We start from the raw sequence: 257,261 nt of genomic DNA on the forward strand, positions 1-257,261 counted from the left end.
GGGCTCTGGGCCATAACACACTCCTTAACTACACATGGATGCAGTGCATGTAGGAAAACAGCTTTTTCAAAAGGTTAGCAGCAGTTAGCAGGATCACCTGCACAGTACAGGCTGGGGGCAGATCAACACATTAACACAAATCAGCATGATAAAAACAAGCTAACCATCAACCATCCCGCACTAGTATTTAGTTCTTAGTTGGGTCCATGTCCCCTCCACTAACATCGAGAAGGTGGGGTAATTACCTACAGTATACTGTGGCCAGCCACCAGGGGGCAGTGATGTTATTATAGCTTCACTTATAGAAGGCTGTCATATTGTCTATCTTTATTGACAGCGAATCCCTGACGTGATACTTCTGTTTCACAGGGACAGTGTCCGGGTTGTGTACAAAAGCCGTATGTAAACAACCGTCGAACTATGATAGCTTTGCCCCGAGTTTATTTTCCACAGGGCTACAAAGGAATAAACTGTTTTTTGTACCGGAAAAAACCCCGAAAGAACGAGCGACATGTGACAAAAAAAAACGCAAGACGCATGCGCACACGTGGTCCTACCGCAGCCTGAATGGGCTCTGTATATTACGAGGCGCCACCTAGCGGTTTGGAGGACAATAAAGTAGTCGGGTTAAGCTGGATTGAGTGTGGACACACCAGATTTGAACATAGGTCTGAACGTATCCTGCTTAAAGGATACTACTAATAAAGGATTCAATCCTACTCTAGCTGGATTGACTTTCTACGTTGTGAACAGGGCCTAAAGGGGCTCCTCTGCTGGTCCTTGGATGAGTTCAATCTAAATGTTGGGCTCCAGAGGACCAGAGGATCTCGTGAGGATGGACAGAACATTCAGACAGTGGAACTTCTCATCATATAGAATTGCTGTAGACCTTTTTATGGAAGTTCTACACACCAACCCAGTCACTGTGCTCCTTTAGTGACTGCTGGACAATGTGAGGGCACTGCAGTGTGAAAATAAAGGCCACAAACTTATCAATCAGGCAACTTCACACACAGACAACAATGAAAAGCAGCTTAATGAGATGAATCGTTATGCTAGCTAAAGCCTGTGAAGATGGCGCGCTCATTAAGTACGACATGATGTAACGCTAATGCAACATGACTCAGACTGATGTAACCTGATCACTCATGATGTTACCATGTGAGGCATGATCCCCCCCTGGAGCACTGGGACGTGACTGGACTTGCCTGGAGCTGCTGCTGCCACACTGTGTGTGCAGCCATGATGATGCTGTGAATCACTGTGCAGCTACACTTTCACTGAGTCAGTGCAGTGGATGTTTTCTGGCTGAAACTTTTTGGCCACAACATGAAGCTGATGTCATGGGAGCCGCGTTAATGCTAAGCTACATCTGATGTTTCACTTTAATGGAGGGGTGTTAATAGCAGGAAACAGAGTGGGAGAGAGAAAGGAGAGAGCCCGCTGGCACAACTAAGCCAAACTATATTCTGTCCAACTGAATCTCATATAGATTTCTTCCTCCGTAACTCTTCCAACATTATCTCCTCACTCCTCGGATAATCTACACTAAACAGCTTCCTCTCTGAGCCTGAATTATTCAGCTGCTGGCAGCTTTATCAATGCTCCAGATACATTTGTGAAATCAGTTCTTAGCAGGACGGCCATGTCACATGTAAGAAGAATAAAGTCTATCAGCACATGTTGGCTCTATGTAACAGCTATCGTGCTGCGTCCAGCTCAAGCTGCACAAATCGATACTTTTCACATTAACAACGGATCAAATGACCCTTTGTAATGCTGTAGGAATCCCAGAATTAATATGCCTCAAGTTCCTGTTCATTTTCTGCAAACACACTCTTACTTAACTCCTAAATTATCAGGTGTTAACGGCCTCTTGCAAGCTAATTTTAACTCAAGCGGCAACCTTGTAGTTCACGCCACAACCACTGGGGTTGGCTCCAGAAGCGAGTCATTTCCCATAGACTCCCATGTTAAAATGGCCGACTTCACAGCAGAAATGAACATGTTTACAGCCTGGTACAAAAAACCACTCTGGTCTCAAATGATAAGTTCTCTTCTAGTGTCAATTGTACGGGGGGTGAATTTATTTATCACTCACTTGTTTTAATTATATTCGGATTTAAAATTACGCATAATTATCAGTGACAGAGAGTTGCCGTATCACAGCGTGAGTTTCCTGCTTCCACGATCGCCCGCCCCCCTAAACCCCGCTCGTGTTCCCCCTCTTTGTCCATATTTGGTTCCACCGAACCTCAAAGTGGCTCTTCAGAAAAATTTACTCAGTAATGAACTATTGTGTTGTAATTGTGTGTTTATTCAGAGCTAGCACTGTTAGCATCATCCAGCTGGCAGGCTATACATAGCTAAGCAAGGCTCTAGTATAAAATCTGTTGTCAGCAGCAAAGCTGACATAAGCTACAAGGACGAATTGAAGTACAGTGGTAGAAATAAAGTGTGGTTTAGCTTCTTTAAGCGTATTGTTTTGGTTCTGTGACTCATGATGTGTGCTCTTAACTTTGTTTTGCATGAGATGGAGGCAAATAGATGCTAATCTGACTACAGAATTTACAAATTCAGGGATAATCCATTAGATGGCTGCCAAGATTCTTGTGCGGTTCTTGCGATAGAAGATACAGAACTGACGCGTAGGTTTCTGTGTCCTGTTGCGTTTAATGTCACATAGAGCCTGTTGGGTAATATGATCCTGTGTCTGCTTTGCAGCGATAAGAATCATCTTTTTAACAAATGAGCTGGCTGTTCTTCTGTTGAATTTATGTCTTGCCTGCTCTGGTATTTGTCCTCTTGCCAGCTGTTTTCTTTCCTGAGGTAAATCTCTATAAATCAATGGGAGTTAATCTGCTGAGGAGATTGTGTGCTCGGCCCGGCTATGGGGGCACTCTATCTCCATTGGTTACAGAGCATCTATCAAGTGCTCAATGAAGGCTCAGCAGCACACTGACACCCCCGTCACCCCCCCACCCCCGAGCCCCTCCCCTCACGTTTTCATATGCTCCTCAACAAAATTAGTCCATGAAGATCAATCTGATGATCTAAAGCGTCGATCGCTTAGAGAAATTGGTGGCCATCTTTTTTTTAAAAAATCTTGATGTCCTTTTGGCCTGGCAGTGAGACACCTCTTCCTCCAGCAGAGGCCTGGAAAGCTGATCTTCTCTCCCCATCATTCATCATGTAACCTAAACTCTTAAGGGGACACACAGAGGACTTCTTCTTCTCCACTGTGATATAAGGCTGAGGCTGCACCAGTGCAAATCATCCTGCAGGAGATGGGTTTGGAGATTGCTGGTTTCACTGCACATACAGACATATCATGGACATGTTCGCTTGACATCTATCAGCTCCGCAGGGTGTCACTGAGGTGTTTTATATGTGAGGGCACAGACAGAAGCCAGCAGAGCCAGAAGGGGAAATCACCCCTTGCGGTGCCCAATGTCATTTCAGAGGTGTTTGACAAATAGAGTCAAAGGATAACAGAGAGAGGACGAGGACAGCAGAAGAAGAGCAGAGGCTTTCTGTTTGAACCCCGGATGACCCTGTCATGTTTACCCAGGTTGTCCCTAAGCTCCGCCCACTTTAACCACCGTCCCAGACCTCCATCTACTGCATCTAATGACCATTTCCTAGTTTGATGACAAGCTAATTTTATCTCCTGAGACATGGAGTAAGGAGCATCTGTTATGATGCTCACATGTAAGGCGTTGCTAACACGATGTAGTGATTCTTTAAATGCTAATTTCCTCATAGGATGCTGACTGTTCAGTCACAAGCACAGAACTTAAAGCCTGAAGAGGTGGATTGTTGTGTAAACTTTCAAAAACAACCAGCTGACCTGCACCATTCAGGCTACATGCTAAAATATACATGTAGTCCATTGTGTCTGCTCCTAGTGTGTGTTAGTAAAACTAAGTGGTTACAAATCAAGAAAGTTCAGGCATCACCTGTATCCACAGTGCTGGCTCAACTAAGTAGCAGCTAAGTACTAGGAAAGGTAATGCTGAATATGAAAACACAATGGATCCAACAACAGCCCGCCTGACAGCCACCATCCCTGAAAATAGGTTCAATCTCTAGCTTTTTTTAGATTAGCTGCCCTGCTAAGCTCTTTAGCCTCAATGGAAACACCTTACTTTCACTATTACACACAAGATGACACCACTGAGGCTTAGACGTGTCTGTTTTTCACCGTTTCTTTTGCCGTTATGAATTCTGTAACCAGGCAGTGTATGTAGAAAAAAAACACTTGTGTACATGCAGTGATGTTTTGGTGCTCTAGGGGAGATCAGCGTTCTGACATGACTACACTCAGTTTCTTCCTGCTTAGTCGTCACCCCCCCCCCACACACACATACACACACAGGCTCAGGAGGCTGTTTTTCAAAGCTGCCGAACTGAGACCACACGGGGAGAGAGAATCAAGGAAAACATGTCTGACAAACACAGCCGACAAACATGCTTTTCATGTGCCTCAGAAGCAGAGCGGGCACAGCTTCGGGAGCAGATCTGGATCATTGAAACCGGTCACAGACACATGTGCATATCATTGTTAGGACGGGGTCAGGCGAGTCACTCACTGGTGTGTCTAAGGATGACTTCATTCTCTCCTATTCTTCATCATCCTGATCATCCTCCTTCTAAGTGAGAGGCGTGAAGAAACGAGTCAAACAGAGGGACTCCTCACAACTATCCTAAAAACAATCTCTACAACTCAAACACAGATGCAGCGGACTTGTTTCCAGCCTGGGAAATAATGCCTGATAGCAGTTTAAAGTTACAGTTTGTGTTTTGATAGTTTGACTGGGAGCCAGAGGGCGGTTCTAGCCCTACAGTCTGGAGCCGTGCTCTGTGATGGGCTCGGGCATGGTGATTAGCTGCTGGGCTTACAGATGAACCCCGGGGACAGCGCAGAGTTTCAGCTCCCCGCCGGCGTAAACTGTGGGTGGCAAAGAGATAAAACACAAGGCAGACACGGCGTTGTTTATGCTGCCTGTTTGTGGTCTACATCAATGCGGTGTGTGTGTGTGTGTGTGCGCAGCCCTTATGTCTCTGCTATGTAACACAGGGATGCCAAAAGTATGAGGTGTCATAACACAACTTTTGTTTAGTTGACACTTGCAGAGAAATTAAATAAAGAATGTTGCATTTAAATCAACATGTTCTTATAAAAGATGGCTGAATTCATGGAATTGTCTTTACTGGAGGTCTGCTGTGTAAGTACGGGGGGTCCTCGCTCCACCTGTCCCTCCCTTGCCCCCTCCCCCTGAGCACCCCGGGTCAGCCTGCAGAGAGGTGGTCCCTTCCTGGCCTGGCTGCATCCACACCACCAGCTATCAACGTTGAACAGTGTGAAACAACACATTAACTAGCAGTCTGTCCAAATGTCAGCCAGGACCGCCACACATCCAGGCGTCCATCTGTGTGGTCCTCACGTTACGTTGTGTTGTTATTGTCGAGTCATATATATTTATCTGAGTGTCGCGTCTTTGTGTAAAGGTAGTTGTGTTGGGGATGTATGAACACTGACGTCTGTGTTAAGTGGAGGTATGTTCCTGCCAATGCTGCTTCGACAGAGGCTCCACAATCAATAAGACATAATGAGACAGCTGCTGTTCACCACTAACACACATTATAAGAAGACAGAGTGGGACTGAGCAGACAGCAAGTGCTTATAAATATGTAAACATGCACCAAGAAGCAGGTACAGGTCGACATGCAACATGGACAGCACACACTGTCCAGGTGTTTGTCTTCCTCCATTCATTTAAATAGAGTATTTTGCACATCTTGCTGTGAAGGACCAGGATCTAAATATACACATGATTGTGATTGTGTTTATGCAATATAAAATACAGAATCAAAGCTAAAAATATATTGCTTCTTAACCTAAACCTAAACGAAGTCTAATTTTAGGTGTTTCTATTGTCTGCTTCCTTATACCTTTTACCTTTTAGCATGCAGCAATAATTGTGCATGTCTTTAAAAACTGTAAACATTAAATGGGCACTACCGTTCAGAAGTTTGGGGTCTTTGGGGTCAAAGTCTTTATTTAAAAAAAATGTTTTTTTTCAATGAAGATATCATTAAAGTAATCAGACATACAGTCTAGACATTGTTAAGGTGGTAAATGACTATTCTAGTTAGAAAAGGCTGATTTTTAATGGAATATATACAAAGCTATCCAGAGGCACTTTCCCAGCAACCATCACTCCTGTGTTCTAATGGTACATTGTGTTAGCTAATCGTGGTAAAAGGCTGATTGATGATTAGAAAACTCCTGCGAAATTATGTTAACACAGCTGAAACTGTTTTGCTGATCAGAGAAGCTGTAGAACTGGCCTGGTGACCCCACACTGATTCGAATATATATATATAGTGTTTGCACAAAACATGCTTTACGCTGAACTCCACATATTATGGTTACAATGAGCTCATCATCATGATAAAAGTAGTAATATTTTATTCCTAACAATACTCTAACTGAATGTATGATAGGGCTGAGGCATTAGAAAGCAGTTTTCTGCATAATAAACACATTTAATTAGGATTTCCTGAATTTTGCAAAATAAAATAAATAATAAATAAATAAAAAGAAATACTTCTGAAACTAACAGGAAGCTGTTTAGTGTTAATTGAAGGGGAGAAATCTAATTACACCCAGCGTTCCTTGCAGCATCAAATGACGAGTGGCGCATGCAGTCAGTGATGAAGTTTAAATTCAGCCACAGAAATGACGGGTTCGACACTGCGGGGTTAATATCGCGACACTTCGGTGGTATCGTGCAACTCAAGCCCTCACTACTGTTCCACACATAAATCTCACAGAGCGTGACTAACCTGCTGGTAACAGGAGCCGGGGCCGGCCGTCCCCGTGGAGGAGCCACCACACCAACCTGCGTGTTAAGGATCGGCCTCCAGAACCTCCCCCGGGGCCCCCGGAGACCCTGTGAAACCAAACAGTGAGGTCAGCCCTGGGCTCCCATCTCACAGCCAGGATTACACACACACAGTTGAGGCCGCCGGGACTGAACTTGGATTAAGTCATTAAGGGTAACCATTCCCTCAGAGCTCAGCCGGGGACTGTCTCTGGAAGAAGATATTCTCCTCTCCCAGACATCAGAGGTGTGTCTGCGGGCTGGCCGGGCCTCCGCTGACCTTTAATGTAGACGGTCGATTAATCTCAGTTTTGGATTACGACTCATTATAATCTTTATTAACCCTTTTTTCTTCTGTGAAAACATTGCTCCGGTGAATGCCTCATGAAGCACGTCCCTGCATGCACCTGCAGCACTGTTACACAAACAGTGAAACTCAATCTCCAATAACTTCCACGACAGGAATACTAGATTTTTTATTGTATCAAACAGGTGGTGGTGACCTTCAGGGCCAGTTAAACCCACGGCTGGAAGACTTGTGTCTGGTTGTGTGTGCGTGTGTGTGTCCGTCCTGCTGTAGTTTCTGGCCACCAACAACAGAACACAAAATAATGCACACACACAGGTTGACGACACACACACACACCACAGAGATGACACATCAATGCTCAGCGTTCCCCTTTTTTTCTGTGTTTGGACAGTAACGCTAGTCCGAAGGGTTTTTTGGGGGTACACAGAGCAACCTGTTGAGTATAATTCACACGAGTGTCAAAAGTGAGAATCTCTGGATTCTCTTACGTTTCTGGGCCACACACGCACACACACATCACCCCCATTTGTCAGCATTATAGGGATCAATTGTAAATCACGTCGCATTTATTGCTTTCAGCCAAGTCAGACAATCGTAAATATTCCAGCCAAAAAGGTCATGTTCAAAAAAACAAGATGGCAGGAATTAATCTGAATTATAAGAAGTGTCTTCATCATCATCCCTCTACATTAGACTGATGATTTTATGAGGCTGTCAGTCAAATGATAAAGAGTACTTATGGGTATGAAGGCAGCCGGGAAAAATAAAATGAAAATGTCTGGGTGAAAGGATGGCTGGGGCTGCATTTGCATATTACAGTTTTTTCTGATTGCTTAAACACTAACTATGATTCTTATAGCACAATTTCTAAAACTATTAATAGTTATAGCAAAATCACTCACTGAGTTTGCAAAACTAAAAGCCAAAAAACTGCTTTACACTCAATTTGCACTTTTGTAACACACAATTTGCAAATGTATAAATATAATCCACTTCACAGCACTGTTTTTGCTGAACTGTAAACACAACTCACTGCTTTACACACAATTTCCAAATGATCAACACACTCCTAGTAAAACTATACACATGTATGGCTAGTATTTACACTATTTTGCCAACTGTCTGGCTACACTGTCACATGTGAGAACTGTTTTACATCATTAGTTCACTTTGCAATCAGCATGAGCACTGTGAATAAGCCACAGGTAAGCTTCAGTGTGGAGAACAATGGAGGGAGAAGGAGACTGAGAAGAGTGAGAATTAGAGGAGGAACATGAGGAAGAGGAGGAGGACGAAGACTAGGAGGTGAATTTAGAGGAAGAGGACGAGGAGGTGAAGAGGAAGGAGGAAGGGTAAGAAGAAATAGAATTACTGATGTCATCGGAGCTACAATAGTGGATCATGTGATCAACCATGGAATGACGCTGAGGGAAGCTGGACAACGGGTTCAGCCTGAGCCGCTACACTGTAGCAAGCATCATAAGGACATATTGATGAGAATGGGTTCCCTCACACTAAGTTTTGTAGGTGTATCATACTCTAATGAGAAAAACAACAATACTGTACATGTAAAACTGAAACTGTTACTCCACAGAATTACTAGACATCCAGCATCTGGAAGGAGACATGTTCCCCGGTGCCTTGGACTAGAAGACATTGCATGTGATGTTGATGAAATTCTGTGGCCGGACCCAGAGAGACAATGAGACTGATTTTCTCTCTCTCTCTCTCTCTTTCAGTGAAATTGTATGTTTTCTTGTGTTTGTTTTGATGTGTGTGAATAAACATTCATACTTGAAATTTGAATCCCTGTGTTTATAGAACTATTTATGACAAAAGTTTGAATACATCTTGCTTAACTCTTCAAACCTTTGTAAAAATGGTATTTTTGTACCACACAGTTAACACAAACCATCATATTACTAAGCACACAATGTGCCAACTACACACTGATGGTATTAACTGAAAACACATCTGGCTTTTGCTTTCTCTGTGCACCAGGTCTGTCCATGTGAGGTCAAACTTTTGTCATAAATAGTTCTATAAACACACAGGGATTCAAATTTCAAGTATGAATGTTTATTCACACACATCAAAACAATCACAAGAAAACATACAAATTCACTGAAAGAGAGAGAAAATCAGTCTCATTGTCTCTCTGGGTCTGGCCACAGAAATTCATCAACGTCGCATGCAATGTCTTCTAGTCCAAGGCACCGGGGAAAATATCTCCTGGAGTGCCGTATCCAGGCCTGACATGATGCCTGGTCCATATCCTCGCATGCCTCCTTCCAGATGCTGGATGTCTAGTAATTCTGTGGAGTAACAGTTTCAGTTTTACATGTACAGTATTGTTGTTTTTCTCATTAGAGTATGGTACACCTACAAAACTTAGTGTGAGGGAACTGTACTAACCGATTCTCATCAATATGTCCTCATGATGCTTGCTACAGTGTAGCGGCTCAGGCTGAACCCGTTGTCCAGCTTCCCTCAGGGTCATTCCATGGTTGATCACATGATCCACTATTGTAGCTCCGATGACATCAGTAATTCTATTTCTTCTTACCCTTCCTCCTTCCTCTTCACCTCCTCGTCCTCTTCCTCTAAATTCACCTCCTAGTCTTCGTCCTCCTCCTCTTCCTCATGTTCCTCCTCTAATTCTCACTCTTCTCAGTTTCCTTCTCCCTCCATTGTTCTCCACACTGAAGCTTACCTGTGGCTTATTCACAGTGTTCATGCTGATTGCAAAGTGAACTAATGATGTAAAACAGTTCTCACATGTGACAGTGTAGCCAGACAGTTGGCAAAATAGTGTAAATACTAGCCATACATGTGTATAGTTTTACTAGGAGTGTGTTGATCATTTGGAAGTTGTGTGTAAAGCAGTGAGTTGTGTTTACAGTTCAGCAAAAACAGTGCTGTGAAGTGGATTATATTTATACATTTGCAAATTGTGTGTTACAAAAGTGCAAATTGAGTGTAAAGCAGTTTTTTGGCTTTAAGTTTTGCAAACTCAGTGAGTGATTTTGCTATAACTATTAATAGTTTTAGAAATTGTGCTATAAGAATCATTGTTAGTGTTTAAGCAATCAGAAAAAACTGTAAACACTATCAATGATTCTTATAGCACAATTCCTAAAACTATTAATAGTTATAGCAAAACCACTCACTGAGTTTGCAAAACTAAAAGCAAAAAAACTGCTTTACACTCAATTTGCACTTTTGTAACACACAATTTGCAATTGTATAAATATAATCCACTGCACAGCACTCTTTTTGCTGAACTGTAAACACAACTCACTGCTTTACACACAATTTCTAAATAATCAACACACTCCTAGTAAAACTACACACATTTATGGCTGGTATTTACACTATTTTGCCAACTGTTTGGCTACACTGTCACATGTGAGAACTGTTTTACATCATTAGTTCACTTTGCAATCAGCATGAGCTCTGTAAATAAGCCACAGGTAAGCTTCAGTGTGGAGAACAATGGAGGGAGAAGAAGACTGAGAAGAGTGAGAATTAGAGGAGGATGAGAACATGAGGAAGCAGGAGGAAGAGGAGGAGGACGAAGACTAGGAGGTGAATTTAGAGGAAGAGGACGAGGAGGTGAAGAGGAAGGAGGAAGAGTAAGAAGAAATAGAATTACTGATGTCATCAGGCTACAATAGTGGATCATGTGATCAACCATGGAATGACCCTGAGGGAAGCTGGACAACGGGTTCAGCCTGAGCCGCTACACTGTAGCAAGCATCATAAGGACATATTGATGAGAATGGGTTAGTACAGTTCCCTCACACTAAGTTTTGTAGGTGTATCATACTCTAATGAGAAAAACAACAATACTGTACATGTAAAACTGAAACTGTTACTCCACAGAATTACTAGACATCCAGCATCTGGAAGGAGGCATGCGAGGATATGGACCAGGCATCATGTCAGGCCTGGATACGGCACTCCAGGAGACATGTTCCCCGGTGCCTTGGACTAGAAGACATTGCATGTGATGTTGATGAAATTCTGTGGCCGGACCCAGAGAGACAATGAGACTGATTTTCTCTCTCTCTCTCTCTCTCTCTCTTTCAGTGAAATTGTATATTTTCTTGTGATTGTTTTGATGTGTGTGAATAAACATTCATACTTGAAATTTGAATCCCTGTGTTTATAGAACTATTTATGACAAAAGTTTGACCTCACATGGACAGACCTTATGCACAGAGAAAGCAAAAGCCAGATGTGTTTTCAGTTAATACCATCAGTGTGTAGTTGGCACATTGTGTGCTTAGTAATATGATGGTTTGTGTTAACTGTGTGGTACAAAAATACCATTTTTACAAAGGTTTGAAGAGTTAAGCAAGATGTATTAGCTTTTGCAAGAGATCTACAATGTTTTGCTGATTTGGTGTAAGGTTTTTTTATTTGTGTGTAGAGTTTTGCACAAATAGCCAATAGTTACAGAAATGTGCTTAAGCAATCAGAAAAAACTGTAATGTAATAGCCTATATGACAACTTACAAGATGATGTTTTTAGAGTTGATGATGTGTTTTTGTAAAGTATGATGTGCGTATTGTATTTATCCTGACAAAAATAATTTATGCTAATTACTGTCAATTTCATGTGTAGCTTACCTCAGTCTCTGGCGCTGTCTCGTCTTTGATGCTGCCCAAGAATAAGCAGGAGAAAAACATGTTACTGTAAAAGCTGTCATCTGTTCGGACAGGATTTTACTCTTTGGTAGCAGCCAAACATGCTAGCTGCTCGGGATCCGCCCAGAAAATCTGGAGGAAGTGTCCGTCAAGAGGGAATTTTCAGTGTCCCTGCTTAGACCGCTTCCCTCGCAACCCGGCCCCGGATAAGCGGTTGAAGATGGATAGATGGATGGTTAGCAGTTTTGCTAGTAGCTAAAAGTCCAGTCAGATAGCTAATTAGTTAGCTTGTCGTGATCTTTTTCTTGTAGATACAGCGGAAATGTGTTCAATTATCATAGTTTTCTTCAAATATGTATCATTATCAGTGTCATATCTTTGGTATTAGCTTTTAAGAATAAGCTAATGTCTATTTAGCCTGGTACTGTAAGTAATAATCATTTAAATCTTAATTGCTGAGCTGTTTTGTTGGTTCATTAACCCTTGTTTTCTCCATGAAATAAAAGAAGAGACATTTTTGTCATAAAACAATTCACAGTGGTTTAAAATCGGTCTGTGTGAAAGTCAGATAATGTTGACTTTGAATGATTCGCCTTTGAAAGAATGTTCATGCCAACATTTTTACATCAACAGGATAAAGGTTGGTTTTAAATAACACAGACTCTGAGCTGGACATGGCCATGCTCTTTACCCACTGTGGCTTTATGGCTGTACTGTCAGTACCTGCCTTCAGCCAAAGCCTGTGCTCTCTTGCTATCTGTTGTTTTAATGATACACACCATATAACCAATTATACAGCACAGCAGTGCTGCTCTCCTCACTCGTCATCGCTGACATTCATCAATATCCTGTTAGTTTCTCTTGGAGCCAGACGCCTGGCCGATAAAAAGGGAAAGTCTGCTGCCGTTGTTGTTATTCAAGAGTCTAATTTTCATTGTAACACAACACGCTTTGTTCTGAGGGCTCAGACACTTCAGAAAAAAACTAATATTGGTGGATCATTGTCGCCGGGGGGTTGCCATGGCTACAGTCACACTCGCTGATGATTGGATTCATTCTGTGTTATCGCTGGCTTCATCCCCGGGGCTCCCAGAGGCAGGCTGATGTTCATGATAGCGATGCTCCAGCATATCGCTTACAGGCTGCGACTTCAAAGCAACGCTGCCGCTTTAAATCTGATTTGGATTCAGTATTTGTGGAGGGGACATTTTGAGGCACTTGTCATAAAGGTACATAAGCTGCAGAAGGCCAGACGGACAGAGGTCAGCGGGGTCAACGTGTCACCTCGCTGGCCAGATGAGAGGTCTCCCTATCATCTGCTGCAGGGGTCAAGGCCAGTGCCCCCTCTAAGTCCCCGTCAGTGACCCCGTCTGGCAGGCAGACAGTGCAGACAGTGTGTTGCAGCACAACACCGCAACACACACACTGAACCAAACGGCAAGAGGCTAATCCATCACTCTCCTGAATGAGGACAGAATCAATCAGGATGGGCCTCCAGATCACTCCCGCCTAAATCACCATGTGATGTCAGCTGATGAGCTGCAGAGCGCCGCTCTCAGCGGAGCCCCGTCGATACATGCTGATGTGAACAGCTGCTTAAATCTGCTGCTGTAGTTTCTTCCTCTTATTATTCTTTGCATCCATTTGCAGGAACAACCCTTTAAGCCAGTCCATCAGTACCAGTCCATTTGCACGGGTCTATTGACATTGCCCAACCAGGGTGCAGCACTCTCCCATCATGCCTCATAATGTAACGCACTGAGGTCATGGTGAGGTGGGGCGAGTCGGCGAGCTCTCTCCCTCGCTAATTGATGCACTTCAGCCGCTGCGCCTTTGAACTGAAACCCTGCATCATCCAGCAGAGAGACGGCAGATGCCATCAGTGTTCCCTCCCCCCTTCTCTTACGCCCCACCTTTGAAACCCAAACCCGCCCGTCTACCCCACAGCACAGGGCACGAGTGAGAGGAGCCGTCTGTTAGCTTAGCTCAGGAGACAGTTGCCCTCTGCTTTGTTTGACCACAGTGGAGTCTGCGCCGTGAGTCAGAGAGAGCCAGGCCAGAGAGATTAGAGTGATGCTATCGTGCAGGCGGCGGGGGCGGTGACGCTGTCTGCTGCTGACCATCTCAGAGTTCCTGTTGGCACACGGAGAGCTGCTGATGTTTGTTCAAGAGTTCAGCCTTGTCTAGTGCTCTTCCACTAAGGAATTCTCTCTCTCTCTCTCTCTCTCCCTTGTGCTTTAGTTTGAGGAGACAACTGCACAGTTTCTGCATTTAGTGTGAACATTTTGCATGTTTAAGGCACTGGGACGAGCTTCCTGATTCCAGCAGCTGCAAACTTCCTTTTTTTCAGCCAAAACTTAAAGTGTATGAGCAGCCTCAGAGCCCTGAGCTGCTTTTATTCCCTTAACTGATAACCCTGCTCTGCTAAGGTGAAATCAGGCACTCAGTTCATGCTACAGTCTGAGTTTAGACAGTTTTAAATCAGGCATTCTAAGAAAGAGAAGGAGAAGACATTTTATTATTGGGCTCGCTATATTTTGCATGAAATGACATCATATAAGTTGTGAAAACTGAATCTATTTACTATCAAATTAATCAAACTTTTGATGATGAGGGGATGAGGATGGAGGGATGGAGGCAGGGATGAGTATAGATGAAATGAGGAGTGTGTGGAGAAGATGAAGAGGAATGCTTGCACTGTGGAACCCAGAAGGTGTGATGCACCTGTGTGTATGTATGGTAAAATGTAATGATGAGGACGTTAGGTGTAGTGAGGCGTGGCCTGTTCCTGTAGCCAAGTTTAAAAACTTTATTTAAAAGATGAATTAGTACTTTCTGTGACATCATCAGTGGCGTCCAAGCTGCTGCGTCCTGTTCACTAATCCACAGCATTTTGAGAGCGTAACATGCTTTTCAAACATACAAGAGATCCTGTGCTCTGAAAAGTGACATCTCTGTGATGGCGTATGATTCTAATCAATTCAATCATCTAGTCTTACTGCCAGCTATCAAACAGAAGCTCTGAAGCCTTTTCTGTTTCCCCTAAAACAATGAATGAGAACAACAAACCCACAAACACAGCTACTGTCTCCATCACTTTATTGAGATATGAGCTCTCTGTTCCACCAACCGCCTCTTTGCACCCTGACTCAATGGACCGCTGACCCTGAAGGTCAGAGGGTTGTGAACCCAGGTGAGGCACTGTCATCGGGCCTATGACCACAGTACTTAACCCCTGATTGGCTAATTCATATCCCAGGTGTGGAGCCATGGTTACATGCGGTGTGTCCGTCACGGTGCTCTGGGCTTCCTCTCAAACTGCCCAGTGAGTGTGTAGCCTGTCTGAGGCCAGAGGAGGAGGAGTGTCTGAGGGGGTCCTACAGTTCATGTTCATTATCAGCTCTGTTTGTGACCCCCATGTCAGCACTAGTCCTAACTGGATCCTACATCTAACACCCAAAGAAGGAGAAAAATCACAGGGACGTGACCTGTGTGTACAAACGGCTGAACTGTAAGAGAACACGATACTGAAGGCTAGAAGGCGGGGAGGTGTGGGGCTGCTAAGGCCATGTGAACCGTGGAGAGGAGCTCCAGGAGGAGAGGAGATTCAGGAGGAGGAGAGAAAAATAACCTGACAATGTACCAAACAGTCAAACATACAGTTCTGCCATTCAGCAGCAGTATGTGATGCAGTTTACTGCTTTGTGAGGCACTGAAACACAAGAAGTGATCAATATGATTCGGTCCAGGTGATACAGTGTAATGCTGATTGATCGGTGTAGAGGAATGTGTGTCCTTAATGGTTTTTTGAAGACAATGATCAATAATTCTGTGGAGTTCTGAGCTTGATTATCACCTAAAAGAGAGGAAGAGGAACCTGAAGTCAGCCTCTCAGACGCAGCGATACATTCTTTATTTTATTGATAAGGATGTTTCTGAACAGATGCTTAAACAAGGAGAGGATACGTTAATCTCTGCTCACTCTGTGTTCAGCCAGTCTGTGTCTGTTTGATTAAACAAGCCACAAATCATAATTAGCTTAGCTTACGTGTTCTGAACAGTCAGCTTGCTTATTTTGTGCTAAACTAACCAAGCTAATCTTCTTAAGAGAGTCTTAATCCTCAAAAAGAGACACTCACAGATTTTTGGTCTTTACTGCTGTAAAGTGACATTTTTATTCTGCACTGTAAGACAATCTGAAGAGCTAATACATCACACTGACGTTTTAAACGCAGTCATGGTGTCAGCTCTGCACACCGAGCTTCGTGCCTGTGAGCACTCAGCCTGCAGGGCCGCCGACTCCGACCTTCTCTGGATTCCAGACAGATTTACGCTCCTCGCAGTCCATCCTGACTCCTCCTTCCCTCCCTGAGAGGCCCGATCCCTCCAGTTTGAGTTTCTGCCTGGGCTCTTCCCATGATTCTCCCTGACAGCTGAAGCCTCAACCCCCTTTGACACTGACGGAAATTTATGGTCAGGTTCAGGATGCAGTGGTAGCCCCGGGGAGAGAATACACAGCGGGGACACGACGCCATTCATCTGGGAAGTGTTCACGTTCCAGTGCAGCACAGCCATGCAGGCAGATTACAATCTGGGTTTAATATAAATCTATATTCTGTTCATAACCCAATGTATTCATCATCATTTATTTTTTGCACAGTCCCTGCATGAAAATGAGCAAACAGCGGGAGCAGAGCATGCTGCTTCTTCTTCTTCTTTGTCTTTAATGTTGAATATGAGACACAAAGAGACTCTGGAGGAACTTTACATGAAGCGTTCACTTCTGCTGCTCGACAAGCTCACAACAAACAGATAATAACAGCTGTATTGTTTTCCACAAGTGGACGCCCTCTGAGAGTATCTGAAAGAGAAGCTCATGCATTTATAATATTAGATCTGTGCATGTTTTAGTAGAACCCATCCAGCATTTTACAACAGATACAAGAGTGTTTCTGGAAAAAAAATACGCTGTATTCAGCCATTCTGTGCCATTTAAATATGAATATTTTGCATTTATATTTGGATGTGTTCCTGTAGTTATTATCACACCAAAGTGGGTGAAAAATGCATCAAATCAAATGCTAAATAATCTCTACAATACAACAATACACATACACCTCAGAGAGTAATAGAAGCTAACCAGCTAGCACCAACCATGTACTACCGCTTTGCACCAGTACTGATAGCAACCTATGAATCGCACAGTAAGCACATCAGCGGCTGCTTGTTAGGCACCCATTGGAGAGACGACTAGCATGGTTGCTGTTAGCTTAGCATAGGCCTCAGATTGCCTTTAGCTTGTCTGTCAGATCATCATGCTGGTTGGTTGTTGGATGACGCTAGTTTCAGAACACTAGCATCACATGTATGTTAGAGAGGTATAGCTGAAAGCCAAGTGGACGTTCATTAGGTTACTACAAACACACAACATCTATGTTTAACCTGCTTATTATTACGACACTGGGATGTGTGACACACAACCAGACCTTATACCTTTTTGCTAGCCTCACAGGCCTATATGATCTGTTTTTATCATGTTCCATACAGTAAACTAACATTAGATACTGATAGTAGCTTTAATAAAAGTGTTTGAGGGTTTATTGTGAATTTCTACAACTACAGCGGTGAAAAAGGCCTTTAGTCACTGTGACGCTGTGTTGTGACTGGTAGCAGTAATTCAGAGTTCCTGTCAAATGATGAAAGGCAGCCATAAGTCTCAGACTTTCACAACAACATTGTGCAACAGCATTTGCACAATGCTGTTGTGCACACACACACACCTCAATCTCAGAGTGTGCCCCCCACCCTCCCCACTCAAGGTGCTTCTAAATTCAAATCTTCATTCATTCAAAGTAGCTGACGGAGTGTGAGCAGTAAAGCTGTGTTTGCATGTCCGACCAGCTCGTCTCATTTCATAACACAAGGTCGTACAAAAATAGGAATCCCCTCACATTCCCGCCTGTGAAGGTTCCAACGGTGCCCCCCCCCCCCAAAAAAAAAAAAACAAAAAAAAAACAAAAGCAAAAAACAAAAAAAAACCAGATAAATACAAATAAAAATGTCCAGTATCACTTTCTCTCTGGCTTTTATCTGCTTCATGAATCTGAAACGAATGCGGCCCGTTTCTATTTTTACCGCCCTCTGCATGTGCGTCTGGGAGCCGCTTTGACTCTGCACATTCCAGGCTATTTAAGTGGGGATTTTCTACATGTTACAGTCGCCTGTACGATTCCCAGCAGCTAAACACAGCTAAAGCACCTTTAGTACTGCTGCTGGTTGAATGATTAAACCCTCAGTTTGTGAGATCATTTCTCACATAGACACTATTGATATATATTTAATAAAGTAATAACAATAACATAACTTAAGTACATTAGTAATAGCATTATCATATAAATATCTATAAGGTTAGTAGCATAAGGTGCCTTTTTCAGTGTTACATATTCTTAGCTAACCATCAACATTGTAGAAAAGAGCTTTGGGTCTGATGTTATAGGAGGAAGTGGAAGTGTAGCCACGGCTAGGCTAAAAACACTTGGACTTCAGCCTCAGCCATGGTTGTGTTTGCCTTGTCTGTTGACCCTTTAAAAATGTTTACATGTGCAGAAGATCGTTACTCGGTAATAATAATTAATAATCATTCTACTTTTGAGGGGTTTGTGTGTATTCTAGTGAAACTTCTATTTATTCACTATGTGTGTAGATCTGTAATCTTGTGTGTGTGTCTTCCTTGCAGCCATTTTGTTCAGCTGCAGACGCACCTGTCACGGAACATGAGGTGACATTTCAATACCTCCCGGAGGCCTTAATGTACAGTATATTTATTCTCTGTACACAGTCAGTGAGTCCCATTGAAAAGAAAGCTGCTTGTTGCAGAGCGGCAGCCAGAGTTGGATAGAGTTTCACATTCTATATATAAGCCTGTTGACTTGTGTGCCTGCTGCTCTATTTAAATGCCAGAGTCTCACTGTCAAAACAGAGGGAGAGGCGCCACAATATGATGGACCTTTTTGAGACCAACACTTATCTTTTCAATGATTTACGCTACTTGGAGGAAGGTGACCATGGACCACTGCAGCACCTGGACATGGCGGGGGTGTCCCCTCTGTACAACGACGACAGCCCGGGCCAGGATAATAATAACAATAATAATATTCCATCGGAGACCGGAGGGGAGAGCAGCGGGGAGGAGCACGTCCTTGCGCCACCGGGTCTCCGTGCGCACTGCGAGGGCCAGTGCCTCATGTGGGCCTGTAAGATCTGCAAAAGAAAGTCTGCGCCAACGGACAGGCGCAAGGCCGCCACGCTCAGGGAGAGAAGGAGGCTGAAGAAGATCAACGAGGCCTTCGACGCGCTCAAGAGGAAGACCGTGGCCAACCCGAACCAGAGGTTACCCAAAGTGGAGATTTTACGCAGCGCCATCAGCTACATAGAGCGGCTGCAGGACCTGCTGCAGACGCTGGACGAGCAGGAGAAGACGCAGAACGGATCATTTAAAGAGCACAATGTAAGACTGACGCCTCCACACAGACAGGTGACTTTCAACTGACACCCCTGTAACACACATTCAGGGGTTTTTAATGCGCTCGTGGTGCTTTTAATGACATCATGATGCGTTCAAAGAACATTTTAACCAAATATTTTTTATTCAGATGCAAAGTGACACATTTAAATTCATATTCTTTGCTTTGTTCTGTCTGTCAAACGAATTTCAGCCAGTTTTATGAGCTCACATTTATTAGTTCATTAGCATGTGTGTGTGTGTCCACAGGTGTCCAGTGATCAGTACCACTGGAAGAAGTCCTCCGAGTCCTGGCCGACCTCTGTTGACCATTCCACTGCAGACATCCACCAGAGAGAAGGTACAGGCTTCACTTCCATAACATCAACACAGAACAGGAACAGAACAGGAGTCTTTTTCATTTTTTTTGATTTTCAGGAAGCGGCGAGTCCTCCGCGTCCTCCAGCCTCCTGCGTCTGTCCTCCATCGTGAACAGCATCACCACAGACGAACACATCCACCAGGACCCCTCAGAGAACTGAGACATCAGTGAAGGCTTTCAGGCAGTTTTTAATGTTCCACCTCTAAATTATTTCCAACCATTCTGGCTTCTGTTTGTTAGGAAGTCCTCCTTTGTACAGGAAGAGCAGCGATTTGTACATATTTTCTATCCACATAGATGTATTTTTATTTTATCTTTTAAAACCTCACAGCTTCCGTTATTAAATATTTGTACATAGCAGACCAACTAAATAAACGATGCTGTTATACTTTTGCTCTGCGTTTTTTACTCTCATTCAAATAAACCTGATTCTACACCTTGTCTTCAAAATAAAAGCACCTCGGCACCACCCCCCACCCCCCCCCCCCAGCATCCACGCCTATTACAAGTCCATAAAAACCATCTAAACTGCCCTTGAATAAGTGAGCTGCCGGGCTGCCTCTCTTTGTTCCGTCTTGATCCACAACAGTAACTCGAGTCCCTCACAACCGCCTGCCTCCCCTCCTCCATCTAAACGCAGTGCCCCTCCTCCTTTACCCCCTCCTCCTCACATCATGTGTTGGGGGGGACATGGAAACTTTGGGCTGCGGGCATGAGCGCAAAGCCCGGCGGGATAATGAAGTTATCTGAAGCATTAATTCATCATCACATGGCGCAGCGTTTACATGCGAGCTATCAAAATGTGTGACAGAATGCTAATGGCATCATGGAAATCCACCCTGTGTGTGTGTGTGTGTGTGTGTGTGTGTGTGTGTGTGGCCTGGTTGACCTTTAGGGACCGCAGACAGCAGAGTGGAGGGTTTAATACATTTATTAGCTTTGCTTTCTTCCAGTAGAGTTGAGGAGGACGACTCGAAGCGTGCCAAAGTCTGAAGGAACTTAACCTAACCTTAACTATGCCTAACTCCAACCGGGGTGAAAACAAAACTAAATTCATGTTTTGTCATGAGGGCATGTTCCAAATAAACCTTGTTAACAGCGACACCTGTGGCCATTCATTGTACTGCAGGCATCCAACATCCTGAGCATCACTTCACTTGATGAATGCTGAATATTTCCCTCAGTTACCTGAGTGTCAGCATAATGATTATCAAGCTGAATTGACAACCAACCAATATCTGTTCAGAGCAGCGTCGCTATAGGTCACAGCTAGCTGGCTGTTTTGCATCACTGCATATACAGACCAATTGTACAAACGCGAGCCCAAAATATCTCACTTATACAGACGTGTAGCTTCCTTCATTGCTTGAGCCATTATAATGTGCTAATTTGCAAGCTAGCAATTTAGCAACCAGAGCAGCCCTGGGTGCCAATATGTTCTTTAAGCAGTTTTTTGCTGTATTAGCTAACAAGCACTGTGGGATGTCATGCATTTATTATAGTTAAATACATTGTCTGTTTTTAAACTAGCTACTTGTTCCACTATAGGACTGGTGCAGCACCGCCTGGTTTGGTACAGTTCTGTAAGCATAGACGTCCTCCATGACAAAGCTGAGCACTCTGAGAAGCCCGGCATGCTGAACTCCTTTTCATCAGAAGCATACATATCAGCAATATATCCAGTTTTCTGCAGGAACCAGACAGAAACCCGATAGCTGCTCACAGTAATGTGCTTTTAATGGGCTCCCGCTCTCTCTCTCTCTCTCTCTCTCTCTCTCTGATAACGCTCTCTTGTGTGATTACCGGTGTGATAAAGTGTATTAATAATATATCACACACATTGCATAATGTTGCTGTTTTTTAAACGTCAGTGTCTCCTTGTTGCGGGGCCCCTCTGTGAGCCCCAGCTCTCTCCTCTCCTGCTCTGAACTTTTTACAGGGATTTTGGTGTTACTGATGACACCATGTCATTCTCATTTGGCTGTGAAGACAGTGTTTTAAAAGTCAAAGCTGATGAAAGAAGAAGGGGGTCTGATTTATCCTTGAATATTCTGCAGCACAGAACAGGACTCACACTGGCGCTGCTGGCCCTGCTCCTCTTTCTGCTCTCTGCCAAACAAATGCTGTTGCCACTCAAAAGTTTTTTTTTTTTTTTTTTTTAACTAATTCTTTGGGGGAAAATACAATGAGCTGAGAGAGAAAATATTCCCTGTAACTGAGATTGTGTGTGTGTGTGTGTGTTTTTTAAAAAAAATAATTCTATTATTTAAATTAATTTAGAACTCATTTTATGTGGGGTTTAAAGGAGCAGTGAGTGATGAATGGGGAGGGTGGTGCACCAAACAAACATGTTCAGTCAAAGCATGAGGCCGTTTAGAAGAAATAAGGCTTTCAGCCGTGAGGGGAGCTGGACATAAAAGATCACCTCCTGCCCTTCACTTAGCTCCGTCTCTGACCCTTGAGAACAACAAAAACAGCAAGCAAGCAAACACGGAGTGTTCCCAGGAGACTGCGCCGGCCTGCGCGCACCGACTGCGCCAAAAACACTCAACATCTCTCCCTGCGTCCGCAGTGATTACATGTGCATGTGCTGCGCCGATCTCGATTAAAGCAGGTTTTCCCATTCACTCTCTTTGATCTTACAAAGCGCAGGCGCGTCGATGTCTTCTTCAGCTGTGCCTAATCCAAACTATCAGAGTCGGCGGCAGCAGCAGGAGCAGGTAACTGCTGTTTTCTTAGGTGCGCGCAGTTCCCAGAGGGAGGGGGGGGGGGGGGGGGGGGGGTCGCCAAACGTTTTGACACATTGTGAGAAATATCCGCATTGTATCCGTGTAAGCTGTCAGCAGCGTGATTACCCAGAGCGCAGAGGATGAGTCCGTTTGGCTGTTAAAGGGAAAGTTCACACAAAAAGTTCCATTTTAATCCAATGTGATAGTTGTTAGGAGGTATTTAACTCTCACAGATATAGTGAAATGAAATGTGGTGCTTAAAAATGTAAAAATATGTGACAGTTTCAACACTGAATGCTACAGGAAAAAAAAACACTTTTTTGGGTGAACTGTCCCTTTAATCTGATGAACATATAGTTGATTAAAGTTAAAAACTGTGAACTATGCCTTCCTCCCCTTGATAAAACCCTCCTGCACCGTCCTGACCATCTGTTGTGCGCTTTAATTGTGTGTCAGGACTGTTTAAGGGTTAAAATTTGGTGCTTTTTTGGTGCAGGGAGTTGCACGCTGGTGTCGATGGTGTCATTGCTGTCTTTAATGAGATGTGGCAAACAGGGATCGCCTCATTTGCAGCACCTCGAATGAGGATGATGGTGATGATGATGATGAGTGGGGGGTGTTGGCGCTGTTATGTGAATTCACAGGGCTTGAAATGTTACACCTTCCTCTGCAGCTGGGCTGCATCTGCAACGCTGTCGCCTCCACCGTAAAGATCAGCTCCTTCATGCACTCGCCCTCTTTCTTTCTTTTGACCAACTAAATGATGATATTTATGTCTTCATAGTGACTTGGACGCCGCTCACAGTTGGACTTCAGATGGACGCCATGTTGCGTCTCAAACACTAATTGTGGCCTTGCAGCTCAAAGTTGTGATGATGATGATGATGAGTGGGAAAACACCAGTCAGTGCAGATGTGGGAAACTCTGCAGGGTACTGCTGGGGGGGTGAGAGGCAGCGGGCGGGGAGGGAGCTGAGCAAACTCCAGCCTGCCCTCTGGCTGGGCCAATGGGCCATGGTAATTAGATCTGGCCAATGTGGGCCCTGGGCTTTGGCCTGGGGGCATAAAAGGGGGGCCTGGGGCAACAGAGCCCTCATATCACTCAGAGGTCTCCTCTCTTTCACCCTCCTCCCTTTGTTTGCACCCATCTCCTCTACAAGCCATGGACGTCTTCTCGCCATCCCAGGTCTACTACGACAGAGCCTGTGCCTCCTCTCCGGACAGCCTGGAGTTCGGCTCCGGCATGGAGCTCGCCGGCTCAGAGGAGGACGAGCACGTCAGGGTCCCCGGAGCCCCACACCAGCCGGGACATTGCCTCCAGTGGGCCTGCAAGGCCTGCAAGCGCAAGTCCAGCTTTGTTGACCGCAGACGGGCCGCCACCATGCGAGAGCGCCGGCGCCTGAAGAAGGTCAACACCGCTTTTGAGGCTTTGAGGCGCTGCACTTCGGCCAACCCCAGCCAGCGCCTACCCAAGGTGGAGATCCTGCGCAATGCCATCCAGTACATCGAGAGCCTGCAGGAGCTGCTGCGGGAGCAGGTGGAAAGCTTTTACGGCCTACCTGGAGAGAGCAGCTCTGAGCCGGGGAGCCCGCTGTCAAGCTGCTCGGACGGCATGGTAAGACCTACACCCGGCTGCTAGCCTCAGAACCAAAGTAGAATGTATTATCATGCAAACAACTTTTAATCAAATGAGCATGCACGTCACACAGGGAGCTCTGTTTGTCTGAAGATAAAAGAACAGAACTGGACGCACTAATGGCTTTCCCACCACTGGACACTTTATAGCCCTAATAAACCAAAACTAAATCCAGCTCATGAAGTCTGGCAGGAAAAAGCTGCTGCTCCTCTGCATTCCATCCTGACTGCATGTTCTGCGTCGCTGCCAGGATTTTCTGCAGATTTACTGGGAGAAAGTGTCATCTTGCACAAACTGGTGTTGCTTCCACTGATACAATCGATTCGCCACACTGAAGAGAGCCCGGGCAGGGGAGGGGGGGTGCAGGGCACTTTAAGGTGGATGTGAAATGAAGGAGCCAATAACTCTGGAATTCAGGATTTATTAGCCTGTCCAGAATGTGGCGAAGCGGCCGGTCGGTTGTTTTTCCAGTAAGAAAACACTTTGTTTGTTATTTTTTTGTAATGATGTGATTTCTTGTTTCTTTGCAGGCTGACAGCAACAGTCCGGTGTGGCAGCAGCTGAATGCAAACTACAGCAGCAGCTACTCCTATGCAAAGAACGGTAAGACCCTCTAACACGTCTTCACCTGCTCAGAATTTTATTTTGAAGAGATAAAACCCTAAAGAAAATCCCTCTTAACAATCTCCAGAGAGTCTTGACGACAAAGCCATCACCGCCGGAGCCTCCAGCTTGGAGTGCCTGTCCAGCATCGTGGACCGTCTGTCCTCAGCGGAGTCCGGCTGCGGCCCTGCTGCTCTCAGAGACATGTCCACCTTCTCCCCCGGCAGCTCGGACTCGCAGCCCTGCACGCCGGAGAGCCCCGGGTCCCGGCCCATCTACCACGTCCTGTGAGAGAGGGGAGAGACTCCACGTGGATGTTATCACCACAAAAAACACCAAGAGACGTGCGAGTGAGGACGGACGGAGAGTCAGAGGACCTTTAACCTGTACATGAGACTGTAAATATGTAATGTAAATGCCCATTTATTCTGCTATTATACTCCATGAGACATATTTAAGTATGACATAATTAATTGCATTATTCCAACGTGATATTTAAGCAGTTGTAACTTGTTACAGTTCATTAAATTTTTTTGTTGTTTTGTAAAAAAAATTGTGTTTCTCTTTTTGTCACTTAAAATGGACAAAAAATGTCAGACAAGTTCAAACCACCACATTAATGCAATATTTTAAACACAACACTAAAAAATACACATTTATTCTGAAAAATGCAGGTACTTTACATAAAAACAAATGTTCAGGTTCAGAATCAGAAATACTTTATTGATTCCAGGGGGAAATTACACACAAAGTGAACACATAAGTTCACACTGAGTCACTAAAATAATTTTTGTCTTGTCATCTAGAAGAGAATTAGCAGAAAACAATTTTTACTTCTTTGATCACATTTCAGTGTGTTTCTGCATGTGTGTGTGTGGAGGAGGAGTCACCGCTGTGTGTAGCTCTTTTCCTACCAAATGTGAGTCATCATTAACACCCCTGATTACACCATCAACGCCAGAGTTTGGGAACAAATGGCCTCTAATTGGAGTTATTGTGTAACTAAGGAGGAGGAGGAGAAGGAAAGGGGGGGGGGCTGCCTCCCAGCTTTGATGCAAGGAAGCTGTGTTTTAATGTATAGACTGATAAAACAGTAAAGACGTGAATGTAGTGACAGCTGTTTCATATATACTTTATATTGTTCATTTAATTTAAATTTAAGATTAAGATTAAGATTTACTTTACTAGCAGATCAAATAACCAGGCAGAGATTCAAATGGGTTCTTTTTTATTTGAGTAGAGAAATGGAAACAAACACATCAACACAGTAAACAAGAGAGGCCTGAGAAAATCCATAAAGCTTTAAAATGTCATCATTAGTGAGGAAGTCGAGGTGACAACATACGAGCAAAAAAAGTTATCAGCAGTTAAGAAATTTAAAACTAAAAGAAACTGGATTCACTTAAATATAAATAATAATATAAAATAGTTGTACTTGTAATACTTGTGATAATATTAACAATCATAATAATACTGTACACATGTATTATAAATACAAATACTGCTTCATGAAACATATTTTTGTGCATAAATTAACAGTAAATGTGATAATTGTACTGCAATTAATTCCAGTTTTTTAATTTTATGTTCTTCGTCAAGCATATTTGTACAATCTGACAAACTGTCAGCCGATTAACATACAGAGAGGACAGACAGAAGCCATGTGCTGTATTCATATTATTGACATTTCACTTGTTTTATTTGTAAATGAATATTTTTACACTTTAATAATTTACATTTAGTCAAGTAAAAGTGATTCTTTTCTTACTGTTTAATCTGTTATCCTTTTTTAAAAAATATTTTTTTGTTAGTTAAGGCATTAAAAGCCATTTTAAGTGTAGTTTTACAACTTTATTCACTGTTTTATATTAATAAATCCACAAAATGTTGTGAAATGAAAAGAACAGAACCATCGCTGCTTCTCAGCTGTAATCCGGCATCGCTGTCATCTGGATGCTGCCAGTGTGGGTGACTCGGTCCTCCTTCTTGTCAGAGGTCAGCAGGGTCATCCCTGCAGCAGTCAGTCTCCCCACAAGAGGGAGCTGTTTCTTACATTTCTCACATCAACACTTCACCAGTCAGAGGAGCCACGTTCACCGATGAAGTCCAATCTAAACATTTTCAGATGTTTCTGTGGAATATTGGAGGTTTAAATGGAGTCAGAGGAGCCTTTAACTGAACTGTCAGCAGAGTTACAGACAATCTGAGATTTTATTCAAATTCAATCAATAAAACAGCTCATATTTCTAAGATTTGACTTTGACTCAACAGAGTCTCATCTTGTTGCATCTTTAAATAGCCAGGAGCGTCAGTCAGGATCTAGAGGGCGGGGTATGAGGGGGCAAACTTAAACACCAAAACTATGTTACAAATCACCAGATGTGGCCACATATTGTTGATAATCAATGGAAAGAAAGACGTATTCTTCTTTTTAATGTGACTTTAGCAGCGTTAGCTTGTTAGTTAGCCTGTTATTAGCAGCTAAGTTGGTGTCAACATGTCAGAGTGTCACAGCCATGGATGAAGTTTCCACAGCGTCACTTGTAGGTTTCTAAAGTGCCGTTTTAAGTGTTACATTAGCCATGTCACAGTCCGCCTAAACTCCAACTACAGGCAAACAGGTGGAGCCCCACAGGAGATTACATATTTATGTCTCATATTATAATTATAAGTAATTAAAAAAAGTCACCTGGAAGTCATCAACAGAGTCCAAGGCTGTAAACATGAAGTCTGCCATTTTAACTGGGGGTCTATGGGATTGACTCGCTTTTGCCCCTAGAGGCTGCGGGGTGAAATGCACTTTTTTAAAACGCATTGAACATGTCACCTTTTTACCTGGAATTGTGGCATAAGTGTGGCAGATGTCAGTGTATGTGGGGCTGGTTACCGTGGAAACCATGGTACCATGGAAAGTAAAGCTTGCTAAGCCTAATGAAATATCAAAGGAATCTGAGACAATTTCAATCTCATCAACCATTTCTGCCTCTATTAGCAGGAGGATGGACCACATGACAGAAGATGAAGCAAAGAGAATCTCAGTCCAGCGTCCACATAATGCTGAAATGGATGTGACAAATAAGCAATGTTAGCCCACAGCTACAGCTCGCTGTGGAATAAGCTACAATAGAAGAAAGTGGTTTCGATGGTTGAACCCTCTCTGCGCTGAGCCCTTTGTTATCTATGAGGTGTTACATCCACCCTTAGCCGGGTGATGAATCTGTTGCCTGCACCGGTGTCACCTGCAGGCTCCACTTTTATCATGTCAGGCTTTGGTCCTCTGCTTCACCTAATTTGTTGGAGAACAGCACTAGAAGGTATTTTACTGCAGAAAACAACATGTCCGACAAGCTGCTGTGTGCCTCTGCTGTCACGGCTGGAGCTTTACAAGAGGCTCTTTATTAGTCCCAGTGTTTTCTCCTGGCTGTGAGCAGACACTGGTCACAGGAACATCGCAGGTTTAATCAGCCACAGGCTGCCAGTGAACACACCAGTCGACAAAGCCGTCACTGTACACAAGCACATGGATTTATTTATACAAATATAGTATGTATAACAATTGCATATCAACAGGTTGTTGTCTTTTTTAATCTTTACGGTAAGTACAGGACCATCAGCTTCAAAAATGCAAGTCAATTAAGAAAGAGTGATTTAAAGATACAAAAAGGGATTTTTAACATGTTGTGTTTTAGAGTGAGTGAGGGACGCTTCTTCTCTTTTAGTATATATATCATATAAAATCTGAGGTCACAGGTCATGTGGTCCTCAGTAAGTGGAAGGAGACCTCTGGACTTGTGCAGCTAGATAAACCAGATTAAAAGAAAGCATCCCTTCCTGTCAATATTTCCATGAAAGTGTAAGTTTAAGTTTACTCTCATGGCATTTAGGAAGTGTTAAAGCCTGCAAAGGAAAGGCAAAAATCAGCACGAGACACTGACAAGTAAAGTGATATCTGGGAAGTGGAGAGAGAGAGAAAAAAAACATTACAAAATGGAGACTAACGTAAACACAGCCGGGCCAGATCACCACTCTGAAGCTCAGGTACATCAAACCAAAGAGAACAGGAAGGTCAGGCAGTCTTTTCACACACAAAACAAACGTACTACACTCTAAAAAACGCTGGGTTCTTTAAGTAATAGTTGTATAATAAAAGGGGTGCAGGCATATTTAACCAGTGGTGGATGTTTTTTATCACCAGCCTCTCTCTTGATGCCTGCCTCATGACGCACAGACCTGTCCATAGCTGGCTTTAATTTTAAGATGATTTCTTTGATTATTTGAACCTGTTCAGATCCTTTGCAATGGAAATCAATAATATATATTCGGTGCATGAGTACTTTTACTTTTAATACTTTAAGTACATTTAAAAGTACTTAAGACTTTTACTGAAGTAGGATTGTTGATGTAGCTTTACTTAAGTATATATTTTGCTGGGTATTTGTACTTTTACTTAGTATTAAGTATTAAGTATTAAGCTCCAGTACTTCCTCCACCACTGTAATAACCTTAACTAAAAATATGATGGTAAACAAACTAGCATCAGCTAGCTAGCATGTGCTATTGTATACAAATAGTTTAATACAGAACAGTGTTATCATAGTAGATTAGCATGTTAGTAGCAGTGCTATCATTATTCTTTTCTAGTAGAGCTAGCAAGCTAGCCTGTTAGCTCCATACTGCAGGTAAAGGGCCCTTATCTGTGTGCTGTCCCCTGTCTCTTTAACCCTTCCTCTGATACAGCCTAAAAGCAGGAGCTAACTTTTCCAAATTGTGTAAGCTAGCTACCTGTCTCACAAACAAAAAAAACATATTTTTAAAAAAATACATTGGTGTAATTGTATGTACAATAATTAGACCAGCTCATTAACTTTGCATTAGCTGTAGAATGCTAAATGGAAAACGCCTTACCATCATGGTATGGTGGAAAAAAAATAAAGCCGTAACTTGCTTTCAGTGTGCTGAGTGCCTCTATATTGCTGCTGCGATATTTCCCAGCTTGTGATGAATAACGTACTTGTATTCTATTTTTTTCTATTTTTAGTGTCACTAAAACAACCAAAAAAATATTCTTTTTAACCCAGCAGTTTTTAGAGTGTAGCTAGCATTCAACTGTCCTATGAGGAGTACATCTGAAATAAAATCTGCACATAACATTTAAAACTTTATGTTAAATCTCTGATCTGATAAAATAGGTCTGAAAATAAAGCTGACTTTATTCTATAATTTTATTTAATTCACACTCTTAAAATGAATCTGGTGACATTCTGTTAATCTGTCGGAAACATATATGTATATATCTATATATGTATATATTTAATAAATTTGAGTTTGGGTTGAGTCCTCTATTGATCACAGTTATTGCACATGTTTTGTACAAGCTGCCTGTAAATCAATAATCTCTTTAAATGGCACAGGGGGCCGTGAAGCTGCCTTTACAGTGCACTGCTTTACAGCCATTTTACATTTGCACATACACTCTGTGTGTTTGTGTTCCACTATGAGTTTCAAATGTAAGAAAACTGAAGAATGTGTGTTATTGCTAAACCTACAAGATACAAAATCTTTTCTTGCTACAATATAGAAGGTAGAAAAAAGATTATTTATCCAAAAGAGGACAAAAAAAGAAAGAAAGAAGAAATCAATGGTCATTCATACAGAGACACAAGCACCAGTTGAAGAATCAATAGAAACAACACACTGTACAAATGATGGCAAAACAGGCAACAGGGTTTCACTGCGAAAATGAACACAAGAAAGGGAGCGTCAGAAAAAGAGGGAACTTATCAAAGGAAATACAAAGTTAGACTTTGCACCGTCAGCCTCCCTCAACACTTGTTTATCAAAGCACCAATTTCAGGACTCTCTGTTTGTAGTGGTACACTGGAGGAAGGGGTGGGTGGGGGGGTCTTCTACTTGTTGGTTTCCTCCATGAAAGACACACACACACACACACAGAAAGAGAGCTTCCTCTGGGATCCTCGATGCAAACAGATGGTCTCTGAGATCCACCTCCTCCTCCTCCTCTTAGCCTCCTCCTGCACTACTTCGTCTTTTGGAACAACCTGAAGATCAACGAAACAACAAAAGACAAGAAAAACAAGCTGACAGCAATGCTTTCACGTTTGTTTGCTAATTCTCAAGCTCACCCACTGATGATGCAGTCGCAGTTATTCATCATGCAAGTCCTTCAAAAATGAACAACTTTTTAAGCTAGGAACTCACACAAAGCATTTTGTGTACATTTCATTATCTAACTTTGTGTGACAGGGAGCTGCATGCTGTGACTCAGTCCAAGAGAAGAATACATTTTAGTGCTTCTGTGTATCTTGCCAGTTGGCGGGCTGTGTTGTGTGGTGTCGTGGACACAGAGAGGAGAAGAACCTCTGACTCGGTCGGCAGTCTCTTGGCCGTGAGAGCAAGTCTCTGCGGCCTGTTTTTTTGGGCGTTGATAAAACATGATCCCTGCTCCGTCCTCTGTCTGTAGCTCCACCACCACCGATTGTTACAAGCTCGCAAATACCTTCCCAAGCTGCGCCGGCCGTGCCAAGTGCAAGACAAGAGATATGGTCTGGGGATTTAGCATCAAACGGGGCAGTGCCACAGAGAGCCTGGATGCATGCCCACCTCCAACACGCCGGGGAGGGGTTCAATAATGTGAGACGTCTGGATGGAATTAACCACTGCATGATGTGACTCAGCTTCATGGTCTGTCTGCACATTCTGCTGGCTTTGTTCTCTTTACTACTTTGACTGGCGGCGCCAGCATAAAGGTGCACAGAGCCTCCATCCAGCTTCAGCTTGAATCTAACAGCCCTGCATGCTGTAGCTGCTGATCCACGTACCTGCAGAACGTGAGCCACAGATGTAATCGGTTTAAGCCTGAATAATTTACAACACCCTTACAACAGAATCACCGGCGGTGCACAGAGGAAGCGGTGATGTTTGCACAGAGGAACCCGACTGCTCGGTTTGCAAAATACACCGCTGAGGTTTGAGGCGTGGTGCTGGGATGTGTCTGATGCTACCTGCACGGTTAAAGTCCTGGCACGGCAGAGCAGAGGAACAAAAAAGAGATGAGCATGCTCTTCTTCAGCAGAATTCTTGGATTTCTTAAGATTCCATTGACATTTACAGTGTTTAATAACTCTTAAGACGACATATATGAAATGTTTGAAGTAATAATGTGTTGATATGACTATAGAAACTTTTCTGCACATGCCAATGCAAGAAAATGATAAAATACAAACTTGTATAGTCACTCTTTAGAATAAGTTTGATCATTCTGATCATTCTGGTGATTGATCATTAGTCATTGGTGTCCCTGGGATCTTCAACTACTCAGTATAAAAGTCACCGTGTAACATCAAGATGTCTGACTTTGTCCTGATCACTGATGTCACTGTTTGTTTGGTGTAAGTGTAGATGGATGATGGGTGAATGCTTCTGTCAGTGTCTTGGACCCCGTTCACACTGGGGAAATCAATCCGGCTAGAGAGGGATTCGGGCCATATCTGGATATACCTCGATCCACCTCTCAGAGATCTAGCCGGATTGGCTCAGATGTGGCTCAGGTCTGAACGCAAGTGCGGCTAGCGAATCCGGCTAGCGACGTGATACTTGCGGTTCACAGGGACAGTGTCCGGGTTGCGTACAAAAGCCGTCGAACTATGACAGCTTTGCTCCGAGTTTGTTTTCCACAGGCCTACAAAGGAATAAACTGCTTTTTGAAACGAAAAAAGCAGTGCGGGACAAAAAAAAAAAAAGCATGGATTAAGTGCGGACACACGTGTGTGATTTGAGAATAGGTCCAGTTTAAAGGATCTGGATTCAATCCTACTCTAGCTGGATGACTTTCTCCAGTCTTAACAGGGTCTTAGACTGATGAGGACGTGCAGTAAAATGAGCCGTCCTCTGACAAAGGTCGAGCCAGCTGATGAGAGACTTTCAGATGCACATCTATACTAAGTTACGGTACGGGTGCCAAAAATTCTTGTTTACATCAGTTTCTCATATTTTCTCATCTAATTTTTGTTGACAGTATTCAGTTAATGAACTTACCAACATGTATTTTCTATGCCCCACCCGCCACCCTTAAAGCAATGAAGCGCCTCACCTACGACATGTGGTTCTGCTGAGAGGTCAGGTTTTGCTGCTGCTGCTGCTGCATGAGGAGCTGCTGCTGCTGACGCCGCCGGGCCGTGCGCAGCTTCTCGAAGCGAGCCTCCATCTCCTCCAGCACTTTGGGGGTGTAGCGAACCACCAGCTTTACACTGTCCTTGGCTGCTTTCAGCAGCTCCACCGCCTTCTCGTGGTGTTCTCCTTCTACGCTCTGCAGGGGGTTAAGAGACACAGGAAACCAGTGGAGCTGATTTTAATATTTAAAAATAATAATCCCTCAGGGAAAAAAGTGATGCTTCCTCCATTTTGAACAGCCTCTGCCTGCCTGGAATGAGCTACTCCTCATTCGTGACACTGTGACCTTGATATTGACTCACATATAGAAACACTTGTGCAAGAAGCTGCTAAAAATACTTCTGATATATATTTCCAGGAAGCCTTAAATAATAAATAAGGCCAGAGAAGCTCATCTAAACTCTCCCTTCTGTCTGTGTTCATCCTGTCCTGGATCATCAGCCTGGTTACACCTACCACACCGTTGACAGAGAGGAGCTGGTCCCCCCGCTTCAGGCCGCCGTGCCTCTCGGCCACACCTCCGGGAATGATGCGAGAGATGTAGATAGGGGAGTTCTGCTCTTTGCCGCCCATCACATTGAAGCCCAGGCCTTCCTCCGTCTTAGGTAGCTCCACCACCCGCGGGTGAGAGTGACCTTCGCTGGCTGCGAATGCTGCGACTGTGGCCTGAAGGAGGAGCAAAAGGAGGCGAGATGGTCATTAGAAGAAGTTAGCTTCTCAGATACTGTGAGTCCCATTCAAAGAGAAGCTACATGCTAAAATAGTTAGCATTCTTTACATTTGTGTATACAGTGAATGGATAGTGTCGAATCATATTGTTGGAACTTGCTTGGCTGTGTCACCTAGCTGATAACCCAAGCTTTAGCTGTTAGCTAAACATGTTGCAACAGTGATATAAATGCAGGCAAAACAGCTGCCTTATCTGAAACAGCGTTTCTTTAAAGTGGAGGCAGCGTTAGCTTACAGTGAATAGGAATCTGGGTGTGCACCTCAGCTGCAACTCCTCATTACGGTGAGGATGGCCGTGACAAAGCGTCAGGATTTAGTCACGGTTGGAGGGTTTGGACTCCACATTCACTCCGTATTCTGCCTTTCTAAGCTCGTGGATTAACACATCCAAGTTCACGCTGGAGGAGCAGCCAGACAGCTTTCACCCTCTGCATCTGTACCAGCTGGTTGAAGTCAGTCGCTGGCTGGCTGTGGGGGTTTCTTTTGAACCGCAAGCCAAGTTCCTTGCTCTTTGTACGTCAGGAACAAAGCACCCAGGAGCTTGTTAGCTGAGCTTGGGAAAGCTAATGGCAGACGAACAGAGAAAGAGACACCCTGCACCCACTGATCCACAGATACACTGCCACAGGTGCTCCACTGTCAAGTCAGCATCATGTATGATGTGTGAGGTAGATGGAGGGGAAGAGGCAGGTCTGAGTGAAGTGTTTGCAGATGTGTATCAAGATCCCCAGCGGCGGAGTGCAGCTTGGCGCTTTGAGGTGTTTGAGGCTGACTCCAGGCAGCATCCCCGTCTCTGCTCACTCTTCCAGATTGATATGATTCTGCTCAAACTGTTTCACTGCTGTTTGTTTTAATGTGATTATTGTAACCCCCATCCTTTCCTTCCTCCCTGTCCTCCCTCATCCCACTGTGAAGCTGTGAAGGCAGCTCCTCAGCATGCACGCCGTCGCCTCGCGGGCCTCAGCACATCGACCTTCACAACTTTATCTGGGTTCCTGCAAATGAAAAAACAATCTGGCAGATGGCCACCGCCCCTCAAACACAAGAGGCATTTTAAATGAAAAGCTTGTTAGAGGATACTTGGTAGAAACACTGAAGTCATTTTATCATCAGCCTATCCTGATGTTTTTTTTCCTTCCCTGCCTCCATTAAGATAAGTGATAAAAGCCTCGGGGCTGAATTAAAGGCTGAATTGATTAAATTATTGAAGCAATCAAAAAGAATCAAGTTCAGGTGGAACTTAAATGAAGATTTTCTGTCTCAGTAAATAAAAGCCTTCACAGGAAGATGAGCAGGAATGCATCTTTCACATGTTTCATCACTGTTGCAGCGTTCCTTTCTTTTTCTATATGCTGCTGAGTGCAGCTGCTCCTGTGGCCACATCTCTGCAGGGATTAAAGCACTTAAAATACCCAGAGTTTCCAGTTGTCTGTATTCCCACATGCTAGCTCTGACCATTAGCTGTGTTCCTAATCACCCTGTGGATATGCAACTTTAATGCAGATGTAGGAGCTGAGACTTTTCAAAGGGAGACACGTTTTAAAGCTTTTAAATCATGGTAAATCATTCTGGTGGCTTCTCAGGAAACAGAGACTCTGTTTTCCAGCTGAACTGTCACAGTTTGACAGGATATTTAAAATACAGTAGAAGATAATCAATAGGATTGTTGACAGTAAATCCTTCCAAGAGAAAAAATAAACTTGGTGTCATAATTTCCCTTTGTTGCCGAGTATCACTGAGGAAAGTGTGGAGTTGGATGTGAAGGCTGGTAAATAATTCAAATAGCGGAGGAAGCAGCTAGCCAGACTCTCAGGATTCAAACGATCACATGATGCTGTGTGAGGGATTATTTTCTACTGTGGAGATGCCACCAGGGAGAGATTAGCACAGCTGGAACAGCCGCAGTCATCAGAAATTACAGCTACAGGGTGTCACTGTACGTATGTAGAGCAGCAGGATGACGCGTGTCAATGCACAGTTAGCATCTTGCAACACAAAAAGCTAAACTTCACAAACGAACACCACTTTTATGATTTTTAAAGCCTAGATTTGAAAGCTAACGCTATGCTATAAATGACCTACAGCATGGTCACATGTCTGCAATGTCACCACTAGGTGAGCTGCATGTCCTTTGTCTTGATGACATTTGTAGTAAGTGTAGCCACTTGTTAGCCACCATAACCAATCCATCCATCCATCCATCCGGCCGCTTATCCGGGCTGGAAGGTGAAGGCCTGGTGGCCGGGCCTTTCCCCACGGGGGCTGGCTGGGCTCTGCCCGAAGGAGCGACGTGGGACCGACCTCCCATGGCCTCACCACCTGTGGGAGAAACCGTAAGGGGCCGGTGCATAGTGGATTGGGTGGAGGTCGAAGGCAGGGGGCCTCGGTGACCCGATCACCATAAACAATCAGAAGTGCTAAAAAGCTAACACTTCTCTGGGTTTTAGGACTCTTTTCCATTAAGGCTGGCTAGTTTTAAATCTAGCACAGAGCATTTTGTACCCATGGAATGGACAATATACTGGGCTAATCTGCTGCGTTTTGTCACACCTAATCACTACAGATTGATAAATTATATGACTATATTGACACCACCTGGGTAGTCTTAGCTAGCTTAGCTTCCTCCAATGCTTAAACCGAGCTCCATGTTTACACTGAAACTTCTAACCACTGCCAGGCTGTTTCTGCTCACAGTCAGAATGCTAATACGAGCTACTTTCATCACATCTCTTGTATATTAAACACGCGTCTGTGAGAGCGATATTGATCTTCTGATCAAGACAATAACAAAGGCAGACTCTTTGAAGCGTTTATTCCAAGCAGGTGTTGAATTTTAAATCCCCAGACTCTGAAGCAATGAGCTCGAGGTGCAGTTTTAAAAGAAGCTGGTCAGCAGTCTCACACAGGATGAATCGCCTCCCGTTTGTTTTTGTTATTCTCTTTTATTCACATCCTGAATCCACTCTGAAGAGAAGTGGACTCAGCTGGACACAGAGCCAATGAAGGACATATACGTGCTCTCCTCCTCCCCTTCTTCCTCCTCTTCACAGAAAATAAGACCATAAAAGTTTGTCTGTTCTTTTTCTTTTTGCACACTTTGATTATTCTGCTCACAATGAAATTTTTTGATGTTGTCCTTCATCTGTGATGTGATTACCCAAAAACTTTGATAAAGCACAAAATAAATACTAAAATCAATCATACAGTGAGATGCGACAAAAGAAAAAAACAAATCTGATGTTGTGTTGATGCTGTTTCAGGAGGTGATTTCTCAAATCTGACAGCTGATTATATAATAAAACACATACATAATACAGAAGCAACACATGGGATGATGTAACCTGCTCTTACCTTAGCTGTGGCCCTCGCCTGGTACTCCGGACAGCCATTCACTGTGATTGTTTCATGCATGTACTGGTACACCTGGAAGAAACAGAGCAGACACAGGAGTGTAATAACACATGGAGGAAATCAGCTCCAACAGCAAACATAGGCCCCGTTCACACTAGAGAAAGTCAATCCAGCTACAGTTGGATTGAATCCAGGTAGCCTTTAAGTTGGATACATTCAGACCTATTTTCAAATCTGGCTATCACACATGTGTGTCCCTGCTCAATCCGGCTTAATCCGGCTTGTTTGTTGTCCTCCAAACCGCTAGGTGGCGCCTCCTAATATACAGAGTCCATTCAGGCTGCGGTAGGACCGTGTGTGCGCATGCACAGGATTTTTTTGTCCTGTGTCGCTTGTTCTTTAATTTTATTTTCAGTTCAAAAAGCAGTTTATTCCTATCTAGCCCTATGCAAAATAAACTCAGGACAAAGCTGTCGTTTTGTACGTGACCCGGACACTATCCCCATGAACCAGAAGTATCACGTCGCTAGCCGGATTCACTAGTCGCATTTGCGCTCAGACCTGAGCCACATTTGAGCCTCCAAGAGGTGGATCAAAATCAATCCGGATATATCCAGATACGGCCCGAGTCCCGCTCTAGCTGGGTCTAGCTAGCGGGGACTTATAGTCACAGACTGGTCCTGGATTATAACAGACCAAGAGGAACACTGCAATAGTTGTATCTTAGGGGTGATTTGTATGCAATTATCAAGTTTGTTTGTACTTTCTTGTGAGATAAAATCCTATTAAAATGTAGTACGACGGCTTTCTGGCAATTGAAAGGGGAATCATGTGTTTATGCATTCATGGGCCGCACTGAATGAGTCACAACAGTGCGACAGAGCTGTCCTATTTCAAAGACCTCTTCAAAGGTGGTCTAGAAATACAGCCTGCTTTTCCAAAAATTGGATTGTTCATGGCCAAGCCAATTCCAACATCACTGTGAACCTGTAAGTGCTGATTGTTTTTTTTTTACCAAGGCAATATGACAGTGATGCAAACAGAAAATCCTTCACATTGCTTGTTTGACCTTTAAGGTGGACAGAGTCAGCTGGTCTTCATTCGTGCAACAAACCCAGTGTCGCTGGCTGACTTAATGACCATAGACATCCTGTAAATATATATTTATATTCTGGGCTCCAGCCACTACATAAATTGGAATTTTGCCATCAAGAACATGTAATGGAAAGTAAGAGAAGAAGAGGAGGGTTGCTCTGCCACCCTTCATTACATGGGTCTCCTTTTCTCCCACTCTACACGCACACAGTATTATAATGCAGCTGAACCCCCAGCAAAGCTGTGACTCAACAGAATGAGTCACTAAAATGTGGAGGGAATTCATGTTAGTCGGCAGCTGCAGTCCCTTCTGAGCTGCATGAGTAAAATTATTGTTAAGTTAATGAGTGTTCAGTGAATTTGGCTTTAAATGTGTTTTTCATAACTTTAATGAAGCAACTACAGTTAGTAGCTGTCACAAACATGGTGAGACTCACAGGGTTAATGCCAAATGTGACACATTTAAAGCCCATATATAGATATAGATTAAGAATGAACCTCCTGCGCAGGAACATGGAAATGCTAAGAAAGTGCAGTTCCATAAATGACCACTTGAAGGCTTGCTTAAAAAGTGAGTCAACTCCCATAGAGCTCCATGTTATCGTGGGCAGTTTTACCACAGAAACTTGTGCTTCGTCCAGTTGATGGAAAAGCAAGGTTTTCTATCTATCTGCTGCAGAGTCAGTGCAGACGGCTGACCTTTCTGGGACCTTTAAAGTCACAGCTTACTGAAGTGAACATGTCCAGAGGACAGAGGAGAAGCAGACTCTGGTTAACACACTGTAACACAACAAGAGTCCTTTTAAAATCTCAACTACACCTTCTGATATATAGGCTATATATTGAGAGATACACAGTCAGATAACAGCTCCACTGCTGTGACTAGAAGCACAACAACAGAACAAAGAGGTTTATAATGATGAGATGTATGAGCTGATCAGATACAGTCACAGGGGAAATGTAGCTCTCTGCATGGATACAAATCCTAAATAAAAATCAGAGGATTTCAGCGTGCACAAACTCATCCAGCTGTTCTAATGTTAGACCTGGAGTTAATTTAGAAATGACTTTTAATGGGACTGAAAACCTAATTATTGATGATGCATCGTGGCTACGAGGTGATTTTTAATCATCTGTTCCTGCCGCCTGTCGTTAAAGCGAAGCAGCTTGTCGGAGGCGAACACGCCTCAACGTACCACGGCAACACATCACAGAGGCTTCTCTGGATCATCAACAGGATGTGTGCTTATGATACAACCTCGACATGTTTGTATCTCAGAGTCTGGAGACAGACAGTATCCCTGAGCTTCTGCCGGTTTGTGTGCTCACGAATCTCAAAGACCAACACAAGCTTTTCAGCGTGCAGCTCTACCTTTCTGTTCTTTTCTTTTTGTTTTCCAGAGCTGCTGTATTTTCAAAGCAGAGGCAGTCCACACACACACACACACACACACACACACAAACACACACTCAACTCCCAAATGATACCTTTTCCCAAGGCCTGCCTCCACCTCTGCTCTTTTTGTGGCTGAGCACAGCTTTAAAAACTCCTCCGAGGTTTCCCTCCCTGCCGAGTGGCTTCCTCTCCTCTCATTTATCCTTTCTTTTTTTTTTCCTCACACACAACTACAACTGCTAATTACAGCTATTTATTCTGTCTACAGCCATCTCTTCCTCTCAGCACTTGTATTACAATGCTGCTGTCTTTCCATCTTTTACAGTCTCTGCTCTCCGCTGTGTAAATGTTCAGTGATGATCCTGTTCAGACGTGCTGTTACAGCCAAAGCTGCGGAGCTTAGGCAATATTTTGCATTTTCTATAAGGCAGCACAGCAGCCGTGAGCTGAAAGGCTGTGATATGAAGAAAGAAGAGGAGTCTCAGGTCTCTCACAGGGGTTCATCTCTGAAGATTATTTTGCAGCTAAAAGGCTTAATTATTGGCCACTGTGAGAGCGTGAGGGAGGCTGTTGCCTCGCCACTGGACCCCTTCATCATTCTATTTACCCAGTTTATCGTTTATTGAATAAATACACACTCCTCCACCTGTTTAACACCCACAGAGTGAGGACGGACTAACTGGGAATATACAAAGAAAAATCTGATCCTAATTAGTGTCTGAATTTTGAGGCTAGGGCCAAAAGCACTGCACTTTAAATGCCTCCATTACTGTTAATTAACACAGAGATCTATGAGGACTGGATAGGATGGAGGACATACTGTATTAATCCTGAGGGATTTGAGAACTGGTTGACTACAGACTGTCAATCACTGCAGGAGGCTCCAACCACCGCAATGCATTCACATCCATCATCCTGTAAACTTTCATGTCTTAAAATACGTAAGATTATAGCAAGGCGTCTGGACTTGAAAACCAAATATAAAGCTGAAAGAAGCTGGAACAGCTGATATTTTTGTGCAGCTTTTACTTCCTGTGTTATGTGACTACATGTCTGTGTGGTTAACCTGAATGCTGTGCCCTGAAGACAGCCATGAAATGGAACTAATACTGCAGCTGTGTGTGTTTTTTTAATGTCCTGATGTGGCGTCTGCTCTACTCTAAAAAGGCCCAGTTGTCCTGAAGGCAGCTTTTCAATTCTGCATGTTTTTTGCTAGGACACAGCCAGTCCAGCCTTCTCCCTGCACCACAGATTTGTGATACTAGTGGTGAAACAGACACAAACAGAACACCAGCACTGGCAGGAGGTCCACACAAAGCGTGAGCATAGCAAGAGAGGCCCGCAGGGAAAAATGATGTGATGCTGCTGGTAACCATGGCTTCCTCTTCCTCTCAGCGAGATGGAGAGTGGGGGGTGGAGGGGTGGGTGAAAGAGAAGGTCGTAGTCTGGTTAATGTAAATGGAAACAATGCAGGGAACCTGTGCAGGTAATGCACGTTAATGTGATGTGGGAGGCAGAGGCCTTGTTTTTGCTTTCATATTAAAAAGCGTGGTCAATTACGCTGATTGAAAATCTCACTGGAGTAGAAAATCTGCTGCGGTTTTAACACCATGATCACCTGCTTGCTGCACTTCCTGTGTGTTCGTCATGTGGGACTCTGTAACTCAATATACGGCAAATCTCCCGCCTCCCACCTCCATCATTTCCAGCTGGTTAGCTCTTCCAGTCATTTCGTCTTGTGTCCTTCCTTTCCCATTTGCAAGGCTGATTGATCCTGACAATTCATTCTGGCTGATGCAGTGAGACTAACACAGAGACGCAGGATTTTCCCCACCGCCCTCACCATTGATGAACGCAGTGGGGAAAGACAACCAGCTCATCAGAACCCTCTGTCTCTCTGTAATTTAGCTGAGCACTGCTGAACTGGCACTTTTCTCCCCCACCAACCATTCTTCAAGCTGACAACTGGCTTGTCATTGTTAAACAAGGCTGACTCATGTTGGAACGTAGCGTCTTTATCACTGCTGGAAAGTAATTAAGCACATGATCACACAGGTTGTTAAAGATTCTACAAGCTGGAGTCAGAAAACGTGTGTTAATAGTGCCACCTTTGGCTGTTAAGTGAACTGCATCCTGTTGCTCATGCTCACACTCTACATGTGACAGATCTAGCATTGTGGTAGCATTGATTCAATCAGTACTAACTAGCTAACGTATCCACTCATTTTGCATTTTGATAATGATAACATCAAAAACAGCTTAATCAGCTAGCAGAAGCTTTTGTACATAATTTGTATCAGGGACAGCAGTTCAAATGTTATGGGAAGCAAGCCATTCATTGTATCCATTTAGGTGAAGTAGCGTTTGGGACCTTTTCTGGTTGGAGTTTACCATTATCATCATTTAAAAGTGTGGATCTATGTGCCTGGCGGATTTATAAAGAAACTGCCAGATCCAACTCTTCCGGCATATGGCATAGAGCTACGCGCAGCTTTAGGAACATCTAGCTAGCAAGCTACTGTATCCAAGGCAAGCAAGCAAGCTGGTAAAGACAGCTAGCTGGAACTTATTTATGTGGTGTCAGTCACTGTACTACTAGGTACTAAGTACTACTGCTAAATGTTTGGTACTTCTACTCTCTCTGTGTCGTTGACAGGATTAGTATGTCCACCCTGTCAGGCTCTGAGTCGACCCAGCAGACTGTGAAATGAGCTACATCACGTCACATTGTGTGTGTGTGTGTGTGTGTAAAAAGAATCATATCACAGATTGCAGTGGAAAGAAAGGTCATCTATGATAATGAAATGCCACAAAGGTGAGTGTGATCAAAATGAGCAGCAGGAGGGTTTTATAGTTTAACCTCTGTTTTATGGCTGTGGAAGTAGTTAATTCTGACAGATGACATGCAGGAGAGCGAGACGGAGTAAAATAATGGCTACGATTTTTGTTAAATCACTTCATATTTTCCAGATTTATTGGTGCATTTTTCTTCTTTTGGCAGCTAATGGATTTAGATGTTATTGTGTTACATTATGAGTCTTTATTCCTGTTGAAATTATGCTAAAATTTGGTAGCATTTGTCTGAATTTAGCACTTTTTCCTGCATTAAACGTAGCTCTTAAACAAATCCTTCTGTCCAGTGGATGCTTCAGCCATTGTTCAGCCATTGTCACTGACTTCCTCTCCATTACCAAGAGGGCAAACTACATAGAGTCACTGCTTTAACCCTCTTTTAAACCAAAAATGTTTGATTGTTCTCTTAAATGAAAAGGAATCAACACTAGAACCAAGAAAAGAATGATAAATAAAGGGAAATATAGCAAGAACACTGTATGTGTGTAAAAACGTGCACCAACATTGCTGTACCCGTTTTCTTTTTGTGTCCATTAGCAGACAGAAATAGTGGCTTGCCATGTTGCTAAAGGAACATCATCATCTGGTAGGAAAGTGAACCCTGTGGTTGTTAAAATGCTGTTTCCTGTCACACACACAAGACTTTCACATATCAGACCATTAAATCCATCCAACTGCTACTTTCCCACTGAGATTTCCTTCCAGTCAAAGACCGTCTCTCCTTATTGTTTCCGATAAAAACGGAGATTCGGAGGATGCAGCTTTTGACAGCTGTGATATTCCACCACAGCACCTCCTTTAATGCTCTGTGTAATAACAGTAATAAGACACAGTATGCAATAGCTGCCACTTATAAATGGTCCTCCAGCTGGCTCAGCACCGCACAGAGAGGCTGTTGTATCATCAACATGTAATCCACAACAAACTACACAGAGTGAGAGAGAGCATCTCCGACGGTTTCCCTGGTGACTGTGTTTAGCTAGCTCTTTGTGGGTCAGCTCTTGGAAGAGGACAACATCCTGCTGCTGCTGCTGAGGCCCTGCTCAGAGGTTTTTGAGAATCACTGTCATTGCACTCCAGTGACTGGCACTGAGATCAGTCTGCCTGGTTGCCAGACGTGCTCTCAGTGCCAGGATGTGCCATGCTTCTCCGAGCTGGATCCTAAGAGAGAAGACTAGCCCTTTTTTTTGCCTCTCAGCCTCTCTGCATGGTGTCAGGAGTTTTTACATAACATTCTGTCACAAGCCATTTCTCCTAATTGGTGTAAGTGCCAGTGTTGGCTGAGCTTTACACTGTTATGACCAGACACTGGCTGGAGAAAGAAATGAACTCCCACATTCATGAATTGGAGCTGCAGGGTATTACATCTGATGTCACTGTTTGTCAACACCCTATTTACACCACATGACTGTCAGCTGAACCTAAATGCTTCTTGATTTTTGTATAGTCCAAGTTTTTTTAACCACTCATGTCTGGGAGGGTTTGGATGTGTGGAAATTGGCTAAATGTTATGTTATACCCTGTCAGAGTTGAACACGCAATTTCTGAAAACCAGTCCTATTGTAAACAGACTGTTGCATTGTGTAATACACTGTTACTATGTGAAACAGACCGTTGCTGTATATGACAGACCGCTGCCTTGTATAACAGAACGCTGCCTTGTATAACAGACCGCTGCCATGTATGACAGACCGTTGCTGTGTATAACAGACCACTGCCCTGTATGACAGACCGTTGCTGTGTATAACAGACCACTGCCCTGTATGACAGACCGCTGCCGTGTATAACAGACCGTTGCCGTGTATAACAGACCGCTGCCTTGCATAACAGACCGTTGCTGTGTATAACAGACCGCTGCCGTGTATAACAGAACGCTGCCTTGTATAACAGACCGCTGCCGTGTTATAACAAATCGTTGCTGAGTATAACAGACTGTCGCTGTGTAAAAACAACCGTTGCTATATGTAACACACACTGTTGAAAATCTGCAGTGACAAATAATCTATCAGACATGCAAATTTCTGACCATGCTCATTTACACACATTTAGTAAATGTATTATTAAAAAGAAAATCCTTTTAGTGTGACCTGTTGGTAAATACAGGCAACATCACATTTAGTATTTCATTCCTGTAAAATGGTTACAAAAAACAGCTAGCCAAACAGTTAGCAAACAATTAAACCTTACTTTTTCACCCTAAGCTGCTGTTTCAGGCTACATGCATGGTGCTAAGATTTCCTCTGTGGCTGCAATGCAATTCTTTGAACACTAGTAAGGACCAAACGCTCAGCAGCTGTTCTAAAACTCTGAAGTCAATGACAGAAACTAATAGTACATCTTTATCTGCTCTGTTCTGCAGCAATGAAACATCATTACATGCTCCTTTAGTTTACAACACAATGCCCTTTAGAAAACAAAGTCGCGCTCTTGCCAACATACTGATGGAGTCTGCTAATTGTCTATCATTCCAGGACAAATCACATGTACACTTTGACAATTAACTAGCAGGACAGAGGCCGCTGTGGCATCTGTCATCTGTTTCCCTGCTCTTCAAGCTGCTGTTTGCCTAACAAATTCATGTCACTGGGTAATGCTACAGTATATCACAACAGACAGGACGCTAAATATACAAGATCTGCGGTTATCAGCCTGTGTAGTCGTGCCATGTGGAGTGAAAGCCCTTGTTTGCTTTATACGCCTGTCCTGCTGATGAATGGTGTTAAGATGATGGATCAGACTGCTTTGCATGCATGTGAATGAGAGCGTTTAAAAAAACAAGAAGAGAAAACAAGAACTGCTTTACGATTCACACTTTAATCTGGTGCTGTAAAATTTGATTAAACCCAGCCTCTGACAGCGATTCACTTAATTAAAATCAGGGTAATTAGCTTAGCAAACCTTCAGCTTAATGAAACGCTTGTGTTTTTGAATTATTTGAACGTTTTGTGTGAATTTTTCATGCCATCAGAAACTCACGGTGTTAGTAATAACGCAGCGCAATAAGCTGGGACATTTTCATTATGCTGCAGCCATTTGTTGATTGATGTCACTCACTTAAAGGTACACTCCAATTTTGTTGTTGTTTTTGCTTTTCAATTAAAAAGTACATGCAGCACATTTAGGATATTACAGCCCCATCAGGGAGGAGTGTGTATCACCTGCAGCCAAGGCATCAAGTCGATTACATTTTACCTTTTGTTAGCAGTTTAATACACCTGCAGCTGGTAGGATCAGTTGACCAAAGCTGAAATTGTCCATAGAGACAAAAGACAGAAGACATTAAACTGTGTCCAATTTAGTGTATAAGAGGGACAGTATATATCTTGAAAATGTGGCCCAACTATTCCCTTTCAGTATTACTCTGACATCTTTCTGCAATATTAGCAAGGTTGCTAACAAGCTACACACAGAGAGTAGGGGCCAAATGTTGATATTGCTATGTTTTCCAATATTGTTCTGTCTCTAAGGAAATGATTCAGCCTTCTTCTGTATAGTGTAACTGTAAACAAAAGTTAGCATTGCTGCAGCACAACTGCAAACACACAAAGAAGTGAGACTGTTTTCACAGCGGTCCAGACAGAACTTTCTGAAAGAACAGCCACTCCTCACTGAGGACTGAGCACAGTGATTGATTGGAGTGGTATGAAAAAGGTCATCCAAAAAAAAAAAAGGGTCTCATAGAAGACAAAGAACAAAAACATCACGCTGGTGTTCATGGACCAATGCCTCCCCCTCTGACGGTTACTGACCTCTCTGATGGCGGTGCAGAACTCACTCTGAAGGACTTTTTTCAGAGACTGGAGCTTGTGACCGGGGACGTCGCCTGACTCCTGCAGCTTCTCCAGCAGCTCGATAGCCCTGGCAACGTCTGAGGAAAAAAAGAGAAAAGATAGGAGTGAGTAGTAGATATGTGTGTGGGTACTCATGCCAAGGAGACTGCCCCATTCGATTACATTAACAGCACTGCCATGACAAAGGCGCTGGGTGAATCAATGAGTGGGATAATGAAAATCAGTCAGGGCCTGATGGTTGCAAAGAAGATGGAATAGCAATCCCATCGTTTGTATTAGCCATGCATGAGAGTAACGCAGAGGAGGACTCAAAGCAAACACTTCCTAGACAGAGAAGGCACTACAAAGCATTTACACTAAACAGCGAGCCTGAGGTCAGAGGCTGTGACTGCAGGGTCTCCCGGGCTCTTCTCCTCTAATTAGCTCGCGCAGAATGCGTCTGCCAGTTTGGCTGATTAATTTGTTGCCCTCTGAAACTGGCAGGCTGAATAGAGATACATAATGGAGGGAGAGGGAAGTGATTTGGTACTCAATCACTGGAGTGGGATTGTTGGGTCAATAACATGTTTTATTCAGCGTGTGTGTCCAGAGAGCATTGACCACACAAAGAGAGAGATGACTGCTGCAATTTCACAGCGGAGGTGTGGAATTATTGAAAGACTAATCGCACAAACTTATAACAGTATGAAGCAGAGAACAGCATAATCATTTCAGATTGATTAAAGCAGCAGAAAAGTTGAGTTTTTCTGCTGTTTGGGGGATTAGTTCCTCAGATACACTTCACACTCAACTAAGTACAGTTTAATCAAATACTTATTTTTATATAAATAGCACATTTTCCTCACACAGCTTAACTCCCACCATCTTTAAACAGCAAATAAGTGCTAAAACTTCTTTAAAGGCAGGTTTAGTTTGTCATCCAGGAAGAAGTTGTGAAGAGCTAATGCTAGCTAGGCTAAATTTTACATTTATTAGTTGATTCTGTTGACACGACCAATGCAGGATATCCAGTTCAGACAGTGTGGCAATATCTCTAAGTGTCAAGTTTGAGATTAGAATGAGCTGCAGTTAGTGAATGAGCTGCTGAATATGCACACATCTGGCAGCTAGACGATACCATGAGAAGAATTAGAAGCTGCATTTTCAAGTAATTTGTGAAACCACACTGTAATCCGTCTGGCATACCATCAAGTGTTCGTACAGGAATGGTTAGATTTTGTGATGACACCAAGAAGTGATTTTAGAAAGTGCTCTTCCTGCTCAGTCAGGTTGAGCTACTACAAAATTCTACTGAAAATAAGACTACTGCTCATCCCATCACCTCACGTTTGACATGGCATTTACTTAGGTCCCTGGTGTTACGTGCCGGTGCTCATCAGCACGGGTACGTGGCTGCACGCACATGGGCGGAGCAAACGCACCCACTGGCCCAATGGGGGCCCAATGATCAGAGTGCTGATCTGGTTGTTTTTACTTTGTGTGTAGCTCTTTATATTGTTTAGTAAATTCTTTTTATAGTCACTGTTTCTGCCTCCTGTCTCTTCCTCAGACCCAGGGAAACATTATTGTTGCTTCCCCTTATCCCCTGGACTAACCCCTGGAACGCAACACCCTGTAATAAATCCACCAAGTCTGAAGTAGATCAGATAAATAGTTGCTGGCAAAAGAGAAGAAAGATTCCTTACTATAGAAAGTTTAGAATCCTTTTTTAGTTGAGTCACTGTGACCTTTACCTTTGACAGCTGGTGCCAAATCTGAAGAAATTCTCATATAGCATTCCTGAAATATTGTTGTGCTATTGTTCTGTTGTTTTGACCTTTAATAACCCTCAGAAGGTATTTTGTGTTTCATTATATAATTTCATGGCTAAATTACTGCTCCCGGAACTATGTAGGACCTAGACCTAGTTCCTGTCCGGTTGAGAATAAGTTCCGTGTTGATGACAGCCTGTTGATGGGCGCTCGCCTCCTTCAGTGCGGACTTAAGTCTATGTCGCCCTGGAGCTGGAGCGCTCGGCTGTACATGTAACTCACCTGTGTTTGCTGCTAACGTTCAGTAAATTGAGTGAAACCAAGATAATCCTCTCGAGAGTGGTCCTTCCTCCTGCACGTAGACATCTTAAACTCCTGTTAGCCGGAGCTAACAATATCACAAAAAAGTGTACAGTAACCTTTAAACACCAAAATCTAATCACTTCATCCTTCAGTCCAAAATAACTTTTGTGCCAAATTTGAATGCCCCCAAAAGGCTCCGATAGGACAGCACGGGAGCAGCTCAGGAAATAGATGCCCAGTGCGTCCACAGATACAACCGCAGCCTGTAAACAAACCCAGAGTTTATCTCTTATGCTTAACATTCTGTGCCAGCAGCAGCAACAGAACACCCACACTACGTTTGACTGACAGCTGCTGGTTTACATTCACACCACTGAGCCACAGCGGCATCTTTTTTTAAGACCTTCCTCGGCTTCTTACACATGCTGTCCAACCAGGGACCCATCAATACAGAAAACACACACAGACATGGCGCTGTGTGCTTTGTAGCTTTTCACCTTTACACTACATATGGGCACAATTAGCATGCCTCACAGAGAGCTAATGCCTGTTTCTATTTCAAGCGCTGTGTAATAAAGCACAGTGGATTATATTGATCCGCACGAAATTGCAGCTTCAGTTCCCATCGAGCCCATACGGCTCACAAAAACTATTCCAGCGAGGGATACACAGAGAGCTGGCATCACGGCGAGCCTGCAGTATAAGCCTAGTCAGCCATTAATAAAATAATAACGAGATGATAACAATAACAGAAGTCTGTTATGGTCATAGGTATGTGTATGGGTACAGACAGTTTTAGCCTGGTCACGGCATGTTCCTGCCACCTCCAGTCACCTGATCCACCTGTGCACCTGCTTCCCTTTCCCAGAGGCATTAAGCCCCACCCCCCACCCCCCATCTCCCTTTACTTACTGTTTCTAAGCCTGTCCAGCTTTTTGTTCGTCACTGGGCACATAATGCATGATAACAGATTTACCTCTCAAAATGGGTCACTGAATTCACTTTGGCTGCTAAGCTTTCACGCTTATTTGGTGCGTTTCCACTTTCAACATTACAACAGAAAGACGGACTATCAGACGTGTTTGGAAAGTGATTTTCAGGGTTTCTCTGGAGTGCACTTCTCCAAAAGCACATCCAACAAAAATGGCTTCCAGACAGAGGATAGACAACACAAACAATCAACTAAATGTGAACAGTGCAGGTGGTGAGTTAGTCACACAGAGATATGCGGCTCATCTGTGTGATGCAAAGCCGCTGTTTACACCGAGGTAGGTTAGATGCTAACTAGCTACGTAGCTATTTTATTTACTAACAAAAACAATGGGTTATTGGCTTTAATGGAGGGCAGTTTCTTTGTTATCTGGAGCATCCAAAATGTTTACACTCCACTATTATTCAGTCACTGTAGGCTACGCTGTCACTGCTCTATGATGCCATCATGGTGGAAATGGTCCTCCTGTTGGAGTGGATGGTGCACAGACCCATTGGGCAGAGCCATGTCATCCAGCTCTATATACAGTCTAGGTTCTTTCGTGGAGTCACTTTAGTTATTTAAAGGGATCTATTTGTAGTGGTCTGCTGTGAATTGAAGAAAACAGTGATATCTGGCAGTTCTGAGTGTTCACAGGCTAGCACATACTTCTGCCATAAGAAAAAGCTGTTCACCAAAAGGTGATTTTAAAGTGCTGTTACTAACTATGATGTACTAATATTATTATATCAAGGTCATATTTTTACCCCTTTGTCTGAATATCAACTGCTCATAATAAGCTGGTACACTTCCAAGCACCAAGGGCGTCTGTCTCGAAGGTTTATGAGCATTTCTTTCTCATTAAGCAAAGGTCAAGGGCCATTCAGATTTTTTTTTCTGCTCTCTCTGCTGTTGTTTGCCTTCACACCCTCATTAGCACCATTTTCTTTATCCACATCAAGAGCTCCACTTCAAAGATTGATATGGAGGACATATTTTTTGCTCTTGCTTTCATCTTGCTGATCATAAGTGACTGCTGCCCATTTCCTGATATAATCTCTCCAACTCAAAATGGGGATAATTTTAGATTTCATAAGCTTTGCATCACACAGATGAGCCGCGAATGCTATCGAATCACATCTGAGTGTGACAGTTGTTGTAATAAGTCAAACACCCCTCCGCCGCTAATAAGTGTCTTGTCCTGTTGGTGTTCAAGTTACATATAAGGGTCGATGAATAGTAATCACAGGAAGAAGAGTGATTAATAAGTTCATGCCCTACTTTAGAAGGAGATGAGCTACACTGTTGTTCAGCATTGCAATCTGAACATGTACGTTTCTGTAACGTCTCATGTCTGTGGAATTGCCATGGTGAAACTGTTGAATTAGCAGGCATGTAGATCTGCCCAAATCTGTCCTTATGTCTGTGGTCTGCCATGTCTCTAAGAAATGAAAATCCTCGTTTGTGTATCCAGCCTGAGCACAGGTTTGATAAACGGCTGTCACCTGGATTATGTCTCACCATTCTGTCTATGTCTCCACTGAGCCAACCAGATTGAAGTAAAAAATGCCCTGAGACTGCACTCCAATACTTGCCGCTCTATGTGGTAAATGTAAAAGTGGGCCATCGGATGAGCTGTGTGACTGATCAGAGCAGCGTAGAATCCCAGAGGAGGAGGAAGAGGAGGAGGAGGCGCTGAAGGGTGATTTTTTTTTTCATGACAAAGCAGCTGAGATGACTGCAGGGGATCACAGTGACGTCACATTAACATTAAATGATTCCCATGCAGAGTTATGACATAATACATTACCTAATAGTCTAGCAGAGGGAGAAATGAAGTGACTGAATGACCTTGTGCACTCTCATAACAATGATTTAACCATGAACATCTCATTGCGTGTCATCAACTGAGAAAAACAAGCCGACAGAATAAATGAAGCGTATTCCAAGATAACACCAGACCCATGCTCCCTCCACACCCACATGGTGTGCCTGTTATTGTACATGCATGGTCTATGAATATCTTGAGCTGGAGGGAAAATCACGGGAAATGTGATCCCACCCCTGACTAACCACCGTAGCCATGAAAGAGCAGCAACGATGAGAAGAAGTGCTGAATTTGATGTGTAAATACATTCTAAACTGCATTCTAGTAGAATAAGTACTATACTTCACTGGAATTTTAAGGTAGCTGCACTTGATTTCACTACAAGTGATGAGTTCCATATACATCCATTTTTCTTCTACTTATCCAGGGTGGAGTCAAGCAGGCAGCATCTAACCACAAAAGCCCAGACCTCCTTCTCCCCGACCACCTCCTCCATCTTTCCTGCGAGGATACAGAGCATTTCCAGGTCAGTTTAGAGATATAATCCCCCATCATGTACTGGGTCAATACCAGGCTCCTGGTTCAGGCATCCTAACCAGATGTCCTCAGAGGTGCTGATTCTCATCCCTGTGGCTCCACACTCGGCTGCAAGTCACGTCTGCCCAACAGGACCACATCATCCGTAAAAAGCAGGGACAGGATCCTGTGGCCCCCAAAGGACAATCCGCTTGATGTAACTTCTGTGTTCCGAGGGCGTACAAAAGGAATTGTGGGACATCCACATACTGGCCAATTTGTCCTCTTGAACAGAGCAGCCAGAGGCTGTGTCAGAGGTCTGTGACTCTGCCCTGCAGATCGAAATCTGTATTACCAACCACACACATAAGCCTTTCATTACTAAGTGTGGCCCTTTCCTTTCATTTACCAACCCTATTTGTTCCTTTGCTTTTTCTGACTTTCTACTATCAGCCCTGTTTGACCCACATTAGAACACGTATTGGCTCCTGATCTGATCAGGAAAATCCCCTTTAACTCCTTCATTGTCTTGTATTGACTTTTTAGTCTCGGAGCATGGTTGTGTGCTTCCAGAGGTAAACGCTTTTTGTTATAAAGATTCACTTCAGCGCTCAGTCTCACGGTTGATGACAGCAGGTCTGCCAGCTTTAGCATATCTCTGAAACAACCAGACTGTCTGCAATTAAGTCCTTCTGGCTGTGTAGTTTGACAGATTCTCCTCTGAAGAAAGAGAGACGATGCTGCTGTATCTAAATTTTTTTTGAGAACACTAAAAAAAGCATTTCCTTGTTATTATATGTCAGAAAAAAACATCAAAGTACAGAGGACGCCTTTGAGTTGCTAAAGTAAATTAGAGCATCTTACACTGAGTACAGTTGCTGCCATATTAAGCAGAGTGATGGCACCAGCAGAGGTGCTGTCAGCAGTTAATTTCCTCTGCTATACTTATGATGAGGACATTCTCATTAGTGATGCTGCCTGATTAAACGAGCTAAGTTGAATGTAGGATTTTTAATTATGTGACTGTCACAAGACTTCACTAGTGCTGCCTCAGAGCAAATTTCCACGATGATGGAATCCCCAATATTTACAGAGGATCACCAAAACCTGAGTGTTAAGCTGATTCCACTGCTGGCTCTCCTCCTCCTCTCACAGCATCAGCTCAATGAATCCCAGTGCTTCAAACAGACTGAGAGGATGCTTCCATTTCCAAAATGTTTCATATAATATTCTGTTTAACATCTGATCGCAAAATCCTGAATAAATGTGTCATCATATTCAGAGGGTTACTGTGCAAAGGAGAATGGCTAGGGTATGTTTCCTCCCTCCTGAACATGACAATAAATCATGTAAAAAAAAAAACAGTGACAGTCACCATGGCAACATGAACATGCAGCTTAGTGCAGAGCAACAGGGATAAGAATCAGCACCCTCAAATCTGAGGCCATTGTCCTATGCTGGAAAAGGATGGAAGGCCCTCTTAGGATTGGGGAATTTACTGCCTCAAGTGGAGGAGTTCAAGTGTCTAAATGTCTTGTTCAGTGAGCGAGTGATTCAGATCGACAGGTAGATTTGATGGCGTTTGCAGTAATGGCGCTCTGCTCAGGTCCGTTGTTGTGAAGAGCTGATCATTCCTGCCCTCATCTATGGCCACGAGCTGTGGGGTGGAGACCAAAATACCAAGACCGTGCATACAAGTGGCTGAGCTCCACCTTGACAGGAAGGTATCTAATTAGGATTCGTCCCTGATAACTTCCCCAGTGAGGTGTTCTGAGCATGTCTGAGCATGTCTAACAAGGAGAAGGATGACACCCAGCAACCTTATTAAGTGCAACAGGTAGCAACGGATCCACCATTAATAATTGCGCCATTACTGTCATATGGAGAGATGCACACTGCTTTTTGTAGATATAATGTATACAAATCAGTATGAGCATCAGCAGGACATATTTTCATGTACTGTCTCTTTAAGGGATAAAACAGCGTCTCTGTGCAACAAGTGTTTGAAAGGGGGTTTAGATAACAGGTCACAACACATTATGTAATTTAATCACACAGTAACCTGGCACTCACTCAAACACACACAGTTTATATTAAACATATAGTTTTCCACATATTTACGAGAATGTTATAATAATGGTGGTATCCAATGCAGCGGAACACCCTGTGAACTCATTTGCCTGAGCTCTGCTAACACCAGGCTGTGACTAAAAAAGGTCATCCTCATCGTTCGCTGATTAGAACGAGGCACGGAGCTGAACAAAGCCACAGCGACATGTAATGAAGGTTTCAGCAGCTCAGTGCTGCTGTGGGTTTGTGTTGGCACTGGGCAGCCATCCAGCTTTCTGCTATAATTGTTCCATTTATAACAGAGAGCAGCAGAAGTCGGTGTAATTCATTTCCAGTGCTTAGAAGTGTCATTTTGACAAAGCTGTAAGAATGTAAATAAACACATCAACATCAGAGGCAGAGCTGATTAAACTAGATGTTATTAAATCTCTTAAGATCCTTTTTTTATGATTATTGATTGAGATACCTGACAGAAAAAACCTTCAGCCACCTTTTTCTGACCTGAAGCGAACTATCTGTATGTCATGGGAATAATCTGTCCAAAAACAGCCCTGCCATCTGCTGCTGCCTTTGACCTGGGTGTCCTTGGTGCCCTTGGCATCTCTGCTGCTAAACGCAGCTTATAAAAAACACAAATAATCACATTCTGAACCAATAAAATGGGACAACAGGGTTTTACCAACCCAGTCCTGTCTCTGTGCCAAGAGAATTAGCTCTAATTTTCCCAACTGCGATGCTCCCCTGGCAAATAAATCACTCCAACACGGCTAATGGCTCCTGCAGGTGGTGAAAGCAGAGAACATCACGCTCTTATTGTCTTTTTTTTCAGCAATGACTGGGCAGCGATCCTCCAAGACAATTACACTGAGAATCCTTATTTCTGTATTAACATGTTGGAATGTCCAACTACAAGTGACGTCAGCATGTCAGCTCCGCTCTAGTCCTTCAGATCAGTGCTATAAAATGACAGCATGTAGCTTCAAATCAGTGAGCTGATGTGGTTTCTCAGAGAGAACAACAAGGACGGCACTCTCTTACTCTGTTAGGACAGCGGGCTGTAAGCTTGCCACGCAGTGAGGAAATGCAAAATGACCTGTAATTTATGACAAGAGTAGAGTGATGTAGGGATTTAGTCCAGCCACATTCTGCACCAGAATCACAGCCTCACTTAGCTCTTCTGTCTTCGTCCACACCACTGTGAGCAACAGCTGAACCCCTAAAACTCTGGTTAAGGGGTTATTTCTAAGTAAGGCAAAGGTGGCACTGCATATCCAGACTCCAAGGACAGGTCACTGGGCATGAGGAAGACAGACAGCCACTCACACTCGCTAGAATGGACCTTTTTAGCTCTGTTAGCCGCCTGGCTATAGCTTTAGCTGGCACTTTCATTCATATCAGTGTCACACAGACATTTTTGCTCCTTAGAGTATGAAGCTCGCTGACGTTGGTGATTCTCTGAGGTTTTTCTCCCTCCAGCACCCCGGGGTTCACACTTTACATTTAGTGCTAATTAGCCAGTGTTTGCATGGTAACACACAAAACTGAGGGGGTCAGCATTGAACCTGGTAAAAATCAGTGTGTGTGTGTGTGAGAGAGAGAGAGAGAGAGAGAGAGAGAGCGCGCGTGCAGTTTTTTAAATATATGAAAGGCTAAAATCTCTGGAACTATCTGTCCTCAGCTGTTACTGTTTCATAAAATATCATGTCTGAGGCCTCTTTGTAGCTGTTGAATGCCAGGTTTTTAGAATACACACACAGGGAGGCTCAGATCCATTGTTCACTTCTGTGCTTGCTTATCACTGTCATTTCCTCTGACAATAACAGGAAGGCCAATGATGTAAGATCTTTTCATCCCGCTGTGACCCGGACTGCCGAGTGTGAGCGTCTCCATTCGTTTCCTCCCTGTGCGTCTTTGACGAACTCAGCTTAAAGCTCACACCCAACACCAGACGAGCGCACTGTTTCATTAGCAATTATAGTGTTTTCTCCAAAGTGGCAGCAGAAACGTGGGGGGGACAGCCTGTAATGTTGCCTCTCTCTGACGGCTCCTGCATGAAACTATCATTACCGCTGCTCGTGCCATTACGTCTGCCATCTGCTGACATGTGAGTATGGATCAGCACCTCCTCCCCTTTGCATGCACAGCTGAATCCCTGACTAAGATCAACACAAGTTAAAAGACACTGCAACGCTGTTTTCAGTCCTTTCTATAAGTCTAAACAATGAAAAATGGATGTAAGCTCATATTTATCTTTGCTCTGCAGCACTTCTGCAGCAGGAAGATTGTGCATGAGTAAAGCTCGACTGATCACAAACATTAATCTTCAGTGAACATTAATGTTGTAATGTTGTACTGAACCCAAACTGCAGCTGAGCATATGGAGAAAAAAATCTAGATCTTGTATATATTGCTGTCAACTGAGAGCAATGCAGAGACATCAGCACCTCCCTGGTTCCCTGTGTGTGTGGATTTCTGCAGATAATAAGATATAAAGGTCATGAATCTTTTATTAAAGTCACTACACCACATTCGAACAACTTCAGAGTCACCACCACTAAGGTGAGACTTTCTATGTTCGGTGATGATGTTTACAAATATATGTGATGACCTGTATATTGTCACTTAGCCTCTTGTTAGCCAGACTAGCTCTCCTGTGAATGACATATGTGCCCATTTAGCCAAACACATGCTGTCATGTGGCTAACATATTTAGCTATAAAGACCAACTAAACCTCTGAACAGATGTTAGGTTGTGGTTAAATCATTTATCAAAAACTGTTCCCTTGTTGGAATATTTTTTTCAAGGCGTTTCTCACTAAGCCTCTATTTGCTTTCGCCATTAGATAAACTTCTCACTCTCATTGAAGAAGAAGAAGGAACCAGAAGTGGAAACAATTCTGATGTATTTTTGGGTTATGTGGCACATCCCTGCATCCTTCCTCTTATTCAATGAAAGCAAGCAGCAAAGAAATTAATGACACAAGATGCAGTTCCTCTTGCAGCCTCTGGGGGCTACCAAACAATTCCCATAGACTCCCATAATAAAATGCACAAGGTCGCAATAAAAATAGGCATACATTTGCACAAATAAGGGCGGGACTCCCTTTACAGACACATGGATGATGACTTAAATTATCCACGTGTCTTTGCTCATATCTGAAGCGTCCAAGATGGCGACGGACGGAGCAAAACAGTGTGATGTCACTGAGGGTTCATTCATATTTTTTTACAGTCTATGATTGTAAGTGACTGTCAGCATCCATTTCCTATGCAGGGCTTGTGCAGCATTACACTTCAGCAGCATATACATACACATGGTGCTCTAAAAATAGACTCTTCTGACATGAAAGAACAGGGATTTAAAGTGAGTCTAAAGTGATTCCGAGGCAGAGACATTTTGTGCTTCTTTAAATCTCCCAGTGGGAGGTAAGAGACTTTAACATTTGTGCTGGATCCTGAAATTTACTGAAGGATTGCCGGGAAATGGAACACATGCTAAACTCAGCCTGGAGGCATTACTACCCTCATGAATGAGGGACAAATATGTGTTTAAGTCACATGGTCTACAATTACATACCCAAGAAGCAGCAGCAGCAGCTGAGAGATGCATACGGCAAACAGGCCATCACTAGCTGTTAATTGCAGTTTGCTTGCACTGTCTGCCTCCAACAAGTACCCAAACCACTCTCCATGTTTATCAGGAGCTGCACCTGCTCAGGTCAAAGTTACCGCCTGACTGACAAAGTAGATTCTTTGTAGGCAGTAGCTGCAGACTGAGGCTCAGAAAAAGGTCTGTAACGGGACAATATTACCGAGGAGGTTACATAATACAGATGAAAATAAACCGCACGCACTGTAAGCGGGGTATTCATCTATCTGAGTCCACACACACACACACACACGCACGCACACAGGAGTTTAGACGGAGGGAACGAGCGCACCCTTTTCTACTAGAAACGCGCAGAAGCGACGGGCTTTCTGTTCGGAACAGCGCGATCTCCTTTTGGAATAACGACCCGTGAAGACAGCATACATCTGACACGAATACCTGATTACAGTGTGGATAAATAATAAGAATAAATCCGGGTTCTTCCGGGTGAAGTTTTGGGTGAAAGAAAGAAAAAATGTCCCTGATAATCAGAACATTGCAAAGCTGCGAGCGCCTTACCTCGATCCAGTGTGAGCGGTTGGACCACTGTCGCCATGACTGCTGTTTACTGGAGACTGAAGAGACTACAGGAGCTGCAGCATCACAGAGAGAGAGAGAGAGAGAGAGGGAGAGGGAGAGAGAGGGGGGGAGAGAGAGGGAGGAAGGGGGAGAGAGAGGGAGGGAGAGGGAGGAGGGGAGTGGTTGGGAGAGAATTAATCTACATCCATACTACCAGCATCTCTTCACCTGGTACTGTGCGCAGCTCCAATATTTAAATAAAAAAGAAAACATTGAACCACAACAAAATCTTATTTTTACATATGATTTTTTTAAAGCGTATGTACATTTTCTGTTTAAAAATATTTAATAAAATATTTGATACATCTTTTTTTTTTTTACTTTTATAATTTATTAATCAGTCAATCAATCGATCTGTGAAGCTTTATTTATAAAGCTCCTTTCAGGCAAATCAGGTGCAGTTCAAGGTACATGGATTAGTACTTAGGCTGCAAAATAACTATTAAATTAATCACCATAAAAAGAATAAAAATAATAAAAGAAAAAGGTGAAAGTAAAAAAAATTGTAGAATGGAAATAAATAGTTAAATCCATTATTTAAACAAAAATAATACAGTAAATAAAATTAAATACATTTATTTTAAAATAAAATGAAAATAAAATAGAAAACATTTAAACACAGTACATAAAAGTGAATCTTTTGTGTATATAATAGGCCTATATAAACAGATATAAGTAGCCAGCCGTTGATCAATAAAGGACATAGAAAGCATTATTATCGGTTTGTGTTTTCCGTCCTTCTCCTGAATTTTGGGGATTTTCTCCTCAGTCCCCGGGCCCTGAAACCGCATCACTGAGGTTGGACACTGATGTTGGACGATAAGGTCTGACTCACAGTTCATCCCAAATGTCTTGTACAGTGTTCTGGTCAGAGCTCTGTGTGCATGTCCTGCCACACCAAACTGAGGATGACAGTCTGTTTGGGACATCTCTGTGTGCAGATGACTCCACAGAGGCTGATGCTCTCCTTATAACTTCAGTTACCTGAAACAGAAATATGAAAGTACGAAGTTTTTATTGTCTTTGAGCTGCCTTTCCTTCTACTCTAGGCCATGAACTTATCAGTCACATCATTCACTATTCCTACAGCCGGCCTGATTTTGGATGCACATGTGTGTGTTTGTGCCTGCACGTGCCACGTAAAATCCATTCATCCATTGCACTTCAGAGATCAGTTGATCTCAGACCATGCTTGCCATTAAGGTTTATTGTGAAGCGCTGAGCCATGCTCTGCTGGTTATACACGCAGCGCATGCAGCCCGATAAGCACTGAATGATGGTACTGAACCCAAGTTGAAGGGCTTAAGGATTAATCCTCATGTTTATGTGGCAAACCACTGACTCTCTTCATTTACTGTAGATCTGCTGCCTAATGGTGCCTGGTGCTGCTCACTGCAGCTGACAGACATCATGTTCAACCAAAAACAAGGAGTGAATCCCTAGTGAGGGTAAAACAACATGACGTGGCTCACAAACCATGACCTCACCATGACAAATGCACGCTGCAAACATGAATACACACCTGAGACAAGCAGCAGTATTAATACTTGCATGTATGCTGCTACTCCAAGCAGAAATCCACAGCATTATGTTTTAGTGTCATCATTTATCTTTCCATTTGGGAGGCAATTACCCCTCCTCTAACCTCGCTTCACTTCAGTTCAGCTGCTGAGGAGTGGAATTTCAAAGATCAATGTACCTCTGTTTATGTTAATTTTTATCACTTTTAAGAGTTTTGGGAACATTCAGTCATCTAAGCCAGCTCTGTTTCTGATTCTAAACCTGCGCGGTCCATATGTGCTGGTGAACCCTAGCCGTCCACAGTCCCACGCCCAGCTGCATGCAGATGTAAACTGGTAGCAAATGCAGAGAGCGGATAGAGAGGGTGACGGCTTAGAGAGCACGCAGAAAGAGGGCACGGCCAGATTACAGGCTCCCATCCACATCCCATGTGCTGGAATCAGTTCTTCTTCTTTTTTCTTTTTAAAGAGGTGGGATTATGCTGCCGTGCCTCTCAAAGCCCTCCAACAGCTGGGGAATTGATTCCTGAGAGGCCTTCAGTAAAGCAGAAGAACATGCAGGAGGTGATGTTGACAGAATTACACACAACTGCACTGTGTGTCAGGGTAATGCTTGTAGCATTAGTTTGAATCAGAGGTCTGGTTGTGGGCTTAATATGTATCAATAAAGATATAAAGTTTGAATTGCGGCACCAAAACTACCTGGTTTTTACGTTCAACGTTTTCTCATCTGCAACAAACTTCTCTGCCATTTTTTTGGTTAATAAGCTAATGAGCCCCACCCAGAGCAGCAGACTATATCATGCACTCATCCACATCACCACAAGAGGGCACAGAGCTGTGTAAAAGCTGGGCTTGCATGATGATACAGGCTTTCTGTAGCATGTGTATCATGTAAAAACAGGGAGTCCACTGTTCTGATTGGTCCATTCTGAGCAAGCTCCTCCCACCATCAATTTTATTCTACTAGTGCAGTTTTGCTAATAAAAGACAGACATTGGGAAGGAAGAACATAAAAATGTTCCAAAAATGATTATTTTAGTCCAACCACACTCTGATCAACATGACAGTGTTGTTTAGAGAAGCCTCAAATCCAGTCATTTATTTTTTCAACCAACAGTTTTGCTGTGATTTGATGTGATGTTACTATTCACCGGTTTAAACATCCAAAGTGAAAACAGCTGAGATATGTTGTTTCTAGCTTTTAGGAACTGACTCAAGGTTTAAACATGTACCTTCAGCCTGTAAGTCTGGAGCTTTCACACAAGTGCTGTATTTGTTTTCCAGTAGGTCACCAGGCCTATTCACTGAACTGGCAGCTTTCAGACAGAAAGGCTGGAAACCTCTGTTTAACCAACTGTGGGAAAAATGTGCAGACATTTTCTGTTCTTGTTCATTAAAATTGACTAACGCAGCTTAAAAAAATACAAATTGTATACAATTTGAAAGTATTAGCTAGATAACTGAGGAAAGAAAGATATTGATTTTGAATTAAATCAACTTGGAATTTAGTACATTGAGCCAACAGATATTTGGTGTGATATGTTTTAATATGCGCTCATTCTTCCAGTTCATGTCATGTCCAAGAGTTTAAATCGAGGCAGCTGGACTCCCCTGAGTGGCTTCCTCAGTTTTTTTCTTCCTCAGTTCTGCAGTTTTGTGGCAAAACATCTTCAGAAAACATCCATGAGTCCAGCTACCTCGATTTAAGCCCTTGGACATTAAGTGTAATAATTATGCAATGCAGTTCACTTTGCAAAAGACTTTAAGTTAAATCAACCTTAAATTTAGCATATTGTATTTAAGACTTTAAGGTAAATGTACTTAAGTTTTCATTACACCATTACTTACATTTTTTGAGGCAACCGGTTTCCTCACATTTTTTAAGTAAACTCTACTCTGCAAGCCTGGACAAGAAAGCATAAATTAACACATAACAATTCCTTATTCTGCAGCCCACAGTGAGAAGAATTTGGTTTAAGACAAAGGTATATTCCTGGCCTTGTCACATTATTAAACAATATAAAATATAAAATCTGCCTCAACTTCTCCTCATCTCCTGGCAGACACACATTAAGAGGATAATCAACATGGAGATAACGGCTTTAATCTGTATTTACTTCATGAAAATAATTAAGTGCCCCTCGCATTACCTCAGCAATCCCTAAAAGCAAATTCACTCAGCTGTGTTAAGCTGTTATGATGTATCACTTATTTAAAACTATTGACTGAAATCCTTCAACCGCTGCATCTAAAACTCATTCAAATGTTAAACAGCCATCATTATCTTCAGACCAATTTCATTAGAATTCAACATTAAGATGCAGCCCAGACATGAATCACTTGTGGATACGTTTTTGGAAAAAACTATCATCTGATTTCTGTTCCGAAGGATTCACACTCATCACATCAAATCAGAGACGAGGAGGCCACAAAAATAAGCCATCCTGGACTCCACTTCAGGCCTGATTAGCCACTGTAGGGAGCCATTAGTTACTGCTCTGTGCATGTCGCCCTGTGCCACCGAGTGTAAGAATGATATTCTGCTGGCAGCATCCGCACTGTGCCTGAAAAATGATGGCACAGAGGGGAGCAATGATTTAAGGAGACCTTTAAGGGCAAATAAATTAAAGCCTGAGATTATGTGCTATGTGATGAAATAAGAATCAATATGAGATAAAAGTTTCATCATGTCCAAAAAGTGCAAGTAGGAAGGCAACAATCAATACATGAAGGTTTATGTGAGGTCTCATTTTCACTCATGCAACCCTCAATCTGCTAATTTTCATTTCATGCTTTAAGATCTGGGGATTAGCCTAATTGATTTTATTTTTAAATGGAAAAAACAATAACAAAAAGTGTCAATAAATGAATAAATCAAAATCAAATCTATCAATAAACACTATTGAAAAAATCAAATGGCAATTAAAAATTCAGAATAACCTATTTCAGTATTAAATAAACTCAAGAGAGCGTAACGTATAACATTTCTCTCTATTACTCCGATGTTAATTCCCTGGAAAGTGCACGACGCGTCCAGAACTGCCTGATGGAAATCACTGCTCTATGTGTATAAATAGAAACAGATGACCTGAAATATCAGATGTGTTACTCAACCAGGGGGCACCCTGTGTACAGGGGCGGGAGCAGGGGGGGTCAAGTCCTGGAAGGTCAGCTGGATTATGGGTATTTACCAGCAGCAGCAGCAGCTTGGATGCTGGCAGTGACAGCAGAAATGTGCATAACTCCATTTGAGCATCTACAAAGCCGCCGCTGACAAAGGGAAGACAGCAGAAGTGACTCAGCGTAACAAGCGATGGAAATTACATGGAAATTGGTTCTAAACAACACACCCATTTATTCTGATTAATATCCTTTAAGCACGCCAATAAATGCACTCTCCATTTGCATTTTTCACTAAAGAATGGGTACTGATAGAACCTAATGAAGGACAATGAACATTTAATGATGCAGCCAAAGAATTCTGGTGGTCACTGAGGAGATGTTTTGTTTATTTTGCATGGTTTGAGGTTAAGTTACAATGGCTGAGAGAGGCCAAAAATCTCTTCATCAGTGTTAAGCTACCTTCACCACACATGTAAGTAGTGCAGGAATGTTTCAACACAAGATTAATATATTTTTTAATTTATTTAGTGTCAACATATTCAGTAACTTCAAAAGTCAAGTATTATACAACAAATGTCTACCAGATCAGGTCCGTCACTCTCTGGGGTCCCTCTGGAAACATCTCTATGCTTAAAAGATCAACATATTTCAGTTTAACTTAACTTAAAGTTTTAAGTTTCACTTTTTTGAATGTTTTTTTATAGTATATATTGTTATGTAAACTCTAGACATATTAGCCAAGTCCTGCTCCTAAAAATGCCATAAAAGTTTAGTTTTGATTTTGCATTTAAATCATGTTAAATGTTTTTTTGTGCTTGAAATGCAGGTCTTCTAGTTTCCACACATTATCAGGGAGCGTGCAGAGCTGTTGTGTAACAGCAGAGGCTTGGCCCCTCCTGTGTTTAACTACATCCAGTTCATAGTTCGCATTCCTTGAGGGCTTTGAGAGGATTTCTTCCCATGTCCTCTCTCTCGCTCTCTCTCTCATGACGTCACCGTGTGGTTGCACAGTGGACGCGGGCCCTTCACCTGCAGGGAAACGCGTGGAAGTAAACCTCATGAAATAACTACACAACAAACAATGCACTTTCAAATAAAGAACACACTGCGTCTGGGTCGTTGCAGCGCTCCTACTCTGCGCAGGCGGAACCTTTGGGCTCTCTGTGCAGCAGAACAGCAGCAGCAGCGAGGACCGCATATATCTGCAGGTATCAAGTGTTTGTCCCCGCAGAGCTGCAGGAACTATGCGTCCGACACCGCGTACAACCGAGCCTTCGCCTCAGCGAGAGACAACCCCGATAAGTACTGGGCAGAGGCGGGACAGGACTTAACCTGGTTTAAACCGTGGAGGAAAACGTTGCACATCGAGGATCCGGTGTTTCCAAGCTGGTAGGTAGCACAGTACAACACGACGTGGAACAACTGCGGCCACGACGAGTGTTACATAGTGTAAACACCTGGTCTGCTCGCCACATGTCTTCCTAAATAAGCCAGAGTCTCTCTCACCTCACATTGACAGTGATATCTTTAAAAACAAAACAAAATGTGCCCTGCAACACAGTTTATCCCCAATAAACACAGTTTTATTTATGGAACTTAAGTTGAATAAGTACTTTTAAGTTTGTTTGAAAGAAAGAAATAAGACAAAAAAATTAAGATAACTATAAGTAGGTGAATTCAATAATAATATTTTAAAAAATGAATGAATGAATAAATAAATAACAGTTGTTATGCTAATGTGTCACTTCCGGTAGCCATTTTTTTTGGAGAAACTAAACAACCACTCCACAGAAGAATGGCTCAGCACAGGATAGTCACCTCCTTAGGACAAGACTCAGCTGTTCACCTCCACCTCAAAGACAAAGGACACTCCTTTGAGGACAACAATGTTCACATCCTAGACAGAGAGGAACGGTGGTTTGATAGAGGAGTCAAGGAAGCATCTATGTTAAGCTGGAAAAACCTTCCCTTAACAGAGGTGGTGGCCTCAGACATCATCTTTCTACCACATACAATGCAGTGATTCCATCCATTCCCAGGAAGTTTGCACATACTCACAGTAAGAACAAAGGGCTGTCAACCTGTCCTCCTCCGGCAGTTTCATAGCCTTTAGACATCAGATCATCACAGGTAATTATGGAAACATTTAGTGCTATTGTTTGTAAGTTTTACCCAGACCCACCCACCGAGGTCTGCAACCACATATAAACCATGTTTCCCCACCAAACAGTTAGAACTGATGAAGCTGTTAGGATGAGCAGCGAAATGTCTTCAAGAAAACTCTACAAGTCCGGACGCCTTGCTTCAACCTTTTCTACGTAGTTGTTAAATTGTACTAATTTTATTTGTACCAGATGAAATGGCCATTTTGTGTCTTTTATTTTACTTTTCAATATTAATAATTTGTTAGCATACACCAACTATTTATTAGGTGTGCAAACTAAACCTGCCCACAGCTTTTCAGATTTTTACATGAACCAGATATCAATCAGAATAACATGGAAAAAGTTATATCAGATATACAAAATTGAAATAATGTAAAAATATGTTTTGTGTGTGTGTACTGGAAAATAAAGGAGCTGTCTGAGTCTGCTGCAGTCAAACTGAAGGACACAGCCGTCTCACTGGCTTCCAAAACAGCAGATCCCAGACACCATCTGCTCTACCTGCCTGCTGTTCTTTAGCCATATGCACAGCACCAGAACAGGCTGAAACAGTTGCCTTATCAAGAACATAGATCAGATGTTTACACCTTGTTGTTTTAAGCTGTGCATTTCTATCAGGTTTGTTGGAGGAAAGCTTAACATGTGCTACAATGCCGTGGATCGTCATGTGGAAAATGGCCGTGGAGACCAGCCTGCTATCATTTATGACAGCCCAGTGACTGGAACCAAACAGATCATCACTTACAAGGAGCTTAAAGACCAGGTCAGTGCTAAAAAGTGAAAATGAGCTGCCACACTGACAAAACCCGAACAGCCAATATGTGTTTGTAGAATTTAACAGTGCCAAAATAATGTTTTTCTAAAATCTTAATCGTTTGTCCTTGTTTTCATCAAGGTGTCCAGGCTAGCAGGTGTCCTGGTGAAGAATGGAGTTCAGAAAGGAGATCTCGTCGTCATCTACATGCCCATGTTGCCCCAGGCTATGTTCACAATGTTGGCCTGCGCGCGGATCGGCGCCCCACACAGCCTCATCTTTGGCGGCTTCGCCTCTAAAGAGCTTTCCGTCCGCATTGATCACGCAAAGGTTTGAAAACTGAAAATCGTTGCATGATATTTATCAAGACAGCCTGATCTAAAGAGGCTTTATTCATTTGTTTTTCTGCTGAGGCGGATGCATATATTTCATGTTTAGTAATATGTGGCATGAAGTATCTAAAAAGGTGCCTGAGGCTTATTTGTGTCATTAAGCTCAAAATGAATCATTCACAATGGAAAGCACTTGGCTTGCATTTCCTTTTTACATCCACTGTCTACACTTGAGAGATCTCAGTGCTATCTGCACTGAAGTTTGTTTTTTTTACATGGAAATGAAAGAAAATAATGGACCACCTGACGTTTGATGGGGAATGTTTCTAAAGGATAATGATCTCTCTGGAGTGATGCGTTTATACAAATATAAATGGGATGAATTATTAAGTATTGGAAATCTACTCGATGTACCAGGGAAGCAGGGAAAATCATTTAACCACCCATCATTGTCATGCCAAGCTTAGCTGCTAACAGATATGATAAATGAATCTTCTGTTGCAAGATGCACGTGTTTTTGACTGTATTGCACAGCAAGGTTTTTAGCTTTTCCTCCAGCCTCTCCGAGCACTGACACAACAGCCAAGCTGCGTCAGAAACGGCACAGATGACAAGAAAAAAATACACGCCTGTGCTAGTCCTTCTGCAGTTTTTGTCAGGGTCTACATCAAAGTTCTAAATCTAAGGAGTCACAGGAAATGACTCCAGACTTTGTAGGAATGCCTCAGGTGTGTTTCAAGCCTGCAATTTATTTGGGAATCTCATGTATTTTAATAAGAGTCGAGCTGCATTTGACTTGACAGTTGCACTCTGCTACAGGCGCCAGATTTATTCTGCTAATACCCTGTTAAAAATTCAGCAAAACACATTCTCAAGTAAGATGAGCATTCGGGTCTGTTTGTCTGCTGTAGAAACATTCCATGATGCTGATGCATTTTAATGCATTCACATTTTCATGTGGTCTGTGTGTGTTATTTCAGCCCAAGCTGATGGTTACTGCATCGTTTGGAATCGAGCCGGGCAGACGAGTTGAGTACATCCCTCTGGTGAAGAAGGCCTTGGAGCTGAGCTCTCATAAACCCTCGAAAGTCCTCATCTACAACCGGCCTAATATGGTGAGATGTGCTGGTTATCTGATAATGTGGAAATAAATCTGAGTAATCTGTGGAAATATAGCTATTTTCTAGAGCTGTATCTTAAAGGTGAAAGTGTTGTTTTAAATTTTATTTTTGTCTTACAGATCTTTAAAATTCAAAAAGTATGACATACCCACACGGCTGGTGTGAGACACTAGCCGTGTGAGTAATGAGTAATGAGACACTGAAAAATACTTTAGCTGGCAGCTGAGCGATGGAGGTTGGCATCTGTAACAGGCAGCTTGGCCTACATCCAGTTTGAAAGCAAACTGAGCTTTGCAGAATAATCACACCTATACAGGACTCGGTTACAGAGTTATATGGCATTGGTTGTGGATAAAGACAGATGAACCTTCTTTCTGAAGAGTGGTTTTGAAGCTCAGTGTGAGAGGCTCTCACAGTAACCATTTCAAACTACTGGTTAATCCAAATATAGGAAATGGGTGGAGTGCAGGTGTGCAATCTGATGAGGGTCCAACACATGGCTGCTGAAAAATCAGTTTTATTCTTTAAACAACTGACCATCAGTCAGTCTACAACCACACGGCAGACACCAGTTCCCTCTGAAAGCCTTTAAATCTCACTAACAGAGCATTTCCATAACGACCACCTGCACACTTAATGATGTGTTGACATTGTTTGATTGGGAGCCAGCTTCTGTTGGCTTTACTTTATCTCTGTGCTGGGTTAGCTTTAAGCCCCTGAAGTAGCTTCTAAATAAGACTCTGACATTTATGACTGAGCAAAGTGGCTATGATAGAATTAGGATTATACATTTTTATATGAATAGTGAAGTTACAGAGGCAGAAAACAGGGTGAATATTTTGTCCAGTCTGTAAGAGACTTCAGATCTACCTCCTTCCAGCTCTGTAGTCTAATTAAACACACATTACACAGCTTATTTTATTTAGTTTTGCCCCTCTGGTCTTATCTAACAGTGAAATAAGTGATTGCTGTTATCTCTGAACAGGAAATCCACTGGAAACCCCAGACCCCATAAAATCAAGTGAAGCACCACTTTGAAGGTGGATGCAGCCACGTCATCAATTACTGCACTCAGTAAGCAAGAAGCGCTGGTTCAGGAAGGCTTGTTAAATCTGTTTTTCTCTGGTTTGGCCTTCAGTGAAGTGAATAAAAAAAAAAGCAATGTCGTTCGGAAAGCTGAGATGTCTGAGTGGTGCTGATGATGTCTTGACACTCCTTTCATGGGAGACCAAAGGCAAGCTTTCGAGGACACTTGTTGAAACTTTCTGAGGTGATTAAATGTTACTGAAATTGAAGAGTGAATGTTTGAAATGAGACATAGATGTGAGCCTGTGACCCAAAATGACCTCTGCTGCTGAGTTTTAATGTCAAATGGGAATTTAAAAAAAAAAACTACATTCGCCTTGTGAGAAGCTTCCACAGTTACTTCTGAGGCTCGAGCAAATAGAGCTAGTTTGTCTCCCGAACTGACAAAACGTTTTGAACTTCAAAATTCCAAAGCCTCAGAGCCGATTGCATTCATCAATAATTCATAAATTATGAAAAGGGATATTTTATAGTCCATTTGGAGCTGAAACGCATTAACAGTAACCGTTTAAACAGCTCTAGCACACACTTGTTTTTGATGCCATGGCCGGATTCCAGATTGTGTTGTGTCCCTGTGACGTTGTGTGTCCAGCTGTTGTAAACTCAAGCGATATCTCAGGAAAATGTTCATCTATCCATTTGCTTAACCCGCCTTATCCTGCTTTGGCCCATGATATCTTTAGGTTTGTACAAATGTTACTTGGATTATTTTGTGTTTCAGGAAAAAGTATCGATGAGTCCGGAGTTGAGTCTGGACTGGGATGAAGAGATGGCCGCCGCTAAGCCTCATGACTGCGTCTCTGTGCCATCCAACCACCCTCTATATGTGCTCTACACATCTGGAACCACAGGAACACCAAAGGTATGACATGACGGGACAAAAAAGAGCTCACTCTCACAGTCATACATCTCTCATATACGAGTTTGTGTTCTGTGTGACTCATCTGATCTTTGACGCTGCCAAACAGTTTAATCTAAACACCATCACCGAGAGACACAGAAACAGAAACACAGAACATTTCCACAGCAGGAGCTGGAGGAATTACCTGCAGGCAGTTTCAAACAAGGCAAAAAACCCAGGCTGTTTCAAATAGAATCATTTTGTCATTGACCAATAAAAAATACCCTCCGGCTTCTTCCTGGGCTTAACAGTGTTGTTAGTGATAGGATTTTTCTTTGTGTATTTCTCAGTTATTGCTGTGGAAAACCATAACTTTATGGACAGACGACTTAAGAGTTAAGACTTAAAGAAGCACTTCAAATTTTACTTATAAATAAGACAAAATGCCCCCCTCCTCAGTAAGAAGACAGTTGAACCCCTTGCTTCTCTGCCTTGTGAAATACCTGTCACCAGTTTGATTTTTTTTCTTATCTCGTCCTCCAGGGTGTTGTACGAGACACTGCAGGCTATGCTGTGATGCTGAAATGGACCATGTCAAATATTTATGGACTCAGTCCTGGAGATGTAAGGCAATAAAGAACCCTCGTCATTCACACTTGAACAAAGAGCGTACAGTCAACAGAAAGATGGATCACTCTGCTCTTCAGGGATTAGATTACCATTTAATACATATGTACTACCTTTTTTTCATTTTCAGTCACATTTATCTTTGCTGCGTGATTTACATTCACAGCGTCTTCAATTATTGTGGGTGTTTGTTCATATCTTTACTATGCAGAGGTAATTGAAATGCAGTTCTCTTGTTAGAATATAATAGCACAGTGTTCTGCAGAGGCGATTGGCTACATGTACTGTATTTATGCGTTTCAGGTTTGGTGGGCGGCATCAGACCTGGGCTGGGTGGTCGGCCATTCATACATCTGCTATGGTCCTTTGCTTCATGGCAACAGCACAGTTCTCTATGAGGTACATACCAGTTTATAGAAGACTGAACATTCTTATTTATAGCTGTAAAGTTGGACATTTTAACTTGGAGGTCTATGGGGATTAACTTACTTTAGTTAACCCTCTTAAAACGGAGCTGTCGCCGGCAACAGAAGTTGACATGCGCTGTGGGATTCTGAAAGCTGAGAAACGGCTCTTTTGATCGCTATTACATTCATTACGGCAATGACCACATTGCGTGTGTGCCAGGGGCTGGAGTTTTGTGGAGCGTAGGAGCGTTGATGTAAAATAGTTTGAGTTTAATTTTTGTAATCTCTTGTTGTCTTGTTGCTGTACATTTATAGTTTATAAAGAAATTTGATGAAAATTCAAATACGTTTTTTTACTTTTCTTGTTAGTACACACTGTTCTGAGCATTTATAACATAATAACAAATTTTGTGCCAGCTTTTGAAAGTTATATTTCATCTGTCAAGAAAAACAGGTAAAATAATTAATACAAAGAACATTTTCTGACAGCATCATTAGAAAAAATAACTGTTATAATTATAGTAGTGAAAGGGTTAACTTACTTAACTGGCCACTTGAGGAACTCCACTCCCATGTCAGCAGCATTTCCAACCTTAGCATTAAATCCCGAGCTCTACACTATGTCATGCCGTATGTACTCAGCTTTTAATATCCTCATTGTTTGGCTCTGCTTTCTGAATACATCCATATTTGGTAAATGACACCAGTTCATGTGGACTGGGACAAGATGCAGTTTGACCTTGTTGCCATGTTTATACTCTGGCAAACTGCAGCTCTGCCTGTCCCCTTTACTTATCAAGTCATTAAAAAGACATTTCATCCTGCAGAATACAATTTGTGCAGTTTAGCCTTTTGTAGTGGTGCAGCAGGAAATTGTCATTGTTGTTATCACAAAAGCACCCGCTAATATCTTATTCGTGCAGCATAACGAGCAACCAGCATTTATCTTGGGCTTTTATTTTCCAATTAAATTGAGTAAAAAAGTGTTTGGAGAAGAATAGGGGACCAGAAGTAAAACATTTAAAACCTTGGCCCCTCTGCTGAGCATGAATGTGGTATGCAGGTCTTGTCTTCTAAAGATGACTGGCAAAGGAATAAATTAGCTTTAATGACACATTTTCTGCATGAATGTGTGTTTTGAGGAGCCACTTGATATTAATGCCTCTGATTATTCCAGATAATTTGGCACTGCTTTGTTTGAGTCCATCATAAATTGGATTTTTATTTGAATGCTGAAAAGCCGACACAGCCGAATGTGTCTGTTGGTATTTTCTCTCTGTGTGTTTCTTACGTTGAAGGCCACTGATTACATTAGTGCTCTGATTTAGAAGCAGTGCTGCCGGGCAGTGAATTAATCTGCCTTCCTTAATCAGTGTTTGACTTGTGGTCGTGTTATGTGGCTCGAACCATGCTCTTCAAACATGGTGGTGCCAACCTTTTTTTCCTGTTTCCTCTCTGATCCAGACACAAAACACAAATGTTTATCCATAGTAAAAATGACAGCCAGAGCTCCCCGCTGCTGTTTACCATTCTTATTCATCTACAGTTGCCTTTCCCACTGTCGGCTGGTTGAAAACCAGAAACGCGGCAGGGGAATTGCTATTGGAGGCCGTTGCCTGTGGGCTTCTTTTGTCTATATCTTTTTTTTTTTTTTTAAACAGAAGGTATTCCTATAGTGCAACTGTGTTTTCTAATCCATGGATTTCTGGCCCATCTGTCTTGAAGGCAGTCTTCCAATGTGTTGCTCCATTTTAAGCAGTTGCTCTATGCATATTCAACATTTGTAGTTTGCACTGTGTAACATTGTAGGAATATGGATGGATGGATGGATGGATGCTCTACAGGGTTTTAGCCTTCATCAATATTAACCCCTAGAGATAACAGGATCTGTGCTGTCTTATTACAGGGTAAACCTGTGGGGACTCCTGATCCTGGCGCTTTCTTCCGAGTCCTGTCTGAACACGGAGCGTCGTCTATGTTCACAGCACCCACTGCCATGCGGGCTATTCGCCAACAAGACCCCCATGCAGAGGTTGGGAAGAAGTATCCTCTGTCAAGGTATTCCCTGTTTTTATTTTTTAGGCTTTTATTGAATGTGGTCAATGGGGAGAGACAAAAAAATATATAAAGAAGCCTGAGGTGAAGTTCATGTGGTGTCATTGAGGTGAGCTGTCAGTGTGCCCCAGATCTCTCTGAACTCTCTGAAATTTACACAAGCTGTTTTTTTCTACACATACATGTATGCAATAGGGGATGGACTCTTTCCATTGCCAGCAGACAAGTTTTATTTTGTGGTGTGTTACATCCAATGTAGTGCACATAGAAGCAGGAGCCAGTGAAGCAAACACTGAGTCCAGATGAAATTTGTACCCGTTGATAAATTCACTGATGGTTTTGTGCCAGAAAACGGGCTAAAAATAGTGTGTCCACATCGGTGCCATGTTTGCACTGCTGGGTGTCATTTTTGTTTGAATGCAAATTGCAGGAAAAATGCTGCGGTAGCTTTACACTGTTGACATGTTTTTTTAAACAAATTCTTGACCCTGGTAGCCTGTTGATTTTGTTCATGTTCTGGCCATTTGTTGATATACTGCCCTTTCCACACCCCTATTGATCACACTCTCAACTTGTCCCCCCTGGGTGTTAATCAGGATGAGTAAGAAACACCGGTAGCAGGCTGTAACCCTCCTGTTTTTAAATCATACACCATAAACTCATGATTTCTTTTGCTCTTCAGGTAAAGGTTGTCTGCAGCTTGGAGTTAAAAACAAACATCTTTCATGTTACTAGCTTGGCCCCGAGGCTCAGATACTTGCTGAGACGATCATGTTCTGTGTGGAGCAGTGAAACTTGGACCTCAGTGCTGGTGATGTCAGTTTACCACTTTCATTCTGTTCAGCAGTCTGAAAATGCCTCTTAGCACCCAATCATAAAGCAATTCTGAGTGTAGATGACCTATGGCCCCGGTGAATCATTCAGTAAGTCTGGTATTGTGTTCTGAATGTAACTTCTGTTGTTGGTTGTGCTGACTGTATAACACCTGTTTAAATTCTCTTCCTGCCTACTGCACTGTTTTTGCTCCAACTATTGGTGGCATTTGGTTTGACCCTGACGCTATCTGTCACTTAGGTGGCCATTTCTGTGTATGCTTTCTTGTTCCTTAATGGGTCTTTTCCCCTTTGCTGGAGGCAAGTGAAAATGAAGAGTAGCTTTCTCTAGAAGGTTTTGCTGTTGTTTCTAGTAAAAGTTTTTGAGATGCTTGAGCCACCTCAGTATGACGTGCTTTGCTATAAATGGATAGGTTTGTGTTTTCCAAGCACCTACCTCTGGAACTGAGAAAGGAAGTATTTTTTTTCCCAGCTCCACCTGTATGTGGAGTATCAGTGTAACTACCGTAGAGGCCAAGTGAGGAACAGTCAATACAGTCAATAAAAGTAGCAATTTTAAATCATCGTACAACTTGGAATGACAAACTGCAGAATTAGTCCTCTGCTTGAAGAAACTGGGACTGAGCTGCATGTCTCGTGGCATGAATACCTAATTTCCCTATGGGGATTAATAAAGTAATTCTTAATCTTAATCTTAATAAAATAAGTCGGTTTAGGTCAGACCTGGTCAAAGTACGGGCAGCTTGTGCTTTCAGTGCAGCCCATGGATTGATTTGGCTCACAAAGGAAATCAGAATTGCCAGAAATGAATAAAAGCCTGCAAGGCTGAGCCCTTTAACACAGCATCGCAGATGATGCCTTACCTGGACAGGCCTTCCAATTTCAAGCCAACTAGCAACAGGTAATGAGGAGGCAGAGAGGAAATTCTGCAGCTTACCCAGCAGATCATCATCTAAGTTGGTTGTTGGATGATTTCTGTGCCAGAGTGCTGGTAAATCTGATATTACCAACAAAATAATTGGTAAGTCTGTGGGCAGACTTTAACCCATTTAGCCCAGGTAGTGACACAGTATGATTAGGGATTAATCAATCGATTAATCTAATCTAATCAATCTTACAGCTTTTTTGTTCATTTGTTGTCATCGAAAGTGTTCTTGAGCTTGTTCTTGTATTTACCTCTACACTTTTCAGATTGTGTGGTGTAGCATAAGAAAACTTCATCCAGGCATCGTCACAGTAGAAGATGTCAATAGTAACAGTTCAGGTTTTTAATTAAAAGTGTGTTGATGGAAGTGGTAAACACTTTCATAAACCTCTGTTAGCGTCTATTATCAAACACATAATTTCACGCTAGAGCGCCCCTAAATGATCATTTGATACACCTCACACGCCCTGACTGTAGTTTATTGACACCGAGACGTTTACTCCCTTCAGAGCCCGTCGAGCTATAATAGCCCTTATCAGCGTGCTTGAACCATAACACTTGTTACCATGGCTGCAAAAATACATTAAGAGTCCATGCTGCAGGGCTGTCTGAGGCTGTGAAGCACTCTTCATAAATGCAGCTTGACAAAAATGGGCAGTCTCACTACACATAGTATTTTAAAGTGCCTCATTCATAAAAAAAATAAAATAATGTTTGCTTATTCACATGATGCAGATTTCACATGTATTCTTACATCAACTTTGCCACACTGACTTTTCAGAGTGACCTTCTAGCTTGTGAGCAACTTATAGACTCAACCTTTACCACCTAGAATGTTGTTTTCCTGCTTTTTGCACAAATCCTTATCCTAACCCTCACACACTCGTCCAGATAACAGTTTTGCTTGTTCATCCAGGTTCAATCCAGGTTTTTCCAGCTTCATAGTATTATTTTTGTGCTTCACCTTCACAGTTTTCTTTGTGTAGAAAATCCGTTTTCTAAATTTGTAGTTGTGCTATTTAGTTTTCTGTGTTGTCCTTGATTAATTTTATATGGGAAAGACCTTCCTGGAAACAGGACACGGATGTTTACACACAGTGTTACTGATTCACTGCACAGTCTTTGGTTTTGGGCAGCAGCCAAACCTGCGCCCTCCCACTACAACCATATCTGAGTGCCTGCTGCTATCCAAGCCTGCATTTCTATTAAACTCCTCTGGAAAAACCTGCCACCCACTACAAACAATGTGATGTGTCCTAGGATGACTCAAAGTGTGGTGGTGGGAGTGTAGAATTCTTAAGCCCTCTATCATGGCAGTGATTCAATCATTCACTAACTTCACATGTTATTTGGCTTCACTTCTGCAGGGCAAAATCTGACAGCTGAATGATCGTTCAGTCCTGTGGCTCGGCCCTTGAGATCCAGTCCAGGCTTACTTAAAGCTGTTTATCCATTATTAACCAGATAAAAAAAATTTAAGCTGACATGTCAAACAGTGGCTTTTTGATACATCCAGCAGTGTTTGACTGACATTATCCTTCATTTGCGAGTTGTGTGTCTGACCATCTGGTCTTCACCAAGTCCTGAGGGAAATATCTGGCTATTCGGCTACTTATGCTGTCTGCTAACCGCTGTGTTTGTCTGCTATTTGGTGGTCAGGAGGCTGCAGCAGAAAACAAAATTATGTTTTAAGAGGGAACGACTTGTGTAAGAGCCTTTTACACATACAGTTATTTCATACGTTTGTTCTCCTTCTTTAGCCAGATGTTTAAAAAAACATCCTCTGATAATGCAATTAAGTCATAATCTATGTATAAATCTAGTTTTACTTTAACCGAAGTGTTAATTTAAGAGACACACATGTATCATTTAATCATTTCTTTTCACATTGCTGCCTTCAGCTTTGATAGGAGACGACAGGTTAGTTTGCCTTTGGGGAGAGTTGCAACCGATGATTGATGACCACCTGCCATTTGTGGGAAACAGTGCTGCTCAGGCTATCTTTTATGGCTGCAGTGTGGCTTGGAGGGGTGATTGTTCCTCTCACCGCCCCGCTAGTGAGCAATAACTAGCGGTGTTTTGAATTAGCCATGAGCAGGTATGTACAGATGGCCATCAGATGGGAATGATGGAACCTTAGGGTCTTGGTTCATGTGTAGGACAAGGAAGTAGAACTGACTGCAGATTGTGAACAATAGAGAGCAGGGGGCAGATTTATATATCATTGTGAGAGTTTGTTGGTAAGGTCATATAGACAGAATTTTCACAAAAACAGCAGCTTACAATGACTAGAAAGAAAAACATCCAAACTGAAATGGATGAGATGAAAAGGAGGATATTACTCGTTCTGCCATGACATTTTAAAAAAGCAGACCACAATTGTTATATACAGAAAGCCAATCAATTATTGGCAGGATAGATCAGCAGAGGTGGCTGTAACTGTTAAATAAAATAACAAAAAAAGATGCCTGAGGCACAGCTGAGGTTCGTCATTCCATAAGAGACTGCAAGAGATTATTGTCACATTAATGAGTGTCGAGGGTTTTCATCACACAGATGTTTAACTTTGTAGAATCTTATAGTGAGGAGGCAAACAAACAAGCGGCACAGCTCTCAGATTATAATGCACAAATGCTTCAAATCCCTAAAACACACAGTGTAATGCATGTATATTCTGAAATCTAAAATCAATGTTTGGCACAGACAGAAGTCGGTGTTTCCTTGTTTTGACTGTTCCTGTGAGGGTGTAGATATGTCCTGTCTCCTTAAGGTGATTGACAGGTGTGTTGTGTGTTTCCTTGCAGGCTGCGGTCGTTATTCGTGGCAGGGGAGCGATGTGATGTGGAGACACTGGAATGGACCAAAAGGAGCTTTGGGGTTCCGGTTCTGGATCACTGGTGGCAGACTGGTAGGAAGGCTTTTACTGTCTTAAGACAGAAAAAAAGGAGAGCAAACTTGAAAAATGTTGTTTTGGCAGCACTTAGATTTAGGGATTAAATGGTTATGATGTAGTTAGCATTTCAATGAGCTGTAGGATGGGCTGTGTGTGATGTTTTAATTTGACTTGATCTTAAAGACTCTTAGAATTATCAGTGTGAGATATTAACGATTGTAGGCCAACACATTGACCTTGAGAAACAGCAGAACTCAGAAAATCTTCCCCCCAAAAGCCTGCTGCCATTATGAAGCACATTCTATCATACTTTCCTCTTTGGTTAATCCCGTCCCTGTTTTGAATCACAGATGAAGGGAAAATTGGGGATTTTCTGCTGCTGGAGTAATAATACTGTTTAAATTTCTAAGCTTCTCTGAGAACTGATTAAGTGATAAGTCATCCTGTGCACTGGGTTATTTCAACCGCAATCAAATGACAGGAATGTGTAGACAGTCAGGTGGGGGGGTGTCATCCTTTAATCACTTTTTAAACTGGTCACATTCACAAGTGAAGAATGTGATTGGCATTGCTTTTCATTTAGTGTAATTGAATGGCTGAGATGTGAGGTCTCCGGTCTGGTGAAGAGAGAAAAAAAGAGAAAACAGTCATGGGTACATTGTCGGTCTCCTCAGGGATAGAAATTGAAATTGCTTCTCTGCTTGAATTTTATTGGTAGAATCATAACATGGGACCCAAATACTTTTGCTTCATTATGATTACAATAATATGCGATAAATCAGTCTTGGTGCAGAATGGTTTTCAGCGGGATATCTCTGCAGTCAGTCTTTCTGTGCCACGATGCATCATTGCATTATAGATTAATGACATTCTCACATTATTGTAAATGCTTGCTTCAAATTTGAGCAGTGCCAATTTTTTAAAAAAAAGTTTGCAGTGTTATTTTTTTCTTTTTAACCTATAAATTGTTAATAAAATTAGACAGATGTTTCCTCACTCTTCAGGGTGATTTTACATTCACTGTCACAGACTTCTTTTCAGGTGCCACAGATTGAGATTAGGAATTACTTTATTAATCCATGTAGGGAAATTATGTATATGATCAGAGGGAGGCATTTTGGTGTTAGTTTTCACAACGGTTGTCTTGTCTGTTGCCACAAGTACAACTGGGAGCAGTGGCATGGGAAGCATTAAAAATTTGGGGGGGACACCTTCTGTGGGTGGGTGGTGAAAAAAGTACATTAGTATATTATAAAATATAATATAATAATATGAAGTAGTTACAATTTCCTGTGGGTTTTAACAGGTTGTTAAACACCTATTTTACCTACAGAAGTAAACACTTAATGACTATTTCAGAGACAGATTCAACAAAAACTCATTGATTTTAAAACACCGTGACATACAGAAACTAATTCCAAGTGCAACAACAGTTTTGTCAACCATACTGGTGCTACTACCCTAACAGATTATACAAAGCCTCCATATCTGAGGCCTTCTCTCATTTACAAAGACAAAAAAACTGGAGGTTATGGCTATAACCATGGTTCTCTGATTAGCATGAGTGAGTGTCTCACTATGGGAGAACGCCCCCTGCGTGATCCCGACAGAAGCTTTAATTACACTACACCAGCCCTTGGGGCTGGTATCAGTGACGTCTATGTCAGGAGGGACCGCCCTCCTCCTATATAATAGGCTGACATAGCTTCAGTCGCCATTCAAACAAGCTCACCTCTTCCTCGCTTCCATAGCAAGGAGGGTGGTCTGGTGAGACACTCACTCATGCTAATCAGAGAACCATGGTTATAGCCATAACCTCCAGTTCTCTTTCATAGCATTCGTTTCGTGTCTCACTATGGGAGAAATACTGACTCCCGGATTGCCAGACATGCCTGTAAAAATGACAACTGTCCCAGAGGGGCCTCACGAAGAGTGGGTTGTACCCCGTGAAAACCCTACCCCAAGAACTGAATGTGCCAGGGTTGGAACTGTAACATCCAACTTGTAAAACCTAGCAAAAGTGTGGGGTGAAGCCCAACTTGCAGCTGCACAAATTTCCTGGGCTGAAACCCCCTTAAAGAGAGCCCAGGAAGCAGCAAGGCCCCTAGTGGAGTGCGCACGCAGACCAGCAGGAGGCGGAAGACCTTTGGTCGTGTAAGCCAGAGCAATAGCCTCCACAATCCAGTGGGAAAGCCGCTGTTTTGAGACTGGCTTGCCCACACATGGCTTAGCCCAGGACACAAACAACTGGTCACTCTGCCTAACACCCTGAGTCCTGTCCAGATAGGTCCTTAGTGCACGGACCGGACACAGCGTATGCAGACGCCGATGCTCCTCAGAGGAGTAAGGCGGTGGATAAAAAGCAACCAGCTCTATTGGGGAGAGAGACCCAACCACCTTTGGGATAAAGGCTGGGTTAGGCTGCATACTGACCCTCTCGCCCCCTGGTGAAAAATGGGTACAAGCCTCGTGCACAGACAGGGCATGAACCTCACCGACGCGCTTAGCCGAGGCCAAGGCCAGGAGCAGCGCTGTCTTAAGAGATACCACCTTCAAGTCCACCTGATCCAGTGGTTCAAAAGGTGGACCAGAAAGAGCATCCAGCACCGTGGGCAGGTCCCATGACGGCGTAAGAGACCTAGATACCGGCAATTTACGTCGTGCACCTTTCATGAACTGACACACCAGAGGGTGTCGACCCACAGATTTACCATCAAAACCAACATGGCAAGCAGAGATTGCCGCCAGGTACACCTTGATGGTTGAAAAAGATTTTTCCTTCTCAATGAGGTCCTGCAGAAAGGATAAAATCACCCCCACAGAACACTGAAAAGGAATGGCCTGGGACTCCGAGCACCAGCTCTCAAACACTTGCCACTTAAGCCCATACAACTTCCTAGTCGATGAGGCCCTAGCACATTGAATAGTCTCAATGACACTGTTTGGGAGTCCTGTTGAGTTCAGGTTAAACCACTCACGGGCCAGGCCCACAGAGCCAGCCTCTCTGGGTGAGGGTGAAATATTTCCCCTCGTGCCTGGGATAGCAGGTCCCTGCGTAATGGCAGCTGCCAAGGCGTGCCCGCCAGAAGCTGGTAAATCTCCGCCATCCAGTGTTTCGCTGGCCAGTGCGGAGCCACCAGGATTACGACCAGCCCCTTCTCCCTCACTCTGGCCAGAGTTGGAGGGATGAGAGCCACTGGGGGAAAAGCATACAGGAGAGCACGTGGCCACTCGTGTGCCAGTGCATCGATCCCCAGCGGAGCCACTCGGTCGTGCAGGGAGAAGAACAGCGGACACTGGGCATTCTCCGCTGACGCATAAAGGTCCACTGCCGCCCGTCCATACCGCAGCCAAATCTGCTTCACCACTTCTGGGTGAAGTCTCCAGTCTGCATATAGAGGGATCCCCCTGGAGAGTAGGTCCGCCCCGCAATTCAGTACGCCTGGAACATGAGTCGCTCTCAGTGACTGAAAGTGCACATTGCTCCAGACTATCAGTCTGTGTGCCAGCGCATGCAACCGCAGAGATCTCAAGCCTCCCTGCCTGTTGATGTAGGCTACCACGGTGGAGTTGTCTGTCCTCACTAGGACATGGTGTCCCCGCAGCCAGGGGAGGAAATGTTTTAGAGCCAAATGAACAGCAATCAGCTCCAGACAGTTTATGTGGGTGAAGCGCATGTGAGGGCCCCACTTCCCGTTCACTGTCCTCCCTTCGTGTGTAGCACCCCAGCCTGTGAGAGAGGCATCTGTAGAGATCACCTTCCTGGCCGAAACAGTTCCCATGGTAGCCCCCTGGGTCAGAAACCCTGGGCTCTTCCACTGGCGCAGAGCCAGTGAGCAGTCCACAGAAACCCTCACCCGTCGATGACCATCTCGGAGAGGATCTAGGCCAAGGGAGGCTACCCAACGCTGAGGCCCTCTCATGTACAGGCGTCCCAGGGGTATCACCACCACAGACGAGGCCATCAGGCCTAACAGCCTCTGACACTGTCTGAGTGTGACTGTGTTGCCCCTGTGAAACAGTGCAAGGCATCCTTTCATTGCCACCACCCTGTCCTGAGACAGGAAAACTCTGCCTTGGAGAGAGTCCAAAGTCAGGCCTATGAAGGTGATGCACTGAGAAGGTGTCAACATGCTTTTTTCCATATTCAGGCGAAACCCCAAACTCACCAGATGTTCCCTGAGAACATCTGTATGGTGGGCCGCCTCTCGGGGTGTAGAGGCTGCGACAAGCCAGTCGTCTATGTAAGTGGCCACGCGGATGCCTCTCTCCCTGAGTGGGGCTACAGCTGCCTCTGTGCATTTCACAAACACTCTGGGACTCAATGACAGGCCGAACGGCAGCACCATGAACTCGTATGCTGTCCCTCGGAAGGCAAAACCTGAGAAACTTCCAGTGTGGAGGATACACTGGAATGTGGAAATATGCATCCCTCAGGTCGACAGATGTGAACCAATCGCCTGCCCGCACGAAACGCAGCAGAGAGGCGTGTGTCAGTATCCTGAATTTGTATTTCCTTAAATAGTGGTTCAGGGCTCTGAGGTCCAGGATGGCCCTCATCCCCTGCCCCCCCTTTTTTGGAACCAGGAAATACCTCGAGTAGAACCCGCTGTGGGCCTCCTCGGGCGGGACAACTCTTATTGCTCCTTTCTCCCTCAGAGTGGAAATTTCCTCTAGGAGAATGTTTGCGGATTCTCCCTGAGCATGAGAAAAAATCATCCCTTTGAAATGAGGTGGAACGGCTCTGAATTGAAGTCTGTAACCCTTCTGAACGGTTCTCAACACCCATTCTGACCGTGTGCAGGCCGCCCAATTCTCTGTGTGCAGAGAAAGCGGGCTGACCGGCAACTCTGTCATATGTGGTACGTTGGCGCCCTCTTGAGGTCGAGGTGCGTAACACCCAACGCCCATCCGCCCCGGTGACTCCTGCCTGCTGCATGGAGGTGCCCGGGCGGACCGCGTCACAGCCACGGGGATGTTGGTCCCCGCGGGCTGTGTTATAGCAGAGAAGATAGTTGTGTGTCTTAACATATCTTTTTTCTGCATTTTTTTCATAGTCATAGTCAACAGCGCCCTCGGCTCTCTGCCTGGATGCGCATTGGACTGTTTTATTACAGAGTGCAAGACAGAAGTGCTTGTGCAACACTGAGAATGCTGTCTGTGTTTGTTGGGCACTCGAACGTGAACACCGGCCCAAGTGCTGCACTCTATGCGGGCAACGTCCCGCAGAACCCGCTCTGGAACTGAGCTGGAGAAGGGCAGGGCGACCCGTTGGGGGGGCAGCCTGGGTCGGCCCTCCACCTGGGGAGAAGCGGTCAGGCCTGCCGCTTCCTCTTCCTCACCGTCGCGGTAGCGGGTTGAGGTGGTGGAGCGGCTTGCCGAGCATGGGGAGACTGCTTCCTAGCCCATGGGTTGCCGGCGCTTTTAGGGGCTGGAGGGGCTGCCTGCGTCTTGGACACCTTGGGGATCCGATAAGCAGGAGCCGGGTGAGAGACAGCCTGAGCATATGACTGACGCGAAGTGCCGGGAGTAACAGGTGGAGCCCTCCTCGGCAGGCAAAGTTTCAGCGCCTCATCATCTCTCTTTTTCTCCTCACATCTCTTCTGCATGGAGGCAACAGCCGAGCCGAAGAGCCCATGAGGGACGACCGGAGTGTCGAGGAGCTCCTCTTTCTCCTTAGTCGTGAGGTTGGTGAGCCCCAGCCAGCGCGCTCTCTCTTGCAGGACCATAAGACCCATGGCTCTTCCCGTGGCTTGGATAGCCACCTTGTGGAGGCGAAGGACGTGGTCCGTAATGACGCAGATTTCTTCCCACAGGGAGTTATCTGGTTTAGCCGTCATGTCCTCCTCTAATTCCGCCTGGTAGGCCGTCAGGATAGAGGAGGCGTTGAGAGCTCTGGCCGACAGAGCCGCCGCCTTATAACACTTGTCAGTGAGGCTGGACTGAAAGCGGTCTGTCTTGGAGGGAAAAGATGAAACCGAGGAGGACAGGGACGTCTTCGGGTGAAGGTGTGTCGCTACCAGCGGCTCAATGGGAGGTATTTGGCGGATGCCGTTAGCCTCCATCCCCTCGCAATCCAACAGGGAGCTCCCCGAGATGGGGTGTTTCTCGCTGTATGGTTTAGCTTTCCACGTAGCCGCTATCTCATCAAGCAGCTCTGGGAAAATTGGCAGCACTTGTTTCCCCGTCTTCTTTGCTTTGGGCAGCTTCTTGCCATCAAAGCGAGACCTGACTTCCTCGGCTTGAACCGTGGGCCACGGGATGTTGAGCCTTACAGCGGCACGTTTGCACATGTCCTGCATGTCGAGATCCAGGGGAGAAAGCGCCGAAGGGATTTCTCCCATCGCGACGCCCGGCTTTGCAGCCCCGCCGGTGACGCTGAAGTTAGTTTCTTCTTCGTCACCGTCTGATAACAGGAGCTCGGAGTCGGCAGACTCTCCCTCCTCGTCATCAGCGTCTCGTCTCGGGTCGACACGGATAAGGCTCTCCCATCCCTCCTCTGACGGGAAACAGGAGTCTGCAGTCTGGTTAACTGCGTCTGCCCAACTCAGCCCGGGCGGCAGCGCTTCAGCCGCCCCACCCGACATATCCACCCCGCCTTGCGGCGAGGCTGTCTCCGACAGCAGTGGGTCACCGCCGGACAAACTAGCCTGGCGAGCTAGCCGTCGGCGGAGCAACTTGCGTGGGAAAGCAGCGCAGTGGATACAATCGTCCGTGGAGGACATAGCCGCCTGCGCGTGAGGTACGCCCAGACATGCTGCACACACGGGGTGAGTGTCCCAGCTAGACATTTTATTGCCGCAGGGGCAAAGCTTTGGGCTTTTCCCGACTTCAGCGGGGTTGTTAGCCGTGGCCATGACTAGCATAGGGTTCAAGGGCGCTAGCGTTAGCTTGTGCAGCTACTGGTTGTGTTCAGGGAAATATGGCTATTTTCCTGGCTAGCCTGTGATGAGGTATCGGCTACCTGCTGTGGGTATTATTAGCGTGAGCTGTATAGTGGTATTGCTACCTACAGACGATGCTAACGCACCCGCTGTTAGCAGAAGTATCGCTACTTCGGCTGTGACAAGTATTGCTACTTGAGGCAAGAGTATTTCTACTTTCACCGATAGCGTGGAATAGTATTTCTACTATTCTTCAGCTGTGAAGCAACCGTGTCGTGTGGGACCAAGCGCCCGGTGACCGAGTTTTCACTCGAATCAGTGGGCAGTTTAGCTAGGCACCCAGTAACACAGTTGTCATCAGGCTTCTGTGAGAAGCGAGAAGAGGTGTTTGAATGGCGACTGAAGCTATGTCAGCCTATTATATAGGAGGAGGGCGGTCCCTCCTGACATAGACGTCACTGATACCAGCCCCAAGGGCTGGTGTAGTGTAATTAAAGCTTCTGTCGGGATCACGCAGGGGGCGTTCTCCCATAGTGAGACACGAAACGAATGCTATGAAAGAGAACTGGCAAATCTCCCTCATGTCCACCTGATTAGTTTTCCTGTCATCACTCACCTCAGCAATAGAACTTCCTCCACTGGCCCTACATGATGGCCCTGCCTCTGACTCACTCTCAGTACCAACCTCAAATATGGAGTAGAGAGATGGAGATAGACTGTGCTTTACTTTTCAATTAACAACCAATATAAGTGAGCTTTAAAATATATTTATCATCAATGAAATAATATCAGCATATTTTGTTTGAGCACAGGGTCTTCTCATCATCTGAGTTTCAAAAAGTTGTTGGGCCATGAACCAAACTCTGCTTAATGCAGATAATACTGAAACACTAAAAATACTAACTTACATAAAATGCATGCCTTTATTTTTACTTGCTTATAAAACTGCTCAATTCACAACAAACCTTGTGGATGTGTTTATAATGATGCACTGCCTCATCTGCTACATCAGTGTTTCCCTGTTCATATAATGCCCCACTGTGTCCTGACGGTCCATCACATGTATTTTATTCTGGCTGATAAGAATAGGAGCAGGTGGCTATGTGCACTGGCTAGGCGAGGCTGAAGCTAGCAGGCTAACAGGGGCTAACCTGGCCTCATTACAATATGGGTTAATGCTGAAAACAACTCTAACTCTCCGTGTCTTTGTTGGGAATCTCCTCATGTCCATTGTGTGTGGGGAGGCAGCAGAAAAGGTAAACAACATGTCATCAGACACATAATACCGTCTACTGTAACTGAAAGTAAACAGTAGCTTCCTCCCAACTTTTCCAAGTTGATTTAACATCAACCTAACCTAATTTTGGAGGTGAGGTTATTCTCTTATGAACCAAGTAGAACGGAGTTTTTTCACGAGCAATCGAAACAGCGTTAGGTGGAGTTTCCTACTCAGTAAATGTGGGGGGGTCCACACGGGCCATTTTAAAATGGGGGGGGGGCATGTCCCCCTCTGATATAATGGTAGCTACGCCTATGACTGGGAGTTGTATTTGTGGCATCTGAGACCAACACAATTCTTTGTTGACTATATGTCCAACAAGTGACAAGATGAACAGAAGGATGTTTTGTTTTTGTAGCCACCTGCCATTTGAAGTGGTGACTCTCTTCACTCTATGTACTCTGAGTGGATTCATGTTCATTTGCTAGACATTTTATAAGGATTGACCCACTTTTTCTGAGCTATCCTTGAAGAGATGCAGCTCTCAGCCCCAGACGTTGCTTCGTATTTGACCTATCATGCATCATGGCACTATGGGTCTGGATAAAACAAAAGTATGCACAGTTATTGGAATCTTTGGTTCCCACATTGTTTCTCAGGCAGCATTTCTATTGATTCTCGCGTAGCAAACACTGTATTAGTCTATTGGAATTGGTGGTATCCAGGCAGCAACCCATCATGCTATTATCCTTCTAACCTCCCACTCAGTGTGGTTGCTTTCCTCCCCTTTGTAATAGTGAACTATGATAAATGTGTCAGCTGCTGTAAAAAAAGCACAATTGGATGTCTCTTTGTTTTGTAATATCCTGCTTACGCAGATTGAGGATCGATGCTGGACAAGACGAAATCTCTGAGTTAAATATGGAATCAATAGTGTTGTTGGAGCGTTGGAAGGCCATCGACCTTGAACACGCTCTGATCTGAGCGTCAGATTAGCCCACTCGGCTGATTGCTTGGTACAGACTCAATTGGAGTGTGAAGAACTCAATATTGCAGAAATGTGATTCATCACACAACAGGCTCTTGAGACTCGGATGCAAAGTCTTCTCCTGGCTGCACCATGTACTGTATGCTACTGCCAGTCTGCATTTCCAGATCTCATTCTTGGCATCTGTCAGACACACCTCATCTTTTTCTGCCAAAAAATAAGAGTCTTCTCTTGCCAGAATTTATTACGCCACACACTTACCACCTCGGATATCTCCTGAATACATAACAGAACAAATCCCAAACAAAGAAATGTCCACTTGTTTGTGTTCATAATAGAAGGGAGGAATAGATTCCAGCTTATTTAAGCCATGTTTTCAACACACTACCAGTTGTTACGTCATGTCCTGTAAAATTGTTTTGGATTGATTATATGAGCTTTTTTATGAGACTAAGGGCCACCCAATAGTTTCAGTATGTCAGTACTCCCTGTCCTGAACTGGGACACAGCTACATATTTGTATTGTGTTATTGATTAACGATGGCTAATTACAGAGATGGAGCTTAAGGCATCATAGTTCTGGAACCACGGGCTAATAAAACGCTAATAAATGCCTGTCACTTGCTAGAAAACACAAAACCAAAAAAATAAGAAATCGTAGAGGATTTTAGCTGATGTGTTTAGCTAGGAAATATACAAACATGCAACTGAAATGTTATGGCACCACTGCCAAACTAAGTGTTCACTCCAGTGTAGACACAGAGGAGTTGGCACATTCTTCCTGCTGATGCTTTTTGAATTATTTCCTGCTGCCTCCACCTTACTGTCCCTGAAGACTCCCTTTTGCAGTTCAGCAACTTATATAAACTTTTGTGCTTTTTACCCTGCTGATGGTTCATCCCACCATACAGTAGCTTTTTGGTATTTTGCACTTTTTTAGTAGCAGACTAAAAATTATAAAGGCACACCTTCCCACAATTCAAAGTCCATGGGGAGCGATTTTCAGCTCTGGTGTGAGTGGGGCCACTCTGTCTCTATTAAAAGGGGAAATTAAAGTAGTTTGCATAAGTACATTAAACATGGAATGAATTCTCTCTTTCTCTGTGATATTTCTATTTTCAGTTCAAACACCCATGTGCAGATCTTTTGTTGCATAAGGTTTTTAGATGAGCAGTGTGGGAGGTGAAGGGGCTGGTATAGGTAGCTGTTCACACACGCAGGATTATGACAAACACAGGATTATGACAAACACCGGATTATGACATCTTAGCTGTTTACACTGTTTTGTATATCACATTCTGTGCCTCCATCTTGGATTGTGTCACAGTGCCTGTGGTTGGGCTAAAACATTCACAAGCCTGCTGAACAGAGCTGTTGATTCCCATCTTTCTCTCTGCAGCTTCACTGTTTGTGAGATAACATTTCATTCCACTTGAACACAGCAGTGTTTGTGTCCCAGTCAAGTTCAAATCTCACTACCCTTTCTCTCCCTCGGACACGCACACATACACTAAAAACAAAATCCTGTTACACTTTGTGGCTACCCCAGCCAGGTGATTTATTGAGTTTGGAGAGAAACCTCTGGCGCCCTCTTGATTTCTGTCTAGATGTGTAAATCCCTTCAGATTCTTCACCCCCTGCTAAACTCAATAACTGGCAGCTTGCAGCCAGCACTGCAATCCCCAAATGTGTTCTCCACTCTTTCACGCAAGAGTGGGTCACTCCCCATCTCACTTTCTTTCTCTTTGTGTGTCAGATGCTGTTTGACTTCAGATGTGCAGGCAGAGGGGACTGAGCCATGTCATGCACATCTTTATTAATGTGCATTTTCTTAGTTTACCTCATCAGTATGAGCTCCTTCATATGTATATTTTTGTATCAGTTAGTGTTTCTCAGAAGATATTAAAACTAATTTATGCACATGTTCCTTGAAAACAAATGAGTGACATCTTCCTTCATTGTTGCAAAGCAGCCAGGGCGCCTGTGTATTGTAGTTGAATACATTCTTTGTTTTGGTTCTTTCTTGCCAGCCTTATGATTTATGTATTTGACTGGAGGCCTGTTGATTAATTTGTAGATGTCTGACTCTGTAATACAAACATCCGTTCATCCAGACTGCTTAGTTTGTGATGGCTGTGGGTAACACAAACATCCAGGCCTCTCCATCTTCCTTCATTACCTCATGGGGCATCCCCAGCTACTGGGATATACAATCCCTCAAGCGAGTCCTCAGCAACTCAAAAGACTTTTTGAAAGGCCTGACCTGGCTCCTCTCAGTGTGGAGCAGCAGTGGTTCTACTTGGAGCCTCTTCTAGATTTCCAAACCTCTTGCCCTGGTGGACATTTCTGATTTCTGATCTTGCTCTCATTATCTAAATTTCTTGACCATAGATGAGAGCTTTGCCTTTTAGCTGAGTTCTCATGTGTATCTTGGTTGATCTCATGGTCTTTTTTTTTATCCACTGCTCATGGTCGAGGACCCTTCTAGGATTAGGGCCTTGTCATAGCCAAGGGCTTCAATGGTCTTGTAATCCTCAAACTTAGACTAGATTTATGCTTCTACTTCAAACCTTTGACTTGTGCTTTCCCAGAAATGTAACTACACATCTCTGTGAATTTGTCCACATATTATCTTGATTTACTTGATAGCATGACGTTTTATCCTTCATGTTTTCACCCGGTGAACTGAGTGTAACACATTGTATTGTAACAGATCATGTAAACACATGATCTGTGTTTCTCAGTGGTCAAACAATCACATAAAATTAGTTTCCATCTATTTCCAGTGATCACGTTCACATCTGAAGTTCTGGAAATAAATATACTTCTTGTGCCCTCCTTAATTTTCAACCACTTCATTGGAGTTCTGTGAGTCCACAAATGTCTAAAAGACGCGGGTTCAGAGTGGATGTGTGGATGTCCAGATGGGGATGAGACAAGAAAAAAATAAACAGAAACTCATCACAGCAGCATAAACACCCCTAGAATATTATTTTAGTGTGTGGATTGTTTGGAAAGGCTATGATGGCAGCTTTGTGTAGGTGTAGCACATGAGCATAAATCCAGCTTTATGCTGTCTGAAGTTAAATACTGGTAATGCAAAAAGGTCTGGTGTGAAGATCTAGAAGACCCCTTCTAACCACCTCTGCAACCAGGCCTGTGAGAAGGGTTCTCTGGTGCAGGCACTCACCTTCAAGGGAAAAAAGGTGGTTAAACAATTTCCTGCTGCCTGTACTGAGTTTATGAGTCTACTTGCTGGGAGTGCCATGGTGCAGTGTTCTCTGGAGACAAGACATCGATCAAGCAACTTTAAGTAATGTCGGGTCCTTGACAACTCTCCTTCATCTTCCCCTCCAACAACTTGGACAATGGAAAGCAGTTTAGCATTCAAGGCTCATTTCCTCCGAAATGTGAATGCATCACAAAAAGCAGAGAGAGAGAGAGAGAGAGAGAGAGACTCCTTGAGAAACTCAATACAGTCAAAATACCTCGGCAGGAAAGTTTGCCTCTATCTTCTGGCTTCCAACTTGGAATCACTTTTGAATCTGTTACAGTTTTTTTGCAAGCATCTCTTTCACACATTTGGTTTTCACTCATAAATATTGATAAATCTGTCCTTCTGTGTGTATGTGGGGCTTTGCTTTTTTGAAGTCACCTAAAACATAGATAAAAAATTGAACAAAATCAATCACCAGTGCAGTTGCTCGTAAATCTTTTTAGCTGCAAGCCTCTAATCCTGAAATGTAATATTCAGCCACTGAAAGCTGTAATCGATGGGGAGAAAACAGGTACCATGAGCAATGATGAGAAGAGTAGCGGAATGGAATGGCACACAAAAGCTGTAAGCCAAAGCTTCCCCAGAATTTAATGCAGTTTTCTTATAGGATATTTTTTGCATTAACTCTCAGCTACATGCTATAAAAATTGAATTCATCCTGCGTTAAACATTTTCTTGAGGAGCCTGCTCAGGCTGTTGGATCTAACCAATCAGAGCAGTCTAGGGTAGTTAGTGTTTCAGTTTTTAGGTGGCTGCAAAAAACTGCAGTAACTCAATAACCACTAGAGGCTGACAAGAAATGCAAGTCAATTAATATAACCCATAAAGCCTTAAAATAAGTGGCTGGCTGTCGGTGCAGGTGTTACCACATGCAGCATATCCCTTTGCCCATATTTGGATTAACCCAGAAGTTAGGTGGAGTCAGGCACTGCATGATGTGAAAGTACACGAGACTTACCACTCCTTAACATCACACAGACAAAGGGATTCCCACTAAACAGTGATGATTGAAAGGCCGTTAAACAAATCATTAGTGTGAACGTTTGCTGACTGCATTTAAAAGACTAACACTTTTATGATGGGCTAACTGCAGCAACATGCTGTCTCATGTGTCTCCAAAACAGTTCAGTGAAATGAAGTGTGGAAAGTATTTAAGTCTGCCTTCATTCTAGAGCCATAATGCCTGTTTAGTGTTTTGTGAGCTGGTGAGTTGTGCTGGACCTGCTTGCATAAAGTTGCCAAGAATTAATTTCATGCAAATGAGGAGCAGACTACCGAAACTTTTCCAGAATGCATTGCATGTTGTTTCACATAGAGAGTACTTGACCATCAGTCACATGATCCTGGAGAAGTGGGGGAGTCTCAAGAAGTCTTTTTGGAGTAAGGAAGTATTTCAGGGTTGTTACTAACTTCTCAAAGCTTTCAGTTAAGAAAAAACATGCAGTTAAGGTTCAGTTCACTTTATTAATTAATTAATTTAATCAATCAATTAATTAAATTAATATTAAATAAAATAAAATATTTGTCACTGGATTTGATTTTTTGATAACTTCTGAACCCCAGCACTCAGCGCCTCCTCTCTGACAGAATTTTGAAGAGTGTTCTCCATCTCCTCAGTGTGAAGCAGCTGTAGGATTGCTGCAGAAATTCTTCATTTATCAAACAGAATGCGCTTTCCAGCTTCCTGGTAAAAGATGCATCTTCCACTTGGAAACAGTTCATCAACCGTACCAGGCGCACAGAAAAGATTAAAAGGAGCTTTCATTTTCTCCTCCATCCCCAGACCTTACCTTGGAGCCAACAGTGTATCGCTGTGCATTGGTAAACAGTAGGAGCCCAGCGTCAGGGTTTCATGCATGTGGGGCTCTCCTTTGAGCTGGGCCCTGTCTTGAAAAACGAAAGGAATTAAGGTGACCACAAGTGGCCAGGCCACCTCTCGGAGGTGGATCTAGCCGGATTGGCTCAAATGTGGCTCAGGTCTGAACGCAAATGCGGCTAGCGAATCTGGTTAGCAACCTGATATTTCCAGTTCACAGGGACAGTGTCTGGGTCGCCTACAAAAGCCGTATGTGAACAACTGTCGAACTACGACAGCTTTGCCCTGAGTTTATTTTCCACAGGGCTACAAAGGAATAAAGTGCTTTTTGAACCCAAAAAAAAAACAAAAGAAAGAAAAAACGCACGAGACATGCGCACACGTGGTTTTACCGCAGCCTGAACAGACTCTGTATATTATGAGGTGCCACCTAGAGGTTTGGAGGACAACAAACAAGCCAGATTAAGCGTGGACATGCGTGTGTGATTTTTGATTTGATTGATTTGAAAATAGGTCTGAATGTATCCAGCTTAAAGGCTACCTGGATTCCTACTCTAGCTGGATTGACTTTCTCCAGTGTGAACGGGTCCTAAGATGAACATTTACACGCTGCACTAAATCTGCACAGTGAAGGAAACATTTAATTGTGTTAACAAGCTCATTGACCGAATTTGACTAATTTGACCAATTTAGCTCATGATTACATATCACTTTAGTGCAGGCGAGATCCTGATACGCAGTGGAAGTGATTGGAGTGCTCATTATTCCCATGTGCAGTGGACTTAGTCATTCCTCAGCCTCCCTCTGTCATCTGACGATGTGCTGATTCACCCTGTTTCATCCACCCAGACATGACACCACGCTGCTCTTTTTTTTTCACCTGCACTTTCTCCTCCTTCTGTCCAAACCTCACTTTGATCTGTCATTGTGTTTTTTTTTCTTTACACCACTTTCACATGCACACAGATAAATTATGCACACACACAAACAGACATGCACATGGCTTATCTTCCACCTGATGCCAGCTCACGTCCATATATGTTAATATGAGAACATGTCTGCCATTTTGAAGCCTGATAATAATCGGTGTGCTATTTTAAGACCCAAGTGCCACTGGTAGTGGGTGGAGGAGGGGGGTTGATGATGAAGGTTGCTGATGTCACTGGTGTTGCCTGGCAACAAATGTGTGTTTCCAGTCGGCAGGGTTTGGCTCCCTCACCAGCAAGCGGTGACGAACAGACCTACAGTACTGTTTTAGGTGTTCCTGTCTCTCTCGCTGACAGATGCTTTGTGCACAGCATAGAGTTATCTCAAAGAGAGTCTTCTTCAAAGCATCAGTCTTGTCAAAGAAATTGTACAATTGACAATTTTCGCCTTTTGGCCTTTTGCACCTGCAGTGTTGACACCAGAGTGGTTTCTACATCCTCCTCTTCTCAGGTGGTCTGTGAAGGGCAGTTTTACCATCTCCTTGAAAACACCACACTGTCACTGTGGAAGGAAAAACAGTTTCTTAACAGCACAGCATACCTTAACGCAAAAAAATAGACTCCAGTAGATTGGATTTTGAGAAATATTAACCTGAAAGCAAAACCTCAACAGGAATTCTATCCCCTGCAAGGCTGATTTAAATCTGAATATATCAGGATCTGCATGATACCTTTGCTTCCCAGTGGTCTTTGGTGCTGCATTAAAGGAAAATGTTCGGTATTCAGATTGTTTAAGAGATGCTGTGATGTCCAGAGTTTATTTTAATGGTATGCTTCCAGTGTATACCATGAGTAAAACCACGAGCTGTGACTCAAGCTTTATTGCCCACCATTAGTGTCTGACCTCACAATTGCTCTTGAAGCTAAGTGAGAGGAAGCCCTTGTGAGCAGGTTTCAAAACCTCAGTAGGGGGAGTGCATTAATGCCTGCGGTTTTGGAGATGTTTGGATGATTACGCACTTTGTAAGTGCTCCTTCCAGGTTCAATCCTGAAGAGACCCAGCGAGACTCTTTCCTGATGTTGGGAGAACACATAATGAAACTGTGTATGTTTGTATGAGCACAAAGGATTGTGGGTGTTCTGATGCAACCAAGACCTCCCTGAAAATCCTCTGACTTGGTTGAATTCCAAGCTTTCCTGGACTTTGGAGCAGAGACATGTGATTTGGTAGGATCAAAGAAATTATGTGATAAAACCAAGGTGGGACTTTCTGGGACTGTTATTTTCACAAGCTGTATAATTTGACAAGTTATAAACTGGATTTTTAAAAAGATCCCACACCCTTTTCCTTTGTATTATTGATATCTCTTCCTCCATATAGACTGATCCCCAGCATCTCCTTTAAAAAAACAAAAAAACAAAAAAAAAACAGGTCCGAATATATCCTTCTCAATAAATTGCCTCTGAATCATGTCTCACTGGTGCCCCTGCTGACATCTGGGAGTCTTGGCTTTGCTCCTCATGTCATTCAACCAAACACCACAAAAAAAAAAAAAAAAAGCTGCTGCTGCTTACGTGGTGTCATTACATTGCTGCAGAGAGAGTAGCGCAGATGTCGTGGCTCCTGTAATTACGTCTTTGAGATCAGTGGTGTCGTATTAGTGTTGCTGCATTGTTTACTGCGAGCTGCTGTCAGCCACTTTCTAACCTGGGAATTCACTTAGCATTCATTCCGTGCCATTGTTACATTTGTCTGGTGAGGTTTTTAGGGAACAACACGGGGTCTTTCATTAGCAAGTTAAGTAGTGAATTTGTATGCATAAACTTAGCTCTGAATGAATGAGCCGAGCTGTCTGAGAAGTGATAAGGGATGCAGAGCTTTTCAGTTGATATAATGAAATTGCCCCTTGAAGAGTTGGAGTCGTAAATGAGATGTGTGCAAGTGTGTGCACGCTATGCCAGATTTCTCATCTCGGCATCATGCCTGTCCTTCTTCATATGTAGGCAGCATCACCAACAATGTTAATGATTGCTGCAGTAAACTCTTACCTCAACGCTTATTTTGTTTCAGCTTGGCTTTCTTTTGCTGAATCAGAAAGGCTTGGCTAATCAACCCATTGGTTTCTACCTGTGTTGGGCTCCTCAGCAGACTGCCAATGAAGGTGTTAGTCAGAACAGACTAAGCCAAACTGCCCCACAAAGAATCCTGGCAGAACTAATCCCTCAAGTTTGTTGTAAGATTTGTTTTGCACTCATACTTGGGCCTCAATGCAGGGAAATATGCGCTCACCTCTCTTAAAAACAAGACACGTTTCGTAGAGGTAAAACATTCCAAAAAAAAAATTTTTGTTCAAACAATCCATTCTCTTTTCTCCCGTCTGCTCTCTTCTTTATCTTTAACATCTTTTAGAATGACCTTGGGTCATTAGACTTTTTTTTTTTAACTCCTGACCAAGTTACCCCAGCAATCGCACACATTACCTGGACAACATCCACCCCTGCTGTGCATATGCATGACATACAGAATGCTTCCTCCAAGCCATTTCTGTCAGCCGTGTTGTTTGCTGCACAAGATGCATTAAGTGCTGTTTGTTTACCTGCTGCTGTAGCAGAGCGTTAGTGTCCTGATGACCTTCCACTAACAGATATGTCTGCTTGACTTGAATAAGAATTCACCTCAAAGTTCTGTTTGTATGTTTGTGCTGGTATCCAAGGTGAACATAAGTACAAGGTAAATGGAAACAGGGTTTTAAAGCCACATTAGTAGGTCAGGAGGCAGGTTTCACCAACACAATTCATATAGAAGCTTTAAAGCTACAATATAGAACTTTTGTCCCCCCTAATGGCCTCTATACACTGTGCTATTTGTAGCAATCTTATAGGACCATTGCATGACACACTCTGTGATGTGGATCTTATAAACAGTGCAGATTGTACCCAACGATGACCCCTTACTAAATCGCAGGTTACAATGTACGTCAATATGCAACGTCATCAGCGTACATAGCTGTCACACTGAGATAGTCATCCTAAATTTCCGACACTGCTAGACATTTATTTAAGATTAAATTTGGTTACAAGACACTGACAGCGAACTTGTCTCACAATGCAATGCAAGAACACACGTTTCAAAGATCAAACAATTCTCCTATAGTGGTTGTCTTTGTTTTCATCTGGGGCCATATGGGCAGTGAATGTAACAGCAGAAACATGATAGATACCCGGTGAATCGGAGATTGTGGTGTAAAAATGAAGTCAGGGGTAAGAAGGTACCATAAATGACAAGAAAACATGTATCATTGGTTCAGTTTGATGATACAATAGTACATATATAATGTTAAAGGATTTTAGCTAATCTCTACGTTCATATCGTGAACTTAGAGATTAGAACTCTCTTTTTGTTTCTACCAATTCCCTCATTCTCAACTTTGATATAATCTTTTTTTAATGTTTAATTCATTGTATGAACTATGTAATTTCAGATGCAGAAGCATTTCACTTGAAACATGAGTGCATCTGTCTCTCCTAGGTTTCCACACTGTAGCTTCAGTGACATGACATTGACATTACCCACCGCTGCCCTTCAGTTAGTGCCGTCTGTCTTTCACATGAGCCCTGCAGGCAGTGTAGAAGAGCTACAGCCTGTTGTTTCATCTGCTTTAGAAAGAGGTGCGAGGGAGAGAATACAGAGAGCAGGATCAGAGAGCCATCTTTGTTTTTCCTCAACAGCAGTTCCCCTCCAAGCTACTGCTGCTGGTAATGAGCACGGCTATTCGATGGCACCACCTCAGCTGAAAAGGTGCCACCATACAACACAAGTATCCTGCTCTTCCAACGCATTCACCAAACAACACCCCCCCCCCCTTCCCAGTCCCATTCATCATGCTCAGAATGCCTCTCGCTGGCTGAGCTCATCTCCAACAGGTCGAAGGAAGATTGATTTGTTTGTGTACAGAGAGAAAGAGAGTGCAGGATGGAAAGGAAAAGACAGAGGTGGGCAAACAGACTAATACCAGTGTGTGTTTTGTGTGCACTCACACTACCAGTCACACAGCATGAAAATGTGTGTTCCCTCGCCTGTCTACCTTTTTTTTCATCACTGCATATTTAATCTCCTCTTCACATTGTGCCCAGAATAGAAGCAGTTCAAGTATTTTGTCACGTTTAGCTCAAGGAACATTTTATCTTGATCCAGAAATGGCACATTTTAGGATTTTCTGAAAAGGTCTCCATATTGAAGTAACGGTAAATAAAACTCACCCTCAATTTTCTGCACATCCCTCAAGCATGTTGATAAGACTTTCAAAATGTCAGACTGTTATATGTTTCCAGACAAACAAAATGTCTTGGAGATGCTTAAATTGCTTTTTTTCTTTAAATGTTTTGAGTGAGCCACGGGGTGTTTGGATGTAAATGGATAACATTTGCTGTGTAATGATCTATTACACGGCCTGAGGAAGGAACCCTGGGAAGTTCTTGGTAAACATCTGACTCAGCTGTTGGACCGTTAGTTTGGCATCTTTCATGTAAACGAGCGCTGAAATGTTTTAGTGATGTAGCTAATTATTATTGATAAATCTTTGCTTCGTAAATGTTTGATTTCATGCCTAAAAAGCTGCACAGTCAGGCTCCGTCTTCCTGTTTGCCTTGTTAAAATGTCAAGGTCCAATTATATTGTCTTTTTTCATTTGAGTTTTGAATTTACAGGCCGGGGTTTGAATCGCCGCCAGCGAGCTCCTGCTGTAAACAGCCAGGTTTAAACACTCCGCTCTCGCTGACACGGTTCAGCGGTTGTGTCAGGTTCTAATCGACATGCAATTCAGTGGAGCTTTTAAAGGGCTCTGACATCGTCCTTCAGGGTCAGACTGACATGCTAAGATACCATTATTGGTTTGTTTATTAAAGTGGGCAGGTAAACATCAATCTTTCAATGCATATTATATAATCTTGTTGTGCTACAGTGTGTTATAGGGCTGCTAAAAAACAGGCACACAAGCTTGTCATGCTGTTTTCATGAAGCCAGATCAATGAGTTCCAGCTAGAAAGAAATAATCCATACACTTTCTTTGTTCTACTATATCAATTATTGTTGGCTTTTAGATATTAGACCATTATAATTAAGTGTTAACTATTGTATCCACTCATAAAGTGTTTTGCTAGTATTGTTAGCAGACAGCCATGCTAAGCTTAGCTAGCTAGCTAGCTGTAATTTAGCTACACTGCATCTGGCATTCTGATAAGTACATTTTAAATGCTAATGAACAGCCAGATAAGCTTTAAAATAAATTGGATGTTGTCATCCGTGTATTAGATTGCCAGCAATTCAGCCACATTAGCTTAATGCTAAAGTTGAGGAAGGTCTAATTTTTTTTTTTTAAGCAACACTCTGCGTTCATGATGCCAGCATACATGTAGAGGCTTTAGTCTTTTTACCTTCTGGAATCCTCCGCTCTGGTGACCTTTAGATATAATGTCTGTTAGTGTTGCAGTGCAATAAGTGAAGGGGGATAACAAAGGACATGGACGGACAACAGGGGGTCTGTCCTCCCTCTGTCGTGACCCTTCTCTCTGACTGAACCAACAGGATAAAATGTCCCCTTTTAGAGCTTTCTTATCATTGGTGCTGAGTGCTGTCAGCGATGAGCTTTGAACCCTGCGGAGAGCGGCTAACTTGTCACTGATGAACGAGGTTGCCGGTTCAGAGGCCGCAGGAGCTGAGTAATGCGTTCACCTCCTCGTATGTTTCCACCTCTTGGCCAACAGCCGCCTCCTGCCCTGGAGAGCCCGTGTCTTTGAAACCTGCTGTGATGAAGTTCTAATCTATAACAGTTTGCACTTGTTTTGACAGGTGTGTAACCCCACTGAAGGCTGTAGCTTTCCCTCAAGGTAAATGACGGTTTTTGCACATCGCCGCTGTTTTGATGGAGCTGTCATTGGCATGATGTGAATATTTTGGCCTTTGCGCATGGTTGGAACACTGTTCATGCTAAACCAATGTTTTTTAGAGGAAGAAAGTACTTTTTTCTTGCATCGATCAAAATTTGTAGTGTTAAAACAAATGCAACTGCATTGAAGTACACATGTCTTTGACATAAGCCTCATTTGACAGCAAATAGCTACAAAACATACACAAAATACTGCTTGGTGCTGCACAGCTATAACACTAAACACCCTCACTTACACTAGCTGCTCAGTTTAGTATGCTGAGTTATGTAAACATTTACACCTCTACAGCTGATAAACAAATGCTTCTCTGCTGTAAAGGTGGACATTTTATCATGGAAGTCTATGGGGATTGACTCGCTTTTGGAGCCAGCTTCCAGTGGCCGGTTTAGGAACTGCAGCTTTTGGCACGTTAGCTTCATTTTTCAGCCCTTGAGGCTACTTCTGGCACCGATAATCCTGTCATAGTATTGTCACAGAAACTGTTGGATGTTGTAATGTTTCTTTATTCATGTGGCTAAATTGATGCACACCCACTGACTGAGAAGGAGGGCTGTTTCTTCCCAGCTTTTACACAGAGGACAGGAACTGATGTCGGGCTGCTGTGCGTCTTCTGATGTAATCTTTCCCACTGAGCTGGATTGATTCTGTTATTCCTTCTCTGGGTGGGCGAGCAGTAGTCAGCCTGCTGTAAATGGAGCATGGCTGTGTGATAAGGTTGAGGGGGGGTGGAGGAGAAGAGCCCACAGGAGCTGTCATAGTTTTGTGTAATGTAGGTTAATGCTGCTTACAGAAGCAACACAATGCTGTACAAACTTTCTGGATCAAGCTGCTGTCAGAGGGTTTTTTATGAGATCCTTCTCTTTGTGTGTCTCCTCAGAAACTGGCTCTGCTGTCACCGCCACTTGTATCGGCCTGGGAAACTCACTGACGCCACCTGCAGGCCAGGCTGGCAAACCAGTTCCAGGCTACAATGGTAAGAAACTTATTGATTAATATCTCAGCTATGCATGCACAAACAAACCTTTCCTAGTTAGATACTGCTATATTTTAATTGCAGACAACAGGACGGAGTAAAACGGAGTAAAGCACATTTTTAGCAGGTGCTCATGATTCCCTGCAGGTGTTCAATCTTTTCACACCTCCAGTTTGCCAGTGGGCGATGCACCACTTCTGAATATGAATTGCTTGCTCTTCTCTTTGCTTCAGTCACAGTGATCGATGATGACATGCAGGAGGTGAAGCCAAGAACCCTGGGAAATATCGTGGTGAGGTAAACCAAGTGCTCAGAGCAGCTTTATCTTTCATCTGGGACCTGCACATTTTAAAATGTTACATAAAGGCATTTTACACACTAATGGAGTTTAGGCTTCCAATTTTTTAGTCATTAAATGTAATGATTCACTCTTGGACATCGTTACAAACTCCAGACCGCACTCATTTCTGTTGCCAGAGTCGGAGAAAGACGTCTGTTTATGTGAGAGGGTTGTCACGGCTAAGTGGACCAGCCATGGCCCCTTTGTGCTGCCTTATCTTCCAGTCTGCTACCGATCTGTTATCACTCTCCAGCTCCACTTTGTGGCTGCTGCTGTGACTCAGAGCCAGAGGGGATTTCCAAGGAATTCACATGTAGAGCTGTGTTACTGTAGAAGCCAGAGAATCTGTGCCCATAAACTACCACCTTTTTACTGCACAAAAACATAACCCAGTAGCATCTTTTTCAAGATTTAGATTTGCATTTTTTTATAATAAATAAACAAAAAATGTATCATTCATTACTAAATAAGACATCATCAACAAAATAGATCCAGTTTACCTTCAGCTTTCCAAAAATCAAGTCTTGTACGTGTAATTTCCTGTTTAAGCTGTGTGTTTCTGAGCTATCCTGTCTGTCCTGTGTGTTTGTTTGGGTGCCTCAGTGTAGGTCAGACAAGGTGAAGCCTCTGTTTGTGTCTCCATATTAAAGCTGCGGGGCACATTTGGCCTGCTTTCCCTTCCTGTTGGCTTACAGTGGCACTGCTGTTATTTTGAAAGTTAAGCATGATATAGTACACCTTATTTTGCAAGTATAATATTTTTTACATGCACAAATTTTGTTTCTCCAAATGAAAATAAATCGGTTATCACTGAAAAACCCTAAATATCTTCACTCCAGAAATGACCTAAAACCCTTAAGAGAGGTTAAATGCATATTTTTCCTTTAAGGCTGCCTTTACCACCGGGTGCTGCTTTGTCACTGTGGCAGAATCAGGACCTGTTCAAACAGCTGTACTTCACTAAGTTTCCTGTAAGTTTTAATCACAATTTCCTCAGATTGTTTATCAGATATTTAACCCTCAATTTGATAGCAAACATACTTTTGTTTGCAGTGTAATCGACTCATTTTAAGACACCAGATTATGATGTAATACAGAAGGCATTGTGGAGTATGTGGTCAGAGGTCGCCATCTAGTGTCAGAAATCATGTGCTGCAGATTCATTGTAAGATGTGAGAGATTAAGCATTGTCTTTCAGGGTTTTTATGACACCATGGACGCCGGTTATGTGGACGATGAGGGCTTTCTTTACATCATGTCCCGCTCTGATGATGTCATCAATGTGGCAGGTCACAGGCTGTCTGCTGGAGCTTTGGAGGAGGTGGGAAAACATTTCCAGAGAATGTGAAGAGTAACACCTCCTTTGCTTTTGTGGTATCACCGTGTGTGTGTGTGTGTTGTTGTTTTGCAGTCTGTGCTGCAGCACTCTGCAGTTGGAGACTGTGCTGTGGTGGGCCTGGAGGACTCTCTGAAGGGTCATGTTCCCCTGGCACTGTGTGTACTCAAGAACGGTAAGGAGTGACCGAGGTGTAGAGGAACATTAAGGTAATATTGCATTTTAATTGTGATTGTGTTTCTCTCCCTTGTTGTGTAGGCGTGCATAAGACTGAAGAGGAGATCACAAATGAGATGGTGAAGCTTGTGAGAGATACCATCGGCCCAGTGGCTGCCTTCAGGAAGGTGCTTTTTGTCCGAGCACTGCCGAAGACGCGCTCCGGAAAGATCCCTCGCTCCTCTTTAGCTAACCTGGTCAACGGCAAGCCCTACAAGGTATGATTATACAATGACAGGCTGCGGGATAAATTCTTCTCCGTCCCCTGTGCAAAGCGTTTACAGCAGCTCAGGTGACATTAAGCTCATTTTCTGCTCTAAATTTGAGCAATGATGGTGCATTAGCAGGCCCGGCTCTCATTACATAGAACTCATGTGGGATTTCATCTCTTCTGTAGTTACTGACTCAGTATTCAGCACGATCAGGTGCACAAGAGGATGATGACAAAGTGAGAAACAGTGCTGTTTTAATGTAGCCTTTGCGGTTACAGATGCTGATGCAAGGTTGCCATGGAAACCTAATTTGATATCATCCTTGTTTGGGCTTTATATCAGTCGCAGAATTAACTAAACAAAACTAAAATGCTTGTGTTTGGTGGCATCTGTGAAATATAGATAAATTAATTTAAATTACACACCCATTGAGTCAGTCTTAAAAGGAGGATTTCTGATCTGAAGATGGAAAAAAAATGTCGCCTCACTTAATTCATGAACATCCATCATCATTCACAATCTATCTATCACAAAAATTGAGGTGACATAGCCAAATATAGAGATTTAACATGGCTTCACCAAATGTTCAAGTGACAACCAACCATAATTATGTCCTGTATGTGTTAGCTGCTAAGATGGTGACTCTTGGCACTTGCTCACAATTGTGACGAGTCAGCTCCCACAGAACAAATAATATGTTAAATATTTCGGTGTGTTAATTTTGACATTTCGCTCGTTTATCTGCACAGATCACTCCAACCATCGAGGACCCGGAGGTGTTCAAAGACGTCGAACAGCAGGTGGAAAAAGCACTCGGACACAGCAGAGGCTGAACTCATCTGCAGGAAAACAGGTTGGACAAAAATCCTGGACACAAACTCATCCCGTCTGAGTGTGTGTGAAAGACGATTATGATTTTTACCCATAGATGAAAGTAGACATTTGTGATTATTTGTAATATTGAGACTTCATAATTTACCAAGACCACTTCCACTAGTTTTTTTTATTGACAATGAAAATTTGTTTGCTCACCACTTAGTTTAGACCAAAGTACAAGAAGTAATAAATAAAAAAAATGGACACAAAATAAAATGATTCATTGTCCGTGCAAATCGAGGATGTAAAAACAAATTAAAAGTCGCCCGTCGGAAATAACTAAAAGACAGAAAACCAGGGTCGTACACGTACAGTAGGTCACCCCGTAAACTCCGACAGAAACAAAGAGTCAACACTTACACCGAATGGAAGTCACAGCAAGCAGGTTTTTTTTTTATCACCTCACTTCAACATGGTCATATACACTCTACACACACTATGAGCTAAAAGCGGTCTGTCTTTCAGTTATTTCATCTGTGTCTGAGGGGTGGAGGAGAAGGCCAGCTCGGCTGAAAGTGTGTAGTTCGTGTTGATGCGTCGCCTGACAGAACATACAGTACAACAAGTGACGGCTTCTTCTTCTTCTTTTTATCTATTTGTTTTTTTTTTGTTCTCTGAGAGGAAGTTTTGTGCAACTTCAGAGAGCAACAGCGTCTCTTGTTTTTGTCCTTGGCTACTGAATAGTCCGTTATGTCAATGTATGAAAGTGCTTGTCGTGTTCTTCCAGTGCGTCGACGCGTCCTCTGAAAAAGGATGATGGGCTCAGAGTGGATTTTTTTTTGTATGTATGTATTTCACCACTAGAGGGCAGGTTTCTCCACACAACATCCAGAATCTCTTCCTCTCTATATATATGAACAGCACAGCTTCATCATTTTTAGCACAATGAAAAAATAAAACCATATGTTCAAAATGATCCAGAGGGACAGGGGCAATAATGGTTTTTAAGAGCAGCATATATTCATCTATGGTCCACTAAATGAGGTGGCAGGGATATTTTTTTGCACAAACTCTGAATATCTTTTTTATACATAGATGTGTGTGTGTGTATATATATATATATATATATATATATATATATAATAAAAATGGCATATTTATATTAATTTACAGATAACCTACACATCTCCTGTAGAAGAAATACACAGTACATTATGCTTTGACAAGTTACTGTACATGTAAAAGGTAAAAATGGTGACAGCCTGCAGGAGAGTTTAGCACCGGCATCTGGTGCCCAGGTGTATAGGAGAGATGGGGGAAGGGGGAGGAGGGTGAGGGTGAGGGTGGGGGAGTTGGGTTAGAGAGGAGAGCAGGGCTTCTTGGCAGTGCGTGTCATCTGATGCTCCTCATCCCCTGCTCCTCAGCAGGTTGGCCCATCCAGCAGCTCCGCTAATTAATTCAGAACTGTACCTGTAGGAGAAATGGAGCGAGCAGGTTTTAATAAGAAGCGTGCAATCCTGAGATGGCTCAGATTTTTTACAGTAAGGGAACTTAAGAGCAACAAACTCTTTGATTTACAGCTGTAAGAGCAGCATTAGGCTATTAGCTGCCAGCTTCACAGCACAGAGCAATATAAATGTTTACGTAGTGCACAAAATATATACATTTTAGGTAATGTTATATATATTTTGCCAGAGGGATTTCCAGTGTATAATTGCAAACACATTATGTATTTTTGAATGTCTGACTTTATGTATCGAAGTAATCCTGTAAAAACCTTTATAAATGTAACGTTGAGGATTCTGGATTCAGCCGAACTCTGCTCTGTATTCCCCTCTGTGTGCTCAGACCTTTTCCCGGTGCATGTTGGACTCCGGCAGGGCTGCCCTCTGTCACTGGTTGAAGGCAACAACATCATCTGCAAAAAGCAGAGATGAAATTCTGTGGTTCCCAAACCAGACCCCCTCCAGCCTCTGACTGTGCCTAGATATTCTGTTCATAATTTTTATGGACAGAATATCTAGGCACAGTCAGAGGCTGGAGGGGGTCTGGTTTGGGAACCACAGAATTTCATCTCTGCTTTTTGCAGATGATGTTGTTGCCTTCATTGAACCAGGGCCTTCAGTGTGACACGGCCTCCAAGTCTGAGGCCATGGTTCTTGACCGGGAAAAAATGGCGTGTTCTCCCAGGGTTAGAGGAGAGCTCCTGCCCCAAGTGGAAGAGTTTATGTATCTCAGGGTCTCGTTTATGAGTGAGGGAAGGATGGAGCGTGGGCTTGATAGGTGGATTGGTGCAGCTTCTGCTTTAATGCAGTCGATGCACTGGTCCGTTGCCGGTCAATCTACATTCCTACTCTCACCTATGGTCTTGAGCTCTGGGTAGTGACCGAAAGAATGAGATCGCGAATACAAGTGGCTGAAATGAGTTTCCTTTGAAGGGTGGCTGGGTGCTACCTTAGCGATAGGGTGAGGAGCTCGGAGTAGAGCCGCTGCTCCTCCACATTAAGAGGAGCCAGCTGAGGTCGCTCGGGCATTTGTTCCGGATGCCTCCTGGACGCCTCCCTGAGGAGGTGTTCCGGGCATGTCCCACCGGGGGGAGACCCCGGGGGGAGACCCAGGATGTGGTGGAGAGACTATGTCTCTCAGCCGTTCTTACTGCACACAGAGGCTTAGATGGGTGTACTCTTGGGAGCCTGATCTAAAAGCCAGTGCTCAGTTTTACTCTCTCGTGGGTCCGTTCTGGATGCTTTTGGTGTTTCTGAGGCAGTCAGCAGCACTTTTACATGCTGCCTGCTGCTGCTAGATTTCAAACCATAACAACATGGTGGCTCTTTTAGAAACCTTCTCACAAGTTTTTACATGCACAAAAATTAGCACTGATGTTTTATGTGCATCTTTTGAAAGCTTTTAGATATGTTTTTGGATAATTTATAGGAGTAAAAGTTTTGAGGGAATGTTTCTACAGTCTTAAAAACACATCATAGTCAGACAGATTGTCAAAGCAAAGAACATACTTTGGTGAAGTTTTTCTTTGCACCTGCCAGTACAAAGGAAATGGCTGGAAACGAAACAAGGCTGAGCTCATGTTGTAATCTGTAAGGTGTGGAAAATGCTCACATGGGCTATTTTAGGAGCCTAAAACATGTAAATGAACTTCTGTCATGTGTGAGAACGTGAACTGTTTGAAGCAGACTTCTGACGCTTTGAGTGCAGCTGACTCATCCTTTGTGTTGGACAGACTTTAAAGGAGAAGACCTCATCACACAGCTACCTGGCAAAGACGCAGCAGAAGCTCGCCAAACGTTCTTTATCTGGAGTAAAACAATTGTCCCTCTCCTCTTTAATCCAGTGTCAGTGCTTCTGAAGAAAATCTGTGTGTTTGACAGAGTCTGTGTTGTGTTACATACAGCGTACAGTTTAAGGTCCCACTCTTCCTCCTCTCAGCAGGAATAGGTTCTCACCGTGGAGCTGTCCAGCCGCTGCACCGCAGATGCAGGTCCGACTGTAGGTGGAGACAGTGAGAGAGAGGACCTTTTAGTCTCAGCATTAAGTGTATATATATACATTTTAAACATGGGCCCAGAGGGAGGAGACATTCTTCAACACAAAATCAGACATTCATCCTTCACAGTGACAAGCAAACACAACAGCGATTAATTGTAGCGTCACCCTCAGAGGAGAAAACCACGGGTCACTCAAAGGAAGTGTCTAAATGTTATTTGAGTGTGTATGTGGACGTCACAGACCAGGGAGCACAGAGAAGAGACAGAGAGGGACACAGGAACGCTGCTTCACCGTAAGTGGGGGGACATCTTTGTTAGAGGAGAACGCTGGCCAAAAAAATAATAATCACTGCATCTGGATGGTTCCAGACATGTATAACAACCCAAGAAGCATGATGTTAAAGGTGGTAATACACTCTGCATCCTTTTAGAGAACAGTTCTGGTTTATTGTATTTGTTAACAGTGTGGTAAAAATCATGACGGTGTGGACATTCTCAGACATCTTCTATTCAAACCTACAATTCCAAGACAGTTGGTCTTATTTTGTAGTTTTGTCCATTGTTCGTATTTTTTATTTGTAATTTATTTGCTGAGATCTGTGAAATCTGTTCACCCAACAAAGATATTTGTCCTCTGGCCTGCATCTGGAGGTTTTCCGGCGAGTGGCTGGGGTTTGGGAGATATAAGATAAGATTTCTTCATTCTCTCCATCATAATGGAGCAAGATGGTGCTTGGCGATCATCTAAAAAAAAAAAAACCTCAATGATAAAACTTATGTATCGGCCATTTCAGTTGCATTGAGTATAATTACGGTAAACAGCACAGGATCAAATCTAATTATGTGTGGTCCCTCTAAACTACTCTGTAAAACTGCAGCGATGCAACTTTGTTCACAAATCTCAGCGATTCATTATACAAGAAGTGACTGAGAATCCATGTTGTGATAAACCGGAACTGTTCTTTAATGTCAGCCTGTTTCAGCCAGTGTCCTCTTTTAACAGCAGAGGGATGAGCAATGACAAACTGTCAGTATTAGTCAGACGGACATCACTCTTCACCTGTGTAAACCGCTCAGACAACTCAGCTCAGCTGCTTCACTACTGCACTCAAGGGTTACATCAGCAAGCATGGGTCCTAATCCATAACTTGACCCCCTCCCTTTTTTTTTTTTTTTAAACTGCCAGGGCGACGAGACAACTATTTTGCATCTGTGCAAAACAACACCCTCAAATGTCAGAGAGATTACAGAGTAGAAGAGAAAGAGAAGAGAGGCGAGGGCGAGAGACCACAGAGAAAAAAAGGAGAGGTACAGCCGGACAGTGTGAAGAGGAGGGAGGAAATGTAGAAGAAGAAAACACGCAGGGCCAACAAGCCCGAGCCTTCAGAGGGGCATAGCTGACCTTGAAACCAATCCAAATACATGTCGTCAGGACTGTCATCCAGCGCCTCATAGAGGACTGCAGAGCAGCCGTCAGAGAGAACAAGAGACACAGTCAGAATGCTCCTCACCTGCTCTCAGGTGTGCTGCTTTCATAACCTTTGTGTTGTTGTTGTTGTTGAAAGCTGCGAGTGAGAAATACTAATTTCCAGAGTGCGTGGACGAGCACTTACCCTCGGGGGGCAGCCTTCGGGAGTGACCAGACGTTGCTGTGAGACGGAATCCAGCAGGGAGTGTCTCTGCTGATCCGGGCATCATACTGATACCGTGGATGTCCCGTGGAGGGAACTGCCGCCGCCACGAGGGCCCTCGGAAGTCTTTGTCGTCACACTGATGGACAGGAAACAGAATCATGTTACGCCTGCAGCTAGAGCTCATACATACACTAGTGGTATTTGAAATGGGAACAAATGCCAATTATACCCTTTCCTACAGCAGACAGGTAGTGTTTATATTTTGACCAGGAGCTGCAGATGTCCAACCCGTGCAGCAACCTTTGGGGCTGAGACACAAAGCCCCAAAACTGCAGTTCACCCTGCAGCCTCTCCAACAGTGAGCCAATCCCCATAGACTCCCATGTTAAAATATCCAACCCCTCTGGCGCTCCACCTCTTTGCAGGTATTTGGAGTTAAAGCCAGAGTATGATGCTGTCAGAGCACCTTTCAGAGGGTTAAAACAGCTCCTCAGTAACCTACAGGTGACGTCACATAAGCCTCATCAACAGTTATATACTGTCCATGGTCCACAGTCAGTCAGGACAGTGTGCTGTGACTTTGGCTAAATTTTTACTTGTAAATAAGGGTGGATTCATACACCAGCTCATGTCAGCACTGTAGCAGCAGCAGCTCAGTGGTAGAGCAGGGTTGTCCAATAACCAGAAGGTTGGTGGTTCGATCCCGCACTCACTGGTGTGTGTGGCGCTACTTGCTGGTCATTGTATGACACTGCTTGGCAGCAGCCTTAAGCAATTTCCCTTCTGGGATTATTAAAGTATAAGAAGAATTTATACATGACTGAGCCTGGGTGAACCCATGTTTGTCTCTTTCCTTGCACACCTATTCAACAACTCTAAGCCACAAAATCCAGCCTCCTGTTATCAAACAGAACGTGTGAATCGAAGACACGAAATTAAGAGATCAAACAAACTAGCCCTCTGTTTATACTAAGTGTCTGTGTCACCCAAAGCAATGCAACAAAAAGGGCTGCCAACCTCTGATATTGTTTTTGGACCTGATGATTGACGTCTTGTCGATGAATTTTACACTCATGAAATTTATCACAACGCACAGATATGAGCCAGTGAATGACCGTGTGCAGGAAGTTTGCACATACTCACAGTAAGAACAAAGGGCTGTCAACCTGTCCTCCTCCGGCAGTTTCATAGTCGTTAGCCAGTCGTTAGACACACCTGGCCCAGTCAGCCAGAACATCACAGGTAAGTATGGAAACATTTAGTGCTATTGTTTGTAAGTTTTACCCAGACCCACCCACTGAGGTCTGCAACCACATATAAACCATGTTTCCCCACCAAACAGTTAGAACTGATGAAGCTGCTTGGATGAGCAGCGAAACGTCTTCTAGAAAACTCTACAAGTCCAGACGCCTTGCTTCAATCTTCTCTACGTATGATGACCTGGATGACTGAGAATCTTCATCAACACAGACCGTGTGATTGTTCCACTGAAATGTTCTGACCTTCCACCTCACTGTGATCATCCTGTGTGTGCTGCTCACCTCATCCAGCCTCCTGTCTGTGCCCAGCGCCAGCAGATTATTGTACTCTCGCTCCAGAATCTGACGTGCCTGAAGGAGAGAGAGAGGAAGAGGGAAAAAAAAAATATCACAACGCATTCTAATTTTCACCAGGCCGGCTATTTTTATCAGCCGGGTAACGGAGGCAGCTGACACGTTATTTGTGCTGCATATCCATTTTAGTATAGATGAGATAAGCAGTGAAAATTCACAGGGCAAGCTGCCAGGGTGACAGTTGGCAAATCTGCATGTTCTGATTTAGCTTTTGAAGGCTGATAACATTCCTCTATTTTTGGAATGAAGCTGGTGACAAAGGATATTTCTGCCCATAATCCACACCTTTAAATTTGGTGATCCAGTGCCAAAAAAATGGGATTCAGATGTAATGGAGATGCTGTTATCAAACATTTACTCTAAATTCACTCTCTTTGAATCGAAAAGAGATGTTTATCATGCATATGTAAACAGAAGCCATCTTTTAATACGTCTGTTACAGCCACATTTTTTCTGTTTCTTTTCCAAGAGTTTAAATTAAGGCAACTAGAGTCAAGGATACTTGTTTGAAGAAGCCACTCCCCCGAGTAGCAGTTGCCTCGATTCAAACTCTTGGAAATTACTATGAGCTGGATGAATGAGAGCATCCACAGCCACATTATTTATGAATTTAATATTGTAGAGTCTGAACCACCAAGGTAACCTGATACAGAGCAAAGGACTGAATGGCCCCTGTGCTCATCCCAAAGTGAGCGACTGAGTTAACCTTGTGTTTGTGTGATTGACTCTGTGGTAACTGTGGTGTATGTGAGAGTGAGTAACCATCACAACAGACAAAGTGCACACGCAAATGAGCTGAGTTAACCTCGGCTGAGTCACTATATAGTGTCTTAGCTAGTGATGAGGCTTGTGTAGCTGGCAGAGATCAAGACACCTTACGACAGTAATGACAAAAAAATCACAGGTAGCGTCTGAACATGTTTTTCTGATGAGTTCACTACATTGTGTCCTACACTGAACTTCCTGTATAAAGAGTAGGGAGTGAGTGGGTCATTTCAGACCCATGTGACGTGGGAAAGTGTTTGTTAGCGTACACAAGTGCTCCACCACACAAGACAGCACTAGTACACGTGGACGATCACAATGCTTACGCTCACACCAGTGACTCAGTTATCCTCGTGACAGACTGTGTTGTGTCAGATGTTGTAGTCCAACCTCGTGGACCCTGCAGCAGCAGTACCTGAGTGTTTTGTGTTGGGATCTGGAGGAGCAGTGCCAGGCTGCTGTAGTCGAAGTTGTCGTCCAAGGCGACCAGAGCTCCGTGCACGCCGCTCTCCAGCAGGATGTTGGCGTAGTCCCTCAGGCCGATGCTCTGCACCCAGCGGATGACCCGCTCATTGCTCCACACCAGCACGTCTGCAGAGACGAAGCATAAAACTCAGCACAAACTCTTTCCCACACTGACCATTAGCTGGATTCTTTTGTCCTCGCCTCTGATTTCATGCTGGCTATGCTCCCTGCGTCTCTCCAGTTCTTTCCTGTCGTAGTTGAGCTTCTTCAGACACATGATGCCGTACTGTAAACTTGTTCTGATGTCAGAGAAATATACACAGTTGAACATTTTGTATACAAAAAGCATGACAAAATGTACAGGAATTAATGACATGCAGCCCTGTACCTGTGGAAGCTGTCCACCATTTTAAGGTGCACCCGTAGGTCCTTCTTGGTGAGGTGGTCCAACATGCGAGCGTCCACTAGGCACTCCATGAAGTAGCTGCGGTACTGAGGTAGTCCTAGACTGGGCAGCCACTCGTTCCCTATCCACTCGTGGTTCATGTCGCCGTAAGCAAGAGTCTGAGAGAGAACACACCAGTCGGCAGTTTTACTCCTGTCTGAGTGGCCATTTATTATCAACAGCAGACAGCCATCTTACCTGTGCCCAGCTGCCCTCTTCAGACTCTGACTTCTAATTCAAACACAAAGAATAATGATGAGAGAAGTGTATCATTATAGTAGTAATCCTACAAAATGCCTGAAAATGATGTAAATAAACTAGCTGCTTGTGCACAGAGGTGCCTCCAGGGTCTGTGCAAACATTTACAGGGGCCCCTCCCTGTTATAAATAATGTGACTCCAACAAAAAAAAAATCACTGTCATTATAAATGCACAACACTTAACAGTGTGCGTGAGTAGAGTCAGGCAGGGCTCCCACAGGGAGGTCTGTCATTGCAAGCTTTGTACACTGCCACTACTCAGGTTTAAAGTTGTCTGTAAAGACTAGTCATGCTATGAGTCCAGCTGCCTTCATTATAAGCTCTTGGATGTAGTTGAAAGTTTGTTGGCCCTTGTGGGCCTCCAGCTGGCTTGAGGCCCCACACACTTGCCTGCTGGAAGGAAGCACTTCTGCCAAACATGTCGCCCAAACAAACTCTGTCAACTGCATAACCTTGGTGTGTACAAAGAAGCAGAAGAACTTCAGAGACAAGTAGTTTCACCTCCAGCACAAGACTCACAATGAGCAGTGGGGTCATTTTTTCATCTATCAGCTCCAGCAACATGTTTTAGATGACACTTTCTTTGTATACAAGCACACCGTTGTATAAGTAGTAAGCAAGTATTCTACTAAGTAAGACCAATAAATAATAATTAGTACCATAATTACAAATACTCACCTACATCTGATCTGATCTGATACATGTAACAGTTTAAACTTGACTGCATATTAGAGCAGTACAAGTTTTATATGTGAGCACATACATAGTTTTCAGTCTCAAACCATCCCAGCTGACCATTAGTACTGACAGGAGGTTGACAGACCGGGTTTTACTGCTGCATGCCACCATCCAGATCTCTCCTCATCCACTCCCACACAGACAGAAAGAAAAGGGCGACACAGGGACTGACCGTTTTGGAAGGGGCTGCCAGGGTCTCCATCTCCTCATGGGTCACCCACACATTGCCTGACGGCTACAAGGTGGGGCAGAGCCCGAGAGACAGAGCAGCAGCAGCAGCAATGGGGTTGGTAGTAGAGGTCCGGTACGAAGGGGCAAGCAGTGTTAAAGAAGAAGAGCAGCACCACTGTAAGCCGATAGTGTTATAGCATCACAGTCAGATGATGAAGTGGCCCCCACACCTGCCGCGGGGCGTCAGGGGCCACATATGCACAGAACAAAAACACAAGAGAGCATTCAAGTAACACAAATAAGACCATGCACAACAAATTAGTACCACCAACAGACACAGAAATCCCCACGTTACCCAGCTGTCTTCACCATTCTTCTACCAATAAAGGCTCCTTCCACATCGTATACTTCTATAGTAACATTTGTCGATGATGATTATTCATTAGAAGGCACTTTACAGATGGAACAAGAGCACTCTTTTCTTAATGTTGTTGCTAAATCACCACAGCTTATTCTAACAGAACACTGTTGTCATCGCCTTGTAGTATCAGCAATGACTGTTCTGCAACTACCAGCGGTTCATCTTCATTATGCTTGTAACACACATCCAGCTACAATTACAAGGTCAATTAACCCTCTTTTGTAAAGCGTGTGGCGGTTTTAAGTGCAGCGACGGGCCTGTCACAGTCGGGGGACTTTGTGATCTTGTGCTCTGCAATGAAACTTTCATGAAATGTGGAAGTGGAGCTGAGTGATAGAAGAGCTGGTGCAGCAGAGGGGTGTGAGACGAGTGTTTATACAGGAGAGGAGAGAAAATTAAAAAAAGTAGTGTGCATGCACACGAACGTCTGTATTCATACAACAACTTCTCATGTCTGTGTGATATATGAGCTGCATTGTTGTGTATTTGTCTCTGCAGTGTGAACAGTCGCTATCATTGAGGACCAGCAGGGTCCTTAGAGATTGTGTGTAATTACCATGACAACAGGGAGCTATAAGAAGCATGTGGTCCAACATTACAATGCTGCACACATGAGCTTAACTCATTAATACTCAGTGAGTACAAAGTCATGGAATCTATGCGTATACGCAGCTCTGATATCTGTTGTGTTAAAATAAAGCTACCTAATAATAGCTAGGCTAGCTGCTTTCCCAATTCCAGGTCCTTCTGATAAGCTAACAATAAAAACACACTTGATCCTGATCAACAACACACTCCCTTCTACGTGTTTGCTGCATTCCTACTCACGGTTCTGGTTGTGGGCGGGGCCGACGGGCTGGTGAGGGAGACCATTTCCTGGATGGCCAGGCGGAGCTTGAGTCGATGCAGGGGGTTACTGATTCCAATCTCCCTCTGGATCTCTGTGTCAGACAGCGCCGACATGATGGCGCCGCTCTTTACGTTGGCACGACATGCTGCCACGTACCAGGCCGGCATCCCCAACCACAACTTCACCACACAGAGGGGAGGAGATGCAGAGTTTAGTAAGAAGAACGGGAGCTATGGTGGTAAAATGTTCTAAAAATGTAGTTTAGATTTCACTAAATCACAAAATACTGCCTATCAGTTCATAAATTGGCTGTACGCTCTCTTCTAAACACTAGGGGGCAGAAGTGCTTTTAAATTTTGGCATTTTCACCCACTACAGTGTCACAGTGACAGACCGTAAGTCACTGCTGTGATGCATCGAAGCTTCAGCTCAACAAAATTACTCATAAAGGTCAACAAGATGCAAGACTTTACCTCCAGCCAGGCTACAACCGTGGGGCCGTCCCATTGGGCGAAAGGTAAGCCCTTTCTCCTGGCCTCTTCCAATAGCTCGTGTCTGAGTGCGGGGACAGAGGGAGACCACGTGTGAACACACACACAACCAGCACATCTTAAAACACAATCCTTCTGAAACTCACACACACACTTTTCACAAACCCCTGCAGTGACACACTGTTATGTATGTATGTGTGTGTGTGTGTGTGTGTGTGTGTGTGTGTGTGTGTGTGTGAAGAGTGTACTCATACACATTTTATCTCTCAGTCCAGCCTGTACACCAGGAGTGGAGAAAAGGGCAACGATTTATCAGTCATCTAACAGAGAGGGCGCGCAACTAAACACACACACACAGGCTCTGGCCTTTCACCACTTCTAGTCAAAAGTGTATCCTTGAACTAGGACAGAGTATAAACTAGTGATTGATAAGTTTTTGGCCTAATGTAGAAAAAGATTAGTTACAAACTCCAACTGACCAAGTTGCCATGAAACTAATCTCTCTCAGTTGAGTTTGACACATCTAGAATAAAATCGGCTAGTTTTGAGGTAGATTCTGAGAGATTTCTGCAGCTCTCCATGTGATCATGGATGAGACCTGGGTCCACCACTTCCAACCAAAGACCAAAGAACAATGCAAGCAGTGAAAACTCCAAATCATTGGGGTCTGAATGAAGAGTGCCACCAGTGGACTACACTAATCTCTGAGACAGAAAACCATAAAGACTCAGCTAGAGCAGGAACGCTCCGGACCAACTGAAAGCGTCTCAGGGGGCTGCTTCCAAAAGTCAAGTGAGTCAGACCTCCACGTTAAAACATCCAACTTTACAGCAGAAACACATTTACAGCCTGGTACAAACAGTTTTGGTCCCTGTTTGGGGGATAATTCATTTCTTCTTCTAAAATTAAGGTTTTGACTGCTGTGAATAACTGCAGTAACTCAAATCGTGATCTTCACCTGCCTCAGCCCTGTAATCGTCCACCTCTTTGCCTGAATTATGTGTTTACGTTGATGCTGCTGCCATGGTGACACTCAGCGCCTTGTAAAAACAGCTCTACAGAAATCTATGAGGTGTTACCACTGTGGTGATGGCTGCACCTGACCTCCAGACTGAAACAAACATACCACAAATCTTTGCACGTGCATCTAGGGCTTGTTTTATACTTTTGGCCACAAATGTATCAATCACACTTTGTCCTGCACTCAGGAGTTCTGTTTGCAGGATGCATTTGAAGTGTAACTCTTTCTCCACTGTCTCTGGGTCATGTTCTGTGTTTCAGCAGGTGCTGAAGTCTAACTAAAAAGTGTGTATTCTGTTTTCTGTGTCAACCTACTCAGTGCAATGTACCTTATTGACAAGAAGCAGCAAACACGCGCACACACACACACACACACACACACACACACACACGCTGTTATGCACATAGCTATTTGTACTGAGCTGAATCCTCCCACGTTTGGAGAACTGATAGAAGATGCCTGACGAACAGTGGCTCACACACAACACACACAGCTCTTACACTGCTTTGTGAACACATTTCTTAGCAACAACAACAAAAAAACCCATTCTCTGAGTGTGTTGTCAAAGATTTTGACAACCAGAAGGAGTGGGCTCGGTAATAAACATGATACAGCGTTAAAGGCCTCAGTACAGTGAAAGGGCACTTAAACACAGCATACACACACACACACGAGCCTACAGAGGAAATGTGTTCATCTACTACACACAATCATGGTCTTATCTATCCAGCACATGAGAGGGGAAGATAGCTCATGTTTTATGTTCAGGTCAGGTCTAAATGCATGGAGAAAAATACATCCACTGAACATAGCTGAGGGGGGAAAAGGGAAGTCAGGAAACAGTTATGACAAATCATACAAACAAAAAAATAGAACCTTTTGACATTCCCATAACCAGATGTTAGAGCTGGTTATTCCACACAAAGAGATAAGAGACACATAAAAGGAGAGGAAGACATTCTGGGTGTGTGAAAGCCCAGATCAGGCGGCACATTCTCTGTCCAGCCATGGATGCAGCTGCCATTGAACTGTAAAAGGGGAGGAAGAAAGGCCTTCATGTGGAAATAAAATAGAAAGAAAGAAAGAAAGCAATGGTGTCATTAACAGCCATGAAGGATCGATAGATAGATAGATAGATAAGAGACGTCAGCACTGGCACTGGTCTTTTTCAGGAGAGGACGGGACAAGATGGCACAGACATGTGACGAGGTCAGTTTACACATCCTCACACAACTTACCCGCTTTTGTTAGAGTCAGAGGGTGATGAGGGGGGAGAGGGAGAGGTCAGAGAGAGAGAGAGAGCGACGGGGGGAGACAAAAAGTACACACATGTTAATTGGCAATTAAACAGCTCTAAACAGACAACACGTGCGCCCACACACACACACCACAATGGAGGACATTTGTTTACAGGAGCGACCTGTAAGACCAGTCAAATACAATCTTCTACAATGCAGTCCTGACCACATCTCGTGCAGCAGAAGGAATGACGAATGCAGAAGAACCCCCCTTCGCCTCAATACATTCAAATGCTCGGTTACATTCAGACACCTGTTGTCAAAAGCAAAAGAACACACCGACTATGAGATCACAGCGGCTGATAGATCAAGATGCTGAAAATGGAAAAAAAAAACAAAATATAAGTGCAGGCAGCTTAATGGCATGCAGCGAGGAAGAGGAGGAGGAGGCGCCAAGATGCAACGCAGTGGTGGTGGTGGAAGTGGAAGTGGAAGTGGTGGTGGAGGTGTCGCCGTAATCATCCCGGACACCGCTATGAAGAAGTCAGTGCAGCGGAAGGAAAACAACACATCTGTCAACATACAACGAACAATACTCTCTATCCAACCGACTACATGGGAGGCAAAGTTATTCGTCATGACAACTCAATGTGCACTTCGAGCAAATGACATTCATCATTTGGCACTGGGGCATGGCAAATGCACGCACACACACACACACACACAAATATCCAGCTGAAAGATTTGATCAGTGAAGGTGTATCCTTTGTTTGTGTGGGTGTAATCTATGGGTTAGGAGAGCCATCTATAGCTTCCAAAGAGATGAGATTAATTAGCTTTTCATTTTCAGATCAATACTCTGGCTTTGTCTGAATACAGCCAGGCTGATCCAGCTCCTGCCGTCTATCGATCCTGCTCTCAGAGTAGCATTATGGGATTACATACAGTACAGGAAGAGTATTAAAGGTAAACACAGGAGGCTACGGTCACTGCCTGTGTGTCAGAGGTCAGAGAGGATCATATCCAAACTAACTGTGGCCGTGTGGGATGCTGGGAGTGCTGAGGAGTCGTTTGGATGAAAGCTTACTTCTTTTTCAATCTGCGGTCCTTCTCAGCCTGAGTTCCCAGCTTGCCCACCCCCATGTCCTGGCCTGCCATGTCCGGGTCCATCATTGTGGCTGTGAAAAGAGGAGAAACAGACATCAGTGAACACTGATGAATCTAATATACTTTATATGGTATCAGGATTCTAATTCGGTTCCATTCCATTCCTGTGAGCGCAGAGAATAAACCTTTTTTGGACATTTGGTGGATGCTATCCATGCACCACCAGAGGTAATTTTACCACAGACCCCAGACAAAAAGACTCTGAGCACTGTTAACATATAAAGGTTGCAGAAGAACGTCTCTAGTCTCCAGTGACATATTTGTACTGCAGGATTCATAAGTGAAATATCAGTACTTCCGTCCATGTCTGCTCACCTTGTGGATCTACCATGACCTGTCTGTGTGCTAGATGTGCTAGTCTGCCTTTCTCCTTCTTGCCAAACAGCCGTCCGATTGAGGATTTGATGCCTTTCTTCTTGGGCTGCTTGTGGAGCGAGTCTTGGCTGCTGGCTACACTACTCAGGGCGCTGGCCTCAGCCTCCAGAGAGGCCACGATCCTGACAACAGGAACATACAGATTAAAATAAAAGTGCAAGACTTCTGTTGATCCATCGTGTTATTGTACCAATAACTGACATTTGAAGTTACATGTATAAAGTCTGTACAGCAGACTCTCACCCTCGTGCGTCGTTGTGCGAGGAGGCTGGCAGTGTGTGTGTCATTCTGACAGTGCGCGGCGTCGGAGGCGGGGATGTTTCACATTTAATGGTGGCCTTGTCCTCGCGGCCGTCCTCTTCCACTGCTGCTATCTGAGGGAGGAGGTCACATGCAGACAAGTCAGTTTATTCACACTATCCTCACAGCCTACCGGTTAAAGCACAGCTGGGTTTGTGCTGTGTGTACCTTTCTCCTGTGTTTCCTCAGATCACTGGGCTGCACAAGGAGGACAGAACAAGACACTTGTCAATCAATGTGTTAATGTGGATGGACACAAACATTAACACATGCATGTTGGTAATAAATGATAATGTGGTTCATTCATATACATATCAATACCAATACTGAGATTGATCAATAAATGTTCATCGGTTGTTCCTCATAGGAGAAAAGTACCAGTGTCATGACACCCATGCGCTCCATGTCGCTTCGAGGGTCAAGTTTAGGGGTGGAGTGGCCGCTGGGTGGGGAAGATGAGGCCAAGGAGGAGGCGGTGGCTGAGGCAGTGATGGAGGCTCCGTGGTGGTGCATTCGAGCCAGGTTGAGGCCCTCGAGGCTGACGCTGGCCACCCTGTTCTCGATCTCCTCCGCTCGCAGCTCCGTGGACTCCTTCTCCTCCTGTATCAGCCTGAGAGGAGAAAGGGGAGGAGGAGGAGGAGGAGGAGAAGGACTGAGCGGAAAGTCTCATTCATGTGGATATAGCCTAAAGGTGCCATATGATACTGCTTTTGGACACGTTTAGGACCAATACTATTTTAGTGTCTGCTAAAGAGCTGCTGCTGGCCACGGAGGAGGAGATCCTATGACACAAATGATCCAATATGGAAGGTAAGGGGTTCAATGGTACACGTTTAATGCATCTTGGGGTAGGACTTATCCCCTTATGACATCATAAGGAGCTGCAAAACTGAATGACTTGTTTTGAATGAATGTTTTTTTTTTAATCAATGGAGACAGAACAGAAGCAAGAAAAAATTATATTAAAATGTGTTTGTATAGCTGAGGTGGATTTGTATACCTATAAGGCAAGCTAATTAAAAGCCAAAGAGAGGAGACAAAAAGGCTAAAAGTTAGGTCATCAGTTTAAAACGTACTCAGAATCAAACTTTGTAATTAGCCGGTGACTGTGATTTGCTTTTTTTCTTTGCTAACTGAAATTAGCAAAGACCACAAGGCACATTAACAACCCTTGAAATACAGAACTAAGTGAAGTAACACCTGGGGTTATGAATACTTGTCAGTGCAAGATAATTAAAGCATTAACAAGCAAGAGGCAGCTCATATTTCCCTAAAACCCTGAGAGCATACAAGTCAGAGAGAGTAAGTGATACCAGTTTCATATTTAACGTCATATATATGACAGAAAGTAAGACAATGGCCTAAAAAAAGAGTAACTAATCTGCAATAAGAAATATTAAAATGCCATTTTTTCTGGGATACTGTGCTAAAAACATATCAAGTGGTGCGTCTCTCTCGCGTAAAATGGATTAAGAATATCATGGAGGCAGAGGATCAATATGTCTGGAACTGTGCGGTGAGTGCGCCGGGTACCGAATCTCCTTGTTGATTGCGTCGAGCTGCTCCTGCAGCATCATTGCCAGAGTTTGTGCATCGGAGTGGCCGCTGGGTGAGAGCAGGTCCATGGAGCTGAACAACGTTTCCCTGTCGTCATCATCGATGTCTGACATTTCCGTGTCGCTCTCGAAGTGGTGGCCTCCCAGAACCCCTAACTGCTGCGTGCGCCACTCGTGCTCGCCAAGTGATTTTGCCTGCATGCAAAGAGACAAAGTTCAAATTATATTAATTCTGAAGGAATCAGTCTCATTGGTCATGTTAAAGCTAAAATGCAGATATTTTGTCTCCCCCTTGTGGCTATAGGAGGGTTTGTTACATTTACTCTGATTTTGAAGAATTTGTGGTTTTTCTTTTCATGGATGTTCCCACAGACGGCTCTTGTTGTGGTTAAATTCTTGAAACAGGAAGTGACTGTCCCCTTGCACACGTCTGACAGTAGACTAGTTTTGAAAACAGAAACGGGGAGACTGCAGAGCAGACTGTGCCTCACCTTTGTTTCACGAAGGCCTATCCGACCTCTCCTCGGCCGGCGGATGACTTTGGCTGATCGGTAGTGATCCGACTGGGTTTCAGCGAGAGACCCCAAGGAGAATCGAAGCTCAGCCGACGTGTCCAAATGAGATCTGAGAAACAACATTTATAAGAAAACCTGCACCTGAGGTCACCTACCACAAGTTCTGGCTCTGATATTGAAGGTGAATATTATGTAAACTGGGATTTTGCAGATTAAAAAATTATGAGGCACAACACAGAGTGTAGCTATGCAGCCAGTAAGCCAATCAAATCCTGTGTTTGGATACCACAGTACTTACACAGATGTGGTGTTAAGTGTACTTAACACCAGACCCTGTTATGCACGCCTCTATGGCTGCAAATTCTTTGTCTGTGAAGGAGCTACTGTCAACACATGAGCAGCGTAATATTAGAATGTCATGCTGCGTGAAATGGAAGCCAGAAAGTATCTGAAAAAAGATACCAAGAGATCAGTGATAGCAGCACAGCTAACTAGAGTAACATCAGTGGACGGTTAAATAACATGAGAGAGTACATCTCTGTGTGCTTCCTGTTTCACTCACACACACACACACACACACACACACACACACACACACACACACACACACTTTTTTCTTCAATCTGAGAAAACGTTTACGTCTGTGCCCAAACACTGACTCATACTTGGACACAGAGCATGCAGTTGCTTAATTATCTGTGCGCTCTAAACTCTGGTGAACTCATCTGAATTTTTTTTATTTGGCTGGCCTGTTTCTGAGAAGCAACGGACTGGCAAGCTTTATCAGCAGCAGACACACACAGGCTCACACACATCTCTTTATTCTGCTGTTTGGGATAAGACATCATTAGCATATCTGCCTTAGTAATTTGCTACCTGCGTACACTGTGTTACTTCTAAAGGAGCACACCTTGTCAAATCACTGCAGACGGGAAAGAGGGGCAGTTCAACAAATGGCCACCTGAGGGTGGCTCTAAAAGTGAGCCAATCCCAACAGAATACCAAAGAACATTTGAATGACAGGTGGGTACTGTCACAGGTCAAAACCTCCACTCATGCTCCACCTCTAGATGACATGTGGCATCACCACAGCATTACTGTGCACTCTTTCACCATAGACTCACTATGGCAAAACGTGGTGACTTTCATTAGCTGGATAGATTAGCCAGTGGCTAATGTTGCTGTGTTTCAATTAAAGACCCCACTACCCTTAGAAGTTTATGTGTAAACCCACAGGCAGACAGAGGTAGAGCCAACGTACCGTGACAGGGTGGGTTCTGTGAGGGAGCCTGCCCTCAGCCTGAACTGGTCGAGCTCTGATCTCAGCTTCTCAATCTCGTCTGCCAGCTGCGACTGAAGGAAACAATGTGACAGCATTACTGTAGCCCTGCTCTTTCATGCTGCATGTCCAAAGAACACAGACAGTGGTGCATGTCCTCTTAGTGTCTCTGAGAGGACAGTATCTCTGGGGAGTGAAGTGTGGGGCTAAATGACTGAATATTGTTTTGAATACTGCTCGTGGAAATTATCGGACTACCCTCCCCTATAGGGGAGCTTATCAATATTCATCAACCAATCTCATTACTACTCTTATTACAAAATCAAGCACTTCTCAACCTCTGCAACCTACTTTTTCCTGGATCGACTCCTCGTACTGTTTCCTGTAACCTTCAGAATCCTGAATTAACAGATTCTGCAAAGAGAAGAAGAAGAAAAGGAAGTGGTGAGAAAAATCCATCTCCTCCTGACCTTCACCCAAACTGAACTGATATTGATAGGTTTCCATTGATGCGGCTGCCTTCTTTAACCTTCTCTTCAAGAGCTGCCATTCTCTCCTTGAGGTGGAGCTGCAGACGTTCGTTGGACTCTGTAAGGAGTCTGTCCACCGTGTCCGAGAGTCGCTTGTTGTGCTCTTCATTCATCTTTTCTCTCTGTCGAGCCTGCAGGAAGAACAACGGAGCAGTCTGTAAGAATTTGGAGGGATTTACGTTTTTTCAAAAGACCTTTCGGATGGAAAACTTGATAATCTGTGCAAAAATATGTCAGAATTTGTTCATGAAATTGAACAAAATGGAATGAAATTAGAGACAAAAATGTATTCTGAGAGACTGCAGTGATCTTGACTGAACCAGAGAAACAAATTTGAAAAATTGGCATTCACAAGAAAAACATATTTTAACCAACCAAATGTCCCTGAGGTATCACATATTTGAGGTCACAGTGACCTCTACCTACCAAAATCTAATGATGCTTTAATCCCTTAGTACATTAGACATTTACTCGAGATGTTTCTGTAATGTCACTGTCACAAAAATGGGCCCTACATGAGGTCACTGTGACCTTTGACCACCAAATTTGAATCAGTTCCTCCTCCTTTGGTCCAAGTGAATATTTATGGCAAATTTTTAACCACCAACCTGAGGTCTAACGTTCAAAAGAATGGGGCACACTATGGGTCACACAGTATACATGAATGGATTAAAGGTCCAGGAGTATTAAAGGTCCTCTTTCAATGGCTGTTGTCATAAAAACTGAGGCCACAAACCAGGGTGGTTTGTATCCTTGGGGGCTCCATGTATGAGGACAGCAGGAATACTGCCTGCCAATCAGTGGAGTTTATTCCTAATTAGGTTATTATCATGTAAATGAAGCTCACCCAGCAGGTTTCAGTAGAGATTTATGTTTAAAAAAAAGATCATCAAAGGTCATCCTAATGAGAAAATATACAACTTAATAAGTGAAATATGTAATCAAAGCACAAGTCATGACCTTTAATCTGATTAAATCCACAGATTAAATCTGCATTCTGATTTGCATGTCTATTTATGTCTTTGTTTGACTACTACTGCATGTTTCTACTTAGGAAACAAAACGTGTTCACTCATGTAATTGTTGGTCAAGCTTCAAATCAGACAATGTGCCATCACTTGCAGTGGCCCCAAGCTGTCACGCTCATGCAGGAGTGGCTGCCTGTTTAACACTGCCTGGCACCGACGCCTCCGCTGTGACTCACCCTCAGCAGCTCCTGGTTCTTCTCCTCCAGCTGGCATTCCAAGTGCCTCATTCGCTCCTCAATGCTCCCGTGACGCTCTTCCGCCTACAGTCGGATCACAGAATAGACAGGACAAGAAAAAAAAAAAAGGCACAGCGAGATGATATGTGAGTGTGTTTGACAGCCTGAAGGGCCAAAACAATAGAAAAGCAGTGGCAACAACACAAGCCAAAGCCTCTACCCCAAAAATCAAAGATGGATATCTACAGATTTTTAAAGCTGGACAGAGAAACAAAGGGAAGAAGATGGAGGAACAAGGCCACCAAAGGACAGAATGAAAAGAGGAAGAGAGCTGCTCCAGCACTGCCAAGTATGAGCTCCAGCCAGAAGTGCCATGCAGCTGTCCCATGGCGGTAGAACAGCCAGAGCAGAGTCCCAGTGAACACGCTCGCCACAAAACATTAAGATAGATGAATGAAATCTGCTCTCTACAGGAGTCGGCAGTAGCTGTGATGCCCTGTGGCACTACCTTCCTAAGAATGGAGTTCATGTCTTGGAGTTTAGCTTCCATAACAAAGTGATAATCATCAGGGGAGGAAGAGGAGCTGGAGTCAGACTACGCGGCCGAGGAAGAGGAGAGGGACATGTTGACACGTCATGACAATGACACCACGTGCACACTTACACAAAATGTACAAAAACAGATCTACAGACGAGAGCATCTGTGGAGATGTGTGGACCTGCAGTGTGCTGGTGCTACCTTGGTGAGGGCTGCTATCCTCTGGGCCAGTTCAGCTTCGACCTCTGGCAGCGTCTCGGCCTTCCTCATGGTCTGCTGGAGCTTCTGCTCTGCGAGCTCAAGCCTCTCCTGTAGCTGCCTGTTCTTCTCCTCCATCTAAACACAGACACACAACAGATTCACAAGAGACAGTTAAAGAGGAGCAAAACCTTAGACCAACCAATCATGGGCGCTCAATTTCTGTATGATGAGGGTCTGTTGTGTATGATGACCTCACATCCTGAGTATTTTCAGGTGCTTCTCTTGCGAGAAGGCTGAATTCTTCTTATATTTATAAGGCTTGATTCAAGCGTTGTGCTTGAACCAATGTGGGTTGATCTAATCAGAGTCCTCAGAACGGTTTCTGTATGATGACGGTCCATGGTGATGACCATGAGAAGCATCTGATTGGTTGAAGTTAGACAGATGAGAGATTCATCCAACATTTTGCAAGGACACGTGAAGTGTTGCTAACCTTGCGAAGCAGCTAAGTTTTTGCTACATTTATGAGACCACAAACTCCACCCTAACCCCACTTCAAGCTATGGACTTTTAACTAAACCAGTGGCACTTCCATTACTTAGCATCCTTAATAGAAGAAGAGATAGTCAACAGTGTGTTTAGCAAGAAGCTTTGGCCGGCCATGCTAACTGCTACTTGTTAGCTTTCTAAAATCTTTAGCAGTTTGTTGTGTTTCCTCTTTGATTGATTGGTATAAAGTAACCTGTTCTTTATAGGAACGGTTCACCCAATTTCCTGACATGTATTCTTTTGAAAGTGGCTGATAACAACTGAATAATTTCTTCCTTAAAACAACAAGAAATTAACGCATTAGCAGATTAAAAAAAAAAAACAACGGATGCATTTTACATTAGATCATGAAAAACCAGCGGGTTACAGGTGTTCTTTGCAGTTTTCCTGCTCTCTGCCCTGACAGATAATACAATAAAGATGTCTTCTTTTTTTATATGATGTCAGCAGAGCGTCACTGGCTGGTAGAAAATAGAATCACAGATTCTTTAGTTGGAGGACTGGTTTTTGAAGGCTCTGGCAGCGTGCCTCAGCACTTCTTCAAAATAGCATCATAGCAGTCAGAATAGCAGCACCCGTTCTGCACTTGCCAACAGTGACAAAAGCAACTTTTTCTCAGCACTCTGGTAATTGTCCTGATTAGGTATTCAGATACAGGCCTTGCCGGAAATCAAACCTAGTGCTCAGTGAAACTGCCAGCAAGTGACTTATTTTTCCTTGTTGCAGGTTAGTGGGCAGCAGTGGCTCAGTGGTATAGCAGGGTTGTCCAGTAACCGGAAGGTTGGTGGTTTGATCCCAACTCCTCCCTAGTTACTGTTGTGTGTCCTTGAGCAAGACACTTCACCCGCATAGCCTCCAGTGTGCTCACTGGTATATGGCACTCTTTGCTGGGCTGCCTTAAGCAATTTCCCCATTGTGGGACTAATAAAGGTTTCAAATTTAATTTAATTTAAGACTTTTCTCCCGGCCGAGCTTGTGGCTCTGATCAGCGTCTTTTTTCCAGTAGGAGGGGACTGGCTTGGCAGCCTTTGCCATTATAGCGTCAGGCCTGGCAGCTCAATATGCAATAATCAGACTGGAACGGGCCTGGGCTGCAATGTGTTGTGCGTGTCAATGATATTTTCTGTCTGACTCTGTATCGTCGTCCCGCTAGTGTTTCGGGGTGACACAGGAGAGCACAACAGTTTGTGATATCCTCCTTCAAACATCAGCGGCTACATCCCGGACTTCAGTGTGGAAGTGTGTTTGTGTGCTAGCAGGAGTACAAACACAAAAACTTTAGGGGTTTTTTAGGGGGTTTCTAGAACAGTCACCACACAGGAGACCAACAGTAATATTCCAGGCGTCTTCCAGGAACGTGGCCACAAATGATCAAGCTGTCAGCTCACTGGGGGAGACAACATTTAAGATATTTTAATGGCATTTTTAGTGGACAGTGGGAAGAGACAGAAAGCATGGAGAGCAAAGAGAGGAACAAAACAGGTAGCACAGAGCCGCAGGCTGGACTCGAACCCAGGACACTGCACCAAGGGGGGCAGGTGAGCTATCTGGCAGATTGTGGGTTTCTCAAATAGCTCACCTGGTAGAAGCAGTTTGTAACCTCACTCCCTCAGACTACATCCCCTTTCTTCTGAATGAAGAAGGAACTCAGCGGTCGCCATTTTGACGGCAACCATTCGGCTCATATTAGTATGGAGATGGTCTTTCTATGCTTCCAGAGCTCAGCTGGATTTTATGCCTGCACACATACAAATGTCTCTCAATCTTCCAGGCCCAGGCAATTTATCTAATTGGCAGCACTGAATCACAAAGAATCATGAAAAGGGGAATAAATGTGCTCCACCGTTTGATCATATTGTGCAGCATTATGTCAATTATGAAGATGACTTTGAGCCATCTGCTCAAAGTGAAGAATTAAGTAAAACCCATCCGCAGCAGTAATTTCCTCTGACATTATCTGACGCAATGTCAAGAGGTTTTCTCATTGCCAGACCTCAGTGGAACAGCTCAAAGGGCTCTGACAACTGTCAGGAAGCGCGCTACACATGCAGGAGCATCACTTTCTATTCCTGTATGACTGACTGACGATGCGGTAGATACGTAGTTCGGCTGCTCGGACTGTTACAGACCTGTCTGAGGAACGCCTCCTTGTTGGCCAACTCGTTCTCCAGCTTGTCGTTGATGTCGTGCACGGACGTGGCCTCTCGCTGGGCGCTCAGGTAGCGTTTCTCCAGCGTGACGATCCGCTCCTCCATGTCCTCCTTTTGACACATGGCCTGCACACACAACAAAAATCAGCCAACAACAACCAAGGCTGCACGAAAAACTTCAGGAAATGTCTCGTAGCTGCTCTGCACAGAGAATTTCTACAATGCAGTTTGTAAACTTGATATAAGTACATGAGTTTTGTACTATATTTTTGATTTATGTTGAAATACAAAACTTCATTATGGAACAGAAAACTGCAATCAATTCAGAATAGCAGTGAAATATGAGCCCAATTGTTGTTGTTAATGCAAACAATTTCAGAGGTTCTCAAACAGATTTGAGCTGTGCACTGATAACAAGCCAAACAGTCCCTCTCCTCTACCTATCGTAGACCACAGGATGGTTTTCTGTTCCCTCTCCGCCTTCATTAAGACCACTTTGTGCTGTGGTCTGTGAGAAGTCAAAACACACCTTAACCTTTAATAATCTGCATGTCTAGGTCTTGTTTTTATGTTTTCTTTTCTTAGCATAGAAGGGTTTGAATTTCAAATTATGGATGCAGTGACAAGCTGTGGCTGGAGAACTGCTGCAGACACACTCAAAATGGTGCCAAAACATCTGTGATTCTGACAGAGCTGCTGTGGGAGGACGTGATGCGAGGTCGGTTTGATAAGGCGGCAGAATAACTGCCTCAATCAATAGTAATTTCTTGCTGATGGGCCATGGGGGCAGCAGCTTATATGCATATGCAGCCCACTTGACAGGTATTTACCCTCACACAGACCATATATTGAACACTACATCCTCATTGCTGCACAGGTGATGATTTTAGGATTTTAGATGATTTTAGGTGTCAACACACCGTCTTAAAGGCTGCTTGTCGTTTGTTTTTCTTTTTACTAAGTGTCCTTGGGAAGTTTTTTTATAGTGAGATGTGGCAATATTTATTAAGGATTAATGTGATTGATTTAAAGAGCTTCTTTGTGCATGAATTCATGCGAGTGATATAAACAGTCATAGAGAAGGACAGACAGAGCACATGCAAATTGAAGCTTTTTTTAGGTTGCTACTACTGTAGCCTTCTTTGATGTCTCTCTTGCAACTGTTATTGCCTTGCAAATGTGTGTGTGTGTGCTGTAACCTCTTTGATGTCCCTCTGGTACTTGTTGTTCATCTCCTCTGACTTGATGAGGTCCTTGCGGGCGGTCTCCAGCTCCTGCTCCACCTCGGACACCCTCGAGGAGAGGGAGGACATGCGCTCTTTCATCTGGGCCAGCTCGTAGTTCTGCTTCTCAAGCAGGTCCTGCAGCTCCACCACCTGGCTCGCCTCATGGGCTGACTCCAAAGAGCCATTGGACAGACGCTGGAAGAGAGCAGTCTGGGCATTAGTGGTGTTAGCATATTTAATTAACGAGAGACCTTCTTGTTACCTAAGTGGCGTTGCTAGCTCACTATCACGGGTTAGCAGGTGGGGTTTATTTTTGTCATCGCGCCTCTATGTAGTTTCCCACCATCCTCCTGGCTGACTGTCACTGTACACCAGTCATTATTGGTTTGCAAAAAAACATAATAAAGAACGTGTTGCTGCCGCAGGAATGTTGGGATTAAACATAGAGTGGTGTTGAAGAGGATAACTGTATTTTCCTGTTTTTTGAACCATAAAAACTTTTAACAAAATAAAGAAACCGAACTTCAGGTTTTAAAAGCAGGAAAGCGGATACATTCTTAAGACTGAATGTGAACCAGATGAAAAGCAATTTTCTGATTTCCTGCCATGCCCCTGGCTTCCTCCGGCGAACTGAAGTGAGCCTTGAGAAATCAGCCTCGCTCCCACTTCAGATACGACGTCTCCTTTTGAGAGTCACACACATTAGCACTCTAATAAATTCAAGTTCAGGAGCTCCAGGTTTTCGACTCGTTCTCTGCTTTGATTCTGGACGGCGGTGACAAAGACCGAATCACTTCAGACTCCTTTGGAGAAATTGCTTTGACACTTTGCATTAGTAATCTGATTAGATTTGACAGGAGGGGCGCAGCTCCTTTGGTCTCTGCATGAGGCAGATTAATGAGGGGGATACCAGAGAGATTTAACTTACACAGGGTCAAGATAAACAACTAAATGACACATGAACACACACACAAGAGCCTGGAATGCAGACGTTAATAACTGAGTCTGCTCTTCACTGTGTGAGACACTGTCAGGTAGAAGTGAAGGTTGAGGATTCTTCATCCTCACCGGAGCAGGGAACAGGAGCCATTAAATCACGGCAGTTTAAAGACTTAGTTCCACTTTAACTGTGAACAGCCTCACAGACAAAACATCATGCAGCTGTTTCACAGTCAGACAGTAACATTGAGACACCTGTTCTTCAGCACTGTTTAATGAGCTACGTGACATTTAAAAGTTCTCACCCAAATTACTTTTAACTTCCAAAAATAAAACTTTCTGTCTCTGTTGTCAGTCAGATTTTATTTGTGTGCTTCTCACAGCATGAAAATATGATGACAATATCTCTTAGCACTGTTGCCTCACAGCAGGAAAGTGAATAATTTGAACCAATTGCCAACCTCTGAGGCGGAGAAATGGAGCCTGTGTGGGGAAAAACTGCAGTTCACCTCACAGCCTGTAGGGGCTGGCTCAAAACATGTGAAAATGTCTGCTGGAGCCTCCCACATGCATGTTGGTTTAACTGATTTGTTGGTGTGAGTGTGACTGTTTGTTTGAATGGATGTGTCTCTGTGTAGCCTTGTGACAGACGGCTTAGGATGAACCCCACCTCTTACCCCAGCTGTGGCAGGCTCCAGCCCCCCACCTTCGACCCTGTGTAGAATAAAGTGGGTTAGGAGAACGGATGGATGTATAAATGGGTCACAAGTTATACTTGGCAGCTGGTATGTGTGCGGCAAAAAAGGGACAGAGGGAGGTTTGTTTCTGCACCCCATCCACTGTTGCAGGATATCCTGATGTTCCAAACTGTTTCTTGGGCGGGCCAAGAGTCATAATGACAGAACATCAGAGGCACATTATAAGTGCATTAACTTTGACAGCTCTAGTTTGAACTGAAAATTACATTTTGTTACAAATTGCAGCAGATGCATCGACGTGTCACACAGGTCCAGGACGTGCAGGTTGTTTAAAGTGGTGAAGGTCAATGACCTGCTCCACAGCTGCATGATTACTGGATGAAAAATTAAGAAGCAGCTGTCTTCATCTGTCAGGCTGCATTAGCTGGTTATCAGGCAGATTCAGAGCTGAAAGAGTCACCGTGCTCTCTGAATCCTTCGCCTCTCTCTGACCTCGCCCCACCTGCCACATTGATGACCACTGAACACGAGCGTGTTTTTCATAAATCAAGTGGACACATCTCTGTGTGATTAATAACCCTCACGCCATCATATCACAACTAACATATACATACACACACAAACAAACAGCACACATTTTCTTTTATCAGCACAGAGCAGAGCAGATGATGGCTGTCTCTTCATTACCCCCCCTGCCTCAGCATGCACACTCCTCACATCTTTACTACCCTGAGCTGCACCCCCACCCTCCCCCCCTGCTGAGTAATAGCATCTCCATTGATCTACCCAGGTATCCTCCGCTGCTGTCTGCATGTTAATTGTTTTTTCTTTTGCGTCTGCTCAGATATAAAACAGCATCAGAGTAATCCAAAAACTGTGGACGCGGTTACACCTCTGCCTTTAAATTAATAATCAGAAGGGAAATTAATATTCAGTGTCAGGCGTGCACGTGTGCTCCTGCATAGCTGGGAGTGTCCACTCGACCACAGATCATCAGACTACATGCAAACCTGATGAAACGCCCAGTATAGATGAGGCCGTATCTGGATATATCCGGATAGTTGTTTTCTGAGTCTGAACAATGCGAATTCGGATATATTCAGATAGATCCCGATACACCTCTTGAAGGTGGATCTAGCTGGATTGGCTTAAATGTGGCTCAGGTCTGAGTGCAAATCCGGCTAGCGAATCCCGCTAGTGACATGATACATCTGGTTCACGACGCATGCGACCAGTGTGAATGGGTCCTTAGAGCACAAAACCTAAGTAGACTGAGCTTGAGCTTTACTTCCTGTTTGCAGGCTTAAACATCTTCCTGGATGCTCACCTTGCCATGGACCTTCTGTTGAGCTTCACTGCCCTCCAGAATGTCCTCTGCTCCATCTCCAGACGCCACTTTTCTCTGGATGTGAGCATTCTGCTCCCGTAAGGCCACGATCTACAGGACAAAAATAAAATATCCAGATGTCAGAGCTTAAATAAAGCCTTACAGTTAATACACACGGTCAAATCTTTGTGTGTAATGAGAAGCATGCACACACAAGTGCATAAGGGCCTTAACAGGTCTGCTTTTTATGCAATAATAGTAAATTACAGTACGTGCCTCTGCAGGAATTTTTGGAAGCTCTGTGCGCTGATGCAATCACTGTAATTATCATGTTTCTGAGGTGTCAGTTCAAGTCATAATCCCGTCAGACGGGTGACCAACAACAATAATAATTAGCTTCCTCCCTGACAGACACCATGTGATTATCGCTCTGCTCACGACAGGAAAGAGAAAGGTAGACAGTGTACTGAACTGCTGCTGCTGCTGCTGCTATCTCTCAAAAACAATTTGAAGCTCCTGGCACTTTGTGGAGCCTCTTGTACTTTCCAAAACAACACAAGCAATCTGATTAAAAAATGACCCACCGACCCAACACATCCTCCTAAAGACATTGGTTAGCTTTCAGTAACATTTTCTTTGTTTTAACTCATGTCTGGTCACCTTTTTTTGTTAAGACACACAGAAATAAGCCGATAAACACAAATACAAAACTCCTGTTGTATTAAAGGAGGTTTCTGAACTGGAGACAACATTGACTCTACAAACAATATGTGTTGTTTTTTTTTCTTATTTCAAGCATTTAATCTTGATGGCTGTACATGACAAAAAACAGATCACAAAAACCAGGAAAGAAGTTCAAAAATACACATTTTTATTCACGTTTGTGTGCGTTCGTGAGATGAAAATGCTGCTTTCGAATAAAACAAACTAGCATTTTGATGCTCAAAATTCTCATTATATCAAAGCAACAGTTCTGTTCACTGCTGTGTTGAGGTTAGCTCAACCGGTGTGACTGATTGTGTTAGATTGTGATCCTATCCCAACACTTTACTCATTGTTTGTATCCAAAACAAGGTCTATGTTTGTGTATAAGACATTCTGTCAAGAGTGGTACATGCAGAAATAGAAGCATCCCCAAACACCTAGCAAAATGACGCCTGTGGATGCTGTGGTACAATTTTGTATATTTTGCGAGAAAAGTACTGTACTGCTAACTGTAGCAGCCAGTGTTAGCTCTAGATTAGCCATCACTTCTTGTTTCTCGCACAGACAGTGCTACGAGGCTGTGTGTGTGTGTCTGAAAGCAGTCCATACAAATATCTAGTAAAATAATTTCACTCCGATTCCCAAATCGCAAAAAAAAGGAACACAACAGAAATTACTACAGCCCATGTGGTGTGCTGTTAGCATGATGTGATTAAAGCTGCATCCTGCTGCTTCTACTATCCAGAAGCTTTAAACTCTGAACTATCCCCAACCCTCAAATCTGCATGTTTTCCCTTTTTTGTGCCTTTTTTTGTTGGATGATTTCAATTACAGTTTCCAAAGCAGCCCAGACAGAGATCTGTTATTAGATGCATCACACAGTTCACAAATAAAGCTTATAATACAGTTACTGAATGGATCTATATGGAGGGAGAACACTGTGTTTCTCTTTCTGCAGCAGGCATGGTGGTGGTGAACAGTGAGGTGAGACGATCAATGAAACAACTCTCCGGCATCATCAGGTTTACTTCACCTGCCCTCACTGACACCAACCGTGTTTAAAGTGGTTCCTCTTCCTATTTACTTACTAGTTCCTTTCCAGAGGCACATTGAGTGTCTATTATTGTGTCTATGCAGGGGGATAATTATCCCTCCATATGTCTCAGTACAATTATTCTGAGAAAGTCTGTCATTTCTTCATCTGCAGAGATCAAACACTAACACCACCCCTGACATGAAGGAACAACAAACAAAGGGAGTGCTACAGATGTGTCTCCTGCTCTGATATTACAGAAAGGAGAAGTTTGCCAGACACAGTGAACAGTGACACAAGTGAACACGGCGGCCTATTATTTCTTTTGATGTTGTTGATCTACCTCTCATCAAAGGCAGATATCAGATAGAAAGTGAGAAGAAGCACAACGTGGAGCTTTTTAACCGCACAGCATCGTAATTTCCTTATCTTTCCTAAACACGTCTGGAGTGCTGAAATGAGAGGTGTGTATCTGAGGTGTGTCTGTGTGTGTGTGTGTGCATGCCAGGGGCTGCTCTTAAGAGTATAAAAGATTGATGTTGTCAAGGTGAGGGTTTGCTGCAATGCGCCTAAATCACAATCACAAGCTTTTAAAATTAAAAAAAATTTGCACTTCCTAGATAAATAGCTATTTTTAATATTTAAACAGACTAATGTTTATCATCATCTTTTAAGTAAACAATCATCATATATCAATAATCTCTTTTTCTGCAGCACCATCACTGGCAGTCATCAGCGCGCAGCCACTTAAACACCTGTGACCGCATGAGGTCAAAGGTCGCTGATTTCATCAGGCACGGATGTGTGGTCTGAAATCTCTGCAAGGGAAAAAAGTCTCATACCAGACCTCCATCGCAAATCAATTACCAGTCAGCACGCTGGCGGCTCTGCCCGCCTCCCTGGAGCCTGTGAAGTGTGGACATTTCTATTCGGCAAAATCCAGTTGAACTGCTGCCTCCCACCGCCTCAAGGTCCAATCACTCATCTCGTCCACAGCGCTGACAAGCGGTGTGTTAACCATTTATGAGGGCCGGCCTGGCAGATGTACTGTACAGGCTTTCTAACCTTGGCGTGTGTGTGATGTGAGAAAATTCTTCAAAGTGCTGCGTCCTCTGCTGAGATGTCTGTCAGTGACTTTACAGCTCAGTTAAATGCTGGTAGAGAAAAATGAGCGGCAGCTTTACCAACCAGCGGACTGTCACATTATTTTTTTACTGCTCACTGCTTTTAAAAAAAAAAAACTTCCCTTTTTTATTTTCAAGCAGACATATCATTATGTCTGGTGAGCCTCACTCTTGTCTTTACACCTTGTCACATGTGCTCCGTCCAGCAACCTCTGCGCTCTCATTAAACCACACACACAACCTGCCTCCTCTTCCCACCTGCCACTTCTATTTCTGTCTGCTGCAGCTATTTCCCCTCTCTCTCTCTCTCTGTCCATCCTTCTTTCCGCCTCCCGTCTTCTCGTTCCCCTCCTTACTGACTTTTATTCCAGGCCCGAGTGTTAGACTGGCATGTTTGACAGGCTGTGAAGTGGCAGCCGGAGGGTTTTTCTCAGCTGAAACAGGACCATCTGCAGAGCAGGAGCTGCTCTCTCTGCACTGCTGCTGGGTCTGAGCCAGGAGGTTCAGAAAGAGTTAGACCACATCAGTAAAGAGAGGCCGCTCTTCTGTCAGTGCTGCACTTCAGCCACTGACGCCCTGCACCGTGTTCTTTTGTCCTACGGAGGGCCAGTGGAGGCGCTGGTGGTGTTTGAGCTAATACATAATTCACTATGCATCTCTGGACACAACATAGTGTAAGATTTACATCCACAAAAACAAGCAGTACACATTCAAGTATATAGTTGAATGTACACAGACCAAACACCATTGATGTATACACAAAGTCACTCATTCACCTTCTATGTCAAGCCAGTAGCTTGGCTGTTTTGTTGGCTGCTAACTACTTTAGCATTTTGTTAGCCAACAATAATTAATCAGAGGTCTAATCAACTTAACACAGATAAATGCGATAGAAGGGAGGTGTCATGGCATCCATCTTTATACAGTCTCTAAATGTATCATAATATAGCAAGGTATAGCTACCTTCATTTTTCATTATTTTTTGTGTCTTCTGTATATGTTGATATCTTATACTAATTATATATATATAGGCTATATAAAATTATATTAGCTTTCACCTCCTGATTGGCTGCTGTGAGTTCCTCTTCCAAGGCGGACACCCTCTCCAGTGACACTCGTAGTCTCTCTCTTACCTGAAAATAAACATAGATCACGATCACCTTTCAGACATTAATGACATACAGTATGATGCACTCTGACTGCTGTCTGGGCAGGTAAGAGTTAACCCAGCAGAGGAGAAGCAGAATTAGCGGCCCTCTTTTCCTCCCTCAGCCTCACAATAACACTTTGCTGTGGCTTCAAAGTACCATCATGAGGCTCTTACTGCTTTTAAAGCGCTGGGTGCCGGGAGGAGATTCCCCCTCCTACACTCGCCTCCTTTAGGTTTTGTCATGGCTGTGATGGAACAATTACTTGCACCACATGGTGTGCACCACTCCGGCGCAATAGAGGGTCAGATCATAGCAGAGCTTGATCCTGGATTAGAAGTTAACCTTCTCCTCCCTTCTATAGCTACCCAAGACAGCTTTTATTCTGTGGAACAGGGTGCCATTAGACATGCTTTATGAATGATGGCTTTTTAAGGAGAGGGTGAATGGATTACAAGGGAAGCGGTGATATCACACAGGGTGCTGAGGTCATAAATCAGCAGGCAGGAAGGAGGCAGGAGGAATAATGAATGGGGCATGTAGAGGCTAAGGTGTTAGATGTTAAATCCATCAACATATAATAACATATTGCATTATTTTCATAATGAAAATTAGCTTAAAATAGAAAAGTCATTGTGCAATGTGCTAATGGAGGCAGAGTTACCTTCTCATCGAGGGCTTTATGGTGTTCAAACAGGGACTTTAGCGCTTTGAGGACTTCAACCTCGCTGGAGACTCCTGAAGGAGACTGAGCCTGCCTCTTCACCACCGTCATACGTAGCGAGCGTTCGTGTCTGGAGACCAGGCACTCCAGGTGTTCCAGCAGTAACTGAAAAACAAACACAGAAGTTGCAGCGAGGGTGAATGTCAGTTACTTTACTGACTTTACCTACAGGGCAGGCCAAATTAGCAGGTACACTACACAACTACACAACTAAAAATCACACTTTGCGTGGCAAAACTAGATTAAGGCAAACAGGCACTTGGCATAAAAAGGCAAGAACAAAAAACATAGCATGAACAAGGCTACTACCTGGACCACCCCAAGGTCAGGCAGAAGTACATGGCATGGTAGGCGAGGAACAAGGCATGGCATGGCATAGACAAGGCACAGACAGAAACAAACCCTACACCAGACAAGACGAACTAGCAATGACAGAGGGGAAGACACAGACTATATACAAAGGGACCAGGGTAGACAACGAGGCACAGGTTGCACACATTAGGGCAGGTGATCACACAAGGAGGGAAAACACAAGACAATACACAAGGAGGACAAGGCTATCAAAATAAAACAGGAAGCACAAGACAACATCACAAAAACAGAAACCCAGGGGACAGAACAACAACCTATCAAAGACAACAGGACACAGAATAAACAGAGAACCCAAAACAAGGAAACAAAACCAGAACTAAACACCAGGTCGTGACAAAATGTCAGTGTTGTTTGGATGTTTTTAGATGAAACCAGCAACACTTTGCTTTATTAGCTGATAAAATACACATTTATCTAAAAAAGCTTGTGAATATAGTGGCCAGATTAGCCACACAACAAGGAATTACGGTAGATACCATTATAAGCTAATTTTCACATCTTTGGATAGATGTGCCCACACTGGAGGGACTACTGAGTGGTAGCAGTGTTACTGCTGTCACAGTTACTGGTGCACAAAAGGTCATCTAGGTTGTTAACATGTCAAGTCAACAGGCAGCCATGCACTACAAAACAACTGAAATCTGCCTGGAAGAGATAAAACATTATTTACTGCTAAAGTTCCATTGTGCAATCCTGCATGAAATCCTGGACTCAATGATGCAGTTTTGTGGTGATTCTGGATCCAACATCCATTATAATTTAACAATATAATAACACTTTATGATAATGATCTGATTAAAATGACTGCTGTGTTTTTTATGAGAAAAACCTCACTGGCTTCATCATCCTCACATACCTTCACCTCATCAGCCCAAACACACTGCAGCTGGATTAAATGCATTCTGTGGTTAACAACTGGTTAAATCAAGCTGCTGTCTCTGCTTCAACACAGCACTGAGAATCAGCTGCTAAAAAAACTAAATATGTATGACTGCAGTGAGTAAAATACATTTATTAAACTAGCTTAGTTTAGGTTGTGAAGAAGCTACATACGTTGTTGTGAACACAGTAATTCTGCCTACCTGGATCCAAAGCTAATCAATAACATGAAGTCTGAGCCACAAAACAGGGACACAGTCCACAATATTTCACTTTCTGTGTGTTATTGTCCAGGTTTTTCTACATTGCAACAGCAATAAATGATCAGAATCTCTGCAGGAGCGACTAGTTACACTGAGAAAAGACCTCTGAGACGAAGTGTCGTCTCCTCCTCGGATTCAGCCGTCCATCAGCAGCCACCATATCTGCACACATACTCCTGCACTGTCAACCCACAGTCCGATCAATCAGGAAGTGTTTACTCAGCCTGTTCCGTTCATATTTCTTGTCTTACAGCCACTTGTGTTTGTGTTTCTATACACGAATGCCTTTCTGTGTTGATATTAATCTCCAATAATCCATAACTTGTCCTTCCACAGTCCTCACATCTGTTGTCCACTGACTGTCTGAACACGCCTTCCCAGATTTAATTACCAACTGTAAAATCCGACCAGTGACAAAACCGGGCTTAATTAAAGTTTGCCTGGTAATTGCCGTTGGAGGATTTGAGGTGATAATAAAGTGAGAGTGTGAAAATGACTTTTGTCTGTCCCCATTTCCTCGCACCTCGTCTGTGTTTCTCAGTCAGTGTTGTGCTAAAGCTGTCTCGCCTCCACCGGAGAAAGATACTGCAAGACGGTAAATCCACACTTAATCAGCACTGGGATGGAAAACAGAGTGTTATCTGTCAACAGCAGTGTGTGCTCGCTGCTTTAAAGAGGAAATGTTTTTTATTGAAGATACAGCTCCACAAAAATCGAGCTGATCCGATAATGTTTTTAGGTTTGTTTGTGTTTTTTTTTTCCTTCTTTGAACCGGACACTGCAGGGCATCAGTGCCATTTAGACTTAGTTTTACTGTTGAGCAGCCATCCATGGGCAAAAAGGGGAAAAATGTTCAGGCAGAATGTGGAGACCTAATGAGGTATGTCTAGGCATTGGAAACAGTTTGCATGGATGCTCCAGCACTTCTGCAGCCTTAAAACCATGCCCACCAGATAGCTTAAGCTTCCTCTGGATGGCGTCTATCACAGCATGCAGCAGACGGACGGTAAAATCTCGGACAACTTGTGAAAACTTCACAAAATGCAAAAATAAAAAAATACCCACAAGGCTGAAGTTCATGTTTCCTTTCTGACCACTTAAGTTTTCAGCTGTCGTCTAGGTTTAGACATAAAAACTCACCATCTGATGCTATTTAATGCAGTATGATACAATACAATGCAAATGTATATGAATATAATGTGATATCATACACTGTTAAATGGTTCAATAAATAACTGGATGCAATGCAAAATGATATGATATGATATGATATGATATGATATGATATGATATGATATGATATGATATGATATGATATGATATGATATGATATGATATGATATGATATGATATGATATGATATGATATGCAATACGATGCGATGTGATATGATACGATATGATACAATACAGCATGCTACAACATGATGCAATATGATGAAATATATTGCTATATGATATGACGTGTGACAGAATTGTTGCATACCTCACATGAGGTATGCAACAATTCTCTCTCATTTCTCTCAACATGTACATTTCTGTTATATTTCCAGCCTGCGTTAGACAAGTCAAAAAGTAAAAGTAAACCTTGAGTAAGTTACTGTATGGAAACAAATGTTATTTAGGCTGATAATAACTAAAACACTAGCAGTTGTCTGTATTACTAATATTGAAACCACTTCCATCCCTTTGGCTCCATCTTTCCTTTACACATTTAGCAGTGTATAGTTTGGCTTTAGTCCATATGTATTGGTGTGGTTTGGTAAATGTTTCAGGATGTATGTGCAGGCTGCTCCTCACCCTGGTGTTGTTCCTCTCTGCTTTCAGCTCAGAGATCTCCTCCTCCTTCTCCAGCAGCTGCTCCCTGCAGGCATTCAGCTCCTTGGTCAGTGCAGCAAACTCCTAAAGCAACAACAAAAAAAGAGAGAAAAGGAAGAGACAGCAGGTCAGCATCACACAATACTCTGCAATAGGCCTCCATTGTGTAAGGTACAATGATGCAATGCAACATAAAGCTGCTGCTGGCTGGGAATAAGAGACTGTGAAATAAAAGCAACCTCTGCTACAACTCACTAATGTTATTGCACTTTAGTTTTACAGCCTCCTGGGGCAACGCTACAAACCTCCATCAGCTGATACACATTTCATTACATACATGTCCAATAAAAGGGAACGATTGGATGGTAATCTGTGGATGAAACAGATTGGCTCTATCCAGTCGTGCAGGCACAGTGCCAGGTGTAGTGGATTTACACGTACAGTACTGAGTGACAGCACAAAACCACAGTCCCGCCTTTGTGCTCGCTGGCTGCAGAGTACAACCGGAGCGCAGCACTGTGAGCGACAGCTGAGCGGACAGACTGCGCAGCTGCTGTGGGTGATGGACTGACGGGTGCTGAGGCCGCATCACTGTGGCAGCTTGCAGTTTTACTCATGCAGATATATTTTAGAGGCAGAAATAATCTCAGACATGGTGTCGAACGTCAGCGGGTAGATTAAACTGAACCCCACAGAGGAACTGAAAAGAGGACTTTACTAATTAGCAGGCTAATCTGCTGTAATACAGCTACTGTGCCGCAGCAGCCCATAGTACTAGTATAAACTGTATTAGAATTCAGAGCAGGAAGGATAAGTACAGAGAGGAAAGTAAAGAAAGAGTAAAAGGAGGAGGAGGAAGAGGTAGAAAGGTAGAAAGTGAGTAAGTGAAGAAAACGTAGGAGGGGAGAGAAGAAGATAACAAGAGTAGAGTGGGCAGAGAAAAACAAGATGAGAAGGTGGAGTGGGCAGAGGAGATAAAGAGAAGAAGAATACAACATGTAAAGATGAGAACATGGAGGACAGGCCGGAGGAGAAGAAAGAACATCAGTGACCCACGGTAGAGATCCTGAGTATGTCACCATCTCATGCCTGTAAGAAGAAACAGGATGGCTTGAAGACTTCAAACCTCTGTCCCTGCCATCTCTGTCTAAATTAAGCATAGCCAGAAGAAACACGTGTATCTCTAGAGGAGGTCACATCAGGCAGGTACAAAGGAATCACAACTGTGACTTCCTGCATCCTATTTTAATTTAGAACGGTTTGATGTGACAATAAACAACATGCCGGTGTTTGATTTCAGAATCAAACGAGGAAAATGTGTGCAGAGCATGCAGTATATGCAGAATAAGAAGCATCACTGCACAAAGAAGCAACAGCCCCACACCCCTTCTAAAGACAAAACAAACCATCAGACCAATAAATGAATCCATTTTCTCTCAGCTAAATACAACAATGTGAGGACATCATTGTAACTCAGAATGTGTACACCATCTGTCCTTCAGGAGTCGTGGACAATAAGTGTTACAGACAGACTGCAGGGAGCAAAGCAATATTGTGTCTCATAGCAGTGCAACAAATCCTTATAGACCTTTACAGAGCCACAAATACTCCTCACACAGATGCCACACACACTGTGTTAACTCCCCAAAGAAGCACTACAGGTTCTCACTTTGTATTGTTCACCTCCAAAGTCAATCTGTGATCAAAGGTTAGATTTTAGGGTGAAAAGCATCAGAAGAAAGGGCAGCAGAAAGGTGCCACCACACATTTAAAGATAAGACACAACTTCGACCAATAAATAATTTTAATTTAATCATACTTGCATGTATATTAACTGAGAAATAGTCCTTTGAATGTCTTTTCAACCACTGTCAGAGGGAAAATAAGTAAGGAAATTAAATTTCAAGTGTCAAAGATACAGTAAATAATAATAATGTCTCTGTTGTCTTCCACCATTTCACGGCCACTGTGACCTGCTTTAAACCCACTGATTTTGGGATCCCTTTCAGTCCGGATTAGGGCCCAAAGTGTGGCCTTTTTGTCCTGACTGGTCGACAAAAGTCAAGAAATCAAGCTGCAAATGTGCCTACTATATATCATGGCCCTGTGGAAACAGACAAATAGCATATTTAAACAGGAAGCTATGGTCACCTAGCTATGCTACAAGTATCTGGGTGTCTATATTCACCGCAACCTAGGGCTGTGCGATTTGACGATAAATGATCGTGAAGGATTTGAACATATCGGCGATCTACCAGAACAGACAGATCGTTTTATCGTCCATAGAGCACCTTCTATTAATTGCAGTTCTATGTTCACGCAGACGCATGAGTTTTTTTCACTCGTCCAACTCTCAGTGCGCTTAATGTGAACACGACCAACCAATGACAGCCTCCCTGTTAGGAAGCTACGGCTGAAAACGAGAAGAGAACGGAGGAACTGGTCCCTAAAACCAACTCCACCTTTATGTTCGGTGCTGTTTCTGCCGGCAGCAGCGGCGCGTCTTTTAAGCCTGTGTGTGTGTGTGCGCGCGCGACGTGTGTCGCAGTGGAAGGGATGCGTGTATACGAATGTATTATAATGCTACGAGCACGTACGCGCCCACCTCTCTGAACATTACCAGCTCGTTATATTCAGGTTCGCTGCTGTTTCTGTCCTCAGCAACTCTTCTAAACGTGTGTGTGTGTGTGTGTGTGTACATCAGATGCAGACAGAGGCAACAGCTAATGACGTCACCAAAACAATGACGCACACATTTGATGAAGAGGCTCCGAAGACTCTAGTAAACGGTGGACAGAGCTGACAGCAGCAGCTCCGTGTTTCCTTAGATATGATTCCCATTAAAGTTTGATCATTTGGTCTAAATCACATTGAACTTTAGGAGTTACTTAAGTCTTAATACTGTATTTATTGTTTAACCTTAGGAGGCACACTTCAGTCTGTTTAAATGACTGTTGAATAATACTTTACAGAACTACATTAGTCTTGTTTTTAACCTATTTGAAATAAAACTTTATTTTGTTCTGTAATTGTTATTTATATGTTTATGTTAACTAATACTGAGTGCACGTTATCAGAGTTGTTGTTTGCCTTTAAAATCTACTGATAATTTTTGAGAAGTGACTACCATAAGGCTACCTTAAGTCATTTACACGGAAACATGCAAATTAGTGTCAATGTAAAAACAAATCGTGATAAAATCAAGATCGTGATTTTATTATTAAAGAATCGTCTATAAAATTTTTGACATATCGCCCAGCCCTACCGCAACCTGGACTGGTCCACAAACGCAGAGGAAATATACAAGAAGGACAGAGTCCTTCAACAGACCATGCTGCAGATGTTTTACCACTCAGTGCTCTCCAGCGTCATCTTCTACACTGTAGTGTGCTGGGGATACTCCTCAGTGTTCTTAACAACACATCTCACCCCCTGCACGACACACTGCTGTCCTACAGGAGCACATTCAGCGGTAGACTAAGACTATCGAGGAGCAGCACAGAACGCCACAGGAGGTCCTTCCTGCCAGTGGCCATCAGCCTGTATATCTCCTCCCCTTTCTGTAGGGAGAGGAGCTAGATGATCATGTCATGTACCAATGTCATTCCCTCCACTGGTCTTTATTTGTATTTACTTAGCACCTTATTACAGCCATGCAACATATATTGTGCTCAGTCATACTGCTTACTGTACTTCTTGAGAAATGAGAGCTGACCTACAATGGACTATGAGGTGAAGTTTATTATTTCCTGCACTATTTATATTGTTAGTGTGTTAGTTTATCCCATTACTGTTATCCTTTGCTTCCTTGTTATAGCATCTCTGTGCTTCGGCTCTATCCTGTATTATCCAAACTTCTCAGTGTGCGTTAAAAAAGGAGCTTACACTTCATAAAGCTCCCACCCACAGCTAATCACAGTCAGCTCCTCCTTTTGCAAATTGCCTGATTTTCGTTAATACATGTAAGAGTCTGAAAAATCCTCCGCTTCCTCCAGCAGAGCACTGAGCTGGCTGCAGCATGCTCATCTTGAAACCAGCCGTCTCAGAGCAATCCTCTCATTGTGAGCGGAGTTAGAGAAAAAAGGCTCTGACCTCAGGGGCCAGGAAATGTTTGTAAGACGGCCCTCTTCCCAGAGGCTGCGCTGTCAGGACCTTGACAGATTATGGGCTCGGCTGAACCAACATCTCACATACTGTTTTGGCTTCTAGAAAGCAGCAGAATTATTGTTTCATCATAAAGAAAGGCAGCAGACGTCTGCACCAAGCAGCAACCCTTGAAAAACAACAACTGGGTCTCACATCAAAATATGTACAGTGTAAAATATCACCAGGGACCACTCATTTCTCTTTTTTGAGCCAGTTTTCAGCCACTGTTCTGTTGTAGTACCATTTTCTTTCTTTTCACTTAGAAAAAAGATCATAGGTTTTGTGTGTACAAGTAAAATACTCACAAACATTCACGGAAAACATCACAAAATGTTAACATTGTGATCAAGATGAAGGTAAATTCTGGCAAAACAAAGGTAAACAAAGGAAAAATTAAGGCAACTGTAGGCAAAATGAGGCAAACTTGGGCAAATCAAAAGCAAAACAGAGGCAAACATTAACAAAATGATGGTAAATATAGGCTAAGCAAAGGCAAACGTAGGCAGATTTTGGCAAAATGTGGGCCAAAAAAGCAAAAAAAGGCAAAAGAGAGCAATGAGATGAGGGAAAGAAGGAAAAAAGAAGTCAACTATTAACAAAACAGAAGCAACAGAGGCCAAAGCCACCACTGAGCTCTGTAGGTAAGCAACATATGATATCTTATTACACTGATAAGCTCAATGTTGTTATCAGTGACAACAACTGCTACAGTATAAAAACATGAAACCTACTCTGCTTACACTGACATACAGCATCTAAAAGTTAACTCGCATACGGACATCAATATCAACATAAAGTCCACACGAGGTGTAACATGAGCTCACAGTGCATCCCGACCACACTGAATTATTCATAACCGCAAAAATGCAGCTAATGGAAGTTTGTTTTCATTCATATATGATATTTATTTTTGCTCTAACTCTCGAGGAAAAACACAACCTGGTGTGTTTCTATTCCCAGGAAACACCGCCTCCAGGCACTGCTCTCATAAATAACATGAAAATGGAACGATGGGACACTGAAAAAAAAAAAAAAAGAATGACCGACCGCATCAACCTGGAAACACGACTCAGTGAGCAGAGAGACAGAGAGGTGAGTAGCAGCATATGAATAAAGAGGTGAAGATGCACATTGCGTGACAGAGCCTCAGCTAAGTGGACTTTCACCTCTGCTGCGGTGGAGGCAGAGGGTTGTGTTAGGGCCACTGCTGGAGCTCTGAGGCGGTTAGCCTTGGGGGGGGGGGGGCTGCTGAGTCTCCTCACAAAAGCGGAGCTGCAGTTTATGATAATCTTAAGTTTTTGTTACTGTCGGGTTGAACAGTTGTGATGAGCTCGGATGAGCTGCACTTTCTTTCTCTGGCACATTTTTTTACCCCTGACCTGCTGCAACCTGCAACTCTGCTTTCATTTCACTACGTCTCATTACCTGGCCGAACTGCCTAGACCTGCAGCGTGTCAAGCAGTGTGCATGTGTGTGTGTGGAGGTGAACTCTAAATGAAATGGTGGACAAGACTTCCTCCCTGAGTGGGCGACTGTCGGCCCAAATTACAGCAGCAGCGGAGATTGTTTTCTATATGGAGGTGAGCTTCGGCAGCAGAGTCATGCTTCCAGGCTAAAAACAAACCCTGGCAATCGTGCATCAATCTCAGGAGAGGAAGAGAAGTGCTGCTGTGATTGACGGTGTGCTGATTCACCAAGTGAAAACACACACACGCAGAGTTCATCCATGTGGTGACGCTGCTGCTATATCTAAAAGTGCAGAAATAAATTTAGCAAGTCCGAAGAATACCTTTGGACAAAACGAGCTGTGTGTGAAGGCATCGTGACTCCAATTTGTTGAACCCAAAAACACCCTGGGAAAACACCAGATAATGAGCAATGAGCACACACACAGAGAAAGAAGCATTACTGGAATAGTTGTAGTAGTGCATCCTCCAATCAGAGTTTCAGCAGGCAGTGCTGTACTGTGAGTTTTAAATATTTAACAAAGTGGTATATTTACAGCTTGAGACCAAAGAGAGGACAGGACAGAAGGTGGTTATAAATAAACAACAAGAAAAGCCTGCTGCCATCAATACGAGCAGCGCGTTTCACACAGGCTGCACCCACAACTTATCATTTTAATCATATTTAAACATTCAAATCTGATAAATGGAAACATACAGCTGTGTAATAACTCTGCAGACTGCAAGGGCAGATTAATCTTTTTAGGGCAGATGGAGACATGTTTTCAAGATTGAGATTTATAAAACCTGTATTTGTCCCACAATGGAGAAATTTTGGACTGTATGCCACTTTTTTATGAACACACTAAGAAAAGTTGGACTTAAGAATTTGCGAATGTGGGTTAAAGGCTGTCTTTGGATTAACTGGGAGTTCAGGCAGAGTATGATGCTGCCAATATGGCAACGATTGTAGCCTCCCAAACAGATTCAACACACCTTTTATTGTGCCATAAATTTAGCGGTGTTATGTTGGAGGTTCTTCTACATCTAACAGTCACAATATTGTGTTTTCCATTTTGACTGTAGTGTAGCTGTTTTTGTTTTGCGTGTAATTTCAGAAGAAGAAGCAGCTTTCAAACTATAAAATGAGGTTTTTACAGACATTACACTAAAGCCAAGAAAGCCAGCAAGTCACAAACCTGTCTTCTGTTAAGATCACACCTGCCTCGCATCAGTCTTCACACTCGACCATCACTTCCATGTGAACTACACACCTGTGATCACATCTTTATGATGCTGAGACACGGCCATCATCACTGGGAAAATGTCAGATGACACGACTTTTAAAGCACCTGAAATGACTGGTGATTAGGTAGGACATGCAAGTGGCTTGTTGCAGAGAGGAGATATTTACGTTGTAGAATATGTTTTGATGCCTAAACCACCTTAAATGGCCCCTGAAACTACTGACAGTGATGTGACACAGAGGACCGAAATAAACAGTGCTTTGTTGCAGTCCACTAAAGATGGCCGACAGCTTGCTAAAGTGAGAATCAGTCACAAAGACTCTAGATGGGAACTTTGAGGAGCAGCCATTCCACGAGTCCGCCGGCAGGCTCATTTCCTTTAGCGTTAAATATTCAGGACGGTTATTTGTGTTGAGCGAGCACTGCTTCATCTCCACGGCGACGTGCAGGTGAGCTGAAGGTAGGCGACAAGTGTTGCAACAGCATCCAGCGTGTTGCTATCAATAGGCTCTTTCATCTGTGTCTATGTCAAAATAACACCAAGGACACCCACGACTGTGCTGACGGCTGTCATATAGTCAGATAGTATCTGCAGAACGTATGTGAGAGGCTCAGAAGCATTAATATTGCAGTATTTATGGGCTCTCTGGTTCTTTTATTCTCTGAAGAGAGACTGGCAGTAAAGCCATCATCACTTCAAAGAGACACTGAATCCAAAGAGCATACAGAAATGTAGATAAAGGACATATAGGACAACATTAAGCAAACATAAAGCTGCTACATCTAATTTTACATCCATTTTTGGTACAAGTCATCTAAAAATCCACATAAATCTAATGGCACTTTCCAGAAGAAGATCATTCGTGCATAATGAACCGAACAGAAATGAATCATTCACAATTAACCATTAACGTAAAGCAAGCCAGCCATGAATGAATCTGCCGAATTCTCTCTCAGCTGAATAAATCATTGATTCTATTCAGCTTAATTGCCTGTGATTATTTTGTGGAATTGAAGAGTGAAACAGTTTAATAGACAACAAAAAAATCAAATGGAATAAACAAAGAACAGCCCGGGTGGAGTCTCTGATGTCACATCAGGACACGGGTGGACTGGTCACTGAACTCATTCTTTTAATGGGACCACAGAAAAACAAGAGCAAACATGGAGGTGGGAGTGGATTAAAACAAAGGTCAGTGTGGGTGAGACTGTGTGATGGTGTGAGGGTTATAAGGAAGGTGTGTGATTTACAGTAACCTTTGCTGGTGAGGTAAGAGGGGTCGTCCATGTGCTCTAAAGGCCCCTTGAGGCCAAGTCATAAATCCGAGAGTGGAAATTGCAGCCTGACAATTTACTGCGCTTCATGTGCCCAATAACTAATTTTGAACCCTTTGAACTCCTGCAGGAGGAGCTGCCGAGACCCCACACCCATGATCCTATATCAACCTCTAACCTCCAAATCAACACAGCGCCTTACTTAGCGACTTTATTTGTATATAAAATATCATCACCTGATCGTTTTTATCCTGCTGATATATATCCAATATCCAATATTAAAGCAAAAAAATTACATTTGTCATTTTCTGCTCCCTCTTCTATCTATGATTTTGCTGACATTTTGACCACTGTTATCATTTTCAACAAAACTTTGGAATGTTTTGATGTTAAAAAAATGTTTTTATATCTACCAAAAATGTTCTCTATCTCTGTTTTATCTCAGTGAATGAAGTCTGTCCCAGAGCTGAAGAAAGACCTGTCTGATATGAATAGTAATATAAACACTGTGCACTATACGGCAGAAATACATGCACCAATCTCCACTTGAGAGTCTCTAGGGCATCAAATCAATAAGAATAACTGTCTGATGTACTATGAGAAGAGAAAAAGAGGAGGCACAAGCTCCTCTTATACACATCGGTCTGCCGCTACAGTGTGTGTGTGTGTGTGTGTGTGTGAGAGAGGAGGTCAAGGTCAAGAAGGATTATTTGTCTGATGTCATTACCAGAATACCTCCTCTCTGTTTTCCACTTGTAATGTTCTGTCACAGTCTTCTCATTTTGGTCTCGGGCAGCAACAAAGCTGCATATCTCCATGAAACACCCAAACAAGCGTGGCCTGAAATGTCAGACCATCCATCATGTATTACACATGGAGAGCAGCACACTCAAATAGTTCCTGTTTCCTTTTTCTTTCCAGGGACAGAAAGGCAGAAGGCCGGCTCTTGGTGGATGAGCTGTGCTGGTTCAGCAGGAGGAGATGATTCACATGGCTGATGACCCCTGTGTCCTCTAGTCTAGCTTTAGTGCAAAATAGGATTACTGTTTTGTGTCGGGCTGCATCTAATAATTTCATTAGCCCCTTGAATCTTCTGCTGTTTTTCTGTGTCAAAAGGGCCTTTAGACCTTTCTTTAAAGGTAGGGTAGGAGATTTTGAAAACTCAGTGAGTCAGCCAGATTTTGAAAGTAAACACACGCCCCTTTCTCTCGGAGCTCCCCGAAGCCACGCCTCTCAACCAGTCTGTGACTTTGGCCATCATGCACGTACCTCTCTGGTGCGCGCAGAGCAGGAAGAGAGTGACAACCAGCCAATACTATGCGCAGGTGCGCGTTGTAGGATTTACTGATGTTTTTAACATTTTATAGCTTCCACAGATGATTAATAGTCTTCGTTTTAATGTGAAACTGCCGAACTAATCGGTTGCTATCAGATTGTAAAGAGAAGTTACACTAATTTAACAAAAAGTGCATCAGAATGAAATCTCCTACCCTACCTTTAACACATGAACAAAGTCACTTTTCTGAGACACTGTGAGTACCAATTCGATTATAAAAAAAATAATAAAGTGCATGACTACTTTAAATGACAGGTTGGCACCTGTGTTTCTACTGTAAAGTTGGATCTCTAAACATGAAGGTCTAAAGGGATTGGTTTGCTTTTGTAGTCCGCCTCAAGTGGTCATTCGAGGAAATGCAACCACTTGTTTTCAATGGGGATAATATTTGTACACTTTGATAGATATGTGGGTGAAACAGCTCCACTAACTCTTGGTGAAGATGGAGACAGATGCTGCCAAAATGGCTACACTCAGACCCTCCCATAGTCAGACTTACAGGAAACTCCTGGGTGACATTGCAGAGGGTTTGTCCACTCTTCTCTTTCATATATCGGACTACTTTATTCAGGTATTTTCTAAACCTGAAAACATTCACAAATTCATCAGTAAAAGCTGCAACACTAAAAATCTTCTGCCTTTTAAATGCCCTTATAACAATGAGCGAGTAGCCCTGATAAAAATGTTTGTACAAAGTTTAAATGAATCACAACAAAATGCTGCATTCACTTCAGCCTCATAAGGTACGAGAAAGCCTCCTTAGTGAATGTGCAACCTTTGAAAAACTGGAGGGTAGAATATCAGAGAGAAAAGCAACAAGATCACAACATCTGAGACAGAAATCAGCAAATGCATTGGCTTGATAAATGAAATAAAAGAGTCCACTGTGATGAAGCCATGTAATGAGATGAATCCATTGCTGCTGTGCTGACATGATAGGTGCGAACACCGCAGAGACGAATGCCACCGAACGTGAGCGTCTGTGTACTCCTGTAAATCAAAGTCCAGCCACCAGATAAGCATGGCAATTTTAGTTTAGGCTGATAACCAACGGAGCACTGGAGTTGTTTATTGTGGGCGAGATGCCACATTTGGAAAATTCATCAGACAAGTGGTGGGATTTGCAAAGATTACAGCAGACAGAGAGGGTGGGCTTTGAAACATTGAGGATTCAATCCGTGTCCGTGCAGATAAAAAAAACACCCTCTGTGCATCAAAGGAGCACACAGACACACGGTTCTGTCAGGATCAGGACAATATCGCAGGGACATAAAGACGCTCTGAACGAACAGGCGGAGAGAAGTGAATCCAATCCAGCAGCAGACATCAAATAGGTGGTTTGTACTCTCTTGACCCCCTGACATTTCCCTCGCCTCTCCTGCTTTGTGTCCCGGATCTTTTGTCTAAAATGGAGGCTGAAAAGCCATCTCTAATCTCCAGGGACTTCTGACCTGAACCTTGGCATCATTTATTACAGATCCTTGAAAGGAGAGCAGCCTGGATCCTAAGGATTAAACTGAAAATAATGTACAGTACAGGGCGAAGACACCACTAAAAAAAAGGTTTAACTGCTGTGTTTATATGGCTCTCCAGGGGGATTTGTTACTCATGTAAACATGTCACCCATTAACATTTATTATGGTGATCATATCATTACTGATGGTTTACAGTTGACTATAAACCTGATAAACCCTTTATGACTATTTGGCACCAATAAGAGGTTTTGTTTGTAAACATGAAACTGTGTGAATTTACAACCACACTACATTTTACTCTACTGTTAATGTTTAAAAGGTGAACACACAGGCTGATAGAGTATGCTTACGATAATCCCCATCCTAAAAGGCTGGTCACTGCACAGGAAACCACTGACAATATCTCCCATGTCCATGCAGCAATCCACAACAAACTCCAAATGACCAAGGTCAAATCTGACACATGGCAAAAGACAATCATTTCTGAAATGTCTGCAACGGTCTGATACCATGGATGAGACTCCACCACCAGAGACCAAAGAGTGGAAGCACTCTCCACATCTGTGAAGTCTGCATCAAAGCGATGGCCACTGTTTTCTGAGTGATGCTGGATGAAGCTGTCTGAGCAGCCAAATGTCTTCAAGGAACTCTAATGAGTCCAACTGCCCTGCCCTTCAAGCTGTTCAATGAAAAATAATCACGATATCACACTGAACTCTGAGACAGCTACAGGAAGAAAAAACCCACAAGATTCAAAACCAACACCTGTTCACTTGAACCTGTTCTCCCCAACAACCTTTTAAAGAAGGAGCTCAGTGGTCAGCCATTTTGAAAGCAGACCCTTTCTAGATGTCAAAAACATCAACAAACAGGCGACCTGTGCTCCATTTTTCCAAAATTGACTTCTATCATCAATAGCTGTAGTACCATGGCAACAGAGCACATTCTATCTGCTAGCAACCAGACCTTGGTCCCAACCACAAAACACACTTTCAGTATCTTTGTAAGTGCTATTTTTCTCAATATGGCTTCTATGAAAACTGGTCACAGTGAGGAGGATTAAAAAAAAAACAGAACATTCATTCTTATTTACCAAAGACATCTTTATATCTGAAAGAATATGAGTGAACCAACACAGTCAAAGGAGCTATTCAGATCAGGTCAGAGGAGGAATGGTGCTATTGAGATCATCTCCAAAACCACCTCCTTGCTCTCCGCCAACACTCTTTGTCTTCCCGTCATTTGAGCCATCTCTGTGCAGGTGGTGTTATCACTCTATTCCAGCCCTCCTGTGCAGACCCTTGACTTGGCGGCATATCAAAGGAGTTCCTACATGAGTTATATGGATGCAAATGAAAATCACAGTCATGGATGTGGAGGTGAAATGGGTATCCATGGTCCCCCGCAGGCTCTTGATGACTGATAATTCAGAAATGGCCACTGCCAGAACCTGCCAAATACTCACCCATGCTGTCTTGTAGCGGCTTTTAAAGGTCAACTTAATCAAGCTTTTGTCAATAGTATACATATTGAACCCTTTTTTGTGCCAAGAGGTATGTATATTTATTTCTCAGAAGGGTAAGAAGAGAGGACATGTTTTTACACATATACAATCAAACACCAGTGTTTCCTCCGTCCTTGTCTCTGTCTCTCTGCAGGTAAACACTGAAAGTCAAATGGCCTCTGGCGCTGTTCAAAACGAATTAGTGTCGAAGGCCTGGCGCTGTGAATCCCTGGCATTTTATAAAAGGTCTGCAGCACGAAGGAGACCACCTGAGAGTCAGCCTGCATTCAGGAGACTCCACTCAGAGCGTGCACACTAATCACAACTGATTCTTTTCCCCTCTTTAGATATGAATGTACGTTTGCTTCGTCCATTTAATGATGGGGTAATTCTGCATGTTTACAAAGCAGCCCAAGCTCAGAATCAGTTTCAGGAAAAACACCAAAGGCAGAATGGGATGATAAACCTGTCTGCTGGCAGAGATGCTGAAGCTACTCAAGCAAGTCTCGAGCTGTGTCGACTTCACACATCATTGTCCGAAAAATGACTCAACAGTGCAATCGCTTTTCTTGTTAGAATGAGGAAACGGCTATGATTGGTTCCAACAAGGGCTTAGTGATCACAGACAATCACAGTTTTTTAATGCTGTGAATCTGAAATGAGTTGAACTGATTGTGAGTGCTGGTGAGGTGATTGGGGCGGGCAGCCACACGTACACACACAGAACAGATGACCATGTTTGGATCCACAAACCGAGGTGACTGTCCTTGGGAGGCTAATGTCCATGAGCTCCTTGGGGGCACAGTGGCCAGCTGTTTGCCTGAGTTTTGGCCCCTGTGTACCGTTACACACAGTATCCACCACCACACTGCAACGCAACACTTTACAAGCTGCAAGGCACTACAACTCATCACTTATACATGACAGGTACACGTAGTTAGTTTGAGCCTGTAAGATGATGTTGACCAGATGGCATTCAAAGATGTTGCTGGAACAACAAAAAAATGACAACAACACAGAATTGCCAAAACTGCAGTTCCTCAAATGGCCACTTGAGGCTGGCTTTAAAGGTGCATGAATCCTCACAGTTGTCTATGCAGCAGAAAAACATGTTTATATGTTTATAGCTGCTCTAAGGCATCTCTCTGCCTATTTATGCAAGATGATTCTGTTGAATGGGTGCTAAAAAACAGGTCCGTGCCACATTCAGAGGTGGTCCGGGCCTCTTTGAGGACCAGGCTTTATGCAATTACTTGCTGCTTGCCTTCAAAAATATTTGCAAAATTGCTAATAGACCTTGGTTTTTTTATGGTTTTATAGCAAAAGTGACAGCAGTCATTTGCTGGTGTAGCTCCATGTCTCCATGTCTTTCGTTGATACTAAGCCTGGTTCTCAGCCTACACCACATGCTTTATTTCTTTGGTTTCATTTCTATCCAAGTGCGTCAAGTGGGAGTTTATTCTGCGTCCATGCTGCTGCCCCCTGGAAATCCAGCTCAAATAATCAGAGACCAAACTGAGTCTTTGCAAAGAATAGAAACAGAATGAGGATGGCTAGCCATGCTAGTTTGTGGGGACAGTGAAGTAGCTTGCAAGTGCTACGTGAAGTAATGTACATGCTCCACTGTAAGCCATTAACCAACCACCGAGTGAAAAAATTCAGTTTTAAAGACTCAGGCACATCAAAAAGTTTAAACCTACAACACAATGCTCCAGTCACTGCAGTGCCAAAGAGCACCCTGGAGTCTTTCTTTGTTCTCTGCAGCACCGGCTGCTGCTCGGACTGGACTGTATTGGTGCAGAAGGAAGGATTACCTCACATGCCTTCACAGCACCATCACTCTCATTTTTGGTTCGCCTCACAGAGCATCGCAGGTCTGCAGTCCCAAGTCACATGTGCAGAGGGCAACGGCAGCAGATCCTCTCAGAAAATATGTTTTTTTTGCATGATAAAGTGTGAAGTGTGGAGTTTTATTTTGCCTCCAGATACATGGATGACAGAGCACAACTGCACAGATACAATGTGTAAGCAAATCTTAGCAGGCAGAGCTCACATATGTAAGTCAGATATTGTGCAAGACTATATTATTATTATAAGTGTATAATAAACACTTCTGATAGGTGCAATATTCACACACCACAGTAGGGGTGGGCGATATGGCAAAAATCTTATATCACAAATCTTTAATGATAAAATTACGATCTCGATTTTGTCACGATTTGTTTTTACATTGACACTAATTTGTATGTTTCTGTTTAAATGACGTCAGGTAGCCTACTCTGTCACCTCTCATCAGTAGATTTTAAAGGACAAACAACAACTAACAACTAACGTGCATTAGTATTCAATAAACATGAAAATTTAAATAACAATTACAGAACAAAATAAAGTTTTATTTCAAATAGGTTAAAAAGAAGACTCTAATTCTGTAAAGTATTATTTAACAGTCATTTAAACAGACTGAAGTGTGCCTCCTAAGGTTAACACACACACACAGAAACTGCAGCGAACCTGAATATAACGAGCTGGTAATGTTCAGAGAGGTGGGCGCATACGTGCTCGTAGCATTATAATACACGCGGCCCTTCCACTGCGACACATGTCGCGCGCGCACACACACAGGCTGAGAAGACGCACCGCTGCTACCGGCAGAAAAAGTACCGCACATAAAGGTGGAGTTTCTTTTTAGGGACCAGTTCCTCCGCTCTCTTTTCATTTTTAGCCGTAGCTTCCTAACAGGGAGGCTGTCATTGGTTGGTCGTGTTCACATTAAGCGCACTGAGAGTTGGACGAGTGAAAAAAACTCATGCGCCTGCGTGAACATAGAACTGCAATTAATAGAACGTGTTCTATGAACGTCCGTTCTGGTAGATCGCCGATACGTTCAAATCCTTCACGACCATTTATCATCAAATCGCACAGCCCTACACCACAGTGTACAATAAATTATTTATTTAGCTTTTTGATGCACTATGTAGAGTTTTCTTACATACCACATCTACCTCTACTCACCTGTGCAATAACTGTTAATATGTAAACTGTTTTTTGATTCTATTCTATATTTTATTGGTAGTCTATTTTATCATGTATATATCTTTTCTTAACGTATCCTTTGCTGTCTGTATCTGCAATTTCCCCATTGTGGGACTAATAAAGGTTTTTTAATCTTAATCTTAAAGACATACTAAATTTCTGTGCCAGTGCAGTAGCTTGCGATGCTCCAAAATGCAATGTGAAATGTAAAAAAATGTAATGTGAGACCAGAATACAAGAGGAGCACTACAGCATTCTCTCAGGACACAAACAAGTGCAGAGGCTCCCCTGTGGCATCTTAATGTGGTAACAGGGTCATATGAAGGGTACAGAAACACCGAGCAGCTGCAGTCGAGGAAAAAGCCTTCAAGAAGCACCTCAATAATGCATATTTACAAGGCTTGGAAGTGACATCTCCGTCAAATCCACCTGCATATAAACTTGAAAACACTTTAGCACTACGCTGCAAAACACTGCTGCAAAGAAAACCACAAGTCAGCATGCAGTCTCAACTATTGTTCCACTGCCAACATTGTTCTGAGAAAGTATTTAAACAAAGAGAACCTGCAAGGATGCATCTGCGGCAAAAATGAATTTTACCAGAGACATTCTCACCTAGTGGAGGTGAAGGCTGAGCATCCATAACCACATAACCATGGAAAGCTACAGCAACAAGAAGTATGATGGACCCAGGGGAAGAAACTCAGTTTTCAGTCTAAAAAAAGTAGTAAATGAGTAAATGAAATAGCAACATAGTGTGATTATTCTGATGTTCAGAAGGGGGGAACAAATATTACACACTATCACTTTAAAAGAACATTCGTAAGCAATCAGTTTCTGTCCTTATTCATCGCTTAAAGAGCCAATTGTTGTTTTGTTTAGCTGTCTTTGCCTCTGTTGGAGCATTGCTTTCCTTCTTGGCACTTCACCCTCACCAACTGTTGACTGTGTGACATGTGACTGGCATGCAGGCACGTCCTGGTGGACATGAACACAATACTAGGACCCCTGCTCATCATTGGTGAGCAGGGAGAGTGGCTATATATCCAATGCGTTATCTATACTGTCTATACTGTAAGACAGGATCAGCTCTCTGTAAACTGAAATTCCAAAAGGCAAAACATGCAGACAGAAACTGGCCAATCCTAGTGGCCTGCCAGCTTCATCCTCTGCACCAGTCTGCTCCCTGCAGGTTTTTTTTTGTTTTTTTGTAGGCTGCTGGCTGTGTTGCCAGATCTAGATGCACCATGTGGAGCAAGCCCTGCTGGGATGAAGCGTTGCCAGATATGTGTCTGAAATCTTGAGGGTCACTGGTGTTGTCAGATATGTGTCAGAAATCTCCAGGGTTAGAGGGCTGCCAGCTCTGCCTCAAACTCTGCCACCCAACCCCTCCTGACAGATTCTGGGTTGCCAGATCTGAGTCACTGTGCCAGCATTACATACATTACTCGGTAGTCTCACACACAACACATGCTGTTGTGCAGTGTCGGGTTGCCAGATGCTAGACGTTTGTGACAGCATGTGAGAACATGAATGTACAACCACACACTGTGAGCTGCTCCCAGTTAGAATGTAGCTAGGCAGCTATTATTTGTCAGAATCTACAGAAGAAGCTTACATGTGTAATATATATTGTATAATGTAAGCCTTTTATTCTTCAAACTTCAAACATTTTAAGCTACTATTTATCATTATAATCTATCAGACTTTTGTGTTTGGGACTATTCATTCAAACAGACAGGCTGGCTTACTGTAAAGTACACAATCTGGTTCCAGCTAAGAACTGAGGCTGTGAAGAAGCATTTCTTATGAAATGCTTGCAATCAGCGGCCGAAAAAGGATATTTTGAAATGCAAATTGCACCTCATATTGTTAACCAGGTCATTTAGGAATCATAGGCACAGAATAAAAAAAAAACATTATGAATCCTTCTTTTTATCACTCCCTTTCTCTTATTTGGTGTGTTGCTCCATGTGTAACTTTGCTGAAATAGAAGGTAAAGCATTCAAACAGAAGGCTCCAGAGGGGGAAATGAGGCTACGTGTCCTTACAAATCTCAAGGGTGCAGGTTTGTTACTTTAAAGTCCTCATTGTTATTTTTAAAAACCTCCATTCACCACAGAGAGCCAATAACACACACCAACACGATGTTAGCAACAGCTACAAAAAGCTGCTGTTGACAAGCTGAGGGAGAAGAAAAAAGAAATCCATTGCTGTGATGATTGACTTTGCAGGAGTGACCTTGAGCATCTTTCCTTTCACTCAAACAGTAAAATCCAGAGAACAGGGAGGATGTACACAACTATTTTTTTTTTCAAAGCAAATCCCCATGCTGGCCTACAAATCACACATCCTGTCAATCTAAAAGTCTTCATCCCATCCATCCTCCACAGCAGTAGTGCACTGGCAGGATAATGCATGCAGCCACAACATAACTCTTAATACTATTACACTGTTATATAACATGAATCTCTGAGCATCGCCTTCACCTGTAGCATCTGCTGTGAGATGTGTCCAACTTGTCAAAGCTGCATGTCTATGAAATATTATTCCACAGAAACACTGAAAATTCCTCTGCATGAATATGATGCAACTTTTTTTTTCTTTTTCATGTTTGTGCTACACATATACATAAATCCACAACTAATGCAAATAAGAGCCATGTATCTGTGTTATTTTTTAAAGGGAAAAACATATTCCTCTGTATATCCTGTAATCACTGAGGCACATCTGCATCCACAGCCACAGGAGCATGTCTATGCTAATCAGCTGGCGTGATCTGCTGTGCGTTTGGCTCCAAACCGACAGGGAATCCTAGCCTACAAAAGCTGCTATTTATATCCCTCCCAAGTTCTCTCACTGCCCGTCCCTTTCATTAACGTTGGTGTTGGCTTTCCCCAGACAAAAGTCCTTAATTAAAACTGAGATGCGTAGCAGCCCAGACACATTACAAGCTCTGTGTAAACTCTGTAAGACCTGAGATTGAGAAGGTTAAAGAGAAGAAGAGTGAAATCTGAAATGAATTTGAACCTATAGCGTGCAAAAAGGAGGGGCCAACCATCAATGATTCATTACAGCAAGAGTGGCAGCAGAAGCACTGAGTGGGCTTTAAGGTCAACTCCTTTTCGAGGTATAAGAATTCCATGTTCCCATTTGCATGTAATCTTCAGCATGTCTGGATTATAATACTGTACAAAGCATCATTACGACTGAGATTAAAACTAAAAAGGGATTGAAGGGAAAAAAACTGTTCCAAAATCTCTGTGCTCTGGGGATGATCTTTGTATATATTTTCCTGGATGTTCCTTTTTGCACACATGAGTATTCCAGTGTGAGAATACAATGATCTTATCTTGAGCTACAAACACATAATCAAGTTGCCACAGATTAAAGATACATGTTATAATCATGTATAAATACATGTTATAAGAAAGAAAATAAGCAACGCTTCCTGATGACACGACTTGACGGGGCGTTCTGAAACCAGCACCGCCATGAGGAGGAGCATCTTCTCATCTTCTGCATCTGCAGCACATCACCTTGGAAACAGGCATTCTTCTCCTCCAAGCATTGTTACCATAGTAAAGCATGTGACCCCTCCCTTGTGGTGTGTGCTGTAACTGTTTGTTTGTGCATGGTGCAGAAGACAAAACTAATTATTTTCTCTGCCTAAACTTGCTTGATGAAAATTGAGTTTGAAAGTTTGGGACATTTCTTTTAAAAAAAGGTTTTACTTCTAAAATAGCCCTGTATGCTTCTTTTCTGCACAAACTACAGAAATAGGAGCATCTGCAGGAAACACACCCGAGACATGAGACATAAGCTACATTAAATAGAGCAGTGGTTCTGCACCTTTTTTGCTCACAAAAGTGGACAAAAGTATGTGGACATCCAGGTATCATTACTGTCAATGAATGGAAGTTTGGAAGTGTTTTTCAGACACTGGTCTATCCATAAAATGTTAGGATACATTGATTGATGAATCAATGATGCAAAAAATCATTTTATAGACCAAAGCATTAAGGTTTCTATGTTTTTGAGCTTAATCACCATGCGTATATTTGTGATTATGGTCTCAAAACGTTTTATTTGAGTCCAGTCTGGAGCTTGATGATAACAAAAATCTTTTCTTTTTACAGGTTTGCCATGAGGTTCAGGCACCAGTAGTCGACGGTTGGGTTAAAGCAACAATAAACCCGGTTCACACCCATCTGCAATAAACTTCTCTGCCTTTTCTTGGTTACCATGGTGACAAGTCTGTCACCCAGGGGCGATTCTACATGAATTCATTCTCACGATCAACATGCATAAATGCTGAGTAAACACCAAGCATTTCTATACACTTAAAATCTGACCACTTCTGTTTTTTAGTATTCAGATTTGTATTCATTGCACATGCAACCGTAGGACCTTTAGCATTAAAAGTGCACATATCGACATAATACATGTCCCAGTCATGAAAAAGAGTGAAGCACATATCATTATTTGCGCTGAGAGCTCCTTTGTAAAAAACATTATAATTAATACGAATCATTACTTTGGGCCACAAAAAGATGACAACAAAGCCTGAGGATATCATCAACCAGTCACTGCCTACCATTACCATGGATAACCAGCCTTTCTACACCACTGATGCACATTTTAAAAGCGCATCAGATTTGTTAGTTTCCTTGGAAACTGTTTTATGTTTTTTGCCACCCACATGTGGAGTCACATTCTCTATTAGCACAAAACAACCAATCACATGAGCCAAATACTTCAGATTCAGGCCTTGAACTATAGCATCCAATCAAATTAAATCAAATCAAATCAACCACCAACAAGCTGAACAAATAAAGGGTGTAGTATTTGAAAAAAGTCACAAATAAGCCTTTCAAGGTGACTCTGAAGGCTGTGTAAAAAAAGGACCATCAGTTCTGACACACTATAATGTTATCACAAAATACAATAAAAAATTAAATAATACATCAATTTATGACATTGTGTGCAGGAAAAAATAACTCGAGCAATAAATCAGACAAAAGAGGACCCCTGGCTGTCAAATGTGGCAGAAGGTGAGCAAAAATCCACATCTGTTTAAATATTTGATGCGAGTATTATCTCCGAATAACACTGGTCTAAAAGTGGCAACCCTCTTCAACCCGTTTTCTTCCAGATTCTTTTAGAAGATGGCTGAGATTTTTCTTTATTTAGAATTGTGCGTTCACTCTAAAGGAAGAACATTACGCATGAGTGGTATGTGGATAAACACAGGTGATAATTCCTAAGTCAAGATGGGGAAAAAACACTATGCCTCTTTATCTAAAATTATGCTTAGTGATGCTGTGACATGTCTTCTTCTTCTAAAGGGCAAAAAAGCAGCACTTAAGATTGTCTCTAAAAGTGAGTCGATCCCCATTGATCCCTATGTTAAAAATTAACAGTACAGAAAGCTCCAAAGCCAGAGCAAAAGAAGGAAAAATGAAGGAAAACTATGGCAAACGTGGGTTAATACAGTTAAAACAATGGCAAACAGTCAAATATAGAAAGGTAAACGCAGGTAACACAATGGGAAAACTAGTCTTAACTGTAAGAAACTGTGCACAAAACATAAGCCGAACAATAGACATGGCCCATTTTCTGAGCCTTGATCATGAAGTTTTATGAGATTTATGAAGTCAAACACTTCCTCAAATAGCCACTAGAGGCTGGATTTCAAAAGCCAGTCAATCCTCATACTGACCACCATGTTTTATGACATATTATGAAATATTAACAGAAATGAGTGAATATGACTGCAGTTTAGATGTCACATTTCAAGTCCTCTGTAGTAAAACGGAATGACTGTGGTAAAGGTGAGAGCAGATAGACAATAGGCATCATGTGGCCTCATTTTCATGCAGACCGTAGAGCTGGCTAAAGGACAATTCCTCCTTGAGAGTGAGGGAACACCTAATGACAATCCTGCTGTGAGCTGGGTGCATTAATGACAGAGCTTTGGAGTGTGTGCTTCTAGCACTGTAGTGCTCGCCAAGCGTTACCTACTATACGACTGCCCCGAGATAATAGAGCCACTGAGTCGATATAGTGTTAAACAAACTGAAATCCATAAAATGGGAAGCACTGGACATGTAATGAATAGCAGTCATCTACACCAAACCCTGAAGCAAAAAAGCCCTGTGAGCTACAACACAAACTGTCTGTGTGTTTCTGCCTTTCCTCGGTGGCAAAGAAAAGGTCACGATCAGCTCCAGGGCTCGTACTAAAGGAGGAAGAGGGGGGAGATGAAGTTCAATACTACAGAGCCACACTGGAGAAGTCATGCATCAACTTGATGTTTAGCTCCAGAGGGGCACAGAAGTTCCTACCGGCTGCTGCAGACACTCACGCCAGTTCTGGCACCGTCAGCCAGCCTGTATACTGGGTTCTTAACTATTCAGCAGCTATTCTTAGCTGGGGTCAGTATCAGACATATACACAGCCACCACCATATTTGAAGCCTACCAGAGATAAAACAGCAAATTACTCGATTTACAACTACACCCTAGCGTACAGCATGGTATACTTATGTCCCTAACCAAGTGTGTTATTCAAACCTGGGTTCAATTAAGCTCTTTGCAACTACACCTAGGAACATAGCATGATAGAGCTATTGGTGGTGCAATTAACCCCATCGTGGAACAAATAAAGGTTCTCTTAAACGTATTAATCTTGCAGCTGAGGTGGATGTGTGGCTGCATCTGGATGTATACCATGGCACAGTTACTCTATAGTGTGATATTGCTACTTTAATGCAAAGTACCTACTACATACAGCATGCAGAGGGTGATATGCAATTAGAACTGTCCACTTTAGGGAAAGATTTAGTCATTAGCCCCCTAGATGGAGAGAGAGTGATACCACATTCCTGCTGCCTTAAACAAGTTTACCATTAAAAAGATGTAAGACAGCGATTAATTTGACAGCGCTGTAAAAGTAGTTTAGTCAAGGCAAAATCACAAGCAGCACTTCCTCCAGGACACAAGAGGGAGTTCAGCCATGCAGAACCAAGCTGAGCTTGCAAATCCAATATTCCAATAGTTCCCTTTTCCAAAGACACATCCGTTCAAGCATCACTGGACCTTCGCTGCTGACAAATTCTGCAAAGCAAACACATCATCAAACTTCTGATAAACAACACAAAGTTACCAACTTTTCTCTACGAGATGAACTCTTGGAGACTGTTGCTAATCCTCTCCTGCAGGAGCATCACAAAGCAAACAACTCTTTTCATCTCTGCAGCAAGCTATTCACAGCGAACACAACAAGCAGCGATGATGACTCACACATGCTGCATTATGGAAATGTAATTCACTAATTGAAATTCTTTTTAACCTTTTTGAGTATGTTGGGTTTTTTTCCCGTGACACTGCAATTGATCCAAACAAGTGTGTGGTGAGTCACAGAGGTTTTCAGTGTATCTGTATAATGTTGGTTATACAAGATCTCATTATGTGGATCAACAGCGTGTTCTCATGGGCCTGTTGTTGACTGAGGAGATCCCCAAATAAAACCCGATGTAGCTGCATTGCAGATTAACCCTTGCTGTACACCTTTGTTCATGCACAGAAATGACCTGCTCTCTGACATGCGATGCTTTCAGTCCCAGGATGAGCTAAATGTGGAAAGCAGCCCCGGTGGCCTTGTTCAAACTTTGGATTGTGTGTTAATTAATGCACATGGGAAGCCAAATCCTATTATGTATTAACTGGAATATGAAACTCTGTCCTGCTCCACTGAACTCTGTCCATTATTCTGGAGCTGAAATATAAATTTTTATACACACTTGTATCATTTTTTCTCACTGTAAATGACATATATGACTGCACTCAATCACAAGACTGCCTACTTTCGAATGTACTCTGACATCAAAATGTTATCGAACAAACAGTAAAAGTTGTAAATATTTATCATTTTAAAGCTACAACTATAACAAAAGTTCAATGTGCTGCATGAATCAATGGCTCTGAAGCCAAAACAGAACCAAATCCTTGTTCTATACTCTCTAACCTGGGGGTTACCATAGATCTTTCGATCCTTCCTGTAAAGTTCTGCACAGTTTCTCCCTCTCCTACTTATTGATCTTTTAGGATGTAACGAGAAAAATCAATTTTTCAATAATTTCTTGAAACTTCTGGCTTTAATGTACTTTCTGCTGCAAATATAAAACCAGTTGCATAAAAGTTTATGAGAAAATAACTACTACTCACAGGTTTTATTACTTCTGTAAACATTTTCCTACTGAGTTGGTCTCAATTACAATATCAATATATGACAGGATGATGTTTATTTAGTATGCTACAGTCTCATTTAGAGTAAAAAGCATACCTTGTAATTGATCACTTGCTAATGCATGTATTGAGAAAGTACCTTCTCTAGTACAGGTTATGGTTTTAAACTCTGTAAATGGGCTGGTTTTATGTTTAAGACAACCGTTTGTGTCTACTTTGGAGTTTACCGACGAGACTACAGAACCTCAACTTTCTCCACCAAGATGAATCAGACTGATGTTTTCCTCGAAGGATGTCCCACTAATGCTCTTACAGCTCTTTAGTAGCAAGTTTATAGTAAAAAAATCTTCCAAGAAGACTGAAATTACCTCAATTTAGGTGTCTACATACTTTTGCTCAAACTTTATTTCTATTTAAAAATCTGGTCAGGCCTAATTTTCCCTTATTTTGTTCATTATTAACTCCCGTCCAGCTAATAAAATGATCATTTCCTGATTATTTAGCAGTATTTCTTCATCTCTGTTTGAAGTATTTACTGTGAGCTTGTCAACTGCAAGGAGTCTCCCCGGGTGTTTTGCTCCTCTCTGGAAGCCTCTGACACTTTGTTGGGTATCACAAGCGAGACCAAACATCAAAGTGCGAGAGTGAAACTTCAGTGCTGCATGACCAGCCAGTAATACTGCAAACCGACGCTCCCAGATGGGCTCACTGATGCCGGCAATTGAACTCTGGCTTTCATGTCACATCTCCACTACAACACATATGAAAGACAACCTCAGAATGTGAAGGGAAAACACATGAGACATATATTGATTGACCGAAGGCTTAAATAGTTAATTAAAAGAGGAGGATGAGGGGCATTCAGGTAATAATTCCTCTAGCAATCAGACACCTCAATGCAGCGATGCTGCCACTCTCTGCTTTGAAGCATCACATTATCACTGAGTCCCAATGAGCAGCGACAGGATCAAATGAAGTTGGGCAGGAGTGAACCGCTGGATGCAAAGTACTCATGACAGGAAGAAATACTAAAAAACACAAAAAAACCTACTGATTGACAAGTCATTGAAATGCAGAAAGTTTCTGAGGATACACACAACAAAATAAAACAACAGATCAGACAGAGAGATGAGTGATGGGAAAAATATTGACATGTTATTTCCTGTCTGCTGGATAGCATCATGGGGACAGACAGGAAGTGGATCCGTTGGAGGATTCTGTAAGGAAATTAATAAAGAGACAGGCGCCTCACAATAACCTGCCATACATTCATCTCCACTCATGTCCATATCTGTCTCATCGAATGGGACACATATACCAGTCCCACTTCACACACTCTGTGTGTGTGTATACATACAGTATATATATACACAGAGATGACACGTGAACATGAGCAGGGGGCTCCCGGGTGTAATTACGGAGGATTGTATGAGAATATAGGCAGGCCTCTGCAATTTCCATCTCAGATTAATCAAATTGACTTTCTGGTTCTGGCAGACTTGTGACCAAACAGAGCCCCTCCCCCTATCTCTCCACCTCCTGACCACTAACCACCACCCCCCTATAGCTCCCTCCATGGGAGCTGATTGATTATGCCGTTCATGCTCTAGCAGAGGAATGGAATTTTGATGGAAGCATAAAGAGGCATATATAACAAAAAATGCAGATTTTATGTATTAAATCAGTTTTCTGATGGTTTAATAATTCACCCACTCAATGAAAACACAATATGCTATATATATATTATATGCTATATGTTTGTTTATGCTGTAATGCATTTTGATCACGTTGGGTAATGTATTCTGGAGGGAATTCAAACATGGCAGGGAGAACCTGAGAGAAGGCCACCATCACCACACTGCCAAAACCATGACAGGGTCTTGACAGACTGCAGCACATCGTCACAGTGCAGGGTACCTCCCAGGAAAATGTCCAGACACACAGAATTTCAACAGCGAGTCAATGACAGGAAATATAGAACTGGAAACAGGAACAGTTTTAGGTCATAATACACTGACTGATTAATCGTGAACATTTAATCAAAACGCAAACAACCATTTGTAGACTGCTGCACTAAGATTTATGTAATGTCCTGCCACTGAACCCAGAAGTTCTAACAACTGAGAAGTTTTCAAATTCAATTCAATCACTCGAAAAATGAAATTATGTGGTAAAAGCTCTCAATGACTGGCCAGGGGCAGCAGCCAGCGATGTCTTATACACATCCAGCTGTGCTCCGACTTGATGAGGTTATTAAAATCAAGTTATTAAAATGAACTGCTGCTCCTCTCATAAGATTACAGCAAACACAGGCCTGCCTGTGTATTAAACAGTGGAGGGATTGTGTGGAGTGAAGGATTTGTGCACTTTTCAAGAGAGGAACACCTAATACAGTTAACCCATTTGTGCAAATGAAGGAATCTCATCAATGCTGCATCTTTTAGAGAAACAGAAGAGAATAGAATAGTTCTCCTACACATGGAGTGTGAATTTATGCTAGTAAAAAATCTTTTGGACAGATGAAGCTTTTCACAAAAGAACAGCATATTAATAAAACGGTAAAAAAACAAGAACACGGTCTGCAGTGCACACATAACAGATATGACACATGGTTACGTTTAGGCTAATGGAACAAAAGATCATACTGCCTAAAGTCACCTGATCAAGGGACAAAAACAGCCATAAAGGTCCAGGAGGTAGGGATGGGAGGACAAGCAAAAGCTGGACCTTCAGTCAAACGTCACTAAAGATGCTACCAGATATAAAATATGCACTTTTCAAGGACTGAAATATCAACCTCATGTTACATTTTTCATTGTGAGGACTATAGCAAGGACTAAAAATGCCTAAAAAGGAGCATCTAAGACAAGAAAAGTTGACACTCCAACAGATTGGATTTATTTGGCTATAGCAGCTTTTAACAGAATGTGATCGAGGCAGAAATTATACATGACTCTTCATTTTCATCCATCCATCCAGCTTCACACAGAAAGCTAAAAGTCTGAAAAAGTTACGCCAATGAGTGAACTTCAAAACTTCACAATATGTCTAAATGCCACTAAAAAAAAGCCAAATTATACTTAATTGTTTTTTTCCATTGCCGGACCTTTTATCTGCTATTTAACATTTAACAAAATCCAGTTTTGCAAGAAGTTTGCAAAGAACAGGAACTATGAAAAAGTAATATATGTGCGGAAATGTCAAGCTTCCAGGAAAAAAAGAACAAGTGTATAAAAGCAATATTTTTTTTTGTCTTCCTTGAGTTTTGGACTGTTCAGTCTTGCAACCTGATAACATGCCATTTGCTCCCAGTGAGCATTTTAATAAAGATTAACAGAGAGCACAAAGATAACAGCATCTCACTGAAGGGTGCCAAAAAAAAAAGAAAAAAGAATGGAGCTGAAAGACCAAGAGCAGCATCTGTGACAAGGCGTATGCCAAGCATGAAATCAGCATTACGCAAGGATAAAGTAATCACTGTTGCCACAAAAGTGTGAAATCTCATCAGGGAGGCTAAACCTGCATGTACACACAGGTGAACGGGACAAGAGTTCAGCAGTAACAAAATCAGCATCAGTGAAATGCCTCCGACGGACTACAGGGTTTTTATTTGTATTTTTTATAAAAGGACAGCAGCAGCAGAGGAGCACCAGCCCAAGATATTTAGAAAAGTTCTCAGGGACAATGTGCATTGTGCTCTTTAATAATGAGCCAGTCACTTCAGCACAGACTATTTAGATCAAAAACAACAGCATCTTTAAATGACAAGGGACACTGAACATTAAAGGGGAATCATCCATGAAATTAACAAATGGGAGCCAGTGTCCTCATGATGCACACATATGGGCTTCTACTTACTCAGACACATCAGTGTAAAAGAACAATAATGTATTGAACAAACAGCATCACCTGTGGAGTCAATCCACTACTTCACCTTCAAAAAAGTTGATGCATTAAGCACCACTATGAGCCTTAACATTCAGAGCTGCACTTGTGTAGCCACTAGGCCTGTTGCGATAAGCAATAAATCAATTAATTGCACAATAACTTTCAGATTTAATATGGCTCACGGCTTCTGTCTTAAAATGTGTCAAATCCACAGGTAGTTCTTATTTTTTAACTCATTGTGTAACGTTTACAGGATGTTCTGAGCAGACCACTGTCAGCTCGCTGTCAGCTCGCTGTCTGCGTCGCGTCACAGTGCTGCAGGGCTTGGACGGTTATCTGCCTTCTTACTGGCGGCATTGCGGCAGCGCCACCCATTAGTTCTCTTGCCCAGTCCTCCTGTGCCATCTCTGCTATCAGTTTCTTTTATGTGGTTTCTGTCTACATGGTGGCGCTTTTAAAATTAACTGCAGCTGTCTGTGCACAGCAGCCCCATGCGCATACACACACGCAAACGCGTGTGCACACAAACACACATGCAGACACGTGTGCACATACAGGTGAGCCCACTCCCACCAGCAAGTAGAGAGTGCGTGTTGTCGTTTTGCTCTCTGTTGCTCATGACTTGCTAGTTGGTTTGACTTAACTCCCTTGACTATGCTCAGATAAGCCATGGTAATAAGTCTACCACAACTCATAATATTAATATTAACATTAATATCAATATCATTAATAATAATGATGATGATGTTGATGATTGGGGACCTTTCCGGTGTTAAATGTTATTGATCTTTGAAAGGGTGTGCTTGCATTATATGTCGTTATCATTATATTAGTTGAACATAGTCTCAAAACAACAATATTATTGCTTATCGCAATAATTTCTCTTAGCTTTTAATCGGCCAGCAAAATTTGCTATCGTAACAGGCCTAGTACCCACTCCAAAATCACCCAGAACTGATCAAAGAGATGTTTCCAATTTTCATGCAGGAAGCAGATACACAAGACAGCAGCTTGAAAGGGGAAGATATCCAGCTATGGTTTCTGTTTAGCCTAGCTTGCTCACCTGAATGTTTTGACATAACTCTGCACCCTCACAACACCTTTCCCTTGAGTAGCCACAACCAGACATTGTGCACCTCATCCAGGAAATCACCATGCAGGCTGGTTGCTGGATGAGTTCTAGAATAGAAACTTTAGACTCCAGGCTCTAGGCTTTAATGTTCCTAAGCAGGGTATATGGTGCATTACTTGCTAGTTAGCAAGTTGCTAACGTCAATAAAACCATGTAAACAAAACGCATACAAGTCATTACTTTGCTTCTGTTGATAATTTTGGATAATATTTTGGGTTTCTAAACTAATAAATTGCACCTGTAATCTTGTACCGAGGCTTAAATAAAGGCCAGACTGTCAAATCACATGGTGCGTTTACAGCATGACTCACTAAGCAACTCCAGCTATCAGAAAACTGAGAATTACAAAGTGATAAAGAGTACATTAGAAGGACAGATATAAAATAAAATAAATTATTATTTTTGCAGTGTCAACATGTTGACACATCATTAATTTGAGACACAATGGAAATAAAACAGCAATTATGTGCACACAGCAACTGGGTGTCAGATCAAGGCAAAGACAGACACCATAAGAAAGGACAGAACAATAGATAGTGGAGGATGAAGTCTGTATTTGAAGCCATCCCTAGACTGTCAATCAGCTCTTCACCATCAGACCATGTCAGCTGCAACACACCCAAAAAACACACACACATCAACCACAGAAGGCAACACACATCATCTCTCCAGTCCATCATTTTCTCTCTCACACACGCACACTAATATAAGCTGCAACACTCTACGTACAGACATTCAGCTGAACAGATAGCTAACACCTTACAGAAGACTGCATTCTTTCCATTAAAAATGAATTGTTGAACGCAGCACTTTGATGCTGATCATGTGGAAGCAGCTTCAGTTGTCAGACAGGAATGGTGCAGAAAATCCATATTGTGCTTTTTTTCCTAATAGAACATTATTGAACAGTACTTCACCGGTACATAATCTGACAAAGGGCAAACCCATCTCTTCCTCAGTACATGGAAATAAAGAAGAGAGGGGGCAGCTCGCTATTAAATCAAATATTCATGTTTGTCCAGTGGCTGGCTATTTAATCAAATCAAATACACTGGGTTTCTACACAGGATGGGAAAATATACAGTTAGATTTGTTTTTTGGAAAAAGGAACAGTCCATTATAATAGTATAAAGTTATTATTTGTGCACTCAGTGAGTGTCACATTGGCTTTGTGGCCAAAGTCCTTAATGTCCTCCTGGCTATGTTTATTGTCCGGCTGCTCTGTGTTCTGTTGTACAGGTGGGAAACATGCATGTGGACACACACACTTGCACGAACACACAGTAGCTGACATACATGTTTACAAGTGTCAACTGGGTAACAATCAACCCACAAAGGACTTGATCACATCACAGAGGGCGGCATGCATCCACTGATGATGGTGGGCTTGTGTAAGTAACGTATAATCTTGCAGCATATACACACGCTCATGTAGTATAAAAGGTCAGAGCAGTGGCTTCCTGTTCCCATGGCGCACTAAAAGCTTGGCCATTAATGCCTACACACACACACACACGAGGTATACAGAGGTTGATGCAACAGACATTGTTTCAGTGTTTTAAGTGGGAGCACTTGTGTAAACATGCCCATGAATAATTCATAAGAGTGATAGACAACATGTCAGAGAGTCTGGATCCGGCTGTTCATTAGGCAAGGCCTAACGAGACAAATACTGTCTGTCATGTGATTTCAGTGAATGTCTTACACATGCAGAGAAGTTAAAGCGCATTACAGGAGATCAGTGTTAATGTTATGAATTAACATTAAACATGTTAAGTATTTTGAGTTGTGCTTAACCCTTTATCCAGTTTGTTGTCACATGTTCCTTAACCATGTGTCATATCTGGCCGCTCCATTATCGACCTAATGTGGATTTCACTTCACTTTCTTTTAGTAGCGCTTTACAGTCATCATCTAGAATACACATTATGGTCCTATGGGAATGGACTTTTATCCAGAGAAAGGAGCTAAACTGAAGAACATAGATATTGCATGTGACCTGCTAACATACCGTACCTGAGCCAACTGCATTAATAATTCACAGAATTCTTTAAAATAGCACACTGACTATACACACACACACTGTGGCACATATCAGAATGACCTCAGCAGTACTGTTCCCCCTCATTTTCAGGGGGAATTTATTTTTAAATTATCATCCTTCATCTGTTCTCCTCTACAGACCGTAGCATTAGCATGCATCCTAGTTTGCACTGAGGCTATTCCCAGGCCCGTCGAGGCATCTCGGCTATGTAAATAATAATAATAATAATAACAATAACAATAACAAGCAATTTCCCCCTGGGATCAATAAAGTATTTCTGATTCTGAATAATATTAACTGTGTTGCTGTTGAATCTGAGCTGTAATAATGTGGAACCTTGGGATCTATTCTGTTTATGGGTGGGGGGGGGGCATTAATGTGCATTACATCATGCAACAATAGGCCTTAAGTGCTCATTTTCAAGCAATAATTGCAAAGACGCCTTCCAAGTCAGACAGATGTTTGATCATGTAAGAAGTCTTGTACACTATGCAGGCACAATCTTCTAATCCTGTCTTCTGAATTTATCCAAAAGCAGACTTTTTAATTCATTTTCTTACAGCTGACAAAACTGCACGCATCACCGACACTGCAGCTCTCCTGAAGCCTGGAGCCCCTTACAGAAGCCTGTCAGTTTGGTTTTTAGCTCATCCTGTGGCTTACAGCATCACGACAGAAAACACCCACATGTTGATTCCATTCTTTAAGTGAGGAGGATGGCTCAGCCTACTTAAACCCCAAGTTTGTTCTCATATGGTTTAAAAGATATTGTACATACTAGTTAGTGTATTTTCTTTTCTTTTGTAAAATCAGTAAACAAAGAAATTCAATTTTCCTTTTGCCTTTTTATGATTTATGTATTGAGTGCTATTCTGCACATTTAGCTATGTTTTAGTTCTCTCTACCACTAGCTTTGATTGTGCTGTTTTCATAGACTTTATGTTGCAATGAACCCACAGAGATTAACAATGTGACAGAACTAGAGAAACAACACACCCAGAAACTGCTTGAGGTTCAGCTGCTGCTGTTTGATCTGTTGCACAAATCTCCCACTTCCCCCGCTCCTTAAATCCTTCCTCTTTTTTTTCTTTCATGCCAGACACCCATGGGTGTGGCAGAGCCAACCCGCCAGTTTGAGATGAGTTGCAGTCATCGTCGCCACGGCAACCAGGGGCAGATGATGCTGAGGACTTCACTGGGCAGGCAGCGGCAACGGCTCTGCTGCCGCATGTTAAAAAGTGATTGTTGTGTAGCAGGTGGTGCACCCTCCTCCAGTGAGGGCTACGATGGCCTGCAGGGCCGTGGGTAGGCCTGGTCAGAGCCGCTCCATGCCGGGCTCACTGTCAGCTCACATTAGTGCAGATCAGACAGCTAACGCCGGTCAGTGGCCTGCTTTGTGTTGGTATCAGGCTTAATACAGACAAACAGGCACCTCTTGCATAGTTTTTTGTAAGCCTGAGGGTCCAGGGAGCTTCTAGCACTCAAGTAAAATGAGAAACAATGTCATTTCTGATTGTTGCAGATAAATTCAATGGAGAGGCAACCTTGCACCTTATAAAGAGGTTTATGAAGATGTCTGGTAGCAATACAAGAAGAGGCACTTGACCGCAAACACTTCACCTTTACTTCAGCAGCAAACAACCTCAAGTCAGCCGACAAAACGGCTCAACTACCAAAACTACTGCGTGTAAGCCACCTCTTAATAACAAAGGGGGGTTTTAATGGATGGAAGAAGGAGCACATGTGCCTCATGCTCGGCATTAGTCACACAGTGGTTCATCAAGTGCAAAGATAAGCACTCAAAACTTTGGCCGACAAATGTACAGACGCTAAAAGCAAAAAACAAACATTTTAAGAGCCTGATTATCATATCTTTTACAACAGGACTGTTTGCAGCTGCAGCATGTGCCACACTACAGGTGGTACAGTCTAGTGCTCACACATCTTGTGCAAATTTATGTACAGGAGCCGGGAGCTATGCTATAATGGCCAAGCAACATGTTTTTTATTATCATAATAAGGAAGGTACACAATCATTTGGGGTGAAAGGATCACAACGTTATAACCAGCACTTCCTGAAATCCAATCTGGCCCCTCTAACAGTGGTAACTTTCACTGTTAATTGTCGTGCTCCTGGTAATCTGGCTCAGGAACTCCCCAGAGCCCCGTCTGCAAGTCCTCTTCACTTGCCAGCTGCGACATTACAAGCTTTCGTTAAAAATCCAAAATGGCTAGACGCTCCCAGCTCACCTGCAGGGCTTCTGACACAAACCATCTTTTCAGGAAGAAGATAATAAGACCCTTGACTCCTAATGTTTGGGTGTCAGAGTGAGCAGCATCGCAGCAGGCCAGACTGTTTCTACAGCAAGGAGAGCTCCGAACATCTGAGACATTTAAGCTCTCTGCTGGGGGTCCAAGCACACATGCTCACTGCCGACCCCTCTGTGAACAAGCCTTTTATGGAAAAACATTAGGTGCTGAGGTGGTGTTGTCTCAGCAGGGAGTCTCTGTTTTGCTCCAGGTTAAAGCGATGCAGTTTATCCCACATGAGTCTGCAAGCTGGATGTATTGATTTTGCATGATGGTGGGGGTGGTAACAGGAGCGCAGGGAATACAGCCCTATGGGCTACAAAAAACTGCCGCTGTGTCCCAGCTGTTACATCCCAAACAGAACACAGAGATGAGGACAACAGAGCCTCACAATGGAATGTGTAATAGCTAGAGACCATTGTAGTTTTGGGTCTTTTTCTTCTCTCATCAGGTGAGGGAGTAGCTATTAGTTGTTACAACTCCCATATTTTGGCCACTGGCATCCCACTCTACCTGCTATTTATCATGTCTGGGCAACAAAAACTTTTGGATAGGTTTAATAGTAGATCAGGGTTTGGGTTAAAACAGACATGTTACCAGGCATTTTAATGGTACTTATTCAGATGACCACAGTATGGTGCAACATGGTTTCCCATTGATGTTGTTTTATTGGTGATTGTCTGTTGTCCTATATCCTGTAGTTTTTTAGGCTGTTACCAATCACTGTAAATGTTTTGACCCCTGTCTGTTTTCTGGTTATCTTCCCATTAAATGGCTGTTATCAACCACATGTTATCACCTCTTTTATTGGCTAGTAACTTCAATAGGTGCACTATCTGCTATAATAAAGACCTGTGGGTGAAGAAGGATGTTTTGCCACTCTTGTGGGCTTCATGAACCCCCTCTTCATGAACCCCCTCTGGATGTAGCAGGAGGGCTGATACATCCGCTCTCACTTGTTTATAACTCAGCCCTGATAATATGATAAGAATGGGCTGTTAACTAGTTTCACACATGGCCCTGTGGCAGTTTTGGACCATTAGCCAACTATTACTCACCACAGATCCAGTCAAAAAAAGTCCTAAGCACATAAAATATAAATTACCCACTACAGCAGCAGCAGAACTGATGAAACCACTCGGGGTAGTAATGCAACATCTATGCTATGAGTCCAGTTGCCTCGATTTAAAACTTCTGCATTACCTATCCTGACTAAAAGGTCTCCTCTATTTGCTAGGTTACCAGGGTGACATGTCCCAATGGATACACCAGCATACAACCACAAGATGTCATCAATGTTACCTTCCTCATTTAAGCCTAAAGCAAATAAAAGAAGTCCGTATTATAGTCCATAACGCCTGTTGAAGTGTGTGATAAAAACATGTGAAAACATAATCTTCAGTAACACAAATACACATAAATCACCATCAACTTACACAGCATTCAAATGCAATTAAGCCACATTCCTTTCATTTAATTTAACCATAAGGTTGTTATAGAGACATCATTGTAAAGGACAGTGGGGGTCAGAGGTCAGGGACTGTGCAACAGCTGTGCATCGACTTCTTTTCTTTGAGAGAGGTTTCCCTTTCTTCAGCATGACTCGCTAATTACGCACTCTCTCATATGTGTATTGACTAGGAGACAACATGTTTAAAACTATGTTAAAGGTCACTTCCAGGATCACAAGACCTGATATAATTTACAGAAAGTGGCCCTGCAAGCAAAGACTGAACATAAAAAAAACAACTTTCAACTGCAGCAATGTTGTTAAAAGATGCTTTTTTACGGTATGCAATACAGTTTTGCAGTTTGATAGAGAAATAAAAGAGGATATATTTGATGCATGCACACAACTGCAGTCAAAGCTGGTGTAATTAAATGTAACAAAGATTTTATTGCCACTGCATTATTCACAAAAGCCACTGCACACTGTATGGCCTCATGTGAATGACTGCTGGGGAAAGAGAATGTAGCAAAGAGACAGTGTGGGTGAAAGAAAGGCTGAGAGGGTTTTTAAAGTCTAACACAGCCGGGCTTGAATGAATTACGCGGATAATAAATCGAAAAACATAAAGTCATGTGCTGCCCTTTAATCCACATAGAAAATTGGAGTGTACATTGCAGAGAAAGAGACAGAGATGTAAAGTTAATGATGGAATGTAGTTACCCCCCCCCCCCCACCCTACCACTTCCATTACAGAACACGCTCCAGCTATAAAAATCAAACAGCCATGGAGGAGTTCCATATGGAAGGAGTATTTCCATTTCAGCACCATGGACAGCGGATGCATGGAATGAGACACGGAGGGAAAAGATTGAAATCAATGGACGAATGGATGGACTGTGATTGAAGTGAAGATAAAACTGACAGCACAGTTCCATCAGGTCATCCTTTGATTTTGATTACATTAAAGGCCAACAGCAGTCTGAATATCAATGGACCACATATTAAAAAAAGGCTGCTACTATGTATAAGACTAGCAATAGTCCATTGTTGCACCATTAATTCTTCTTCTTATGTTTTCTATGTAAAAACAGACTACACAGACATAAACAAGACTGTCAGTGATTATACTCCAGCCATGTTTTGAAATGAAGCACAAAACATCAACAATAAAGAGCACACAATTCATTACATGGCTGGAATAGAGCTGCAGTTAATCCAAACAAAACCCCCTTTCCACACATTGTTGTCTCCCTTCTTCCTTTTTTTTCCACCTTTGCTGATCTTCTTTTGCTTATGTCAAACATAGGTGTTGTACAAAGGAATTCAGAGGTGACACAATGTGCCTCAAGGTCTTTCATACATAAGACTGAACAGGCTTTTTTTGAAGGCGGCCAGACAAATCTTGCTAACAATGCCTGCAGTTGGCTCGGAAAGCTGGTCGAGTTCACTGTCATGTCTGTTTTCACTGGAAATTGCAGTAACATTTTACAAAAGCAAATAAGCTTCTCTGCCATTTTTTAAATAATTTCCTATTATTGAGTCACGGCCTAACTAATACATCTGATATACAGCATATATATTCATACAACCCCAGGAGGGCCACCAGCAGTTTGAAATCAACCACTACTATCATTTTGCATTATACAAGGCAAAACAAGCTTCTCCGCCATTTTCTTGGCTACCATGGTAACAAGTCTAATCATGACCCATACGACCACAGGACGGTGCACACCTACATGAACAACAGCTACTTTAATAAATGCAAAATTAAACTATTGTTGCTGTTTTCTCTCATTAATTTGTTACAGTATTTAATGCAGATGCTATCCTTATAACAGATGTCATATGTGCCACCTATACTTCCAGTTTCCATCAAACAGACTGTGTGTGTACTGTGTGGCTATTTTTCTGTGCACTTGTGTATGGGAAGAAGGCAGAAAGATCAGAAGACGAATGAACGTGGAAATTGCAGTTCTACTCCACTGTGTCATCGATGTGCCTACATACTGGATGTCTGAGCACTGAATCTTAAGGGGAAATGACACAATGTCAATTGCTGAATGAGCCTCTAGTGAGGTGATCAGCGCAGACGAAAGGATGGTTTTATTACAAGAAATGATTCATTATTCCACTACTTCTGTGCCTGGTTCATTTTTTTCCCTTTATAATCTGACAGGGTGCAGCACACAGAAACATGTCAATCCAATGTCAAATAAATGGCTACGAGGTGAGACATTTGACCAAACACGCAACTAATATAGACTGAATGGTGCTGCTTCATTTCACAGCTGAAAGAAAAAACTCACAGCTTTGTATTCTATCAAGCTGCTCACTAAAATTCTAACCTTTCTAGTTGCATTCATGAGACGAGACTACTGCAGTGAGGGTTACACATGAATTGCAAAAATGAAGAGTGGTTGTTGCCATACTAGAGTCTATTGAAGTGAGTAGCTTGGCCTGTGTGTGCACCCTACTCCACTATAAAATCTCTGTTTGTGTTTTTGTACGAGTGTTCTAGTTCAGCATGTGTCAATGCTACACTTCAACGGAGCCATGCTATCAGCCACACCTGTCAGGCCACCAGCAAGTAGGATCCGACGCGCCGTCTTCCCCTCTGGCCGGGGACCCTGCCTCCATCAGGATGCCCCTGACCCTGCCCAGAATCGTGGCGCATGGTAACTGCCCAGATGAGGTGGACTACAAGGCCGATGCGCACATCAAGCCGCCCTACTCGTACGCCACCCTCATCTGTATGGCCAATTTATAACTGAGGCCAGGAACACTTTACCTAAATGTACAAAACCTTAACAGAAAACATGAATTATGCATCACATTCTATTTACATATTCTCTTTTTAAAGGTTAAAAGGTGAGCACAGCCAACAAACTGAGGTGATTTAAAGTATGATCAAAGTATGTTCAAAGAATGATACAACATCCTGTTTTCATCCTGCTATATTTAGGACTTTGATTTTTCAGTTATAGATTCATATATATATAAAAACCACATTTCAGTCTTATCTCATTTTCAACCCAGGAGTGAATTATTTCTCGTATGTGGGCTTTCAATTTACATTTCCGTTTTCAGAACTCAATTCGACACAACCTGTCACTCGACAAGTGCTTCATCAAAGTGCCACAGAAAGACGAGCCAGGAAGGGGGGGTTTCTGGAAGATTGACCCGCAGTACGCATCTCTGTGGATGAACAGAAGGAGATTGGACCTCTAAAGGGGGACTTTGAATGGGATCCCTGGCCTGAAGAAGATTTTCTCTGTAGCTCCACTGTCAACCTGGACCAGCTGTTTGACCTTAAAGACTTATTAGGTGGAGACCCCAGCACTTGGATTGACACCCTTCTTTGAGGAATAACTGCTATCCAGGTCCTCTTACACAAAACTCTTCTTAACACTACTGGGAAATACCAGATTTTTTTTAAACTCACAAGAGTTTTATTGTACTTTTCATAATGTTCAAATTATTTTTAGAATTAGTGAAATACATCCTCAATGCCTACTGAACAAAGATGCCACACACAGCAGCAACAGCTCATATCTTTAAGGAGATTCACTTTTATTTTCAAAAGTTTCAGAATGAAGGCCTGGGCACACCGGAGAGCAGCATGACAGAAATGAAGCTACACATCTCCATTAAGTTAGTCAAACTTGGCTGTTTGGTGAACAAAGCATCACTCAAAAAAAAAATCTGTTGGATTTACTTAAAAATGTTATGTCAAGTGGTTCCACGTAACTCTGTTAAGTAGGTTTTAATAAAATTGTTTACATATGATCTACTTTATACAGTTAAGTATATTTTACAACAGTAACTTAACCCTCATGCGTTGTTCGGGACATTTTTGTCCTCTGAGAGAAATTTTTCTGTTTATTTTGGCCATAACTTTGTCAATATGTGGACAAATTGAATCATTTTTCCTCAATAAGCTTAATTTTACATAAATTTTGTTAATATGATTTTAAAATTTTTCATAGGTCAACGGTACACTGTGGGCAAATTTTACCCCCTAATGTGTTGTTCGGGGACAAAAACGTCCCCTAACTTTAACGGTTTTAAAAATATATTAGATAAATATTTTTTTGAAATTTTTTTGCATAGCCCTTTTAATTAACTTCAGTTCTAATCAACAGTAGTGAAAAAATCATTTTCCCCCAGGATTTTAACCCTTTAATCACCAATTTTATAAGGGGTGGTGCTGAAAATTGAAAAAAAAACACACAAAATGGCTCATTTTTAATAGAAAAGGTGAATGTGGACTGGATTCTTTTTAACCTTTATTATAGTCTTGGTCATGTCAAACATCAGTAAAAAAATTGACTTTATTGCATTATTAGTTTTTGCACAGCACTGGATTTTCTTTTTTTCTCCCATTTTGTCCCATAGACTTACATTATAAACACACTTTTTTTGACTGCACAGCCATGGCACTAAATAATCATGCATTCTTGATTGTTGGTGGTTTACCCTGTTGGTAGGAGGTAACATTTGTGATTTTTACAGTTAACAACTTAATTACCATATTAACCCTTTACCTGCAGGCCTGTGCTCATGTACTGTAGTTTCTGGCTTAAGTATATGGAGTTATAGGGAGTATTTTAGCACATAATTGTGTGTCTACACACTGTGTGTGTATGTTAGAGAGGAAGAGAGCCATTTGCACACTGTCAGGGAAGGAAAGTCAGGAAAATAAAGTTACTAAGTAAGTGAAGTGTACCTAATTCAGACGTACAACGGCAATGCATAAGCATGTAAAATGAAAACATCCAGGAGTTCTGGCGTCTGAAGTTGTGGATGGGTAAAATAGCTGTTTTTTTTTTTTTTTTAGCTTTCGGAAAACACGTCCTCCAGTAGAGTGACTTTACTTTTAGGTTAGTGTCTCAGTTGAGATCACTGAATTAGTCTAAGTGAGGTCTAAGTGCCCCTTTTCCATGGTGTGTTGCGCTCCACACGACCATACGTACATGTGCATGTTACTAAATAGACACCATAGATAGATAACTTGATAACATAATAAATAATCATTGACTAACCAAATCTAATCTACAGTTTAGTCCCCTACTAAAATTAGTATTAAAAGTAGTTTAGTAAAGTAAAGTAAAGTAAATTTGTTGCAGCCCTAAAAGTAAGTGCCGGGCCCTTTGATGCTGAGAGGTTCAGACTAAACAAAACAAAAACACTAGTGGACTTGCATGCATCCTCCTGGTCATTTAATGGTGACAAGAGCAGCAAGCAGCATGAAGAGAGGATTCACCTGTGCATGAGTGAAGGATTCACTTGTGAACGAATGAAGGATTCGCTTGTGAACAAGTGACGGATCTACTTGTGCAGCCTTCACAGCTTCACAGCCTGGCCCTTCATAGAGCCAGGCTGCACAATCATTTCCAGAGATTGTGCACAAGTGAATCCTCTCTTCATGTTGCTTTCTGCTCTTCTCACCATCAAATGACCACAAGGTCACATGTAAGACCACTTGCCTTTTTGTTTTGTTTAGTCTGCACCTGTAGACATCAAAGGGCCACACGTGCATAGCAACACTTTCTTTGTTTTTGTTTACTATGAAGACTCTGTGGTTGTGTGTACTCACAGACAACAAGATCAGTGTGCAAATGGCTCTCTTCCTCTCTAACATACACACACAGTGTGTAGACACACAATTATGTGCTAAAATACTCCCTATAACTCCATATACAAGCCAGAAACTACACTACATGAGCACAGGCCTGCAGGTAAAGGGTTAATATGGTAATTAAGTTGTTAACTGTAAAAATCACAAATTTTACCTCCTACCAACAGGGTAAACCACCAACAATCAAGAATGCATGATTATGTAGTGCCATGGCTGTGCAGTCAAAAAAAGTGTGTTTATAATGTAAGTCTATGGGACAAAATGGGAGAAAAAAAGAAAATCCAGTGCTGTGCAAAAACTAATAATGCAATAAAGTCAATTTTTTTACTGATGTTTGACATGACCAAGACTGTAATAAAGGTTCAAAAGAATCCAGTCCACATTCACCTTTTCTATTAAAAATGAGCCATTTTGTGTGGTTTTTTTTCAATTTTCAGCACCACCCCTTATAAAATTGGTGATTAAAGGGTTAAAATCCTGGGGGAAAATGATTTTTTTCACTACTGTTGATTAGAACTGAAGTTAATTAAAAGGTCTATGCAAAAAAATTTCAAAAAAATATTTATCTAATATATTTTTAAAACCGTTAAAGTTAGGGGACGTTTTTGTCCCCGAACAACACATTAGGGAGAAAAAAAGAAAATCCAGTGCTGTGCAAAAACTAATAATGCAATCAAGTCAATTTTTTTACTGATGTTTGACATGACCAAGACTGTAATAAAGGTTCAAAAGAATCCAGTCCACATTCACCTTTTCTATTAAAAATGAGCCATTTTGTGTGTTTTTTTTTTTTCAATTTTCAGCACCACCCCTTATAAAATTGGTGATTAACCTTTTGTATACACGCGGCCCGAGGACGGGACGGTTCATGTTTTCACTGCAATATCTCCGTCTGGGCGCAGCCATTTTGTGCTCTTTGTTGACAACCTACACCTCGTTGGAAAGCCACTTCCCTACTCTATTGATTGACAGCTCGTTTGACCATACAAAAGGATCGAGGGCCTGTCCCTAGCCAAAAGAATCCAATGAGCGACTATATCGAGCGAAGCACCTCCCCCCACTCTTACGCTTGTATTTTCAGCCCATTATATTTGACGCTGAATCTGATGCAATGGACGTATAGCCAATAAGATTTCCGTCACGGGGATGTCCCACATGAAGGGGTTGTGGAAGGAGGGTGGGCTACAGGCCTAAGCGTAAACATGAACAATGGATGCCGGCTGTCCATGCGTAAATGCGTAATAGTGAGAGTGAGCGTATATCTCCATTCCAGTGGTATTTCCAGTGACCAGAGAGATGGCGAAACGCATGGAAAAGAAGAATTACACTGTTGAAGAAGTTATTGAAGAGTGTACGAGACGGGAAAGCGACTTTTCTGACGAGGATGTGTCGGATGCGCAAAGTTATGTGTCGTCTGTTGACTCGGTGGAGGAGGACATGTTCATTGAAGGAGAAGATATTGTCCATGACAAGTAAGTGTAACTTTTATACATGTTGCAGTTTTATAAATAGAATGTAGACGTTTCAAAGAATTAGTGAATACAGTGTTGTGTCCTTTGTTTTGTTTACCTGTGTGGGGGAGGTGTGCGCTTTTACTATTCCTCCAAAAGTAGTTGTGGAGGACTGATTTGTGAGGTGAACAATGAATACAGCTACAGTTGTTCTGTGAATGAATATCTGATATATACATACAACCATACATACATCTATAGTTATTTTGTTTTATATATATTTTGTGCATTTTTAGGCAAATACTGTGTTCTATTTCATTTACCTGTGTGGGTCCTTTGTTCTGTTTACCTGTGTGGGGGAGGTGTGTGCTTTTACTATTCCTCCAAAAGTAGTTGTGGAGGACTGATTTGTGAGGTGAACAATGAATACAGCTACAGTTGTTCTGTGAATGAATATCTGATATATACATACAACCATACATACATCTATAGTTATTTTGTTTTATATATATTTTTTGCATTTTAGGCAAACACTGTTCTATTTTGTTTACCTGTGTGGTGTGCACTTTTACTATTGATTTGTGAGGTGAACAATGAATGCAGATACAGTTGTTCTGTGAATGAAAACCTTATTTTTTGCATTTTAGGCAAACTGATTCAGATACAGAGTGGGAGCCAAGCACCAGAGCCAGAGCAGCCTCCTACTCCCAGTGTACAACATCACAAGCCAGTCTACATCTCTGGTGACAGTAAGACACCCATCAAGCTTTCTAGCTGTGCTTTGTAGCAGCCCGTGACTGTAACAGTGGCATACTGAGAACAACATGTGGCTGTGAAACCTGTGGAATTGTAAACATGTAAACAGTTTGCTGTAAGTAGTTTGGGTATTTGTTTAGATAAAGGTGTTGTTTTTGACCATATCTCTTGTTCTGAGTCTTTTCTTGTGATGCACAATTTCAGTTTCAGTAGAATAATGAGCATTCAATGTGTTTTTGCTTCACTAACATTATTTCAATCATACTAATAGTGAATCTGAATATGGAATGAGGTTCCTCTAAGTGGCACCTTTCATTAGAGCTCTCATTGATGTCTGTATGTTGAAGCATTCCAGAGTTATGCACTTTGGTGCCAAAGTGTCCATTTGGAGACTCCAAATGGCACTTTTTGGAGAGCGCCTGGGAATACCTACAGAAAAACCTGTCCCAAATGGTCATTTCTTGTCCAATTACTATCTACTTTTAACTGGGAATAGGTAAGACTTCAGCCTGTGTCACTATATTGTCATCTAATCAACATCACCATGCTCCAGTTGTCAAGCAGCCTTTTTTTACAAAAAAAATTTAGGCGAGCTACAAAATCTTTTTATTTCTCTGTGTTTAGACTTCTCTCACTGTTAACCATTTGCAATTGCAGTAAATCACACAGCTAAAATAAAAATTTCAGAGTGTTACCTTCACAATGAGACCAAGCTTTTGCACATACTCCTAAGGGCTCACAAACAGCTTGTAGTTTAATTTGGGTATGCCTTTGACAGGCGTTTCATCAACTATTGAGGGTGGTGTTAAAGGGTTAAAGGGTTAAAATCCTGGGGGAAAATGATTTTTTCACTACTGTTGATTAGAACTGAAGTTAATGAAAAGGTCTATGCAAAAAAAATTCAAAAATATATTTATCTAATATATTTTTAAAACCGTTAAAGTTAGGGGACGTTTTTGTCCCCGAACAACACATTAGGGAGAAAAAAAGAAAATCCAGTGCTGTGCAAAAACTAATAATGCAATAAAGTCAATTTCTTTACTGATGTTTGACATGACCAAGACTGTAATAAAGGTTAAAAAGAATCCAGTCCACATTCACCTTTTCTATTAAAAATGAGCCATTTTGTGTTTTTTTTTTTCAATTTTCAGCACCACCCCTTATAAAATTGGTGATTAAAGGGTTAAAATCCTGGAGGAAAATGATTTTTTCACTACTGTTGATTAGAACTGAAGTTAATTAAAAGGTCTATGCAAAAAAATTTCAAAAAAATATTTATCTAATATATTTTTAAAACCGTTAAAGTTAGGGGACGTTTTTGTCCCCGAACAACACATTAGGGTAGTGTTTGCGAACAATGCATGAGGGTTAAGTAACTGCTACTTAACTAGATTACTTCTTTTTTTAAAGGAGCATTTACAGTCATGGGTATAGTGTGCTGGCAAGTATAGCAGTGTTTTAATTTTTAATAGAAACATAATACTAACACTAGAGTTATCCTTTCAATAGATCTTTCAGTAGATTCAAGGCCTTCCAATAACACCAGTTTTAAAACTGTCTGTCCAATACGTCTATGTATTATAATGTTTATAAGAAATATCTACTTGTGCTAGCCAAATACTACACCTTACAAAAGATGCACTAGTGAGCCAATGCAGCAACATGAGATGGATGTTAATTTGTTTTTTAAGCTATTTTGGAGCTCTCCCTGCACACCACTAGCAACCAAGCCACATCAGGAAACCCCAGAGGCCGGACACCTGGTCCAGACAGGTAGCAGACAGCTAAAGCCACTTAATAACCTCTAGTTGGGATAGTGAGTCAACTAGTGAGAAGCGTAGCCCAGTAAAGGCTGTTCCATACTCCGCAAGACAAAGAGCGGAGAACGCGCTCCACGGGTGGTAAGAGATAAAAAAAAAAAAGTTCTTTTCCGCACTGAGGTACCATACTCCGCGAGACGTGTGTGTGCAGAACTTCTCATATGGCCCGCCCACTAAACTATAAGGAAAGACTTTACTGAGTTTTTTAACACACCACAAGGACTTGTGCCATGGCAAGAGGGCATTATACAGAGGGGTGCCTGCAACAGCGTGAGATGTCTGGCGATGAGTTGTGAAAATGCGACATTAAAAGTAACAATAGCAAAGATTCAGTGTTTGTGCTAGCCTTTATGAGCACATTTGCACATCTACTGTGTTCCAATGTGCCTGCGATACTTCAAACTGTCCGGTGATGAGCTGTGAAGATGCGACATTAAAAGTAACAATAGCAAAGATATACAGACATTGTAACGAGCCTATTATGCCCGGGTATGTAGGAGTAGGGCTGTGCGATTTGACGATAAATGATCGTGAAGGATTTGAACGTATCGGCGATCTACCAGAACGGACAGATCGTTTTATCGTCCATAGAGCACGTTCTATTAATTGCAGTTCTATGTTCGCGCAGACGCATGAGTTTTTTTCACTCAGCCAACTCTCAGTGCGCTTAATGTGAACACGACCAACCAATGACAGCCTCCCTGTTAGGAAGCTACGGCTGAAAACGAAAAGAGAACGGAGGAACTGGTTCCTAAAACGAACTCCACCTTTATGTTCGGTACTGCGCGTGTTCTAAGCCTGTGTGTGTGTGTGTGTGTGTGTGTGCGCGCGACGTGTGTCGCAGTGGAAGGGCCGCGTGTATTATAATGCTACGAGCGCGTACGCGCCCACCTTTCTGAACATTACCAGCTCGTTATATTCAGGTTCGCTGCTGTTGTGCCGTCAGCACCTGCGTGTGTGTAGTGGGAGGGCCGCGTGTGTACATCAGACAGAGGCAACAGCTAATGACGTCACCAAAACAATAACGCAGGCATTTGATGAAGAGGCTCCATATGAGGACTCTAGTAAACGGTGGACAGAGGTGACAGCAGCAGCTCCGTTTGTCCTTAGATATGATTCCCATTAAAGTTTGATCATGTGTTCTAAATCACATTGAACTTCAGGAGTTACTTAAGTCTCAATACTGTATTTATTGTTTAACCTTAGGAGGCACACTTCAGTCTGTTTAAATGACTGTTGAATAATACTTTACAGAACTACATTAGTCTTCTTTTTAACCTATTTGAATTTTGTTCTGTAAATTATTTAAATTTTCATGTTTATTGAAAACTAATACTGAGTGCACGTTATCAGAGTTTTTGTTTGCCTTTAACATCTACTGACAGTTTTTGAGAGGTGGTTTTGAGTAGGCTACCTGACGTCATTTACACAGAAACATGCAAATTAGTGTCAATGTAAAAACAAATCGTGATAAAATCGAGATTGTGATTTTATCATTAAAGAATCGTGATAGAAAATTTTTGCCATATCGCCCACCCCTATGTAGGAGTATATAGAATGGTAATAACAGTCACCATCTGGTATGTGTGAATGGCTGTCTGGAGTTATTGGTGACAAATCACCCTTACTTGCCTTTCTTTCTTTTATTGCTCATCATGCAAAACCGGTATGGTCTTATCTAAATCTGTTGAATCAGTGCTGTTTATACACCCTGGAGATGCTCTTGCGCTTCTCCACTTTCATCACGCCCACAATAAATTCCGACCAATCACAGCATGGTTGCCGCACAGCCTTGAAAGACAAAGTTCGGCCCGGACCCTGTGCACAAGAGTGCGGAACAGCGGGCGGTCAGAGACAAAAAATGACGTCTGCACGGGGGAAAAAGTTCTTTGTCTCGCGGAGTATGGATCCAGCTTAAGCCCGACAAATGGAGTCCCATAACCATCAGGATCAGGTGGCATTTCCAGCAAAAAGGTGAGATTGCATATATTATCCAGCGGATCATCATGCTTGTTGGATGATTTCTATGTTGTGTAGCAGTGTCTTGTGATGTAAAACATGCATGTGTGAAATTATAGATACTTGAGTTATGAAACAAAGAACCATCGGAAAGCACCAACAGCACCTGTTCTCTAGGGAAAACATTTAAACTACAAATGTCCACGAACAACAAAAAACAGATGGTTTATTTTAGGTATAAGATAAACTTGCTAACTGGCCACTAGAGTCCTCTGATTATTTGATCACAAAACTTGAGCAAAGTTTGACAAAAACATGTGTAGCGGTACATGAATAGCCTTCCATTCCTTTTTTTTTTTTTTTTTTTTTTACACACACACAAACACAGGGGCCTCTTGCTTTCGAAAGCTCACTCATCCTTTTAATCGGTGTGGAATCCATCAAAGTGGGTCAAACTCCCTTCCCCATCTGCCCCGGCCAGATTTTTTAATGCACGAGGGCTGATTAAAAAAAAAAAAAAACAAGAAAATAGGGCAAACGCCTACAACAGACACAAACAACACATACATGTATCACTCAGAAGACCAGCAAAAGGCAGGGCAGTGTGTGGATGTTTCAAAGGGCATTTGTAAGCAATTACCATGTGCCACTGTAACAAATAAAAGGTCAAGCACTTCGACTCCAATCTGTTGGCCGTGTATCAATTTGCTGTGTTTGTGGCAATTTGCATACACCCACCTTTTGTTGCCTCATCACTCTTCCCTGAACACATGACACAGCAGAGGTGGGGCACGCAGAGAGGGGAGGAAGGAGTGTGTAAGACAGCTGTGGGGAGATAAGCTTGCTTTCACAGCTGGGTGTTATTACTGCATGTGCAAGTTCAAGCCGAATGTGATCGCATGCATCAGTGTAGGGCTGAACGATTTTAAGAATAAATTGAATTGCGATTTTTCTGGCAAATATTGCGATTTCGATTTCATCCACGATTTTTTTAAAATCAAGTTTTAGTGCACTTGAGCATTTGCAAAGATCACAGAAACTTACATCATACGTGTCGGATTCTTTGCCGTCTTGTGTGTGTTAATTGCATGTTGCCATGGATACATCTGCACACATGTTCACACTGCTATTCCAAACAGAAACAATAACAGAAATAGTCCTGCTGTAGGCTGATGCAGTGGGGAAAAAAAGCTCTCACACCACCACGCACCCCTCCAGGATCAACCTGCAGCAAAGTCATGTGATGACACCACCACACCCACAAACACACTCACATGCACTCAAATCAAAAGGGGGCGGGGCTGTGCATGGAGCCTGTCATCATGCTGCATGGATGGGGATTTCCAAGATTAAGAATTGACATGTGATAGATGGAGAGAGGACTCAGAGATGATGGGAAATGCATTAAAATGTATATCTTACAATAATTATCCGTATTTATGCCATCAATCTGGAAAACAACAGCATGCTGCTGCTTCCTGAAGGACAAAAAAACATTATTACACAATGGCAGGGTGGCGGAAGCATGTCCCATGGAAGGCTTTTGACACAAGAAACCACTAAATACTAAGCTATAAAGGTCATGACAACATGTTTTTCCATTTTTTACAATAGGCTAAGATTGCACAAATTCAGTGAACAAGGGCAAGAGAAAATAAGCACACAGTTGGGAGTGATCAGCACGATGAGCAGGAAAAAAATAGGTGTTTACATGTCATTCAAGCTGCCGTCTGGTATCATATGATGAGTCACTGCAGACCTTTCTGTGTTCCATAAGCCTGACCGGTGTTATGAGAGAGGGTGAAGGTGCGCACACTGTGAAGATGTAACACTGAATAAGAAATTCCATATCCCGCTGCATGAAGCTAAATAAGAAGCAGCACTTGTCATCTGACATTCTTGTTGAGCCCTGATGCAGACCTTCAGCCGGACAGTGCGGGGGTAGGAGAGGAGGTGTGGTTTGAATAAGCAGGGATGGCTGTGGCCATGCTTACAAACAAAGCTTCAAGGACAGACGCTCACAGGCGAACCCGACCCCAAACCCAACAGCTCTTTATCCAAACTTTCCCCTGTGGCTGCCCTGCAATAAAGCCAGTTTTCAGCAGAGGAGAGGATTACTTTAAAAGAGAGCTCATTGCCTTCCCTTCCTCAATCACTCCAAGCCAGAAGGATGCTATTGTACATAAATATAGACTGATGTGTACAAAATGTTATCTTAAAATTACAATTTCTTGTTGCCCAGTATTTTCCTTTCTTTTTGTATTAAATACCTGCTGTTGCTGGAGGTGACAGGCTTATAAAGAAAACAAAGAGAATAAGCGTTCAGGGCAAAGACACTGCAGCTGAAGACACTAATGCATGCAGCGTTAATTTGAAAATCAAGGACAAACACTGGGCAGCAATTACGAATCAGTTTTCAGGTAGCTGACAAACTGTTTTGTGGGGCGTTGTGGACAGACATTAAACACAAGGACACGGACAAAGTCACTAATAATTATTCAGGCTTGAGCTTAATTTGATTCGACAGTGGTTAAAAGTGTTGGACACTCTCTACAGCTGCCCTGATCTCGCCAGCTGAACCTGACCATGTAAACTTCCTGCTTTAACAGTGACTAGCAATGGTCTTCCTCTGAGCATAAGAACCACCACATCTGTGAGTATCAAAAATCAGTTTTTGGTAGTGGACTTTATTTGGAGCTTGTTATATTGCAAACACATATTACAAGTTATTTCTGTTGGCACACAAACAAAACTAATGCATAACCTCCACTATTAACCTACATAATGGGGAACAGTAGGTAGAGGAGACTAGTATCTGGAGACTAGGGTGCTTGGTATGCATCCTCATGTTTCATCTCATCCCCAGGGAGTTGAAGATGGCACCTTTTTCAGAGATACACACACACACACACACACACACACACACACACACACACACACACACAGACGAAGACGACTTCATTATGTATACTTCAAATATTAGGAAAAAAGTTTTGCTTAGCCTTCACATTAAAGTACCACCACCTCTTTTTTCTCTGAATGTATTAAGGAAATATCTGTTGGAGCGAGATGCAGAGACTGTAGACACAGCTGTGCAGAGCTCCCAAACTGAGCTGACACTTCTGCGAACATGTTTGCTGAGCCTGGCGCTGAATACTAAAGGAATTGAATAACTTCATCACCCTGACGGAGCGGCTGATGCTTCAGAAAGGCTCCTACTTTGCAATTTAATTCAATTTGCCCCCACCGGTTTATAATTGCAAACTAGGAAGGGCAATCTGATAAAAATGAATATCATTAGCAGTTGGTAAACCACTTCAGAGGTGTTCAAATGAGTGTACGGAGGAAAGAGCAGCTCAGTGCACTGATGCATGCTTTTACCTAACCAAGCATGACAGATCTCAGATCAGTTCAAGCTGGAAAAAAAGGGGTGCCTTTCCCTACAATTCAGTTTTTATGGAGATTTCCTGGGACTGTAATCTCAGTCTTTGATTTGGAGATATCAGAGGAGCTTCCTCCAACAGGTATGAGCCCTCAGGGGAACCTTTCTTCACTAATGACTTGACATGAAAAGGCAAAGCTGAGGTTAGGACGCCCCAGACAAACACGGAAAAGGGGAAAATCTTCAAATGTAAAAGCAGCTCAATGGTTAGAGGGCAGAATGATGAGATGATTTAAGAAGGCAGAGATAATGATACTGTGCCTTATTGCAGCCTGCAGCCTTTTTTCTCTGCTTACCATAAAAACAGTCACAAATGATCACAACACAGGCAAAACAAATACAAACAAAACAAGAAGTCAGGATGAGATGCTCAGCTGCTGCCAGCACAGATTGTGATGTGATTTATGGGCTGATGAGGCAGGTGTATTTCTACATAAACATCTCATCAAGACACCAAACAGTCAGCACTTGAGCTCACTTGAACACACTTTCCCCCTCGTGAAAAGTGTGCTGACTGCACCTGGATGCAGACAAAAAAAAACACATCATCACCTTTTATACTGCAAAGGCAAAGCAGCACAGACTGCTGCTGCTGCGAGGAGGCAACATTTCCTTCCACCCACAGGAAAAACAGAAAGTACTGGCTTGGTTACAAACACACACACATACACATGCATGATCAATATCCACTGACAGTGCTTCATTGCCATGCATGCACAGGCTCAGAGCAGAGCAGAATTATGCACAGTGTACAGTAATCAATGTGGGCCACTGTGCACATCTGTCCCTATTTCTGTAGTTAGAGGAGGAGGTGAATGATTAAACATCATTATACAGTAGCTGGCGGGAGATGATTTCACTCTCAGATGTTTTATTTACAGAGTGGAAGTTGTGTTCTTTTATTCTTTTTGTCTGCTCCCTTTTTAAATGGAAGAGGATTTCTGCCTCCAAAAACAAGACTGAGGGAGACACCCTCTAACACTTCTCTGCAGGAAAAAAATCTTACTCCAAAATAAAAGCATCATTTTTTTTCCAACAGCCAAGTACTGACAGCAGCATAAAAAGAAGAGACACGTGGGGAAATCCGCGCAGTTCACTTGCCTGGAATGTGTAAAACCTCGTTCCGTTCGGAGGATGCACCTTTGGGGAGTTGGTCCCCGCGCTCATGTCTGAGAAAATCATAATCCCTTTGGTGGGCATACAATCCAGATACGTTTCTTTCAGAAAAAAAAAAAAACAAAAAACAAATTACGACCAGTGTGCTTCACAGAAACTCAATCCGAGGAACTCGGATCAGCTCCTGACCCGTGTCTGCGCCCCCGGCATTAAAATGTGTTAAAGATGCGCAACGCTCCGAGATAAAGAATACAACAACAACAGCGCAACTCTCTGCTCTCCTTTGCGCGTCCTCACTCGCATGCAGGTAAATTATTCTCTGCGATGCGTGTGGAGAGTCAAACCCAGCGCTGATTCCATGGCTTCGCTTCCTCCGCCCCGCTGCACGCAGCTTCGACTGCTTACAGCGACTCGTTTGGGTCCGTCTGTGCGCGGATTATCGCCTGCCTGCCTGCCTGCCTGCCGCCTCCTCCTCCTCCTCCGGCTTCACCAATAGTCAGTCAGAGCATCACAGCCCGACGCAGCCAACAACACACTGGGTGCCTAAATTGGCAGCAGAGACGCACGTTCGCTCTATTTGTACACTGTAAAATAAGAGTCAGGAATAATGTCAAAATACGTGTCAGTTAAATTAGCTTATTGTGCCTTATTGTTTTTGAACACAGGCCAAACAGCCACATGTGCACTGCAAATGTGTCAGTATTTTATTCTGGACAAAATTTATAGAAATTTTAATTAAAACTGACAATGGTGCACATTTTTTGCAGTGTAGCTCTGTATTGATTGGAGGAGGAGAAGGTCACTTAAATTCCTAAAATGTGGCAATTCTGAAAAAGGGGCCAACTTCAACCTTCACCGTCATGTTCCACCACGGCAAAGAAAGCTACAATTAGCTTGCCAGCACTTTATTAGAATTTTCTATAGGTCACGCCATTTATTACTTTAGCCATTTAGCTAAAAGCGAATATCATGACTCTTCTTGTGCGAACAAAACAAACTCAACAATGCACACCATTATTACTACTTTCCATATTTTCCCATATTACACCAGCCTCACATGCTATTACCCGAAAATGTCAACTCTTCTTTCTACCATTTAAAAAAAAAAAAAAAAAAAAAAAAATGGTAGAAAGAACCAGACCTCAGACCGCCCTCCATTATCGAGTTGTCTCAGAAACATTACCACCTCTTCGACAGGCTGAAACATTTGTGCAGACCTGTCATGCAGCAGGGCAGGCATGAATTGATTTTTTTTTTTTGATGCACTTAAAGGTTTCCATGGAAAACAGCAGTATTATCCAGATTTGGCTCATTGACGCCACATGAAGCTTTCAGATAAAGAAAAACTCTTCTCTTCAGTGACGTGTCTCGATTTTTGTCCATTTTTGTTTTACCGAACAAATACCAAAAAAATACCAGATCGTCAGTGTGGGACTGTGCCCACCAGTGTCAAAAATCACTGTCCCTTTTTTCCTGAGCAGAGTTGCATTCTGGGAAATACAATGCCACTCCCTTGGTTTACTTAATGATGATGCCAAGAGAGCACTAGAAGTTTCAGATGGGTCTGAAACTGAGGGTTCTGATTGGCTGACGAAAGTTGGGAGACAGTTGAGTCATAGAAGGTGATGCAAAGGCGATGAAAAGCCACGTTACTAGTAGACTTTTTGTGACTAGAGGTGATTGATAAGGTTGCGTCTTAGGGTATAAGGGAAAGGCCTGTTCACCTTATTCGTCACTCAGATGACGAAGCCTTCCCTAAGATGAAGAGGTAGGTCAAGTGGCTGCCATTTTGACGGTGACACCTTGTTCTGGAGGTCCAGGATGCCGTTTCCTACCAAGAAGGGATCCAAATTGACAAGCTGACTCCTTAGACCAAAAACGTATCAATCACTTCTTGTATTTATAAACTTCCAGCTCAGTGACTACAGACCTCAGTGTCCTTCAGCCATGTTGTCAGTCCAGATTTAACCAAAAATAAAGTACCAGACAAGCTGAACCAAATGTGTAGATCTACATTTAACCTAATAGTCCCACCTAGTGGAGACTCTGATTTTGAGCTAACAACTATAAGGTTGTACACACTATTAAAGAGCTGGTGGTGCTTTTAAAGTAAAACAATAATAAACAATAAGGCTGATTTCTTTTGGTCAAGATAAGGTTAAAAGAAAAAGTAGCATTTAATCAATTTATTGAACAATCATATTTGTTTCTCATACCCGAGTAAATGAAACAAACCATAATACTGAGCAATCACTACACGTTTAGTCAACTGCATATCAACCCTTAGAAAGTCTGATGATTGATTTTCACAGGAACAACAGTGGCTGCCAAGAAAAAATGACAATAAAATATTGGTCAGTGTTTGATTCTGCACACTTGAGAAAGCTCATATTGAGGAGCAATGATTTTGCCTCAAACTGAGACACCCTCTCACTTTCTGTGACCTTTTCACCAGTGACAGGCTGTGCAGGACCTGCAGGATCTTTGCCATAAGCCGTTCTGCACATCAGTCACATAAAAGCACTGTGTGTGTGTGTGTGAGTGTGTTGCAGTGGCGCACTGGGCTCTGACGTCATCGTACAGATGTGCAGTGGGCATGGCTTAGTGCTACTCAGTGCTTATTGGATGGAGTCTCTCAATCCTTTCTGTGCTTCCCCGCTCTTTGTCTTCCAAAGCAGATGGGACATTATTTGCTGCTACCAACGGTGAATTCATTATTAAAGCAGGTTGCTGCTGCGCAAACTACACAGGTAGTAAAAGTTTTGGATCAAAGTAAGACATTTAATTTCTGATCAATTTTTGATCAATTTATACAGCCCGACATTAAAGGCAAAAACCTGTGCAGGCCTGTATGACAAATGCATCACGTCTCCTTTAAGAAGAAAAACACAAACTGTCTCGTTTCATCAATCAAAGCGCTCAAACAAATTGATTTTTGGTTTGCAGACCCGTGTTTGAGCAGCCTGCTGTCCTAATCTATAAGGCCAGCCGCAGCCTCTGAGGTGATAATAAACTGGGATATGTGTGTATTTCTGTGGAGAAACGATAATAAGATATTTAGTTGGGAATGCTATCTTGTTAAAGACAGATAGCAAGTCCTTGTTAAACCTCCAGCTGCTCATCATAAAACACTCAGCAGTGACCTGTAGGAATAACAGCATGCGTAGGAGACCGCACATTAGCACAAGCAGGGCAGTGCTAACCTGAGGACATGTATGCAAATCACACATTTCTTGTGCATGTGTGTATATTGTACATCTCTGACTCCCGTTGAAAGCTTGGAGGAGAACAGTTTGCCGCAAGCCCGTTCAGTCAAACAACCACTTAAACTGCAAATGAGCTGCAAACAAGGAACAGGGGAAGAGTGACACTTTGTGCATACGTAACGAGGTTTTGGCTGCTGCAACTTCATCCAGCAAGATGCTGGAAGGACCCATAGCAGCATTAACACAGAAGGAGGTGGTGGCTGTGAATAAATTTGTCTTTGTCTTAAAAAAATGCAAATCATATACTGCACCGACAACACATCCCTGGTGAAAACACAAAATAGTAATTGGTTACATAAAGTCTTCACAATCTCCCACAGGGGACAGATGGAAGGATATATTCTTGGAACAGGAGTCATGGAAGTCTTTCCTTGCTGTCAAAAGTAATGAAACTAGAGGGAAATACAGGCACTTATTTCAAACTAAATCTGCTTGAATGTAAAGCCCACCCCCAAAGGCGAAAAGTAGAGATGCAAATAATGACAGCAACTTCTGCAATCAGTCCCTAAAGCCCTGCTGACGTCAGCTGTTTTTTTTATACTGGTAATATAGTGGAACAGTAAAGTCTGAAGAGAGCTTAGGGAGCTCAAACTGTCAATTTCAGTCAATTAAATTGAGTGATAAATATCGACTAGTTCTGCACAACATCGTACCAGTCAGTCAGAAAAGGGTTTAAAAACAAGAGAGCGCACTTCAGAGTCACTTCCTGTATCTGTGCCACTGCCCCGCCCCTCAATAAGACCTCAACAAGCTGAGCACAGATCATGACCGACTCTTCTAACTCTTCCAATTAAATATGGGTGCTGGCTTAACTTAGCATAACAGAAGGTTAGCCAAAATGTTGTTATATGCGAATATGGCAATTGCCATTTAAATGACATGGTAGTTCAGTATAAATGGTGCTTTGTGGTATGAATGCAATACCAGAGCTTATGCAGGAGGGTGAAGAATCATATTATATTTGACTTTTAGTTAGGTATTGTTAGGTTTGGATATCAACCTTGGATATCGCCTTCTTTTTTTTAATGAGTCTGTCAGAAAATGTTCTTTTTTCCTCTTTAATTATTTTACCTGTTTTTCTTGACAGATGAAATATAACTGTCAAAAGCTGGTACATATGTGTATAATAAAAATGTGTGGAATAAGTAAAAACACAGATTTGAATTTTCATCAAATTTCAAAAATTAAACTCAAATTATTTTACATCAACTTTCCTACACTCCACAAAACTCCCGCCCCTGGAACACACATAATGTGGTCATTACCGTAATGAATGTAATAGCGATCAAAAGAGCTGTTTCTCAGCTTTCAAAATCCGAGATTATTTCAATAGTGCGAACATAACCAGAGCTATGGTAGTTTGAACAGCGCATGTCAAGCTCCGTTTTAGGAGGGTTAAAACAGACCCTTTCACAACATTTTCCAGTTTTCAAGCTTAATGTTTGCGCTTACTACGTTCCGCAGCTAACATGTTTTCTGCAATTATTCACACAACCATAAGAGGTTGCAAAGTAATTTATATACATCATTTTCTGTACCTGAAGTAGCACCAGCTCCAGAGGCAGATCTTCTCTGTTTTAACTACTTGCCATGGTGCACACTTGATGTGCAGCCCATGATAAATCTCTATGGGACTGTGGGAATGGGGACATCCAGGGGAGACCGTGACATGTTGAATGAATTAGCATACTCTTGTCACCGTGCCTGGCACATAGTGTCAAACCATGAACGCCTAACAAGCTGACTAGAGACGTGGCCCTTTAAGGCACCGCAGCTATGTTGTCATGTAGAGTTGAGTATTATAGAGCTCCCCAAAGAGCTCCACTGTCAGCCAAACGGTAAATCTGTGCACATCCTCTGGGTGTGGAGTTAGATTACAGGAGGAGACGAAGGAAAGCTGAGATGAGGCTTGGGTTCTGCGATGGAAATGGGACATTTTGCAGCATGTATATGAAAGTTTTGTGGTTTTCCTTCTGAGCAATTTCCTGCACAGATATTTAACTGGTTCTCTGTCTGCACCAACTTCCGATGCCTGTTATTACATTATAAACATTATCATGATGGCTGTGATTACATCTTTATTTTCATTAACTACACCCGGTTCCACCCTCTCCCCACTGGCTTGTTAAACATCTTTCCTACTAAAAACTCCCACCAGATCTCCAGGTGTCAGTAAAGGTCGCTGGTCTCTTCCTGCACCGAGGCTTCTGGGAATGAAGGTCTGAACTGGAACAGGCGCAGCAGAGGCATATTGATCGTGTCAGCAGTCATGTGTGGGCAGACAGCCGTAATGGACGTTACCATGCTGCTGTCACTGCTGAAGCATTAGGGAACTACTGTCAAGAATAGAGTGCAAGTGAATATTCGTGTGTGTCAGTTGATTAGTTACACCCTAACACCAAGATTTAAATTTCTATTTTTAGTTTTTGAAACACGTGTTTATCTGTGGTTATTGTTATGTGCGGTGTAAAGGAGGACCCAAATGCAGGCGAAGTTCAGGCAACAGAAGGCGAGCTTTATTCAAAAGCCAAGGTAAACTCAAACAATCCTCGTCTGAAGACTAGGAACTAAGATTAAACTAAGACAAAGACTTGGACTTAATAAACGAAAAAATAAAACAAAGAAACAAACAAACCTAACCCTGAATAATCCAAAGGAGGGAAGGAGGACGAAACAACAGGGAGGATGCAAAGACAAGACAGCCACAACGCAGGAACAGCAAACAATGATCCGACAAAGACAAAGGGCAACACAAGGCTTAAATAAGGAGGGTGAGACACAGGTGAACACAATCAGGGAGGAGCTAGTAATCAGGGAGGAGAGAGGGAAGAACTGAGGAGGAACAGAGAAAGAGGAGGGAGGAACAGAAGGAGAGAGGGAAAACACACAACACTAAATAACAAGATAAACAGTAAAATAACATGACAAGGAGCCAGAACCCTGGCTCATGACAGTTATATTTTTATGACATAAACATGCATTGAGATTAACAGAAGACTGCCATCTGCAGTTTATAAATTAGTAAACAAATGTGGAGTATGGTGATGTCACAACCACACACTGTGGGCAACCGCAGATATGGTCACGTGACAACATTGTTCGTAGACAGCAGTGACCGACATGGACGCCGAGGAACAAGAGGGACAAGCGGAGTTGGTGGCAGAAAAAAATGAATCTTCTGTTGCATGGCAATACTTTGGATTCAAGTACAACGATGCAGAACAGCAAGACGTGCCGTGTAAAAACTGCAAAGCTAAATTCACTATGTCCAAAGGTAATATGACCAATTGAGACAACTGTGGTGGGAAAGTACTGAATCATTTTATTTGTCTTGCCCTATTTGAGTTAATCTGACTGGAAATGTATACAGACAGATAAGAACGGCACCTGGAAGACACTCATAGAAGGTTATTGTTTGCAGCCACAATGTCTCACATTATGCCTGGTGGAAGTTGAAGGACACTTTTAAGATATAAAAGATGTAACCGCCTCCTGCTCGGTGGAGAACCACTGAGAGCTGTGTCAGACCTGTTTGTGTGCTTCTCCCTATGCAGCTACTTGTGACTTTTCAGTGATCATTTCAGAGTCTTTTCACAACCTTAATTTTTACCCTGGCACAACAAAGCCCAACCAAGTAACCTGAAAGATAGAACTAAAACAAAAAGACTCTTGAAAGAACCAATTTTGCAAAACATACATACACAACAGCACACAACATACGTAAAGACCTCAAAAAGACAAAACAGTATTTAAACTTCAGGTTTTGGTAATAATCGCACAGTTTCATCAAGTCCTATAGCACTAGTGTCGTCCTACTCGTGCAGTAAATGTGAAGTGTTCTAATGCTAGTAGGAACACCGTGTCTTTTTGATAGATGTCTGCCATTTAAACTATTCTGTTTATTTTCACCTCAGCCTATTACCTTAAACACTCGTCCAGCTGTACTTGGTTGGTTTTCCACTCAAGTTTTATGATGTACATGCAACCATCCAGCACCCGAAACAAAGGAGGAGGTTAATCCCTTTTCAATACTAGAGGTTTCATCGCTGTGGTTGGCTGACCTCTTGACCCACTTCATTATTTGATGGAACCCAAAGAAGAAGAGTATTCACTCTGGTCTCAGGAGAATACTGCACTCAAACAGCTGACATTAAGAACTAGAACCTCTAAAACAAAAGAAACAAAAGCAGACAAAAAGCTGTTTTTCAGTTCCTCATATTGTACATTAGCTCCTCCAACAACACCACCACCAGTGACAGCTATTTGTTTACTCATACATAAAATAATACACGGAGAGTATCCGTCAGAAAAGTAATCAAACTCGGAGCGAGCGGCTCAGATTTTCAATCACTGGCGTTGCTTTTTACAAGCATACGGCTTTTGACTGTCCCATCCTTTTTGTGCTCAGCAGTTCTGAAGAAACATGCTGATTCGGGTATATAAAGTGTCAATCATCATATGCAGCTTGGTTATTCATGTGCGCACGCTGACTGCCAACACACCCAGAGGAAGTTGTGTTATTTTCTACATGGAAATCAACTCTGACAAAAGAAAGAGATGGAAGTCAGAGCTCTGAACTGTCATGTTTATTGCTGCTCTGCTGCAGCATAAATGCACATAAATCTGATCATATGTCAATATTCAGATTTTTTAAAGCCTGACTGTGCCTGTAGGAATAAACAAAGGACATGTAAGCTATGTGATTATGCTATGACAACAGTTCAGAGTAGTTCTTTATCACTAATGTTATGTCATGCTTTAAGCTAAGACTTAGCTTGTAAGCTTAAAAGGATATTTATTATTTACGAACAGACTGTAAAAACACCTGTGATGCCTGTATGATTGTGATAACACTTTAAAAACAGGGTTTACAAACAAAACACATGAGCAAAACGTAATGAGGAATGATTAAAAACAAGTAAACCTAACAAACAAATAAATGGTTGACACCTTAGGTTAGCATGCTAATCAGGCAGCATTGGCTCATGTAATACCACTTTTTGCCATTAGATGGGATAGTGAGTCAAAGTAGCATCTAGTCTGAGTCCACTTTCGAGGCTTTGGTAATGACCTGTGGACAGCAGGTTTAAAGGGTTTGTTTTTAGCCTAGCATTTAGCCTCTTAGATCAGGTGATGCCAAGGAATGCAGGACTGATCCCTGCAGATTTTATTCAGCAAATCATCTTGCTGGTTGGTTGTTGGATGGTTTCCGTGCCGACAGTGGACATAAACGCTCTGATTGCCCAAGTGACATACAAAATCAAGAATCCATACTGCCCCTTTAAAGCTTGTTTTAAGCACCAACTTGCCCTCACAAGCAGTGAAATAAAGACTCCTACTCAAAGTTTAAATTCAAAGTCCTACATAACGGCTGAGTCACAACGTACAGAGCACTGATGTGAAACTGCCCACGTTACATTCTCACTTGAACCTTTTTCTGGATGCACAGATTGCTTAGTAACCACACATTTAAGGAGAGTTTTAAATGTTTCTTTAGCATCAGGAACATAACAAAGATTGTGTCAAATATTGCATCATTAATGTTGGATGCAGTCACGCTGTGCATCACTACGCTTTGAAGGCCTGAAACCTGCTGCTCTGTCTGATGGATGTTTGGCCCAGTTGGAGAGCGTAGTGAGTTGCAGGGCTCCTGCTGAGAGGTACAAGGAGCCTGACTGCAGTTTTACCGAAAAACTATGTTCAGTGATGACGTCAGTTTTATGCACATAAACCAGGTTTAAATCTTACGGCTTTGGCAATCTGAAGGACTGTGCTGCCATCAGACATCCTCTGACCGATCTTCCACATTGCAACCCATGAGGAAATTAAGTATTACACACGTGGTGGGAAAATACTGAATCATATCATTTGTCCTTGTATACTGCCTTGTTAGAGCAAATCTGACTACACATGTAGGGTGGCTGTGACTCAGGTGGTAGAGTGGTTGTGCACCCAGGTGTCAGCACTCAACCATGCCTTTCACACCACACTGTGGCTATTAACACACCAAGGTCTATAGCAGTATCTCAAGAGATAAGGAGTCCGTTGCCAAGAATGTCATTCGGCTATTTTGGTACTTCTGATTATGACACAAAAGAGTCCAGGCAGAGATAAGGACATCGATGTCAGAAGTCAATAACGCTGTTTGTACTAATAGAATAGCAGGGGAGGTATTTAAACCCAGGTGTACAACCTTCCAGAAATAAGGACCTAAGTATCAGTAGCCAACAACTATGCTATCGCATGCACGGTGGGTTAATAATAATTAAGGTATTTACACCCAGGGCTGGGCATTTTAACTGAAAATACACTCAACAAAAATATAAACGCAACACTTTTGTTTTTGCTCCCATGTTTCATGAGATGGACTTGAAGATCTAAACTTCATTCCAGATACACAATATTACCATTCCTCTCAAACATTGTTCACAAATCTGTCTAAATGTGTGATAGTGAGCACTTCTGCTTTGCTGAGATAATCCATCCCACCTCACAGGTGTGCCACATCAAGATGCTGATCTGACATCATGATTAGTGCACAGGTGTACCTTAAACTGCCCACAATAAAAGGCCACCCTGAAATGTGCATTTTGTTTCTGCTTTATTGGCGGTCTGGGGACTCAGAACCAGTCAGTATCTGGTGTGACCACCATTTGCCTCATGCAGTGCAACACATCTTCTTCTCATAGAGTTTATCAGATTGTCTATTGTGGCCTGTGGAATGTTGGTCCACTCCTCTTCAATGGCTGTGCGAAGTTGCTGGATATTAGTGGGAACTGGTGCACGCTGTCGTATACGCCGGTCAAGCACATCCCAAACATGTTCAATGGGTGACATGTCCGGTGAGTATGCTGGCCATGCAAGAACTGGGACATTTTCAGCTTCCAAGAATTGTGTACAGATCCTTGCAACATGGGGCCGTGCATTATCTTGCTGAAACATGAGGTGATGTTCATGGATGTATGGCACAACAATGGGCCTCAGGATCTCATCACGGTATCTCTGTGCATTCAAAATGCCATCAATAAAATGCACCTGTGTTCTTCGTCCATAACAGATGCCTGCCCATACCATGACCCCACCACCACCATGGGCCACTCGATCCACAACATTGACATCAGCAAAGCGCTCACCCACACGACGCCACACACGCTGTCTGCCATCTGCCCTGAACAATGTAAACCGAGATTCATCCGTGAAGAGAACACCTCTCCAACGTGCTAGACGCCATCGAATGTGAGCATTTGCCCACTCAAGTCTGTTACGGCGACGATCTGGAGTCAGGTTAAGACCCCGATGAGGACGACGAGCATGCAGTTGAGCTTCCCTGAGACGGTTTCTGACAGTTTGTGCAGAAATTGTTTGGTTATGCAAACCAATTGTTTCAGCAGCTGTCTGAGTGGCTGGTCTCAGACGATCTCGGAGGTGAACCTGCTGGATGTGGAGGTCCTGGGCTGGTGTGGTTACTCGTGGTCTGCGGTTGTGAGGCCGGTTGGATGTACTGCCATATTCTCTGAAACGCCTTTGGAGACGGCTTATGGTGGAGAAATGAACATTCAATGCACGAGCAACAGATCTGGTTGACATTCCTGCTGTCAGCATGCCAATTGCACGCTCCCTCAATGCTTGTGGCATCTGTGGCATTTTGCTGTGAGACAAAACTGCACATTTCAGGGTGGCCTTTTATTGTGGGCAGTTTGAGGTACACCTGTGCACTAATCATGATGTCAGATCAGCATCTTGATGTGGCACACCTGTGAGGTGGGATGGATTATCTCAGCAAAGCAGAAGTGCTCACTATCACACATTTAGACAGATTTGTGAACAATGTTTGAGAGGAATGGTAATATTGTGTATCTGGAATGAAGTTTAGATCTTCAAGTCCATCTCATGAAACATGGGAGCAAAAACAAAAGTGTTGCGTTTATATTTTTGTTGAGTGTATATTGAAACCGACATTTATGCCCAGTAACCACGGTTTTGATTTCAGGCAATATCGCCCAGCCCTACCCAGGTGTATACCCCTTGTGTACATATAAGGCATCCATAGTTACCATTGCTATTTACACCCTGGTGCACTGCATAGAATGGATAAGACAGAAAAAAACATCATGCTATTTTCACCCAGCAGAAAGGTTTTCTAACATTTAAAAAGGTCCATTTAAACATTTAAAAGTTTGTTGGCGCTTGCTGCTGTGTGACTGTTCACTCCAGGGTGCAAAAAGATGCTATAAATGTCATTTTAATAAGAGAGTCTAGACAGAATCACAGCATTCTTCCTCCATTTAAAAGCATTATGGAAACAAACGAACATACAGTGGATTTGGTTCTCTTCCATCAAAGACCATTTTACTGCACTAAATCTTAACTATGGTGCCATTACAATTTAATAAGTGGACAATCAGAGTGGAGCTGCTTTCCTGTGGGCTGAGTGTGAAGGAGGGAATCTCTAAGTGGGGACACAGAAATGACCTGGATATTGACACAATCAATCTTCCAGGGATCATAAGCGACATGCACATCTTTTTTATATATGTGTGAGTCTCTCTCTCGTGCCCACTCTTCCACCCCCCTCTCTTTACTTGATTGTTTTTACTTTACTTGCAAGTTCAGGCTCATCAGTCTTCTCCGTTGGCACGGGATGGGGGGGGGGACAATCTCATAACTCTCTCATTACCGCCCCCAGCCTCATGAAGAATACCGCTGTTGCTCACAGATAACAACAAAGCTCGCTTTTGGGACAGCAGATACTGTTTCTGCAGCACTTTTTGCTCTGAAACTCATTACGTGATCCAATAAGATGGGCAAAGAAAATAAGGTTAAAGTTCTCATGATAATGAAAAAAGGGGGTTTAAATAGAGGCACATGTAATATTTACAGTGAGAGGAAAAAAAAAACTTTATGACTACAGGATGAGCTGAAATTCATACCAAATGATTATTACACATCTTGTGCAGTTTAGGGTGAAAAATGGCTGGATTTGTAGAAGAATTATGCAGGAGGGAGAAGGAAGCTACAGAAAGTTTCCTCAAAACCTTATTAACAGGCCGGAGAGATCGCCTCACTTCTCTAAATGCCACATTATCACAGCAGAGGTGATGTCCTGGCTGTTTTACTGGGAGAGCTCACACCCTGTCCCCACATCCATCCTGATGTGGACACAGAGCATTTCGTCTTCTGGCCTGTCCCTGGCAGCCAGCGGCGACCTGCACTTGATCACCCTCCTTAACTGGCCTTCCTGACAGCGCAAACACACACACACGGCAAACAGATGACAGCAGATCTGTGCCACCAAGGGTAAAACTTCATGGTGCTTCCTCCGACAGAACACACCAGGGAAGCAGAATCATTAGTTTCTGTCTTTATTGACACTGGCTGCTGCGTTTAACCTGATAAAGACGGTTATGAAGTCTGGGAGAGTGCGCTGACACAAATCACTTCTGATTTATGGCTTTGATTCGCCCTTCACTTGGAGAGCCAATTCATATTCTGCCGGTGGAAGTATCAGGAGAAATCGTCTAAAAAATTATCACAGCTTCAACATCACTTTGGTGAGATCAATGGATTCATTTAATAAACGCTTGAGACATGATACAAGGAGAAGCAACTGAACAAACTTCCTCTTATGGAATAGCACCATCTACTGGGCAAATGTAGCAACAACTGTAAAAAAAAAAACAAAAAAAAAAACTTCTGTCTATTCAGGAGGTACATTTAAAGGAATAGTTCACCCCAAAATCAACTAGTTTTTCTCAAGAGAAATAGCTGTTTAAAGCAAAACAGAAAAATGATAATTACACTTCATCAGGAGTGAAGTGATGAAGACTCGGGAATTGTGAAAAATACTGACTAGTTCCTCATTACTTTATCTAAAAAAAGCAGATAGCAGATCTTTAAAACAATCTGGATCAATAAATAGCTCTGCATGCTGCAGAAACAGATGTGAATATTGGATTTTGGTGGGAATTTTCCCTACATTATAAATTAATTTAGAGGCTGATGATTTTGAATGGCAGTCAGTTTCAAAATTCATCACATGACCAGCACAGGACAGAAAAACATAACTGATTGTACTTATAAGTGTAAAGTTCTTGGGTCAATAAACACAACCACCTACTGCTCAATTTGACACAGACAAAAGGAACTAGTGGTGGATCTAAGGAGGACAAAGGCTCCAGTGACCCCTACCAGCATTAAAGGGGTCAGTGTGGAGGTGGTGGAGGAGTACAAATACCTGGGAATGTAGTTGGACCACAAACTGGACTGGGGTAAGAACGTGGACACTGTTTACAGGAACGGCCAGAGTCGCCTCTACTTTCTGAGGCATCTGAGGTCCTTCAACATCTGGAGGACGATGCTGAGGATGTTCTATGAGTCTGTGGTGGCCAGTGTCATCATGTATGCTGTTGTCTGCTAGGGCAGACATCAACAGACTCAACAGAATCATCATGAAGGCCGGCCATGTTGTGGGAGAGGACCTGGACTCTCTGACAGAGGTGTGTCAGAGGAGGATGTTGTCCAAAATAAAGATTATACAGGACTGTCCCTCTCACCCGCTCCACACTGTGCTGACCAGCTACAGGAGCTCGTTCAGCAACAGACTCCGACTCCCACGATGCACCACTGAGAGACACAGGAAGTCATTCCTACTTGTCTCAATCAAACTACTGAACTCTGAACTGTAATAGTCACTCAGACACTGTACACTCATACTGGTACATTCATGTCATGCTCTTTACTATGTAAAGGTTTTTATACAAATGTTCTTCTTTAGATCAGGAATTTAAATGCTACCTAGGTATTTAGATGTTTATTATATATTTCAATTTCATCTTTCATTTCTATTTGTCTGTAATAAAAAAGAATTTCCCCTCGAATAAATAGAGGAATTCTGATTCTGATTATATTTAAATATCTGTTGGGTGTGCTACCTGACATGGCCACAAGATGGCAGAATCTTACAACAGGAGCAACGTGACTGCAGCACACACAGGAGAGATTGACTTCATCAATAGTCTAACCAAACTAACTATATATTCTGATGATATTTAATAATGTGTATATATTATAATACTAAAGTGTAAAATTGTTCTGATTCTAAAATTGGGTTTAATTTTATTCCAGAGAACATAACACTGTTCATGTGTTATTTTTTACCAAGCAGACCCTTTCACCTCTATCATGAAAAGGTGTCCACTATATTTTGGACTATCAGTACCTCCACCTATCATTCCTCATGCCAGACACTGCACTTCCATTCAGCAAACAACTGCTGTCTGCACACATCTACTGTATATCCTCCACGATCGATAGACACAAGCCCCCATGTCAGCCTTTAGAATGAAGCATCCTCCCACACGCACACACACAAACACTCAATCTATATGAGCTGCTCACAAGGAAGCAGCAGCAGCAACTATCACTGCAGCAAATTACAGCTGCGACTGTAATCTTTCACAACAGGGCTGCTTGGAGCCGAAGCCTCCAATCATGAACCCCAAAAAAAAGAGACTCCATAATGACTGGTCATTGCCTGAGTGAGCACAGTGTGTATGTACAGTATGTGTGTGTAGATGTGCACAAGGACAATACAAAAAAAATCAAATAAAAAAAAAAACTTATAAAACTTATAAAATTATTTTAATACTTTAGTGTCAGGAACATAAAGATGCAGCTGTAAATTTAAACTAAAATAACTCTAAATTTTTTTAGATCAGACAGTGAACAGATTTAGAGGTTCCACTTTGGCAGCTTAACCCTGTTTGAGCTAATGGAAAAACGTCTTCTTCCTCTCTCAATAATTTCTTTTAAATTGCATTTTCCATGTCATCCATATCTGAAGAGAGAAGTTAGCATGTGACAATCAGACAATAAGACAGTGAAACCGTCCTGGCTTTGCATGTCGTTACATGAACATAGCTACAAATGTGGTTAGTCAGACATATAATAATATAATAATAATTCCAATTAAAAAGTGGGCTGTAGCTAAGAGTAAAGTTAGCTTACTTAGCTTGGGGTTTTGAGTAATTTGAGAGATACAGCACTTATCTATTTGGTCAAAATGACAAATGATGCTAGCCTAGCAGCTTAGCTTGCACCACCACACTCATATTAGCTGCATGTGTAATCCGTGGCTCGTGCAGGAAGGATGTCTATAAAACGAGCTAGTTGATTCACTTGTGAGTAAATGTTTGTCCTCTGCGATACTCCTCTGGTCTCAGTGTGACTCCGTCTTTGTCCCACACTGACCACTAGAACTTGCCTAGTCAGAGCTCGCACACTGCTGTTTTTCCTCTGAACATTAATGAAAATAACCTTTAGCTGTGTGACATTTCACAGCTCCTGCTATTGTGCAGCCTGAGCAAAATGTTCAGGGAGGATGTGTGAGAGTGCTGCTCTTGTATTAAATGTCGTCCCATCCACATTTGCACATTCACATATCTGCTTTGGACCAAAAAGGACACTTAATCCCAGTGTGTCCCCGCCAGGTTTCCTCCAGCACGCTGCCCAGTTCATCTTCACGGTTTGTTTTGTTTTTTTGGGGGAATGGATATTGGCTGCTGACACACCCCTGTTAGACCTGTTACTGCTACAACTTAGTACTAACTCACATAGGGTTTGCATCTCTGTGTACTTAAAGGCTAAAACTCCACTGGACACCCTCACACTTGGAGGCTAAGACAGTAATGAGATGCTGAGCCTGCTGCACTCAATTTTTCAAATTAAAACATCTCTGTGGGCCTTCGATGGGGATGGAGGTTGAGCAACCTCGAATAGGTGAAAAAGGAAAAATGAAATTCTGTTTGTCTTTTGTTTGTATGTGTGTGCGTATGAACAGCTTCACGTTGCATCTGTTCCTGTCTGTTCCCTGTGGAGTTCTAAGACATTCGAAAACAGAGCTCAGAGGTGGTTTTACTAGATTTTGTTAGTAAAGAATAACAAGCCATAAAGCTGCGGCTCCATTAAAGAGTAACAGAGCAAAAAATGAGATTCTAACAACTGATTCCTCCACAAGAAAGTGTAGTTATTTCTCAATATGCTAAACAAGTCTCTGTTGTGTAGAAACATCCAGCCGCATCTTAAAACTATTAGCGAGGCAAATGCTATTTGCATCCAACTGTCAGTACTCACTGGTGCGATTTACACCCAGTGTGGAAGAGCAAAAGTATTTACAACTGGGTGTTTAGCATGCCATTATGCTGGAACTGCCAATACACCTAGTTAAACCCAAGTAGATGGACTTCTTAGTAGCCAAAGTAACTATAAACACCCTGGCAACAAGCAGTATCTGTAGCCAACTTATTCGTGCCACCACCAGAGGGTGCTAGATATGGACAGTTGTTTAAATCAACTTTTATTGTTGAGGGCAGGTTGCCAGAAATAAACAAATGAAGCCTATGAAAAAGTGGCGAAATGAAAAGGTGCTCCAAGTTTGAGTCAAACCCCACAGACCTCCATGTTCAAAGGTCCAACTTTGCAGCAGAAATACACGCTCATGCTCCACGCTCAACCTCCTAGCCTATGTCTGGATTAGCCTGGAGTCAGGCTATGACATGACAGCCAGAAGTTGACGTCAGAGAGGTTTCATCTTGAGACCCCAATCAGCTGACATTGTACTTTGCACATTTACAAATACATCTTCAAGCAAAAGCTTGCCAAAAGTAGTTATTTACCCAGCCTGGCACAAGCATCTGCCAACTTAAATGACTTACAAAATAAAACAACACAGCGTAACAGGCTTGGCATGCAGTGAAGCATCTCTACATGAATAAATGGAAGTTATTTACCTGTGGTGCAACAGTTGGCACAAGCGAGGATACCGTGATCCAGAGGCAGCAAAGACAGGAAGAAAAGACACATTAGAAAACATCAGAAACAAATATCAGAACCGTTCTCTTTTGAATGATGTGTTTCACAGGTTATGTGTTAAACCAGCTATTCCCAAAGCCGACAACCACACAAAAGAATGAATGAAGCAACACAAAATGCACATGTAGAGCTGACACCATTTGTAGGAGTCAAACAAACACTTCAAAGCGCGCTATGCTCCGGTGCAGAGCTCCTCTAAGCCTTAAGATTGGTCGATAGCTTTATTTCTCTCTGCTTCCTTCTGTTCTTTGAAGCCAGTCTGAATCTCAAGAACTGTTTTACTGTGGAAAAGTGCTCTGATACCACTAGAGGCACGTCTCCAGCATGAGAGGGAGGTGGGATCAGCTGAGAGGTTGCCTTGGATTCTCAAAATAACTCAGGATAAGCCCAGTTTTTATTTTTTGACAACTAAATTGCTGCTTCTTCTGTTGCCGTAAACTTTGCACTCATAAGACAATCCCTCCCCCCCCTCCCCCTCATCCTCCTCCTCTTCAGTAAATTTGTGTCTTGTAAGTGCTTGTATGTGACGGTGGACAAGAACTGCCCAGTCCACAGGGGACGAGAGCAGAGAAATGGAAAGGGATGGAGAGGACAGAATCACCCAGCGGAAGAAGAGCACAAACCCGATTCACCTCTGAGGGCAAAAAACAGGGGCATGTGGGTTTTTAGCTGCTGTTTGTCACGCAACGCAAACCCCCTCCACCCGACTCCACCTCGCATCTCTTTTACTCTTGTTGTTTGGGGGATTCTGGAAGAACAGTGAACAAATACACTGAGTGCAGCTGGAGATAAGATGCACAAGATACACCTGGAGCGAGTCGAGTTTTTTGCAGGTGGAAGCTGATTAAACCTGACACCTACTATATCCACTGTCAGCTTAAGTATTAGTTTGATCAATATGGGTTAATAATATTGTGGTTTGAGGCTACTCATTCTGCTTTTTGGAATCAATATTTAATGCTTTCATATCTTTGAATTTGAAGAAAAAAAAATCCAAATAAATTATTCATTTCTCACAAATGAACTCTAGTTTGCATATTTGGATAAAATGTTATGAACACACAGTGCCGTGCAAAGATTTTTGTGATGTTGAGGTTCCATCACTCAATCATCAGTGACTCCCAGAGCAAGATATGACTGTTTGTGTGGCCCAGAATAGAGACAAAAGTAAGTCTATAAATGGAGCAGGGGGAGGATGAGTGGCACTTGGTTAGATTTAGGAAAAAAATCATGGTTTGACTCCTTTAATCTTCATCAAGCTTCCCAACTGGCAGATTTTGCGTGCATGTACTGACACGACCTCCTGTGGTCAGCAGGCATATAAACACACAAAAAAATGTTTTTTCCTTCCCTGGTGAGGACAAGCCGAATTAGTCCCTGAACATGTGCTCAACATTACTAATCTATTTTTGTTCTATTACAAGAATGCTCCATCTATGAACTTCTACATAAAGATTCAGCAGTCTGTGACACAGATGTTTGACAACATGTGATACTTGAGACTGTAGATCTATGTATCATAGTATTTTATTTGTGCTTTCATGGGATAAGGCATTTGTGAGTAACCTAAATTCTCATATAAAACACTTTACTGTGTCCTGTGAAGTTTAAATAGACTTTTTTTATATCTATTTTTAAATCCCATCCCAAGTACAGCAGCTCTAAAAATATCCAGTCCTGACAAAATGATTAAACAATTCAACAGTGATATTCTTTTTTCCCTTTACAAGCTTTCTAAGAAAACTGATAGATGGCACAGTAATTCAGATTCAGCAGAGTAGGCAGCAAACTGTCAGTGAGAATTCCTCCGTCAGTCAGATGTGACATGCGTGACTTCCATAACTGATGACCTCCATTTCTGCTGCCCTGTCTGTCACTTACACTAAAACACACCCCCACACATAAACAGCCAGTCACATTCCTTCACATACAAAGATGCTCACATAGAAGCCCGCGCTCTGTACGCCGTCCACACAAATGTCAGTCGGCCACCTCGCTGCAGCACTTCCTCTCATTACCCTCACTCTCCTCAGAAATGTCAGCCTTCTCTCTGACACATCGCTTCACATATGCTGCGCCGTCTGGCATTTAAATATCAATGTTGGAGCACATACCTCAGCCTCGGCCTCCAAGTACTTAAGATTCAGAGTTCATATGAAAGATTAAAAGGTTCAGAGCAGTTATAAAAAAGCTGCAGTGGGTCAGGGGTTACCATGCATACAATATGTGAAATAGAGAAGTCAACTCACAGAATGACTACTGCAGCAGTGCAGGTCACTTTTCACCCTCTAATTTTAGTTAGCTACTATGGGCTAAAAAAAGTAAAGCTACCAATTCATTCAAATTAGCTTGCAGGTTCTTAAGTTCCAGAAATGTGAGGGAATGACTGTCTTTCTAGTCACAAGTAAGTAAAAATGTTGTTGCTCTATATGTTTGTTGTGATTCAAGTCTACCAGTGTAAAGCTGACGCATAACACGGCACAAGTTGCAACAAAGAACTGAAGTAAATCAGCCTCCAGTCCAGGTATTAAGTGAATATCTTGGCTGATATCTGTTATGCATAATAAATCGGTGCATCCTGAGCACTAGTTTAGGGGCTGATCCATCAAAGGATGCATTTGTAGACGGTCTCTGTCACAAAGGTCCAACAAAGCTATCCCATTTGCGCCCCTCATTTCCCTGGTAATGAAGGATGCATCAGGTGGTCCTCTGTAATCCAATAATGATCCAGAGGGTCCTATCCATCAGGAAAATGGTGGACAAGCTTGTTGCATTGCTTGTTGCAATTGCAATTTCCCCATTGTATGCAATTTCCCCATTGTGGGACTAATAAAGGTTTCTTAGGTTTCTTAATCTTGTTTTCTTAAACCAATGCAAACCCCGGGCCCCTCGAAACCCTCAAACTTTAGGTAATTTCACCATACCTCCTTCTTTCATCAACCTTACAAGGACTCACGTGGAATTAAAGGCACAATCCTGACAGACTATTGTATACTTGCACCCTGATTATGACTTATAGTGAGCAGGTGGAGCCACCTGAAAACATGAAAGCTCTTACGATAGCGCAGGAGAAGCATTATAACAGTGACTGTCTGTTCACTTTTGGCTTTTATGCTCTTTAACTGGAGCAAATTTGGGGGTTTGCCTCCTCACACTAGGGGACCCCTCAGCTACAAGGAACCATCTCTGACCTCTACAATCCCTCTGCTCCCTCAGGCGAGTGTTAGCTCCGGCAGTTTGGCATTTCATTTGCTGGAGACTAAAATAAATGGAGATTAGACACTGAACTGCATGGTTTGTGTAATAATTGTCTACAATATGGACAAGAGAAAGAACACACACTGATGCCTTGACAGCTTGTAAATATACAGTGTGTGTGTGTGTGTGTGTGTGTCAGAGACAAAGACAACGCAGTGCTTTGCCCTTGTTGAAGGCAGAGATGTCTAAACAGAGAGGGTGACATCACTTCTTGGCAGGCGGCTCCAGGGAGACCACGGTGCCTGGACCAGGGACACACACATCCAATCACAACATGAGCCACTGTATCTGTGTGTGTGTGTGTGTGTGTGTGTGTGTGTGTGTGTGTGTGTCTGCGTGTGCGTGTTAGTAAGGCATGCTGTGACCAGGTCAGTCAGCACATGCCTCCCACGGCTAGTCCTTAATCAAACAGGGAGGTCATCCCACAAGAAGAAACAGGACTATGTACCCGTGTGTGTGGCTGACATGTGTGTGTGTTCTCTCTCCTGTGCTACTTACAAGATCTCAGGATGTGTGCTGTGTGTGTTTTTGTTTGCAAGTGTGTGGATTTAAATGTGACAGAGAATGCAAAAAGAACAAAGTGACAAATTGTTTTTCTTATTGTTTGTCAGTAAGAGAAAATTATTTATATACATGTTTTCGCCTCCATGTGAGTGTGTGTGAGCATGTGTGTGTGTGTGTGTGTGCGCGCGCAAAAATGTGCAATTTCTAGAGATTTTAAGAGCAAGTGCAAGCAAAACATTACAACAAGCAGTGCAGAGAGATTGTGTGTGTGTGTGTGTGTGTGAGAGAGAGAGAGAGAGAGAGAGAGATAGTGCTGGCGGTAAGGTGAAAAGGATAAAGACAAAGCAGGGTAAGGGAGGAGTAAAAGCAGGGGAAGCTGGGTCATGCATGTGTTATGTAATTTACAGGTCAGCAGAAATATATTCCATACATAACAAATATTCCTAATTTGTCTCAAATTATGGCTGTCATTTGGTAAATTAAACAAAGTATCCAACAGTTTCCAAGGCAGGAATAAAGATGTAGCGCTGAAGTAAAAGCTAACACCAGGAAATTACAGTAATACAGGGTTAGGTTTTTCAGGCAATAAAAAACAAGCGTGTATGTGGTGTGTATCTGGTCGTAGAGCACATGTCAAATGTGCTGATAAGAGCTAGCTAACTGTGTGGAAAAACAGTTATAAATTGAAAACTGGTTAGCTTCTTGTTTCTTCTGCTTTGTTAAAGTTGCATCTTTGGAAACTCCTCTCTTTTAGGGCCACTTAAAGAACTGCAACGCCATGTGTTGGGCTACTTTTGAACATTTAACAGTTAAAGAAATGGTCTGTCACTGGTGAAAAAGTCTTTAAAAAACCTACCTTAATTATCCACTTGAACAACTTAACATTAATGCCCAAATTCTGCAGCCTCAGAAAAAAAATGTACAAGTGTAAAATAGGAAATCATTTGTTTGTCAAAGATAACCTTTATATCATAGAATGACCTCTAATCAAAGGAGATGTGATCAGAATTGCTATGACGTCCATTTCCTGCTGAATCCTTGCCCAAATATTTGGTTATTCAGGCCCTGGTGACCCTTTAGTCTCTTCATCTCACATCCACCTAGCACTCACTGTTCCTTCATATTGCATATACACACACAGTGTATGTTTAAGTCTTCAGTGTTCAGTCACACTTTCCATCAGGTTCTATGGCTCAGCGTGGCATCAGAGATATAAAAGGCATCAGTGGATTAGACAAACTCATTAGCCTTTCAGTATGACTCATCTCCATAAAGCACAGTGTTTAAACACAGAGTGTGTACAGAATGTCTCCGACTCCGATCACACCTACATCCTCACGTCTTTGTGCATCAGACATTTGCTGCTTTTAAATAGGATAATAATAGCTTTTCAGCCCAATTAACTGTGCACGAAATAATGGAGGAGACATAAATCAGACTGGTATGTGTATTTGTATAAATAAATACCAGTGTGTATGTGTGTATGTGTGTGCGGATGACCACTTAGCCTCCTGCTGTGCACCATGTCGAGTCAGTGTGTGAAGGTCAAGGACGTACTGTAGTCGTCCTCTCATCAGTTACCCACCGGCCATCTGTGCTCTCAGCTTTTCTCCACTGACCATGTAAAACTCGCACAACAAAATCACATCTTGAAAACGTGACCACTGTGGAGCAGCAGAGGAGACGACACAGCGAGAGAAAGGGCGCAACGTGAGTATATTATAGAGCCACGTTATGGGAGGTTTGTACAGTTAAAGCTACAGTGGAGGATGTCCGTCTCCCCCTTTCAGCAGTGAGAGGAATTGCACATCTGTTGATACAACATTTACTCTAATAATGGATGATTGTCTTTAAAGAATGAGAGTTTCTCTGTATTTTAGTCCCAGTGTTCCCCCTAGGTTTACAGCTCTGTGGGGGTGGGTTATGCAATGGTAGGGGAAACACTGAGCTCTGATCATGAGCTTGGGATGTTCCAGAGCTAGCAGCATTTCTCCAAGCCGTTATTATCTTTTTTTACTCTCTTTTTTTTCTTTTTTAGCTCCAACATCAAATACAGAGGCTTGTATGTAACACCCCTACCATCCATTCATCTTTCCGTATCCAGGGTTGCATCATTTGCCAGACCTCCAACTTGGGAGGGAGGACAAAATGTAGACGTCTCAACTGAAGATATTGTGTTGTAAATCCAGCCAGAGTAAGGCGGTGGAATCTCTGCCCAACTGGGTCTTTCCAAGCAGAATATTTCTCACCTCAGATATTTTCAGGGCTACATGTCATTGAACTATTTTGGGGAAATTTAACCAAGTGTTTTTGGAAACATGACCTTCTGCTGTGACTACATTTTGGTGTCAAGAGGTGTTAATATGCATCACACTAGAACAGAACTGGTAGAGGACAGCCACAGGTAACCCCTTTTTTCCCTCGCTTTAAACATGAAGACAGCCACCTGATCTTGTGATTCTCATGTGATCTTGAAACTTTCGGATCAACTTTAAATCTCACTAAAAGACAGGGTGTGCTTGTCCTGAGACGCTCCATGTAGAACATACTAAATAATAAAACAGACTCGCAGCATTTTTGGTGCTGGCAATACCGACAATTACTGCTGACCTGCGATAAATGCTGAATTTTCCAAGTAATTATAGCTTTAGAGAGTTTATTGCTACCTTTGTCTGTCGGGCATTCAGCTGGGCAGGTAGCACATCTATGAAAACATTGTCCCAAACTGAAAAAGGGACACAGCACGGGATCTAAACGTCTGTGAGTACGCCATTAACCCCTTTCACTTACTGCTTTGTAATTTTAATGCACTCTTGATATAAAAATATTGATTCACAAAGCTCTAACGACTTCACTGACTCACTCGATCGAGCCCATTTAACAGCTCTACACTGCTCGACACACATCCTTCATCAAACAAGACAAGGCAAACATTTTGTTATTGTCTCTCTCTGCCTGTTTTGTCAGAGCATCCATCAGATGCCTGCCCATCCGTACACCACACGTATTTTATTTTTGTGTGATCTGTAACCAAGTCTAAACTTCTCCAGAGTTGAACCCCTACTCCCTGTGGCAGCTCAATCTGCCCAACGATTTCTCATTACGATGATTGGTACAAAGCTCTTAACATTTAAGCCCTGGGTAAAATCAATGTCTGTATTGAAGTGCTGAAAAGAATAACTTATAATTTACTGCTGCTCCACCTTGAAAAGTTAAAATATTTAATCAAAATCAGCTTATTGGGTTGTCGGTTCATGAAGGACAGATGACAACAAAACCTTCATCAGCTCGACATTTTCTAAATCAATAAGCCAAGCAAATAGTTAGAATCAATTCTTTGTAATTATTACAAAACTTAAGTTTGTTGACTTGTGTATATACGGACGTTGCTTGCTTACTACAGGGCTTTTGTAACTGAAGTACAATCAGACAGTTTCTACTCATATCTTTTATTAATCTTCTTCTCCTAAATCCACATTACTTGCATCACTGTCACCCTGGAAACCGAGACTCTCCTACACCACCTGTGCATCCTTTTAGGTGCATCCAGTGTCCAAAGGGTGACTAGGAGGACTAAAGAGGAAGTTACTTGCAACCTTGCATGTGGTGTGTTGTACAGTGTGTGTGTGTGCTCGTGTGAATCAGCGGTGTTGCTAACTGAACCTCAGAGACACCCATATATCTCTGACAGCTCACAAACAAAAGAACTTCAAGCTCAGACAGTCAGTTCAAAGCAGTTTTTGTGTAAGCTGCAACTATTTTTAGACTAAAGACAGTTAGATGAGAAGAGCTATTATCAGTATAATCATTTCATGCCACACTGGGTGAGGTTATGTATATATATATAAACACCTGAAAACACTGATTCCATTTCTTCACTATGAATACCTAATTTAAAACAATTAGAACAACCCTCACAAAGATTACAAAGTCTGCTTCTTCAAATATTAGTTGCTGTTTGTGTTTACCAATATTTTACAAGTCAAGAAATACTTTGGCTACTCTACTACATTTCAGCTGCAGACTGGTTCTAATTGTTTTGTGGGTTAGAACAGTAACAAGTCAACAACGATCTACCTTTGGAAGACTCCACAAACATTAAGATAATTATACATTTCTTGCACCCCTTGAGGCTTAAAACTGATTAAATGTTTTTGTTTATGCCTCAAACGCTAGCATCATCAGCCTGCAGTGTCCCTGTCAATAATGATCAATTCCACGGTGTCTGGGGCCTTTGCAGAAACTATTCATTCCAGAGACCTTGTGTGCAGAGAACAGAAAACATCCTACAGGGGAACATTTAAAAGATGCAATTGTTATAATTAGCAGTTTATGAACAAACTTTGACAAGAAATGCAATGTACCAAATGGTGAATCGCGCTATAATAGAAGTTTTAAGGAAAAATCTAGTATTAACATTACAAAATAGCACTCAGGCCAGCACTAAAGCTCAAATCAAGGAACTAAATAGATTAAATTATTACTTTACAAACATTGTTAAATAACATATATAGCAACAGTGATGCTTTGACTTGTTAATTGACTAGAGGGTAAGAAGTGTCTCATGTTTCACACTCTACTTTTTGACAGTGTTAAGTATAAAAGAAAGTGATTGGATGGGCATCTGCTCAACATGTTAGCCTGCCAAATTGCAAAAGACAAAGCAAATGCAACTATTATTTTCCGAAGGGTGTATAAATACATATTTTGCCATCATGAGGATGCAGATTAAAAAGTTAAGACATGTCAAAATAATAAAATCTATTCTGTGGTATTAATGTGTGGGCTAAATACTGATGTCTGTGCTAGATCATTGAGAGTTTGGCACTACAGCACATATCATGGATTCCAAAAACACATCGACTATCTGCAAAAGACTTTATGACAGTCCATTCAAGCACTGACACTAGTAAGAACCAAACACGTCAGATGGTGGTATTGCAGCAAATCACAGTGTATGACAAAAATGTCAGTATCTTCTTGAAACATGAATTTCAATAACAACTTGACATAGCCTCTCATTTTTATAGTTACTATGGTGTTAGCTTCATGTCTCACTCAGTTTGTTCGTTCTCCCTCTTGAATTTGTTCCTCCCTTACTTTATTATCTTTCTCAAGATATCTCTCTTTTGTCTTTCAAGCCTGGAGGAGTGTTGGTGATCACATGGTCAAGAGAAAAAATGTAGGTTCACCACAAGTGAACACATAAAAGCAAAGTCCTGGCTGCTTTGACATCTAAAAGGCTGGTATTTAGGACAATAATGGGTCTCTGTTCAGACACAGGGTCATTTGACTGGGCCTTATATGTCATGATGACTCATTACTTTATCTCCGACTTATCCGGACATGGCATATAAAAAAAATTTAATTACTTTCTCTGGTGCGTATCCAGACAAAAATCTGTTAACATAGAGGAAACAAATGACATTAGGACATGTTGTTATACCTCCCCTGGTCTCCATCTCCTGTCTGTCTATCTGCCAGCGCCTCACCAGAGGGGGTAGTTGGCTGCGACCTACTTTGTGGAGTAGAACTAGAGCTGTCAGTCATGCAGCTGTGCGTCAGATTGCCTCACCAGCCGCCGAATACTGCTGCCTCACTCTGGCCTGCTTTCCTCACATCACACTAGAAGCTTCCAAACAGGATGATATTTTCAGCTTTGTACCACTACTCCACCCCCTCTGGCTTTCTTTGCCATAAACAAGACATGGGAAATCCATCTGAAAATCTAGTCCACAATGCTACACACCAGCTGCAGGATGTCTGGTGAGCTTCAAGTGGCACCTTGGAGGTAAATGATTATTAAAGCCTCCTTCATCCATTAGAGCAGGAAGGTGGCGTTTACATCCATTAGCTCAGAATAAACAGCAGTTAAATTATTGAGACCATCAACTTGGAGAATGCGGACAATCCATTAACTGAACAGGATCTGGCTGGCAGGGTGTGGCTACAACTCAACATTTCTTCTACCTACAGCAGCATTTAAGTCAAGGGCCTCCCTAATGTCTCCACAAGAAGATGTTGTGACTGCTCCTCCTCTAACACTACTGCTGGAACAGAAGATGGTTTATATGTGGACATGTTCAATTTGTCTTTGAAAGAACATATGCATATCAGGCAAATGTGTAAGGAACATTATTTACAGTGGATTTAAGGCAAGGTAGTAACCACTAGATATGGCACTAGAGCAAAAGAATTCTGCCTTTTCAACACCTAATGTTCATATGAAGTGTCAAGTCAAAAATGTTGAAGTTTGCAAAATACTACAATACTTTGAGTAAGTAAAAATACAACATTAGAATGCATATAACCACAAAAAACAATCCCACATTTGAGCCTTCAATATGAGATAACCTTGTTCTGAAGTCAGTCTTGAAGTGTAGCCTTTGAAGGATCCAATCTGAGAAGGCCTGGCCTTTGTGGACCTGTAGAATCTTTTGCAACCATGGAAAAGGCCACAAATCTCAGACTTATTAGAAAGATCCCTTAACACGGGGCAGCCCTGTGATGACTTTTGGGTTTAAATGCAGCCTTTGAAGGATGCAGCCTACAAAGAACTGGCCTTTGTTCACCTATTGGATCCTTTGTAAACGGAGAAAAAAAAGGTGGGGGGTACATTTCTCAGGAACATTTGAAGTCTTCAAGCACAGCCTTTAAATAATGCAGCCCCTGGGGGGCGATCCTGGAACAGAGTTTATGAGAGTGTGACCTTTGAAGGTCCACTGGATCTGTGGGTCACTGGATCAGTGGTGCATTTAGGAGGGATCAGTCTGGAGTACGTTCAGTGCCAGACTGATCCCTCCTAAATGCACCACTGAGCGCCACAGGAGGTCCTTCCTTCCTGTGGCCATCAAACTGTACAACACCTCCCTCTGAGATCAGAACACACTGTCTTGTAATCTTATCCATATTGGATTTATTCAGACAAGACTTTACCACACATGGTACAAGTTGTATTATATATGACTTTAGTCTTCACTTGCCAGGATTTGACTTGAATGTACATTAATGTTTAGAATTTATTAGGTTTTTATCTTATATTTTTTATTTTTTACGCTCACTACTTTACCTTATTTGTATTTCTGTCTTTTTTGAGTATACATGGAGCACCTGGAACGAAAACAATTTCCCCCCGGGGATCAATAAAGTATTTCTGATTCTGATCTTGGCACATGTTAAGAAGCCTTCAATATGGCACATCCTTATGAGACAGTCAGACTTCCTCTGAGCAGTTTCACACCAAACTAAATGGTCCTTTACAATCTTTGCAACATACCTTGACATTCCGTACTTATATTTTAAATCTCAGATCTTAAATGAAATCAAAAAATCTTACACATATGAATAATAGGTAGTCACCTAGAGGGGCATTATCCTTTCGATAATATACATTATGCAAGACATAAATCCAAACTCCTGTATACCACACTCACAATGCAAAATAGATGAGAATGAAAACATTTTCCTCTCTTTATAACTTTATAAATTTCCTGGCATATAGCGTTTATTTCCACTGTTACTCTATAAAACTCTTTTACCATTATAGATTGACGACCAAAACCTGTGCACTGTAGCAGTCCCATTTTTTCTGCTGCATTGAAAAAAAAGTCAATAGCTGCTTTTTATGCCTCTTATATCCAGCAGCTGCAAGCCTCTGAGCAGTAAAACACAAGCTAGAAAACTAATATTCATTCATTTCACAACAACCTAGGGTGGGGATTGTGGAAGTGAGCAGTGTATGTGGTCACTTACTTTTAATGAGTGTGAATGTGAGATTGAAAGGGAAGAGGCGTGAGTTACAACCTGGATTAGCCCATGTCTGAACATGGGGTGATATAAGTCTGACTCCTGTGTTACATGCAGCACATCACTCTCACAAAGCATCTAATAATGCTTCCTCTTCCTCCTACTTTCTGTTTAAAGTCCATCTTATATCTGTTTTTGTGCTTCCTTTATGTGCAAAATACATCACGTAGCTGCTTCACAGGAAGAGGAAATGATCAACATTGATGCCTAAATATGGACAAGCATCACTGCTGCAGAGTTATGTGTCATAACAACTGCACACCATGCTCAATGACAAATCAGGAACACAATTAGTCATCTTAGGGGCTAATTGTGTTCTTACACAACTGTTAAAAGAAAACGACAGATGATACAGGTGGTAGAGTTTTATACTGCATGCATATTTCTACCCAAGGCATTACCAGATGATTATTTTATAAAGATACCTTCTAATACTTCAGCAGTTTAATATTGCAGTCATCACTGAAATTTATATTCTTTACTTTGTCTCAATTCAGGGGCTGTATCCTTTGAAGGATGCCTGCAAAGGCATGACCAAAGGGTGACATCACTGCAACTGTAAATGAAAGATGAAAATCTGAAGTTAGATAAATGACGCCTTGGACATCTTCTCTGTCTACGGCAGGGGTCGGCAACCTTCAGCATTAAAAGAGCCATTTGGGCCGGTTTCCCACTGAATAAAGCACACTCTGAGCCACAAGCCCCTAACTACTAATCTACACCTATCTGTCCACTAAATTGAAGGTGATATTAATCTATATATAGGCCTAATATAGATAGACATAATATTTATCTGAACAAAAAATGCCAGTTCATATGTTATTTAGATTTCAGTGTGCCGTCATTAATTTCCTCCATGCCATAGGCTACAGTAGTCAACCTGAATTATGAAACACGTCGTCCAGGGTCCGATATAAAAATATGTATTTTCAGAATAACAGCTTGTGTAATTAATTCTTTCACCTCGTTAATGTAAGTTCTGCTCTGGAACTTCACTGCACAACATATCGTATCCATTTTAGGGCTGTAAGACATCGCTTTGATTTTCACGAAGGATTGAGCTGGCTGGAACGATGTTTACTTTTTTCATGTAGTTCATGATGGAAAACACCAGCTCGCACAAATATGAGGATCCAAAGATCGACAGGACATGTCAGGAATGTCATTCCATGTAGGCTGTCGAACATGAGTTTGTCCGGTGTCCCAGGTGCTGCGCACAGGATGCGACCGTGACGCATATTTTGACAAAGTATTAAAAGTTTTTTATGTCACAAGAGCATCTCAATCTCCAAAGAAACAACTATTATTATGAAAAAACTAAATGAATAAAATGAAATACATTTAAATTAAACGGCCATTATTTATTTACATTATTATTATTTTTTTCCAAACATGCGCTCACGGCCTGGGAGCCACAACAGAGGGATGAAAGAGCCTCATGCGGCTCCGAAGCCACAGGTTGCCGACCCCTGGTCTATGGACAACAAGCTGGGACTCACTGGCAATCAACCTCTTATATGTGCAGATACCTTGGAATTACTTTGATGGCATCACTTCAGACTGCAACGTCAATTAACAGTGAGTCCCTGAATGACAAAACAATGAGAGACCGAATCTTCGTCCTAAGACAAAATCATGATGAAAAATGTTTCCACCAAGCAGTAATATGCAATAGGATCATTAGAAATACAACCATAATGTGTGTGTGAATGACTAATCCAAACTTTGGGGGATCTGATCAGCCGTCTGCATTTTACATGACTAATGCTGTCAGAGATGGAGAGAGAGATTGCTTCAGATTGGCCAATCAAGATGGTAATTAGCTGCATTAGGCATTTTAGCAGCAGAGAGGCAGCGGATTAAAATGAGCTGTTGGTGATATATATTCTGTGCGCATATTGAGAAGAGAGAGTAATAATAATATACAGGGAGTTATAAACTCGCAAACGAAAAGGTTCCATAAAATCTATGTGGCTGTCCCCTGAAGCAATCAGGGCTTTAAAGGCCTCCATTAAGCATGAGACCTGTGATCCTTACATGTTACAGCAAGCAGCAATGGTCCCCCAGTCAGACCAGAACCGAATGGCCTCAGTCAAATGCCGTCTTTGTTGAAAACACTGGAAACATTTTACTATACACACAGACATTCGGAGTTATTCAGTTAGCTGTACTGTGCTGTATGAAGAGCCATCTCAACACGCTGCAATATACAGAGCTGTTTGGTGATAAAGCAGTTTAGAGGACACCATGCGATTATAATTTCCAATAGAGGCACGAATGTGAAAATCATCCACAGGCACTAACAGGGGTAAAATTGGCTTTGATTGGGTGCACATCTGCTCCTTCCCATAGCCGTGAAGGCAAAACTGAATGCAGGCAGTGCAGTGATTATTGGAATTTACTGTACATGGAGCATGAAAAAAAGTGTCTCTGTGTTTGGTTTTTGAAGCAGATGTCTTCATCTCTCTAATAGAAAGCTGAGAGGTTGTGTGAATAATAATCATCCTTTGCAACAGGATGTGAGCAACACATTATGGAGAGCTGTAGCTGGTGGTTGCACGGAAGTCTTCAACAGCATAGACAGTTAAACCATAGTTTACAACTATGGACAAAGCTTCCGTGACATCACCCGTTGTTTACCAAAGAGTCATTCTGAGTCTCAGTGGGAGGCTCCAACCATCACCATGTTTACAAGCTTGACAGGCTGCCTAAACTCCAAGTACAGGCAAAGAGGTAGAGCATAGGCAGGCGGGCAGTCACTTAAGCAGAAAGCTCACTCTGTGAGTTGGCACTTGCCTATCATTTAAGGCAGCCACGCCCACAATTACACCACATGGGCCTTATCTGTCAGCCTCAGAGGTTACCGCTTGCGTTGTGGTGTTCATTGTCGAGTATGTTGCCAGTGTCTGGTTGTTTTCTTGTTAATTTCTTGGTTGAGCATTTAGAAAATTATCCATTAACGATGATTATTCTGCCGCCTGTGCCTCAATGTGGGTTCAAGTTTCTGTGAATACTGTTACAACATGCTGTGTGTGCACTGATGCTTGCTGTCGGATGCTGGTTAGACCAAAAACAATGACATCAAATTAAACAAGGTTCACACCTCTTTTTAAACTGCGATGTATCCAAAGTTATGAAGTAGCATTATGTTTCTGTCATTTTAGACTCCTGGCTTGCAACACGAGGAACATTCTTTTCACTGATGATTAGTTTATTGGTCAGGGATGATCCTCATTTGGAAAGATGACATTTTATTGTGCGTGTCTAATGCAACATCCTCTTTCTATCAACAGACAGAAACACCACTGAGTATGATCAGTTTCAATGTGATTATGAGAAGCTGGCAGCTCCAGAGTATAAGCACAGTGGAGCGGACACGTCTGTGCCACTGCAGCACATGATGTCCCCCATTGGATACCTGTGATTGAAGCTGGCCTGGGTAGCAGCTGGCAAACAAGAGGCGAGCACCAAATGACTGCTCTCAGCAGTGGGAACAAAACAAGCAGCTGCTGGAGCGGTGGGTGGGTTGGCCCTGTCTTCGAAAGAAGCCAGGCTATGATTATTACAGAGCAAAACCCTGGGCCACAAAATGCTGTTAACACAACCAGGCCATCTAGCTTGATGCTAATTAACCACTGCCACCTGCAATGGTAGCATCCTACTAATTCCAACAGTAACTGAGACGTTGATCCGTTTGTGGTTCTTTACAACTTTTAAAACACTGTTCTACTGCTTGAAAAGTCAAGGATAAACCTCATGAGGTCATCTTATCCTAACGAAGGCGCTAAATAATAAAATATTAAGACTAACAATGGAAGGTGGAAATAATGAAACTGACAATTTATGTGACAAAAAATAAACAAAATAATATAACCAAAATATTACCTAAATTATATGCACAAACAGTGACAGTAAATCAGACATGACTGGACACTTCCTTATGTTATTGTGTACTCAGCTGAGAAAGTGTTTCTGTTATGATTTATTCAACATGTGGAATATTGGTGAAAAATGCAGAGTTTTGTTTATGTTGCCTCATATATAATGTCATGCCATTCAGTGTAAACAGGACCAAAACTGGTGATAGTGACTTAAAACTGTGACATGTCACATCATGACTTAATTACATGAAGCATCTCTGGTTCACTGAACGCATCACGACCCACAGCGCTACACAAACACAAATTGGCCATCACACTATATTACCCAACAATGGACATGTGATTAGGAGTGACATTATAAAGTGTGATGCTGTGAAGCACGCTGTTAGCAGGGGGAGGCATATGGTCCAGCAGGACACCTGAGTCACATCAGTGAGTTAGATGAGGGCTCTCTGCAGGGGAGTGCTGGGAAGCTGCCACACTGAGGAGGAGGAGGAGGAGGAGGACGAAGTGGAGGATGCACAAAGTTTGGATAGATGAAGTCACACACAGAGGATGAAAAATCCTTGGAGACTTTGAGCAAGTCATTATATTTCACCTTGAAAAACACAGAGGATTTTATCTCCCCCTGTCCTTGTCACATGATGCTTTTGGTGGTGAGAGGAAATCATATATAGGTCGTTTGTTGATGCTATAAAAAAAAAAACTCTGTTGAGTTGAAGCTCATTTAAGTGAATGCATATGTGGCCTCAGAGGTAGCTGGGGGCAGAGGTTGGACATCTGCTCTCAGAGACTCACTCAATGGTTTGGATGCTGGAAGCATCAAGATTAGTCCTGTAGCTCAATTGTGCACTGTGCTTTCCTTTTTCCCTTTCACAGGTTAGTGACTAAGGCTTGCACAGCCTTTTTATATACAGTCGACAAGTATGCCATGAGGCAGAGTTAAATTATTTTTAATATTACCGTATTATTTCAAATGTAAGTCGGCCTTGATTATGAGACGACCTGTGCAAAACATCTGGATTGCCCCCTAGTGGCTGGCTGCAGTACAGGTCATACGCCCCACTTCCTACATTTTAGTGGATGGGACACAGACCTAACTAAACTTACTCCTCAAATAAATTGTTCCCAGAGATGTTTTAGCCAATACGCTTGTGCTTAATTTGTTATTGTTAGCTAAAACACAAGGAAGTAACCAGTAGAGAATTATCACCAGCCTAAAGTGTGCATTATAACCTCTCCTCAATTGCTTGGTTCGCTTTCATGACTTGACCTGCTCTGTCAAATCAGACAGCCATTACTGCATAATTTGTACATACAGTGCTTTATAAACAGCTGTCATAAGGTGTTAAGTAGCAGTGAGTAAAATTATTTTAATGTCTGCACATGATGAAGGTGGTTTAAAATAATGCTCCACTGTTCATCACACTATGTTATAAGGTGGGAGCTGGGAGGCAGTGCACATCATCATCCGCCTGGCTCTCTTAGGAGTCCTCAGTTGGTGCCAAGAGCTGGTGACATCATGCTCTATTTCTGGCAGTCAAGTGGAGCATTCAAAGACTTGAAGGTATCCATTAATGGGTACCAGCTGCATGGTCAAAAACAGCAGCAGACCTGTTCTGAGAAGCCAACAGCAGCTGCCAAACACCCCCAACAATCAGAAGACTGCCCGCCTTTTCCAACATGTCGTGTCAGCAGCGTCAGATATGAACAGTCAGTGTGTGACATGTGAAGGTTCTGGTTAAATAAAACAACCCGTTCACATTTGTTTCAAAGGGTACCAGGTAAATATTTGTGAATGCTGGAATCACGATGAGATTTAGTGGGCTTTTTAGAGGGAGGATTACATTTCCAGGTCGGCACAGCACGAAGCACTAAGTATTGGTCACAACCTCATTTCACTCTGCTCACTTAAGTGGCTCTCAAGGGACCAGTTCTCTAATTCATTCAGGCAAAGCCAGCAAAGAAAAGCGAGTGTGTGTGTGTGTGTGTGTGTGTGTGTGTGTGTGTGTGTGTGTGTGTGTGTGTGTGTGTGTGTGTGGTCTAAAGGATGGCAACCTCCATGTGTGTACGTGGACTACAAATTTCTGGATTTATTGCTGCAGGGTGTGAGTCATGCCCAAGTTCTCCCCACAGTGATACAAACTTAATGACACAACACGAGTGCCGCCTTCCATCCCGCCTACACACACACAGACACTTGCTCATTGAAAATTATGGTATCAAAGTGTTTAAAACTGTGCCATTGTTTTCTTAAGTTTCAAATGTTTTGTGAAAGGACAACACCTGAAGTGTCTTTAATATGAGAAAGCACTGACTTATGACTACATTCCCAAACCACTATTTGCCCTCCTCTTTACCTGAGCTATTGGAACTGCTGAACAGCAAAATAGAATGTGTGTTTTTTCAACATTTCAGAAAGCATCTCAGCCTTGTCTACAACAACCAAAATGCACAGTGCACAAAATCAAAAAGACTGTCGCTCAAACATTAGTCCGCCTCCTGCTGCATGTAGGCAGACCTAAACTACTAGCCAACCAAGTTGGCAAAGCCTGTAATTACTTATCCATACCTAATTAAGCACTGATAGTAGGGTCACATGATAACAAGGCAGGAAAAGACAAGAAGAGTTTTCAAATAAACGCTCAAATTTAAGGAGATTAAATTAAATAAAAGTAAGCTTAGCAAAACAAACCTATTTATTGCACTGATTCTGCATTAGCCCTGGTTTTGGTGAATGAATGAGTGAAGCTCCGGGAGGTATGTCCTGTGTATATACCGTGTCCATGGACATCCGTTTAATGCATTGTGCACACTCACTCATGACACAATTTAGCCACAGCCTCATTTTTAGGAGTAGGATTCTGAAATTGAACAGAAAGGCAGCATTTTAAATTAGGCTAATGTTTTCCTTTGGCTGCACTTGTATACAAATGTCAGAAGGAAGCAAAGCCATTTTGAGAGCAAGGTCTGACATTCAGTGGAATACAGTGCTGCTTTTTGAAAATCATAGGAATACACACCATTATGTCAATGGTCAATGGGCTACATCTAGCTCTAAACTATGGATTAATTCATAGAGGAACATACAGAATCCTTCTGCTGCAGCATAAATTATCTGTCAATATCGACAAATTTGTGACCAATATGCTGCTCCAGCTTCTGTTTTTGCCCTGATATTGAACAACAGCAGCTTGCAGCTAAATCTAAATCTGAACTGACTGGATGAATGGTTACATCAAAAAATAATCACCCACTACCCTGCAGTTCCTTCTATTCACTCAACATATGTCACATTCAGAAGCCCTTTTTTGAATTTCTAAATTAAAAATGAATATCTTCCAAATGGCAGGTAAAAGGAGTAGCTTAGCACTCCCAAATATATCAAGTGTGTCTGTCATGCTTAGTATGAGTAATTACTTCCCTTCTGTACAGTGACTGCCACAATGCTGCAGACAGCCTGAATGACTGGTGCTGCTGCCGTTCTGCCCTTTTCTCTAATAAGTGCACTTACAGCTTGTCTTAAACAGTTAACATGTGATGATTCATCACTTTCCAGGAACAAGATATTTCCTGAGGAATTGGGAGCATCATTTTAAGATCATTTTAAAGGGGATTTTACTGTTTTAATGTCATCATACTAAAGTCATTCCCATATTAAATTTAGGCCAAGATTGTACTCCCCTTATAACAAAGATCTGGACAGAGACGAAGGCTATCATACTATTTCCTGGTAGACTGGCATCTACACATATACACATGTGTAGACTGGCATCTACACATGTGTATATGCATCTTTATATCCTTTTAAAGACAAGTTATAAGGATACAGTTAACAATGGACCTCATCACACAGGTTCCTTACAAAGCCCACCCCTTTGTACAGTAGCTAGTGGCACAACAAAAACTTGTGGCAACACGAACATCCACACAGAGCCCAAACCGAACCTGGATGCTAAGTAGTTCCGTCTTATGGCTAGCTGTCGGCTAGCTCCACTGTCAAGCAGCTACAGAGTCGTATGCCTGACATACACCATAAAGCATGGTGGCTCTGCAGGCTCTGCAGAGGCTATAAGGGGAGGGGCCATTCACACTGTTATTAACTTAAAATGCCAAAGATGATTAAAGAAAAAAAACACAGATAGTAGACAGACTAAATCCTAAATAAGACTTTGCATGCTGCTGTTGTCTTGTTAGGCTGATCTTCTGTTCCTGCAACTTCTCTGGCTTTATAACACTCTGCTACCCTACTGTGCTGTTCATTAGGGAGATAATTACATCTGTGGGAGATCCTTCTGCACTGTCTTGTCACCTTGGCGTGTCTGATCAGAAACCCCACTACATACTGTTCTTTTTTTCACCCTCCCCCAGCCCACTGTCAAGAAAACAGGTCAACCAGGATCCAGCTCTTGGCACTGGCAGTAGTGATTCATCCAGCAGGCGAGATCTGTCTCCCTAATCAGACCCTAACCTTTCAAGGGTATTGATCTAGCATCTCTGTCAGAGCCATTACAGACACTCGATGCATATGGCGCATCGGGTGTGTACAAAAGGGCATCACATCCCTGCCGCTGTCAATCCGGAGAAGATTAAAGATAGGGAAGAATTTAGGGAAGAGAGGAAAAACAAGGCTTTGGAGGTAAATTGAGCAGAAAAATGAGAAAGGCTTCAGTTTGCAAATCAATGCTTGCGAGACAAATTGGAAAGTACTACTGTGAATCATGGATAAGAAAAGACCAGGCCAAGGACAGCAAAACACATATTTCCAAGCACCAGCACAAGCATACAAGCCTATAGATGTACACTAACGCATGTCAACTTTAGGAAGGCCTTCATTACTGGTGCAGCCTCACTGCCTGCTACGCATCAACCGCACATCTAGCCTGCAGGCGGCGTGAACTGGGGCACAAACAATAACAGTAATCATGGAAAATCATGTGCTGCTCTGGTGGAGGAGACCAGCTGACTGGCTGACTGCTGGAGCCCAGAGGGCCTCCTGCAAGAGCAACAGAAAGATGGAGAAGAGGGAGGAGGAAAGCAAGGACAGCAGCTAAGAGAAGTAAAAAAAAAAAAAGAAAAAGAAAAAGAAAAAACGGGGAAAGGGTTCACCTCTTATCCTCTCTCCTCTACAAGCTTAGTCATCTTCATCACTTCCCTTGTCAGGTAGCTTCACTGTCTCCTCCTCCTCCTTTGCCTCCCACCACTTTGACATTTTCATTCACCCCCACTCAGCTCCAGATAGTGGTACATTCCATGATTACAAACACAATATTGGCTGAAATTGTAAAGGGGATAGAGGGATGTGGCCAAGACTGGGTTAGGGTGACGGATGGCAGTGTCACGTATGATCAGCAAACAGCGTGGTATCATTGATACTCAGATGCACATACTGCTTATCCTTTTAATAAATCCACCACCGCTCTGACGTTAATTATCTTTTAATTGAACTGTAATTGTTGTATGAAGTGAAAGCGTGTTTGCAAACTCAACTCAACTCGGTGTTGTAATTTCTACTGACGGCAGCATCATGAGTAAACCACAGACCAACTGGCTGCTCTTTACAGTAATTTAGCCCAGTCTTAGCTTTCATTGTCTGAATGATCAGTCCATGGGTACCTCATTACAGTCTGGAGGCGCAGAAAGAGTGCTTGCACCAACATCTGGGGATCTGCTGCTCATTTACATATCCAGGGTGACTGACATATTCATTTATGACAGAATCAACCCCACTGAAAGGGAGATTAGTCCGTGTAAACACTGATCTTTTGGTGTGAATAAAACATGACTAAACTACACAGACAGCCAATGTCCCACCCCCTTCTGTGAAATCAAAAGAACCAAATAGGCTGATACTGAACTGTGCCATTAATTACATATAACATTAAAATCACCAGTAAAATCTGATCATGTTATTTCAGGGTTAAGAAGTTAAGCTAACAAAGATGTTTCAAAATGATGCAGGTTTTGTTTCTTGACTAACAAAACAGAACTCGGTATCTGTAATTCCCAATTCAAAGGGCATAATTTCCTTCAGAAATGTTCCATGGTGTGATTTCCCTACATCTAAATGTCAGCTGGACGTCTCTAAAGTACACCATCTGCCCTTGGATGATCTTTCATAGTGATAGGAAAAACAGAACTCGAGTTCAAATCCAATTCCTCTGTCTCCTCCTCTAAGAAACATCCGTATAATGCCACTGACACTCTTATCTAAAACTCTGATCTGTATTTGTGGCTACAGCATGGTGCCAGCAAGGAGGTTTAAGCAAGAGTGGAAGCTAACATCATTAGCATCCACAGCCTTCATGAAACCATGTTTGGCAACATTAAATAAACAGCATGGAAAGAAGGCTCCAGCAGCCCCTCGAGGCCCTTTCGAGTACAGTAACGCACAGCTGAGTGCTCCAGAGAACGCTGCCTGCTTGTCTGTGTCTGTGTCACAATACAGAGGGGGTGCTGGGGGTGGGTGGGGGAAGGCAGGTCACATGTGCACGGTGATCCAAGCTTTAGGTCATCTATGCACTTGTTCTCCATCTCTGCCTGTGAACTGTAGTCTGTGGAGCATTAGTGACTGTTCAGCAGACTCCAGAGGAAACAAGACATGGAATTCCCAGAGAAGGCTTACAGTTAGGGGCAAGAACAAATTGCTCACCCTGTGCAATGAAACATTAGCAGCAGCGGAGTGGTTTTGTTTGTTTAAAAAGAGCTGATCCACCTGTTACCATACATCATTTGAAACTGAGATACTTGAACTCATTTAATGTTTATTAGTGATCGATATTCTTCTTTGGACTTTGATAGGGGAGATCATGAACTGCCAGTGGCTACAGGGTAAAACTATATTAATGATAATAGGACATTCATAGACTGTGGATCTCTTAGAACTCAATTAAGTTAATCTACTCCTTGTCCTGTGATGACACTTTCAAAGGATGCTTAAAGGAACACCACACAAAAAATCTAGGGCCAGACAAAGACCTCTTTGGCTGTATTGGGAGTTTTGTTTTTTTTTTAACTCAGTGGGTGTTATCACAGAGTGTTTGTCTATACTTCTAAAGAGTCTATATTCATGTCAGTAAATTAAGTTGATGTCATGAAATCTTGCTAACAAATGGTGTACTTCTTAGGCCTTAAATACTGCAGTTGATGAAACAGCTGTCATCCACACATTAGCATTTAGCTTTACATGACACACGATGGCGTTAGCAATGATGTTTGCAAACATTAACTCTTATATCTTGCTGGCTCACATTAGCAGTATGTTATTTAGATGATTAGAATGTAAACACAGTTATATTGATGGAGATACGCTGAGTTTGTTCAAGCATTGTGGTCCAGTGAGAGATTTCTATGCATCAATGTGCACATGGCGGTGATGAGTATATGACACATACAACTAATGGTTGTCTCTGTCATTCTTCTATGCTGTGACAAGATGGACTGATGAGATGGAGGAAGAAAAGACAAGGGACTGTGGGTGAGGAGGGGAGGAAATATAAGAGAAGGGCTACTGCTGGATTGTTATGCATGGAAGGGGAAGATGTGTTGCTGGAAGCGTGGAGCGGGGACGGCAAATGTCACTCCGATCAGTCGAAAGTGTCATGACGAGTAGGAAAGCCGTGACCTCTGATGGAGAGAAGGGAAAAAACAGAGGAGTGGAGGGAGACACAAGGCAAAGTGCAACATAATAGAAAAGGCAGTGACAGCAGAAACAAGAAGAGGAGGAAGAAGAAGAGGAGGTGGAGGAAGAAGAGGAGGTGGAGGGGAAGTTTGTGGTGGGCCAACGACTAATCCTACCAGTGCTCTGGGCTTCAGGAACAGAGGAGTGATATCAGTAAAGACACATTCACATCCTGCCTATTGCCTAAATGAGGCCACTTCTGTCTGACAACAAAGAAGCTCGGCTGCTTCTCTTCTCATTCATTACCGCCTCTGCAATCAGTGTGGAGACAGACCTGGAAGCTACATGGTTATCTGAGTATCATTCCACACTGCTGGGCCCCTAAAACCATCTTCCAAGTTTTTACACTTTTGTTTTCAGGCGCAGTTTGGCTAGGTTTAAGAAAAGTTTGTGGTCTTTTGAAATTTTCTTCGCTACCGCTGTGACGAATGCTACTATTCGCTAACACAGGGGGGGTGCATAGCTACATTACAGTTGGCTTAAAGGGACAGTAAACACCAAAAATCATTTTTTCCCCACTTTGGTCTGCAGTGCTAGATTGTTTAAGCATAACTGTTTGAGACACCAACACAAGAGTCTCCTAAAACTAAACGGCTTTTGAATGCCATCAAAGAGCAACTAATGTCCATTTAAAGAAGTCAGCACAGTAGCGATGGCTGATTCTGTGACATTTTTATTGCTCAAAAAGACCTCATAGAGTCTACAAGCAGCAAACTCTTATCTGCATATTAAAGAGATGCAAGGCACGGTTACTGTTTCCCTACAGCAAAATGTATTGTGTATATAATTACCAAGGTCTAACGAACTCTCTTCACAAACCATTAGAGTAATGTGGCTATGATACAGATGTCAAGCGATTAATAAATAGAATCGTTTGTGCCAGGAGGATCCCAATGACATCTAATTCAAGCAAGATGCCAAAAAAAGCACGGGAACAGTATGTCAGCTCTGTCATTACACAGTGACACCCTATACATCACCACAGAGCTTTACTGCCGGTGGACATCAGCGAAATTGTCTGATAATGGAAATGTTATTTCACTTTGGCAGAGATGGTGGGAATGTTTGGACGGGAGAAGAATACCAAAAAAAGAGAAAAGAAAGGTCTTCTGTCTTCTATCCAGTGTGTAGTATAACATCTATGAACAGCATTTTGATGTATATAAGCTTTCCACTTCTTATCCTGACTGTATATCATATCCACTGCATAACTTCTGAGGAGACTACAAGCCCCGAGGATAAAAAGTGTGAGCTGGAGACCACGTAACACCAAACCTACAATCTGAGATGAATCCACAATTACTCTAAGCAAAGGTGAGATCTGCTTCACATAAAGAGGTGGAAGTGAGTTAAATCAATTTATTCTAAAGGCCAAAAAAGGCAGATACTAAAATGGATTTCTAGCAGGATTAATTAAAAATTGGAAGCATCATTTTAACACTTCAAACTCGTTTTAAGTCTTAATGTGTGATCACACCAAAGCTCGTACAGATGCTCTGAATGCCTTTGCCTGTGTCTCTGAAACCATGCGGATTACTGCGCTATCAGCAGGCACCGCCTGAGAACAAAGTCCTCCTCTCTCAACCAACAAACCTCCAGAGTCGCTTGGAAACAGTGGTAAAAGCGTGTGACTAGAATTACTGACACACTTTCAGCTAATCTCCACTTAATATAGGACTTATTATGTAAGACCTTTCTCTCTTCCACATGAAAGATGAACTGGCCACATCCAAAATTTATCAGCAAGCTTTCCTGATTTAACCAACAGCAAAACCAAAAGCAAGTTTGCAGTATGATACAATCAACACAGCTTATCACAGGGCAAGAAAATGGCAGTTCCTTAAATGTCCACTTGAGGGTGACTCCTAATGTGAGTCCCTTTAGTCCAGATTCATTTCATTCATCACAACAGTCCTTTGTATAGCCAAACTTCCACAAACCTAACAAAAAAAGAGTAATCGGTGGGGCTTACCTGTGGCAGGGCAGAGCTGAGCTGGCGCTGCAGCGAGTCTCGGTCGTATATGACGTCCTGAAGATGCTGCTGTGCCAGTCCGAGGCTCTCCTGGGTTTCCCTCAGCGTATCCAGCAGCCTGTCCCTCTCGTCCAGCATGTTGACCATCAGCTGCTCAAAGTGGGAGTCCGGGTCTGAGGCACTGCTCTGAGAGCCGCGCTGGCTCAGTGCCGTGTCTTCACTGATGGTGGGCATCACCTCGCACATCATCTTTGCTTTGCTGAAAAGGATAGAGATGAGACAAGACAAAATAAGATAAGAAAATGTAGTAGTTTTCACAATTTTTGTGGAACACATCAGAACCTTAAACCTGCTACCATGGCCAGGACTTATCTCCTTTTGCACACCTGACGCTTTTTGACTGATAAAGAAAAGCAATGTTGTGTCAAGATTCATTATACGTTACATTAAAAACTAAGAAAGACAAGATTTTACATGTGCCGCTTTTTAGTATGAAGTAAGATAGTATGAAGTAATAAACTATTTTAATTTTTAGTGTGTGTTGCTTTTTAAAGACAAACAGGCTGATATTATGAAAAAAGGGTTTTATTGCTTCTTTTTTGACATGCACAGCACTAGCAGGAGCGTGTGTGGACCAAAACCAAAACAAGCCATCTGGGTAAGATAAGTATCTACATATCAAAACAAACATGTCTTTCAATGTCTGCTGTCTACTACACACGCTTCCCTGCGAATATCCACACACCACTGTTTGCACGGGTGCATGTCTGTGACTGGGCCTGACACAGTTGGAGCTTGGCTCAGCATCACCTCGGCGTTTCAAAGCTGCAGAGACGTCTTGGGATGCTGGGCGTTCTGCCCTAGTTTTCATGCTTGTGCTGCTTAATGGGCCAGCCCAGATCAAGTTGCATAATACACCATATCTATGCTATAGTGGATATGTGAGGCCATATTCCAGCTCCCACCCCCAGGGTGTTTTTACAAAGCGTCAGGAGTCATTCTTACCGATTAGTCGGTCGGTTCACAGGCTAAAACAATGTGTGCACCCTCGCTCATGAGAATTAGGGTCTCATATTATAAAACCATAGTAGCCATTGGATATGAAGATTTAAACATGAAGAGAAAAGGATATAGATGCTGCCAGCCCTGCAAGTAGAGTGTAAAAAGGCAATTTTCGGCAATATCAGGGGCAGAAAGCTGGCATCCCTGAAAATCTTCTTTCAACAGTAATAGTCTTATTTTGTTGCATATTTTATCATCACTAAGAAAGCCATGTGTCAATACACCCAAAAAATCTAAAAAGTTTTGGTTCAGTTATCTCAATGTGCAATGACCCCATCATTACGAGGTCATACTAGATTCAGGGTTTACAAAAAAAAAGAAAAAAATTCAGCAAGCAATACTTCTGCTAACATCGAGAGAGAAGCTACATTGTCTGATTGGAGAATATTGTATTTAGATATAGTCGGACACAAGCATCCTCTTGTATTGAGGGAAAATTGCTGATCTTTAGCCACGCAAGCTAGCGCCCGCCAGTGGTCATGTGAATCGATAAAATCTGAAAATAGCTACTTAATACAAAAGTAATGAAAAGAAACACATTAAGTAAACTATGCTAAAAAAAGCTAATGGTTTGGCAATCAACCTGCTCTCGTTTTTATGTATGAGGACATGTTGCCTCCAGCCGTCAACCTGGCCTATAGGTCAAGACTATTTAGTGAGATTTCAATTTCCCTTTGCCTAGACTTGGTTCCCTTCTGGGTGGGTTACAATGCTAGGTCTGTGTCTCAGCGTGTTCTGGCAGTCTCAGATGGGATCTCCCATATCTTCTCCAGGCGCCCGGCCAGGCTCCCACCAGTTCACCATTCAGCCACCATCCGCTGCCATTTATAACAGAGAGACGAAGCCTGCATGCTGCTTGGCTGGACACACCGCACATGCCAGGCTTCGCTTGGAGAGAGAGCAGGGCCGGCTGGCGGATGGAGTGGGGCATTGGAGCTGCATATTAAGTAGAAGGTGGGGATTTACTCCCTGGCTATGGCCCAATGCATGTAAGTTGTGCAAAGAGAGGAGGGAATTATTAACAGAAAAATATACAAATCTGACAAAAATGACCTTTTATAATGCTCGTCATGGTCTACAAAGGCAAACATGCTAAAATGCCACATATATTTGTTGTTTCATGGCGTTTTATCTCTTCTTTAAGTTGCAAGGAAAGCAAAGTGTATTGAGGATGTATTTTTTCTGCTTCACAGCACACACAATCCCTGTTTGTCCTGTCTGCACCTTCTACATCTTCTGTGTCACTCTGACCGTGGCTGCCCCTTAAATCATCTTCTACTGTCTATCAATAGTTACAGAGGAAAAGTGCAGTGACTGATCTGCTTTTGTCTGCTGCTCTCTTATCTGTATTAAGGAGGCCTTGATGACTGCAAGCATTACCCAGAGGAACATTTATCAGCCTAATTGGGCCACTTTCTCTTAAACTGAGATTCAAAAGTGAGAAATGCATCCCACCCATCAAAGTCTGTAAGCAACATGCAGATTGACACCCACTGCTTCCCCCAAATTTCCCTTTTTGTGAAAAAACTCTGCTGCTCTGCATTTTCCATCTCATTAGTTTCCCTATTGCTGGAGAGATGACAGGTAAGAGTTATCCTCTTGGATAAGATAAACACTAATCACCCACAGTGGGCAGTGTGAAGAACGTGCAGACTGAGAAGCTCTTATTACTGGCTAGGATGCAGATGTTGTCTAGATTGCCCCCGCTCACAGTGACAATACTAATTCCTCAGCTAAAAAAAAGCCATTTTGCCCACTATCTGACATCATGCAACAGCATGGCGCACTCAGATTCCACCAGCATGTCAGGATAATATATTTGGAGTAATAGCACTGCCATTTAAGGCAGTGCAGCTGGTTAAAGATGTTAAACATGTGCAGGAATCACAGCAGCACATGCTCAATTGAACACAATGTGGGTCACAGATGAAATAAGAAAAGCACACAGACAGACATGCAGGGATCATTGGGCTTTTCGCTCTGTGCCATATGCCAATCAATGAATTATTCAAGGAGGTAGGAGTGAGGCTTTTCTTCCCAATCAGTGCAACAAATCCAGAAGCCTCTTTTTTCCTTGCCTTTAGTGGTTTTATCCAAGCTCAGGTACAGAGTCAAGTCCAGCTGGCAGCAGGAAGATGCCAAGATACCATGCATTTACAATTCTGGTATTTATAAACATCACTGCTAATTCTTCAGGGACAACAGTGTTTGGAAAGGGTCCTATAGTGAACAAGAGAACATCTAGCAAATCAAGGAATTTGGCAGATGAAACGGGAAAAACAAGTGATTGATTTATAAACAATATTCATTGTTGTAAAAGTCCCGAAAAATACAAGAGACCTCCGGAGCAGAATACATGCGGAATTTCTATGAATTGTAGACGAAAGATGACATTTGTAGCACTTCATGATTATATTTTTTTTTTATTCCTTGTTTGATCCAGCTTTGTTTACCTTAAAATTGCTTACACTTTTTACAACAGAATGACTGGTCAGACACTGCACCTAGCAGATCAATGATCAAGAGGGCATTTTTACAAAGCCAACTGAGAGATATATTCCCTCCACCACATCCTGTGTCTGTCCCAGGGGCCTCCAAGGTTAGACTAGCTTAGAACACCTCACCAAGCAGGCATCCAAGGGGCACCCTAATCAGACACTCAAACCACCTCCACTGGCTCTTCTTAACACAGAGAAGCAGTGACTCTACATCAAGCTCCTCCCAGATGACCGAGCTGCTCATCCTATCTCTTTACCACAACACACCTAAGCAGAGCCCTCATTGCTACGGATGCCGCCATGATCTCTCTGTTGATCTCCCACTCCTGTTTTTCTTTACTTGCGAATAGCAGTAACTTCTCCATTAAACATAAAATCCCCACAAAAGTTATCACTTTTACTGGAATGTAATTTTTTTGTTCCTAAATAGACCGAAAGTACAACTGAAAAAAAAACTCCTGTACACCTGACCATTCATTGCGAAATTCACAGAAACTATCTCTGCATGGGATTAAGAAAGTAACCGGTATTAAAGACACGTAATTTAGAGTTAACTTCATTTGCAGCATCCACAAAGATGGACGAGCAGGAGACAATGACTCAAGCAATCTATATGGGACAGATGTAAAATGCTGCCATTTATATAGAAGCACTCACTTTTGGAATCAGCAAGCTGCGACTAATTTCCTGAACGTCTTCAGTTAATCTCATTCATGGGAACAATTGTGGCAGCAGATAAGGAGCAGCACACACAAATACAGCAGTTATGTTCCTCAGTTTATATATGTGGCAGAATGAGGCACATTCAGCACTATTCAGCACCTGGGCAACATCAAAAGACATGTGGAGCACGGGCAGACGACCAAACACGACACTCTGCAGCTTTAGAGATAAGCTGTGTGCTTGTACTGACGACTTTGAAAAGACTAAAATAAAACCAGTGTGTTTAAGGCAGTGTTATCAACAAGAACAGAATTAATAACGCTCATTAAGCAAGGAGATGGCCATTTTAGAAAAACAAAAAAAGCCCATTATGGAAGTAATTTGTCATGAAATGTGAGGTCAACATTCTTAACAACCTATTAGGCTCATTTCCTCCTGACACGAATAAGAGGTGGTTGTTTTGATGATAATGCACTTCACACACAGGGGCTGATTAAACACATCACTTTTAATAATATCTGTTTTGATTTGAAAGTGGCTACATCCATGAGCTCAAAGGATAATGGGAAAGCTGCTGACCAATTGTTGGCCACCGTATGAGGGCGACAGGTGGGAAAAGAGTGACACAGCGTTTTTTGTGAATGGAAACCAGGCAGATTGCACTCACAGCACGGACGAATTTCATTCATATGGCACCCTGCACCGCACAGACTTCTGACAACCCGAGAAACAGCACTGATGATTCAAGTCGAGTCAATTTAATATTGCCGCCACAGAAACATACAAAAGCAGCAAAGCAGAAATCTATTAACTGCAGTACTGTCACAGGCTGCACTCATGAAGCAGTTATCAAAGGTAATGGCTTTTAGGTGAATTTGAAAAAGCCTAAAAATTATGGCCATGAGTCCGGTCACCAACAGATGCTAAAGTGGTCAGTCAAACTTCTCTGCTAAAACATAAAGATAATAACTTATTAGCTTCGCTAAACTATGTTCTGTAATTATAACCTAAGCCCACCACGTAACAACAAACTTCTTTATAGACCATTAAGGCTGCGAATTTGAGATCTTAGAATTTGTATACATCTGTAGCATGTATTTTTTTTGCCTGAGGTTATTCTAAAGAATAATCGAGACAGTAGGTGATAATATTTACAATTGCTGCAATATTAAAAAAATTATTAATTTAGGGCACCTTTAGAAGGAATGGTATGGTTAATACTTTTCGTTCTGGTTAATATTTAGATCAATTGATAGCATTAGTCTCCCTGCTAGCTAGCTAGCAGTGTAAAGGTTACAAAGCATTAGCAAAGGTTGTTGTAAGAAAATACACATCCATCAGGAGATTTAACTACATAAAATGATGCATGAAAAGCTGAAGATGCATGCCATTTTTTTTACTACCATCACCAAAGCCACCAAGACTGAGGCTGCAGTTGCCCTCACTACAGCATATAGTTGCCCTCATTGACCCAAAGTCCAAAAAAAAGCCGCCTTTTCGAAGAGTACCTTGTGCACGTTTTAATTATTACATCACAGAACAGTATTTCTAGCCACCATGTGATCGCTGACAGTAAAGAGTGAATGGGACGGCACGGGTGTAAAGTTACACCCTAGCCAGCTGCCATTAGGGAGGGCGGGAAAGGGAAGTGTGTGTGTGTGTGTCCATTGGTCTCATGAGTGTGTTTGTACCTGTGTGTGAGCATCTGTTAGTGTGTTCACTCAACTGCAAATAAGCCTGCTGCATGCACATGAAAAGGATGAAAAGACAGCAGCGAGTGTAGCCTTTAACATCACCCCACAATCCCCTGCGGCAAGGTCATGCAAAAACCAATGGAGACTGAAAATGATCAAGGCAAACACACCTGATTGGAGCAGCATGAAGCAAAAAAGAAAGGCACAAAAGCTTATGCCACAGGTAGCTGCTTCACCCGAGTGTGTCACAACTTGAGAAAATGTTGTCATATTCCTTTATTTCAAATGTTAATTCACAGCTTAACATCAGCCTGTATGTGTGTGTGTGTCATTCACAACCTAATGGATGGAAGCTGTGTTTCATGCTCTCTCCCTTCTTGCCATCCCTATAATAGCCGGTAATGATATTGTTTATAGGAGGGGCAGCTGTTCATCCTATGACAGCTCCTCCTTTTTTACTGTTATTAACCACACACACATAGCCTGACTGCGGTGCTGATCGCGTCGCGTAACTCCTCCTCATCCTTCTGAAATGATAATTGGGGAGAATCCTTGGCTATTGTCTCAAGTGCATTACATCATGCCAGCCTCTCAGTCTGCATCCCGCCCCCTTCAACTCTCTCTGCTGTCACTGTGTTTTTTTGTTTTTTGCTCCCTTCCTCCTGCAGAGCCTCACAATGTCACGAAACATACATGTATCCATCCAAATATCACCAGCATCAGTCCAGAGTTAGAGGGCACCGCAGAGAAATCACCTTGAGCCCGCAGGAACGCGGGGCAATGTAGGTCACGGCAACAGTGTGTGCACATACTCACAGTTAATTTCTTTCACTACCAGCGGATCAATGACAACTGCAGTCAGCTGCAAGCTACACCATCAAGCGGACGATCCTAGGAGGCTTCTTCAAGCAGCAGCAGCGACGCCGAGGATCCGATCGTGAAGGTGCGGCTGATCCCCGCCGCTGGCATTATTGTCCAGCAACACCCGAGCAGAATTCGCCAAATTAGCCGCGTCGGGCAATGACATCCGGGGATAACGTGGATAAACACACACATACATCCACACGCAGACACACACACACACACACACACACGCGCGCGCCGGTTAAGAAATTATGGCACGTTACAAATTCTGCTGTGATAAGCGGAGCTGGAAAAGACCATTGTCGGAGCTGACGGAGGGGAGGCGTGTGGAGTCTTAAAGTTGCAGCTGTGCAATTCCTCTCCCTTGGTCTCCTACACCGTGGCGATAACACCAAGAATAATAATAGCCTAATAATAATAATAATAATAATACATTTTGAGTGAAAATCATCTGTGCGTAAAAAGTAGATAAAGACTGATAAAGCCAAAAAAGAAAATCTCACACATATCCTGACATCACTTTCACAAAATAATTAACGCGTGGGTCTGTGACGTCATCGTTTAAAATCATTCTGCAGAAACTGTCACTTCCCAGATCCTTAAAGCGACCACCACCACCTGAAGCTGCATTCCCACCTTCTCCTGACACACAGATGGTCTCTGCCAGGTTCCAAATGCCTGAACATTGTCATCATCATGGTCCAAATATTTGGAGCCCAGCATGGTGCTGTCCCACTGACTCACAGTGGATCGTTTTTTCTTTGGTCCACATGTTTGTGTGTTTGAAGCTGCATGCTCATTTTTTCTTGTCAGACATTGTAGAACTTCCAGTTGTTGTCTTTTGGACAGGATTGACATAAGATGTTCCAGGGTCCGGGACCACTTTGCTGTCACATTATGGGCAAATTCCTAGTAATGTGAACCCCCTTCACTTACATGGCAATAAACACGATTCTGAATCACTGAGGGCAGACAGGGTGGTCTTTTGATCAGCAACTTAAAAAGAAGATAACAACAACACAAGGTACCAACACACAAAGTGTATTAAACAGATACATAATTAAAGCAACATTAAACACATTTTATCTCCCCCTTCTGGTGATAGGAGTAATTACACACTCTGTATATTTTTAACCTGAACATGAGCCTTGAACTTTTGAGAATCACGTTAGATCTCAGCATTGATCCATTTCTTTATTTAGACTCCAACCCTTTCTCTGAACTCTTGTTTCTTTTTATCTGGAGAATTGGAAAGCATTGAGGTTGCTATAGGTAACTCCGTCTGATCCCAGGGCATATATGTCTACACAGACAGCAGGTTTAAAGCTCCTCATGCTGTGAAATTCTTTGAGATTCACCCCTAATCGGCTGTTTGAATTCATTCTGCACTGTAGCTTTATAGACCACTGGGGTTTCCTGAGCATGCTCAGTGAAGCGCCGTTCCACTGGACAAACAATGAATGAAATGCTAATATATTCAAACTCCCACTTTCATAAATAAACATGGCTCATATAGCAGCTGTGTAGTGGACGTCTGGCACCCAGGGTCACTTTCACTCTGAGGCAAAAGCAGAAGGACAGAATAAAAGTCACAACATGCCTCCTAATAAAAAGCAGAATTGCAAATGTTTTATTTTCTAATTATCTGTTCTGCTGTCAAAGCTGGCGATTGGAAGGCACAGAATTACTCCATCACTCTCTACTTATTGCTGGCCCATGAGCAATAAAACACAGACATGTCACCAACTGATGAGTCCGTACTTAATCTTGTCCTTAAGAATCAATTTCCTCCCTAGGAAGTTTTTTTTCTCCATCTTGTAACTGAAAATATAGACGTCAGTTTGAATGCTGAGAAGTGATAACAGCCTCAAGACAATCAATACTGTGAAAAAAATTAAAACACACACACACACACAGAAGTGCTCCTTCTTGTAGTTTGTCATATTGAATGTGGCTAAATCTATTATTTAGTGAATCCAGGCAGTTAATCAAGTGTGTAATGGTTATGTTGGGTATAATTAAACATGAATGTGTTTGTGTATGGTTCTTTTGTTGACCCACAGCGACATATTACTATATAACCCTATAATTGTCAGAGATTTACACACCTTTCTTCTCACTATATATTACAAAGCTTGAAAACCTGTGTATACTGCACAATGTGCTGCAACTAGATCATTATTTCAAATGAATAACATGAATAAAATTCAATAAAACCCTGTCTTGAACGTTTGATTTCATGCCCTGCTCTGCAGCGCAGACCTGACTCGTTGACATGATGCATGCTGGTCATACATGGTCTTGTAAAGAAATCTTTACTGACTTCATCGTCTAATGCCTTTAAGTATATTTGTTACCAAAATCCGGTGTCCTCACTCATTGTCTATGTGAAACACCATGCAATGCATTCTGGGTGCAATGTGAGAGTCGAGGGTTGTCCAGTAGGCTTTATGCAAATGGGCAGCATCCTGCAACACTCTGCACCACACGGAACTACAACAGAATAATGATAAGCAAGCATTGCAGAGCTAGAACAAAGGCACATTCAGAAAATGCAATGGCTCATTTCATGGATCATATTTTTTTAGTGAACATTTCACAAACTATTTTGGAGACAAAGTTTTGAAACAAATGGCAGCCATCTTGCTCTCCAGCTCCTCATATTCAAACTTAAAGGGTGGACACTTGCGATTTGTCGTTTGTCACTGGCTGCATGGAACAGGAAACACACTGATTTGTCTCCCGAAGCTAACATTAGCATTTAAGCTAGGAGCAGCTATCCAAAGCCGAAAGCAAATGCACCTTTTTTTACCGAAAATGCTAGGCAAGACCATAAGTGACCAATCAGAGCAGACAGGAGTATGGGAAACATAGCTTGCTGTTAAATTTAATCACATGTTTTTGCACGTGGAAGGCATGTGGGCTGATCACACACATTTTTATCTATTACAGACTATTCGCATTTCTTGCACAACACATTCAAGTATTATTTTAAAAGCAATAAACATAAAGGGTGAGAATCCCAAGAGAGCTGGACTCACATACAGAAAATGCCCTAATAGCTTAGCAGCTTCACAGATATTTTGTCCGGAACACTCCGAGACAGCTGACAGCACGTCTTTGCTGACCTCCATCTTTCTCCAGCAGCAGAGACGCCTCCTGACAAATTGCTGCCTGTGTCCTGAGATGCCGCTGTCCATGGTGCTGAATCCTGGTGGCTGTGTGTATGTGCTGAACTGCTATGTTTAAAATATTCACATTCTTCTCTACAAGTGTTGATGTTAGATCTGAAAAAACAACCTTCTGTCGATTCCATTCATGAGTATCTACAGTCATTGGATTCTGGGAAATCATCCAGTCTGGAAGATTTATCTCTCGACTGCCCGTCACTGGCTCAGATATTTAATTAACATATGTTATGGACTAGTTTCTGTCTCGTTTTTCTGTAAATCCCACCTGGGAATACGCTCTCAGATTCACTGTTGCAGCCTCAGCTTGCTTCCTCCCCCTTGTTCTTCTCCTCTTGTCTGACAAATTAGCTAAACAAACGCACAGCTAAGTGGTGGAGTGGAGTGCTGGCTCTCTACTCAAGTGAAAAAATACACAGCTCGCCTGCATGGAGACACTCTGGACACAGCCAGAATTAGAATTTGATGACACTCATTTACAAAGGGTGTTATCGCAGGAAGTCCAGTTTCGTGGTTGTGCAGAAAGTTTGTCAGACACCTCCTTATTTACCAAGGAAAGAAGGGTATTTCCCTGGCATGTCTCCATGCAGTAAATCCTCAACAAACTCCACATGACAAAAGTACCAGCTTGATGGGTCCTGAAACCTCTTTAGGCCTGATTGAAGACACAAACTGCCGATCCCAAGCAACTTCTGCAGCAGTATGGCTGAAAGTGGTCATCCTGTGCTTTATGCATGGAACCAAACAGTGGAAAAAGATAAAGTCTCCTCATCAGTGAGGTGTGCATCAAAGCAATGGCCTCTGTTTTTTGGGATGCTGATGCTGGACGACCTGGAAAAGACTCACACTGTTACAGGGGCTGCCTGTGCTGATCACTGAGACAGCCACGAGTGCAGTCTCTTCCCAAAGATGAAGAAGAAGCTTATCTGCCATTCTGACATTATTGCTGAAGGTCCAAGGCACCGATCTCTACCCAGGCTTTTATAACTGTTTTGGTTTTATTGTAAACACTTGTGGTTAACAACGACAACACTCATTTCCCTGGTTACAATACAGTATTCCACACTGCCCCACCATGAGCCTTCTCTGCTACTATTACAGTCACTCCATGTTCATTTCTCTCCAGAGGAGTCAAAATGAGCTTTAGCATATGAATAGCAGCAGGTGATAAAAAAATGAAAACCTTCACTTGTATTGGAAGGTTTGTCTCAGACAACGTTTAAACCTGCTACGATGCCAGATCAAAGCGATAAAAGGAATGAAGAGGAAAAAGAAAAAGACAGAGACCTGTGACGCTGCTTAGATCTAATCCTCCTCCTCATAGCTTGACACGCTCAATGTGTGAATGCCATTAGGCGAGTCACCTCCCCTCCTCTCCCCTCTTCGTCATGCAAATAGGCCTTCTTTCACACGCATGCAAATCTCACATCAAAATCTCAATGATCTCAAAGGTCCTCACAGCCAATTAAAAACACACACACATGCTCGTCTGGTTGCAGGAATGCTGATGCAAGTATTTGCCAGGCTGATGGAGGCACTGTGTGCTGTGGTTAATATGAATTAATGAATGAATGATGCCACAGGTGGGGAAAAATGCTCCCATTAACCAGAGGAAGATGCCTCTGTGCTGTTCAGCAGGACATTTCGACTCTCACACGGAGGATCAAAGTAAATGTGTATTATCGCGCTTGACATTTTTCAGGCCGCTTTCATTTTTGTTGTTTCTCTCTGCCTCTATTCTTACTCCTCCAGAGGCTACAAAAATATGATTTACACCTCTCCCAGAAGCACACACACACAACATACAGTGTATCAGTTTCAGTCAGAGCTGCCAGAGGTCTGCTATCTTTATGACATTCTTGAACCACAGTTTTTCAGCCTGTCTGGAATCATAGATGAAGCAGGCTGCCGGAAGCCTCCTCCTGCTTGATACGTTGATAACAGCAATGGGCTCAGGCTGCAGAGAGAAGACAGAGCTGAGAGGGATTATAGGTGTTACTGGAATCCTGTAGATCTTTATATATGCCAGTCCCACCTACTGAGAAAGCATGTTAACACACATCTCTGCCATCCGAGAACACGAAACGCAAAAGACATATTTAGCAAAATTAAACTGCTACAATAACTGAATGGTTCGAAATTCCTTTGACTGGAATTTTACTTCAGTAGAATTTAAGATAAGCAAAGATAAGATAAAATGTAAATTTTTGCTGCGCAGAGATTCACGCAGAAGGAGGTCCGCATGCTCCAGATCATTCTGCTGGTTGGTGATTTCTGCACAAATCTCCCATCATGCCTGCTCTGTAAAGCATGGCTAACAGCACGTTTCAGCTCTGGCACTAAGCTAATGTGCAAAAAGTAAAAGAAATGCTTATCATTTTATCTATCTAACATTTGTGGCTGGATGGTTTTAACATTGCAAAGGCTTTTAGACAAACTGTGCTGACACCTGACTGCCAAAACTTTTCCCACAGTGTGTTCAGTTCATCCCTTCATCTTTGCATATGATGACTTACAGAAAATGCTGTATGAAGACGATAGCATCAGATAGGGCTGAACGATTTTAAGAATAAATTGAATTGCGATTTTTCTGGCAAATATTGCGATTTCGATTTAATCCACGATTTTTTTCAAATCAAGTTTTAGTGCACATGAGCATTTGCAAAGATCACAGAAACTTACATCATACCTAGGGGTGGGCGATATGGCAAAAATTCAGGATTCTTTAATGATAAAATCACAATCACGATTTGTTTTTACATTGACACTAATTTGCATGTTTCTGTGTAAATGACGTCAGGTAGCCTACTCTGTCACTTCTCAAAAACTATCAGATCTAAAAGTAAACTCTGATAATGTGCACTCAGTATTAGTTTTCAATAAACATGAAAATTTAAATAACAATTACAGAACAAAAATTGTATTTTAATTTTAATTTTATTTCATTTAAACAGACTGAAGTGTGCCTCCTAAGGTTAAACAATAAATACAGTATTGAGACTTAAGTAACTCCTAAAGTTCAATGTGATTTAGAACAAATGATCAAACTTTAATGGGAATCATATCTAAGGAAAAACGGAGCTGCTGCTGTCACCTCTGTCCACCGTTTACTAGAGTCCTCATATGGAGCCTCTTCATCAAATGCCTGTGTTATTGTTTTGGTGACGTCATTAGCTGTTGCCTCTGTCTGCATCTGATGTACACACACACACACACACACGTAGAAGAGCTGCTGACGGCACAACAGCAGCGAACCTGAATATAACGAGCTGTTATTGTTCAGAGAGGTGGGCGCGTACGTGCTCGTAGCATTATAATACATTCGTATACACACGGCCCTTCCACTGCCCTTCCACAGGCTTAAAAGACGCGCTGCTGCTGCCGGCAGAAACGGTACCGAACATAAAGGTGGAGTTCGTTTTAGGGACCAGTTCCTCCGTTTTCTTTTCATTTTCAGCTGTAGCATTTGACAAAACAAAACCTGATTCAGTTAGGAGCAGTGCAAAAAACCGTGGCTTTGACGATCTCAAAATCGCGTTGTCTGAGATCGCAATTTTCGGTCTAAAACGATAGATCGTTCAGCCCTAGCATCAGAAACCCTAGGCTCCACTGATGCCATGTGTCAGAGGTCAGTATGAGACCTCTGAGGTGTGTCGCTCTCATCTTAAGGCATAGAGGCCTGAAAACACTTGTTTACTGCAGCATTCTCTTAAATTCTTATATATTAATCTTAGCTATTTATTGACTGCTGTCTTAAATGCACTTTTCTCATTTAATTTCTATATTGTTTCCATCCTAATTTAATGTTTCAAAATGTTGCTTTTTATTCTGTGATGTCCTCTGTAAAGCACTACGCATTGCCTTGTGTATGAATGGTGCTATACAAATAAACCTTGCCTTGCCTTACAACACAGAGTCAAAAGGTGGCTGCTGCAGCCATTAAGTATTAATCGAGCACGCCCCCGCACAATTTGAAATCCAATTGACTTTTAGCAGCAGCGCGGCAGGAACGAGAAGGGAGGAAAGTAGGGACGGATTTGTCTCAAACTGACAGCCACCCCTGGCATGATGTAGTGTTCGCTGGGAGCAATTACAGTCATATATGCCACCAGGTTTCTGTTCAAACTCTTATCTATTTTTAATGCTGCTGGGGCTTTCGATGTTGATACTAGCTGATGTGACAAAAGAAGCTGCTGTTCATATCTCGGAGGAGCAGCTTTAACTTTAAACAAGAAATAAAACACTAAACTAAACTGTGCTGCTTTTTATAAAGGTATGAAAGTAGCATAAACATACAGAAGGAATTTCTTTGATAGCACAAAAATGACTGGTGTGTTTAGGAGGAGGCACTGTAAAAATAAAAAGATGTGCATGCTGTGATATTATCCTCAGCTATATGGAAATTTTCACTTTAAAAAATGCTGAGAGCATTACAGAAGCCGAGCGCTGACCGGCTGAATTAAAAGGTTTACCTGAAAGATTCAAGACTGAAAAGTCATAAAAGAGTTTCTTCTTTACTCAAAGTCTGGGCAATTTCAGTCATTGGCCTGGTTCATATTTACTGTTTAAACAAATATTTAAAGACAAATTTTCTGCATAGACAATAGGAATCATTTCTTTAGTTTGGGATTTAGGCAAAAGAACAGAAACATTATTTAGATAAATGTGAAATGTCATCCTTAAAAAAAATGGAGAGAGAAACACCACCCTTCTTGTGCCCCTTACAATCCACAACTACAAGAAGGCGGCTTTATTAAGTGTGACAACACTTAAACAGAAACAACAGGTGGGTGCCATTAGCCACAACAGAAATCTGCAGGATGCTGCTAACCCGTTGAACTTGTTCACAATGAAAACTTACACCCCAAGCTATCAGAAAGTATAAGGGCAACATGGCACAGTGAACAACAGCCATTACAAAAAAACAATTTGCCTTCAAAAATCAGACATGCACAGTCCTGTCACTTTCAAGCAGCGCTTGGCAGTAATTGTCCTTTGTAACAGAAACAAGCTAACAACAAGCTGCCTCATCTCATCTCACTACAATATAATATTGTATGTTTCTCTCTTAGAGTAAAATGTACAACTTATTCACATGTTGCATCATTCTACATTCCAAAATGGAAAGTTCAGAAGCAATGGGCCTCACGTCCTGCAGGTAGACACACTGTAAACCTGACAGTCTCTTAGCAACATCAATGCAGGTAGAAATGAGGATTCATGGGTCTGCTCTATATGTAATCGTAATATATCATGTAGCACCACAGGAAGGGATCTGCTGTCACTGTCCTCGAGCACAGCGTGACAGATAGAGGAACAATATGAGAAGAGAAAAGTGAACGAACTGAAAGCCTTAGAAGATTTTTTTTTTTTTAAATGCTGCATTACTTGTGCTTTTCCATTGGGGCCATTAGTTGGTGATTCACAGAGCTTAGGGAGAGTTTCTCTAATGGTCGCCTTTACAGTGTTATCCACAGGTGCGATATCAGAAGCAAATGGCCTGGATGAATACTGCAGGGATGTTTACTGCTGGCACCACACCGGCCACTAAGAGCAGGGCAGCTTATGTGCATGCCTCACATCCATCTGGTGAGAAGAGCAGCAGTGGGATTTGCAGGTTTCGCTTCCTGCCTTTTAGGACATGGCATGCCTGTTTCTTAAAGATTTGCTTGTGAAGGGACTGTACAAAATTCTCTCCAGTTAACACAACTTACATCGCTCAGCGGTACAGCCCTGCGTCTGCTCTGCCCTTGAAGTGAATGACACTGAAGCAAAATCAATTGAATCGGAGGACAACTGGGTCTCTCGCTTTTTATGTGTCAAGGAGAGAACTGTTGCATCCGGCCCTGATTGGCCAAGCAGGGTCCCAGTTGCCAGGCAACCATCCAGCGGTGTATGGGGCCTGGCTGACAGACAGCTGCTAATGAAGCCGGGGTGGTGGGTAGAAGAAGCATGCTGCAGAAAAGCCTCCCTTCTCATGCGCTGCACATCCAAAGGTTCCTGCTATGTCTACATCTACACCCCTCCACACCCTCCACAAGCTAATATGCACATGTATACATGTACTTCCTTCAACCTCCTACCATCCCCCCCTCAGCACTCATTGATTAATATTTACACAGCAAAAGAAGAAATGGCATACATGTTCAGAGAGAGTGCCAAAGTCTCTTACATTTTAGAAAGAGAGGTGTAAAGACGCAGATGGCATCCACGCAAACACGACAGCCATGGAGCGGAGTGTTGATTGCGGCGCATGAGTCACGCTCAGGTCACACATTCAGATCCTGCACAGCGAGCGGCCCTCCCAATCTGTTCGGACACACTGGAATTTCAATGAGAGGGAAAGCTAGTTATACCTCCATTCCCACATTTTTAAATAGTAGAACGTAAAATGTACTTTCAGGCCTACTTGGCTATCAAACCCAAGTTAAATAGAATTATACCACTTACGTGCCCCTAATGTATCCTCACAGTCTGTCTCTACAGAGCATTTTAGCAGCCACTACATCGGCTGTTCAGGGTGCAAATGGCGCAACACTGAGATCTCTTGGGAAATTATTTTCTGGTTAAATGGCAAATATTGTCAGCGGTGGAAGCACAGACAGGGTCAGCGATTTAATCAAGAATGTTAACGCATCTTCTCAGATTTGGACAGATTTGGATAGGCAGTTTTGCATATATGAAGCATGTTGGTTTCTTTCTTTTTCCCCCTATCAAGCAGCAACCTCCAGGCCTGAGAAACAAAGCCTGAGGCAGAAAATGGTCATTCCCTCCATGGCCTCTGGTGACTGGCTCCAAAAGTGAGTCAATGCCCATTGACCTCCATGTTAAAATGACTGACTTCACAGAAGAACATGTTTACAGCCTGCTACAAAAAACAGTGCTGGTCTCTATAAATTGGTTCCTTTTTTAACAACTGTGTGGGGGGGTTAACTTTTATATAACTCACTTGTTTCATTATATTACCACTTAAAATAACACATAATTAAAAGGCATGACTGCTTTGAGTGACAGTGTCAGAAACTGACCAGGGAAAGGTTTATGAAAAAAGACCAAACCAAACCAAGTGCAACACATAGCATAAACAATACAAAAAAAACACGAATAACAGCACATTAATGAACAGAAAATTAATAGAAAACAGGTAAAACAGCAGGTAAGACTAACTAATTTTAGATATCCACAAATAGACCAATGGACCATATTTTTTGTTTTGACAGCCAACAATACACTTGAAATGAACAAAATAAACACTCAGTTCAAGTTCTAGTTTCACCTTCAGAGCCAAAGATCCTCACTGGATGCAGATCAAACAGAATCCTTGTCACATCAGTTCAGAATAAATCCAAATACTCTTACCGCTTGGTATGAAGAGCCCACCGTATGCAGCTGGACCTCCGGGTTGACCGCCATCTTGCGTCCGGTGTATGTGTGTGCCAGACAGGATGGAGAACTTCTCCGAGTTTGACAGGAAGGAAAACGAAAAACCCAAACATAAATAACTACATCAGTGCAAAATAGAAAAATTGTTTCAAAATGACCGTCAATCATAATTACGTTACAGGTACTTTTTCAATAAACACACATAGTACATTCACATCGTGTTTACTTACCTTAGCTAACTGCGAACTGCTAGCTTAATGAGCTAGCTTGGCCGGGCAGGTGCAAAATGACACAAACAAAAGTACAGAAAAATGAGTTTAAACTCACCAAAACAGCTGTGATTTATTTAGACGTGTTTCCGGTGTTCCAGTTTAACTGGTGATCGTGTTGACTGGTGATATTTGTTTACATTCCAGGCAACCAGATGTGCTTGGTGTTGGCCTCCGCAGATTCGTCACAATCCGAGACCACTCCTATGCTGTGTGGCCGTCAAATGTTGCAAGATATAGATATCTGCGTTGAATAAAAACAGCCGTCCTGTCGATACCGTGCACAGAAAGTAATGAAAACGTGCTTATAAAACAAAACAGCCACATGTATAAATAAAGCCCCATGCGGGATTCGAAACTCTGCACAACGACAATATGATTACCAACCCAGCGTCGTATTCTCTGCACCACGGACAAGCTACTGTCTCCCGTCGCTTTACCTGCACATATCTCCTTCACGGTGTTGGCCGTTCAACACACGTGAGTGATGCGGTGAACACGCCCATGTTAACCAGTGACAGTCACAACTTAACATGGGCAGATGACCCTCTTTAAAAGCGAAATAAACCAACACAAAGCAGCGTTTTACACAGCGAAACTCAGCTATAGGGAAGAATACACAAGCACGGACACCGTCACGTTGAATGGATTTGATGTGAACCATGTGAAATATGTAACTCTGGCCTTTTTGATCGAACCACCGAACTACAGCCACCATTCAAAACCATTCAAAACATAAGCTAGAAGAAACTACATACAATATGTATCGTTACTTGTGTTTGTTTGTATGTATGCACTAACGATACACATTGTTTAAATTGTTTACGGTAGTTATCAAACAAACACACAAAAGTACAAGTAGTTTCTTCTGGGGTGGCTGTGCATGGTGCCACCTGCTCTTATTTTGAAAGGTGCATTTCGCTTCCGGTGTCTGTGGCTCAGCAGTGTAATCAAACAGAGCTTTAAACTAGCTCTAAATGTTTACACCGAACCCAAAAAACGCTGTCAGCCCACGGTCTGTGTCCTCGGTGGCCATGTCTGTGTGTTTTTACATCACCTGAGTTTGCTGTGTGAGACGATCGTTTGTTTTTGAGGATACAGAAGTCGGGCCATGTTAAGTTGTGACTGTCACTAGTTGACATGGGTTAACCTCGCCGCCTAAATGTGAGCGAGTGACAGAATCAACCACAGATATTGGGATAAAGCTGCATTTAGCTCCTTTATAGGGCACCATGGAAGATGATAACTGGACTGTGGTCACGTCGTGGTGGTTGTCTTTGAATGTTCTTCACAATACCAGCGTCGCTGTGACACACAGCGCTGCTTATGTTTTGAATGGTGGCTGTAGTTCGGTGGTTCGATCAAAAAGGCCAGAGTTACATATTTCACATGGTTCACATCAAATCCATTCAACGTGACGGTGTCCGTGCTTGTGTATTCTTCCCTATAGCTGAGTTTCGCTGTGTAAAACGCTGCTTTGTGTTGGTTTATTTCGCTTTTAAAGAGGGTCATCTGCCCATGTTAAGTTGTGACTGTCACTGGTTAACATGGGCGTGTTCACCGCATCACTCACGTGTGTTGAACGGCCAACACCGTGAAGGAGATATGTGCAGGTAAAGCGACGGGAGACAGTAGCTTGTCCGTGGTGCAGAGAATACGACGCTGGGTTGGTAATCATATTGTCGTTGTGCAGAGTTTCGAATCCCGCATGGGGCTTTATTTATACATGTGGCTGTTTTGTTTTATAAGCACGTTTTCATTACTTTCTGTGCACGGTATCGACAGGACGGCTGTTTTTATTCAACGCAGATATCTATATCTTGCAACATTTGACGGCCACACAGCATAGGAGTGGTCTCGGATTGTGACGAATCTGCGGAGGCCAACACCAAGCACATCTGGTTGCCTGGAATGTAAACAAATATCACCAGTCAACATGATCACCAGTTAAACTGGAACACCGGCAGCACTCTGTTTACTTCCGCGGCTCCTTGCTAGCGCGTGAGGGAGGTTCTTAAAGGGGAAGTGTCACTACGATCTCTTAAAGGCACGTTTTTAATTGTCCCCATGAAAGTATTACTAAACAGCCTTTAAATGAGTATTTATTGATAAAATGACCCTTTAGTGTGCTTTTTAACAAATTATTTATGTGTATTTGAGTCATTTGAGTTTTTAATGAGAGTTTGGCCATAGATGGCAAAGTTTTAACGTATGTATAGAAATACTATCTTTATAATAGCTTGATTCTTCCGTGTTATGTCCGCCCATCCATTTCCACAATTTGAAGTCTGTACCACCCACACCCGGGGTGTTGCATCATGTCTGACATCTTCCATATGCGATGAATCTTGTTATGTGGGATAAACAAGATTCTCTGGGCCTCTTGATAGATAAGGGCCTCCCCTCAAGGTCCCCTCAGGTAACAGCTGATTGATGGCAGTCCATAAAGTTTTTATGAGGCCAGTGTCAGAGGGCCTTGTACTCTCACCTGCAGGGATTTTGGTCGAATGATGGACCACCTGTTTATCATAGGAGTATGCGGCGAGTGGAACAAATTGGTACCCACTAAACTCTCTCCATTTTATTCATGTCATTGTTAAAAATCCATGCAAGCCGCTCCAGCAGTCCCCAGTCAATCTTGAAGCACTCACACGGCCTATGATTGCTTATCTAACTGACAGGAAACGACTTTTTAAAATGTATAAAATGCCACAGAGGCCCCCCATCCTGCTGTCTTCTGAACAATGCATTATTTCCTGCTGATTATTGTGTGCTCTCAGTTTCACAGGCAAAGTGTCTTGGTCCTGCTGAGAGGCCAAACATGCAGCAGATATTAATAATTCAAGGTAGCAGTAGCAAGGGCAGGATACATGTAGAGTCCTTGGAGACTAGACCAGCAAATCTCACCAGTGCTAGATTGGTTACTCAACACAGAGAGGAGGTAGAGGCTTCAGCATCCTCACACTGAGCCCTCATGGGAGGTTTGGAGGCAGGATAGAGAAAAACCTTAGGTGCATATTAATGGAATAGGAGTAATATGGCTACGTTGGAGGGTGTAATTGGCTGGGGGTAAAGGCCTGGATAGAGCTTGAGGCTACAAACAGATAAAGAAGCCCGTAGCCAGGTGAGGAAGCATAGGTGCAATGTTCTGATGTGAAGAATTATCTGCCGCTCTTTGTCCTAAGGTGCTGATGAAAATACTTTTAAACGAAGGCAGGTCAAGACATCAAAACATCAAAATGAGCTGGGCATGAGAGAAAAAGAGACAAACTGATGGAGCAAAGATTGAATCACTGACTGATTTAATGAGTTGATAATTAGGACTTGTCTATAATGCCAGGGAAGCATTCCTCGAATGTGCCTCCAATGGACCTAAAAAGTACATCCCTCCTACAGCCATCAGCAGCGCTGGACACTCTATATATAGTTCTCTCAGCGGAAGTATAAATAACAGACCCAAGCAGGCTGATTAAGTCTTCTGGAGAGTTGAAAAGTTTAGAATTAAACAGAAAGGCTAATTAGCCAAAGCCTTCGGGCATGAAATGAGAGTGAAGCCTTGTACAGTCTGTGACCGTGGACATGCATGCATACAAAACTGCTGTTGACACAAAATCAAAAGCTATCACTGCAGATGGTGATCAGCAGTGGCAGTCAGCAAACACACAAATCGCTGTGTATTGATGTCTAATCTGTGGAGTCCTCAAGGCTTCCAGGTGACATTTTAAAAAAAATGAATTGACTCTTGTGGGTTGAACAGTTTGTATTGACCTCTTTATGCAAAAAGCTGCTACAGAAGTCCCAACAGAAAGGAGACATGGTTCTGTCAGGATATTGTGAGATGGCGGACACAAATGCAGACTTAGCCAGAGGTGAAAACAAACTCAGTTCCTTTAACCCTCATGCATTGTTCGCAAACACTACCCTAATGTGCTGTTCGGGGACAAAAACGTCCCCTAACTTTAACGGTTTTAAAAATATATTAGATAAATATTTTTTTGAAATTTTTTTGCATAGACCTTTTAATTAACTTCAGTTCTAATCAACAGTAGTGAAAAAATCATTTTCCCCCAGGATTTTAACCCTTTTATCACCAATTTTATAAGGGGTGGTGCTGAAGATTGAAAAAAAAAACACACAAAATGGCTCATTTTTAATAGAAAAGGTGAATGTGGACTGGATTCTTTTTAACCTTTATTACAGTCTTGGTCATGTCAAACATCAGTAAAAAAATTGACTTTATTGCATTATTAGTTTTTGCACAGCACTGGATTTTCTTTTTTTCTTCCTAATGTGTTGTTCGGGGACAAAAACGTCCCCTAACTTTAACGGTTTTAAAAATATATTAGATAAATATTTTTTTGATTTTTTTTTGCATAGACCTTTTCATTAACTTCAGTTCTAATCAACAGTAGTGAAAAAACCATCTTCCCCCAGGATTTTAACCCTTTAATCACCAATTTTATAAGGGGTGGTGCTGAAAATTGAAAAAAAAAACACACAATATGGCTCATTTTTAATAGAAAAGGTGAATGTGGACTGGATTCTTTTGAACCTTTATTACAGTCTTGGTCATGTCAAACATCAGTAAAAAAACTGACTTTATTGCATTATTAGTTTTTGCACAGCACTGGATTTTCTTTTTTTCTCCCATTTTGTCCCATAGACTTACATTATAAACACACTTTTTTTGACTGCACAGCCATGGCACTAAATAATCATGCATTCTTGATTGTTGGTGGTTTACCCTGTTGGTAGGAGGTAAAATTTGTGATTTTTACAGTTAACAACTTAATTACCATATTAACCCTTTACCTGCAGGCCTGTGCTCATGTACTGTAGTTTCTGGCTTGTATATGGAGTTATAGGGAGTATTTTAGCACATAATTGTGTGTCTACACACTGTGTGTGTATGTTAGAGAGGACAATAGACTTATTTTAGGCATAGTAAGGATACATAAAAATAGGCAATAACCAATAAAAATTAATAAAATAAGCAAAATATGTTAATGTTCTCCAGGAATCCCAGTTGCTGGAGACAGGAAATCCTGATCATTGCTGTTTCCCTGGTTACTACCACAACTCTGATGGATTAAATGGAGAATTAATGTTCGGACCAACCAAGTGGATATAGGTGAGCAGAAAAACCAGAAGTAGGAACATTTGTGATGTACTTATCTAGTCAATAAGACTAGCCCAGCCATGCATTCTCCAAAACAACTTGTTCATCAAGGTCACAGTCACAGAAAGGCTCAGAATATGTCAAGGACTTTTCCCCATAGATTTCTACTCAGGATTCTTTGAGCTGTTAATCTCTGCGGAATAACTAAGTCTGGTCATTAAAACAATGGTAGTCTATAAATCTGTGCTTGCAGACAGTCTATGCTTATTTTCTGCTCTGTTTTCCCCCCAAACCTCATCATGTACTGAAGCTATCTGGCTGACAACTGCGATATCTCTCTCTCTCTCTCCCTCTCTCTCTCTCTCCAGCCGTCTCCTGAGCTCTCCTTGCTGTCTGTGCCAAGAATCTGACAGATACCCTGGGCTTAGATTACTGCCTAGGCCTCCATGCTATCAGTCACTTCCCAGTCTAACCCCAGCATCCCTTTGCCATCAGCCTGGCTCCGCAGAAGTATTTCAGAGTTTGATTCAATAAGAGAGATCGACTTTGAGGTGGTGTTCCCATCACAGTCATCTACAACCAACAGTATGATTTTAAACCCCTTAAAAAACAGACAAATCACCGACGGGCTTCATCTTAGCTCAGCCCATGTTTCTTGATGCTAAACCAATGAGTGCAATAATTCAAAAAGATGGTACAACTAAGCTGATTCCTGACACAACCTGCAGCACATTTTCCTGATCTCAAATATATTTTTAGCGACCATATCCCTACAGTTAATTTAATCAATCTGCCACAGGAGGCACCTTTCTCTTCATCACCTCGAAGCAGGCAATGTTTGCAGAGTATACCATCCATCCATCCATTCATCTGTCCTCTTTAACCCATTTAATCCCCCACAGGGCCCTGGGGGGCGGGAGCCAATCCCAGCTGTCAAAAGGCAAGAAGCAGATTATGCACTGGACAGGGCACCAGTCAATCAAGGGGACACAGAGAAACAAATAGTCATAATTTACAGCCAACATCTTATGAATTCATGGTTGGATAATTGTGAATGTTTGAACCAAATTTGTTGCAATTCTGTTAAACTGTTGAACTTGTTTTAACCTAGAAAACAAAAGCATAAAAACACTTTTTATTGTTGTATCTTTTTAGTCTAAGCTAAGCTAAGTAGCTTCATATTTAGCATCTAGTCATGAGAATGAGAGTGTAATTCCTAGTATTAATTGAACAAGCTGCTGGTTTAATCCACAAAAAAAGGAAAAGCAAATTAGAAATCTGGAGGATGTCATTTGAATAATTAATACTCCATGTTTTGGCCAAGAGTGCTATGATGATTCAATGGATGGATTTTCAATTTCAAATTGAGACTCTGTTGTGGCGAATCCTCAGGACAGCACAGGCTTCAAAGTCATCTCCTCCTGGAAGGAATGTGGAAGGTCGTTTCAGCGGCTCCTCCCTTGAGAGCATCCAGGAACACAGCAAGAAGAAAGATAAATGCATTTTTAGGTCTTGAACATTCTCAGTTAATCATGACAGGTCAGACTGCATCGATCGACCCACCTGAGATAGTGCTACTTTCAACAGACTTACACCCTTTGTGGATTTTACACTTGTGTGTTGGAGTCACTTATCATCAGAGTTCTCTGAGTGATTCACGTGGCTGTTCAGGACCAACAATGAAACGACAGAGCTCTGAGAATGGGATGAAATCGACTTCCTCCTCATTAACAGCAGAATAACGTCTGGAGAAGCAAAGGTCAGCTGCAGTGGCCAAGCTGAATGTCAATAACCCATCGCTGACACACCCAGCGAAGCCAGTTGAACAACATCATACAGCAAGCCTGGGGAGAACGTCAAACCTTATGAAGGCCTCTCACATGATGGATCAAAACCAGGTGATGCCGGAGGACTAAGGAAGAAGAAAACTGCACAGCTTTTGAGTGTGTACAGTAGGAAGAGGGATCTTTGCTTTATCTATTCACCTGTACACATTGATTCCTCATTTCAATTTTTCTTTCATGCTTTCCTGCCCCATGGTTTATTCGTGAGGTCTACTTTCTGGTCGGGCCATCCTCACAGGAAGGCCTGGAGGAGAATCAATAGAAGCTGGCAAGAAAGAAAAGCTCTCTTTTCTCTCTAAATGTATTCTCCTCTCTTTCCTGAAAATGACTTATTTTGCTATGTCAGTTATCAGATTCAGAAAAAGCTGAGGGCAGCTTCAGTCGATGAAAAGAAAAAAAATCTAGCTTAACCCATGACAAGTTGAATATTCTAAATTTTGACTAGGAGGGCAGAGACTGAGGATGGATTTGAGACCATGGATGGCCAGTTACTGCTTAGAATCATAGAAACTGTGGTTACAATGAGAAAGCAGTAATTAGAAGTGTCAAAAAACTGCAGTTCCTCAAATGGTCACTTGGGGCTGTGTCCCACAGTGAGTCAATTCCCATAGATGCTCATGTTAAATACACCAGAAATATAGCAATTCATAAAGCAGAGTTAAATAAGAACACATAAGCTGTCAGCAGTCTCCAGAAGCATGATATGTCTACACAAGACAATCGAGTAGATTCATTCTACCACACATTAAGTATTGATTGCGGATATGTCTCGCCATCTGTCTGCAAGCCCCCATGTGTGCTTTATTTACCCAGTCTGAGACTCTCAGCACAGGGAAGATGGACAGGTAGGCAGGCGGTGCGTCCATCAACCAAGGCAGAGCAGACAGAGATGGAGTTCAAACAGCTGTGTTATTGATCTGAGACTTTGGGCTCAGTGACAGCTTGTCAACTTGTGAGACCAAATCTGAGATGGACAGCAAGGACAGTGTATTTCAGAATCTGTATGTGGTTAAAGAATGCTTGCGGGAAGCTGTCACAATCGAACATGTCTCAGTGAGGTGCCCGTCAGCTACTATTTTCTTTCTATCGTTTTTATAGCATCCTTTGTTGTGCCTGATTCTTTAGGAACTTAAACTTCATGTACACAAAATTTTACTGATTGCACTCCATCTTGAAACCTGGAAAATATCTTATTTAATCATAAAATTATTTATTTAATCTATCTATCAGATATACAGGAATACAACAGAAAAATCCTGTCAGATTTTAAAATAAAACACACTTTTAAAGGGGTCCAAAAGAGTTCTTACAGATCTTATTTTGGCCATCTTAAACACAAAAACTATATAACAAAACACACACACACAGACTGCCTTCAAGATCAGGGAGCCAGAAATGCTAAAATGCTAACATGTTTCGTGCACACAGAGCCTCACCTTCAGCTGATTACATTTGCATCCCACAGTAGAAGAAGAACGTGAAAAGTTTAGGTAGTTTTTATTTTTCATTTTTCTATGCAGAGAAACTGTTACAGAAGACTGTGAAAGAGTGAGTCATCTCGAAGGTCAAGGTAAGACTGTTGGAACTGTGTAGGCTGGAGGGCCGGCAGAAGACACGTGACAAAACTGCAGGTAGGAATGAGGACAAGAATAAAGCAGCAATTAATGTTCAGGGTTTATTGCATCCATTGCTTTGTATTTAGCAAATCACATGTAACCCGATGTTTGCTCACCTACATATTTTCACACATGTATCTGTTATATAGTGTAACTAAATACAAATCATGTTCTCACGTCTACACACTTGTTTAAATGTCTCACTGCTCATTTTGTGCAATCTAAAGATCATAAACACCTTTTATACGAGGCACTACTACACAGCTTTACTCTATACATTTAAAGAGTCTATAGTGACAAATGTGAACATATTCTTTCAAATAATGGATTATTCAGGTCATTTGATAAACTCATATTTTCTGATTTATTTGTGTTGACACTGTGGATCAAACTTGATATAGTAGCTACATGCTACATGCGGCACTCCTGTTCATTAACGGATTTCTGAGCCAAGGTGAGGCGGTGC

The 257,261-nt window shown here is 42.5% G+C and overlaps 5 protein-coding genes across 8 annotated transcripts; 3 read left to right on the plus strand and 2 right to left on the minus strand.

Annotated features, from left to right (window-relative positions):
- The first annotated feature begins 18,786 nt into the window (after nt 1–18,786).
- myf6 (myogenic factor 6) lies at nt 18,787–20,129 on the plus strand. 2 transcript variants are annotated; one of them, XM_028393730.1, is made up of 3 exons: nt 18,787–19,387; nt 19,625–19,715; nt 19,793–20,129. In XM_028393730.1, exons 1-3 carry the CDS (start codon nt 18,851–18,853, stop codon nt 19,894–19,896), a joined length of 732 nt encoding a protein of 243 aa, XP_028249531.1. In that variant the 5' UTR covers nt 18,787–18,850; the 3' UTR covers nt 19,897–20,129. The 2 variants fall into 2 exon arrangements, with proteins under 2 accessions (XP_028249531.1, XP_028249537.1); XM_028393736.1 differs by having other exon boundaries at nt 18,787–19,360.
- A 3,454-nt stretch (nt 20,130–23,583) lies between these two features.
- myf5 (myogenic factor 5) lies at nt 23,584–25,143 on the plus strand. The gene is made up of 3 exons (XM_028398698.1): nt 23,584–24,079; nt 24,631–24,703; nt 24,792–25,143. Exons 1-3 carry the CDS (start codon nt 23,627–23,629, stop codon nt 24,992–24,994), a joined length of 729 nt encoding a protein of 242 aa, XP_028254499.1. The 5' UTR covers nt 23,584–23,626; the 3' UTR covers nt 24,995–25,143.
- A 3,169-nt stretch (nt 25,144–28,312) lies between these two features.
- Nucleotides 28,313–57,798, minus strand: lin7a (lin-7 homolog A (C. elegans)). The gene is made up of 6 exons (XM_028400721.1): nt 57,715–57,798; nt 46,067–46,185; nt 36,974–37,045; nt 33,350–33,559; nt 32,814–33,029; nt 28,313–30,762 (listed from the first exon to the last, which is right to left on the minus strand). Exons 1-5 carry the CDS (start codon nt 57,749–57,751, stop codon nt 32,814–32,816), a joined length of 654 nt encoding a protein of 217 aa, XP_028256522.1. The 5' UTR covers nt 57,752–57,798; the 3' UTR covers nt 28,313–30,762.
- A 5,555-nt stretch (nt 57,799–63,353) lies between these two features.
- acss3 (acyl-CoA synthetase short chain family member 3) lies at nt 63,354–102,271 on the plus strand. Its single transcript, XM_028400820.1, has 16 exons — nt 63,354–63,809; nt 65,204–65,348; nt 65,481–65,669; nt 66,652–66,786; nt 68,600–68,740; nt 69,263–69,343; nt 69,650–69,745; nt 71,660–71,811; nt 76,371–76,474; nt 98,393–98,488; nt 98,722–98,785; nt 99,718–99,799; nt 100,027–100,149; nt 100,240–100,339; nt 100,423–100,598; nt 101,342–102,271. The coding sequence occupies exons 1-16, from the start codon at nt 63,502–63,504 to the stop codon at nt 101,423–101,425; spliced, it is 2,076 nt and encodes a 691-aa protein (XP_028256621.1). The 5' UTR covers nt 63,354–63,501; the 3' UTR covers nt 101,426–102,271.
- Nucleotides 102,272–102,564: 293 nt separating this feature from the next.
- ppfia2 (PTPRF interacting protein alpha 2) lies at nt 102,565–134,397 on the minus strand. 3 transcript variants are annotated; one of them, XM_028424963.1, is made up of 28 exons: nt 134,252–134,397; nt 133,498–133,572; nt 129,578–129,688; nt 126,587–126,808; nt 125,367–125,513; nt 122,689–122,823; nt 121,950–122,033; nt 120,745–120,876; nt 120,567–120,629; nt 120,198–120,289; nt 118,913–119,045; nt 118,399–118,616; nt 117,244–117,475; nt 117,034–117,063; nt 116,809–116,939; nt 116,506–116,687; nt 116,111–116,201; nt 115,024–115,026; nt 112,747–112,828; nt 112,252–112,452; nt 110,032–110,064; nt 109,777–109,952; nt 109,590–109,687; nt 109,339–109,514; nt 108,087–108,155; nt 106,525–106,681; nt 104,870–104,910; nt 102,565–102,878 (listed from the first exon to the last, which is right to left on the minus strand). In XM_028424963.1, exons 1-28 carry the CDS (start codon nt 134,360–134,362, stop codon nt 102,867–102,869), a joined length of 3,237 nt encoding a protein of 1,078 aa, XP_028280764.1. In that variant the 5' UTR covers nt 134,363–134,397; the 3' UTR covers nt 102,565–102,866. The 3 variants fall into 3 exon arrangements, with proteins under 3 accessions (XP_028280764.1, XP_028280756.1, XP_028280774.1); XM_028424955.1 differs by having other exon boundaries at nt 104,816–104,910; XM_028424973.1 differs by lacking the exon at nt 115,024–115,026 and having other exon boundaries at nt 104,816–104,910.
- Nucleotides 134,398–257,261: the final 122,864 nt, after the last annotated feature.

The sequence above is a fragment of the Parambassis ranga genome, chromosome 2, assembly GCF_900634625.1.
Source record: "Parambassis ranga chromosome 2, fParRan2.1, whole genome shotgun sequence".
Classification (NCBI taxonomy): domain Eukaryota; kingdom Metazoa; phylum Chordata; class Actinopteri; family Ambassidae; genus Parambassis; species Parambassis ranga.

Bases quoted from the DNA above. Each gene is read 5' to 3' on its own strand.
- ppfia2 (XM_028424955.1), bottom strand. From the start codon at position 134,362: ATGACGGTGGTGAAGAGGCAGGCTCAGTCTCCTTCAGGAGTCTCCAGC. The intron at 108,156-109,338 runs GTACTGCTGCTG...TCTCTCCTTCAG, and splicing joins TCCCAACACAAAACACTCAG to GCACGTCAGATTCTGGAGCG. The intron at 104,911-106,524 runs GTAAGTGCTCGT...CTCCACCTACAG, and splicing joins CCGAAGGCTGCCCCCCGAGG to TCGGACCTGCATCTGCGGTG.
- myf5 (XM_028398698.1), top strand. From the start codon at position 23,627: ATGGACGTCTTCTCGCCATCCCAGGTCTACTACGACAGAGCCTGTGCC. The intron at 24,080-24,630 runs GTAAGACCTACA...GTTTCTTTGCAG, and splicing joins CAAGCTGCTCGGACGGCATG to GCTGACAGCAACAGTCCGGT. The intron at 24,704-24,791 runs GTAAGACCCTCT...AACAATCTCCAG, and splicing joins CTACTCCTATGCAAAGAACG to AGAGTCTTGACGACAAAGCC.
- acss3 (XM_028400820.1), top strand. From the start codon at position 63,502: ATGCACTTTCAAATAAAGAACACACTGCGTCTGGGTCGTTGCAGCGCT. The intron at 98,786-99,717 runs GTAAACCAAGTG...TTTTCCTTTAAG, and splicing joins CTGGGAAATATCGTGGTGAG to GCTGCCTTTACCACCGGGTG. The intron at 99,800-100,026 runs GTAAGTTTTAAT...ATTGTCTTTCAG, and splicing joins TGTACTTCACTAAGTTTCCT to GGTTTTTATGACACCATGGA.
- myf6 (XM_028393730.1), top strand. From the start codon at position 18,851: ATGATGGACCTTTTTGAGACCAACACTTATCTTTTCAATGATTTACGC. The intron at 19,388-19,624 runs GTGACTTTCAAC...GTGTGTCCACAG, and splicing joins TGACGCCTCCACACAGACAG to GTGTCCAGTGATCAGTACCA. The intron at 19,716-19,792 runs GTACAGGCTTCA...TTTGATTTTCAG, and splicing joins AGACATCCACCAGAGAGAAG to GAAGCGGCGAGTCCTCCGCG.
- lin7a (XM_028400721.1), bottom strand. From the start codon at position 57,751: ATGGCGACAGTGGTCCAACCGCTCACACTGGATCGAG. The intron at 37,046-46,066 runs GTCAGTAACCGT...TGTTTCTTCCAG, and splicing joins TCTGCACCGCCATCAGAGAG to GTGTACCAGTACATGCATGA. The intron at 33,030-33,349 runs GTAGGTGTAACC...AACCCCCTGCAG, and splicing joins TCCTCTCTGTCAACGGTGTG to AGCGTAGAAGGAGAACACCA.